The 288,358-nt window shown below is 37.8% G+C and overlaps 2 pseudogenes; one reads left to right on the top strand and one right to left on the bottom strand.

Moving 5' to 3' along the window:
- Positions 1 to 91,648: 91,648 nt before the first annotated feature.
- LOC143633634 (monothiol glutaredoxin-S2 pseudogene) lies at positions 91,649 to 92,283 on the bottom strand (annotated as a pseudogene).
- Positions 92,284 to 271,598: 179,315 nt separating this feature from the next.
- On the top strand, positions 271,599 to 272,521 carry LOC143633635 (monothiol glutaredoxin-S2 pseudogene; annotated as a pseudogene).
- The last annotated feature ends 15,837 nt before the right edge of the window (positions 272,522 to 288,358 follow it).

Raw genomic sequence — 288,358 nt, forward strand, 5'->3', positions numbered from 1 at the left:
CATTATATTAAAAATTAATCTCACCAAATATTAGATATAAAAAGTCCTATAAGATAGAGATATATTAAAAAATTAATATCCAAATTTTTTCTCAGAAAAAGATATTATTTATAATTAAGAAATAATTTTATAGTAAAAATAAAATAAAAGAGCTATGGGTCTCACCAAATTCATATAGATTTTAATGGGTTAATGTTATAAAATCTCATTTATTTGTGAAACGCTTTCATCATCAAACTCTAAGTATATTATCAACTTTCTTATGATAAATAAAATTAAAATCCAAAAAAATATAAACATTAAAAACGAAAAATGAAAATAACCCCCGTAATATGGAAGATAAAATCTAGTGTGTGTGTGTGTATACCCAGAACGTTTAACGAGGATTTATCTTAAATGTTTAGCAGTGTTTGGTTTGTTAACCAAGCTTTAAATAATATTAGTTTCTGTCCTAGTTAAAGTTTAAATAATAAAACAAAGAAAATAAAAATAACAAAGACAAAATCGGTTGCAGGTAGGCTCGAACCCGAGTCTGTAAGGACCAAGTTAAACACACCTAGACACAACATACTGGAATACACAAGTTATTTGTTATATGCTTGGTTCCAAATGTTTATATTCAGTTTGTCATGCTGAGTTCCCATTAAACAAGAACCCTAAATCAAACTAATCCCAAATTGAAGATCTTATACCCTATCTCGATTAAAATTGACAGAGGAGTTTTATCGAGCATCTAAAACCGATCTCAATCAATATATAAATTACGTGGATTGAACACGAAATAAAGGAGAACGACTAGATAGGGTTTGCGGCTTGAACCCGTAACCAAACTCGATTATGGATAGCCTTTGAGGTGAAATTGACTAAGGGTCCTGGTCCGCGATGAGTCAAGGATGGTGTGGGACTTGTCATTCTAATTAAGTATTTGTAGGGTGATTTGATCTAGGTTAGCCACGGTTCATTAGTTAGCGAAATTGGTTGTCGTTAGTTATGAGTTACTTGATGGATACCATAATTATGATGCCGTGCAAGTAAAGAATCATTCAATTCCAGTAAATAATGGGTGAATTGAATCAAAAAATGGAAGGGGGGGGGGGGGGTTTACCGTCGGTGTTAGCGATGGGGAGGGAAGATGGGTGGGTAAAAGTTTGTTATTTTGCAATGTGGTCCCTTGCCTTAGGTTTGGTAGTAAGAAATTGGTAAAAACTAAATGCAGGGGTTAAAATGTCAAATATAGATACTTTAATATGCAAATAAACATAATATAATTAATAAGAATTCATCGTTTTTTATTAAATATGAGGATTTGATTACAAACGGGTAATAAAAACAAATACAAATGTTAATCCAAATTTGACGAATGCCACAACATTTCCAACTTTTTGGAAATTTCATCTCGAACTTGGGAATTAATATTCGTAGCAAAAAGATGCAGATACCTAGCCTTCACGCTCCTAAGTGAATTCCGCACCGTGCTTAGAACCTTGACCAAAGGGATTCGGCTATGCTTGAATTCCTTATCCAGTCGATCCATTATTCCCACCGGTCTCTCAACGAAGTGCATTGTTTTGTCAATACGCACTTCGTCGAGAGGGATATGAAGGTTTCATCTCGAAGGCTCGAAACATGAAATATGGGATGAATGCCTTGAAGCTATTGCGGGAGCTCGAGGCGATAGGCTACATCTTCGATTCGTTCTAGGATTTTAAACGAGCCTACAAAACGGGGTGCTAGTTTACCCTTTATACCAAAATGGACTACTCCTTTCCAAAGTGAAATCTTGATAAGGACAAGGTTTCCGAATTTGAATATCAAGGGTCATTGTCGCTTATCAGCGTAAGGATTTTGGCGACTTCTAGCAACAAGCAGATTATTACAAATTTGTGCTATTTTCTTAGTGGTATCTGTAGGTTCCCGGACGGATCTTACACGGGATATCGCTATCTACGTAGGTGCGGAATCCCTGCGTAGGTAGTTACGAGCGTAGAATACGTAAAACAATCACACGCGATACAAACGAACACATTATATATTATAACTTGAAACACGTCTATTACAGACTCTCGGCACGTTCACTGAACTCTACAACTGACTCCTCTCTCGTTAATAACCTGAAAACTATATGTTAACCGTAAACCCGTAGGCTATATAAATACATGACAACTTCGCCTCAGGCGAAGTTGTCAGTAACTTCGCTCGTTGAACAAGTTCGCCTAGGCGAACTTGTCGACAACTTCGCTTATTCAACAAGTTCGCCTAAGCGAACTTGTTGACAACTTCGCTTACATACATAAACATAAACTTAAACATAATTACATTACAGACTCGATTACAAACGCTAGACTATGAACTACTGACATTTATGTACCAACAGACTCCCCCTTGGCAGTAGCTTCATATCTTGATCTTCAAAGCTTGTGTCTTGTAATCTCTCGTCTTCTCTCTTCATCTCTTCAAGCATGCACTCCCTGTCTAACACATACAGAAACCAACTTCTGGTACTTCTTAGCTTCCTCTTTCCAAGCAGGAATGTAGAAAATCTTCTTAGCATGTAGTACCTGCAAGTCAGCTTGAGACAGATTGACTAAGTGCATAGGATCATACACTCTCATGATCTCTTGCTCATCTTCATCCTCCATGACCGCTTCAGCAGTTTCACAATCCACGTACCACCACTTCAAGTCTTTCAAGACGTTCTTGGGCATCACCTTCATCGGCACTTCTTTTAAATGACGGACTGGTTTATACTTCATAACCATCCATGGTTTGCCGTCTGCCCTCATCCCTCTATCTTTGTCTTCTACTAACTTCCCTTTCTGAGGCTTCAGAAGTTCAAACTTTTTATCTTTAATGGCCTCCTTCTAAACAATTTTCCCAATTACTCTCGCCATGTTATCATCGCTTCTGTTTATCAGCCCCAGTCTTGCTAAGTCTTTCACCTCACACTCCGGTAAGGTATTCAGGGATCTTAACATCTTCTTGAAGTACTGAATGCCGTCGTAACGTTTGATCACAAATAGTTTCAACTCTTCATCGTACAACCAGCATATGATTCCCTTCTTTGATTCTGCATATCCCTTTATATTATACGACTTTTTGAACATCGTCGGTACTGCTGGCTTCTTCGTCTTTACAAACCACTGAGCGCAGCCTTCCTTCCAGTTTGGCTGATCTTCCCACTCAGTGTTGTCAACCACCGCATCTTCACATATAGTCGACTGTTCAACCACAGGGATCTCATGCTCTACATTTTCTTCAAAAATCTCTCCTTCTTCTATCACATTCTCAACCACAATTTCTGCACCAATCTTTTCGATCTCATCGATTGGCAGAACATCATCTTCATTTATCAACTCATCATCCTCTAACATATCGTCTATCTCTTTCAGCGCATCAATCATATCATCAACAATCTCAACATCTTCAACCACATCCACATCATCACCAACAGCAACCGCATCATCACCAGATGCAGACTCCCACTTAGCTGTGGAAGCCCCAAGAGCTATAGTAGTTCTTGTGTTGGTACATGTGTGTCAGTAGTTCATAGTCTAGCATTTGTAATCGAGTCTGTAATGTAATTATGTTTTTGATTATGTTTATGTTTTTGTAACAAGCGAAGTTGTCAACAAGTTCGCTCAGGCGAACTTGTTGAACAAGCGAAGTTATTGACAACTTCGCCTGAGGCGAAGTTGTCGTGTATATAAACTGTTCAGCGGAACAGTTTGTGAGTTGGTTTTTAGGGTTTCGTCTCAGTTGTTCATTTCGAGTGTTACGTGTCAGTGTTTGTAATAGTGACCTAGTGTCACGTGTTCGAGTTATCAATATAACGTGTTCGTTCATTGTTCGTGTGATTGCTTAATACATATTCTGCACTCGTATCTACTTACGCAGGGATTCCGCACCTGCGTTGTTAGCGACATCCCGTGTACGATCCGTCCAGGAACCTACAATTGGTATCAGAGCCATCGGCTCGATTGTGAGGTTCGGGATTTCACGCGGGTGTAGAAAACGTATCGTTTGACCTATTCGCGGGACGTGTTTTTGTTGGGATTGTGTTTTACTCGTGTTTGACAGTCATTTTCAAGCCATTACATCGATCGGAAACTGCTGGATTGACGAAAACAGATCTGAACAGTTTCAGTGTTCATCGGGCGAAGTTATCGTTCTTCAGGCGAAGTTGCCGTCACTGGAAGTAGGGTTTCGGCGAAGATATAAGGATTAAGCGAAGTTAACCACAACTTCGCCTACCTTATAAGTTCGCCTTAGCGAAGTTGTCCTCAACTTCGCTTACCTCCCAAGTTCGCTTACCTCCTAAGTTCGCTCATTCTAAGCGAAGTTATTTTTAACTTCGCCCAGTCAAGCGAATTTAAGACTCAGCGAAGTTCACTTTCCAGCGAAGTTAACTTTCAGCGAAGTTATTCTTAACTTCGCCTACTGTGCTGTTTGGAAGATTTTTTTTAAATTTTCGGGTTTTCGTGTTTTCACAAAGATGTCGTCAATTAACATCTCCGATTTGGTCAAGATGGAAGTAGAAGCGGGGTCAGCCACTAAGGCCCCGAGGTTAATGAAAGGAACTGACTTCGTGGCATGGAAGGACAGATTCATCCAATACATTAAATATCAGGATGCAAAAATGTGGGTGTGCATCCAGGATGGATATATCCCTCCAACTATGCAATACGAAGGTCGTGACGTGGTTAAGAAGTATAGCAAAATGGAGGACGAAGAAAAGAAAATGTATGAGGCCGAGAGCAAGGCCCATGCAGCTATAACTATGGCACTTCCTCAAGAGGTTCTCCACACTTTCAGAAAGTACACTTCTGCGAGAGAGCTTTGGGATGCTCTTGAAAATAGATTCGAGGGGAACGTGGGTATCCGTGCATCAAAGATTAAACTTCTGAAGACTCAGTTCTCCGTCTTCAAATTTTTGAAGAACGAATCACTGGATGATATTATCACCAGATACTATCATCTAATGACAGAGCTTAGCAATTATTCTATTGCTTACCGAGAAGAAGAGATCGTTGAAAAGCTTCTCGATGCTCTCCCACCGAAGTGGGAAATGTACACCGTTCTTATGAGGGAAGACAGAGACTTTCCTAATTATGATTTGGAAACGGCAGTAAACAAGCTCAGGACTTATGAGCTTAATATGGTTCGAAAAGAAACACTAACAGATCAGATACAAGACCCTGGTATGTATGGTGCAAAGGTTAACTCAGGCTCAAGTTCGAGGCCTGAATCTGCTGCTTATTACTCAAAAGGGGAGTCAGGTTCGGACTCTTCTCATGAAGGAAACGTTTCTGTAAACTCGAACGGTGATGTCTGTTTCGTTGCTGGGGGATCAAGTACTTCAAAGCCTCAAGCATCCACAAGTGGTTTCTCTGCAAATGCCTCAAGTAATAATTATTCCAAGATGCCTATGAGTGTAAAATCTGCTGAAAAGCAGTTTGCAGTCTATGCATCATTTATTGCTTCCTATGAAAACTACATCCAGGGGAAGATTGTGGACCCTGCTGTTCTGGATGAGGATTACGACCAGATCGATGCTGATGATATGGAGGAGATGGATTTGCAATGGCAAATGGCAATGATTGTGAGGCGAGTTAAACGGTTCATGAAGAAAACTGGGAGAAAGTTTGTTGGTGGTAGGCCTGGATTCGACAAATCTAAGGTAAGGTGCTATAATTGTCAGCAATACGGGCACTTTGCCAAAGAATGTAGAAATGAGAGGGTTGAACGAGGACAAGGTCGGCCTACACAACACACTGGAGTTAACAGAGAGATTAATGCCATGTTGACCAGAGAAGAAGGTGAGTACAACTGGAACCTGCATTCAAATGAATCTGGTGAGCAAGCGAACATGGCTGAGGCTGAAGTTAAAGAATGTGAGAAGGTTGATGGAAATGAGAAAGCTACTGAAGAAGAAACCGCTTTCATGGCAGATGACAAGGATAATCGCTCCGAGGTAAGTACTAAGAATATTTGTACTAGTTGTGAGAATTTGTCTGAGCAACTTACAACGATAACTGATCAGTACGTCCGTCTAGATGCTGATTTTAAAACTATTAAAGAAGATCACCATTTTACGAAAGCAAGAGAAACAAGTTATAAAATTAAAATAAAAGCATGTGAAAAAGACATTCAAAGCTTAAAAACTAAACTTGCTGAGAAAATTGAAATAATTGATCTTAGTTATGAAGTCTTAGAAGAAAAAACTAAATTGATTGCTGATCGGGATAAACAGATTGCTGACCACCAGGTGAAGGTGGTGGAATTGAACCGCAAACTTGAGCAGTTCAGGAATTCCTCGACAATCCTTGATCATCTCGTGAGTGATCAAGGTACCTCTGCAAAGAGGGGAGGAATCGGTTATCACGAGGTTCCACCACCCTTTAACCACAACTATACTTATAATCCGAGTGTTCAGAAATCTGTTGATTTCGAAGTTCCTCAGACAACTCCAATCAAGATTACAAGTGTAGAACCAAGTGTTAGCTGTGGCGAAACAAGTTCGCCTGTTTCTAGTGTGAATATTTCTGTTTTGAGTCCAGTCTCATCGGATTCGGATAAGTTGTCCGAATCTGGTCAGACAAAAAAAAAGGTAGGGTTACCCACCGATGGAGATAAAAATAAAATTTCTAAAAAGAGTTCTCCACTCAATCCGTACGTCCCACCTTATGTGAGACGAACGGCTGTTAACACTGCCTCTACATCCAAACCAACATTTGACAAGAAAATGGAGAGTCGATGTTGCTTTAGATGTAACAAGTTAGGACATCTAGTTGCAGATTGCCCTTTGAAGCCGAGATTCAGAGGTGTGAAGCCAAATAAAACTGAGTATAAGCGTCATTTTGTTACTGCTAAAAATGAAAACTTTAAAAAATGCCAAAATGTAACGAATTCAAGTTTTCATAAAAACAAACCTCAGTTTTACAACCAAACCACAAGATATAACACTTACAATTCACAAAGGTTTGGGAAGCTTTACCCTCAATCTGCAAGGAGATTTCCTAACAGGACTTACAGAAATTATCCTGATGCTAACTTGAGAAAGCCAGGGTACGGGACGTATCGATCCAAGACCAATTGGTCTTGGGTCCCAAGATTCTAACTCTTTGTTTTATTGTACAGGAACAGTTGAACAGGGCTGCCAACAATCTCTGGATTGTAGATAGCGGCTGTTCCCGGCACATGACGGGCAACAAACACTTGTTGCAAGATTTAAAACCTGTTCAGGGAGCAAGAGTTAGCTTTGCTGGTGAGAGCGGTGGTAGAATTACTGGTAGAGGAACAGTGTCGAATGGGAGAATGACACTTGAGAATGTAAATTTTGTGGAGGAGTTAAAGCACAATCTGCTGAGTGTGTCGCAGATTTGTGATAAAGATTACACTGTCCATTTCACGAAGAATGAAGCAATAGTATTGAAGCCTGGTTTTCAGATACCAGACGAATGGATAGTAATGAAAGCTCCACGTGAAACGAATACATATGTGATGGACATGAGGTCTACTGAAATGGCCACCGGAGAATCTTGTTTAATGACAAAAGCAAGCGAATCAGAATCAGAATTATGGCACAGGAGAATGGGACATATTCATCTTCGGAAGATGAACTTCATTGTCAAGAATGGGCTTGTGATGGGCGTTCCCTTAAAAAGTTTTAACTTTGAAGACAAATGCATAGCCTGCAAGAAGGGAAAACAACACAAGAAAACCCATCTCACCAAGAAGGTCAATTCTATTGCCGGTACTCTAGAACTACTTCATATGGATCTCTTCGGTCCAGTGAACGTAAAAAGTCTAGGCGGTACTTCTTACTGCTTGGTGATAACTGATGACTACTCGCGATACTCGTGGGTATATTTTCTAAAAACGAAAGACGAGACGGCTCAGATGGTGAAGAATCTAATTACAAAAGTTGAGAACGTCATGAGTAAATCAGTTAAATACATCAGAAGTGACAATGGGACAGAGTTCAAGAACTTTGAAATGGAAATATTCTGTCTTCAGAAAGGAATTGAACATCAATACAGCGCTCCGTATACTCCGCAACAGAATGGAGTGGCTGAAAGGAAGAACCGAACGTTGATTGAAGGAGCTAGAACTATGCTGGCAGACTCGAAGCTTCCTGTGATGTTCTGGGCTGAAGCAGTTGCTACAGCCTGCTATGTTCTGAATAGGGTGTTAACCGTTAAGAGACTTGGAAAAACTTGTTACGAGCTTATGCATGGAAGGAAGCCCAACTTGTGCGGTCTTGAACCATTTGGGTCTCCTTGTTCGATTTTGAAGACTAATTCGAAATTTGGTGAAGTAGCCGATGAAGGAATCTTAGTCGGTTATGTAGTTGGGACTCCCAACAGACGGGTCTTTAATACTTCGACTTGCAAGGTGGAGGTGGTTTGTAACACCGACATTACTAGTTACCAATCGCCAAAACCAAGCAATGGACCTGCTGAGCTTTTCGACTATGTTAAGCTCTTTAATTCGTTTAACGTACCTGATTTAGAAATTTCTGAAGAAGACGAAAGAGCGGTGACGAAGATGATATTTGATGAGGAAGAGAATCTATTGCAACAACAGTTGATTGAGAAATCTCAACCTTCCACATCAAACACTATTGGTACCCCTACTGCCTCAACTGAAGATGAGTTTATCAATCCTTTTCACTCTCAGCCAGAAACAACCATAGATGAGATCTCTTCAAATTTGGAAGATAATTTGCATGTCGGTGCTGTTCCGACCACGAGAAGTCACAAAGATCACCCATTGGAGAATATTATAGGTGATGTGTCCTCCGGTGTACAAACCAGAAGTAGCTTGAATGAGCACACCTGTGTTTATACAAGCATTAAGGAAACGGGTATACTGAACGAATGTTTGTACTCCTGCTTTATAAGCCAAATTGAACCAAAGAATTATCAAATGGCTTTAAAGGACAGCTCGTGGGTCGAAGCCATGCAAGAAGAGTTGGCTCAGTTCGAGAAAATGGAAGTTTGGACTTTGGTTGAAAAACCAAGGAATGTGCATGCTATAGGTACAAAATGGGTGTTCAAGTGTAAGAGAGATGATAAGGGAATTATCGTAAGAAATAAGGCGAGGATGGTTGTTAAAGGTTTTAATCAGCAAGAGGGTATTGATTACAATGAGGTGTTCGCTCCTGTCGCCCGGTTAGAAGCGATTCGATTGTTTTTGGCGTTTGCTGCATTTAAAAAGATGAAGGTATTTCAGTTGGATGTGAAGAGCGCGTTTCTAAACGGGAAAGTTGATGAGGTTGTGTATGTTGAGCAACCTCCGGGTTTTCCTGACCCAGACTTTCCTGATCACGTATACAGGTTGAGCAAGGCGTTGTATGGGTTACATCAGGCACCTCGTGCCTGGTATTCAACGTTATCAGACTACTTACTGGAAAACGGTTTTGAAAGGGGATTGATCGACAGTACGTTGTTTGTAAAGAGAGAAGGATGTGACTTTCTGCTGGTTCAAGTCTACGTGGATGATATCGTTTTTGCTGCATCAAGAGTATCCATGTGTCAGGATTTTGAGGCTGTCATGAAGAAACGATTTGAGATGAGTGCTATGGGTGAACTAACTTTCTTTCTAGGATTGCAGGTTGATCAGAAGAAGGACGGGATGTTCATTCATCAAACGAAGTACGTTCATGATGTGCTGAAGAGATTCAAGATGGAGGACAGCTCTCCATATGACACTCCAATCTGCGTCAATCACAAATTGGGTGCTGAATCAGATGGTGACGCAGATGTGGACCCAACTCTGTATCGGGCGATAATAGGTTCATTAATGTATTTAACTGCTTCTAGGCCTGATATAATGTTTGCTGTTTGTCTTTGTGCACGTTTTCAGGCAAATCCGAAAGAATCTCATTTGAAAGGTGCAAAGAGGATACTACAGTATCTCAAGGGCAAGCCGAAGCTAGGGTTGTGGTACCCAAAGGGAGGAGACGTTGAACTGGTGGCATATACAGATTCTGATTATGGGAGATGCAATCAGAGTCGGAAGTCAACAACAGGAGGCTGTCAGTTTCTTGGAGGAAGATTAGTTTCCTGGCAGTGCAAGAAACAGACATCAGTTGCAATTTCAACATGCGAAGCTGAATACATGGCAGCATCCAACTGCTGCTCTCAGGTTTTGTGGATTCAGCAACAATTACGCGACTATGGTCTGAATTTCTTACTCACTCCTATTTTAATTGATAACACTGCCGCCATCTCAGTAATTAACAATCCCGTGAAGCATAGTAAAACTAAGCATATTGACATTCGTCATCACTTCATACGGGATTGTGCTGAGAAGAAACTGATCAAGATCGAAAAGGTTGATACACTGGAAAATTTTGCTGATTTGTTTACAAAAGCGTTTGATAAATCCAGATTTCAAAACCTAATTGAGCTGAACGGGATGATCAATCCCGAGTAACCAGGTCTTTCTGTTTATTTAAAAAAAATGTGTCATTATTGCTTAAAATTAGTCGGTTACCTCAGTTTGATGGACATATCCTCGGATATGTTTTGGTCCTCGTTTCAACTTAGAGAATAAGGATAGCCATTAACCAGAAGACTGAAAGTGACCGGGGCAGTTATGACGTGTGTTCTTTCAGTTGCTGAAAATTAGTCGGTCATTCTTAGTAAGAAGGACACATACTTGTATGTGGTCGGTCCAGTTGATCCATTGGATCCTCAGGATTGCCGTTTACCTGAAGACTTTGACGTGATCGGGGCGATTGAAATCAAAAATTTTCAGGGAAATGAAATTACTTTTCAAGTCTATTACTTCGTATGAAGTAAATGTGCTATGTCTAACAGAAAATTGATCCAACATTGGAAAATGATATATATACTGATTGTGTGTGCTTAACTAGTGAAGTTATTAAGCTTAAAAGGCTTTAGAACAGTCATTGTAAGTCATGGTAATTTTTATGGTGCGTAAAAGTGTATGTGATACTAACTTAAACTACTCGATTTTACGTGGAAACTCCTTAAGAGTTTTGAATGTCTTCATATATATCTTTCCGAATGATAGGCAGAAAAGCGACTACCCAGTCATACACGAGCCCGTGAGTGTTCTGATTCCCGTAATGAAAGCATTTCAAGACACTGCAGTGATCCAGATTCGGGACTTGCAGTGGTTTAGTACTCCGAAGTTTATAAGTATGTATCGTTTAAAAAAAAAAAAAATGTATATTTTTCAGTTCTTATGAGTCATTGTAACAATCAAGACTTCTCAATTCTGGAGTAAGAAAAGAACGGGAAGCAGACAACGAGTACCTACAAGTTAATCAGACACTATGGGTCGAAGTCAATTCGAGGTGACTTGGGTATAGCCAAATACGCTTTGAGAATAGATAGAAGGCATCATTATTTCTGAGTTGTTGCCCACTTAAAATTTTGAGCTTAACTGAACCTTAATCCGTATCACAGAAACGATGAAAACCATTTAAGTTATTTACATGCCTACAATCTGTTTCTCTATGTCATAATACAGCTAAACACGGATCCAAGTGACAGTCACGCAGTTAGTATGATTCCTGTTAGGATCTTTTCTAAAAACGTAGTGGTCCCTGACTAGACTGAAATTTGATCCCTTATTTCGTTAAATTTTTATAAGTTTTTCTATTTTTGTAGTTGTATTATTGTAGAACTGGTTACTTGGACATGATCATTTTTGTTTAACTCTTTTTGGAAGCTTCTAATGTTAAGTGCTAGTTTCTTCAAACTTAACGGGTTGATTTTGAAATTACGGGCGAAGTTGTTGAATTCGGCGAAGTTGTGCTTAACTTCGCCTAGGCGAAGTTAATCGTAACTTCGCCTGAACAAACTCTGCACTATATAAGGACTTTTTAATCTGGAACAATACCATTATTTTCAAAACTCCGGCGAACTTATATTCAGAAATCAAATATTCGGAGATCTTGTTTGCTTTTCGATTTCGATCCTTGATTTCAGTTTCTAGTGTTTATTGACGGTATGTGTGGTCAATATCATTCCCAAACTTTCTCGTTCTTTATAGTTTTTACCCGGTTCGAGACCTCGGGTCGTCGAACCTTCAAATCCAAAATTTTCAACCTTATGTTACGTGTTCATGGACGAGCTTTACGTCTTAACACCATTATTATGTGTTGTTCGTCTCTCCTTGATCGTCAATTTGTGCGAAAACATCGGATCTTGGCCGATTGAATCTGAACAGTCGCCGTTTCAGATTCAGGCGAAGTTATGGTTAAGGCGAAGTTATCCGCAACTTCGCCTGTGGCTTAATTTCGCCTAAGGCGAAGTTATCCGCAACTTCGCCTGAAGCTTAATTTCGCCTGTGGCGAAGTTATCCGTAACTTCGCCTTGAACTCAAGTTCGCCTGAGGCGATGTTGTGATAAGGCGAAGTTATCATCAACTTCGCCTATACCAATTTACTTAACAGTTTTTAGACGAACTTACAGATAAAGCGAAGTTGTTCCCAACTTCGCCTCACCTTTAAGTTCGCCTGTACAGGTTTAATCACAACTTCGCTCGTGGAACATAGCGAACTTGTGAGTTGCTTACACATTGTCTAACTTGTTTTGTTTTGTGCAGATATGGCTGCTGTTGGAGGTGCTGGTGGTGATGACGGTGATGATCAACGACAATTCTTTCCGGCCCATAACCAGTACATCATTTTAGATCCAGACGCAAGAGGCGTAGAAGACTACAGGGAGATTATCACGTTTCTCCAGAGATCAAGAATCTTTCATGCGATCACAAATACACTGCCCATTTCACTGCCTAACATTGAAGACTTTTGGCAGACAGTGTACTATGATTGCAGGCCTGAGCCCCCGGTGATGCGAGCAACCGTAAATGGTCATGACATACAGTTTTCTTCGGAAGATATACGGTTGGCTCTGCGGTTTGGGGAAGAAACAAGGGATGACCCAACGGAGTTCGTAGCTCCTTTTCGTGATGGAGCGTACCTGAGGATGGGTTATTCAGGACCGTTGGGGGACACGCAGAGAAGGAAAGGGTTTTTGCTGGATCAATGGCGCTTCCTGATGCATGTATTGATTGTCTGCATGTCTGGCAGGAAGGCAGGAACGGATGGGATGGGCGCGACAATGCAGTCAGCCATGATTGCGCTGACTTATAACAGACGATATTCTTTTAGTCAGCTGATCTTTTACGAGATCGATCGTCAGAGGAGGGCTGTGGCGCGCGAGCGATTTATCATGTATCCTCGGTTCATACAAATGATTCTGAATCATGTCGCTCCGTCGCTACCGCAGAGACGCCCTATTAGATACGTCGAATGCGTGACGAAACGTATCTTTGCTCAGTGCCGCACTTCGAGCACTCGTAGCAAGCCTGAGCTGCGTCCCAGGCATACTCCCCTATTCGGGTATCTCATCAACCCGGAGTATGTTCCTGCAGGAGGGGACGAGTTCAGAGACCCACAACCACATCAGGAGGCAGCACCCCATGCTGTACCAGCTGCGCCTGTTGTATCTACTGTGGTTTCTGCTGCTGTGCCAGCTGCTGCATCTTCTACTGTGCCTACTACTGAAGATGTCGATCTTGATGCTGCTTTTAGCGGCCATGGTTTGTTTGATATGGATGTCTCAGTTTCTCAGGTCATGGATGTTACTAGAGCAGTTACTTCGGTAGCTGACTCCGATCTTGACGAAACGTTTGCTGAAGCGAGACGACTGATGGTGTCTCGGGAGAGAACTACGGGAAAGAGGCCGAGAACTGTTGACGAGGATGATGACGAAGTTGATGAAGAGGAAGCAGTTCAGATTGTGCTCAGACGTTCACGCAGAGAACGGACAGGTATGGGTTCGGGAGCTGGAGAATCTTCGAGGCTGGTACGTTTTGCTCCACCTGCCTTGTCTGGTATGTCTCTTATTCCTACTACAGCACAGGTTACTGCTGTCGAGACGTCGGCCCCAGCAGTTGTGTCTCTACCACCCCAATCGCTTACTCCACCGGTGGTAGTTGCACGATTTGTTGAGTCGACCGTCACCACTACTGCAGGGTTACCAAGTGTACCACCTGCGGTCACTTCTGCTGCTGATGTCCCGCCAACTCCAACACCTACTTCTAACTCCGAAAGGATTGCATCGCTAGAGCAGATTGTTGCTGAACAGTCAAAGACCATTCAAAGCCTAGTGGAATCCAATCGACTACAAGCAGCCCTCCTGGTTGAACACGGAAAAGTAATAGATGCCTTCAAGGCATTCTTGGCATCTCAGGGGGAGAAGACTTGTAGGGGAGATGAGTTGAGGACGAAACGGAGAGAAGATCATGACGATGATCCCAATGCACCAGAAGGTGCAGGTGGTGAGCTGCCAAGAACCTCTCAGGCTCTTGGGGCTTCCACAGCTGAGGGGGAGTCTACAAGTGCAGCCGGTGACGACGTTGTGGATGTTGATGATGATGCTGATGTTGAAGATGTTATAGATGCGTTGAAAGAGTTGGATGAGGAGGATGATGAGTTTATGAATGAAGATGATGTGCTGCCTGTTGATGAGATCGAGAGGATCGGAGAGCAGATTACTGTTGAAAACGTGATAGAGGAGGGTGAGATTGTAGATGACTCCGTGGAACACGAGATTCCGGAGGTTGAGAGACCAGAGTTGAGTGATGAGAGCGTGGTGGAAGATACTGAATGGGAGGAACAACCTAATTGGAAGGAGAGTTGTGCTCACTGGTTCATAAAGACGAAGAAGCCGGCGGTCCCTAAGATGTTCAGAAAAAGTTACAATATTAAGGGATACGCAGAAGCTAAGAAAGGTATTATCTGCTGGTTATATGACGAGCAGCTGCGGCTCTTCGTGATCAAGAGATACGATGGCATTCAGTACTCAGTACTTCAGGAGAACGTTGAGATCTCTAAACACACTGCCAGAATGTGAGGTAAAAGATTTAGCCAGATTGGGATTGATAAACAGAAGTGAAGACAACATGGCTAGAATCATCGGGAAGATCGTGTGGAAGGAGTGCGTTAAAGAGAAAAAGTTTGAGCTACTGAAACCACAAAAAGGGAAACTTGTCGAAGACAAGGATAGAGGTCTGAGAGTTGATGGAAAACCTTGGATGGTTATGAAATATAAACCGATTCGGTGCCTTAAAGAAGTACCGATGAAGCTCATGCCCAAGGACGTGCTCAAAGACCTGAAATGGTGGTTCGTGGATTGTGAGACAGCGGAGGCGGTAATGGAAGATGAGGATGAACAAGAAGTGCTTAGGGTTTACGACCCGATGCATCTTGTTAATCTATCGCAGGCTGATCTGAAAGTGCTCAACGAGAAGAAGATCTTCTACATTCCTGCTTGGAAGGATCAAGCTAGGAAATATCAAAGGGTGGTGTCGGTATGTGTTAGAGAAGGAGCGCACGCGTAGAGATGCAAGATTACAAGACTCAAGATTTGAAGATCAAGATATGAAGCAACTGCCAAGGGGGAGTCTGTTGGTACATGTGTGTCAGTAGTTCATAGTCTAGCATTTGTAATCGAGTCTGTAATGTAATTATGTTTTTGATTATGTTTATGTTTTTGTAACAAGCGAAGTTGTCAACAAGTTCGCTCAGGCGAACTTGTTGAACAAGCGAAGTTATTGACAACTTCGCCTGAGGCGAAGTTGTCGTGTATATAAACTGTTCAGCGGAACAGTTTGTGAGTTGGTTTTTAGGGTTTCGTCTCAGTTGTTCATTTCGAGTGTTACGTGTCAGTGTTTGTAATAGTGACCTAGTGTCACGTGTTCGAGTTATCAATATAACGTGTTCGTTCATTGTTCGTGTGATTGCTTAATACATATTCTGCACTCGTATCTACTTACGCAGGGATTCCGCACCTGCGTTGTTAGCGACATCCCGTGTACGATCCGTCCAGGAACCTACATCTTGGCAACTCACCACCTGCATCTTTCGATGCATTGGGATCATCGTCTCGGTCTTTTCTTCTTTTGGTCCTCAGCTCATCTCCTCTACAGCTCATCTCCCCCTGAGATGCCAAGAACACCTTCAAGGCATCTATATCTTTCCCGTGCTCAACCAGGAGGGATGCCTGCAGTTGATTTGCTTCTACTAGGCTTTGAATAGTCTTGGACTGCTCAGCTACAATCCGCTCTAGTGAAGCTATTCGTTCCGAGTCTGAAGTGGGCGTGACCGCAGGTGGTACCGTACCCGATAACCATGCAGTAGTGGTGACCGTAGACTCGACAAATCGTGCTACTACCACCGATGGAGTAAGCGTTTGAGGTGGTAGAGACACAATTGCTGGAGTCGACGTCTGGACGGCCGTAATCGATGGAATGTCAGCCGACGATGTAGCCACTACAGGAACAACCGTAGCGCTTGTACTCGATACCTGCACAGAGGTAGGAACAATGGACATACCAGACAGGGCAGGTGGAGCAAAACGTACCAACCGTGAAGTCTCTCCAGCTCCTACACCCATACCTGTCCTTTCCCTTCGTGAACGCTTTCTCACCAGCTGCACAGCTTCTTCTTCATCATCTTCCTCGTCGTCGTCAACAGTTCTCTTTTGTTTACCAACCGTTCTCTCATGCGATACCATCATCCTTCTAGCCTCTTCCATCACATCATCAAAATCAGCTTGTGGACCCGAGACTTGAATATTCTCTTGAGGATCAACTCGTTCCATATCAAACATTCCTTGGCCTCCCAACATGGCATCAAGGTCAATCTCTACAGCTGACACAGCAGCAGATACAGCAGGCGTAGCTGATACAGCCTGGGGTGCTGCCGCCTGTTGTGGTCTTAGGTCTCTGAACTCGTCCCCTGCCGCAGGCACATACTCCGGTTTTATAAGGTACCCAAAGAGCGGAGTATGCCTGGGACGCAGCTCAGGCTTGCTTCGTGCGCTGGAAGTGCGAAACTGTGCAAAGATACGTTTTGTCACACTTTCCACGTATCGAATAGAGCGTCGTTGAGGCAGCGTCGGAGCCACATGATTGAAAATCATCTGTAGGAATCGTGGATACATTGTAAACCGCTCACGCGCCACAGCCCTTCGTTGCCTATCGATCTCGTAAAAGATCATCTGGCTGAAAGAATATCTTTTATTATAAGTCAACGCAGTCATAGCAGACTGCATTGTCGCACCCATACCATCAGTGCCTGCCTTCCGTCCTGACATACATACGATCATGACGTGCATAAGGAAGCGCCACTGATCTAAATGGAATCCCTTCCTCTGTTGTGTGTCCCCTAAGGGACCAGAATACCCCATCCTGAGGAACGCCCCATCACGGAATGGCGCAACAAACTCCGTTGGGTCATCCCTCGTCTCTTCACCAAACCGCAACGCCACCCGTATTTGTTCAGAAGAAAACTGAACAACTTGACCGTTTACGGTGGCTCGCATAACCGGGGGCTCAACCCGGCAATCGTACTCTACCGTCTGCCAAAAGTCTTCAATATTCGGTAGGGAAATAGGCAGGGTAGTTGTTATTGCGTGATATATCCGTGAGCGCAGGAGAAAAGTAATTATCTCCCTATAGTCCTCCACGCCCTTTGCATCTGGGTCAAGTGTTATGAACTGGTTATGAGCTGGGAAGAATTGTCTGTGATCATCACCGTCATCACCTACACCTCCTGCACTTCCAATAGCAGCCATATCTGCACTAAACAAACCAAGTTAGATAAACGTTAAAGTGTTACACAAGTTCGCTTGATTACCAGGAGCGAAGTTGTGATCAAACCTGTATAGGCGAAGTTAAAGGTGAGGCGAAGTTGGGAACAACTTCGCTTCATCTTTAAGTTCGCCTAATTAATTTTAAGTAATAGGGTCTGGGCGAAGTTAGTGATAACTTCGCCTCTTCACAACATTGCCTCAGGCGAAGATAAGGGTTAGGAGAAATTAAGTCTCAGGCGAAGTTGCGGATAACTTCGCCTCAGGCGAAGTTGCGGATAACTTCGCCTAAACCCTAACTTCGCCTGCATCAGAATAGGCGACTGTTAGGATTCTAACAGCCGGAATCCGATGATTCGGCAAAGTTTGACGATCCAGGAGACTCTAACACATGATATTACGGATGGTTAGATGAAAAGATCGTCCATGAACACGTAATACAAGTTTGTAAATCTCGGTTTTGAAAGGTCACCGGACCGAGGTCACGAAACCGTTCAAAACGACCTATGAAAAGCATCACTGTCTTTGGATATACGGTTAATCGATAACACACACCTTGAATCTATTGAACGAAACTGAGAAAAAGGATCGAAATTGGAAAAGAATCAAGTTCGCCGGATAATAGTTAAGTTCGCCGGGTTTCTCGGAACAACTTCGCTGATATTTTGAAATAATGAATATTTTACTGTTTGAAATCCTTATATAGGGTCAGAGTTGGTCAGGCGAAGTTACGGATAACTTCGCCTAGGCGAAGTTATCCACAAGTTCGCCTGATTCAACAACTTCGCCTATATTTTCATAACCAAACCTTATAATTTTGAACAATTTGAATTAACTCTTTAAAACTTTCCTTTAAGAAATAAACGACATGATCAATTCTAAGTAACCAGTTAAAAAATAATACAACTACAAAACTAAGAAAAACTTATAAAATTTTAACGAATAAGGGATCAAATTTCAGTCTAGTCAGGGACAACCATGTTTTAGAAAAGATCCTAACGGAATCATACTAACTCCGTGACTGTCACATAGATCCGTGTTTAGCTGTATTATGACATAGAGAAACAGGTTGTACACATGTAAATAACTCAAAGTGGTTTTCATCGTTTCTGTGATACGAGTTAAGTTCAATTAATCTCAAAAAATAAGTGGGCAACAACTCAGAGATTAAGATGCCTCCTATCTATTCTCAAAGCGTATTGGCTTTCCCCAAGTCACCCCGAATTGACTTCGACCCATAGTGTCTGATTAACTTGTAAGTATTCTTTGTCTGCTTCCCATACTCTTTCTTACTCCATGATTGAGAAGTCTCGATATCTTGAACTCTCGAATGTTACAATAACTCATAAGTACTAATTTTTTTTTTTAACAAACATACTTATAGACTTCAGAGTAATAAACAACTGCAAGTCCCGAATCTGGATCACTACAGTGTCTTGAAACGCCTTCTTCACGGGAATCAGAACACTTACGGGCTCGTGTATGACTGGGTAATCACTTTTCTGCCTATCATGCGGAAAGATATAAACGAAGACATGAAAAACTCTTAAGTAGTTTCCACGTAAAATCAAGTATATTTAGTTTGTTTCACATATACTTTTACACACCATTAAGAATTTATCTTGACATACAATGACTGTTCTAATGCCTTTTAAGCTTAAGAACTTCACTAGTTAAGCACACAACATTAGTATAAACATCATTTTCCAAGGTTGGATCAATTTTCTGTTAAACATAGCAAATGAACTTCTTACGAAGTATTAGACTTGAAAAGTAATTTCATTTCCCAAAAAAAATTTTGACTTCAATCGCCCCGATCACGTCAAAGTCTTCAGGTAAACGGCAATCCTGAAGATCCAATGGATCAACTGGACCGACCACATATAAGTATGTGTCCTTCTAACTAAGTATGAACGACTAATTTTCAGCGACAGAAAGAAAACACATCATAACCGCCCCGGTCACTTTCAGTCATCTGGTTAATGGCGACCCTCATTCTCTACAAGTAGAAACGAGGACCAAAACATATCCGAGGATATGTCCATCAAACTGAGGTAACCGACTAATTTTAAGCAATAGTGACGTTTTTTTTTTTTTTTTTTTTTTTTTTTTTTTAAATAAACACAAAAAAAGACATGGTTACTCGGGATTGATCATCCCGTTCAGCTCAATTAGGTTTTGAAATCTGGATTTATCAAACGCTTTTGTAAATAAATCAGCGAAATTTTCTAGCGTATCGACCTTTTCGACCTTAATCAGTTTCTTCTCAGCACAATCCCGTATGAAATGATGACGTATGTCAATATGTTTAGTTTTACTATGTTTCACGGGATTGTTAATTACTGAGATGGCAGCAGTGTTATCAATAAAAATAGGAGTGAGTAAGAAATTCAGACCATAGTCGCGCAATTGTTGCTGAATTCACAAAACCTGAGAGCAGCAGTTGGATGCTGCCATATATTCAGCTTCGCACGTAGAGATTGCGACTGATGTCTGTTTCTTGCACTGCCAGGAAACTAATCTTCCACCGAGAAACTGACATCCTCCTGTTGTCGACTTCCGACTCTGATTGCACCCTCCATAATCAGAATCTGTATAAGCAACCAGTTCCACGTCTCCTCCCTTCGGGTACCACAACCCTAGCTTCGGCTTGCCTTTGAGATACCGCAAAATCCTCTTCACACCCTTCATGTGAGATTCCTCTGGGTTTGCCTGAAAACGAGCACAAAGACAAACAGCAAACATTATATCAGGCCTAGAAGCAGTCAAATACATCAAAGAACCTATTATAGCCCGATACTGAGTTGGGTCCACATCTGCGTCACCGTCTATTTCAGCTCCCAACTTGTGGTTGACTCAAATTGGAGTGTCAAATGGAGAACAGTCCTCCATCTTGAAGCGCTTGAGGACATCATGAACATATTTTGTTTGATGAATGAACATCCCATCCTTCTTTTGATCAACCTGCAATCCTAAAAAGAACGTTAGTTCACCCATAGCACTCATCTCAAATCTTTTCTTCATGACGGCCTCAAATTCCTGACACATGGAGACTCTTTATGCAGCAAATATGATGTCATCCACGTAGACTTGAACTAGCAGGAAGTCACTTCCATCTCTCTTCACAAACAGTGTGCTGTCAATCAAACCCCTTTCAAAACCATTCTCTAGCAAGTAGTCCGATAACGTTGAATACCAGGCTCGAGGTGCCTGATGTAATCCATACAGCGCCTTGCTCAACTTGTACACGCGATCAGGAAAGTCTGGGTCAGGAAAACCCGGAGGTTGCTCAACATACACAACCTCATCAACTTTCCCATTGAGGAACGCACTCTTCACGTCCAACTGAAACACTTTCATCTTCTTAAAAGCAGCAAACGCCAAAAACAATCTTATCGCTTCCAACCTGGCCACCGGAGCGAACACTTCATTATAATCTATCCCCTCTTGCTGATTAAAACCCTTAACGACCAGCCTCGCCTTGTTTCTTATAATAATCCCCTTTTCATCTCTCTTGCACTTAAACACCCATTTTGTGCCTATCGCATGCACATTCCTTGGTTTTTCAACCAAAGTCCAAACTTCCATCTTCTTAAATTGAGCCAACTCTTCTTGCATGGCCTCGACCCACGAGCTGTCCTTAAGAGCCATTTGATAATTTTTCGGTTCAATCTGGCTAATAAAGCATGAGTACAAACATTCGTTCATTATACCCGTTTCCTTAATGCTTGTATAAACACAGGTGTGCTCATTCAAGCTACTTCTGGTTTGTACACCGGAGAACACATCACCTATAACATTCTCCAAAGGGTGTTCTTTGTGAATTCTCGTGGTCGGAACAGCACCGACATGCAAATTATCTTCTAAATTAGAAGAGAGCTCATCAATGGTTGTTTCTGGCTGAGAGTGAAATGGATTGATAAACTCTTCTTCAGGAGAGACAGCAGGGGAACCGATAGAATTTGATGAGGAAGGTTGACAATCATCAAATAGCTGTCTATGAGCCAAATTTTCCTCCTCATCTAGAATCATCTTCGTAGCAACACGTTCTTCTTCTTCTGTACAAAACAAATCAGGTATGTTAAAAGACTTGAAGAGCCTATCATAGTCGAAAATCCCAGGAGGTCCGATGCTCGGTCTTGGCGGTCTGTAACTCGTAATGTCGGTGTTACATACCACCTCAACCTTGCCGTTCGTTGTATTAAAGACACGCCTGTTGGGAGTCCCAACTTCATAGCCGACTAAGATTCCTTCATCGGCTGCTTCACCAAACTTTGAATGTGCCTTTAAAATTGAACACGGGGACCCGAAAGCTTCAAGTCCACACAAATTGGGCTTTCTCCCATGCATAAGCTCGTAGCATGTTTTATTAAGTCTTTTTACCGTTAAAACTCTATTCAGTACATAGCAAGCTGTAGAAACAGCTTCAGCCCAGAACACCACCGGAAGCTTCGAATCAGCCAGCATAGTTCTGGCTCCTTCAATTAAAGTTCTATTCTTCCTTTCAGCCACTCCATTCTGTTGCGGAGTATACGGAGCGCTGAATTGGTGTTCAATCCCTCTTGACAGACAGAAGATCTCCATTTCAAAATTTTTAAACTCGGAACCATTGTCACTTCTGATGAACTTCACTCGTTTATCCATAATGTTCTCAACTTTGGTAATCAGATTCTTCACCATTTGAGCCGTTTCGTCCTTTGATTTCAGGAAGTATACCCACGAGTATCGTGAGTAGTCATCAGTGATCACCAAGCAATAAGTTGTACCACCTAGACTTCTTACATTCACAGGACCGAAGAGATCCATGTGAAGCAGCTCTAGTGTACTGGCAATTGAATTTACTTTCTTGGTGAGATGGGACTTCTTGTGCTGCTTTCCCTTTTTGCACGCAAGACATTTGTCTTCAAAATTGAAACTTTTTAAGGGAACACCCAACACAAGCCCATGTCTGACAATATGGTTCATCTTCCGAAGATGAATGTGCCCCATTCTCCTGTGCCACAGTTCAGATTCCGATTCGCTTGCTTTCGTCAAAAGGCACGATTCTTCCGTTGACATTTCAGTTGAACTTAAATCCATCATATACGTATTTCGATCACGTGGAGCCTTCATTACTATCCACTCCTCTGGTATTTGAAAACCAGGCTTCAACACAATCGCATCAGTCTTCGTGAAGTGTACGGTATAATCTTTATCACAAATCTGCGACACACTCAGCAGATTGTGCTTTAGTTCTTCAACAAAGTTCACATTTTCTAAAGTCATCTTCCCGTTAGTTACCGTACCCCTTCCTGTTATTTTGCCTCCACTCTCACCGGCAAAACTGACTCTTGCTCCTTGAACAGGTTTTAAATCTCGTAACAAATCCTTGTTACCAGTCATGTGCCGGGAACAGCCGCTGTCCACAACCCAAAGATTATTGGAAGCCCTGTTCAACTGTTCCTGCACAAACAAAAGAGATTATTAAAATTTGGGGACCCAAGACCTCTTGGTCTTGGGTCGATTAACCTTCTTAACAGAACTCACACACCTTGGCTGACCAAAATTAGCATTAGAAAAATTTCCATGAGTCCTAACAGGATACCTCCTTGGAGACTGATAGTGAGGCCAACCAAACCGACGAACATTAAGAGAATCAAAAGAATTATAGCATTTGGTTTAGTTATTAGTAGTGTAAAAACGAGATGTGTTTCTTTGAAAACCTGTAGTATCTCTCAAATTTGAATGGTTTTCATTTTTAACATTTAAACGATTACCAAAAACCTTAGTCTCAGTTTTCGAGGGCCTCACCTCTCTGAAACGCTGCTTCAGAGGGCAGTAGCAACAAGGTGCCCTGTTTGATTACATCTAAAACAACACCTATGTTCAGCTTTCTTTTCAGCAGATGTTTTAGATGTGGAGGCAGTATTACCAACCGTACGTCTCACATAAGGTGGGACATATGGGTTGAGTGGAGTACTCCTTTTAGTTGAATTAACTTTTTCTCCACTAGTGGGTAACACTTCCTTCTCTTTTGTCTTACCCGACTTGGATGACTTATCCGAATCAGATGAGACTGGACTTGAAATAGAAATTTTAACTTTTGAGACAGGCGAACTTGTTTCGCCTTTACTAATTTCCGGTACTTTACCAGTTTCCTTAGCAGGACCTGTCTGATCAGCTACAAAATTAACAGATTCATGAACACTAGGATTGAAAGTATAATTATGGTTATAAGGTGGTGGAACCTCATGGTAACCAATTCCTCCCCTCTTAGGTGAGGAACCTTGATCACTAACGAGGTGATCAAGAATAGCAGAGGAATTCCGGAATTGCTCCAGTTTCCTATTTAGTTCCACCACTTTTACCTGGTGATCAGCAATCTGTTTTTCTTTCTCAGCGATTAACTTGGTTTTCTCTTCTAAAACCTCGTAGCTTAGATCGATCACATCAATTTTCTCAGCTAATTTTGTTTTTAAACTTTTAACGTCTTTTTCACAAGCTTTAATTTTTATTTTATAATTATTTTCTCTTGTCTTTGTGAAGTGATGATCTTCTTTCAAGGTTTTAAATTCGGCATCCAACTTAACATACTGATCAGTAATTGTAGCAAGCTGTTCAGACAAGTTCTCACATTTAGTACAGATAGGTTTAGTACATACCTCGGAGTTCTGGTCATTAGCCATGAAAGCTTTTTCATTTTCAGCAGCTTTCATACATTCTTCAGCTGCAACCTTCGCCATGTGTGCCTGCTCAAAGAGTTCTCCAGAGAACATGTTCTAGTTGTATTCACCAGCATCAGACATCATGGCATTATTTCCATTGTTATTTCCACTTTGCTGTGTAGTCCTCCCCTGACTACGTTCTACACGTGCATTAGTGCACTCCTTTGCAAAGTGTCCATTTTGTTGACAATTGTAACACCTCACCCTTGACTTATCAAATCCTGGCTTTCCACCTACGAACTTTCTGCCAGTCTTCTTCATGAAACGCTTCACTCTTCTGACTATCATCGCCATCTGCCACTGCAGATCCATCTCCTCCAGATCATCAGGATCGATCTGGTCATAGTCTTCTTCCAAAGCAGCAGGGTCCACAATCTTCCCTTGTATGTAGTTCTCGTAAGAAGCAATAAAAGATGCATAGAGTGCAAACTGCTCTTCAGCAGATTTGACACTCATTGGCATCTTAGAGTAGTTATTGCTTGAAGCACTGGGAGAGAAACTACTCTTGGATGCTTGAGGTTTCGAAGCACTTGATCCTCCAGCAACAAAGCAAACATCACCGTTCATGTTTACTGACACATTTCCTTCATGAGAAGAGTTAGAACCTGACTCTCCTTTGGAGTAGTAAGCAGCAGATTCAGACTTCGAACTTGAGCCTGAGATAACTTTGGCACCATACATACCAGGGTCTTGAACCTGATCCGTTGGTGTCTCTTTACGAACCATATTAAGCTCAAAGGTTCTGAGCTTGTTTACTGCTGTCTCCAAATCATAATTAGGAAAGTCTTTGTCTTCCCTCATTAGAACAGTGTACATTTCCCACTTCGGTGGGAGAGCACCGAGAAGCTTCTCAACTATTTCCTCCTCTCTGTAAGCAATAGAATAGTTGTTCAGCTCGGTCATTAGATGATAATATCGGGTGATAATATCATCGAGCGATTCGTTCTTCAAATACTTGAAGACAGAGAACTGGGTCTTTAACAGCTTAATCTTCTAGGCACGAATACCCACGTTCCCTTCGAATCTATTCTCAAGAGCATCCCAAAGCTCTCGTGCAGAAGTGTACTTCCGGAATGTATGGAGAATCTCTTGAGGAAGAGCCACAGTAATTGCAGCATGGGCCTTGCTCTCGGCCTCATACATCTTCTTCTCTTCTTCCTCCATCTTGCTGTACTTCTTTATCACATCCCGACCTTCGTATTCCATTGTCGGTGGAATATATCCATCCTGGATGCACACCCACATCTTTGCATCCTGGTATTTTATATACTGAATGAACCTATCCTTCCACGCCACAAAGTCGGTTCCTTTCATCAACCTTGGGGCCTTAGTAGCCGACCCCGCTTCAACTTCCATTTTGACTAACTCTGAGATGTTAATCGGCGACATCTTCTCGAAAACACGAAAAACCCGAAAAAACAAAAATTCTTCCAAACAGTACTATAGGCGAAGTTAAGGATAACTTCGCTTAAGTGTTAACTTCGCTGGAAAATCCTTAAATTCGCGTGACTTGGCGAAGTTGAGAATAACTTCGCTTAAGGTAAGCGAACTTAGGAGGTAAGCGAAGTTGAGGATAACTTCGCTTAGGCGAACTTATGAGGTAGGCGAAGTTGTGGTTAACTTCGCTCAACCTTATATCTTCGCCGAAACCCTACTTCCAGCGTCGGCAACTTCGCCTGAAGAACAACAACTTCGCCCGAAGAACACTGAAAATATTCAGATCTGTTTTCAACGATTTAGCAGTTTCCGGTCGGTGTGACGGCTTGAATATGACTGTATAAGGTGAGTATAACACAATATCAACGAAAACGCGTCCCGCGAATAGGTCAAACGAGACGTTTTCTACACCCGCGTGAAATCCCGAACCACACAATCGAGCCAAAGATCTGATACCAATTGTAGGTTCCCGGACGGATCTTACACGGGATATCGCTATCTACGTAGGTGCGGAATCCCTGCGTAGGTAGTTACGAACGTAGAATACGTAAAACAATCACACGCGATACAAACGAACACGTTATATATTATAACTTGAAACACGTCTATTACAGACTCTCGGCACGTTCACTGAACTCTACAACTGACTCCTCTCTCGTTAATAACCTGAAAACTATATGTTAACCGTAAACCCGTAGGCTATATAAATACACGACAACTTCGCCTCAGGCGAAGTTGTCAGTAACTTCGCTCGTTGAACAAGTTCGCCTAGGCGAACTTGTCGACAACTTCGCTTATTTAACAAGTTCGCCTAAGCGAACTTGTTGACAACTTCGCTTACATACATAAACATAAACTTAAACATAATTACATTACAGACTCGATTACAAACGCTAGACTATGAACTACTGACATTTATGTACCAACAGTATCTTGTACCATTTCGGGTCCAGTGAGCTGAGTTTCACTGATCTCGTTCTAACAAATTGGAGAATGACATTTATGACCGTAGAGCGCTTCGAATGGAGCCATTTTGATGCTCAAATGATAACTATAATTGTAGGAAAACTCAACCAACGGAAGATGCGTATCCCAATTACCACAGAAATCAAGCACACAAGTTCTTAGCATATCCTCAAGGGTTTGAATGGTTCTTTCAGACTGACCATCCGTTTTGAGGACGATAAGCGGTGCTAATATCTAGACGGGTTCCCAAAGCGGTTTGAAGTGAATTCCAAATTAGACACTAAACAACTATCATGGTCAGATATAATACTCAGTGGTATACCATGGCAACAAACAATCTCGTTGACAGAGATTTGAGTGAGCTGATCGATCGGAAGCTTTTCCCGAAAGGGAATGAAATGACCTGACTTGGTATTTGATCGACGATTACCCAAATACTATAATGTTGCCTCTTGGTGGTTGGAATTTTTGTGGCGAAGTCCATCGTAATGTTCTCCCACTTCTAGACTGGAATGAAAGTTGGCACGAGTAAACCAACAGGTTTTTGATGCTTGGCTTTTACCTTGGCAAAAGGTAGACATTTTCCGACGTAGAGAGTGATATATTTCTTTATGTTGGGCCACTAGAAAGGAGTTCGTAGGTCAAAATACATTTTATTCTCACCGGGGTGGATAGAATATCGTGACTTGTGAGCTTCGTCCATCATAAATGTGCGAAGATTGTTACGATCTGGAACCCAAAGTCGGTTAAGAAAATAGAGCAAACCATCATGCTTGGTTTCGAGTGGGAGTTCAGCACCATATGACATCTTTTTGTACATATTGTCTTCGGTGACAGAGATGTGTTGAGCCTCAAAGATATGTAGCTGAAGATCAGTTTGAATAACAACGCCTTGGAGAAGAATGTTTTTGACATGGGTTTTGCGACTAAGGGCATCGGCTACTACGTTTGCTTTACTGGGATGATAACGTATTTCGCAATCGTAGTCACTAAGAAGTCTGGCCCATCTTCGTTGCCTCATGTTTAGATCTTTTTGGTTAAAAATATGTTGGAGCCTCTTGTGGTCGGTTAATACCACGCATTTCGTTCCATACAACTAGTGTCTCCAAACTTTCAACGTGAATACACCAGCACTGAGCTCAAGGTCGTGTGTTGTATAATTCTTTTCATGAACCTTAAGTTGTCTTGACGCACAGGCGATGGCCTCGCCTTGTTGCATGAGAATACAACCGACACCTTGATTCAAGGCATCACAATATACAATAAAATCCTCGTTTCCTTCAGGAAGGGCTAGGATAGGAGCGTCCCAAAGCATACGCTTCAAGGTTTGAAAAGCTTCTTCTTGCTTAGCCCCCTTATGAGTTAAGGCGACGAGGGCTAAAGAGATATTGGAAAAGCTCAAAATGAAGCTACGATAATAACCAGCAAGAACGAGAAAGGATCGAACTTCCATGGGTGAAGTGGGGGTCTTCTAATTTTTAATAGCTTCGATTTTAATGGGATCAACATGAATTTTGATCTTTTTCGTAAACAACATGACCAAGGAATTGGACATCCTTTAACCAAAACTCGCACTTGGAAAACTTTGCAAAAAGTTGTTCTTTCTTCAAAAACTCGAGGATATCTTGCAAATGCGTTTCATGCTTAACTTTAGATATCGGGTGAATGAGGATGTCGTCAATGAACACTATCACGAGCTTATCAAGATAAGGCTTGCATATGCATTTCATGAGGTCCATAAACACCGCAGGTGCATTGGTCAAGCCGAAAGGCATAAACAAAATTCGTAATGACCGTAGCGAGTTCAGAATGAGGTTTTGGGTATATCATCCTCATGAACGCGTAATTGGTGATAACACGAACGAAGATCGATTTTTGAAAAGCAAGATGCGCCTTGAAGTTGATTGAAAAGGTCGTCAATTTTAGGCAAAGGGTAACGGTTCTTAATCGTGAGTTTATTGAGTTCACAATAGTCGATACACATTAGAAAGGTTTCGCCCTTTTTTATTGAAAATAACAAGTGCGCCCCAAGGTGACGAACTTGGGCAGATGAAACCTTTGCTAGAGAGTTCTTGGAATTCAATCGCTAGCTCTTGCATTTCCGAAGGTGCGAGACGATAAGGAGCTTTGGTGACGGGATTCGCACAAGGCACTAGATCAATATGAAACTCCATTTCACGAGTAGGAGGTAAACCATAAATGCCGCCAGGGAAAACTTCGGGAAAATCACGAACCACCGAAATGTCTTTTATTGTCTCCTTTCTTGTTTCTTTTTGATGACGTCAACAAGGAAAGCCACATACTTCTTACATAATTATTTTTGTGCTTGAGTACACGATATAAGCTTGAGCCCTTTGGAAGGCTTTTCGCCGAAAATACGCAAAATCTGATCGTCGTCAAGCGGAATTCGAATATACTTTGCAAAGCACACAATTTTGACACGATGTTGAGCTAACCAATCCATGCCTACTATGATATCAAAACTTCTGAGTTGCATAGGAATGAGATCGATAGAAAAATCATAGTCCTTGAGATTTAAAGTACAACTACGAATAACCGAGACAATCAAGATAGTTTGATCGTTCGCGATTTCAACCGTAAAAGACTTTTCAAGTTTAGAACGAGACGACGAAAGCATTAGCTCAAAATTGAATGACAAAAAACTCATATAGGAACCGATATTAAATAAAATGAATGAATAAACGTTATTAACCAAGAGCATACTGTTCACCACATCATTGTTATGCTGAGCCTGATCTTCAATGATGACAAATGTGTAACAACTTGGATTTTTCGATAATAAAAAAATATCATATTACCCGACCAGTTTTCGTTTTCGGGGGGATCTAAATCAGTATAAAATATTATTTAATTTTTTACTTTATTTTTATATTGTTTATTATATTTATTATTATATTTTTATTATTTATTATATTTATTATATATTAAAACTTTAGAAAATATTCAAAAATTACCCAAACTTAAACTTTAACCCAAAACTGTTTCCATCTCTTAAGTTCAAGGACCAGAATGCAAATAAGTCCAAATTATAATATAATAATAATAATAATTCAAATCAGAAACCCAATTACCAAACCCGTTAACACGACCCACATTCACACCCGTGACCCGTTTTGTTAACTTGAACCTTAATTCTCGTCTTAAACAAGAAACTGATTTGTGCAATTTGATTCCCTTACTAAAATCGGCCTACCGAAATCTTCATTTAGGAAACAACAATCAAACGAGATACGTATTGCTTGATGAATAAACCATCATAACTCGTTTAGGGTTTCACCATAGAACGATCATTAAAATCCAATTCAACGCACCTGCACCATCCTAATTGTATCGCCTTTCAAACCCCTATAACCAATCATATTAATTTTGTTGTTTGATGCGAGTTCTAGACGTGTTCATTGCCGTTGGCTATAACGGCCGATTAACCCCCAAACTATACAAGGCAGGTAATAAATTATATGGTTAGATTCTTCGTGATTCACACATCAATAGCCCTCTGTCTATTTAGTTAATTAACGATCAAAATTAACGGATTGATCTTGTTTGGGTTCGTGGGTTGAATGGTTCTTTCGTCTTTATTGCTATATATTTCCGTTTTTGAGTTTTAATCAATTGACTACGCAGAGCAGTTGGCTGGTGGGTGTGTTATGGACTGTTGGGCTGGAGGACGCAGGTTCGAGCCCCCTCTAGACCCGTATTTGCTTCTTTTTTTTTATAATTCATTTTAGCTTGTATTTAATATATCTAATAATCTAAATTATATTATTAATACTATATACAATAATTGATCAGTTTTTTCTTAAAACCGACATTAACTAATCACGCTTCCGAATCTTGGTTAAAATTATATATATATATATATATTGTTATTAAAAGATTTTTAAAGGTTTTAATAAAAATTATAATAAGTTCTTAATTTAAAATAGATAATATAACCTTGTTTATTCACATATTAAAAATATAGTTAATTATTTTATAAATGATCATATTTTATATAAATAGTATTATTTATTATTTATCTATTATTTACAATATTGGTTTAATAGTAATCTTTAGTAATAAATAACAAGTTTAATCAAATTATTATTTCACAAATACCGATCTATTCAAATAATTTATAATTTATATTATTAATACAACTCTAATATTTTTAAGTCAAAGGATTTATTTAACCTTATTTATAAATTTATCTTTTTAAAATATAACTTTAAATAAATTATTTTAAACACAATACCCATTCATATCTCGATTCTCTAATGGCCTATTTATTAATTCGTAGTATTCCTTGCTATTACTCTTGATAGGATTGTCTTTGCTACGTCTCGAGCGTGACGCCTAATTACCATTCCTACCGCATTCATATACCTTTGCTTATCTACTAAGGTGAGTATCTCACTCCCCTATTTTACTCATTTAAACCTTTTCGGGACATATGCGTATTTACAGTATTTATTTATTATCTAGTATTCAAAACCTCGGATGTTTAATCCTTGTGTGCATATCAATTTATGCCTAACGTGTTATATTCTTATATGCTTTTGCTTGAATACATTTCGGAGAGGTCCAACATATTCTCAGACTAGTATGATCATACACCCGTCGTGTTAGCTATCGACCAGTTCTTCTGGCATCGAGCTTACCGACAACATATTTACTTGCTCATTTGGTTAAATTGCTTATCTCACAAAAACATTTTGCATATTTATTTTTTTATTATATATTATTTTTGTAGTGTCTTAAACTGGTGTTTTACTCACTCAACATGTACTGTTGACAAACTTTTCTATTTATACGCATATGCAGGTTATTGTTTGAATTTTATACAAGTTGGTGAAGACTTAGTGAAGAATTAAGTTAGAAGAATTATAATCAAGATTTAAATTTGTATTTATTGTTTGTTTAATGAGTTGTATGTTATATTTGATTATTTGAATATTTAATTAAATTTAATAGATATTGTCACCTTTATTATTGCATGATAGTACCTTGAGAGTTGTGAACAATCAGCTCACGCCCCGACATTTCCAACGTAGGTTGGGGTGTGACAGAATGCCCTCCCGCGAGTATTGGAGATGGTCGGCGCAACTTGAGAAGTCGAGGCTTGATTGGCTTGAATCGGTTGAACTACTTGGTTTGCCATAAGCTACGGGACTCGGGGTTTATAAGCTTGAACTTCATAGGCTTGAGCATGGTACACAGGCGAAGCGACCACTTGGACTTGATAAGCGATTCGAGGACATGTGTTGTGGAAATGACTAGGATCTCCACAATTGAAACACGCTTGAGGGGTGGGGTAAGCTTGAGCAATGGGTTGAGCTTGAGTTAAAACATGGTTTTGGTTGAAGGTGTGGGGAGTATGGGGTGGTTTGGTGAGGGTTGGTTGGGTATGCATTATTTCAAAGCATGCGCTTAACAGGTGCCCAAACAACGACAATGAGTTCATTCTCGACAAGGGATGCCGAGTTGATGGCGTCGTTGGCAAAACTGGCAAAACGGGTGAGGACCGTGGTAAGGTTTCTCTGGGGTGGGGCTTGAAGGTTTTAGGTTTATTGGTATTGAGGTTGAGGTGAGTTTTGCTGGGTTAAGGCATAGTTTTGATTTCGTTTCTTGGAGTGGTTGATGTTGTCGCGGTTTGGTTTGGGTGTGGCTTCGGCCTTGACCTCTTTGGAAGGTTCGGCATCGGTTTCCTCAACAGTCTTCTTGCTGCCTTTGAGAGCTCCTGCCTTGACGTGGTTGCCAGATGAGGATGCCATAAGGAAAATAGCCTCGCAAAGAGTTTTGGGAGCACTGCTCTGGACTGAGTCTTGGATTTGCCTTGGTAAACCCTGAATTTACTTGCCAATCCCACGAGAGAGAGGAGTGACAAGATGTGGCACCAAAACGCTAAGTTCATTGAAGCGAGCGGTGTAAGCAACGTTATCACCACCCTCTTGCTTGAGATTCCAAATTTCCACCTCAAGATTCATGAGTTCATTGGGTGGACATAACTCCACGTCATGATTTCATCAAGTTCTTCCCATGGAAAGGCCATGGCTTCATCAGCACCACTAGTGGATTTTTCTTGCACCCACCAAGTTAGAGTTCTTTTTTCGAAGAAACTTGAAGCAAAGTGTGTCTTCCTATCCCCAGGACATTCGATATAGAGGAAAATACTCTTCATACTTTGGTACCATTTTAGTAGGGCAGTGACACCTTCAGAGCCATTGAACCTAGGAGGTTTCACATCGGTTAAGAGTCTTATAGCGACAATAGTTAATGTTCGGACCCGAAGTGGTTGAGTTCGAATTGGAAGCAATAGTTTGGTGCATTTGAGCCACATCTGAGCCACTATTCCAATTATATTTATTATTATTCTTGAAACTCATTGCTGACTTTAGAATCGGAGGGGTGCTAGACGAACTAACACCCACCCTCACAAAGGTTCAAGTGTTTTGCAGAATTGGTCTCTCGACTAAGAAGTGAATGCATTCCTATGGATTTGGCCACCTATCTAAGTTTAATGTATAAATCCCTTTAAAGTTTTAAAGGTTTTCATCTTTCGACCAATTGGGTTTAAACACCTCGCCAGGAGTGCACGTATTCACATGTAATTCAAGATGGCAGGACCAATTCATCTTCATGGTGGCTGACAATTTCGTTGTTGTTGGTTACATGGAGGATTCTTAAGTATATTATCAATGGAATAACATGGACATGTTATACATCCGTGGCTTTTCCCGAGTAACTACATAGGGTTTTGACATTTTTGTCTCACTCACGATTGGCTTGCCGCAAGTGTTTACGTAAGGTCTTGACATTTCATGTCATTGATTCTATGTCTTCGATAATTATCTGTTAACTAAATATTAAAGTTGTTTTCAAGATCACTACCGGGATCTTTCCAAGTAAAACTACTTTTGGGATCTTCCCTAGGATCCTCGAGATCATCTCAGTTATCATCTTAGTATCGTTTTACAGGATTTCAAAGTTCAAACCAAGGTAGAAATTGTGATGACTGATTGAAATTATGGAAATTAAGAAGCCTATAAGAATAAACCTTATCCTACCCCTACCAGGTTTGATTATTTATTTACTTTTCTAGTTATGTGGTAAAGAGTTATTCTTCTAAGTATTTTTTCAACCAATGTTTTTACCAATAATCTTTTGACAAGTAAAATGAAATAGACATAAGTAAAAGCAAAAGGCTACCACTATATTTACAAGGTTAATATCTCTGACTTCATTTTGAAATTCAGGATCCCTCCATCAGCGATATTAAAATTTTTTCCTAAACAAGCTGGGAATAGTTAAGGCTTCGTCCTAAAACTCAGGATCGCTCCATCTTAAACTATACATTGTCTTAAAAGCATGAAAAGTAAATTTTTCAAAAGATCATGACCACATGATAGGAAAAGTAAATTGTTTAAGGGTACAACCATATTGAAATTATCAAATAAAGAGGGGCTCGGGCCTTGTCTTCATCATCCTTCGCTGCCCCTCCGAGAAACCAGCTGCTATCCCAGCCTACACCACCTTGTATATATATCCAACTTTCTCCTTAATATCCTTGCTTGATTCTATGGGATCCTCCTCATAAGCCGCGACCCAATTCTATCTCCCTCACTTTTTCCCTTCATGGTCCCAAGAAAATGCATCAAAACCGGGCTTCCTGGCCTCATCCATCATCTTGATCATGGCACAACATATGGAATGAGCGGCTTGCTTCCTAAGTTGGATCTTGAAATCTCTCAGCTCCTTGGCATGTGTGAGGTCCCCGATTTCTGGTAGATCTTACACTAATCAAGTCATAACTCACACAAATAAATGTGTTGACAAGGGAGTTAATGACGGGTTGCTATATTAGAAAGATAACCGTTTGTTAAAGGCGAAATCAACAACAAACAGGGTAGTTGCTAAACAATAAATCAAAGGTAACTAAACACTCAAGATTCAATCAAAAGATTTCCATTCATATAATGTTCATCATACAAACGATAATCGATTTAGGGTTTCTTGAAAGGAAAGTTATATCCTTACGATTCTTAGGACGACTGTCACACTCAGAAATATTCCTTCTTATCTTAAAAGTGTGATTGCCTCAATCCATCCTTCTTCTGCTTAGGAGGCGTGCCCTAAATTATTCCTTTTATAGGCCTGACACCCCCTTTACAGCTGTCATTCCTTCTAGAAACACTAAATGCTAAAACATATTCAAATTACATATTCAAAACGATTCTAAGTGTAAAACAAGTCTTCCGGGTAGGCTTTGTAGCAATATGACTTTCCGAGTAGACTGTGTGCTCTGCCTTCCTTCAGTACTTGGTAACATAGATATGTGCCCGGATCAGTTTCCGGGTAGACTTTACTTAAAAAGTATTTCACCAAGTAAAATACTCACCGGGTAGACTTCAATCTTCTTGACTTTATCAGACTTTGCCCGACAAACTCTTACGAGCAACCTTGTTCTTCAATGGTCCCTTCAACTCTTTACTATAAAATAGCTTATTAGCAAAGTGTTCCCGGTAGCACTGTTCCTTCCTAGAGTTGAACCCTGCCCGATGTTACTTGAGATATTTCATTATTCATCAAGCTTACTCGCACCAATGTATTATTAAAGAATACCTTGCCCGGTCTTCCAATCACTTGGCTTCATGAGCTTGGTTAGCCAAAAGCTTACTCGGGAGTAAACCTTACTTGGCTATGAAGAACAGACTTGCTTGATAAAGTGATCCTTGCCCGGGTATGTACAAACTAGTGAGCCTTACCTGGTTATACACAAATTTGCAAACCCTGCCCGGATATCCACTAAAGAAGAATTATAGAAGATAACCTTGCCCGACAGACAAAATATCATGCCCGGCTAAGTAAAACCTTGCTCGGAAGTCTAAGGTGTGCCTGGATCCATACTTAGCGAATTTTGAGGAGGTTGAGAGGATTCCAATCTTCCATATATCTCTTTTAGGTCAAATCTTTGACTCAACAATCTCCCCCTAGATTGGAACACCTCAGCTGACCCAAAACATCTCTATGGTTACATACACTTAGTCAAAATACAAAACAAATCAAAATCAAAATACATATTCATAACAAAATCAAATAATTACATATTCAAATGCTGTCCATAGACATTACAAAACAAAGACTATACTAAAAATCATTTTATTCTTGCATTGTAGTAGGCTTGTCTTCTATTCACCATGACTGTTGCTGCTCTTTGTTTGAAAATATCAAGGATTTGGTAATGAGTGTGACTTTCTGGAATGACCAAATCCCTAATATCTCTCAAGTCTTCATAGTGCAGATAAGTCAAGTCTTCATCTCTTCTGATTACTGCCAAAGTTACTCCATCTGAGTTTCTAAGAAGATAATGGCCTGAATTCTCCTTGTATTCAATCTCTGCAATGATGCCATATTTCTGCACAGTGTAATTTGGTCTTGTCATTCTTCTTTCCATTCTGATTTAGGTATTCATATTTGACAAAGGATTTTTATCTTTGATATTCATCTCATATCTCAGTTCAGCACTAGCTATTTTCTTCAGTTTAGCTGTTCTTCTTGTTTTCTCAAGTCTTTTCATTTTCCAGCTTTTCTTTTCTTTCAAGAAGGAGAATCCCTTGTCAGCTTCGTCTCTTAGGAACTTTGAGAGTTCATTTTGCTGTCTTCCTGCCATTTTGCTTGTGTCATGATAGTCATAAAGGTCAAGCTTCGCCATTTTCTCCAACTGTTCTGGTGTGAACTCAGCAAAGTCTTATTTCATAATAATGTCTCTTAATTGTTTACTTTCCATTACTACTTTCAGAGACTGAGAGACTGTATAATGGTAGAGTCTTCTGGGTAGATCCACATCAGATTTTGGTCTTGTTGTTCTTTGCAATTCACCTCCACTAGATTCATCTCTATGAGTTGTTGGTTGTTGCCTTGATGTTGATGGCCCTGTTTGTGTAGACATCATAGGTTGACTGGGCCCCTATACTTCAAATCTTTTCTTGTACCAACTCATAACCATTTCAGCAGAAAGATTAACTAATTCATCCAACTTTTCACCCCCTTCACTAAACAATCTTGCAATCATTTCATCAATTGCCTCATCAAGCAGTAAAGCAGCAGGTACAAATTTTCCTCCAATAAAACTTCTTGGATTTCCCCCCTGCAGTAATACCTTCTCCCACTCATCCTTTTGCATATAGAACATTTCTTTCAGTTCATCTTTGTTCAGTGAATTAAAGGCATCTACATCCATTCCCTTCTGTGTAGTCATTACCCCTCTCAAGATATCAATCATTTCATCATTTTCCCAAGGAACAATGGGTTCATCAACCGATTCAGGTTTTACTTCCTCTAGGATTGGGGTTTTATGAGTTTCTGCTCTTTCAGCCTCTTGCTTCTTCCTTAAGGTCATTAACTTCCTTTTCTTCTTAGGAGGCTCAGTCTGGCTTTCTTTTTCTTCATTCAGAATCTTCCTTTTCAATATCTTGTATTCATATTCAACCACATCTTGAGTCATTAATTCCACATCATTCAAAGTTCTTCCATGCTCAATAAGAAATTTGCACTTTCCACCATACTTGCTATTGATCTTTTCCATCCTTTCCTTCTCATTTGCAACTTTCTGCTTAGCCTTTTCAAACTCCTTTTCTTTTTCAGCTTCTTTGGTTTTGTGATAGAGATCTCTGAGTTTCTCATAAGTATAGTTTTTCAAGTCAGCTTCAGAGTGGTTGTGCAACTTCAGATACTCTATTAACTTTTGTCTTTCCTTTTCTTTCTTTGACCCCTTTTCTTTAACACTTGTTGAATCTACATGTAACAACTCCTTCATTTCTTCTTTTCTTTTCATTTTCTTGTAGAGTGTATCAACAGCCTCTTTCTCTAAGCAATCAATCATACTTAGCTTCAATCCTTTCTTCAACAAGTATCCACACTTACCATCAAAATTTTCTTTTAAAGCCTCAAGTTTCTCAGCCTCTTCATTTTCTTTGACATATTTTTCTTTTACCTTTTCTTTTTCACTATTGTAGAGATCTTGAATCTTGTCAATCTTGAAGTGAGTTAAATCTTTCTCAGGGTACCCATGCTTTCTCAGATATTCTCTATTCTTTTGAGCATCTCTATTCTTTTGTTCCATTCTTTTCTTAATCTCATATATCTTCTTGTCTAATCTCTTTTGAAACTGATTGTCATCCAAATCAGCCAAAGTTTCAAAACTTATACCAAAGCTCCTGAGTTTCATAACCAATGGATGTTTCCTTTTAGCTTCCAACATACTCAGCTCCATGTTTGTCCTTTGCTCATCGATCATTGTGACTTGTGGGGACACAACATTAGCAACTTCATCTTCTTTTCCATCATTGTCATTATTATTATCAGATTCATCAGACTCATCCTCCTCCTATGTTGATTCATTTACTGCATCAATTATGGGTTCATCAGGAGTTGGATTTTCTGGTGTTGTATCAACACTTGGAACATCTGGAACACCAGACAACTTTTCACCTGGCTTCAAAGTTTGCAATGGAACTGCTCTGATTGGACTATCTTCATCATCAGGAGTTTCTACATAACATTTGTTCTTTGCATCCCATTTTCCTTTCTTGGTTTTCAGATCCTCCCTCATACCTTGATCAGTGGCTTTTCTCTTTCTAGAATATGTCTTTTTCCAATTTGCCCACATTTTCATGTATTCTTGAGGCTTTAGCCAACATTTCTTCAATTGGTTCTTCATTTTCCTTTTCAGGTTCCTTCTCAGGTTCTTTTTGAGATTCTTTTTCAGGTTCAGGATCCTTTTATGAAAACATACTCACAACCATGGCTAGGGAATTGTCAACTTCTTCATCCCTTCTTAGATTTATCAATGCTTCAATAACTATTTGATCATCAGCCTCATCTTCATTTATCGTTTTGGTAATATTGGCTTGATTGATTAGTGCCTCCTGCTCTTCCAATTCTTCTGGAGTCAAGGTTTGGGCCAATATTTCCCTCTCCCTTGTTTCTCTCATAGTTTCTTCAAGCTTTCTTCTTGCAGTAGCAGAAGCTTCTACATCATCTTTAAACAAGATGTCTTTCACAGGATTTGCCTTAACAGGCTCTTCTTCAGTGACCTTTGCCTTTCCTTTATCTAATCTTTTATGTACATCTTCCTCATCTTCAGATTGCTGATAATCATCAATCTCTTTTTCAAGTGCCTCTAATTCTAGATCATACTCTACCCTCTTGGAGCTTTCATGTTGTTCAGATTCAGTAAGTATCAACTCCTCAGTAGCAACATCTTCCTCATTCATTACATTAGTTTGTTCTTCAGTTTCAATGTCAGTTAAGACATCAGTTGCTTCATCAGTATCATCCACATTTTCTTCATCATTTGTCTTTTCAATTTCATCTTTTGTCTCCTCATCATTTCTCACTTCATCATCCTCCTCACTCCATATCACATTCATTACTTCATCATTAACATCATAATTTTGTTCTCCTTTATTAGAAGAATCTGCTTCATAATCAACATCCTCTATTCTCCTATCTTCACTATCCTTATCATCATCATATGCATTCAGTATACATTTCAAACCATCAATAATCTCATCATTTATATCCTTTTCAATATCCAAATTCTCCATAGCATCTGTTGGCACATTTATATCCTCCCCCTGTTTTGGGGCAGCTGAGGTCTTCCTCAACCTCCTGCTCCAGGGTTTGAATTCTCAATTTTGCTCGGACCAACTGATCTAGCAACATCACATTCTCTATTGTCACCTCCTCATTCCTCTTCTTTAGTTCAGCATTTTCTTTCATTAAATCCAAATTTCTTTGAAATAGGACTGTTTCAGTATGTGAGGTTGTAGTTGGTGATGTAAAGATAGGTTCATGTTCAAGTTGTTCTTGGTTTATGGTTTGAGTTTGGATAGTGGGTTGGGGTGGTGATTGGGCTAGTGGTTGGATAGTGGGCTTGGAATAACTGAATCTATTTGAATTGGGCTAGTGGTTGGTGGTGTTTGTGGTGTTGGGGATATATGAGTTGATGTTTCAGGATGGCTTAGGGTTAAGGTTTGGGTTGGGGATTGAGTTGTGTGGTCTTGTGGTGATACATGTGGTGATTGGTTTAAGATGGGTGGTGGTGTTTGTGGTGGTGATGGTATAAGAGGTTGTGAGGCTAAAGGTGTGGATGGTGGAGTTGGTATCGGTTGGTTCTCCCCCTGATCAAGTCCATCAACATCAATGGCTACTCCAGCCCCTCCTTCATTTCCATCATCATCATTATCTTCATCTTCAGAATCATCATCATCACCTTCAACATCATCCCCTTCTTCCTCCTCTGAGCTCAACTCAGGTACTGGCATAATATCCAAGTCATGGTTTAATAACCATGGCAAAATCTAAAATAGGATGTTTGGATTAAATCTGTTTGCCCTTCCTGGATTTACAATTCTTCTGAATGTGTTTGGATTCTGCAGCAAATGAGTAATGCCAATTGTGGGTAAGTCCTGTAACTCCCTGTTGAAGATTATCTGTAGGAATCTGGGATATTGTAGGAATCTGTCCACTTCAGCCTTCTTCAAGTTTCCTACCATTCCTTCAAATATCATCTTGGAAAAGTTGAATGGTAGATCATATATGCTAGCAACAGTGGCATTTGCTAAGTCACGACTCATCAGAGTCCATGATCCTTTCCTGGGGCAAACCCCTGTATCACATGATGGATTAAAAATCTATACAGCGTAGGGAACATTCCCTTTTGAAATCGCCCATCATGTATTGTTCCTTGATATCCCATCGTTTGCTCAAAGATTCTCAGTAGGTGATCAGTGTTGTAATTGATAGGGTTCTGGTCGTCATCGTGTAACTGCAAGCATCGTCTGATCAATCTTTCAGCTATCTGTATTTCTTGTCTTGCAATTGTCGCTTCTATTCTTCGGTCATTTATATTATCAACCAGTCTTGCTGAGTGCCAGGAATCGAGTGAATGATTTCTATAAATGACTAGGCACTCTGTGAGAGCAAAACTCACATTTAATCTTGACATCCATGTAATCATCCTAGACACCTGCTCATTGTCAGGAGTGATTTGCAACAGGGCACACATATTGTGCTTATGTTCAAAGACATATTTGGGTTAATCTTCTTCTTCTGCCATATCTGAACAACACAATCAAACATACTCAAAGTGAAATTAGTATAAAAGTTCATTACTTTAAGCAATTTCAAGTTATAAATTTGAAGAAGAAAGAAAGAAATTTCATTAAGAACCTGATCTTCGACAAATTAATAACCTATACATAAAACAGAGTGTTAGTAATCAAATACATAATAGAAGCCCATACTCATCTAATCGTGGTCGGAAAATAAGTAATTATTGCTTACCGAGTCGGAATTAGTGGGCTGGTAAAGTTAGGGTTAGGATTAATCGAATGCGATGAGTCGGTTTGATATTACTTAGAGTATTCAATGGACGGAGAGAGAGAGAGAGAGAGAGGGAAAATAATATATAAACCGTCTCTCACTCCCTCTTATATACCTTTTGAAAAGTGGGTTTTAAATGCTTTTTGTCGTTTAGTAAGTTATTAGCTGTCAAACAGCAACATTATCCGCTTGATATTTTAAAAACATTTGAAAACATCCAACTCTTTAATATTTGAGTTTAGCAAACCTTGCTCGGAAAAGTAAACTTTTCAAAGTCTACTCAGTATACTCCACTTACTCAAAGCTTACCCGATTATAAGTTGGTATAAATTAGAAGTTAAAATGAAGAAAGCTTACTTGAAATTCAAGATTTCTTGAGAACTAAATCACAAGTAACATTAATCAAGTATAACACATCAAGCACGCAACCTTACTGGGAATCAGTTAAGATGTCCAGATAATTTACATCTAATTTAACTACCATGCTCATTTCAACATTTAACCACAAACCTTACTCGGTCAATTACAAGTTAAATAATCAGTCAAGTATACTTTGATACAAAGTATGCCCGATAAAGAATACATTGTGCTAGGGATTTCATAACACAAAGTGTACTCGGATAAACTATGAAATTACCTAAGTATATTAAGGGAACAATTGAACATTCAAAGTGTGCCCGGAATATAAAGTGTGCCTGGAAAAATAAGGTTTGCCCGGAAACACTTGTAATTTCAAAGAAAGAAACATATTCACTCTTAATCAATTAAAACACAAAGCTTACTTGGTGTACTAAAACTAAGTTCACAAAGCTTGCTTGGTATATCATTCAGCATATAAGATGCAAAGCTTGCCCGGAACAAGAAATCCTTGTTAAAAGCTAGCTAAAACACATATTCATCTCAAGACTTCAAGCTTGCTCGGGAAATTAGTACAGTAGTGTACTCTACCCGGAAAGTGTAAACACTTCAAAGCATGCCCGAAAATCATAAACATAGTCCAAAGTGACTAAGCTTGCCCGAAAAGGTTATAAAACATCAAACCTTACCCGAAATTACTTAATACACTATTTTGTGTTCGGGAAGGTTAGAAAACATCAAACCTTACCCGAAAATTCATATTCAGACCTTTTTAGGCAAAACGCAACACTTTTTGACTTAAACCACTTGTCAAAGCATATTTTTCATTAAAGATCATAGTTTAAGAGCAAATGGTGCATTTAGAGATCAAATTTCAGTTGTATTTTTCTTCAAAACAATTTCTTTAATTTCTGAAAAAATCTCAAGAATGGGATCATATTGACTAAGTAGCTTTCTCAATACTTCATTCTCAACATTATTATGACAACATAGATAGGTTAATAGTAGGTCTAGACCAAGCATGAATTTAATCTCTTTGGTGATATGATTAAGGTTCATTTAGTAGCATAATACATTAGTAGTCAACACTGTGCTATGATGCCTCATATATCTTCTTAAAGCTTATTTGGCTTTCCCCATATCACCCCAATTTGACTCCAACCTCCTGTATGTGGTCAAAATTTGATTTATGTATTACAGAACTTATTTATATCTTTTTGTATTTTTGATATTCAAACATATATAGAGGTTGAACGTTGGACTTACTGTTAAATAACAGACCTTTCATTCAAGATGAGACAGATTTTGTCAACATCTTTGTAGTTCTAGTTGTAACCCTCTTGTTTGATAAAATATTTAAAACACTTATCAACTTTTGGTTGATTTATTCATTCTTCCCTTTGTTGTTGATATTTTCTTAAATTTTTCTTAAGCATGTTCTTTGTCATATTCAAAGATGTTTCATTTTTAGTTGACCAAATAACAACAGGCTTGTGTATGACTGGGTAATGACTTTTCTGCCTATCATTTGGAGAGATTTATCTTGAGACATGCAAAGACAACTATATATCTCCACATAAAGATCAGCATATTCATTATGTTTATATCACCTTAGATTTTACACATCATGGGAAAGCAACCATACATGTTAATGACTATACTAAGTGTCCTTTTAGCCTATTAAATCCATATGATTGGCTAAGTACACAATGCACTATCATTTCCCAAATTAAATTCAGTTTAATATTCAATCACTCCATTTTCTCTTAATTGGCAGGTAAATGGCTATCCTGTTTGACCAGAAGTGGTCAACATGACCAAATATACATGCGAATATATGTCCTTTCAAAATCAGAGTTATTGACATAGTTTTAACTTTTAAGTGAAGGAATAGGAAACAAGTTATAATTACCCCAAATGCTTTCAGTTTTCTGGTTAATGGCTATCCTTTAAATCTATACAGATTATAGGACCAAACTACACAAGTATATGTCCTTCCAACTGGGCAAATGACATAATTTTAAGCAAGAATAACTACTTGAGTCTTCTCATTAAAAATCCTTCTTTTAAGCTTTTTTAAAGCTTGAACTGAATAGTCTTATCATATCTCTGCACCATTAATCAACTTGCTCATGTTTTGACCAAAATAAAGTGATTATGCAAAATTCATTAGAAAATTCATTTTATCATTTCATTTTGACATAAAACTTATTTTGACACAAACAGTTGTCAAACATAATCAATTCTTAATCAAACATAATATCATCAAGATAAGTAGACAGTACTAATATTCAAGGTCTAGCCTATCCTAATAATATCAAAAGATCAGATAAAGTACATAATCAAGCAATTAAGCAGTGATATCAGATAAGCTTACACTTTCAAGTAATTCAAAACAAAAACACTCATCCTAACATCACACACACACATCAACTGATAAACATGCATAAACATCAATCATATCAATTTTTTTTGCACTTATAATTAGTTAAAGCACATATCAGTCAACATATCAAGTAACATAATCAAGCATATTCACCTAACATTCATTATGTGCAACCTCTAAAAATATAATCAGTTAGCACAAAGAGGTACACAACTAGGCACGCATCATCAATCATATTTCATCAGAGTTGATCATTCCCAGGGCTTTCAAAAGAAAGTTGAACCTGGTTCTATCAAGTGGTTTGGTGAATAGGTCTGCCAAATTACACTTGTATCAACTCTTTGCATTTCAATCAAACCTTTTTCACTACAATCTCTTATGAAGTGATGTCTGATTTCAATGTGCTTAATATTAGAATGTTGAATTGGATTCTTAACAGTAAAATATGCAGCAGTATTATCAATAAGAATAGGGGTATTCAGAAAATTCAAACCATAGTCCAGCATCTGGTTTTGAATCCATAGAACTTGTGCACAGCAAGCAGATGCAACAATGCATTCAGCTTCTGCAGTTGAGATTGAGACAGTGGTCTGCTTCTTACATTACCATGACACTAGCCTGTCACCCAACAATTGACATCCACCTGAGGTTGACTTTCTGCTCATGTTACAACCATCATAATAACTGTCTGTGTAGGCAATCAGATCAAAAGACTGATTCTTTGGAAACCAAATTCCTAAGTCTGGTCTTCCCTTCAAATATCTAAAAATTCTCTTCACAGCATTCATATAGGAGACTTTTGGATTTGATTGGAATGTTGCTCACACACATACAGCAAACATAATATCTGGTCTTGTTGCAATAAGGTACATCAGGGATCCATTTTTGGCTCTATATTCATGTTCATCCACAGGCTCCCCCTTTTCATCAGCAATCATCTTTTCTTTTGTGTCCACTGGAGTTGAAGCTGTTTTGTACTCATGACAATTGAACTTATTCAAAATGTCTTGCACATATTTGGTTTGGTAAATGAAAATCCCTTCAGCTTTCTGTTGAACTCGCAGTCCAAGAAAGAAGTTCATTTCTCCTATAGAGCTCATGCTGTATTTGGATTTCATTACCCCTTCAAACTCCACACACATTTGTTCATTTGTAGATCCAAAGATGATATCATCCATATAAAATTGTAACAGAAGCAAGTCTGATCCCTTTCTTTTGTAGAAGAGTGTCATGCCAATGGTTCCTCTTTGAAAACCATTTCAAGAAGATGATTTGACAGCTCATCATACCAAGCTCTAGGAGCTTGATGCAATCCATATAGGGCTTTATTCAACTTATACACCCTGTTTGGATACAAAGGATCCTCAACTTATACACCCTGTTTGGATACAAAGGATCCTCAAAGCCTGGAGGTTGAGCAACATACACCTCTTCATCAATCTTGCCATTTAGGAATGCAGACTTAACATCAAGCTGGAAAACCTTAATGTTCTTTGAGGCAGCATATGAAAGAAAAATCTTGATAGCTTCAAGTCTTGCAACAGGTGCAAAGACTTCCTCAAAGTCTATTCCCTCCTTTTGAAGGCATCCCAGTGCCACAAGCTTAGCTTTAGTCTTAATCACCATACCCCTCTCATCCCTTTTGTTTCTAAAAACCCATTTAGTTCCAATTGCATATCTGTCTATTGGCTTATCAACAAGATCCCACACATGTAAATCTCTGAACTGTGCCAACTCCTCCTGCATTGCTTCCACCCAACTATTGTCTTTTAGTGCTTGAGCAATGTTCTTTGGTTCTATTTGGGATAGAAAGCAGGAGTATAAACAAATATTTTCAATTTCAGAATGGCTTCTTGTGACTCTTTCATATACATTTCCAATGATGTTTTCAGAAGGATGATTTTTCTCAACATAAGGGCTTTGAACAATCATATCAACAGACACATTTGCGTCAAGATTTGATTCATTGAGATCTGGTTCTTTAATGATCAATTCAGTTTCTGCATCATGAAACTCTAGTGCTTCTTCATTATTCTATCTTGAAGTGGATGCACCATTGTTTTCTAAGTTTAGTCTTTGAAACAGATCTTGAAACCTTGCTGTAGTGACAGCTTCTTCATTGTTTGGTTGGTTGCCTGAGTTTCCCTCATCCTGAACTAGATCATTGTTTGTTTCTTCATTTTCTTGATTCAAATCTACATGATCTTGTTCTGGACTTTGATTGTTCTCCTGATTGTTGTCTTGAACTTGTTCAACAATATCACTTGAGGGGACTTTTACAAATGTATACTCCTTTTCTTTACTAGCAACCTTCTTCCACAATTCTTCCAAGTCCAATGTTTTCTTCTTTTTCTCTTCAATTACACTGGTCTTGTAGAATGAGTCATCAAAGTCTTCAGGATAAATCTTGAAAGACCTTATCAATTTCTCATGATCAAATAGTCATGCTGCACCATTAATTGTGTAAAATTGATTCTCATTAAAGATGATGTCAGATGATTCAATCACACTCAAATGATATTTCACATATACTCTGTATGCTTTTGAATGTGTAGAATATCCAACAAAGAAACAGTCTAGGGATTTTGTCTGAAACTTGTTCAAGGTAGTCTCTAGTGTTTAGAAGAAAACATTTGCATCCAAAAGGTTTGAAAAACTTGATATAAGGCTTTCTGTTAAAGAAAATCTCATATGGAGTTTTGTTATGCCTTTTGTTGACAAGTACCCTGTTCTGAACATAGCAGGCTGTATTTATGGCTTCAGCCCAAAATGTTACTGGTAAATTAGCATCTGTTAACATGGTTCTTGCAGCTTCAATCAATGTTCTGTTCCTTCTTTCTGCAACACCATTTTGTTCAGGAGTTCTAGGAGCTGAGAATTGTTGAATTATTCCTTTTCCTACACAAAATTCTTCCATAACTCCATTTATGAACTCTGTACCATTGTAACTTCTCATCATTTTAACCTTCTTACTCAGTTTGTTCTCAATAATTGTTACACATCCCTTAATCAACTCTGCAGTCTCATTCTTGGTACTTAGGAAATAAACCCAAGTATATCTTGAATAATCACCAATGATCACAAGACAATATCTCTTCTTCCCTATACTTGGCACACTCACAGGACCAAAGAGATCCATGTGAAGTAATTCAAGTACTTGATCAATTGAATTGATGAGCTTTGTCTTATGAGAGGATTTGTGCTGTTTTCCTTTCTGGCATGAACTACAACGATCTTCCAATTTGAATTCTCTTGTAGGTAAGCCAATTACATGCTCACCTTTAACAAGTCTATTCATGTTCTTCAAATTCACATGACACAATTTCCTATGCCACAATTTTGACTCATTTTCAGTGGCTTTGGAAACAAAACATGCACCTCCCTTTGAAACAGCTTCTTTCATATTCAACTCATATAAGTTACCATTTATTGGGGCCATCATCATAATCAATTCTGGTGGGATAACAAATTTAGGTTTTAGGATGAAACAATGTGAGTCATCAAACCCAACTTTGTAACCCTTATCACACATTTGTGATATGCTCAACAGATTATATTGTAGACTTTCAACATGGAACACATTATCAAATGAAACTTTTCCATTTGTTAAAATTCCCTTTCCAACAATCTTTCCACCATTTTCATCACTCCCAAAAGCCACATGACCTTCAAACTTTTCTTCATAATTGACAAGTGACCTCCTGTCATAGGTCATGTGCCTAGAACAACCACTATCCATATACCATATGTCATTTAGAGGAGTGGACTGTTCCTGCACAAAAGAAAGAATTTGATTAGTTGAGTGATGAAGTGCAAGCTATTTCAGCTTGCAACTCATCAACTTGAATTTCATTGGCAGCATGGGAAATGAGTGTTGTTGGTTCAAGATCTTCATGAGTGACTTCTATATTGTCTGAATTATCTGTTTCATAACCACACTCTCTTGGGGTTTTAACAAATGAGGTTGAGCTTAGACATTCTTCTGATGCAGTGTCATACTCTTGCACCACATAATCTTTCTTTTCTGAGTAATTGATATAATGCTAAATATTTATGTTTCCCGTGTATGTTTTAATTAATATTTTAATACTTTTTGTTCGTTTTTAGTTGATATTTGTATACTACTAACGTTTTTATGTTTCGTAGGTTCTGGAATTTGATCGTGATTAAAAAGGGCTAAAAAAGAGCTAAAACGAGCCGGAACGGAGATCCAGAACGCATCAGGAAGGTACCGGACAGAGAACCGATCAGACCGGGACGGTCTGACCGGCCCCCATGGAGGAGCATGCCGCGCCACGCGAAGGCAGAAGGCTAAAAGGCCTCCGCGCGGCGCCTAGAGGCTGCTGTTGGGTTTTTAATTCGTTTTTGCTTATTGTCGGGCCTTGTTTTGGTTATTTAAACATATTTAACTTAAATCTGACATAACATGAAAGCCACCAGTCGATTTTGGAGAGTTCTTGGAGCTATTTTACGAGTTTGTTGGTGATTTTGAAGGCGAGAAGAAATCCGGTGAAGAGCTACACGTTCACGTTCGAGTTTACGGGTTTTATCGTCTTCGATTCCCCGTTTCTTATATTTTCACCATGTTTTCGTTATTATTCGTTTTGTTTGATTTAGACTTTAAGATGCTAGGCTAAATTTCCTAAACTACCTAGGTCGTGATGAACCTTAGTTCGGTTTGATTTTATTTGGATATTCGTTTCGTTATGGATTTTATGTTTTAAGTAAACGGTTGAGTTTGATTTAATTAATGCATATGATTGCTTGGTTTTGTTTACTTGAATTTATTGTTTCACATTGCCCTTGTTGATTGTTTCATAGGATATGGTTTTATTAGGTTATTTACTGTGTGTTCTTGACTAGTTTGTGATTAATATGCATTAAATAATAGAAACAATAAAATCAATTAAACAGACAAAAGTGAGACGCTAGTCTAAAAAGCTGTAAAGTGATAGGCTATTAATAGATCTTTATTTGTCGGGATTGCTAGATTTAGTTCTTCGTAAGGAGTCCGTGTAGGTTTGATTGTCAGCTTAGTCTATTAAATTAATTGAGTCTGCTTTGTTATCTTTTGAATTCCGCGCTGTAAGGTAGGTTTTCGTCATAAAAGATACTTAGACATAAGCGATTAAATAACCGTAAGGAAGTTTAATATAAAACCGGTGAGTCTTAAAACTTGTTAGAAGTCCATAGACGTCTTCTTGAAGTTCAAGGGTCCTGTTCGGGTTTTCTAGTCAAGGGTCTAGAGTATTACTTAGTGTCTAGATTAGTATAATTTTTGTTATTTATTTTATAACTACTTTTAGCACATCATGTTTTTGGTGCCGTTGCTGGGGACTCTTGGCAATTGCGTTATTTGCGTTAATTGGACTTATTTGCTACATACGTGCTATTTGTTTTTATTTTCGTTTGAGTAGTAGGAGTCTAAGTTAATTTTAGTTTAATTTTTCGTTTTAGTTTTTAATTTTAGTCTACTTACTTAGTCTGTTGCGTTTTTCAGGTTTATGCCACATCTTCGTTCGCAAGGACCGCCGTTGGAAAACCTGGAATTTTCTCCGTTGAAGACCGAGGCTAGCTCGTCAGTAGAAAAGCAACTGTCAGAAGCCAGTTCTACACCAAAGTCGTCACCACACAGTTCACCACCAGAAAGTCCTAGAGTCGAACCACAAGTTCAAATGGCCGACCCAAGGACAATTGCCGCTCAAACCTTCGATGGCTTAACCGGAAACCAGTCATGCATCGTCGTTCCCGTAATCGAAAACCCCAACTCGTGGCAGATCCCGTCATACATCATGAACAACATCGTTCAAACTAATCGAAGATGCTATTTTCTTTCATGGGAACGATGACGAGGATGCACCTGCACACATTAACCGACTTTACCGCGTTTTGAAAACTTTTAAATTACAAGGTGCTACCGAAGATGCTATTTTCTTACATCTTTTTCCGTTTTCACTTTCAGGTAAAGCAGCTACTTGGCTTGACACGCAGCCACCGGGCACATTCACCACTTGGGAAGCACTACGTTCTGCATTTATCAAGAGATACTTCCCACCGGCTAAAGCGGCTGTTCTTTGCGATCAGGTTCACTCGTTTCACATGGAGCCGGATTAGCAATATTGTCATGCCTGGGTGCGTTTTCAGAGCTTGTTGTCTCGATGCTCGCAGAATGGTCTCACACTATGGGCTCTCGTGGAGAAATTCTACAATGGTTTGAACTACGAAACCTAAGTTCAGTTCGACACGGCTGCGAGAGGAAATCTATTGGCTAGGAATAATGTCGCTGAATGTAATGAGATGTTTGAGAGCTTCGCTCAATCGGACCTCGCCAAAGGGCCACGACGCGGGAATTCCATTCCCGTTAGCAGTACATCCTCTTCTTCGTGAGGTGTACACCAGGTTAATCTGGATATTACTGTGGCTTCTGCTTTGGAATCACTAACCCGAGAGGTGAAGGAGCTTAAGACAAAGGTGTATAAGTGTGAGTTTTGTAGAGGTTGACACAACACTTTGGAGTGCCCGATGATGAATCAGCAAGTCGATTATGTTGGTTGGCAGAATAGGTTTCCAAACAACAACTTCAACAACAATCAGAATTGGAACACCTACAAGAACCCGAATCAGAATAACTCCAACTGGCGTCCGTCAGGCGCACCACCCGGCTATCAAATTCTTACAATCAAGGAAAAGGTCAGTACAATAATAATAATAATAACAATGGTACTAATGTTCAAAATAATGTGCAGGATCCTAATGGAAGCATGGGACGTCTAGAGGAGATGATGAAGCAAATCTTGTAGAGGGATCAAGTCACACAGAAAAAGTTGACCGAACATGATATGTCATCAAGAATCAACAATCGTCTCGATATTCAAAGAACCGTTGGTGATATTGCCCGTCGTCTAGAAGAAAGGCCTCAAGGACAGTTTTCGGGTTCTACTCAGACTAATCCGGCAGCTCAATTGAAAGCGATTACTACTCGTAGCGGAAGGGTTTTGGCTCCCGAGGTAGTTAAAGAAACGGGTGGAGTTGAAGAAGAGGAAGCGGTGGATGAAGAGATCGAGTTGGAGGCTCCGGGTAAGTCACATAGTAAAACACAAATTATTGAGCCACAAGTTGAGAAAAACCCGGTCGTATTTCGGCCACCACCCGATATTAATATTGCCCATGTTCCTTATCCCGCTCGTCTCAAGAACCAAAAATACACGAGGGAATACGAGCATTTCTAGATATGTTCCGACAATTGAAAATTAATCTTCCGTTTGTTGAAGCCCTCCAACACATGCCAAAGTATGCGAAGTTTTTGAAAGATTTACTTAAGAGAAAAGATCGGTTGGGAGAGGTTTCATCTATTCCATTTAGCGGGGAATGTTCGGCGGTAGTGTTGAACCGGGTCCCGGAAAATTATCGGATCCGGGTGTGTTTACAATCCCGTGCACGTTCGGAAGTGATATGATGAGTCAAGCGTTGGTGGATTTGGGCGCGAGTATTAATCTTATGTCGTATTTGTTGCTTGAGAAGTTGGAGTTGGATGAGCTTACACCGAATCGTATGTCGATGTCGTTGGCGGATCATTTGGTTAAGTATCCGCGAGGTATTATTTAGAATTTATTAGTGAAAGTTGACAAGTTTGTATTTCCGGTTGATTTTGTGGTACTTGACATGGAGGCCAACGAGAAGGTTCCCATTATTCTCGGTCGGCCATTTTTTAGAACGGCTAAGGCTTTTATTGATGTGTATGAGGGGCGGATCACACTTCGGGTTGGTGATGAGAATGTTACTTACGATATTGAAAATTCGATGAAGCACCGGGATGATAGTGACGATGTTAGCGGGAGCCATTCGGTATATTTTCTTAACTCTTTTATTCCGGGTTTTGATAAGTGTCTTGATTATATTTGTGGAACCGATTTGGTTGGGATGGAGTTGGATGATGAGTTGACGAAAATTATGGAGGATGATGAGGAAGAAGTGGTAGATGATGTTCCTTGTTCGGCGGAGATCATGGAGGTTAGTGAAATTATTTGTGAGAAAGAGGCGGAAAAACCCGCTCCGTTGGAATTAAAGGTACTTCCGTCACATTTAGAGTATGCGTATCTTGAAGAGGGCTCGGATTTGCCCGTTATTGTTTTGTCTAAGTTGAGTGAGGAAGAAAAGTCGAAGTTGATAGAAGTTTTGAAGATGAATAAAGGGGCAATTGCATGGAGACTTTCAGATATTCAAGGTATTAGCCCCGCTTATTGTACCCACCGTATTTTGATGGAAGATGAGTATAAACCGGTGGTTCAACCCCAAAGGCGTTTGAATCCGAATATGCAAGAGGTTGTCAAGAAAGAGGTTCTTAAATTGTTGGATGCCGGGGTGATCTATCCGATTTCGGATTCTCCATTGGTAAGTCCGACTCAAGTTGTTCCGAAGAAAGGGGGAATGACGGTTGTCATGAACGAGAAAAATGAACTTATCCCTTTACGTACGGTTACCGATTGGCGGGTTTGTATTGACTACCGGAGGTTGAATGATGCTACTCGCAAAGACCACTTCCCATTGCCGTTTATTGATCAAATATTGGAGCGTCTCGCAGGTCAACAATTTTATTGTTTTCTTGACGGTTTTTCAGGTTTTTTTTCAGATTCCAATCACGCCGGAAGATCAAGAGAAGATGACATTTACGTGTCCGTATGGAACATATGCTTATCGTTGCAGGCCGTTTGGGTTGTGTAATGCTCCGGCTACCTTTCAGCGTTGTATGGTGGCAATTTTTCAAGACATGATAGAGACGTCCATGGAGTTTTTTATGGATGATTTTTCGGTGTGAGGTAATTCTTTCGATCGTTGTTTGGTTAATCTTGAGAAAATGTTGAAGAGGTGTATTGAGACGAAGTTGATGTAGAATTGGGAAAAGTGTCACTTTATGGTGACGGAAGGGATAGTCTTGGGTCATAAAATTTCAAGAGATGGTATAGAGGTGGATCGGGCGAAGATTGATACGATTAGTAGGCTTCCTCCACCGAAAAATGTTAAGGCTATAAGAAGTTTTCTTGGTCATGCGGGTTTTTACCGGCGGTTTATTAAAGACTTTTCAAAGATTACCCGCCCGGTGACCCGGTTATTAGAGAAAGATGTCCCGTTTGTGTTCGATGAAGATTGTTTGAAGGCGTTCAAGTTTCTGAAAGATCAACTTTTAAGTGCTCCTATTCTCGTGTCACCGGATTGGAATTTACCGTTTGAGCTCATGTGCGATGCGAGTGCTTATGCAGTTGGAGCGGTTTTGGGACAAAGACGTGAAAAGCATTTTCACCCTAGTTATTATGCAAGCAAGACGTTGAATGATGCCCAAGAGAACTACACCACCACCGAAAAGGAACTTTTAGCCGTTGTGTTTGCATTTGACAAGTTCCGGTCTTATCTCGTACTTTCAAAGACCACCGTTTTTACCGATCATGCGGCGTTGCGTTTTCTCTTTCACAAGAAAGACGCGAAGCCCCGTCTCATACGGTGGATTCTCTTACTTTCCGAGTTTGATATAGAGATTAAAGACAAGAAGGGGGCGGAGAATGTTGCGGCGGATCATCTTTCCCGTTTAGAAGATCCGAAGAGAGAAGAGATTCTTGAAGAAGAAATTGGTGATAGATTCCCGCACGAGTTGATTGATTTTGTTACAGCCGAAAAGCAAGGTTTGCCATGGTTCACCGATTTTGCTAATTTTTTGTCTACGGGCCTTGTGTTGAAAGGGATGACTACTCAACAAAAGAAGAAATTTTTCTGGGATGTCAATCGGTTTGTTTGGGATGATCCTTATCTCTTCAAGATTGGGGTTGACCGAATTCTTAGAAGATGTGTATCGAAAGAAGAAGGGTTGAATATTTTAAAGCATGTCCATGAAGGTTTAGCGGGAGGTCATCATGGAGCGCATGCCACGGCTCAAAAGGTATTTGATAGTGGTTTTTATTGGCCATCGGTTGTAAAAGACGCGGTGGAATTTGTTAAAACGTGTGACGCTTGTCAACGCACCGGAAATATTTCATCGAAAAACGAGATGCCTCAAAACCCCATACAAACTCTTGAAATTTTTGATATTTGGGGCATCAATTTTATGGGACCGTTTCCAGTTTCCGGTGGTCACAAGTATATTTTAGTGGCGATAGATTACGTTTCAAAGTGGGTTGAAGCCCAAGCATTAGCCACGAATGATGCTCGAGTTGTTGTGAAGTTCTTAAAAAAGTTGTTTACTCGGTTCGGAACTCCACAGGCAATTATTAGTGATCGAGGTACCCATTTTTGTAATTCCGTCATGGAGAAAGCATTAGCTCTTTATGGAGTTACTCATCACACCTCTACTGCTTACCATCCTTAAATGAATGGTCAAGTCGAGAATGCTAATCGAGGAGTGAAGAGAATTTTGAAGAAGACGGTTGGGATTAGTCGGAAAGATTGGTCGGAGAAATTGGATGAAGCGTTGTGGGCATTTAGAACCGCGTTCAAGACACCGTTGGGTACTACACCGTTTATGTTAGTTTACGGTAAAGCGTGTCATCTCCCCGTTGAATTGGAACATCGAGCGTTTTGGGCGTTGAAGACGGTAAATGTTGACCTTACCGAGGCCGCAAGGAAATGGTATTTTCAAATTCATGAGTTAGAGGAGCTTCGTGATGCGGCATATTCGCGATCGTTAGATATCAAGGAAAAGACAAAAGTGTTGCACGATCGACATTTAAAGGGAGGTAAAGACTTCAAGAAAGGTGATAAAGTTTTGTTATATAATTCTCGTTTGAAGTTATTTGCAGGTAAGCTGAGATCCAAGTGGACGAGACCTTATTTGGTGAAAGAAGTATTCCCGTATGGAGCGGTGGAGTTGGAGAACCCGGATAATGGAACTTCATGGAAAGTGAACGGTCATCGTTTAAAGCATTATCTTGGAGGGCCGGAAGATTCAACCGAGGTGGAGGAAAATCCCCTCGATCCATCAAATTAAACAATCGACGGGTTCTTGAGTGAAACCTCAAGTGTAGAGTTTGATTAATTTACTTTACTTTATTTTCCTTTCTTTGAGTCACCAACTTTCGTTTTTTGTAGTTTAATTGCGTCGTCGAGTCGTTACAAGAGATCATCACCAACGAAACGAGAGGTTTAAGAGGTTACGAAAGATGCCAGGTAAGTTTTGCACGTAACAGTAACATAAAATGGGCATAAGAATGAGTAGGTATTTTTCTAAGGCAAAAAGAGGTCTCAAAACTTATAAACTTTCTGTTAAAACACCCCGTCGCGCGCGCGACGGGTGTCTTTTTCTGGCTTGGCGTCCGCGTAGGCAACAACAAACCAAAAAACCACCCAGCTACGCCTAGGCGGCCCGCGGCCTGCTCCCCGAGCCGCGCGACGCCCTACACCCCATAGTTCCGATTTTTTTTTAAAAAAACTGTGGCTACAGATCCGCCTAGGCGGCCCCGACCGGAAATGCCCTCGGGCTTCGCGCGGCGCGGCGCCCTAGGCTTACATACATCCGATTTTTTTTAATTTATATCAAATAATATTTTTTCAAATCCCACCTTCTTCTTCCTCATAACCCTAGCCGAACCAACCTCTTTCCCCACCATAATCCACCAATTTTTCACCATTATTAACCAAATTAAACCTCCAAATCACTTACATATCATCCTAAAACCATAACCCACCGATAATTTCACCTAAAAACAAACGAAATCTCTCACTTGCACACACTTTAGTTCTTATATTTTTGCAAGTTCTTTCCGGGTTTCACACTTCAAAAGGTATGATTTCTTGTAAGTTTTGTAATATTTGTATCATTTAATGTTAGTTTTAGCTTAGATTTTTACAAACTTTGTTGTTAGTTTTTGTTCAAGTAGTTGTTTAAGTTAGATTATTGGGTGCGGGTTGAAGGGCTGGTAGTTTCGTTGGGATTTTTGGGTGCGGTTGTTGGTTTGGACTTTGTTGAAACTTTATTTTCGGTTGCGGTCGGGTTGTCGGTTTGGGGGTTTAAACGAGTTATTTAGTGTTGGATTTTGGGTTGCGATGTTGAATTTTAGTGTTTTTAGTAGTTAAAAACGAGCCGGAAAACAAGTTTTTAAGCAAGATGTATTTTACTAAAAGTATGGTTTTTCGCTCGTTTTCGACTCAATTTTGCGGGTTTTTGGCACTTGGGTTTAATTAGGACAATTAAAGTGCCGGGAGGAGGTGATGTTTGTTGAGTCGGTGTGATCGTTTTCGGATTTTTAAGCTAGTAAAAGTCTTAACAAGTTGGTTATCCGTTAGCTTTTAAGCAAATATTTAAACCACTCACACTTACTTGTTTTTCATCTAAATAAGTCGGTTTAAAACGTTTTGTAACCCGAACTTCCAAAGTTTATTTTATTTTCAGTTTTTATATTATTATTTATTTTAAATTTTTTTTAAAAAATCCGAAAATTAAAAAATATTTTTTTATTATTTTTAGTTTATTTACTTATTCCCATGTTTGTTTGCTTGTTTAAGTGTTTAGATGCCAAAAGAAGCCGGTAAGCGGAAACGAGGTCCAGCCGCGCGAGCAGGAGGTGATCCGGAACCGGTAATCTTCATGGATCTGAGAGCTCGGGTGATCGAGTATCAACCCGGACAGATTGTGTTTAGAAAAACCGCCAACCTTAAGAAAAATTCATTACTCAAGTTTGATGTTGATTCGGCCGAGTATGAGCAGTTATGTAAGTTGGTTACTTCGGATCTTCTCACGTTTAAAGCGATAAATTTGGATTTATTGGGTTCGATTGGTCAAAAAGAGCGCATTTAAGAGTTATTGGGCCTGAAGTTTAGGGAGATGTTAGATTTAAACGAACCACAGTACCACGAGCTGACACTTGAGTTCTTGAGCACATTTCAATATAAAGATGGTAATTTTGCTCAATCAAATGCGGTGTCGTTTTCATTGGGCCGACAATTGTACAATATGACTATCGCACAATTCGCGATAGCAAGTGGTTTTTATACGGATGCGGAAGTGAGAGAACCGGGATTTGTGACGGGTCTACGGGGTGCGTTTTTGAATAAGCACGATGTGAGTATCGGTTCGGACGAGTTGGCCACTTTTTGGAACAAGATTTCTATTTACTCGTATTCAGCAGCGAATGTGGCATCAGATATTAGAGATCCCGTGCTTCGGTTTATCCATCGGGTTTTGGTTAACACTTTGATTGGTCGCGATTCGGGCGACAATAAAGTAAATTGGTTGGATATTTTTTGTTTGATGGCTATGGTTGATAAGGTTCCGATAAGCTACGCGAGTCTTTTGGCGTGGTCGTTTCATCGAACAAGACGTGGGGGAAAAAAATAGGTCGAAGTTGGATATGGGCCCGTACATTACACAGATTGCTAGATATTTGGGTGTGTTTGATAGGTTTAAACCGGAAATTTTGACAGAGGGACCCGGTAGAGAGTTTTTGGAGGTTAAGGATTTGAGGAATGCTGGAATTTTGAAGGGGTCCGATCCGGTAGAGTGGGAGGATGTCAAGATGGGCCCACAGATTCAAGCGCCGGCAAGGACCGTGGCTGCTGCGGCTACGCGAGCCGGTTTACCATCCCGTAACCAGAGGCCGCTTCACAGATCAGAGAGACCGGGTGGTCAGTTCCCGGTCAAAGAGCCTCGCCCCGAAGATATTACTTTCGATTCGTTACTTGACCGGATGGAGTCCAGTTTTGATCAGATCAGGGGTTATGTGACCGAGAGCCGGGATAGTTTGATGCAGGTTATTCAAGAACAACAGAGATTGATTGAGGTGAACCAGAGGAGACAGGATGAGCACATGAGGCATATGATGAGTGCACTGAGTATTGATTTGCCTGCTTTTCTTCGACAGCCAGACGATGCGGGTCCGAGCGGGTCGAGCGCTCCGGGTGGTTCGGGTTATGGTCATGGAGGACGTTTTTATAGGACGGGTGATCCAAAGTTGGATAATGCTGAGCCATATCGTATTCTTGAGTCGGAGTCAGAGGAGGAAGAAGACGAGGATTGAGTTAACGAGCTGACATGGGAGTTTTTGTTTTGTCTTTGATTTTATTTTTATATTTATGATGTTTTTGCTTTTATTTGGTCTGTACTGGCTTATTATTTTAGACTTTTTGGTTGGGTTCGGGTTGGATGTGGTGGACATTTGGAACTTATAAGTAACCTTTATTTTTAGATTTTATTTTTGATGTTACTTAGGTTTATTGAGAGGAGAGGCCGTGTCCGTTCAGATAGAGAGCTTGAGTTACCATTTTATGTTGAGCGGTCGGTAAGGAGAGCACCCATGGAAATAGACTGGCACATTGACAGTCTCGCGTATTACCAGCTAAGTCTTTTCCATTGTACTTTGTTTTTATGTTTTTTATGTTTTTATTTTTATGTTTTTGTTTTTATCTTTTTAGGTTTTTGCTTTTTATTTTTATAATTTTTAGCTTTTGTTTTTAATTTTTTTTTCGAGTCGTAATCCCGTGCCCGCATTGAGGACAATGTAAAATTTAAGTGTGGGGAAGGGATACATGTCCTTTAACTAATTTTAGTTTTGTTTTCGTTTTTGTACTTGAGTTTGAGTTAAAAAGAAAAAAAATTTAAAAAAAAAATGCTTTAAAAATGTCACTTGAATCTAGTTTTTGTTGCGTGAAAGTGGGAGATGATGATATTTATCGGAAATTGGTTTTTCAAACTACTAATAATATGAGATAAATAAAAGAAAGCGCACTTAACTCGGGATGTGTCGGTAGGCTCAGCCTTGAAAATGAAAGGGCAAATTTGATAAAATGGGTCAGAAATTTCTTGTGGGTAAAGCGTTTTGTCCGTAGAAAATAAGTAATGAAATGTCAGCCATACTCAAGCCTCAATTTTTGGTATGAAAAAGTGGAAAATATCATAAATTTTGAAAAGTTTAAAAAATTTGAATACGTTATCATATGATGCTTGGGTAGGTTTAACGTTAGAGTATGCCGTGTAGCCTGTGATATAAATCTTAAACTGCTAGTTTTAGTGTTTTACACATCATTGGCGTATGGTTTTATAACCTTAAATCTTGTATTGATGGGATGCCCCGGGTCCGGAGACCAAGGGTCTGTATGCCGACTATTCATCTGGGTATTCACAATTCCAAATGAGGTTGTGAATATTTAAAATAAAGCTAAAAAGAGCAAACCCGCAGTTATCTGCCACTTAAGTCTTTAAACATGATCACAAAAAGTACAAATGCATTACAGACTTGATCATCCACGCTGTTAGCCATGTGGGGTCCCCTTGCTCGTGTATCATCGCCATTAAGAAACGGACCACAAGGGGCACGCTACATGTAAGCCCTACAGATGAAATTTTGCATACTCACCTATGGTAATGGTTCGGTGTATTGATTGATAATGGGGGTATGTCATGTTGTGGGGAACACTAGCTATAAATTAATTGTACCTTAATAATATCTAATGGCTGCTTGGTAGACTTTGATGCTTAAGCTTAGGTGGATAAACAATACCCTTGATCGTCTTAACTATTCATAAAAAATAGAGCAACAAAAAGTTTTAAATCTGTTAATTTTGAGGTTTAAGTCAAGTTGGGGTGGTCTGGTCCGGTAAAAGCTGAAAATAAGCGGGTCTTAACTGTGTAAACCACTGAGTAAAAAAATGTCGGATCATATTTGTCCCGGTAAAGACTAAGGCATGGGTTTAAGTGGACAACAATATCGGTGATCGCGGTTTTTGCGTTTTTCTGAGCTTTAAAAATTAACCTATATGTTTGTTAGACTATAATGTTCCGATTCTGACCCAACTGCATCGAACTTTTTCAGGGATGAAAAAATAATAAGTGTAGAGATATTTAATATAATGCTAAATATGTATGTTTCCCGTGTATATTTTAATTAATATTTTAATACTTTTTCAGGGCCTTGTTTCGGTTATTTAAACACATTTAACTTAAACCTGACATAACCTGAAAGCCATTAGTCGATTTTGGAGAGTTCTTGAAGCTATTTTACGAGTTTGTTGGTGATTTTGAAGGCGAGAAGAAATCCGGTGAAGAGCTACACGTTCACGTTCGAGTTTACGGGTTTTATCATCTTCGATTCCTCGTTTCTTATATTTTCACCATGTTTTCGTTATTATTCGTTTTGTTTGATTTAGTCTTTAAGATGCTAGGCTAAATTTCCTAAACTACCTAGGTCGTGATTAACCTTAGTTCGGTTTGATTTTATTTGGATTTTCGTTTCGTTATGGATTTTATGTTTTAAGTAAACGGTTGAGTTTGATTTAATTAATGCATATGATTGCTTGGTTTTGCTTACTTGAATTTATTGTTTCACATTGCCCTTGTTGATTGTTTTATAGGATAGGGTTTTGTTAGGTCATTTACTGTGTGTTCTTGACTAGTTTGTGATTAATATGGATTAAAATTATAGAAACTGTAAAATCAATTAAACAGACAAAAGTGAGACGCTAGTCTAAAAAGCTGTAAAGTGATTGGCTATTAATAGATCTTTGCTTGTCGGGATTGTTAGATTTAGTTCTTCGTAAGGAGTCCGTGTAGGTTTGATTGTCAGCTTAGTCTATTAAATTAATTGAGTCTGCTTTGCTATCTTTTGAATTCCGCGCTGTAAGGTAGGTTTTCGTCATAAAATATACTTAGACATAAGCGATTAAATAACTGTAAGGAAGTTTAATATAAAACTGGTGAGTCTTAAAACTTGTTAGAAGTCCATAGGCGTCTTCTTGAAGTTCAAGGGTTCTGTTCGGGTTTTCTTGTCAAGGGTCTATTTTATAATCCCGGTTCCATAATTTGCGTTTTTCCATTTAACTTAATAACCGTAACTTTGGGATTCTGGCCTGGGTAGTTATTTTAATCATCTGAATTAATCCAAGTTTTCTAAATTATTTATTAGTTAAAATTAATTAGGGTTTAAGTTTTATTAATTAATTAATAAGTAATGATTATGTTTTATTATTATATTAATTAGTTTATTGATAGTTTAATTAAAGTAATTATTAGTTAATTATTATTAGAGTTTTAATTAATTAGTTTTACAATCCCCCTCAAATATTATTAATAAATAGTCGTGTCTTGTAGTTGGGTCTAGTTTGCTAGTTTCGTAATTTAAAGAGTCTCGTGGGTTCGATATCCAGACTTACTTAGCTGTACTAGAGTCGATCGGTTCACTTGCCGGTTAGTAGTTTAAGTTAAGTTAAGGGTCTAGAGTATTACTTAATGTCTAGATTAGTATAATTTTTTGTTATATATTTTTTAACTACTTTTAGCACATCAGTAATCTCTTACATCAGTAACTGTCTCCACCTTAGTTTCTACCTTAGGTTTTCAAAGGAATCCTTCAAGTTCATAACCATGTTTCATCAGAAACTTTTCATCACCAGTAAGTTCAGTTGGTTTCTTTCTAGGAAAGATACATCTGATTCTTGTCTTCTCACTATCTGGTGTTCCTTGAGAGCTATCAGATTTGGCTGATTGTGTATCTCTTTTGGGAATGATTTTCAAGGGGCTGAAAGTTCTTCTTGACATCTCTCTCATGCTTCATAGGAGATTTACTCCTTTTAGCTTGTTCAGCCACATGTTTCTTGGCTTTCACTGATGGCTTCAGGCTATCCTCATTCAATGCTTCTTTCTCATTCACCTTTCCTTTTCCTAGGTATTTTTCATACCTTAAACCTTTCCTTTGTATTTTTCATGATCATTTCCTTTTCTGAACCTTTTACTTGGTCTAGGTTCTTTGACACCAATTGTCTTCTGATTTTTTAGACTATCAAAAATAATTGAGAAAGGAACAAACTCCTCAATCTTGATGTCTTGTCTTTTATTCTTGCTCTTTACAAACACAATTTTTTGCATATTCAGTGGTTCTTCATCTTGACTCTCTCTATGTCTTGATTTCCTCTTTTCATATTCTTCCAATGTTTCCACTTCCCCAATGCCAAACACCTCATGACTTGAGAAAACAGGGTAAACTAGGATAAAATTCTCAATATTAACTTTTTCAGTTTCTCTTTTCTTTTTGTTTTTACTTATCCTCTCCAATACATCAATACTAGGTGGCTTGACTGCATTGTACTTTACCTTCTTTCTCTCACATATATCAAAGGATACATGTTCTCTTCTGATTCTTTCATTCATTTTCTTCATCTTGGGTGTCACTGGTGGAAATTGTGGCAGTTTCTCAATTGAATCAGGTTTCTTGTACCTTCTCCCTCTTTCAGCAGCTATAATCTCTTCATCAGTAATTTGATCACTCAAATAACTTAAATCATCTTGATTCAAATCAGCAGAATCAAAGTCATCTTCAAAGACTTGAACTCCAATTGACTTGTCTTCTTTCACATCTTTCTTTACCACAAATTCTCCTTCTTCATTCACCTCAACATTCTTATACAAATACACAAACTCTTCTTTGTCTTGAAAGACATCTTTGAATTGTTGTAGATATGCATCTTTTTTCTCTTTATCAACTTTTGGCATAAAGTTGTTATTGAATGGTGGTGGCACTGCCTTATATTTGTCTTCTTCTATTACTTGGTTTAGAATACCACAGATGTTTCCTGTGGAAACCAAGTTCTTCAAGAATTCATTCTCAACTTGCAGTTTTGTGTTCTGCACCTTTTCTTCAACAATAATTTTCTTCAACCCATCTATCTCAGTTGTAAACCTTTTCTGAGCTCTGTAACTGATTACACAGTCTTCTTCTAAACTTTTCATTCTTTCTTCATTTATCAGCTCACTCGCCTCATACCCATTGATAATACTCTGTTTCTTAAAACACTCACTTTCCAGCTTGCCTACTTTTGTTTTCAAATCATTGATAATTTCATTTAAATCAACAGTAGGAGCAGAGTGTACCTGAGATGTTGATCCAGCTTCTTTCTCAATCAAGGCCATGAATGCCACATTTGCTCTCTTGATGTCATCAGCAATGTCTTCTTCATGATTGCTCCAGTCAAAATTACCCTCATGCTGTGTAGTTACAGCCACATTTTGTTGATTTTTGGGTTGGTTTTGATTGGTTGGGACTGAGTTATTTGGAATATTTTGAAGGTTTTGGTTGTTATTTCTTTGAAAACCTTGATTTGGTGGCACAACTTGATTGTGATTGTTCATTTGAAGCTGGAAGTTGTTGAAGTTGGGGTTATAGTTATTATTGTTGAAGTTGTTGTTATTGGGATTGTTAGTTCTCATCTGGTTCTGTTGATATTGATGTTGTTGGTTTGTTGGTTGATTTTGGTACTGGTTCATTTGATAGTTTCTTGGCATATTACACTCTCTTGCAAAGTGACCTGGCTGTTGGCAGTTATAGCAAATGGCTTTTGACTTATCAAAACCAATTCTTTCATTTGGCCCTGATAGAAGTGATCTACCAGTCCTATTGTATAACCTTTTGTTTCTAAGAGCCAACATGGCTGCTTGCCATTTCAAATCCATATCCTCCAAATCATCAGCATCTATCTGCTCAAGGTTATCTTGTATCACACTTGTATGAATCAGATTCTTTGCAACAAAAGCATTATATGACTCTGTAAACATTGAGAATAAAGCCTGTTTCACTTCCTTGGCCATTTCCACCACTAGTGTAAGGTACATGCCCATTTACCATGGAGGGAGAATCATTATCATCTATCAACTGTACATTGAACCTTTGCTGGTTACTATGGTGACTTGTGCTACCACCAATAAAAGACTTTGATGTGTCAACACCATGTTCAACTGGTTCTTCAATTATGGGAATTTGTTGTTGTTGAGTCAAACAATTGACCTAAGGGGGAGATTGTTGAGTCAATGATTTGACCAGAATGAAGTATATGGAAGATTGGAATCTTCTCAACCTCCTCAGAATTCGCTAAGTATGGATCCGGGCACACCTTAGACACCCGAGCAAGGTTTTACTTAGCCGGGTATGATATTTTGTCTATCGGGCAAGGTTTACTTCAAGAAGTTTTCTTTAGTGGATATCAGAGCAGGGTTTGCAAATTAGTGCATTGCCGGGAAAGGTACACTAGTTTATGTAAATCCGGGAAACGTTCACTTTATCAAGCAAGTCTGTTCTTTAGAGCCAAGTATATTACTCTTCCGAGTAAGGTTTGGTTAACCAAGTCCAAGAAGCCAAGTGATTGGAAGACCGGGAAAGGTATTCATTAATAAGTATGGTCCAAGTATGCTTGATGATCTAAAGGAATATCTCTAAGTAATATCGGGCAAGGTTCAGCTCAAGCAAGGAACAGTACTCCCGAGTACACTTTGCTAATAAGTTATTTTATAGCAAAGAGCTGAAATGGATCATTAAAGAACAAGGTTGCTCGTAAGGATTTGTCGGGCAAAGTTTGACAAAGCCAAGAAGACTGAAGTCTACCCGGTGATACTCTTCAAGTAAAGTTTACCCAGAAACTGATTTCGAGTACACTTCTATGTTACCAAGTCCTGAAGGATGGCAAAGTACACAACGTACTCGGAAAATGAAGATTTATGAAAAGACTACCCGGAAGACTTGTTTTACACTTAGTTTATTTTGAATATGTAATTTGAATATGTATGATTGTATTTAGGGTTTCTAGAAGGAATGACAGCTGTCCTAGGTTGGCAGGCCTATAAATAGAATGTTTAGGGCATGCCACCAAGGGGCACAATAAGGAAAGACAGACACATTTATTGAGATAGAATATATCGTGTGACGGCTGTCCTAGGATTCCTAAAACCCTAAATCGAATATCCACTTTGTATGATGAAAATTATATAGATGGAAATCTTTTGAGTGAATCCTGTGTGTGCTTTCTACTTTTGATTATTTATTGCAACCGTATGTTTGTTATTGATTCCGCCTTTAACAAACGGATATCTTTCTAAATATAGCAACCCGTCATTAACTCTCTTGTCGGCACATTAATCTGTGTGAGTTATGACATGATTAAGTAAGATCTAGCTGAAATCGAGGGGCCTGACACTTGTTGGTTTTTGGTTGACAACTTGCTCATGGGTGCAATAAGAGCATTATTGACCTGGAAATAGGGCTTCTCCTCTTTGATCATCTCATTTTCAATCATTTCTATCTCTTCAGCCTGAAGGAAGCACACTAAATCATCCATTTTTAAATCATTGAAATTGGGCTTTTGAAGGATGAACTTGCAGGCAGTGTACCATTCCTTAGGCATTGAGTTGAGCAGCTTGGTATTCAAGTCATAATCAGTCATAACATAGTCAGTGGTTCTCAACTCATTCACAATTGCTAGAAATCTTTCTAGAATTGACTTCAATCTTTCTCCTTCCTTATACTTAAACCTTTCCAACTGTTGCTTCAGCCTTTGTTTTTTGATGTTCTTCAGCTCTGTGTTTCCCTCATACATTTCAAGAATTGCATCATACATAGCCTTTGTAGTGGCATGATGTGCAACTTTGGTCAATATTTCCCATGACAGACCTAGCTTTATCATGGCTAAGGCCCTGTCATCCACTTTCCTCATTCTCTCACGCACAAATGCTGTTGTAGCTGGATTTGCACCCTCAGTGGTGTCTTGAGGACCATTTCTGATTGAGTTCCACATATCAACATCATTATAGCAAACGACTGCTTCAAATGAGACCTTCCATTTTGTGAAATTTTTTGTCCATACAGTCTAGGAATCTTGTTAGTAGACACTTCTTGTTCTTCGTAACTAGACATTTTGAAAATCAAAATCAGTCAATTTATAAAAATAGAGTTTTAAAAATAATCAGATCTGAGAACCGGTTGTTCAGATCTGATGTATCTGGTGCGATTAGAATAAGATTTAGAAATAAAAATTCAAGCTTTAATTGAAATAAGGAAGAGAAAACACCAAGAGATTGTAGATCTGGAAAAAAAAATGAAGAACAGAGCAGCTGACGTCACTCTCCAATGGAACAGTGGTCTGCTTATGTCATCTTTCTTCAAATCTTCAATCAGCAACAAGTATCTTACTAAAATAGCAGCAACAAGCTCTGATACCACTTGTCAGGTCCCTGATTTCTGGTAGATCTTACACTAATAAAGTCATATATCACACAAATAAATGTGTTGACAAGGGCGTTAATGACGGGTTGCTATATTTAGAAAGATAACCGTTTGTTAAAGGCGGAATCAATAACAAACAGGGTAGTTGCTAAACAATAAATCAAAGGTAACTAACACACTCAAGATTCACTCAAAAGATTTCCATTCATATAATGTTCATCATACAAACGATAATAGATTTAGGGTTTCTTGAAGGGAAAGTTATATCCGTACGATTCATAGGACGGCTGTCACACTCAGAAATATTCCTTCTTATCTTAAAAGTGTGATTGCCTCAATCCGTCCTTCTGCTGCTTAGGAGGCGTGCCCTAAATTATTCCTTTTATAGGCCTGACACCTCCTTTACAGCTGTCATTCCTTCTAGAAACCCTAAATGCTAAAACATATTCAAATTACATATTCAAAACGATTCTAAGTGTAAAACAAGTCTTCCGGGTAGGCTTTGTAGCTATATGACTTTCCGAGTAGACTGTGTACTCTGCCTTCCTTCAGTAATTGGTAACATAGATGTGTGCCCGGATCAGTTTCCGGGTAGACTTTACTTAAAGAGTATTTCACCAAGTAAAATACTCACCGGGTAGACTTCAATCTTCTTGACTTTATCAGACTTTGCCCGACAAACTCTTACGAGCAACTTTGTTCTTCAATGGTCCCTTCAACTCTTTACTATAAAATAGCTTACTAGCAAAGTGTTCCCGGTAGCACTGTTCCTTCCTAGAGTTGAACCCTGCCCGATGTTACTTGAGATATTTCATTATTCATCAAGCTTACTCGCACCAATGTATTATTAAAGAATACCTTGCCCTGTCTTCCAATCACTTGGCTTCATGAGCTTGGTTAGCCAAAAGCTTACTCGGGAGTAAACCTTACTTGGCTATGAAGAACAGACTTGCTTGATTAAGTGATCCTTTCCCGAGTATGTACAAACTAGTGAGCCTTACCCGGTTATACACAAATTTGCAAACCCTGCCCGGATATCCACTAAAGAAGAATTCTAGAAGATAACCTTGCCTGATAGACAAAATATCATGCCCCACTAAGTAAAACCTTGCTCGAAAGTCTAAGGTGTGCCCGGATCCATACTTAGTGAATTTTGAGGAGGTTGAGAAGATTCCAATCTTCCATATATCTCTGTTAGGTCAAATTTTTGACTCAACAACATGGGTGGCTTTGAGTTTAGATTGCTCCTTCTTCAGGCGATCAAACTCCACGACCATCTTCTCAATATTGAGATATTTGGTCTCGGCTATCCTTCTAAAATCAACTGCTTTCAGTTTCTGAAATTCAACCTTATGAACAACGTCTCAATAAATCTTGGTCAAGTGTTGGAGACCCTACAACAATGAACATGTATGGTCAGTATAATAGTTATCTACGACAAACAAAAGTTACAGGATCCTTACCTGGATAAGAAGTGGCTCGGCATTATCAACGTTAAGTGAATCAGCAGTAGCTCTAAATGCCTCGATGGCCTTCCTCTTCTTGGAGGTAGATTCTCTGGTACGATAAGTTGGGTGTACCATCTTGGTAACCTCTACAACGGCGAGTGTCACACCCCAAACTAAGTCAGAAATGCCGCGGCGTGAGCTGATTGCTCATAGCTCTCAAGGTACTATCATGCAATATTTAAAAGTGGCAATATCTATTTAAACCGATTAAATGATTTAAATAATTCAAGTACAAAGTACATAATCCATAATCATACAACAATACAACTTATATCTCAAATGATCTTGATTAAAATATTTCTAACTTAAATTCTTCACTAAGTCTTCACCAAATCTTGCAACTAGTTCAAACAATAACCTGCATATGCGTATAAAATAGAAAAGGTTTGTCAACAACACATGTTGAGTGAGTAAAACACAAGTTTAAGACACCAATAATAATATATAATAAATAAGGAAAGAGGCAAACTTTTGTGAGAATAAACGGTTAAACCATAGCATAAAAACAATTAATCAAGACAAAAAGAAAAGGCTCAACCAATTCCATATAAATGGACATTGGTTACCAAGCAAAGACTAAACCGTTGCCATAAAAATGGACATCGGTTGTCGAAGATAGTCGTATGATCATACTATAAATGAGGAACTTCACCAAAATGCGTTCAAACAAAGCAAGTAAGCAAATAGCAAGTTCGGAAAACTGATAAACACACATGGATAAACAGTTGCGGTTTGAATACTATATAATATAAAAATAGCTAGTTATGAATATGTCCCCAAAAGACAAAATAAGTAAAAGAAGGGAGTGAAATACTCACCTTAGCAATTAAGCAAACATGAATAATATAATATAAAGAATGAAAGCGGCGCTTCACGCGTTGACGATAATGCCTAACATAAGATTAAATACGAATGGACATAAGAATTGGATGGATAGATAGAGTTCGAGAGATCGATGGTTATTCATTATTTTGTTATATATTATTTAAACTTATTTAGTTTAGAGATCTTTTAACTTACCCAATAACATATTTTATTAATAATACTTGTTTAAATATAAAAAAATTATATAATTCATAAAATAACTTAGTTAGCTAACTCACATATAATATATTTTTGTGGTATTTATAAAAGTGAATTTAATCGTCTAAATATATTTAATAAAATTATATTTATATAAATCATAAGAAATTAAACAAGTTGTATTGTTTATATATATACATACATACATATATATATGTATATATATACATATACATACATATATATATATACTTATACATAATATACACATGAACATAATCTATAACAAGATGCGGAAAAAACACACAAGTAATATTGTCGGTTTCTACAAAAATATATTTTATTTACAGATTATTATATTTATTATTTATTAAAAATGATTTAAAAAACAAGTTATCAAAAATTAACTAAAAAGACGGGCTGGGGTATCGAACCTACGTCCCCAGCCGTCTCCAAGTCTTAACAACAAATGCACCATCCATTTGGGCCGGTGACTAACACATTTAAACATCAAAAACAATAACTTAAATTGTGATTTCACAAAAGCTCCAAATCAGATAACCCTAGAATTAACAATCATGTTAATTGGTGTTTGTTAATTCAATTCAAGTTAGGGCTATTGAGGCTGATCAATGGTGACCATGAATCACAATTAAATTACCTCGAACAAGGCTGATTAGTGGGTTAATTGTAATGAACGACAGACGTCCTATCGGAAGCCAAGAACACGATATCGCCGGGCAGATAATATAATTATACGTATATGTTATGGAGACGAGGATTAGTCGAGTATAAATGGGATTTTAATTGAATTATATCTACCAATTTCTTGTGTAATACGTCCACTTTGGTGTCGGCTGAGTCAAAGATGGTAAACGAATCAATACGATTGAATTAGCTTAATTAAATTGTCGGTTTGGCCGTTAATGGAATGTAAAACATGGTATGAGATTCAATTTCTATAACAACTACGGGAATTAAGGTCCAAGACATCCAATTTGAAACCGGGTTCGCGAAAGGGTTAATGGTTTTGGGTTGGAACTGGGTTAACCGGATTAAGATACCAGATTTGGGTTAGTATATTTGAAATTTGGTAATTAGTCCCTGAAATTTGAAAGTGGGAGCAAAAAAGGGTAATAGTTCTAGTTTGGGTTGTTTTTGCCACAATTTGAAAGTTTATGATTATATAATTATATAATAAATTAAATAATGATAAATTTTTCTCGATAAATGCGTTAAAATTTCCTGAGCATCGAAATGGGTCGGGTTATAATAATAATATAGCTTTTGAAAAGTCCGAATTGTTACAGCGGGTCCCCTCTTCTAGATAACGCTTTCAAGATCATCCAAACATAATCCTTGGCCTGATACGACACAAGATTAAGATCCTAAAGACAACAGAATCTTAAGTAATTAGATGAAGATAATAATATCACCTGACTGGTTCTATTAGAGGATTGCTCGGATTTCGAAGAAATTTAGACTTCGAGCTGGAAGGAACTATCTACTTTGCGAACCCCCAAAATGGTTGGAATCCTCCTTAGAGCAGCAGATGTTGGAGTTACAAGATCGGAAAACTTCGTTGAAAATCAGACAAGAAACCAAGATAAGTGCTAGTTAAGTCTTTTATTTCATAATAACCCTAAATTTACTTCCTGCCCTTCTTAACCCACTAGTAAGGGAGTTCCTCGCCTATGGTAATAGAATCCCTTTGGAAGAAAAAGAATCTCTTGCATCATTTTCTATCGTTCCTCTTTGTTTCTAGGATCAAGGAAACTTGGACATATTTCAATTGAAGCACAAAACAGCTGGAGCCATGGGTTCTAAGATTATAAACGCCTGCCAGATCGAAAACTTGCAATTCTATGTTACGACTCGTGATAAGCTCGTTGAGCGTGCACAGGATCCTCCACAACATTGGCATATCTTGAATGTAGCTAATAACGGTTACTTTGAAGAAACGAGCGATGAAATCAAGAAAATGATAGTTTAAGCCAATGGTGAAGGATAAGCAAGAAAACCGACCCATTTCTTTGATATTCGGTTGGAACAGATGGTTTGGTCAAAAGGATGGGAATTTAGCTCTGACAGGGAAAGATATATGAAAGATCAAGATCGGAGAAAGAACAAGTTTCAAAATCGGGTTCAGCGAGGATATACTGACATTCAAAGTTAGGAGGTATGTTTACATTGCTGGAAGTGGACACTCTAGACCATTTTCTAGCCTTGATCGGCAGAAAGATGGGGAAAAAGAAGAAGCCCTAAAGAGAGAGATAGAGAGAGAGAAGGAGCGAGAGAGAGAGAGAGAGAGGAAGATTACCTGATGAAGAGAGATGAATGAGTATTTTAAATGATCAAGGAGTAGTTATAGGGTTTCTCCCGAGATAAAATAATAGGCGGTTAATTAGCCTCCGAAGTTGCGCTCGAGTCTTATCAAGCTACATTAGGCCGTTAAAATTTGAAATTATTATCAAGTGGGAAAAGTGTGATAGCTGGGTATTAATGGCTTACAGCTGTAACAATTTTGGGGACGATTGTTAGTGGTCATTTTATCCATAACATGATCCTGACTGTTATCATGGCAGCTGAGATTCCTAGCTAGAGGCAGGATCCTTAACTAAATAACTATGTTTGTTATATGTATGTTGTGCTTGTAGGTTGCGCAAGACTCAAACGGTTTACAACGGCTAGATGACTTATTCTACCTAAAATCTCGGAGAAACAACTGAACTATACGTGGGTTGAAAACTGAGTCGTTATTTTTTCATGGCGGCTAGGGTTCCCAGGTTTTTAGCACTTTTTGTTACTTTATTTTCCTATATAAATGGGGATATTGAAAGCTTTATAGGACACACTCTATGCACTCATATTACTCACACTCTCTGCACTCATATTACCCACACTTGTATTCTAGCTTTCATTCTCAATTCTTTCCCAACCTGTAATCACCATTTTCATTAATATATTGAGGCAGAGGATAGTTTTCCCCTCACGAGGTTGTTTTTTGAGGATCCTCACCAGGATCTAAGGTTTTTTTTCTCTTTATATCGTTGTATCAACCTGTACTTTTACCACATTTTTCAACTACATTACTACTTACCTCACTACTGAAAAGCACACTACCTAACTTCACTAATTTGCTCAATTATTGCTTCGGTAATTTTTAGCCAAAACAATAATGTTCCCACGAATGCCACTTCTTTCATCATACTTAGTCGTCATGAGCTTGAGAATAAGGGTACTAGCATGCACCTTAGACATTCCTTTGAACTGCTACTCCATAGAAGCCAGATAGGTTTTAGCATTTTCTGAGCATGGAATGACTCCTCTTATGGCTATGCTGATGGAGTTCTTCATAAGCATGAGGGACATACAGTTACACCTCTTCCATTTTTCGAATAGTAAGTGTTGAGCAGGAGTTCTTTGATCAACTACTTCTGCAGGTTCCTCGTTTGTAAGAGCAAAGTCGGAATCCAGGAAGGCAAGATTAAGCATAAGAGAGTCCTTCCAATCACCAAAGTTGTCACCGATTAATGGGATGATCCACCATTAGGAGCTATTAGTAGAAATTAGATGATAATATAAAGATACTAAGCTAGAATTAACTTAAAGTGATTTAGAGACATTTTAATTTAAGGCATGCATAAATAAAGACTATTTAATACTCTCTCAGTCCTATTAAAAGTGTCCATATTTTCTTTTTTATTCGTCCCATTACAAATGTCCACTTTCAAAATTTATTAACCAATTTTCAAGTTTGCCCTTAAACACACACAACTAACATTAATAAACAATATTGATGGACCCAATTTTCAAGGGTATTTTTGTCATTTGGTAAGTAAAACAAGTAATCATTCAATATACATTGAACTTTGTGTTTTTCATTCCATGACACTTTTAATGGGATGAGGGGAGCATTTATGAAGTTGTGATAATTAATATCTATTATTAACATCAAACTAATCGACCACTACTTAAACCACTACGTGAAAATTGACCTTCGGCCACACAAAAAAAGTGTGGCCGTAGGCCTTTAGCCACACACATTTGGTTCAAGTCATATGTGGCCAAAGGTCGCGACACCGTGGGTATGATATGGCCACACACAGTTTTTAGTGGCCTTATGTGGTAATAAGTGTGGCTAAAGGGTACAGGCATTAGTTGCTGGCCATCAAGAATCCTCTCCAAAAAGTGTGGCTAAATGGTAGAAAATGGCCACATGACTATTTACTATGAGTGACCATTGCACGTATACAGCCACATGAATTCATGTTTCAGCCACATGAATTTTATAATAATGTGGCCAATAGGTTGTGTTAAGCTTGCATTGTGACCTATACCGTGTGGATATAGCAAAGAAATGGCCACTTACATTAAAAATAGAGTGGCTAATTATATCATACAGACACTAGAAATTACATTAAAAGTGGCTAAAAATGATTGCTTGCCACCCAAAAACTCATTTGTAGATTATAGTGGGGCTATTGTCTTACCGTTTGTCACACATAATGCTTTTTGTAATTTAAAGTGTGGCTATTGTCAAACTTTTCGTCACACATAGTGAGGTATTGTGTGGCTAATCATATCATATAGACACTGGAGGTTATTGTCAATGTGGCTAAAAATGTGAACTTGCCAGTCAAACACTCTTTTGTAGTTTGTGGTGTGGCCATTGTCTTACCATTTGTCACACATAATGCTTTTGTAATATAAAGTGTGGCTATTATCATACTTTTGATCACACATAGATAAATGTGGCTATTTCATAAGTTTAACAAACACAATAACATAAATTCAAAACAAGTTTACATTAACAAACCTTCACTAATAAGTTATGAATTCAAAATATTTGAAACTACTACTAATTACTACCGACCTCAAACTTTCTCATAAACTAATCAAATTGTTTTTGCCTCCTTTCTTCGTTTTCCTTAAGTTCTTTTTCCATTTATTCCATTCGTTGCGCTCGTTCTTCCAACTCGTTTCTTGACTTCTTTTCATCTTTTTCCATTTCGGCTCTAACTTTTTGAACCTAAAATTGTTAAACTATTAGCATCATAACTAATAAAGGGTTAATGTGAGGCGAAACTTCAAAGCACGACGACTATCACGCACAATCACATTAGACATAATGTATACAAAAACAAAAACATGAATCGACGACTTGTTGGTGATAATAATCAATGTCAACTGTACTAAAAAGTCCTAACATGTATTCACACATCGTATCATGGCATATCAACCAAACATTCATCATACAACTTAACTTATGATCACTTAGTTCACGAGACAGATTATAGCATGTACAAACTGATTTTATTCACTAAGAAAAGATTAAGTATAAATTCTACAAAATTTACCACAGTAGAATATATGAATTAGGTTTCTCAAAAAAAATTTATAATATTTTTCTCATACATACAAAACTCACAATAATTCAACCATTAAAGATATGTACCAACAGTTCAGCAGATTGCACAACAAACACTTGTTTAATGGTTCTATCGACTCATTAATCTAAATTGTGCAAGACCAATTGGGTTGTCTTCAAAACTCATAATACTAACTTTCAGAACTGGAAACAAGCCGTTTGGTTTTGTTATTAGGGAGTTATGGTGTCGGAAATACAGGCCAAAATATAACTCCCCGAATCAGCTTTGACCAGTGTTTTTGTAAAATCATAAAAACTATTCAAAATGTGTCCAAAAATTACAAACTTTACCTTTATGGAAACTAGACTCATAGTGCTATATCCTAGAATCAAAAATCGTTCAGTAATCATCGTTTAACATCAAGTTACATACCAATAAATAAACGAAAACGAATCTGTCAGCAAACTGTTGTCATCAAACAAGTGAAATGCATACCTTTTTAGCGATGAAAGAAGATGTACTAAGCTTCAATTACAAGAAATAACACTTAAAATTGAAAATCCCCAAACTTGGTTCTTAGGGTTCTTTACACTTAACACGAATCCGGCAAAAAACAAGATAGAATTGATGAAAACCAACACCACACGTGAATTCCTCTCCCAAAAATAATTAGATTAGAGCCCGGAATCAAAGGATTTGGTTAAGAATTGAGTGAGTTAGAGAATTAATGATTGAGGATTATGGTGAAGAAGAATAATAAGAAGGAATGAAGAGAAAGAAAAAAATGTAGGTTAAATATGTGGTCAAATTAAATTTAAGAATAGGAGAGTTATTCAAAATTTTTTAAAGAAAAGAGGGGGTTAAATTTAATTTGAAATTTTGAGAGAAGTGAAATTAATATGAACTATATATGAATTTAATTTATTTTTAATAATTAAAATAAAGAGTTGTTAGTGTATATATATATATATAACAACTAATTAAAACTTATATAATATAAAAAAAATTGTATTTTAAATATAAAAACATATAAAATAAATACAAGTGATATTTATAGTTGCTCTAAAAGAGTTGTATAAGAGTGTAGTAATCAGTGTTAACGCCCAATAAACCATACTTTCATTAGTGGGTCATACTAGTTCTTGATCGGTGTTAGTGTCCCATTATAACATCTATCATGTCACAATTGCTCTAAAAGAGTTGTATAGGACTGTCATTAGTCATAGTTAGGTGTTAACGCCTGAAACACACCATACTTTTGTCAATAGACCTTATTTGGCCTTGATTTGTGTCAACGGACCAACATGTTATACATTTATCAATGGGCCTTGATTGGTATTAGTGGTCATTATAGCATCTATCATGTCCCCGTTGCTACAAGAGGGTTGTATATGAGTGTAGTGAGCCATAGGCATGTGTCAACGCCCGATAACATGTCATACTTTTATTAATGGGCCATATTGGGCCTTGATTGTTGTTAATGGCCAATATCATCTCTATCATGTCATAGTTACGTTAACAGGTTGTATAGGAGTGTAGTGAGTCATAGTTGGTCGTCATACTTTGCATTTATAGGCCGTCTTGGGCCTTGATTGTTGTTAGTGACCCATTGTAGTCTCTATCATATCATAGTTGCTTTAAAATGGTTGAATATGAGTTTAGTGAGTCATGGTTTGGTTACGCCCAATAATATGTCATACTTTCATCAATGGGCCTTATTAGACCTTGATTGTTGTTAATGGCCAGTATGGGTCTATCATGTCATAGTTACGTTTACAGGTTGTATAGGAGTGTAGTGAGTCATAGTTGGTCTCATCAAATGGCGTTGATTGGTATTAGTGGCCCATTATATCACCTATCATGTCATAGTCGCTACAAGGAGGTTGTATATGAGTGTAGTGAGCCATAGTTATGTGTCAACGCCCAATAACATGTTATACTTTTATTAATGGAACATATTGGGCTTTGATTGTTGTTAATGGCCCAATATATCTATATCATGTCATAGTTAATTTAACAGGTTGTATAGGAGTGTAGTGACTCATAGTTGGTGTTAACGCCCAGTAGCATGTCATACTTTGCATTAATGGGCCGTCTTGGGCCTTGATTGTTGTTAGTGACCCATTGTAGTCTCTATCATATCATAGTTGCTCTAAAAGGGTTGAATATGAGTTTAGTGAGTCATAGTTTGGTTAAAGCCTAATAATATGTCATACTTTCATCAATGGGCCTTGTTGGTGTTAGTGGCCTATTATAGCCTTTTTCATGTCATAGTCGCTCTAATGGGCCATATTAGTGCTTGTAATATCTTAGTGGCCTATTATGGCATGTGATATGTAACATTAGATATTTAAGGGTTATATCGTGTTATAGGGAGTCATATTAGACCATAATAGACAAATACAAGTCATACATGTCATAATGGGCCATATTGGGCCTTGAAATCTCTAATGGCCCATTATGCATATAATTTTAAATTGTGTCATAAGAAAACATAGGGGTGGCAAATGGGTTGGGTTGGGTCGAAACGGGTTATGGGTCGGAACGGGTTAGGGTCGAAACGTGTTAGGGTTGGATCGGGTCAACTAAGAAAAAGGTTGTTATGGTTTGGGTCAGAACGGGTCAGGGTCAAAAGGTTCGGGTCATAACGGGTCCGGGTCAAGGTCGGAACGGGTCAAAACGGGTCTCGAGTCTTTTTTTTGAACAAGGACAACGGAGGAAATGTTGTAGTTTTATCATTAAAATTCATGTTCCAGTCCAGTTCGTTTCAGCACTTAATAACTCTTTTTACAGCAAACAACATGCTAAACAGCTCGTTTCAGTGATTTTTCATTCTGTTTCAGCACTTAACAGCTCGTTTTAACAGCAAACAACATGTTAAACAGCTCGTTTCAGCAAGTTTTCAGTTCGTTTCAGCACGTAACAGCTTGTTTTTATAGCAAACATCATGTTAAACAGCTCATTTCAGCGATTTTTCAGTCCGTTTCAGCACTTAACAGCTCGTTTCAGCACTTAACAACTCGTTTTTACAGCAAACAACATGCTAAACGGCTCGTTTCAGTGACTTTTCATTCCGTTTCAGCACTTAACAACTCGTTTTAACAGCAAACAACATGTTAAACAGCTCGTTACAGCAAGTTTTCAGTTTGTTTCAGCACGTAATAGCTCGTTTTTACAGCAAACATCATGTTAAACAGCTCGTTTCATCGATTTTTCAGTCCGTTTCATCGATTTTTCAGTCCGTTTCAGCACTTAACATCTCGTTTCAGCACTTAACAGCTCGTTTTTACAGCAAACAACATGCTAAACAACTCATTTCAGCGATTTTTTAGTCCGTTTCAGCAATTAACAGCTCCTTTTAACAGCAAACAGCATGTTAAACAGCTCGTTTCATCGATTTTTCAGTCCGTTTTAGCACGTAACAGCTCGTTTTTACAGCAAACATCATGTTAAACAGCTCGTTTCATCGATTTTTCTGTCCGTTTCAGCACTTAACAGCTCGTTTTAGCACGTTTTGACCAATTTTACAGCAATTCAGCAATAGAAAATCAACAGTTCAGCTCGTTTTTGCCCGTTTCAGCAGGTTACATAACCAATACTTCAAAACGTTTTGTGTTTTTAATCCAGAAAACAAGTATATGCAAACGTTTAGTGTTTTCAAAACTAGTATGCAAGTATGTCCGTGTTTTCAATCCAAAACCTGGTGTCACGTGTAACAGAGTTTTCTTAAAACAAAATTAATGCATTTGACTCGTTAACTGTTTCCTAGTACAAGTGTTTTAAGTTATGAGAGTATGTTCAACAACACATGACTCTAAGACCCAAGTATGAACTCACACACAAACACAAACTTGACCCGACGAATCGTTGGTGATAATAAGTAATGTCAACAGTACCGAAAGTCCTAACATATATCCACACATCATATCATGGCAAAGCAACCAAATATTCATCATATAACTTAACTTATGATCATTCAGTTCACGAGACAGATTCTGGCATGTACAAACTGATTTTATTCACAAAGAAAAGATTAAGGATAAATTCTACAAAATTTACCACAGTATGATATATGAATCAGGTTTCTCAAGCAATTTTTATTATATTTTTCTCAAGCATAGAAAACTCACAATAATTCAATCATTACAGATAGGTACTAAGAGTTCAGCAGATTGCGCAACAAAAACTAGTTTAATGGTTCTATCAACTCATTAAACCAAATTGTGTAAGACCAATTGGGTTATCTTTTAAACTCATAATACTAAGTTCCAGAAGTGGAACCAACCCGTTTGGGTTTGTCATTAGGGAGTTATGGTGTCCGAAAAATGGACCAGAATATAACTCCCCGAATCAGCTTTGACATATGTTTTTGTAAAATCATAAAATGTATTCAATACTCATCCAAAAATTACAAAATTTACCTTTCTGGAAACTAGACTCAGAATACTATATCCTAAAATCAAAAATAGATCAATAATCATCATTTAACAACGAGTTACAGACCAATCAATAAATGAGAACGAATCTGTAAGCCAACTGTGCTCAACAAAACTCAAACCCTAACATGTTTATGACATCACTAGAGTTCTAATTAATCATGTTAAAAACCCCCGTTAGAAAGTATAAATCCAACAATGATAAAAAGTAAATATTCAAAAATGTCACTTGCAACTTGTATCAAGATTGTTTAAATTAGAACGAATACTAATCGATTGAATCCAAGACCTAATTGCTTACATTCAAACCCTCGAACACCCAAATTTCTCAAAATTAAAGTATAAATCACCTACCTAACTAAGATGAGCTTCAATCGATGTTAATGAGTGATGAAAGTATTAGCAACAGGTGATGGATTAGGGTTCAGATTGGTTACTGAAGGGTGGATGTCTGGTTGGTCACATAAAAGAATTAGAATGTGGCTATTAATTATCAATAGTCACACTTTTGTTTTAATGTAACTGTTAGCTTTTAGCCATACATAAAAATTTATAAGTGGCTATAAAATAATGCTTTATGGTCACATAAACCCCTTAAGTGTGACCACATGTATAAGCTTTTAGCCACATATGAAACAATTAAAGTGTGGTCATTAACTACTAACGGTCACACGTTTTGTTTGTTGTCACTGTTAACTTTTAGCCACATATAAAACTTATAAGTGGCTAACAAACAATACTCTATGGTCACATATACCTGTAAGTGTGGCCATATGTATTAGTTTTTAACCACATCGTTATCAAACTACTGTGAGCGTAGATTATATTTGGCCATAGTTTACTAAGTGTAGCAAGTAAAAGTCACATTTTTTATGAAAGTGTGGCTAATGGTTTCGAACAACTGTGTTTTTTGTCACATGAATTGAAAAAGTGTGGCTAAATGTTCCAGCAGGTGTGATTTTTTGCCACAAAAATCTAATTTATGTGGCTAAAGGTTCTAACAGGTGTGTTTTTCGTCACACGAATTGAAAAAGTGTGGCTAAATGTTCCAGCAGGTGTGATTTTTTGCCACAAAAATCTAATTTATGTGGCTAAAGGTTCTAACAGGTGTGTTTTTAGTCACACGAATAACAAATGTGTGGCGAAAGCGAACTTTAGCCACACATTTAGACCGAGGTGTGGCAAACCGCCCAGAGCATGTGTGTGGCTAAAAGCCAATATTCACGTAGTGAACAAATTTATATCACCTTTAGGCAAGAAATAAAACTTGTTTAAATATATGTACAAAATAATTGTAACACATCACATTTGGGCAGAAGTGAGATAATTATTTTAGTTATGCACAGTTAACTTTGATAGATATAAATGTAACATATCACCTTTGGGCAGAAGTGAGACATGTAAATCATTAGGCAAACATTAACAAAAGCCTATAGTTAGACTTGAATGAGGAATAAATTTAACACATTACCTTTGGCCAGAAGTGAAAATATTAAAATTCATACAAGTAAAGCTTTTATGTTTTGTAAAAGATTTTAAGTTTTAAGTGTTTACAAAATGTATGAATATTTAATAGCCAACATATAAATGTAACATGTTTTGTTAGCCCTGAATTTTTGTTAGTAACCTGTTTAGTTTTTGGTTTTGGAAATGAGTTCTCGGTTTTCATATGAGATTTCGGTGTAAACCAAGATTTCGGTTTTAAGTTAGACCACGGTGTAAACTGAGATTTAGGTTTTAAGTGAGATATCTGTGTACACCAAGATTTCAGTTTTAGGTGGGATTTCAGTGTAAACCTAGATTTCAGTTTTAAGTGAGATCTCGGTGTGAACCGAGAGCTAAATAAGGTAATTCGATTTTGGTTCAAATTCTTAACAATCATATTTATCTCCAGGATTTATTAATTTTGAAATTATATTCTCATTAAATATTCAAATTTTGAAAAAAATATTTGGAGATTTGTTTATCTAACCAACACAATAAAGATATGAATTTGAACCAAATTACATGATATTTTCGAAAAGCCCATGATGAACAAGAAGAACATCATCGAAAACTATTTGTTAACAAGTTTTTTTAATGTGAAAATCAGTTGTATTGTTTTTAAACACTTTATCTGAGAACCGATTTCAATAAGTACAAGCATAATAAAATCAAAATTAGGGTTTATAAAGTCTTTTGATTCATGTCTTCCGGTTAAAATCCAGATTTAATGGAAAAACTATGAAGAACTGATTAAACAACATCTCACTTGATACCACATATTGATCAATTCTTCACGGTTATAATAGAAAACATGATTAATATGATAGACCTAATTAGATGTGCGTGCGTGTTACAACAAAGAGGTAGCAACATCAGATGAGAAACTTCCAAACATGATTTTCAGCTTGATCGTGTTCCCCTTTAGAATATATTGTTAAAGATATGGATTAGGGTTCTTGAGAGAGAACCGAATATGAGAGAGAAAGAGGGTCATAAATTTTTGTGTTTTTATGTATGTGTGTCTCGCGTAACCTCTTTGATGTTAGTTAGCCTCTCTTAAATACACCAAAAGGGAAACCCTTTATTAGCTAATAATAAGGTATAATTGATTATTAATTTAATCTATATTATATAGATGATTATAATAGCCATACAATAAATATATAAGTATATTTATTCTTACATTATCCCACTTGGCCAAGTAATCATCTATTATGAGTATTAGATTCGTCAGCATATTTTAACACTCATTTTAGCTTTAAAATTAACATGGAGCGGAGAAATACAGTCATTGAATTGAATATTAACTCAAGATACTCATTAATCATGCTGCAGTCTTTATTTAAAACCTAAGTAGTTATAAGTGTTCACCAAGTTAATATAATAATTAATAGGTGTAATTGCTTATTATTTTGATATATTTTATTATATAAGTGATTATAATGACCATATGATAAATATATAAATATGTTTATTCTTACATTGAAACGTACTTAAAATCTCACCTATGTTTTTCTTGGATAATTCAAAAAGTCGGTTTCATATAAGTATATAACCCAGATCTTTTTGCAGGGTCGAAATTAACTATTATCTTGATTAATAATTGCAGGTACAAACTGTACAAAAACATCTATGTCACCATCGAATGATTCCATGTTTCCATCAATGCGTGATGCTAGGCATATTGTTGTATCGTCATCCCCACACGCGACGTACCGAATTTGTTTTTAATCAAGTGTGCGTATCACTCTCACTGGAATCCTCTCAAAAGGTTGTTCTAAATAGAAAAGATGAAGTTCGAATCTTTTTCCATCTTGTCTAAAACAAGAAAGCTTCCACTCCTGGTTAAAATTCCAAGTGGATCTCATAAAACTACAAATTCTAATATATTTAAAATAATTCTAGGTCCTGTTAAGCTTCCTTAAATTTGTTCTTAAATGGTATTTGTTCAAAGTTAATGTTAACATGCATTGATCATAAATGTAGATTTATGAGTAGGAATATGGCAAAAAAAGGAAAGATAATTTTATTAAAAAATGAGTTATTTTAAACTATGAGAAAAAAATGGGTCTTTCTTTATGTCATGGAGCATGCAAATCTATATAGATCACATGGGTGTTCTTGATGTTGGTTAACATAGTCCAAGCATAAAGCATTGTTACCGATTTTCAAGATCATAGAGCATTACATTTCGTTCAAAATGCATCAGTCGATCTTTGTGAAAAAAATAGTGAGGATCCGGGTTTTACGTATATAGGACACATGTTAGATGGCTTTTAAGAGAAGCTTGGAAATGGCTTTATAAAGAGTGGGTGGATACTTGGTGAAGATGTGATATGGACATTTTGTTGTGTGATAAATGATTTAATAAAGTTTAGTGTCTAGTGTTTACTTGAAATCGTTGTATGAAGTTTGGCTCCATAGTTGGTGCATATGTTACATGAATTTTTTGTTTTGTGATAAATGATTATATAAAGTTTAGCATCTAGGGTTTCTCTTAAATTGTTATTGTTAGATCGAGCTGACCAATACATTGTGATCTCGCTAGTTGTCCCGACTTCACTCTGATGACTACAAAATATAGTCGAAACCTTTACCACGAAATCATGTGAATTCTTCATTCAGCCAAAGGAAAACAAAGATAGCTAGTGAAGAAACACTAACCGGACCCCGGGCAGATTACTGGTAACCTGGGGGTTAGATAGATGTTTCCCACGAGGGGTTAGACCCAGAGAAGATGGTTCTTCTGATAACATGCAAAACAGACACCGTGAGCTTGTCACTGAGAAGGGGGGGTTCCTCCTTGTGACCACCCTCCGGCGTGAGAATCAGACTAGATTGCTCTTTAAATATAAATGTATATTAAGAGATTGCTAGAGCAGATATCAGGTATAATATGATGATACAAGATAAGATATGATGGTCATACCATTTGTGGTATTTATAGCTGAAGGTAGGTTTCCAAGGAGGTGTGGCCGGCTGCAACAGTGTTCCTGTTCCACCAACAGTGGCCTACGCACGTGCCCTGCTGGTAGTTGGTGGGTAGGCAGCGGCTGATAGTGACCAGGCCTGCTGTGTACTATTCCTTTTCCACCAACTGCTGGCTACGCACGTGGTATGGCAGTAGTTGGTGAGTAGGCAGCAGCTAATAGTGACACAGTACAGGAGCATGCTGCTCGCCATACTGTGGTCAATAAGCTGTCGTATCTTTAGTCAGATCTTTTTCCCATACCTCGTCAGGTACAGTACAGAAGATCTTCCCGTATCGTACGGACTGGCTTATTTGGGCGGGAGTATTCCCCCTCCCGCCCTTGTGCGGGATTGTTCCCGGCTTTGCTCATTCCTTCAGGTGACACTGAGTGATTGAGAGCTAAGTGCCTTGTGCGTGTAGCCTTGCTGCGCGGGTGGCCTTCCCTGATGGCTTGTATCCGAGGCTGCGGGGACAGGCGGAGTCCTTCACCATTGGGAGGCATTTCCTGCGGGAACAGCTTGCGTACTGCGCGTAAGGACGTCACGTCTCTGAGCATGGTTGGTCCTGCGGATCCAGTTGGTTTCTGCGCAGACGTTCCTCTTCAAGGTGAGTCTTGCGGGTCCAACTGGGCTCTGCTGGGACCTACCTCTTCAAGTCACCCCAGTCCAATGTTCTTCTCATGAGTGTTTAATAAAGTGAGGTGAACTTTTGGACTTAAACAAAGGGTTTTTGAAAAGGGTTTTTTAAGGTTTTCCACGGGGATTCTTCCCGCGGAAGTCCTTGTCACTTGCAGAAATTCCCGAGTTTCCTGCTTGGTCTTTGGGTATGATGCGGGTAGGTCTGTAACCTCCTCGCAAGTCAGGAGCGTTGAGTCCCACTTGTGTGGATTCTCCGTGAGGTTTTGGTAGTTTTGAACATAGTGATCAATTATGTTAAAACCATCAATTCCATCCTGGAGCTTCAAACAACGTAGTTCTCGACGTTCCCGCTATGCGGGGATGTTATTTCCCTTTCCGCAAGCATTGCCCAGAAGATCCTTCTTGGTTTCAATTCCCAGCGGAGCGCTAGGTATGTGAAGGGTTTTGCCTTAACACTGTACCCGCGCTCGTCTTACGGTTACTTTACTTCCAAGGTATTCCTGGCGTCAATTCCCTGCAGGTGCTAGGTATGTGAAGGGTTTTGCCTTTACACAGTACCCGCACCCGTCTTACGGTTACTTGGTTGCCGAGGTATACTTGGCTTCAATTCCCTGCGGGTGCTAGGTATGTGAAGGGTTTTTCCTTAACACTGTACCCGCATCCGTCTTACGGTTACTTGTTTGCCAAGGTTTTCTTGGCTTCAATTCCCTGCGGGTGCTAGGTATGTGAAGGGTTTTGCCTTAACACTGTACCCGCATCCGTCTTACGGTTACTTGTTTGCCAAGGTTTTCTTGGCTTCAATTCCCTGCGGGTGCTAGGTATGTGAAGGGTTTTGCCTTAACACTGTACCCGCCTCCGTCTTACGGTTACTTGGTTGCCAAGGTAAGGGGTATTTTCCCGCTTACTTTTTGATCTTTTTGAATTTTGAATTTTGAAATTCGAAGAGTTGGTGGAAAGATAAGAACAGTCCAAACCTCTGACACGTCGTGCGACGGTTTCTTCTGACTGTGTCAGGACGTGCAGGAAGTTATGGTGACGTGACAGTACATGGTCATTCCAGACGCTTTTTCAGGCGCGTGGGCGCGATTTTTCGGGCGCGTGGTCGCGAAATTAATGGTATGCGTCCTGTCAACAGCTGTTGCCAACTTGCTTTTTGCCACGTGTCATAGTTTCATTGCACCTTCGTTTTCTCTCTCTTCCGCATTAATTTCATCGCATTAATTGCAATTAGTATATAAAGGGGGAGAGGGTTCTTTGTAATCCACACTTTCACTCTTCTCTTCATCTTCTAAGCGATTTCCGGCGAATACTCACCTTTTCAGGCAAGCATTCTCCCGAAATCGTTTTCTTCTTTTACAAGATGTCTTCACGTGATCTCGAGTCTACAGCCGATGACAAGAGTACTGCTGGTGAGTGCCAGTGTGCTCTGCCTGGCGATCTGTATCGGTACGTCGTCAGGAAGTTCATGCTCGAGTCTCTCGAGCCTGAGTTTCCTGAACCCCATCAGACGGTGTACGATGCCCCCAGAGGCAAGATCGGGGTTTATGCTGCATTCTTTGTTTATGGGAATCTTAGGTTCCCATTGACAAAGTTTGTTTACCGTGTCCTTGAGAGGCACGGTGTTCATTTGACCGAGTTGCACCCCATGGCGATCGCCAAGATTCGCCACTTCGAGTGGGTGTGCCGGATTTTGGGCATTGAGCCCTATGTTGACCGCCTGATGACCTTCTATACTTGGAGGTGCATCCAGGGGTGGTATACCCTGATAACCCGAATCAAGGGTTTGAAGATTTGCGCGACCGAGCGCAGTCTTCGCGCGTGGAAGCGGGAGTTCTTCTTCATCTCCGCTCGCGCCATCCCCCTTGCCATGAAGTTTAAGAATGGGCAAGCTCTCCCAAGCCTTCACGCCTCCAACTACGAGGAGGCGGAATGGTTTTCGAAGATATCCCGAGTCCAATCTCCGGTTTACCGGTTTGCGGAGTCCGGGATGGTGATGCTGGGGATGAGCCGGGTGTGGAAGGCTGCGGATGCGCATAAGATCCCAATCGTCCTCGAATACGGTTCGAACTCTGTTCCTTACGGTATGCTTTGTTTCTTTTTGTTGATTTTGAATTTCTTCTAACTTCTTTCCTGTTTATTTCAGAGGGGAACGACTTGCAGTCGCTCCTGAACCCGCGGGAGGCTGACGGTCCCGCTCGGATGGGTACTCGCGCTCTAGACGAGAACGAGTTGCCCATCCTTGAACAAACGGCGGATCGGTTCGTGGAGGTCTATCCGCTAGGCCATGAGATCCTTAGCGCCCGCCGGCCAGGTAAGGCGCTATTCGACCCTCGACCCCTCAATGTTGAAACCTCTGCTGGAATTACTCTAATCGTATGTTCTGATGAGGAATCCGCAGATGGTCCTCCGTTGGTGCGGAAGAAAAAGGCTGCCGGTGGGAAGGGGAAGGAGAAGGTGGCCTCCACTGCCGATCCAGCGCCTCGGTCTGATTCGGAGACCGAGAGCGAAGAGGTGGCGGGGAATCTCGGTGGTGATAAGATCACCATTCCGGAGGCTGTGACAACTGTCACCGAAGAGCCCAGGATGACAACGGTGACCGGCGTGAAGAGGCCGGCTCCATCGGGTTCATCCCCTCCCGTCCGTACTTTCAGGCTCAAGAAAACCCGTAAGTACAAATTTCCTTTGTCTTTAGCTTCATAGTTTAATATCATTAACACTTATCTTCTTTACGCAGGCGTGGATGTTGACGCATTCCAGGGTGGAGCGCAGAGGAGTACCTCTCCGCCAATGACGGTAGGCTTGGTCAGCCTACCTGAGGCGTCGACCCAGGCGCCTGCGCCTGCTTCCGCTGGTTCAGTTGCTCACTCCTTTGAGCCGACTGTTCCAGCTGAGATGACGTCACCGCCGGCTGTGGGTGCTATTTTTACAGCATCTTTCACCGAGCCGGCGGTTACTTTTGCTGCGGATTCCGCGGCGGCGACCGCGGCGGCTGCTACCATGCCCCCGTCATCGGCAAAGACGGCCGATCCATCAGGTACGCATGGGGCTTCTCGCCAATCTCTGCCACCTTCCCATCTGCCTGACCTCTTGGATGGATTTCCCTTGGGTTCAGGTGATGGGTTCGGCGGCTATCGGCCTGTTATTGACCCTACAGGTGCATAGGGTTCCTTTGGCCCTTTTCATATTTTTTCTTATCATCTTTTCCTAACTGCTTTATGTTTTTTGCAGTGTCGGATTCCAATGAAGTGTATGTTCCACGATGGAACACTCGCCGAGGAACAACCCTTCGCACCCCTGTGGAGTGCGTGGAGTAGGCTCGTCACGCTGCTCCTAGTGGTACGTTGGGGGAAGCCATGGCTAGCTACCAGGAGGGTAGGCTAAGCAATGAGCTTCGGGTTCTCCTGGCCCGGATGCAGCCGCGCGTCGAGCTGCTTTGTCGTGAAAACGACAAGTTAAAAGCAGCTCGCGTTAAAGAAGTAGCTCAGGCGCGGGCTGTCCGGGAGGAGAACCAAAAACTTACCGCAGTGGCTGCGGAGAAGGAGAACGCCTTCAAGGCCCTCGAGGTTGAAGTTCAGGCCCGGCTCGAGGCCCGTTCCAAGGCTGCCCAAGCTGTTAATGAACAGCTTCGGCTGGCTAAGGAAACTGCAAGGAACGCAACCGAGAGGGCCACCATGGCTGAAGCTGTTGCTGAGCCTCTACGCGTGGAGAATGAAGAACTTAAAGCCAAATTAGAGGCTCTCCAGCAGGCTCATGATGCCTTGGCGATGGAAGACGCCAAAAAGCTCCAAGAAATCCTGGACCAGAGGGGGGTGCTTGACCATGCTGAGCGTAAGCTAAAGGGCGTCGAAGAGGCTGCGGCCAAAGAAGTGTTGCTTGCCAACCTCAACAAGAGTGAAGCCGATCGCGCCTGTAATGAAGCTCAAGCTGCCCTCCAAGAAGCCCTGGTTGCCAAGGAATGGCTTCTTCGAGAAGCGTTGTCTCAGGTAAGCTTTTCTTGTCTTTACGCTTTTCTTTGTAAATAGAAAAGGTTTTGACACTTGTATATTTTCTTGTAGGTTGTGCATCGGGTCTTCTCAGAGACCTCTTATGATGATGCTATGAGCGCAGCCCTCAACGCTTCTCACGAGGATGGGGAAAAGGTCGGCTTCCTGCTTGGTCTAGGGTTCGTTGAGAAAGGCATCCCGCCTTCCAACTTCCCTTTGTACAATGTTTATACTGAAGCTGTTTACGACCAAGCAGTGAATCAGTACGCCGCCTTCCCGCATCCGGTGGTGGAGAAGGTGAATCAAGTTGCTGCTGCTGATGATGGGTTAGCTATCCTTAAAGCTTTCCTTGAACTGCCACGATCTACTGATGGTGCTGGTCCAAGTGGAAGTGGCCCTGAAGCCTGATCCTGAAGATCCCTTCCCACTGCTAGGATAGATTTAGCTTGTATAGATTTATTTTCTTGTTGGCGGGTAGTTACCCGGCCATTCTTGTAATGAATCATTGTGAAATATAAATCTTTGTGCGGGTAAGACCGCTTCTTTTATTGGATTCCTTGCTTTATAAACGTTATATGACTTGCATACTTTAGTTTAAATTAGCAATTTTCCAAGTGTTTTAGAATAAGTTAACCTTTGAACGTGGTAGATAATAGGTTGAAGTTTTGCTTCCACTTTCGTGATTGTGCGGGTAGGACCGTCACTTGCACTTAGTAGGATGGCTAAACTTTACCTGCGTTTAACCTGCGTGTAGGTTTTCTTCATCTTTTCTGAGGATAAGTTAACCTTTGAACGTGGTAGATAATAGGTGTGAAGTTTTGCTTCCTCTTTCGTGATTGTGCGGGTAGGACCGTCACTTGCACTTAGGAGGATGGCTAAACTTTACCCATATCTGACCTGCGTGTAGGTTTTCCTCATCCTTTTTGAGGATAAGTTAACCTTTGAACGTGGTAGATAATAGGTGTGAAGTTTTGCTTCCTCTTTCGTGATTGTGCGGGTAGGACCGTCACTTGCACTTAGTAGGATGGCTAAACTTTACCCATATCTGACCTGCGAGTAGGTTTTCCTCATCCTTTTTGTTAGAAATTCTCTGTTTTGAATAACCGTTCGACACGCGGTTGTTAATAGGTTAGTGTTCAGTATCCTCTCATGATTCATGCGGATAGACCGGCACTTTCATTTAGTGGGATAACTGAACTTTTCCCCTTCAACTGACCTGCGTGAAGGTTTGTCGTTTTTTGGGTTTATGCGGGTTTTGCCGCCTTCCCCATGCAACGACTTTCCACGTAATTATGCGGTGAAAACCGGCATATTAGTGTTGAATAAATTAACCGTTCGACGCACGGTTGTTAATAGGTTAGTGTTCAGTTTCCTCTCGTGATTCATGCGGATAGACCGGCACTTTCATTTAGGAGGATGACTGAACTTTTCCCCTTCAACTGACCTGCGTGAAGGTTTGTCGTTTTTTGGGTTTATGCGGGTTTTGCCGCCTTCCCCATGCAACGACTCACACTTATGTATGCGGTGAAAACCGGCATCAGTGTTGATAGTTCATAAAGTGTAAATGTAAAATCATCAGCGTCGATGTTTTAAGGAGAATCATTTCCATTAGAAGTGGCTCTTGGCCTTTTCTTTACAAATTTGGAATTGATTTACATGCAAACTGTGTAAATGAGCTCCCTTCCATGTTGTTGGGATGGGAGTGCCATCGAGCCGATACGCACCTGGTTCGGGATCTCGTTCTTTACGCAGCATGTAGTCTCCACATTGAAGCTGGAATTTTTATTCGTGTTTTCCCCAGCTGGGGTTCTACACGCACCAGCCTGCTCAGCGTTCATTGCGCCACGAGGTGCGCGAGCGTCCCATCTCTGACGAATGCTTCGACCATGTCCTTTACGTCTATGCATTCTTCGGTGTTGTGGCCTTTTGTCCTGTGAAAGTCACAGTATTTGCTCCGATCAGCATTGTGACGATGTCGGATTATTTGAGGCTTTGGCCATGGGAGCTCCTCAGTAGCGAATATCTCGGTGACGCTTTTGGTGAGCGGCGTCCATCTGGAGTTCTTGTTTGACTGTACGTTATCCCTTCCACCTAGCCGATGCTGCAAGCCGGATGAGGTGTCAAAGTTTACCCTTGACTGCCAAATGCCTAGCTTCCGCTTTTTGTTTAATCGGGCGGTAAGGACGTTGTCTTCCCTTGTTTTCTGGGTGTAGAGGTTTGTGCTCTGTGGAAGATCTCTACCCAGTTGCTTCTCCGTTTCCGCAAAGCGTTTAGCTGCTGTCATGATGGCATCCCATGTGGATGGCATGCCATCTTTACCCGTTAAGGTGCGGATGAGCTCTGGGTCGTTCGCGCCCTGGATGAAAGCAGCGCGAACAAGATCTTCGCTAATGTTACCCAGACTTAGCTTCTTCGAGTTGAAGCGAGTGATGAAGTCTAGCAAAGATTCATCTTTTTCTCGAATGCACTTGAGGATTGTCCATTGCTCCTCGGTATACTTTCTTTGCTGGCTGAAGTGTTGGCTAAACTTCTGTTGGAAGTCTGCCCAGTCGTAGATGTGGTTGACCGGTAGACGATCGAACCACGCTCTAGCAGCCCCGACAAGCGTCATTTGGAATATGTAACACCACGTGGGTTCCGTCCAACTACTGACGGTTGCCCCCGCTATGAATCTGTTCAAATGATCATCTGGGTCGGATATACCATCATATGTGCCTATGCTGGACATTTGTTTGGCACTTTTTGGGGCAATTGCTTCCGCAATGTCCCTTGCAAATTTGGACGTTCCCGCATTTGCAACGTTTGGTCTGAATGTTTTGGAGAAGTCTCGTGGACTTCCACCTGTGCTTTTTGGTTTGAAGGCTTGTCCAAAATGCCTTCTCGGTTGGGAGTTCGTTTCCTTACGCTTCCCTTTTGCCCTATGGCGAGGGTTCGCGTCGGAGTCGGACTCCTCCGAGTCATCGTCCCAGTATTCTTCGAATTCGTCAGCCTGTTGGACGGAACGCAAGCGTTCGTCCAACTCAGCTTGGAATTCCTTTTGACGTGCCTCCGCCCATGCCTTAACTTCATCGAGAGTTTGGCGGGGGAGTCTTGTTCGTTTTTCAAACTGGGTATCGGTGAATCCCAGTGAGCGATTATTTACTGCACTTGCCCCAGCTTGGGTAGCTGGGGTAGTGTTCGTAAAATTTACTTCTGGGGTAGTGTTCGTAAAATTTACTTCACTTGCCCCGGCTTGGGTAACCGGGGTAGTGTTTGTAAAAACTGTGTAGCCGGTATTTCCCCCAGTAGCTGGGGTTATGGTTACCAGAGTTTCTTTAACCATCTTTCGAGAAGTTTGAAAAAACTGGAGAAAAATGTTCTAGCTTTTATGCACGGATGGCGCCAATGAAGAAACACTAACCGGACCCCGGGCAGATTACTGGTAACCTGGGGGTTAGATAGATGTTTCCCACGAGGGGTTAGACCCAGAGAAGATGGTTCTTCTGATAACCTGCAAAACAGACACCGTGAGCTTGTCACTGAGAAGGGGGGGTTCCTCCTTGTGACCACCCTCCGGCGTGAGAATCAGACTAGATTTCTCTTTAAATATAAATGTATATTAAGAGATTGCTAGAGCAGATATCAGGTATAATATGATGATACAAGATAAGATATGATGGTCATACCATTTGTGGTATTTATAGCCGAAGGTAGGTTTCCAAGGAGGTGTGGCCGGCTGCAACAGTGTTCCTGTTCCACCAACAGTGGCCTACGCACGTGCCCTGCTGGTAGTTGGTGGGTAGGCAGCGGCTGATAGTGACGAGGCCTGCTGTGTACTATTCCTTTTCCACCAACTGCCGGCTACGCACGTGGTATGGCAGTAGTTGGTGAGTAGGCAGCGGCTAATAGTGACACAGTACAGGAGCATGCTGCTCGCCATACTGTGGTCAATAAGCTGTCGTATCTTTAGTCAGATCTTTTTCCCATACCTCGTCAGGTACAGTACAGAAGATCTTCCCGTATCGTACGGACTGGCTTATTTGGGCGGGAGTATTCCCCCTCCCGCCCTTGTGCGGGATTGTTCCCGGCTTTGCTCATTCCTTCAGGTGACACTGAGTGATTGAGAGCTAAGTGCCTTGTGCGTGTAGCCTTGCTGTGCGGGTGGCCTTCCCTGATGGCTTGTATCCGAGGCTGCGGGGACAGGCGGAGTCCTTCACCATTGGGAGGCATTTCCTGCGGGAACAGCTTGCGTACTGCGCGTAAGGACGTCACGTCTCTGAGCATGGTTGGTCCTGCGGATCCAGTTGGTTTCTGCGCAGACGTTCCTCTTCAAGGTGAGTCTTGCGGGTCCAACTGGGCTCTGCTGGGACCTACCTCTTCAGCTAGCTAGCCAGAATAGTATTGGATCTAGCAACATATATATATAAGTTTCTCAACTCCTCATGCCCTTGATCACATGAACTTAATATGGTACAACGACCAACATATAATATCTATGCCACAAAAGGGTAAGTAAGTAATATCTAATCTAAACAAGACTAGCCAACAACTTGTTTTTCCAATAGGGCTCCTGCATTTACAAGCATAGGCTGTAGAGACTGCTCAAGGTGAAGGCTAATAATCTTACTAGCCCCACCAACAAATTGACCACCTATGAACACAGCAGGCGGGTTTCGTCCACGTCTCAAAAGGCTTTGCTCGATTTCATGACCTTTAGCGATCTCATCTAACTCGTAGACAGCAGGGTTTACTCCGAGCTCAAAAAAGAGCGTCTTTATCGAGTGACACATACAACATGAAGTCCTACTGAATATCACCACTGGCCACTCAGACACCATTCGCATTACCATGTCCATATTTAAAGTAGGTACGTATTAGAGTTGTTTGAAAACGTGTGTTCTGAAAAGATTATGAGGTTTGGTGTGAGGAGGTGAAGAAGCCATGTGGTCATATTATATAGAGTTTGTGGAATAATCTCATTATGAACCTGTAAAGGATAAAGCAAGTAATGATGTGAAAAAGAATCGTGTTCTTGATAGCACCATTTGTCTCTCAACAACAATGTTGATATATATATTTTTATATTATAATATAAACTTCTTCCATGATCATAGACTATCATGATTTCAGAATCAAGATTTTTTTAACGGTAACAATTTCTCGACCGAACTTTATAAAATTGCACCTTATATTTTTACAAATTAAACATGTAAAGGTATTCATATTAATTACAAATCTTACTAGAGAGTACTCTCTGATCAAGTTGCATAATAAGGGCCGGAGAACGGCAGTCATTCATTGTTAAAATCAAAATTCTTAAGGTTAAAGAGTTAATAAAAAAGGGTTCGAATCTGGTTAAACAATAAAATGCTACACAATCAATGATAAGTAAACATGGATTGCCATTAGATAACTGTAGGATTTGACAAAATTCACCTCAACGAATATAATAATACGGCAATTTATCTATATATAACATGATCGATTATCTCTTAAAATTATCAAACTTAAATATTGACCTATACCTCAAATATGGAATACCACCCTCAAGTGAATGGGTGACGGGCATATATGCAAAGCTTGTCACAAATATTCTTATATATTAATAGTTATTTCATAGGTATTGTATGCAACATCATTTGAAGCTTCGGTCGAAAATGTATAGCGCCGATGAATTGATTTGAAATTGGAGAAAACCGGTTGTTGGTCATGAGTTAGTTCAAGTAATGGGTGATGGTTTGCTGGTACAAGAAGGGAGTTCTGTAAAAGCAACAGGAAGAATTGCTCAGATACCAGTGAGTGAGGCCTATTTGGGTCGTGTTATCAACGCCCTGGCAAAACCTATTGATGGTAGATGTGAAATTTCATCTTCTGAATATAGGTTAATTGAATCACCCGCTCCGGGGATTATTTCTCGACGTTCTGTATATGAGCCTCTTCAAACAGGGCTTATTGCTATTGATTCAATGATTCCCATAGGACGTGGTCAGCGAGAATTAATTATTGGGGATAGACAGACCGGTAAAACAGTAGTAGCAACAGATACACAAAGTAATAAAACTCATAGATCGTTTGAAGACGGGTAGAGATATGCAAAAGAGTTATGCCGATACAAGGAGAAAGTTAGAATTTCAGATTAGAGACAAGGTGATGGCTAAGGGTATCACCTTGGAAAGAAGAGTTTCCATTTGGTAAAAAGGGTAAACTTAGTCCATGTTTCGTTGGATTGTTTAAAGTCCTTCAATGAATAGCACCAGTATCTTAGTATCTTATCAGCTACAGTTTCTTGAAGAAATTGTTGGTTATTTTAGTGTTATTGGATTAACTTGTCGATGGAGGAAATAACGTTAAGAGATTAAACGAGTTAGGTGATGCGGGAGTACATGCTTATTTAACAATAATGTTATTTGGGCTTTGTTATTCGGTTTTATACTTGGGCTTAAGTATAATGTTAAATGGGCTTTTAATTAATTTATTGGGCTCGTGAGGGAATTAGATTTGGATTAACATATTAGTCAATATTTTCATTCCCTGGAGAACATCTTATCTCTATCGTATATATAGAACAGAGAAGACGGTTACTTCTTCTCTGGTTCTTCATCATCACAAAGAATCATCAAAATCCAATTCTAACTACAGAAAGTCTCTGTCTTATCCGATAAATCATTGCGTGTAACCCGCAAATAAGTTTATCTTTGTTGTATAAGAGATATGGAAATTGGTTTTATAGGCCAATGGTTTTATTCTCTGGGATTCCTTAACTTGAACCAGTTAAAGATAAACCTATTAGGGTTTGATCTGGTTATTGATTCTCAATTTTACGAAATCATTAATATGGCTGTCTACGGAAATTTAGTGGAAACCCTAACTCAATCAATTAATTTTACCAACCAAAATATACGGTTGCGTCTGGTTGCAGTAATCAAAATCAAAAGAAAAGACCTAATATATATATCCGTATATGAATCCATATGATATAATTAATTAATATTGGGTATACTAACAGAATTGAATCATCGTTGTTTCGTGGTCTGCGTTTTATTAATTAACCCGAAGTCGGTGGTTCAATATCACATGCACGTAATAATAAATTGCATATGATATTACTAACAATTCTTGGGAATTAAAAGCTTGTGATTTCATGGATTAAGGCCACGTGTAAGACTGATTATAATAAAAGAAGAATTAATAATAAGTAACTTTCTATAATAATATACTTGTTGTATAATGCTTTCTGTTGCATAATATTTGCTTAAAATGATTGTTAATAAATTGATTCATACTATTATGAATGAAAAGAAAATTAAATAATTTGGATGTTTGAATATTAATCATCATCAGAAAATATGTCATGTGTTTCTGTTTATTAGAAATGTAGGCATAGTAATACTTCAATTGAACTGATGAAGAAACTTGGAGACTGTGCTACATATTCCAGATTAAAATGTTAAATTAATTAATTAATGATTAAATCAGGACAAATCAAGGAAGATTGTCGAATGAAGATGACAAATAGAAACAAGTTTAACATGGCGCGTTCAAGTGGGTTTAAAGACCCAAATGCTCATAAGGTACGCTTGGTGTTTTAATTTAAATTTGAAAAAAACTATGAGTTTGTAGTTGATTCAATTAGTCGCTTTGGACATGTTAATTATTTTTCAAAACACACAAAACTGGATTTGTTTCAAAGAAACAAAAGTGGTTTCATAGTTTGAATGAAATAAAAATGGTATTAAAATATTTGTCCATATGGTACACACATGGGGTTGATGGGCCACGGCCTGAGTAATAATCAACCATTAGAGGTATACAAGTCAGGAAAGCCCGTTGGGTGTGAAATAAACCAAGCCCGGTTTCGGGTTTGTTATTGGAATTAAAAGTTCAATGGTTTCCTATAATAATTCAGTTGAGAATTATTTGTCGTTTATTTCTTAATCCTATTATGTACAGGATGACATGCGTGCATGGTGAATGGAATTGGGTGATACGAGTCATGTATGCAAGGATCTGAGATGGTTTGAAGAATTCAAATCATATGAAAATGGATCTGTACTTAGGATGTGAAATGTAAAAGTTTGACTTGTATGCTTCTGGAAAACATTTTTTTTAGATTATGTGTTGTATATTTTATATAGTAAAAGAATCTCTTGTCTGGTGGTTTTAACCAGGTTATTAAGTCAAGTATATTTATTTTATCTTGACATGAACCTTTGTTGGATTTGGATATTTGTGTAATGGAGTATTTAAACTATAAATTAATGTCCCATTTGCTACTGAATTTGTTTGTATGCCATAATCATTTCATAGCAGTGTAGATTATGTGTATATATTGTGACATGCCAGGTTAGGGTATGTGAATTATTTTAAAATGTAAGGAAAAATACATACGTAAAAGAAATTGTCTTCCTTGATATCTTACTCGGGGTTGAGTGATTAATAAGACATAAATTATTATATTTTAGTTTTGATATAATTAAGGATACGAGGGAGGTTGATGTTATCCTACTTTAATCATTTTAATTGTTCGGATCCAAGTGTCAGACTTATGAACGCTTAATGTATGCTATGATTAGCACAAGGACTTACATAGTTTATGACGTGGCTAAGTTGAGCAACAATATGCTAGTAATTAATAGTGCTCAACATTGATAAGCAATAAATATATTGCTTAAGTACCTGAAAGAAACCATGAACTATGATTTGTGTTATTCAGGGTTTCCTTCAGTTTAGAAGGGGTATTTAGATACAAGTTGTTTAACTAAGTGGATGCGTATTCTCTATTAAGGGGATGTTTCATTTCTTAGGTAATTTAGGAATGAATTTGCATCACTTGATAATGGAATGTGAGTTTCTAGCATTTGCAACAACCGATTAAAATGGTTGAATGGCTAAGAAACTAGATTTTATGAAATTCTATTATGGTCAAACCGGTATCACCAAATCAATCAGGTGGGATAGTGTTGGCTATGGATTATAGTAAGATGTATAATGGAAAGTCTAGACAGTTATATATTATACAATGTAATGTGCGATATCAGTTGAGTTTGTAATGTATGAGTATACTTTGGCTGATGATCTAACTAAAAGAGCTAGGAAGAGATCTCACGAACATGTCAGCCATGGGGATGGGTTTAAAGTCCATACTTTAATATCCTGTGTCAAGACACCCAATTCCCATCCAATACAACGTTAGATGCTGAATTCAATGCGGAAAGCTTGTCATAGAGATATTGGAACACAATATCATAAACATCCCAAGGTTTGTGTTCGGACCGCAAGATAAAGAAGGTTGAAGTATAGCTTCTTAATAGTTCATTGATAAATTGCAGTGCGGGTGCGAGAATAATGAACTACCTATAAGAATATGAAGTTTAGCCGCTTCAAGAAGCGTTGGACTTGAGCTTTGATATATTCTTTGAAGGATTAGGACACATGCTAGTAAAATATTTTGTTGAGTGGAATTTGAATTTATAAATGTATGTGTATTTTTCCTTGAAGTATTCAAATGGATAGTAAGGGTTCAATCCATAGGACACCCCGATATTCGAATATTTTGATCGTGTAATTTACTAAGATGAAAATTCAATCCGTAGGACATTTTCATTTATGCATACGTTTGCGTTTCTGTGACGATGGTTAAGTTATCATGGATAGCACTAAAATAGGGGAGGATTGTTGGTTATTTTAGTGTTATTGGATTAACTTGTCGATGGAGGAAATAACGTTAAGAGATTAAACGAGTTAGGTGATGCGGGAGTGTGGGCTTGTTTAACAATAATGTTATTTGGGCTTTGTTATTCGGTTTTATACTTGGGCTTAAGTATAATGTTAAATGGGCTTTTAATTAATTTATTGGTCTCATGAGGGAATTAGATTTGGATTAATATATTAGTCAATATTTTCATTCCCTGGAGAGCATCTTATCTCTATCGTATATACTGAACAGAGAAGACGGTTACTTCTTCTCTGGTTCTTCATCATCACAAAGAATCATCAAAATCCAATTCCAACTACAGAAAATCTCTGTCTTATCCGATAAATCATTGCGTGTAACCCGCAAATAGGTTTATTCGAAAGTGATTCACGATTCAGAGATTAATCCAGGAAATTGTTCATTAAACCAAGATTGAAATCATGACTACAGGTTTGCATCATTGATCGAATTCATCCTCCAGGTACGCAATTATACAACAGAAATGAGTAGACCACACAATGTATTCTATGTGTCGAACCTATGCAAATGTTTGATAGAAGATGTGGAGGTCATCGAAAAGCTAAAATTCGTAAAACCTCTATAGGTCGGAGAATTTAAGATAAAGATTTTTTAATGGAAAGACTGAAGTTAGTCAAAGTTAGATAGGAACACTAGACGTGGTCCTTAATACATGTGGGAACTAAAATCATATTTGAAAAAGAAATACCTGAATTTCTTTAACTGATCTTAGAACAAGATAATCAAAGACGAGGAGGATGCAACCCCAGAAAATATCATATCTAAAATGTCACATTTATAAGTAAAGAGGCCAAACGGTTTTATCAACACAGTATGAGTTCAAGCTTTAAAATGAAAATATTGAAAATTAGTCGGTAGCGGACCACCATCAAAGGCATAACAGTTTGCTATGACCTTACTGAGACTTGAGATATCAAATGAGGCATTAATGTTTCGTGTGCCAGATGACTCATCTTGGTTGTAGACTGGTACAGTAGCTGCAAACCGTATGCATAAATATGTTCTAATCAACAGGAGGCTTACATGTGTCAGATGACGCCATAGGTTGGTGGTAGACTACCGTCGATATGCTTAGTAGTGTGATATGTCACACCCCAACCTACGGGGGAAATGCCGGACGCGCGAACTGATTTCCATAGCTCTCTAAGGTACTACAATTCAATATTTATATGACAATATCTAATAATTTTATTCAATTTCCAAATAAATCAAATACAAAATGCAACTCATTAAACAAACAATAAACACAAATTTAATTCTTGATTTTATCTTTTCTAACATAATTCTTCACTAAATATTCACAAAGTCTTGCAACTAATTCAAGAGATAACCTGCATATGCGTATAAAATAGAATTTTGTCAACAACACATGTTGAGTGAGCAACACACCAGTTTAGTTGTACATATAGTATATATAACAAAAATATGTAGCTGCAACAAGTCATATTAGAATAACAAAATAACCAAATGAGCAAGTATAAATGAGATGTCGAGAAGCACAAAGGTTATAACGACTGGCGTATGATCATACTAGACTGAGATTATGTTGGACCTCTCCGAATGCGGAAGCATACAAAGCAAATTAGCAGATAAATAAGTAAGGTATAAGTTGTTAACACATAAGACAAAGTTGCAGTTTTGTGTATAAGTATATATGAGAAAGTATATTTACGCATATGTCCCCAAAACGTGAGAAAACGAGTAAAATAGGGGAATGTGGTACTCACCTCGATAGACGAACAAAAGAGAAAAGAGAAATATTAGGAACGATGATTCGCTTAAATCACGCGCTTCGGAAAATTACCAATGAGAATCCTAAGAAACAAATAATCACGGAATAAATACAGATTGAATAAAGAATCTAAAACTATAGAGAAGTTCGGGTTTAATGATCGAGTGTAATCTTTACAAAAGTTTTTTATTACGTAGATTATTTATAAATTATTATCAAAGTTTTATCGTAATAAAAATGATTTACTTATAATAAAAACATAAAAATGCTTGAATAAATACTTATAAAGGTTTTATAAATTATATAAAGAGATTTGTTTTCTCAATCTAAAAATACGTTTAATATATGTTTATTATTAATAAATAGTTCTTTTATACTGGTATTGTAAATAATAACATGATCTTCTACAAAATACTTAAACTATATAATTTAACAAGATTATAATTAGATATACATATATTAGATTTAAACTCTAAATAAACACCTTTTTAATATATTAAAATCTTTAATAAACAATTACATATATATATACACACACATGATTATATGTATATACACGAACGAAAACATGGGTTAAACGAGTATTTGAAAGTCGGTTTTCATTAAAATGGTTTTAATTAGTTATTATTATTATTATTAATATAATTATTAAATAATTTAAGAAGTACTTAAAAAAAATTAACTAAAAATTCGGGGTGCAGGGGGTCGAACCCGCGACCTCCACCCCTTAACGGATGTGTTTTATCAACTGATGCGATAAAACTCAGATCCAAATAGTTTTAAACAGAAGCAGAAAATAACCAAGATAATATATGAACCCTAGAAAGGTTAATCGATAAATATGATCCTTGATTGTTCAATTAACCTTGGGGCTTTTGTAGTTAACATCAAAATGAGCAGGACGATGTAATTAATTACCTCAAACAGTGATAGATAGATGGTTAATTTGGACGGTGAGAGCTGGCGACGAGACGACCAAAAACAGCAAACAATTAAACACGAAGAAGCAATTAGGTTTAGGGTTATTATAGGCGGCTAAGAGATTTTATATGGGCGTTTAATTGATATAATACAACCAGTTTCGTGTTCTACAAGATTATACGGGTGTCGGCATTGATAAAAAGGAAAGACGGATCATATATGATTGAATTAACATAATTGAACTGTCGTTTTGGCCGAATTCAGCAAGTATATATCAAATAATGATTCAATTTCTACTAATAACACGTAAATTACGGTCCAAGGCTTAAAGATTTGGAAAATCGGGTACAAAAACGAACATGGGTCGGGTCTGGGTCATGGTTTATCAGTTTAGGAAATGGGTTAAAACTAACTTTTCATTTATAGTCCTTGAGTTTTAGGGTTGACACATAAAGGGATATAACTTTAAAATTTGGGTTAAAATGGTCAATACAAGAAAGATATATTTATAAATAATTAAATAGTAAGTTAATAATAATATATATAAATCATTAAACAATTTAAACACGATATACGCAACATATTAATAAAATAACTCGAACATCGAACAAGTCGGGTATTTATATAAATTCGAAAACCCGAGTTGTTACAGTCTCCCCTACTTTAGGGAATTTCGTCCCGAAATTAAGGAATACTATAGCAACAAAAATAAAAATACATAATACGGAACTTTAGATAGTTGAAGTAACGCTCCAAATGAAAATCCGATAAGGGCACTTATATATAGGATGTACCAGCGGCATATCCACCATGTCCTTATCATCTTTACATTTGTACCGTTATCTCAACTACTTACGTTTCCATATTATGACACACAACCATTCGGGTTATGATTTCCATGCGAGGACTTTGGTAATTATGTATGCATCCATGATTACTTAGATCGTCGGATGGTTCACATAACTCATCCATTGTGTGGGTTATGAAACGTTTAAGTAAAACATGATTTTTTAGGGAACAAAATTTTTAAGGCGTTTTAATCTAGAAAACATCAATGTACAAAATGATTCCAAAAGTTGCAGTGGAATTTTATTGAGAAATCGCAAAAAAAAAAAATATATAAGTAATTGAAGAAGACATCCCTTATGAAGGTAAATAAACAAGATAAAAGTAAACTTAAATAAACAATCTATTGAACCAAAATGGAACTTTATTCTTGAGATAGATTATAAGAGATAAATAGTTCAAATGAGAAATAATCCAAGGCCATAAGAGGCGTTACAATAATTAAGAAAAAGACAGTATATTCAAGATAGATAAAGGAAACGACAAAAGTCTTCATGGTCGCTGAGTAGTTTAGCTGACTTGACTTGGATCACCATGAGGAGTTGCATGAGTAGGAGAAATTAAGGTAGATTGACTTGGAATAGATTGAATAGGTTGAACTTGCATAGCAGGGGCTTGAGCAAAGTAGGTTTGGTATCTTGAGCTTGGGGATGCGGCTCTTGATAGGGTTGGGTTAAGTAAGGTTGACTTGGATTGATATGAGGAGCTTGTAGGACATGAGGTGGTTGAGTTTGAATTTGGTGAGCATGGGTCAAGTAGCCAAGTGTAGTCACGGTTTGAGCTTGATGGGTATGGATAAGTTGAGGGCACATATTACGAAGACGGTTTGTGTCTCCACAATGATAGCAAGCACGGGTATTAAGATTACCGGGTTGGGTACGTGAGGTGGCTTGTGCATTTGGCGGAATACGGCAAGTGTTAGCAAGATGGCTGTAACAACTCGGGTTTTCGAATTTATATAAATACCCGCTTCGTTTCAATGTTTGAGGTATTTTTATTTAATGTACTGCGTTTTATAAAATTTAAATTGATTATTAATATTTAATTATTTATATATCTTTAGTGTATTTACACTTCTAGTCCAATATATATATAGTTTTATCCCTTACATATCCAACCTCAAACTCTAGGGGCCAGTTTGTAAATTTGTGTTTTAACCCATTTCATTATATGAATATCCAGGAACCCATACCCGGATCCACTTTATATTTCTTGAACCCGAATTAACAAATTTGACTACTTGGACCTTCAATCACGCATCTATTTTGGAAATTGAATCAAGCAACGCGTTATACCTTCCATGTTCGGCCTACCGACAATATTATATTGGTTAATCAATCAAATATTATTCGTTTTCTAATTATACTTGGCCGACACTTGAATGAATCTCGTTATATTTATAATCGATTATAAAAATACAATTAAACTCACAATTAGCTGCATGTAACCCTCGCCAATCTTAATCCTAACCTCAATTTCATCAACCATCTCGTAAATCTCCGTTCGTGATACATCTTGGCCGCCGCTGTTGTCGAACTCGTTAACCCATCTCAGATCATCGTAAGAGGTAATTGAATACATGTTTTAAATCGCGTTTTGTTGCTGATCAAAAGCCTTAATGTTAATTGAATCAAAAGTTATCGGTTTGATCGATTGTTGGATCTAGGGCTCATGGTTTATATGTGATACGCAATTGGGTGTTTTTAGTTTAACTGATTCAGCTTTTAATCAACTTAACCCTAGCCCAGTTGGCTAGGGGTGTGCCTTATCCTTGCGAGCCGGCCACTGGCGCGGGTTCGAGTCCCGGCCAGGCCCTCTTTTTTAGAAACTTTTTATTTATTCCTCTACTCATATTTCTAACATTAATTAATATTGTAAGCATATAAAAACTAATAATAAATTCGTATTTTATTGAAACCGATACTTTAACGAGTTGATTTCCGAACTTTGGTTAAATCATGTATATACATTTATTAGTGGTTAAATTGATAAAGGTTTTTATTAAAAAAAAGGTTTGGCTTTTGTTTAATAAATAATTAATTATTATTGTTATAAATAATAAATAAAACTTTATTTTATTGAACCGACATCGTATAGTTGGCGTTTTTAGTATTTTCATAAAATTATAGAAGCTTTAATAAAGATTTTTTTGACAAATATATAAATACGTTAAATGTATTTTTAGCTTAAAATAATTATTTAAAACAAATATCTTTATATAATTTATCCGATGTCTTATAATTATTTACTTAAGTATTTTTAGGAAATTTATAACTAAAATAATATTATTTATGTGAAACCGTGTTTATATAAAAGTAATAGAATTGATAATAAGGTCATATATAACTTTCTCAATAACACACCCGATCATAAATCCCGAACCTCTATCCAGTGTTAGCTTCGTTATTCTAACCATATTTATTTTCCGTAATTGTCGTTACATAGGATTTCTCGTCGATAATTTCCGAAGGGCGTGACTCTTGTTTACTACCGTTCTTACCGCATTTGTTTATCTTTTTCTTATTGCTAAGGTGAGTACCACATTCCCCTATTTTAGCGCTTTCAATGTTTTGGGGACATATGCGTAAATTATATTTCTCGTATATACTTATACTCAAAACTGCAACTATTGTCTTATGTTTTAACAACTTATATCTTACTTGTTTATGTGTTTATTTGCTTTGTATGCTTTCGCATTCGGAGAGGTCCAACATAATCTCTGTCTAGTTTGATCATACGCCAGTCATTATAGCCTTTGTGCTTCTCGACATCTCAGTTATACTTGCTCATTTGGTTAATTTGTTATTCTCATATGACTTGTTGCAGCTACGTATTTTGTTATATATACTATATGTACAACTAAACTGGGGTGTTGCTCACTCAACATGTGTTGTTGACAAAATTCTATTTTATACGCATATGCAGGTTATCGTTTGAATTAGTTGCAAGACTTTGTGAAGATTTAGTGAAGAATTATGTTAGAAAAGATAAAATCAAGAATTAAATTTGCGTTTATTGTTTGTTTAATGAGTTGTATTTTGTATTTTATTTTTCTGAAAATTTAATAAAATTAATAGATATTGTCATTTAAATATTGCATGATTGTACCTTGAGAGCTGTGGCAATCAGTTCGCGCCCCGGTATTTCCGCCGTAGGTTGGGGTGTGACAGATTGGTATCAGAGCCGAATGTTTAAGATAGGTCGTTAGTGGTGCCATAGTGACATGCTTAGGAGCCCCATACGTGCTTATCTGTTTGCCTTTATGTGTTCAAATTAGATTGTTTACAGCTTCTTAGATAATTATTTATTGTATTGTTATGCATACACACACAAACTCCGAGGCTATGCCTCAACATTCAAAGAAAACTTTTCGAAAATTAGATTGCTTTTACTTTCGGGAAATTCCTTAAGAATTCCCACTTGTTGTTTTTGCTCGTACACCTTAGGGCGAGGTTATATGGCATGTCCCTATGATAAATGAAAAGGGGAGAGAAACTGTGAGTTGGGCACTAGCAAAACTGTTCCAAGAACCAAAGGTATGACACTATTCCTTACCTGGGTGATAACCTGACCACAGTACTCGACCCTATGGACCCGAGCGAGACCCAAAAATGCCATATGACCGACACCTTAGGTTAATTTCAACCGAATTCACGGTGATCCGTGGCTAAACTCGGTTTTTCCGATTATTGTGTTCCGTTATTTAAATGGTTAGTTGGTTGAAAAATCCATGGAACCCATGGGCACTCCTACTATCCATTTCTTAACTTGTTTTCGTATTTTTGTTGGATTAATCAAACGTGGTGATTCACAAGATATTCCGACTACCCATATTTATTTCGATAGTTCGTTATTTAGTTTGGTCGGTTAAAATGCCATGTAACGCTCATTGGGCCGACAAACTTCATTGCATTGTTAACTCGTTAATTAGTTGGGACAATCAAATTGCCATGTAACGCTCATGGGATGTCCAACTCAGTTGCTTTTAATCGTTAGTTTCGTTGGGTCATTCAAATTGCCATGGAAAGCTCATGGGAGGCCAACCCACAATTTATATTTCGTTGGTTTAATTTAAATTTAACTTAAACAAATAAATTTTAAACTGACTTAACTCCTTATGTCGTCATCACACATTAAACTTATTGACTACATCATTTAACAACTATTTACCCAATGTACCCGCCCTCATCTTATAAACTTTTACATTTAATCTTTGTGGTGAAAATCCCCTTACTTCTTAAGACAACACTATTATTTCCACATAATTAAACATTTTACTATTCTTATGATTTCCTCAAATTATCCTTCATCTTATAAATCCTCATTTTTGGTCCCTATAGAATGTCTCATCTAAGAACTCATCGTCGTCATCAATCTAGTTCCCATGATCGCCGCTTGGCTGCTAGAATCATAAAGGAGTTTGCTGCAGCTATGCCCGCAATCATCACTCAAATCCAAAGCCTCAACTCCAATGGATCTGCTACTTCGGTCACACCGTACAATTCTGACTTTTGTAACTTTTTGAGCACCAACCCTCCATCTTTCCTTGGTGAGGAAAATGCCACCACCTTGATCCATTTCTTCAAACCATCGGCATTTTCCTCACCAAGGAAAGATGGAGGGTTGGTGCTCAAAAAGTTACGAAAGTCAGAATTGTACGGTGTGACCGAAGTAGCATATCCATTGGAGTTGAGGCTTTGGATTTGAGTAATGATTGCGGGCATAGCTGCAGCAAACTCCTTTCTGATTCTAGCAGCCAAGTGGCGATCATGAGAACTAGAGGAACGTTGATGACGTCGATGGTTTCTTAGAGACGACATTCTATAGGGATAAAAATGAGGATTTATAAGCTGAAGAATAAATTGAGGAAATCATAAGAATAGTAAAATGTTTAATTATGTGAAAATAATAATATTTTCTCAGGAAGTAAGGGGATTTTCTCCACAAAGATTAAATGTAAAAAATTATAGGATGGGGGTGGGGGGGTTACATTGTGTAAATATTTGTTAAATGATGTAGTCAATAAGTTTAATGTGTGGTGACTACATGAGGAGTTAAGTCAGTTTAAAATGTTGATTATTAAGTTTAAACTAACTAACGAAATATTAATTGTAGATGTTGGCCTCCCATGAGCTTTCCATGGCAATTTGAATGGCCCAACGAACTCAAGAAAAACAGCTGAGTTGGACAGCCCATGAGTGTTACATGGCAATTTGATTGTCCCAACTAATTAACGAATTAACAATGCAATAAAGTTTGTCGGCCCAATGAGCGTTACACGGCGTTTTAATCGACCAAACTAAATCACAAACTATCGAAATAAATATGGGTAGTCTGAGAATCTTGTGAATCACCACGTTGATTACTCCAACAAAAATACGAAATCAAGTTAAGAAATGGATAGTAGGAGTGCCCATGGGTTCAATGGATTTTTCACCCAACTAACCATTTAAATAACGTAACACAATAATTGGGAAAACTGAGTTTAGCCACGAATCACTGTGAATTCGGTTAAAATCAACCTAAGGTGTCGGTCATATGGCATTTATGGGTCTCGCTCGGGTCCATAGGGTTGAGTACTGTGGTTAGGTTATCACCCAGGTAAGGAATAACGTCTTACCTTTGGTTCTTGGAACCGTTTTGCTAGTGCCCAATTAACAGTTTCTCTTCCCCTTTCATTTATCATAGGGACATGCCACATAACCTAGCCATAAGGTGTACGAGTGAAAACAACAGGTGGGAATTCTTAAGGAATTTCCCGTAAATAAAAAAAAACAATCTAATTTCGAAAAGTTTTCTTTGAATGTTGAGGCATACCCTCGGAGTTTGTGTGTGTGTGCATAACAATACAATAGATAATAAATAATGATTATCTAAGAAGCTGTAAACAATTTAAAATTAACACATAAAGGTAAACAGATAGGCACGTATGGGGCTCCAAAACATGTGTCTAAGGCAATATCTAACGACCTATCTAAAACCTTCGGCTCTGATACCAATCTGTCACACCCCAACCTACGGCAGAAATGCCGGGCGCGGGAACTGATTGCCACAGCTCTCAAGGTACTATCATGCAATATTTATATTACAATATCTATTAATTTTATACAATTTCCAAATAAATCAAATACAAAATGCAACTCATTAAACAAACAATAAACAGAAATTTAATTCATGATTTTATCTTTTCTAACATAATTTTTCACTAAATCTTCACAAAGTCTTGCAACTAATTCAAGCGATAACCTGCATATGCGTATAAAATTGAATTTTGTCAACAACACATGTTGAGTGAGCAACACACCAGTTTAGTTGTACATATAGTATATGTAACAAAAATATGTAGCTGCAACAAGTCATATGAGAATAACAAAATAACCAAATGAGCAAGTATAACTGAGATGTCGAGAAGCAAAAAGGCTATAACGACTGGCGTATGATCATACTAGACAGAAATTATGTTGGACCTCTCCGAATACGGAAGCATACAAAGAAAATAAACACATAAAAAAGTAAGGCATAAGTTGTTAACACATAAGACAAAGTTGCAGTTTTGTGTATAAGTATATATGAGAAAGTATATTTACACATATGTTCCCAAAACGTGAGAAAACGAGTAAAATAGGGGAATGTGGTACTCACCTCGATAGACGAACAAAAGTGAAAAGAGAAATATTAGGAACGATGATTCGCGTAAATCACGCGCTTCGGAAAATTACCAACGAGAATCCTAAGTAACAAATAATCACGGAATAAATACGGATTGAACAAAGAATCTAAAAGTATAGAGAAGTTCGGGTTTAATGATCGAGTGTAATCTTTACAAATGCTTTTTATTACTTAGATTAATTATAAATTATTATCAAAGTTGTATCGTAATAAATATGATTTACTTATAATAAATACCTAAAAATGCTTGAATAAATACTTATAAAGGTTAAATTATATAAAGAGATTTGTTTTCTCAATCTAAAAATACGTTTAATATATGTTTATTATTAATAAATTGTTCTTTTATACTGGTATTGTAAATAACAACATGATCTTCTACAAAATACTTAAACTATATAATTTAACAAGATTATAATTAGATATACATATATTAGATTTAAACTCTAAATAAACACCTTTTTAATATATTAAAATCTTTAATAAACCATTACATATATATATATATATATGTATATATATACATGATTATTTGTATATACACGAACGAAAACATGGGTTAAACGAGTATTAGAAAGTCGGTTTTCATTAAAATGGTTTTAATTAGTTATTATTATTATTATTAATATAATTATTAAATAATTTAAAAAGTATTTTAACAAAAATTAACTAAAAATTCGGGGTGCAAGGGGTCGAACCAGCGACCTCCACCCCTTAACGGATGTGTTTTACCAACTGGGCTACCATGCTAAATGCGATAAAGCTCAGATCCAAATCATTTTAAACAGAAGCAGAAAATAACCAAGATAATATATGAACCCTAGCAAGGTTAATCAATAAATCTGATAAATAATGAGGCCCTATTCTATTAGCACAAAGCTAAAATATTTAGAGGAGCATATGATCATACTTAATGAGCATGAAGATGAGACCAAACCATAAAAAATAATTAAACACTTAAGCACACAAATAATGAGGCATAAACAAATGATCTGGCAAATATTCATATAAACACATAACGTTGAATTGTGGATTGAGTATTGAGCTCTTAAAACATATAAGTTTGAATATGATATGCATACCACCCAGAAAGTATATAAGCGTAAAAAGGGGGAGTGTGATTACTCACTTGGAATAAGTGACTTTGGTGAAGATTGGTTTAAGAAACTTAGGGAAAACGAGCTCAACGAGTTAACGTGTGTGTCCTAGGTTAAAAAGTCCTTGAGTTAGTAGGATGTCTTGAGGAAACTTAAAGTAAAATGAAATGACAAACAAAATAAGTAACAAAGTTTTGGGGTTTAAAGTGTAAAAACTTAAGTAATTAAAGTGCCGTTTGAAAATTAGGTTAACCCCAAATAGAGTCTTGGTGTTCTACCCATTGGTTTTACTTAACCTTAAATATGAGGGGATTGGTTTAGTGCAATACTGCACGGCCCTTTGTTAGATAAATACCAAAATGGGATTTTACCAGTGTTCGACTTAGTCGGTTCGGGTCTTGATAAATTGTCAAGTTTGAACCCGACGTTCTGAGGTGATAAATATTATGAGATAACTTATTTAAATAAGAAACTTAACCAAGTTAGAATTTCTAGCAGGTAAAACTCGAAACGTCGACGTTAAGCAGGTGTTCGGTTATATCGCTCCTCCAAGCTTGTTATAAGATCAAGTTGGATCTGACATACCAAGTATTTTGAGAAAACATTTATAAACCAGTTTATAATAAAATCTTAAAAAAAGAATATGAGATTCTAGGCGCGAAGCACAACTAGCGTGTTCTAATCGATTGAGCTCAGATTAGTTTGGGTTGTTTGGTTTGGTAGGTTCAAGACTTGGTATATGACCAAGTTTGGTTCCAACAATTCCATATCATAATACAAAAGTAATAAAAGAACTTGGACACTTAAATCTTACATGAAACTTGTTTTAAATCATTTAAATAAAGAGTTTAAACGAGAGTTCGGTTTCGGTTTGGTCGGTGACTCGGTATGAGACCGAGGTTGGTTACCACATACCCAATACCATAGAAGTAATATAAAAACTTGTAAACCCATAACTTAAAGGAAAAAGTAAGCTTAAACGAATTAAAATGTTAAATGGACTAAATTAGCCCTCACATGCAAAACTGGCCTTAGGGTGTCATAAACACCTAATTCTACCATTGTTGAAGACTTGAAGAATGGAAACAAAGAAATAAAGTAATATAAGATATACAAATAGAAAACATGAGTTTTAATTACCCAAACAGGATTAAAAAGCAAGAAATAGTTTATGTTTGACTTTAAAAGTCAAACCGTCAAGAACAAAAGGAAAAAGAAACCTTGCAATCCAAAAACATTAGAGAGTATGAAGTGTTAGCATATGAAAATGAGTAAAATACACTTATATTTATAGGCTAAAGATGTAGAGAAAGGCTTAAGAGTGTGACAAGGCTCCACCAATAGAATCTCATGCAAAAATGTCCATTGGTTGCTTTTGAATTAAAGTAATAATTTAAATAAAATTATTAAAATAACTTTAATTTAAACAAAATAAGTAAAATAAATCTTGACAAAAATATGTTTTATAGTTGGTAAAATATTTATGGGGTTTATCTTGGCTAGTTTTCAGCAACTTTGGTTCCTGTAGTTTGTTTTAGGTCGTTTTGAGGATAGAATAAGTGTTTTAAACACCCTAGGGGCATAAAAGAAAACGACAAGTATGAAACATGATTATAACTTAAAGTACACTATTGTATTTATATCAAAGAGCCCGGAACACAAAACGAGTCTAGTTTACCGTAAAAGTATAACTATGAATCAAATGACAAATGTCACATTAATCCTCCAATGAAAACTGCCACCTATAAAATCCCTATGTGCTACTTGTTAGGATCCCATTATGAGTTGATCTCAATTGGTTTGGCCTGAACAATAACAACCACCAAGCCTACGTCCCTCTGCGCCAACTTTTAGTTCTGAGCCTACTTTGAACATAGTGCACCCAGCCCACTCTGCGACTTGCTAGTTTTGGTTACTCCCGATGTTGAGCATGGTTCTTCAATGAGCCAACCTTCCCAATCCAGTACACGTCTTAATGCTACTTCAACTCACCTAATATATTGTACCCTTATCGCATTTGTTTGTAGTTGGCATACCTAGTTCGTAATATCTCATTAGTATAAAATCTAATCACTCACACTAATATTGGTCAACGCTTCCAAATATTTACTAGTAAGTTGTGAGTCTCATAAATCCTAGGGGGGAGATTATTGGGAAGCATATCTATAAAATTGATGTCGCAACAACTATAAAGTGAAGTGTTATCAATATGACTTCCCAAGCAGTGAGGGAACCATAACTTTTCAAACGGGGCCAGAACATAATTTTCTTTTTCTTCTAAACGATGGTTGTGTTTATTGTTTAAACCGTCTTTACATGATAAAAGTATGTAACACAAGTGTTATATTTATATTTCTCTTCAAGGAATTGACGTAGTGAAGAAAGGAATAAGCCTTGAACAAAATAAAAAGGGTAAACTAATAGAACATAATGCAATGAAAATATAAAATACAATGATTTTTTAACTACATAAATACACTAATAAAAAATAATAAAAACTATTCTTTTTGACCAAATAAAAAATTTAATAGAAAATACATAAAATTTAGATGTTACCATTTAATATTTAAAAGTTAAACAATTTAAGTAATCCGTTCAAATGAAGTTGTTCAAAGAATATAAGTTAACTAATTGACAAGATATAGACTCATTTAACCAAAACATACATACTGATACTATACACCACCACAAATAATTATATAATTTTGACAAGAATATAAGTTAACCAATTGACTAGATATAAACTTTCATTTAATAACACAACATCCCCTAATGAAAGTGAAAAAGGAAACAATTTTTCTTTTCAAGTTGGTATAGGAATTAAAAAGAAGACACATTTGACAAAACAAATACCCCATAATTTTTCTCTTGTCATCTCTTATGAAGAAACACGGATCTACTCTCCTTAACGGATCTTGGATCCAATGAGTCCATAGGGTAGGATACAACAACAACCAAGAATTATATGAGCTCAATCTCCCAAATTCCAGTGACAGAAACCTGCAAAACAGACACCGTGAGCTCGTTATGGGAAGGACAAGAGGGGGTCTTCCCGTAACCACCCTCCGGCGTGAGAATAAGTACTGTTCAATAGGGAGAAAGTACTTAAGTATTTAGAGTATATCGTCGGGAGTTAATGAATACCTCATGCAGACTGTGATGGTATTTATAGCCGAAGAATGTGGAAATGTGATTGGGCCAGCTGTCCATATTCTAGAAGATCCCTCGTAACCGTCTAGAAACGTGCCCTCGTGTAATAGGTTGAGCTATACGTCCCATGTGCATGGTTATAACAACCTGGACACGTGTCTCTTTATGATAAGACGAGATAATCCTGGCCATGTGCACGGTTATAACAACCTGGCCAGTTGTCTTTCATTCATTGGTTGATGGGTCATGTATTCTCCAAGAAAGGATCTTGGTAATTCTTCTAGAAGGTAATTAGTTAATTACAGCTGTCCTATGGCATTGCCTTCCGGTCATCTTAGCGTGTGAATATGCTACCCTGCGGATGACTTCTCAGGGTGCCTGGATGCTTCCGAGCATGGTCTCTAGGAAGTATCGTTGTTCTAACTTTAGTGAGTTTTGCGGGTGATCCATATGTTCCACGGGTGGAATATGAGGGGCTTCCCTCTGACCCACGGGTGATACTTAAGGGTATTTGTGTTTTTTTGTACCCTACCTCTATAAGTCCCCCCAGTCCATTCTCTCTCAAATGTGGGTATAAATAGTGGAAGTTATCTTGTTTTTGAAGTTTCATCGCCTTTGATTTATATTTTTCCTTCATCTTTTCTTTCAGATCTTCCTACCTGACCTTTTATTTTCTTCAAAATTGCTCGCTGTTTCTCTTTTACCGTTGGACCAAGGGCTAGTGATACAAGATCTTCGTCACCGAACATCGATACTGTGGAGATTAATTGGAACATATATGAGTATGAAAAACTGATTCATACTTATGGGATCTCACTAGAGTGGCGACTGGAGTTACCTGCTGCCGGTTCTGTTGCCAACAGACCACCTGTTGGTAAGATGGCGGTTTACGATAACTTCTTTTCTTATGGGAATCTTCGGTTTCCGATAACCAAGTTCCTTATGAAGGTACTCTTGCACTTACGTGAATTCGACACTTCGAATTTGTGTGTAAGGCAAAGGGGATGCTACCTCTAGTTGATCGGTTCCCGGTGTTCTACCGGGTGGTCAACCATGGTGGGTGGTTCAAATGTATTCCGATATCTGGGAGGGTAATCGGATATGAACCCATCGACGGTGCTCAGGAATGGCGGACCAGGTTCTTCTGGATTTCAGAAGACGTTGTTTCGTGTAAGGCCCTGTTACCGGTGCCTTACATTGGACGTTGGATTTACTTATAAACACAGTTCTAAATATCAGAGTTAATTAAAACTTTACACGGAATATAAAACTTTCATAAACATTACATAATAATTCATAATTTGTCTTAAAACATTCTTGTCTTTCAAAATTAAAACATTAAACATAAAACAACTTGCGTCTTCAGATGCTAAACTCTTATTCTTCTGCCATGTGTCCCCGCTCAATCCAGCTGTCTCATCCTACTCACCTGCGTGCATACTAGAAGTTAGCTACGCTGAGTGAGTTCTAGTAAATCGCACATCGTACAATACATACACTTACCTTCAATCATGCATCCGAAGATACATAATAATTACTTTACTAATTTACTTTCAGTACATAATTTCATACACACGCTCATACTTTATTACTTTCATACTATATAATTATTGTCCATTCTATCTCATATATTATTAGGGTCTGATCCCTCTTTCCTTGTCTGTCTCAGATATTATTAGGGTCTTATCCCTTTCTTGTCTATCTCAGATATTATTAGGGTCTGATCCCTCTTTTCTTGTCTATCTCAGATATTATTAGGGTCTGATCCCTGTTTTCTTGTCTATCTCAGATATTATTAGGGTCTGATCCCTTTCTTCTCTATCTCATATATTATTAGGGTCTGATCCCTTACTTCTTCATCTTTGTACATACTGTCTTTACATACCCGTAACATACATATACTTTCTTTAATCATTTATACATACACATATGGTGTGCATATATCTATCATACACATTCATCTTTCATAAACATACCTCCCTTGTCGACACGTGCAATATCTGAAGATCGCTCACGTACCGACAAGCTTTCATTCACATCCAAGATGCACACAATTAACATATAAATCATACCTGGCATACACATACCATTTAAGGTAAGTGTATTAACTATCATATCGAGTATGCACACAGCCCCAAAAACATAACAAGGATATTGGGCTAGAAACTCACCTGAATGCGGTTACATTCACCGTTTATGGTTATTCATTTCTTGAGCTGTGCACGAATAACTGTATATTACACGTATAAATTTAACTATCTCTACCCATATTGCGATTCAAGTTTAATTATTACCCTCAACGAACGAGGGTCCGGGGCAGCGCCCCTGGCAGCGGGGTTCTATGGGCGGCAGCCCCTAGCAGGGTCCAAGGGGCAGTTCAATTATTTTCATTCACTGTCTTAACACATTTTTCATTAGATTTTAAATTATTATACAATTCGCTAACTCATTCGCTATAACGAATTAAGCCTGATTCGGTATCTTAATATAGCCTAATTCGTTATCTGACATAGGCTGGTTCGTTATCTGAACATAGGCTAATTCATTATCTGGACATAGGCTGATTCGTTATCTGAGCATAGGCTAATTCGTTATCCGGACATAGGCTGATTCGCTATCTTTCTTAGCGAATGGATATGTAACGAATTAAGGGCTCATTTGTCATGCAGACGCACGAATGAGTCCAATTCACTATGGTTTCTAACGAATGACCAGTGATTCGTTTGGCATAACGAATTGGTCATCAGACTTATCTAAAATTTTGACTCTAAGGTCAAAGTCAAAATTGATAAGAACAATAAACAGTCAACGCTCATCCGTTCTGCAATTAACCCTTCAAATCATGATGAAACAACATGATTTTGGTACCAATGAACTCGTAATACCAGCGCTAACAAACCCTAACCCTTCATTCATCCAAATATTCGTGTTTGTTGGGTGCGATTTATACATATATACCTACGGCTCCTTTAATCAGACGATTAACCCATCAAATGTTAATGAATTTCAGTGAGGTTTGTTGCGTTGGATTCGTTTTTACCATTTGCACATAGATCTATGATTTCTAGATGAAATCTGAACCTAAACGAACAAGTTCTAGTTATAAACGTATCTTAAACGAGCCGATCTACAAACACGGTCTAGTCTTGATGTTGTTTTGGTTCGTCATGACGATCTAGCACAAATGGGTTCGGGTTTCCACATCCGGATCTTGGCTCGGGTTAAAGGTAGTGTTTGTGTGTGTTTTTGATGGTGTAGGCTATGGTGTAGAGATGGATAAAAATGGAAAGGTTTAGGGTTTAAGGGGTTTTTATACTCCCTTAAGCCCATGGACCTAAGGCCCATTTCATATCTTATTCCATCTTCTAAAGTCCAAGCCCAACATTTTACAGTTTATTATCTAAATCGATAAACAACACACTATAAAATATCGAAATTTATTTCATTATTTCTTATCGAAAGTAGGATGTTACATTCTGATTGCTATGGTCCATTGATTTACTAAAAGTAGTCAAATAATTAATAACTAAAATTATACTAATCTAGACACTAAGTAATACTCTAGACCCTTAAACTACTAACCGGCAAGTGAAGTGATCGACTCTAGTACAACTAAGTAAGTCCGGATATCGAATCCACGAGACTCTTTAAATTATGAAATTAGCAAACAAGACTCAACTACAGGACACGATTATTTATTAATAATATTTGAGGGGGAATTTAATACTAATAATTAAAACTCTAAATAATTAACTAATGATTACTTTAATTAAACTAATATTAAACTAATTAATAAAATATAAAACCCTAACCCTAAATATTATAATAATAATAAAACATAATCATTACTACTTAATTAATTGATTTATTATAAAACTTTAACCTAATTAATTAAACTAAAAAAAACAATTAAGAAAACTTAGATTAATTCAGATGACAAAGATAACTACCTAGGCCAAAATCCCCAAAGTTACGGTTGTTAATTAAATGGAAAACTCAAGTTATGGAACTGGGATCATAAAATAGACCCTTGACAGAAAACCCGAATAGGACCCTTGAACTTCAAGAAGACGCCTATGGATTTCTAACAAGTTTTAAGACTCACCGGTTTTATATTAAACTTCCTAACGGTTATTTAATCGCTTATGTCTAAGTATCTTTTATGACGAAAACCTACCTTACAGCGCGGAATTCAAAGATAGCAAAGCAAACTCAATTAACTTAATAGACTAAGCTGGCAATCAAATCTAGACGGACTCCTTACGAAGAACTAAATCTGGCAATCCCGACAAGGAAGATCTATCAATAGCCTATCACCTTACAGCTTTTTAGACTAGAGCTCAATTTTATCTGTTTACTTGATTTTATTGTTTCTATGATTTAATCGATATTAATCACAAACTAGTCAAGAACACACAGTAAATGACCTAACAAAACCCTATCCTATGAAACAATCAACAAGGGCAATGTGGAACAATAAATCCAAGTAAACAAAACCAAGCTATCATACGCATTAATTAAATCAAACCTCAACAGTTTACTTAGAACATAAAATCCATAACGAAACAATATCCAAACAAAATCAAACCGAACAATGGTTCATCACGACCTAGGTAGTTTATGAAATTTAGCCTAGCATCAAAAAGTCTAAATCAAACAAAACAAGTAATACTGAAAACATGGTGAAACCTGTAAACTTCACCGTGAACGTGTAGCTCTTCACCAGCTGTCTTCTTGCCTTCAAAATCATCACGAAACTCGTAAGATAGCTCCAAGAACACCCAATTTCGTCTGGTGGCTTCAGGTTATGCTCAGGTTTAAGTTAAATGTGTTTAAATACCCAAAACAAGGCCCAACTCGAAGCAAAAACGAAATAAAATCCACCCAGCAGTCACTAGGCGCCGTGCGACGGGCTTTAGCCTCCCCGGTCGCGTGGCGCAGCGTGTTCCATCAAGGGGGCCGGTCTGTCTGACCGGTTCTCTCTGGCTCCTTTCTGACGGGTTATGGATCTCCGTTTCGGCTATGTTTAGCTCGTTTTTCATCCTTTTTGATCACGATCAACTCTCAGAACCTACAAAACATTAAAACGTTAGTAGTATACCAATCTTGACTAAAAACGAACAAAAACAATTAAATATTAAATAAAATATACACGGGAAACATAAACATTTAGCATTATATCAAATATTCCCACACTTATTCTTTTTTTTCGTCCCTAAAAAAGTTTGATACAGTTGGATCAGAATCGGAAAATTACAGTCTAACAAACATATAGGTTAATTTTTAAAGCTCAGAATAACGCAAAAACCGTGATTACTGTATTGTTGTCCACTTAAACCCATGCCTAAATCTTTACCGGGATAAATATGATCGGACAATAAAAGTACTCAGTGGTTTACACAATTAAGACCCGCTTATTTTCAGCATTTACCGGACCAGACCACCCCAACTTGACTTAAACCTTAAAATTAGCAGATTTAAAACTTTTTGTTGCTCTATTTTTTATGAATAGTTAAGACGATCAAGGGTATTGTTTATCCACCTAAGCTTAAGCATCAAAGTCTACCAAGTAGCCATTAGATATGATTAAGGTTTAATTAATTTATAGCTAGTGTTCCCCACAACATGACATACCCCCGTTATCAAGCAATATACCGAACCATTACCATAGGTGAGTATTTAAAATTTCATCTGTAGGGCTTACATGTGGCGTGTCTCTTATGGTCCGTTTCTTAATGGTAATGAGACGCGAGCAAGGGGACCCCACATGGCTAACAGCGTGGATGATCAAGTGTGTAATGCATTTGTACTTTTGTACTTTTTGTGATCATGTTTAAGGACTTATGTGGCAGAAATCTGCGGGTTTGCATTTTTTTTAGCTTTTATTTTAAATATTCACAACCCCAGTTGGAATTGTGAATACCCAGATGAATAGTCGGCATACAGACCCATGGTCTCCGGACCCGGGGCACCCCATCAATACAAGATTTGAGGTTATATAACCATACTCCAATGATGTGTAAAACACTAAAGCTAGCAGTTTAAGATTTATATCACAGCCTACACGGCATACTCTAACGTTAAACCTACCCAAGCATCATATGATAACGTATTCAAATTTTTTTTAAAATTTATAATATTTTCCGCTTTTCATACCAAGAATTGAGGCTTGAGTATGGCTGACATTCCATTACTTATTTTCTACGGACCAAACGCTTTACTCACAATAGATTTCTAACCCATTTTATCAAATTGCCCTTTCATTTTCAAGGCTGAGCCTACCGACACATCCCAAGTTAAGTACACTTTCTTTTATTTATCTCATATTATTAGTAGTTTGAAAAACCAATTTCCGATAAATATCATCATCTCCCACTTTCAGGCAACAGAAACTAGACTCAAGGCACATTTTTTTTAAAACATTTTTTATTTATTTTTTTTAAATCATTAAAAACTCAAGTACATAAACGAAAAAAAACTACAATTAGTTGAAACACTTGTGTCCCATCCCCGCACTTAAATTTTGCATTGTCCTCAATCCGGGCACAGGAAACATGACTCGAAAAAATTAAAAGCAAAAGCTAAAAAATTATAAAAATAAAAATAAAAACCTAAAAAGATAAAAACAAAGACATAAAAAAAATAAAAACATAAAAACAAAATACAATGGAAAAGACTTAACTGGTAATATGCGAGACTGTCAATGTGCCAGTCTATTTCCATGGGTGTTCTCCTCATCGACAGCTCAACATGAAATGGTAACTCATTCTCTCTTTCTGAACAGACACGACCACTCCTCTCGACAAACCTAAGTAACATCAAACATAAAATCTAAAAAATAAAGGTTACTTATAAGTTTTCAATGTCCTCCAACTTCCAACCCGCCAACCCAACCAGATAGTCTAAAATAATATCTCAGTACAGACCAAAAAAAAAACAAAAACATCATAAAAAAATAAAATAAAAACATCACAAAAACATAAACTCCCATGCCAGCTCGTCAACTCAAACTCAATCCTCATCCTCTTCTTCCTCCGACTCCTGCTCAAGAATGTGGAATGGCTCAGCATTATCAAATTCCGGATGACCCAGCCCATAAAAAGGTACTCCATGACCATACCCCAAACCACCCGGGGCACTCGACCCGCTCGGACCCGCAACGTCCGACTGTCGAAGAGAAGCAGGTAACCCAATCCTCAGTGCAGTCATCATATATCTCATGTGCTCATCTTGCCTTCTTTGTTTTGCCTCTATCATCTGTCTCATCTCGTCCCGCTGCTCCGTCATATACCCCGTGATCTGATCAAAACCGGACTTCATCCGGTCATATAATGAATCCAAAGTAATATCCTCGGGGCGAGGATCTCTGAACGGGAACTGAGCATCCGGTCTCTCTGATCTGTGAAGTGGCCTCTGGTGACGTGTCGGTAAACCGGCTCTCATAGCCGCAGCAGCCGCGGTCCTCGATGATGAATGAATCTGTGGGCCCATCTTAACATCCTCCCACGCTAACGGGTCAGTCCCCTTCAAAATTCCCGCATTTCTCAATTCCTTAACCTCAAAAAATTCTCTTTCGGGTCCCAATCTCATAATTTCCGGTTTAAACCTATCAAACACACCCAAATTTCTAGCAATACGTGTAATGTATGGGCCCATATCTAACTTTGACCTATTTTTTGTTCCACCACATCTCGTCCGATGAAACGAACACGCTAAAAGACTCGAGTAATTAATCGGAACCTGATCCACCATCGCCAGCAAGCAGAAGATATCCAACCAGTTTACTTTATTATCGCCCGAACCGCGACCAATCAATGTATTCACCAAAACCAGATGAATAAACAGAAGCACGGGATCCCGAATATCCGAAGCCACATTCGATCCCAAAAACGAACAAACAGAAATTTTATTCCAAAAAGCAGCTAACTCGTCCTGACCGAAACTCACATCTTTTTTAGTCGTAAACGCACCCCGAATACTCGTCAGAAACCCCGGCTCTTTTACCTCTTCATCCGTATAAAAACCGCTTGCTACTGCAAACTGTGTGATAGTCATATTATACAACTTCCTTCCAAAAGAAAACGACACCGCATTCGACTGAGCAAAATTACCATCTTTGTACTGAAACGTGCCCAAAAACTCTAACGTCAGCTCATGATACTGCAGTTCGTTTAAACATAACATGGCTATAAATTTCGGGCCCAATAACCCTTCAATCCTCTCTCTTTGACCACTTGTACCCAATAAAGCCCAATTAATCGTCTTGAACATGGGAAGATCCGAATTTATTAACTTACATACTTGACCATACTCTTGCGAATCTACCTTGAACCTAAGCAATGAACTTTTCTTAAGGTTTGGAGCTCTTTTATACACAATCGATCCGGGTTGGTACTCAATCACCCGATTCTTCAGCTCCATGAAGATAACCGGTTCTGGCTCGCCTCGCGGTCGCGCGACTGGTCCTCTTTTCTTTTGACATCTAAACACATTTAAACAAGCAAACAAACATGGGAGTAAGTAAATAAACTGAAAAGAATAAAACATATAATTTTTTTAATTTTCGGATTTTTTAATTTTTTTTTAAAATAAAAAACTGAAAATAAAGTAGATTTGGAAGTCCGGGTTACAAAATAATTCAAACCGACTCGTTTAAATGAAAATTGAATAAGTGTGAGTGGTTTATCTTTTACATAAAGAAAACTAACGGATAACCAATATTTTTTGAGATTTTTTCTAGTTTATATACCCAAAAACCGACATACCGACTCAACAAACATCACCTCCTCCCGACACTTTAATTGTGCCAATTAAACCCAAGTGCCAACAACCCGAAAAATTGAGTCGAAAACGAGCGATAAACCACACTTTTAGTAAAATATATATTGCTTAAAACTTGTTTTCTGTCTCGTTTTTAACTACAAAAATATCATTATTCAACATTCTAAACTAAATACAACGCTAGATACACTCGGTATAATCCCAAACCGACCCAACCGCAACCGCGTAAAATAAAGTTTCAACATATTCCAACCCAACCAACCGTACCCAAAAATCTCAACGAAACTGCCAGCCCTTACCAAACCGCACCCGACAACGAACCTAAACAACTTACTTGAACAAAACCCGACAACAAAGTTTGCAAAACCTAAGCTAAAAGCAACATTAAAATACACAAAAGTTACAAAAAATAAAAGAAATCATACCTTGTAGAAGTGTAAAGCCCGGATGAACTTGCAAAAGTTAAGAACTAAATTGTGTGCAAGTGAGAGATTTGGTGAGTTTTAGGTGAAAATTGATAGTGGATTATGATATTAGGGTGATAGGAAAGTGATTAGGAGGTTTAATTTAGTGATTAATGGTGAAAAATTGATGAATATGGTAGAGATGGAAGGAAATTCACGGCTAGGGTTGTGTAAGAGGAAAGGGATTTTGAAAATTTTGGTGAAATATGGGTATAAAGTGGTTAAAAAGTAAAAAAAAATTTTTGGATATAGACCTGCAGACCGGCCGCGTCGTGCGATTGGTGTGAGCCAGGGCGGCCGCGTAGCGCGGCGTGTCAGGCTGGTTTTTGTTCAGCTCCACGTTGCGCGAAGAAGGTGTAGTAGCCCGCCGCGCGGCACGTCGGGCATGTTTAACAGAAAGTTTGGACGTTTTTAGCTTCTTTTTGCCTTAGAAGAATTTTTAGAAAACTACCAACCCTTTGTTACACCCATTTTTTGTTGTTTTTACGTGCAAAACTTACCTGGCATCCTTTGAATCCTCGTTAAACCTCTCGTTATGTTGGTGATGATTCCTTGAAACGACTCGACGACGCAACGAAACTACAAAAACTAAAGTTAGTGACTAAAATAAAATAAAATAAAATAAAATAAAATAAAATAAAATAATTATTCAAACTCTACACTTGAGTATTCACTCAAGAACCCGTTGCGATGATTTAGTTCGATGGATCGAGGGGAGTTTCCTCCACCTCGTTTGAATCCTCCGGCCCTCCAAGATAATGCTTTAAACGATGACTGTTCACTTTCCATGAAGTTCCATTGTCTGGATTCTCTAACTCCACCGCTCCATACGGGAATACTTCCTTCACCAAATAAGGTCCCGTCCACTTAGATCTTAACTTACCTGCAAATAACTTCAAACAATAATTAAATAACAATACTTTATCACCTTTTTTGAAGTCTTTACCTCCTTTTAAACGTTGATCGTGCAACACTTTCATCTTTTCCTTGATATCCAACGATCGAGAATATGCCGCATCACGAAGCTCCTCTAACTCATGAATTTGAAAATACCTCTTCCTTGCGTCCTCAGTAAGATCAACATTTACCGTCTTCAACGCCCAAAACGCTCGATGCTCCAACTCAACGGGAAGATGCCATGCTTTACCGTAAACTAGCATAAATGGTGTAGTACCCAACGGTGTCTTGTATGCGGTTCTAAATGCCCACAACGCGTCATCCAACTTCTCCGACCAATCTTTCTGACTTATCCTAACCGTCTTCTCTAAAATTCTCTTCACCCCTCTATTAGCATTTTCTACTTGACCATTTGTATGAGGATGGTAAGCGGTAGAGGTGCGATGAGTAACTCCATAACGAGCTAATGCTTTCTCCATGACGGAATTACAAAAATGAGTACCTCGATCACTAATAATCTCCCGTGGAGTTCCGAAACGAGTAAACAACTTCTTTAAAAACTTCACAACAACTCGAGCATCATTCGTGGCCAATGCTTGGGCTTCAACCCACTTGGAAACATAATCTATCGCCACTAAAATGTACTTGTGACCACCGGAAACGGGAAACGGTCCCATAAAGTCGATGCCCCAAACATCAAATATTTCAAGAGTTTGTATGGGGTTTTGAGGCATCTCGTTTTTCGAAGAAATATTTCCGGTGCGTTGACATGCGTCACAAGTCTTAACAAATTCAACCGCATCTTTTACAACTGACGACCAATAAAATCCACTATCAAATACCTTTTGAGCCGTGGCATGCGCACCATGATGACCTCACGTTAAACCTTCATGAACATGCTTCAGAATATTCAACCCTTCTTCTTTCGACACACATCTTCTAAGAATCTGGTCACCACCCATCTTGAAAAGAAAAGGATCGTCAAACATACCGAGTAACATCCAGGAAAAACTTCTTTTTTTGAGTAGTCATCCATTTCAACACAAGGCCCACAGATAAATAATTTGCAAAATCGGTGAACCATGGCAAACCTTGCATTTCGGCCCTAACAAAATCAATTGACTCATGCGGGAATCTATCACCAATCTCTTCCTCGTGAATCTCTTCTCTCTTTGGATCCTCTAAATGGGAAAGATGATCCGCCGCAACATTTTCCGGCCCCTTCTTGTCTTTAATCTCTATATCAAACTCGGAAAGTAAATGAATCCACCGTATGAGACGGGGCTTCGCGTCTTTCTTGTTAAGGAGAAAACGCAAAGCTGCATGATCGGTAAACACGGTAGTCTTAGAAAGTACGAGATAAGACCGGAACTTGTCAAATGCAAACACAACGACTAAAATTTCCTTCTCGATGGTGGTGTAGTTCTCTTGGGCACCATTCAAAGTCTTGCTCGCATAATAAATAGGGTGAAAATGTTTCTCACGCCTTTGCCCCGAAACCGCTCCAACCGCATAATCGCTCGCATCACACATGAGCTCAAAAGGTAAATTCCAATCCGGTGACACGAGAATAGGAGCACTTATGAGTTGATCTTTCAGAAACTTGAACGCCTTCAAACATTCTTCATCGAACACAAAAGGGACATCTTTCTCTAATAAATGGGTCATCGGGCGGGTAATCTTTGAAAAGTCTTTAATAAACCGCTGGTAAAAACCCGCATGACCAAGAAAACTTCTTATAGCTTTTGAATTTGTTGGTGAAGGAAGCCTACTAATCGTGTCAATATTCGCCCGATCCACCTCTATACCATCTCTTGAATTTTTATGACCCAAAACTATCCCTTCCGTCACCATAAAATGACACTTTTCCCAATTCAACATCAACTTCGTCTCGATGCACCTCTTCAACATCCTCTCAGGATTACCCACACAATGATCGAAAGAATTACCGTACACCGAAAAATCATCCATAAAAACCTCCATGGACGTCTCTATCATATCCTGAAAAATTGCCACCATACAACGCTGAAAAGTAGCCGGAGCATTACAAAACCCAAACGGCATGCGACGATACGCATATGTACCATACGGACACGTAAAAGTCGTCTTCTCTTGGTCTTCCGGTGCGATTGGAATCTGAAAGTAACCTGAAAAACCGTCAAGAAAAAAATAAAATTGCTGACCTGCGAGACGCTCCAACATTTGATCAATAAACAGCAACGGGAAGTGGTCTTTGAGAGTAGCATCATTCAACCTCCGGTAATTAATACAAACCGTCCAACCGGTAACCGTACGTGAAGGGATAACTTCATTCTTTTCGTTTATAACAACCGTCATCCCCCTTTCTTTGGAACAACCTGAGTCGGACTTACCCATGGAGAATCTGAAATCGGATAAATCACCCCGGCATTTAACAACTTAAGCACCTCTTTCTTGACAACCTCTTGCATATTTGGATTCAAACGCCTTTGGGGTTGAACCACTAGTTTATACTCATCTTCCATCAAAATTCGGTGGGTACAATAAGCGGGGCTAATACCTTGAATATCTTAAAGTCTCCATGCAATCGCCCCTTTATTCATGTCACACCCGGTCCATAGGCGGAAACAACCGGTGTGCGACTCATGAAAGGTTTTTCGAGAGCGCGGTTAAGCAACAACTATATGATAAAATACATGAGGATTTCATTCATAATATAAGTTTTACAAAAATATCCATAAAAAAAGTTTACATATAACATATTGAGATTTCACAGTTATGTCCTGCCGAAGGGAGATATAACCGTGAAAACTCCAAAATATAAAATCCTCATACATGAAATTTCCATAGTTAAACATAAAACCGTAGTGAGACACCGTGACCTCTCCACGTAGCTAAATACCTGAAAGACACGTAAAATAATTTAATCAGTACAAACTGAGTGAGTTCACAAGTTTTGTGACTCGATAAAATGCTTTATAATATGATTCTCATAACGTCATGAATGCAGTATCCATGACTTGCAGTGTAACGTGAATACATGAGTTCGTAACCATTCCTTGACTATATATATACACCATAAAGCCCCACATAACATCCCACGAGTCCACGAGGGAATAAATAAATCGGAAAACTAAGCACCCGTCTTATAAAGTGGTGCGACCACTTACGAGTGGGTTGGTCAGACCAGTAGTACTACCCGTAGAGTTCCTCGGCTATAGTTGCCTATAGTTTATGGTTACAATATATACCGGGGACTTTATGTACCATGAGCGCGCCAAATATCTCATGTACACGCACATTGTAAATCAAGATATACACCATGATAAAACATATTTAAACACGTGTCCCTCGCCCCGAAAACAGTTTAAAACATAGTGAAAATAGTGAAAATAGAAGCTGTGAGACTCACCTTAAATGAGGAATAATGTTCCGTTATACTTGGTGAGTTTCCTGTATTATATCGTATACGTATGCACTTCAGTACATAATATATAACTATTAATACTTAGCCCGATACATACTTATGAGGTGACGGTATATATGTATACTTTTTATACATTAGCGATACGGACGTTAGACAACGTCTTATACTTGTTATGTATATCCGTTATATCCTCTTTATATATATATCCTCCGAGCATTAGGGAATGCTCGATACAAATTATTCGTCGGTAATCATGACGTTCGTGACATGCTTTAGCCTAATAGGTTTTGGAGCTCTCATCGTTAGTCCCCAGGTAGGTAATGGGCCCATCTATGATATATTCGTTTACCAGCTTAGACAGGACGTCCCGACTACCGGCACCTCCACCCTTCCAGTTACTCGCAATGTCCATCACAAAAACCCGTATTTTATATTTATACGTATGGCACATATATAGGAATATATGTGTATTAATTGTATATATCATTTCCTCATGTATATGATAAGTATTATTAGTATTTTCGTCTTCGTAACATAAAGTTATCTTTTACTTTTATAACTCTTATACACATCCTTTGTTTTTATAACATTATACATGGGTATTTATATTTTCATTTGCGTATATAGGGATATACGTGTACCTTGTATTTTACCCGTACAATCATCGTTATTTTTATTTCCAAAACTTGATGCAAGGGTTGCACCTTATGTTTAATGTGCACTTTTATTTATACTTTTATCTTTATTACTAGTACTCATATTTTATCATTATTATTATTATTATCACTATTATTATTACTATTATTATTTTTACTTTTATGATAACCCGACACGGTTTTGCTTAAGTTATCAACTTCCTTATTAACTTATACACATTCAAGAATCCGTTTTGTATCACCGTTATTCATTCTTTTATAATTATGTGTTATATCATCATCAAAATTATTCATTCCCTTAACTAATTTTCCATATTCCCTAAACACCTTTAACACCTTTATAAATCCTTTATAACTTTTACTTAACAAGATTTATCCTTCATTATATGTCATTTTAACACACTTCAAGTTTATATTCATGATTCATCACCTCGTTATGTATATGTATCTTAGGCTTAGTCCATGTTTTTCTACTAAACATTTTATGGTATTAGTACCTTGGGAATGTCGGTTTTTGAGCGTTCTTGAGCGGGTTTAAGGCGAGATCCAAGTTCCTTGACGTTAATCACGATGTTGAGGGTCTACATTATGTTTAAATAACATGAAATAGGTGAACTAGGGTCAAGTAAAATGATGAAACCGTGGCTGGACAGAATCTGTGTTTTTCCAGCCACCAAAAACTGTTACAACTCGAGTTTTCGGCTTACCTAATGCTGAAATGAAGCCGGAAATGGATGTTCAAAAGGTGGTTCGTGAGCCTTGCGAGTTTCCTTGGATTCCTAAACAAGAATCACCCAAAAATACCAAGTGGTTTGTGAGATATGAACAAAAGAAGAGAGGGGGTACTGCTGGAAAATGCAGTTTCCAGCAGTGACCTTCGAAGGTTCAAAGCTTCTTACCGAGTTTTCCGGGCAGAGATCAGTTCAAGGCTTTCTACCACGGTTTAAGGATTTCTTCTAGCTTTCCAACGATATATAGGGTTCAAGATGTTAAGAGTAGAATTATAGAGAAAACAGGTTGCAAAGAGGCGGCTGTTTGGTGGCCTGCTGCTGTTCTTCGGCCGAGAGGGAAGAGGTTGAAGTTTGGAATGTGTTTTGAAGTTTGTATGTGTTAATTCTTTGTCCACAACCTTGGTATATAATATGGAAAGCAAGAGGGGACAATATCCCTTGAATTAAGGGTGGCTACCTTATCAATCAAGTGTCAATAGTTGGTCAAAGTATGGTGCAAATTCATTGTTTATTTGATTGGGATGGGGAGCCGGATTTTTGAAGGATTCTTGGAGGCTTGGTGGCTTGCAAGTACTACTATAATGATGATGTTGGTGATGATGATGTAGCATGAAGATAAGGATGTATGTATGGATGCATAAATGGTGGCTTCATGTGGTGTTTGATCTTGTGTTTAAAATCGAAAAGAGAAAAGGTTGGGGTTCGGCTTTGGGCTGCAAAGGGAGGGTATTATGGTCATTTAATAAATATATTGGTTGTCCAAATGTAGTGCTAAGTTCAATTTTGGTTCGGGTCTTAAGTGGATAGTCGTTAGGACGAGTTGATCATCGAGTAGACAAGTTATGGAATTTATATTGGACTTGGGTATTATGAGCTTCTCTTAATTTATTTGGTCACCTATAAGGTATTATAGATGGTATGGAACCCGGTATTTATTTCGGTTCCCGGTATGATGTATATTTAAATTTAGCCCGGAGTTATATTCGGTTAAATAGTGCTCCATATTGTAATCCTTCATGGATTGTTTAAATTATTAACTTCATATTATTTTGACTAGTATACCTTTAATTCCTTCATAGTTTCATATCTTGGTCGTCTCACTGTATAATGTATCATTGATTTGGCAGGTTCAGCGACTATATTCTATTATTTAAACGTTTATGGCGTTTTGGTCCAAATTAGGGAATTAGGACATTACTGGGCATGGTCTTACCATTACCCCTTATATTGGATCATAGATATATATTTAGCTTGATATTTGTCACCTCTAAACTATTACTGGGCTATCTTCATCATATAGCCGTTCTCATCGGCACTTTATACAATCCTATAGGCATTAACGACTGTTCTCGTCCACATTTCAAGTATACTATGGTTTATACCTCATATAAATTATATAAATGACACGTAATTTTGATCAATTATAAAGATTAAAGAATATGGAAAATTACCGGGTGTCACATTCTCCCCCTGTTGGAAGAATTTCGTCCCGAAATTTGTTGTTAGTTATCCGTTATAGTTGGGTCCGGGAAAAGGTGTGGGTACTTCTTTCGAATTTGATCTTCTCTTTCCCAGGTAAACTCGGGTCCTCTTTTAGATTTCCATTGGACCTTTACTAATTTAATCCGACTTCTTCGTAGTTTTTGTTCTTTCCAGTCGGTAACGGCTATCGGTTCTTCAACAAAATGTAATTGTTCGTCAATATGTACTTCGTCTAGGGGTACGATTAAAGATTCATCGGATAGACACTTTTTAAGGTTCGACACATGGAATGTGTCATGTACCCCGTTAAGTTCTTCAGGTATCTTCAACTTATAGGCCACGGGACCTATCCTTTCCAGGATCTCAAATGGTCCGGTATATCTTGGGCTGAGCTTGCCCCGCTTTCCAAACCTCGGAACTCCTTTCCATGGCGAGACCTTTAAAAGAACTTTATCTCCCACTTGGAATTCCAAAGGCTTGCGTCTCACATCCGCATAACTTTTCTGTCGATCGCGGGCCGTTTTCAGTCGTTCTTTTATTTGAAATATCTTGTCAGTAGTTTCTTGAATTAGTTTGGGACCCGTCATTTGTCTATCGCCTATTTCCGCCCAGCACAAGGGCGACCTACACTTACGACCATACAAAGCTTCGAACGGTACAGCCTTTATGCTCGTGTGGTAGCTATTATTATATGAAAATTCCACCAAAGGAAGGTGAACATCCCAGCTACCACCAAAATCAATTGCACACGCTCTTAGCATATCTTCCAATGTTTGTATAGTTCGCTCGCTTTGGCCGTCAGTCTGGGGATGGTAGGCGGTACTCATATCTAATCGCGTGCCCAAAGCTTTTTGTAACGACTTCCAAAAATGAGACGTAAATCGACTGTCGCGGTCGGAAATAATCGAGACTGGGACTCCATGTCTTGACACGATCTCTTTTATATATAGTCTAGCTAACCGCTCCATCTTATCCGTTTCTTTGATAGCTAAGAAATGCGCGGATTTGGTTAGCCGGTCGACTATCACCCATATGGTGTCATAACCACCTGGAGTCCTAGGTAACTTCGTAATGAAATCCATCGAGATTTGTTCCCATTTCCACATGGGAATCTCGGGCTGTTGTAATAATCCGGATGGTTTCTGATATTCCGCCTTGACTTTTGCGCAAGTTAAACATTTTCCCACATATTTTGCTATATCACCCTTAAGATTAGGCCACCAATAGTATCCCTTTACATCTTTATACATTTTATCTGCATCGGGGTGCACGGAATACTTCGTCTTGTGGGCTTCATCAAGTATTCTTTCACGTAATCCTCCCTTGAGAGGAACCCATATTCGGTTGACAAAGTACAGGGTACCGTCTTCTTTGGATTCTAAGTTGTCAACCATACCACGGAGACCCTCGTCTTTGATATTATCAGGTTTCAAAGCTTCTCGTTGGGCTTCGTGGATAAGGGTGGTGAGGTTCGTACTTATAGTTATCCCTAAGACTTTAACACGTAATGTCTTCACCCTTTCTTTCCTGCTTAAAGCGTCTGCTACAACGTTTGCCTTTCCAGGGTGGTACTTGATTACACAATCATAATCATTCAATAATTCAACCCACCGTCGTTGCCTCATGTTTAATTCTTTTTGATCAAATATATGTTGTAGGCTTTTATGATCGGTGTAGATTGTGCAATGGGTGCCGTATAAGTAATGACGCAATATCTTAAGTGCAAACACCACTGCGCCCAATTCCAAATCGTGAGTGGTGTAATTTTTCTCGTGCACTTTGAGTTGTCGTGACGCATACGCGATGACTTGATTTCTTTGCATAAGGACACAACCAAGTCCTTGATGCGAAGCATCGCAATAAACTACGAAGTCATCCATCCCTTCTGGTAAGGCTAGAATAGGTGCACTGCAAAGTTTCTGTTTTAGCAACTGGAACGCCTTTTCTTGTTTATCTCCCCAATTAAACAACTTATCTTTCTGTGTGAGCGCAGTAAGGGGTTGTGCTATCTTCGAGAAATTTTCAATAAACCGTCGATAGTAGCCTGCCAGACCTAAAAATTGTCGTATTTCTGTCGGCGTCTTCGGCACTTCCCAGTTTTTAATGGCCTCTACTTTTGAAGGGTCAACATGAATTCCCTTCTCGTTGACGACATGGCCTAAAAAGTGTACTTCTCTTAGCCTAAAATCACACTTTGAAAACTTTGCATAAAACTTCTCCTTTCTCAACAATTCTAAAATCAATCGAAGGTGTTGCTCGTGCTCTTCTTCGGTTCGGGAATAAATTAATATGTCATCTATAAACACTATCACGAACATGTCAAGGTAAGGTTTGCACACTCGATTCATTAAGTCCATGAACACGGCAGGTGCGTTCGTTAGCCCAAAAGGCATGACTAGAAATTCATAATGACCATACCTCGTTCGGAACGCAGTCTTTGGTACATCGTCCTCGTGTATCTTCAGCTGATGGTACCCGGATCGTAGATCTATCTTGGAATAGAAACTAGATCCCTGTAATTGGTCAAACAAATCATCAATCCTCGGTAAAGGGTACCGATTTTTGATGGTCAGTTTGTTAAGTTCCCTGTAATCAATACACATACGGAACGAACCGTCTTTCTTCTTGACAAATAGTACCGGGGCTCCCCAAGGTGAGTAGCTCGGGCGTATGAAACCCTTGTCTAGTAGCTCCTGTAATTGATTCGATAGTTCTCGCATTTCCGAGGGAGCTAATCGATAAGGTGCTCGCGCTACTGGTGCAGCTCCTGGTACTAGATCGATTCGAAACTCCACTTGTCTTTGAGGTGGTAACCCTGGTAGATCTTCTGGAAAGACATCGGGGAAATCTCTTACTATAGGTATACTTTCTATCTTCCTTTCTTCATCCTTCTTCTCCACCACGTGGGCTAAGAAAGCTTGACACTTCTTTCGCAAGCACTTTCGTGCTTTCATACACGAAATTAACTTCATCACAGTGCCAGGTCTTTCTCCTTGAATAGTCAGCGTTTCACCACTTGCCAAGGGTATGCGGATTTGTTTGTCATAACAATTAACTTCAGCATGGTTCTTTGCTAACCAATCCATGCCTAAAACGACATCAAAACTTCCTAAATCTATCGGCAACAGATCTACATTAAATTCATGTTCTCCCATCACTAGTACGCAACTTTCCACTATATCGTCTGATCGTAACTGTTTGCCATTAGCTAATTCTATAGTATAGGGCGTTGCTAATTTACTAGGTGCTAAACCAAGTAGGTCTTTAAATTCAGTGGATATAAAACTTAAATCCGCACCAGTATCAAATAACACAGACGCATAGTGGTTGTTAAGTAGGAACGTACCAGTGACGACATTTGGGTCTTCCTTAGCTTCACCCGCCCCGATAACAAAAGCCCTAGCTTGAGCTGTATTCTTCATCTGCGGACAGTTCTTGATAAAATGACCCGTATTTCCGCACCCATAACAAGCTCGTGGTGTCGTTTTCCCCGGTTCTTGCTTCACAACTACTGCACCATTCTTAATTCTACACTTAGCTTCCACATGCCCTCTCTTGTGACAATGCTTACACACAATACTTGAGCAGTCACCAACATGATAATACTTGCATTTGTCACACCACGGGTTTGACCCGCTATACGTCTTCCGTGGTTGATCCGTGGTCTGGGCGGCATACACTTTCACAGTTTCTTGTTTCTTGACAGGGGGTTCTTTGGAACTTGACCCTTGATTACGAGAGGCCCAGCTCCTCTTGTGATTGTTATGGCGGCTGTTGCCGCGTTGGGAGAATGGTTGGCTTGCTTCCTTCTGAGTTGGCTTTCCTAGGGTGCCAGCTTGTACTGCATCTTCTGTCAGACTCAGACCTAGTTCAACAGCCTCGGCCATGGTCGCAGGCCTGGTGGCCGTGATTGGTCCCCTGATAACTGTTGCTAATCCCCAGATGTACCTTTCAACTCTCTTTTCTTCAGTGGTGGCCATATGAGGAACTATTCGGCATAGCTCGTGAAATCGCGTGTTATATGCTGTGATGTCGGCTCCCTTCATGGTGAGCGTCCAGAACTCATTTTCCAACTTCTGCATCTCAGTCCTTGGGCAATATTTCTTTTCCATCATCTCCTTTAACTCTTTCCAGGTCTTACCATAGGCCACGTCTCGGCCTAGGGTTTGTACTTGTAAATTCCACCACGATAGGGCTTCATCTTGAAACATACATGTCACGTACAACACTTTCTGTTTTTCTGTGCATCCACTGATTGCTATCACAGATTCTGTCTTCTCGATCCAACGGATAACTCCTATGGCTCCTTCCGTTCCCTTAAAGGACCACGGTTTGCATGTCATGAAAGTTTTGTAGGAACATCCTCGTTCCTCACCGCCAGTCTCTGGAGCTACATTTTCAGTGTTTGCGGAATTCCTTCGTTCTTGACTTGAGTCGCCCCTACTGGCTTCGTAGGCGGCTATCGCTTGCGCTATAACTTCTTGTAATTGCGCAGGTGTATTAGGTAAACTGTCGTTTCTTCTCCTTGGCATTTTCCTTCAAGTTGAGAATAAGAAGGATCAGTTAGTATTGGCATCACGCTTGTATGTAAGTAGTTGTAGGGTTCGATACTTATTACATTCACACCCATATATTTGCTTATAGTCATACTTAGTAATCATATACTTGCATACATAGATTTTATTATTACATCTCATTATACCACATCGTATACTCATACTCATATATCATAAACATAACTTCATTACATCAAAAGATTTGATTACATAAGTTTATGTTTAAGTCTACTACAAACTCCTACAACATACAAGCGTTTTGCCAAAAGATCGGATCGTAGTCCGTAATATATTACTTCCCATACATATGATTACTACCCGCTAATACTAGTCTATAGTCGCTTCATGGCATCGGCGGTGGCGGTGGTAGAAACACATCTCCCAAAAAGGCTTGAATTGTCTTAACCTCATTCTCCAATTTCATCACCCTTCGTTCGGCGGCAGCGGCCCGACTCGTTCCCACATCAGCTAAGTGCAATGCATCTCTTACCATATGCTCCAACTTTAGCACTCTCATCCTTGCGTCCGAGATCAAGTCATAGTGATTTTCAAGGCAGAGACTGGTCTCACAGGCCTTGCCTTTCACGCTCTCTATAAACACCTCGACCCTCTGCTCCCAATCCATGAGCCATTCCTCAAGGGCCTTTCTCTCAGCCTCGGCGGCTGCTGCGGTCGGTGGTACGGGGACCTCTGTATCATCGGAGGTAGCGCGCCCTTGGGGGCGTGAGGACTCGCCTACCTCATGTATAGTCCGGGGCACCTCATCGTCGGAGTCCGTGGCATACCTTTTCAGCCCGGCGGCTCGTATCTCCTCGGAGGGCACTGCAGCCAGTTCCTCCATCTCCTCAAGGTCGTCGTCGTCATAAATTACCTTGTCGTCCTCATCGAGCCTGATTACCTCGGTAGGCTCGTCATCGGAGATCTCTATAGGATCATCAGGAATTGGAACAACGTCGCTCATATGGACACTGCTGCTATCAGCGTTAGAGTCAGAGCCGGAGTCGGAGTCAGTGATGGCTAGGCCATGATATGGATCATTGTTCGGGAAGGCCATCGCTGAAAGGATTAAGGTTTAATTAGTGATAATATCGCGTTTTTTTTTTTTTTTTTTTTTTCTATCCCTTATTTTGGTCATTCCTATATAGACCATTAGTTGCGATAAAGGTGTCGTGAAGACACGTGCACTCTCGTGTAATGCAAGTTTTGAAAACATGTCATGCATGAAAAACTTTTTCATGAGGGAATCTAAGGGGTTATAGCCTAGACTCAGGGTTGAATCCTAGTTCGCTATAACCGTGGCTTTGATACCAGTCTGTCACTCCCGGTCCATAGGCGGAAACAACCGGTGTGCGACTCATGAAAGGTTTTTCGAGAGCGCGGTTAAGCAACAACTATATGATAAAATACATGAGGATTTCATTCATAATATAAGTTTTACAAAAATATCCATAAAAAAAGTTTACATATAACATATTGAGATTTCACAGTTATATCCTGCCGAAGGGAGATATAACCGTGAAAACTCCAAAATATAAAATCCTCATACATGAAATTTCCATAGTTAAACATAAAACCGTAGTGAGACACCGTGACCTCTCCACGTAGCTAAATACCTGAAAGACAAGTAAAATAATTTAATCAGTACAAACTGAGTGAGTTCACAAGTTTTGTGACTCGATAAAATGCTTTATAATATGATTCTCATAACGTCATGAATGCAGTATCCATGACTTGCAGTGTAACGTGAATACATGAGTTCGTAACCATTCCTTGACTATATATATACACCATAAAGCCCCACATAACATCCCACGAGTCCACGAGGGAATAAATAAATCGGAAAACTAAGCACCCGTCTTATAAAGTGGAGCGACCACTTACGAGTGGGTTGGTCAGACCAGTAGTACTACCCGTAGAGTTCCTCGGCTATAGTTGCCTAGAGTTTATGGTTACAATATATACCGGGGACTTTATGTACCATGAGCGCACCAAATATCTCATGTACACGAACATTGTAAATCAAGATATACACCATGATAAAACATATTTAAACACGTGTCCCTCGCCCCGAAAACAGTTTAAAACATAGTGAAAATAGGGGCTGTGAGACTCACCTTAAATGAGGAATAATGTTCCGTTATACTTGGTGAGTTTCCTGTATTATATCGTATACGTATGCACTTCAGTACATAATATATAACTATTAATACTTAGCCCGATACATACTTATGAGGTGACGGTATATATGTATACTTTTTATACATTAGCGATACGGACGTTAGACAACGTCTTATACTTGTTATGTATATCCGTTATATCCTCTTTATATATATATCCTCCGAGCATTAGGGAATGCTCGATACAAATTATTCGTCGGTAATCATGACGTTCGTGACATGCTTTAGCCTAATAGGTTTTGGAGCTCTCATCGTTAGTCCCCAGGTAGGTAACGGGCCCATCTATGATATATTCGTTTACCAGCCTAGACAGGACGTCCCGACTACCGGCACCTCCACCCTTCCAGTTACTCGCAATGTCCATCAAAAAAACCCGTATTTTATATTTATACGTATGGCACATATATAGGAATATATGTGTATTAATTGTATATATCATTTCCTCATGTATATGATAAGTATTATTAGTATTTTCGTCTTCGTAACATAAAGTTATCTTTTACTTTTATAACTCTTATACACATCCTTTGTTTTTATAACATTATACATGGGTATTTATATTTTCATTTGCGTATATAGGGATATACGTGTACCTTGTATTTTACCCGTACAATCATCGTTATTTTTATTTCCAAAACTTGATGCAAGGGTTGCACCTTATGTTTAATGTGCACTTTTATTTATACTTTTATCTTTATTACTAGTACTCATATTTTATCATTATTATTATTATTATCACTATTATTATTACTATTATTATTTTTACTTTTATGATAACCCGACACGGTTTTGCTTAAGTTATCAACTTCCTTATTAACTTATACACATTCAAGAATCCGTTTTGTATCACCGTTATTCATTCTTTTATAATTATGTGTTATATCATCATCAAAATTATTCATTCCCTTAACTAATTTTCCATATTCCCTAAACACCTTTAACACCTTTATAAATCCTTTATAACTTTTACTTAACATGATTTATCCTTAATTATATGTCATTTTAACACACTTCAAGTTTATATTCATGATTCATCACCTCGTTATGTATATGTATCTTAGGCTTAGTCCATGTTTTTCTACTAAACATTTTATGGCATTAGTACCTTGGGAATGTCGGTTTTTGAGCGTTCTTGAGCGGGTTTAAGGCGAGATCCAAGTTCCTTGACGTTAATCACGATGTTGAGGGTCTACATTATGTTTAAATAACATGAAATAGGTGAACTAGGGTCAAGTAAAATGATGAAACCGTGGCTGGACAGAATCTGTGTTTTTCCAGCCACCATAAACTGTTACAACTCGAGTTTTCGGCTTACCTAATGCTGAAATGAAGCCGGAAATGGATGTTCAAAAGGTGGTTCGTGATCCTTGCGAGTTTCCTTGGATTCCTAAACAAGAATCACCCAAAAATACCAAGTGGTTTGTGAGATATGAACAAAAGAAGAGAGGGGGTACTGCTGGAAAATGCAGTTTCCAGCAGTGACCTTCGAAGGTTCAAAGCTTCTTACCGAGTTTTCCGGGCAGAGATCAGTTCAAGGCTTTCTACCACGGTTTAAGGATTTCTTCTAGCTTTCCAACGATATATAGGGTTCAAGATGTTAAGAGTAGAATTATAGAGAAAACAGGTTGCAAAGAGGCGGCTGTTTGGTGGCCTGCTGCTGTTCTTCGGCCGAGAGGGAAGAGGTTGAAGTTTGGAATGTGTTTTGAAGTTTGTATGTGTTAATTCTTTGTCCACAACCTTGGTATATAATATGGAAAGCAAGAGGGGACAATATCCCTTGAATTAAGGGTGGCTACCTTATCAATCAAGTGTCAATAGTTGGTCAAAGTATGGTGCAAATTCATTGTTTATTTGATTGGGATGGGGAGCCGGATTTTTGAAGGATTCTTGGAGGCTTGGTGGCTTGCAAGTACTACTATAATGATGATGTTGGTGATGATGATGTAGCATGAAGATAAGGATGTATGTATGGATGCATAAATGGTGGCTTCATGTGGTGTTTGATCTTGTGTTTAAAATCGAAAAGAGAAAAGGTTGGGGTTCGGCTTTGGGCTGCAAAGGGAGGGTATTATGGTCATTTAATAAATATATTGGTTGTCCAAATGTAGTGCTAAGTTCAATTTTGGTTCGGGTCTTAAGTGGATAGTCGTTAGGACGAGTTGATCATCGAGTAGACAAGTTATGGAATTTATATTGGACTTGGGTATTATGAGCTTCTCTTAATTTATTTGGTCACCTATAAGGTATTATAGATGGTATGGAACCCGGTATTTATTTCGGTTCCCGGTATGATGTATATTTAAATTTAGCCCGGAGTTATATTCGGTTAAATAGTGCTCCATATTGTAATCCTTCATGGATTGTTTAAATTATTAACGTCATATTATTTTGACTAGTATACCTTTAATTCCTTCATAGTTTCATATCTTGGTTGTCTCACTGTATAATGTATCATTGATTTGGCAGGTTCAGCGACTATATTCTATTATTTAAACGTTTATGGCGTTTTGGTCCAAATTAGGGAATTAGGACATTACTGGGCATGGTCTTACCATTACCCCTTATATTGGATCATAGATATATATTTAGCTTGATATATTTGTCACCTCTAAACTATTACTGGGCTATCTTCATCATATAGCCGTTCTCATCGGCACTTTATACAATCCTATAGGCATTAACGACTGTTCTCGTCCACATTTCAAGTATACTATGGTTTATACCTCATATAAATTATATAAATGACACGTAATTTTGATCAATTATAAAGATTAAAGAATATGGAAAATTACCGGGTGTCACATTCTCCCCCTGTTGGAAGAATTTCGTCCCGAAATTTGTTGTTAGTTATCCGTTATAGTTGGGTCCGGGAAAAGGTGTGGGTACTTCTTTCGAATTTGATCTTCTCTTTCCCAGGTAAACTCGGGTCCTCTTTTAGATTTCCATTGGACCTTTACTAATTTAATCCGACTTCTTCGTAGTTTTTGTTCTTTCCAGTCGGTAACGGCTATCGGTTCTTCAACAAAATGTAATTGTTCGTCAATATGTACTTCGTCTAGGGGTACGATTAAAGATTCATCGGATAGACACTTTTTAAGGTTCGACACATGGAATGTGTCATGTACCCCGTTAAGTTCTTCAGGTAGCTTCAGCTTATAGGCCACGGGACCTATCCTTTCCAGGATCTCAAATGGTCCGGTATATCTTGGGCTGAGCTTGCCCCGCTTTCCAAACCTCGGAACTCCTTTCCATGGCGAGACCTTTAAAAGAACTTTATCTCCCACTTGGAATTCCAAAGGCTTGCGTCTCACATTCGCATAACTTTTCTGTCGATCGCGGGCCGTTTTCAGTCGTTCTTTTATTTGAAATATCTTGTCAGTAGTTTCTTGAATTAGTTCGGGACCCGTCATTTGTCTATCGCCTATTTCCGCCCAGCACAAGGGCGACCTACACTTACGACCATACAAAGCTTCGAACGGTACAGCCTTTATGCTCGTGTGGTAGCTATTATTATATGAAAATTCCACCAAAGGAAGGTGAACATCCCAGCTACCACCAAAATCAATTGCACACGCTCTTAGCATATCTTCCAATGTTTGTATAGTTCGCTCGCTTTGGCCGTCAGTCTGGGGATGGTAGGCGGTACTCATATCTAATCGCGTGCCCAAAGCTTTTTGTAACGACTTCCAAAAATGAGACGTAAATCGACTGTCGCGGTCGGAAATAATCGAGACTGGGACTCCATGTCTTGACACGATCTCTTTTATATATAGTCTAGCTAACCGCTCCATCTTATCCGTTTCTTTGATAGCTAAGAAATGCGCGGATTTGGTTAGCCGGTCGACTATCACCCATATGGTGTCATAACCACCTGGAGTCCTAGGTAACTTCGTAATGAAATCCATCGAGATTTGTTCCCATTTCCACATGGGAATCTCGGGCTGTTGTAATAATCCGGATGGTTTCTGATATTCCGCCTTGACTTTTGCGCAAGTTAAACATTTTCCCACATATTTTGCTATATCACCCTTAAGATTAGGCCACCAATAGTATCCCTTTACATCTTTATACATTTTATCTGCATCGGGGTGCACGGAATACTTCGTCTTGTGGGCTTCATCAAGTATTCTTTCACGTAATCCTCCCTTGAGAGGAACCCATATTCGGTTGACAAAGTACAGGGTACCGTCTTCTTTGGATTCTAAGTTGTCAACCATACCACGGAGACCCTCGTCTTTGATATTATCAGGTTTCAAAGCTTCTCGTTGGGCTTCGTGGATAAGGGTGGTGAGGTTCGTACTTATAGTTAGCCCTAAGACTTTAACACGTAATGTCTTCACCCTTTCTTTCCTGCTTAAAGCGTCTGCTACAACGTTTGCCTTTCCAGGGTGGTACTTGATTACACAATCATAATCATTCAATAATTCAACCCACCGTCGTTGCCTCATGTTTAATTCTTTTTGATCAAATATATGTTGTAGGCTTTTATGATCGGTGTAGATTGTGCAATGGGTGCCGTATAAGTAATGACGCAATATCTTAAGTGCAAACACCACTGCGCCCAATTCCAAATCGTGAGTGGTGTAATTTTTCTCGTGCACTTTGAGTTGTCGTGACGCATACGCGATGACTTGATTTCTTTGCATAAGGACACAACCAAGTCCTTGATGCGAAGCATCGCAATAAACTACGAAGTCATCCATCCCTTCTGGTAAGGCTAGAATAGGTGCACTGCAAAGTTTCTGTTTTAGCAACTGGAACGCCTTTTCTTGTTTATCTCCCCAATTAAACAACTTATCTTTCTGTGTGAGCGCAGTAAGGGGTTGTGCTATCTTCGAGAAATTTTCAATAAACCGTCGATAGTAGCCTGCCAGACCTAAAAATTGTCGTATTTCTGTCGGCGTCTTCGGCACTTCCCAGTTTTTAATGGCCTCTACTTTTGAAGGGTCAACATGAATTCCCTTCTCGTTGACGACATGGCCTAAAAAGTGTACTTCTCTTAGCCTAAAATCACACTTTGAAAACTTTGCATAAAACTTCTCCTTTCTCAACAATTCTAAAATCAATCGAAGGTGTTGCTCGTGCTCTTCTTCGGTTCGGGAATAAATTAATATGTCATCTATAAACACTATCACGAACATGTCAAGGTAAGGTTTGCACACTCGATTCATTAAGTCCATGAACACGGCAGGTGCGTTCGTTAGCCCAAAAGGCATGACTAGAAATTCATAATGACCATACCTCGTTCGGAACGCAGTCTTTGGTACATCGTCCTCGTGTATCTTCATCTGATGGTACCCGGATCGTAGATCTATCTTGGAATAGAAACTAGATCCCTGTAATTGGTCAAACAAATCATCAATCCTCGGTAAAGGGTACCGATTTTTGATGGTCAGTTTGTTAAGTTCCCTGTAATCAATACACATACGGAACGAACCGTCTTTCTTCTTGACAAATAGTACCGGGGCTCCCCAAGGTGAGTAGCTCGGGCGTATGAAACCCTTGTCTAGTAGCTCCTGTAATTGATTCGATAGTTCTCGCATTTCCGAGGGAGCTAATCGATAAGGTGCTCGCGCTACTGGTGCAGCTCCTGGTACTAGATCGATTCGAAACTCCACTTGTCTTTGAGGTGGTAACCCTGGTAGATCTTCTGGAAAGACATCGGGGAAATCTCTTACTATAGGTATACTTTCTATCTTCCTTTCTTCATCCTTCTTCTCCACCACGTGGGCTAAGAAAGCTTGACACTTCTTTCGCAAGCACTTTCGTGCTTTCATACACGAAATTAACTTCATCACAGTGCCAGGTCTTTCTCCTTGAATAGTCAGCGTTTCACCACTTGCCAAGGGTATGCGGATTTGTTTGTCATAACAATTAACTTCAGCATGGTTCTTTGCTAACCAATCCATGCCTAAAACGACATCAAAACTTCCTAAATCTATCGGCAACAGATCTACATTAAATTCATGTTCTCCCATCACTAGTACGCAACTTTCCACTATATCGTCTGATCGTAACTGTTTGCCATTAGCTAATTCTATAGTATAGGGCGTTGCTAATTTACTAGGTGCTAAACCAAGTAGGTCTTTAAATTCAGTGGATATAAAACTTAAATCCGCACCAGTATCAAATAACACAGACGCATAGTGGTTGTTAAGTAGGAACGTACCAGTGACGACATTTGGGTCTTCCTTAGCTTCACCCGCCCCGATAACAAAAGCCCTAGCTTGAGCTGTATTCTTCATCTGCGGACAGTTCTTGATAAAATGACCCGTATTTCCGCACCCATAACAAGCTCGTGGTGTCGTTTTCCCCGGTTCTTGCTTCACAACTACTGCACCATTCTTAATTCTACACTTAGCTTCCACATGCCCTCTCTTGTGACAATGCTTACACACAATACTTGAGCAGTCACCAACATGATAATACTTGCATTTGTCACACCACGGGTTTGACCCGCTATACGTCTTCCGTGGTTGATCCGTGGTCTGGGCGGCATACACTTTCACAGTTTCTTGTTTCTTGACAGGGGGTTCTTTGGAACTTGACCCTTGATTACGAGAGGCCCAGCTCCTCTTGTGATTGTTATGGCGGCTGTTGCCGCGTTGGGAGAATGGTTGGCTTGCTTCCTTCTGAGTTGGCTTTCCTAGGGTGCCAGCTTGTACTGCATCTTCTGTCAGACTCAGACCTAGTTCAACAGCCTCGGCCATGGTCGCAGGCCTGGTGGCCGTGATTGGTCCCCTGATAACTGTTGCTAATCCCCAGATGTACCTTTCAACTCTCTTTTCTTCAGTGGTGGCCATATGAGGAACTATTCGGCATAGCTCGTGAAATCGCGTGTTATATGCTGTGATGTCGGCTCCCTTCATGGTGAGCGTCCAGAACTCATTTTCCAACTTCTGCATCTCAGTCCTTGGGCAATATTTCTTTTCCATCATCTCCTTTAACTCTTTCCAGGTCTTACCATAGGCCACGTCTCGGCCTAGGGTTTGTACTTGTAAATTCCACCACGATAGGGCTTCATCTTGAAACATACATGTCACGTACAACACTTTCTGTTTTTCTGTGCATCCACTGATTGCTATCACAGATTCTGTCTTCTCGATCCAACGGATAACTCCTATGGCTCCTTCCGTTCCCTTAAAGGACCACGGTTTGCATGTCATGAAAGTTTTGTAGGAACATCCTCGTTCCTCACCGCCAGTCTCTGGAGCTACATTTTCAGTGTTTGCGGAATTCCTTCGTTCTTGACTTGAGTCGCCCCTACTGGCTTCGTAGGCGGCTATCGCTTGCGCTATAACTTCTTGTAATTGCGCAGGTGTATTAGGTAAACTGTCGTTTCTTCTCCTTGGCATTTTCCTTCAAGTTGAGAATAAGAAGGATCAGTTAGTATTGGCATCACGCTTGTATGTAAGTAGTTGTAGGGTTCGATACTTATTACATTCACACCCATATATTTGCTTATAGTCATACTTAGTAATCATATACTTGCATACATAGATTTTATTATTACATCTCATTATACCACATCGTATACTCATACTCATATATCATAAACATAACTTCATTACATCAAAAGATTTGATTACATAAGTTTATGTTTAAGTCTACTACAAACTCCTACAACATACAAGCGTTTTGCCAAAAGATCGGATCGTAGTCCGTAATATATTACTTCCCATACATATGATTACTACCCGCTAATACTAGTCTATAGTCGCTTCATGGCATCGGCGGTGGCGGTGGTAGAAACACATCTCCCAAAAAGGCTTGAATTGTCTTAACCTCATTCTCCAATTTCATCACCCTTCGTTCGGCGGCAGCGGCCCGACTCGTTCCCACATCAGCTAAGTGCAATGCATCTCTTACCATATGCTCCAACTTTAGCACTCTCATCCTTGCGTCCGAGATCAAGTCATAGTGATTTTCAAGGCAGAGACTGGTCTCACAGGCCTTGCCTTTCACGCTCTCTATAAACACCTCGACCCTCTGCTCCCAATCCATGAGCCATTCCTCAAGGGCCTTTCTCTCAGCCTCGGCGGCTGCTGCGGTCGGTGGTACGGGGACCTCTGTATCATCGGAGGTAGCGCGCCCTTGGGGGCGTGAGGACTCGCCTACCTCATGTATAGTCCAGGGCACCTCATCGTCGGAGTCCGTGGCATACCTTTTCAGCCCGGCGGCTCGTATCTCCTCGGAGGGCACTGCAGCCAGTTCCTCCATCTCCTCAAGGTCGTCGTCGTCATAAATTACCTTGTCGTCCTCATCGAGCCTGATTACCTCGGTAGGCTCGTCATCGGAGATCTCTATAGGATCATCAGGAACTGGAACAACGTCGCTCATATGGACACTGCTGCTATCAGCGTTAGAGTCAGAGCCGGAGTCGGAGTCAGTGATGGCTAGGCCATGATATGGATCATTGTTCGGGAAGGCCATCGCTGAAAGGATTAAGGTTTAATTAGTGATAATATCGCGTTTTTTTTTTTTTTTTTTTTTCTATCCCTTATTTTGGTCATTCCTATATAGACCATTAGTTGCGATAAAGGTGTCGTGAAGACACGTGCACTCTCGTGTAATGCAAGTTTTGAAAACATGTCATGCATGAAAAACTTTTTCATGAGGGAATCTAAGGGGTTATAGCCTAGACTCAGGGTTGAATCCTAGTTCGCTATAACCATGGCTTTGATACCAGTCTGTCACTCCCGGTCCATAGGCGGAAACAACCGGTGTGCGACTCATGAAAGGTTTTTCGAGAGCGCGGTTAAGCAACAACTATATGATAAAATACATGAGGATTTCATTCATAATATAAGTTTTACAAAAATATCCATAAAAAAAGTTTACATATAACATATTGAGATTTCACAGTTATGTCCTGCCGAAGGGAGATATAACCGTGAAAACTCCAAAATATAAAATCCTCATACATGAAATTTCCATAGTTAAACATAAAACCGTAGTGAGACACCGTGACCTCTCCATGTAGCTAAATACCTGAAAGACAAGTAAAATAATTTAATCAGTACAAACTGAGTGAGTTCACAAGTTTTGTGACTCGATAAAATGCTTTATAATATGATTCTCATAACGTCATGAATGCAGTATCCATGACTTGCAGTGTAACGTGAATACATGAGTTCGTAACCATTCCTTGACTATATATATACACCATAAAGCCCCACATAACATCCCACGAGTCCACGAGGGAATAAATAAATCGGAAAACTAAGCACCCGTCTTATAAAGTGGCGCGACCACTTACGAGTGGGTTGGTCAGACCAGTAGTACTACCCGTAGAGTTCCTCGGCTATAGTTGCCTATAGTTTATGGTTACAATATATACCGGGGACTTTATGTACCATGAGCGCACCAAATATCTCATGTACACGAACATTGTAAATCAAGATATACACCATGATAAAACATATTTAAACACGTGTCCCTCGCCCCGAAAACAGTTTAAAACATAGTGAAAATAGGGGCTGTGAGACTCACCTTAAATGAGGAATAATGTTCCGTTATACTTGGTGAGTTTCCTGTATTATATCGTATACGTATGCACTTCAGTACATAATATATAACTATTAATACTTAGCCCGATACATACTTATGAGGTGACGGTATATATGTATACTTTTTATACATTAGCGATACGGACGTTAGACAACGTCTTATACTTGTTATGTATATCCGTTATATCCTCTTTATATATATATCCTCCGAGCATTAGGGAATGCTCGATACAAATTATTCGTCGGTAATCATGACGTTCGTGACATGCTTTAGCCCAATAGGTTTTGGAGCTCTCATCGTTAGTCCCCAGGTAGGTAACGGGCCCATCTATGATATATTCGTTTACCAGCCTAGACAGGACGTCCCGACTACCGGCACCTCCACCCTTCCAGTTACTCGCAATGTCCATCAAAAAAACCCGTATTTTATATTTATACGTATGGCACATATATAGGAATATATGTGTATTAATTGTAATATCATTTCCTCATGTATATGATAAGTATTATTAGTATTTTCGTCTTCGTAACATAAAGTTATCTTTTACTTTTATAACTCTTATACACATCCTTTGTTTTTATAACATTATACATGGGTATTTATATTTTCATTTGCGTATATAGGGATATACGTGTACCTTGTATTTTACCCGTACAATCATCGTTATTTTTATTTCCAAAACTTGATGCAAGGGTTGCACCTTATGTTTAATGTGCACTTTTATTTATACTTTTATCTTTATTACTAGTACTCATATTTTATCATTATTATTATTATTATCACTATTATTATTACTATTATTATTTTTACTTTTATGATAACCCGACACGGTTTTGCTTAAGTTATCAACTTCCTTATTAACTTATACACATTCAAGAATCCGTTTTGTATCACCGTTATTCATTCTTTTATAATTATGTGTTATATCATCATCAAAATTATTCATTCCCTTAACTAATTTTCCATATTCCCTAAACACCTTTAACACCTTTATAAATCCTTTATAACTTTTACTTAACATGATTTATCCTTAATTATATGTCATTTTAACACACTTCAAGTTTATATTCATGATTCATCACCTCGTTATGTATATGTATCTTAGGCTTAGTCCATGTTTTTCTACTAAACATTTTATGGCATTAGTACCTTGGGAATGTCGGTTTTTGAGCGTTCTTGAGCGGGTTTAAGGCGAGATCCAAGTTCCTTGACGTTAATCACGATGTTGAGGGTCTACATTATGTTTAAATAACATGAAATAGGTGAACTAGGGTCAAGTAAAATGATGAAACCGTGGCTGGACAGAATCTGTGTTTTTCCAGCCACCATAAACTGTTACAACTCGAGTTTTCGGCTTACCTAATGCTGAAATGAAGCCGGAAATGGATGTTCAAAAGGTGGTTCGTGATCCTTGCGAGTTTCCTTGGATTCCTAAACAAGAATCACCCAAAAATACCAAGTGGTTTGTGAGATATGAACAAAAGAAGAGAGGGGGTACTGCTGGAAAATGCAGTTTCCAGCAGTGACGTTCGAAGGTTCAAAGCTTCTTACCGAGTTTTCCGGGCAGAGATCCGTTCAAGGCTTTCTACCACGGTTTAAGGATTTCTTCTAGCTTTCCAACGATATATAGGGTTCAAGATGTTAAGAGTAGAATTATAGAGAAAACAGGTTGCAAAGAGGCGGCTGTTTGGTGGCCTGCTGCTGTTCTTCGGCCGAGAGGGAAGAGGTTGAAGTTTGGAATGTGTTTTGAAGTTTGTATGTGTTAATTCTTTGTCCACAACCTTGGTATATAATATGGAAAGCAAGAGGGGACAATATCCCTTGAATTAAGGGTGGCTACCTTATCAATCAAGTGTCAATAGTTGGTCAAAGTATGGTGCAAATTCATTGTTTATTTGATTGGGATGGGGAGCCGGATTTTTGAAGGATTCTTGGAGGCTTGGTGGCTTGCAAGTACTACTATAATGATGATGTTGGTGATGATGATGTAGCATGAAGATAAGGATGTATGTATGGATGCATAAATGGTGGCTTCATGTGGTGTTTGATCTTGTGTTTAAAATCGAAAAGAGAAAAGGTTGGGGTTCGGCTTTGGGCTGCAAAGGGAGGGTATTATGGTCATTTAATAAATATATTGGTTGTCCAAATGTAGTGCTAAGTTCAATCTTGGTTCGGGTCTTAAGTGGATAGTCGTTAGGACGAGTTGATCATCGAGTAAACAAGTTATGGAATTTATATTGGACTTGGGTATTATGAGCTTCTCTTAATTTATTTGGTCACCTATAAGGTATTATAGATGGTATGGAACCCGGTATTTATTTCGGTTCCCGGTATGATGTATATTTAAATTTAGCCCGGAGTTATATTCGGTTAAATAGTGCTCCATATTGTAATCCTTCATGGATTGTTTAAATTATTAACTTCATATTATTTTGACTAGTATACCTTTAATTCCTTCATAGTTTCATATCTTGGTCGTCTCACTGTATAATGTATCATTGATTTGGCCGGTTCAGCGACTATATTCTATTATTTAAACGTTTATGGCGTTTTGGTCCAAATTAGGGAATTAGGACATTACTGGGCATGGTCTTACCATTACCCCTTATATTGGATCATAGATATATATTTAGCTTGATATATTTGTCACCTCTAAACTATTACTGGGCTATCTTCATCATATAGCCGTTCTTATCGGCACTTTATACAATATGTTCATCATCACCTCTAAACTATAGACATTAACGACTGTTCTCGTCCACATTTCAAGTATACTATGGTTTATACCTCATATAAATGACACATAATTTTGATCAATTATAAAGATTAAAGAATATGGAAAATTACCGGGTGTCACAATTCACCTTCAACACCTCTATCAACTTTGCTTTCTCTTCCTCACTCAACTTAGAAGAAACAATAACGGGCAAATCCGAGCCCTCTTCAAGATACGCAAACTCTAAATGTGACGGAAGTACCTTCAATTCCAACGGAGCGGTTTTTCCGTCTCTTTTTCACAAATAATCTCACTAACCTCCATGATCTCCGCCGAACAAGAAACGTCATCTAGCACATCTTCCTCACTATCCTCCATAATTTCCGTCAACTCATCATCCACATTCATCCCAACCAAATCGGTTCCACAAATATAATCAAGACACTTATCAAAACCTGGAATAAAAGAATTAAGAAAATATACCAAATGTCATGGACCACTAAAATCATCACTATCACCCAGATGCTTCATCGATTTTGCAATATCATAAGTAACATTCTCATCAGCAACCCGAAGTGTGATTCGCCCCTCATACACATCGATAAGAGCCTTAGCCGTTCTAAAAAACGGCCGACCGAGAATAATGGGAACCTTCTCATCGGACTCCATGTCAAGTACCACAAAATCAACCGGAAGTACAAACTTGTCAACTTTCACTAGCAAGTTCTCAATAATACCTCACGGATACTTAACCGAACGATCAGCCAATGACAACGACATACGAGTCGGTGTAAGCTCACCCAACTCCAACTTCTCAAACAACGAATATGGCATAAGATTAATACTCGCACCCAAATTCGCCAACGCTTGACTCATCATATCACTTCCGAACGTGCACGACATTGTAAACTGTCACACCCCGCCTCGGCGGAATCACGAGCATGCGACGAATCATGGATAATCACAGCTATTGATTAAAGCAAACATTAAATTTATAGATCACCAAATAGTTTAATTATTTTACAAAATAAAAGGTTTGAAAGCATTTCAAAACATGACTTAATTATATGATTTCCAAATCTATGACTCAAAATAATTTAAGTTATAGACAAAAATCCTCCAAAATAGGTGATCCGACATGCAATGCTTGGCAACCATAATACTTCTTACTTGTTTAGCGACCTAAAAACATACTTGAAAACGTCAACATAATGTTGGTGAGATCACAAGTTTAATGACAAAATATAAATCATTTGTTTCGAAAAGTTAAAACGTTGATGTTAAATAAGGAATTTAAAATGTGTAAAGTAAAAGTAATGTAATGCATAATCCTTCGTAAACTTGCAAGGAATACGAATTAATATATAACACATGAGCCTAAATCAAACCTAAATCTTTTATGTATGTCCGATAACCGTGCCATCACGGTATGAACTATAGAATATATGTTCCCATTAACACATCGGTTAGAGCGACTAACCATGAGCGGGGGATCAATCCCGATAGTACTACCCACATATTCCTCGGCTAAACCCATAGTTGATGATTATAGAATGCATTGATCCGTAGATCTAAGGGCCTCGAGTTACTCATGATTATATAAAGATTATTTATTACGCATTAAAAGATTAAGTATGTTTCCACCCCAAAAATAGTAAAACAGTAAAGAGGGGTTATGAAACTCACCTTAATGTTAGTGTTGGTGAGTGGTGATGACAAGAATCTTGACGTTATCCGACCTAAGTATCTCCTATGACAAGTACGGGCTATTGTTAGGGTCGGCACCACATATTAGTTATGTCGGTTTATGCTATGTGTTCATCCAACAACCTAGACCTAGGCATAGTAGGACTCATTGGTGATACGTTAAGTTTAATATATTATGTTTCGTAAATATATATTCATCTACTTATCTTATAAGTAATAGTAAACAAAATATATATTTCACCATATCTTTATTTTAAAGGAAATTGTATTTGTATATATTTAAGTTAATAAATATATTACTTGTATAAACATATTTTGAGAAACTATAAGTATTTATTCAACTAAAAATACATATTATTGTAAAAATAATTTTAGATAAATCATCATACCTTGTACTTTTATGGACTTTAAGAAATTAATAAGTAAATAGCTACTAGATACTTATATATGTGTGTTATTATAAGTACAACTATGTCTACGTTGTTACACGAAACATCTAACTAGTTTAAAATAATATATAATATTGAATATATTTATTCTTATGTATGATTAAAATAAGTTCATAAAAACTAAATTACTTTATTTAATAAACTTATATTTTGTAAAGTAACACTCAAGTGTCTCTTTTTAAATAATTTTCTTCATAGCTAGTTTTAATATAAAAAAATGTATATATATATAATATCTTAAAGACACAAAAGTAATAAATTTTTAATAGTTTATTCTATTCAAGTAACTTATTAGTTTAAGTTTAACCACCATTTTATTTAGTGTGTTAAAAAATGATTCTTTGTTCAAACCCAACTCATTTTATGTGTTTTTAGTCCACTAAGTGTATGTTAAGTTTAGCTTTTGGCCATCATAAGTTCTATGTCCTATGTCTACTAGGTGCATCTTACAAGATTTGTGAGTTATAAATGTACTTTAAGTGACAACATTTTTGATTCCATAGTTTTATGTTGTGTTCATATTTATTAAAATGCTAGTTAGACAAGTTTAGACACTTTGTTATATTATTAGTTTTGTTTTATTATTTTTACTTGGATGAACTAAACATAGCCTAAACTATATTTATAGTGTAAGGAGAGGGTTAGAATGGTGTTCATACCACTAGACAAGCTAGGTGAAGATTTCTAGTGAGGAAATAAAATAATCTTGAGCACTCCAAACTTCTAGCACTTGTAAGTCTTTCCTACTCATTGGTTCCTCCTTAAACTTACACACCCTTCTTTGGACTTGATTATGCCATGGCGTTTGATTAGGAAGTCTTTATTTGTAGAAACTAGTGTATGTATGTTGGTGAAAAATCAAACAAAAAGGGTAATGGTTTGGTAATTGGTCGAGAGTAATGTAAGTGGAAAAAGAAAGAGTTGTAGATTTGTGATGTTTGTTTGGTGTGATGTGTGTTACTTTTAACCCAAGATTTTATTTTATAGCCATAACTTTATACATATAGTATACATGTATCTAATGAGGATGTGTGTGTGTTAAGAATGAGATAGAGAGATTCAAAGGAATTGGACAGTTGGGGTTGGGTGAGAACTAAAGTTAGAATTGGTTCCATCTTGCTTTCCATGTACAAGAATTTTCTCCTATTATTTTTGAGTAAGGATATTAGTAGTAAAGTCTCTTAGTCAAAGTTTTATTAAGTCTTTTGATTTATTGTATTTTCATATATAATGTGAGTGTGTGTGACATTTCACGGGTGGGATTTTGGGTAGCGAAAGGGAGTAAGTTTAATTGTTGCTTTCCATTTCTTGAACTATTCAACTCCCACTCTTGTATAATAGTTAAATGGGTTATTACTTTTGGTCAATACTAAATAAGATTCATTACTTTTATTACCATCTAATGAAATTTTTGAGGTTTGTAGTAGCATCTATCAGCTATGGCATGCATCACATGGGAAAATATTTTGTTTTGTTATTATTATGAAATTATGTTAACTAGTTTAGTTGCTACACTCCAAATTATAAACTAGCATTGTTTATCTAAATTTTGTGTTTACGCACGTATAGTTAAAGTAAAAAAATTATTAAACGGCTATTAAAATTTGAGTTTAGGCTCTCACTCTAATTTAGTTGTTGGACGGTTTGTTTACGTAAGTTTGTTTACCGAATTATAAGATACCATTGTGCTTTAGACACGATTCAAAGTCACAATTCATTTTATAAAGAATATATGATTATTATTTTTGTACTCCAAAATATAGTATCACCAACTTTCGTGTTGGACGAGTATTTGTACGTGTGACACGGTGATTCCTATAATCACCTAGTGTATGTAATAAACATGTTTGGATTTTATAACCTCTAGGTAATAAATTATCATGCATGCGTGTTAAAATGCCTATGCTAAAGATAATAACGATTATTTTTATTAATGAGTTGTACGTATTTTGTCTTGAATTTTTGTCGGTTGTCACATTTTCCACATGTTAAAAGAATTTCGTCCTCGAAATTCAAGTTAACCTATATGCGGTTGGCTCTGCTATAAATAGGTGAGGGTATTTGCATTTCCTTTCGTCTTCACTTTTCCATGTGAACTCGGGACTACATATTGAATTTCAACGTACTTTAACCAACTTGATTTGGCTTCTATGGTGTTTTTGAATTTTCCAATTGGAAACCTCTATTGGTTCTTCAATGAACTGGAGTTTACCATCGATCCTAATCTCGTGACTACTATCTCGGAGTGGTTTTTGGATAACCAATTCATTCCAATCATATGTCTAAGCTTCCGAGCTCGACGGGTAATAGGTCAATATCGAAGGAATGATCCTCGATGGTAAGGACACATCCCTTAATGATTTTACCAGTTTTAATTAACTTACCAATGGCTAACTCTATAGTATATTTGTCTTTTAATGCACTAGACTCTTTACCAAGCAGATGTTTAAATTTAGTGGAAACGAAACTCAATTCGGCGCCAGTATCAAAAAGTATAGAAGCATAACGATTATTTATAAGAAACGTACCAGTGACTACATTCGGGTCCTGGCGGGCATCCCCGGACCCCATCACAAATGCTCGACCGCGAGCTGGATTGTGGTTCTGATTCTTAAGCTTAGGGCAATCTTTTTGAAGTGTCCAGTTTCCCCGCATTCATAGCATGCCTGAGTACTCTTTTCAGCAGGTGGTAGGCTGATTCAAAAAGTTGTTACCTTGTGACCATATTTCTTACAGCCGTCACATTGTGTGCACCCTCCAGTGTGATGATAGTTACCCTTGGCACACTTTGGTAGCGATCCTTCATATCCTTCAGGTGTTGCATTATTGGTTGCAACGGATGCTTCCGCGGTCTCTTTCTTCTTGAACCCACGATTTCTGAAATTGTTTCCTTGCTTGCCTTCCCATTTACGTTTGTTATCGGCCTTATTTTCCTCTACAACTACCACTTTCCACACACTTGTTCCCTTTTTGGGCAGCAACCCCATTCGTATGGCCTCATCGGTTAAACTGTAGGCTAGAGAGATAGCCTCTTTGATAGTGGAGGGTTTGAACGAGGTAACCATACTTCGAATTTGAGGTGCAAGTCCCCAAACATACTTCTCGATTCTTTTATATTCAGGATTCACCAAATGTGGCACCAAACGAGTCAAATCATTGAAACGAGTGGTGTAGGCAATGACTTCAGATCCTACCATAGTCAGGTTCCACAACTCCGCCTCGATATTCTGAAGTTCATTTCGAGGGCAATATTCGTCCAGCACCAACATCTTCAATTGCTCCAAACTGAGTTGGTTTGCACCTTCCCTACCCAATGATTCAACTTGGGAATACCACCAAGTGAGAGCTTCATCAGCCAAGGTACATGTGGCATATTTCACTTTTTGGTCATCGGCGCAACCACTGATGTCTAGTACGTTCTCCATTTTCTCAACCCACCTCATGATTCCAACGGCTCCTTCTGTACCGTTAAAGCTACGGGGTCCGCAACCAAGGAACGCTTTGTAGGTGCAACCCCTTTGTCTGTTTTCGGTTTCTGTATAGTCAACGTACATGATTTAACAAGTGATTAGTTTTGGTTGATGACTTTCTTTTCACATGGGCGGAATTTTGTTTTCACTTACCAGTAGCAGTCCTCATTCCAGAGCCATCTCCGGATCCACTTCCTCCGTCTCGTGCTCGAGAATCAATACCGGATCCTCCATTCGCTGCTCGGTTGGCCTCGTATTGAGCCAAAGCAGTAGCCACTTGTTGTGAGACAAGCGAGGCGATGTCGGCAGCTGTCATTGGAACTTCATCGTCTGAGTTGTTATTGGTGTTTCTTCATTTGGGAGCCATGTTTTGTTTTCTTTCTAATACATACAATATATAAAAGAAATAAGACAATATATAAAAATATCATCACATGAACAGAAATGTAAACAACCAAAACGCCACACAATATCATAAACCATAAGAAATACTTGCTACATTGTTCATCAAACAATACAAAATAGACAAGGATCATCAGTCCCGTCAAATGCAAGTTTTCAAAACACTGTACGATAGATATTGCATGGGCACAACCCGCCCAGCATGGGCTAACGAGTAAAGTGCGAAAACATGCCGAACAACACGACGAGTCCAGCTACAGCAGTGCTAACAACAGATAACATCACGGTGGAGGCAACGCGACGCTCCAAGTCCTCAACACCATCACGCACCCCAGAGAGCGTCTGACAATCCACATCCATATGTCCTCTCACATCATCCATGGTCCTCCGAGTGCTCCTCACCTCTACACCCATCAATCCCAACTCCTCTGTCATCACCCTCGTCATGACCTCTACATCCTCAGTGAGTGCGCCAATGGAGTCCCCGACTCCTCTACGTATAGTAGCCAGATTCTCTCCAAGAACCCTAACCGTATCTTCCATTGCAATCGTCCTACCCAATACCTCCCCAGTCTCAGTATCGATCCTCCCTAGCAACTCATCCCTCACGCCTCCCATCATGCAAGAAGCATTCCTCCTCATGTATCCTACCGCATCCTCAACCACATCTAGCCTCTCAAATGTCCTAGTCACTTCCTCAGTCACCCTACGTATCACACGCTCTTGTAATGCCCTCATCGCATCCCTAGCCTCTCTAGTCACATCACGATTTGACTCCAACTGATGGTCGTGAAGGGCGATCCTATCCACCAGGGTCGGTATGGTAAGCTCTAATGGCTCCTCGGTAGTGAGCAAAGGTGGGGGAGTGACCGACGTCTCACCCACCTCATATGTAGATGGAATGTGGTCCTCTCCTCTCCATTTCTTCAAGGTCATCGATGTCACAAGCACACAGAAATCAAGCTTCTTCATTTTAGGTGGCGCGCGTGAAGGTTCTCCGACGTCTTTGTTGCCCCGATCGGCTAATTTCCTCATTTCAGGTAGGCGTGGTGTCTTCCTAGCACTCTTACACATGAGATTTCCGTCCTTCTTCTTCCGGTAGAATATCGGCTCTTGTCCCGGTTGGCGATCCTCCGGTGAGGTCTCGCGAATGACGATACGACGACGTGGTCGTGGTGATTAAAATAAGTTCATAAAAACTAAATTTCTTTATTAAATAAACTTATATTTTGTAAAGTAACACTCAAGTGTCTCTTTTTAAATAATTTTCTTCATAGCTAGTTTTGATATAAAAAATGTATATATATATAATATCTTCAAGACACAAAAGTAATAAATTTTTAATAGTTTATTCTCTTCAAGTAACTTATTAGTTTAAGTTTAACCACCATTTTATTTAGTGTGTTCAAAATTGATTCTTTGATCAAACCCAACTCATTTTATGTGATTTTAGTCCACTAAGTGTATGTTAAGTTTAGTTTTTGGCCATCATAAGTTGTATGTCCTATGTCTACTAGGTGCATCTTACAAGATTTGTGAGTTATAAATGTTCTTTAAGTGACAACATTTTAGATTCCATAGTTTTATGTTGTGTTCATATTTATTAAAATGCTAGTTAGACAAGTTTAGACACTTTGTTATATTATTAGTTTTGTTTTATTATTTTTACTTGGATGAACTAAACATAGCCTAAACTATATTTATAGTGTAAGGAGAGGGTTAGAATGGTATACATACCACTAGACAAGCTAGGTGAAGATTTCTAGTGAGGAAATAAAATAATCTTGAGCACTCCAAACAACTTCTAGCACTTGTAAGTCTTTTCTACTCCTTGGTTCCTCCTTGAACTTACACACCCTTCTTTGGAGTTGATTATGCCATGGCGTTTGATTAGGAAGTCTTTATTTGTAGAAACTAGTGTATGTATGTTGGTGAAAAATCAAACAAAAAGGGTAATGGTTTGGTAATTGGTCGAGAGTAATGTAAGTGGAAAAAGAAAGAGTTGTAGGTTTGTGATGTTTGTTTGGTGTGATGTGTGTTACTTTTAACCCAAGATTTTATTTTACAGCCATTACCTAATACATATAGTATACATGTATCTAATGAGGGTGTGTGTGTGTTAAGAATGAGATAGAGAGATTCAAAGGAATTGGACTGTTGGGGTTAGGTGAGAACTAAAGTTAGAACTGGTTCCATCATGCTTTCCATGTACAAGACTTTTCTCCTATTATTTTTGAGTAAGGATATTAGTAGTAAAGTCTCTTGATCAAAGTTTTAATAAGTCTTTTGATTTATTGTATTTTCATATATAATGTGAGTGTGTGTGACATTTCACGGGTGGGATTTTGGATAGTGAAAGGGAGTAAGTTTAATTGTTGCTTTCCATTTCTTGAAATATTCAACTCCCACTCTTGTATAATAGTTAAATGGGGTATTACCTTTGGTCAATACTAAATAAGATTCTTTACTTTTATTACCATCTAATGAAATTTTTGAGGTTTTTAGTAGCATCTATCAGCTATGGCATGCATCACATGGGAAAATAACAAATTTTGTTTTGTTATTATTATGAAATTATGTTAACTAGTTTAGTTGCTACACTCCAAATTATAAACTAGCATTGTTTATCTAAATTTTGTGTTTACGCACGTATAGTTAAAGTAAAAAAATTATTAAACGACTATTAAAATTTGAGTTTAGGCTCTCACTCTAATTTAGTTGTTGGACGGTTTGTTTACGTAAGTTTGTTTACCGAATTATAAGATACCATTGCGCTTTGGACACGATTCAAAGTCACTATTCATTTTATAAAGAATATATGATTATTATTTTTGTACTCCAAAATATAGTATCACCAACTTTCGTGTTGGACGAGTATTTGTACGTGTGACATGGTGATTTCTATAATCACCTAGTGTATGTAATAAACATGTTTGGAATTTATAACCTCTAGGTAATGAATGATCATGCATGCGTGTTAAAATGCCTATGCTAAAGATAATAACGATTATTTTTATTAATGAGTTGTACGGATTTTGTCTTGAATTTTTGTCGGTTGTCACATAAACACACCCGGATCCGATAACTTTTTCGGGACCCGGTTCAACACTACCGCCGCACAATCCCCGCTAATTGGAATTGAAGAAACCTCTCCCAACCGATCTTTTCTCTTGAGTAAATATTTTAAAAATTTCGCATACTTTGGCATGTGTTGGAGAGCTTCAACAAACGGAAGATTAATCTTTAACTTTCGGAACATATCTAGAAAATGCCCGTATTCCCTCGTGTACTTTTGATTCTTGAGACGAGCGGGATAAGGAACATGGGAAATATTAATTTCGGGTGTTGGCCGGAATTCAACCGCCTTTTTCTCAACTTGCAGCTCAATAATTGGTGTTTTAACTTGTGACTTATCCGGAGCCTTCATCTCAATTTCTTCATCCACTACTTCCTCTTCTTCAATTCCAACCCTTTCTTTAACAACCTCGGGACCCAAAACCCTTCCGCTACGAGTAGTAATTGCTTTCAATTGAGCGGCCGGATTCGGCTGAGTAGAACCCGAAAACTGTCCTTGAGGCCTTTCATTGAGACGACGGGCAATATCCCCAACGGACCTTTGAAGGTCAAGTAAAGAGGATTGTTGATTTTTGAGGAGCAAATCGTGTCCGGCAAACTTTTTCTGTGTAATTTGGTCCCTCTCCAAGATTTGCTTCATCATATCTTCTAGACGTCCAATTCCTCCATTAGAATCCTGCACATTATTTTGAACATTAGTACCATTGTTATTATTATTATTATTATTATACTGACCTTGTCCTTGATTGTAAGAATTTTGATAGCCGGATGGTGCGCCTGACAGATGCCAGTTGGAGTTATTCTGATTTGGGTTCTTGTAGGTGTTCTTCTAATTGTTGTTGAAGTTGTTGTTTGGAAACCTATTCTGACCACCAACATAATCGACTTGCTGATTCATCACCGGGCACTCCAAAGTGCCATGTCCACCTCTACAAAACTCACACCTATCCACCTTAGTTTTAAGTTCCTTCATCTCTCGGGTCAATGATTCCAAAGCAGAGGCCACAGTAATATCCAGATTAACCCTGGTGTACACCTCGAGAAGATGAGGATGTACTACTAACGGGAGTGGAATTCCCGCGTCATGGCCCTTTGGCGAGGTCCGATTGAGCGAAGATTTCAAACAACTCGTTACATTCGGTGACATTTTTCCTTGCCATTAAGTTACCTCTAGCAGCAGTGTCAAAACGAACTTGGGTTTCATATGTCAGCCCGTTGTAAATTTTTTCCACGAGAGCCCATGGTGTAAGACCATTCTGTGAACAACGGGCAAGAAAATTCTGAAAACGCTCCCAAGCATGGCAATATTGGTCATCTGGCTCCATGTGAAACGAGTGAATCTGATCACGAAGAATAGCCGCTTTAGCCGGTGGGAAATATCTCTTGATGAATGCAGAACGTAGTGCTTCCCAAGTGGTGAATGTGCCAGGCAGCTGAGTGTCAAGCCAAAGAGCTGCTTTACCTGCAAGTGAAAAAGGGAAAAGATGTAAGAAAATAGCATCTTCAGTAGCACCTAGCAAATTAAAAGTTTTCAAAACGCGGTAAAGTCGGTTAATGTGAGCCGGTGCATCCTTGTCATCGTTCCCATGAAACTGATTAGTTTGAACGATGTTGTCCATGACGTATGACGGAATCTTCCATGAGTTGGGGTTGTCGATCTGGGGAACAACGATGCATTACTGGTTCCTGGTTAAGCCATCGATGGCTTGAGCAACAATTGTCCTTTCGTCGGCCATTTGAACTTGACTTCTAGGACTTTCAGGTGGTGAACTGGTTGGGGAAGACTTTGGTGTAGAACTGGCTTCTGATAGCTGCTTCTCTGCTGATGAGCTAGCCTCGGTCTTCAATTGAGAAAATTCAAGGTTTTCCAGCGGTGGTCCTTGCAAACGAAGACGTGACATAAACCTGAAACACTCAACAGACTAAGTAAGTAGACTAAAAAATAAAAAATAAAACAAAAATAAACTAAAATTTAATTAGACTCCTATGACTCAAACGAAAATAAAACAAATAGCACGTATGTAGCAAATAAGTCCAATTAAAGCAAATAACGCAATCACTAAGTGTCCCGGCAACGGCGCCAAAAACTTGATGTGCTAAAAGTAGTCACATAATAATTAACTAAAATTATACTAATCTAAACACTAAGTAATACTCTAGACCCTTAATCTAAACTTAAACTACTAACCGGCAAGTGAACTAATAGACTCTAGTACAACTAAGTAAGTCCCGATATCGAACCAACGAGACTCTTTATATTATGAAATTAGCAAACAAGACTCAACTACAAGACACGACTATTTATTAATAATATTTGAGGGGGAATTTGACACTAATAATTAAAACTCTAAATAATTAACTAATGATTACTTTAATTAAACTAATATTAAACTAATTAATAAAATATAAAACCCTAACCCTAAATATTATAATAATAATAAAATATAATCATTACTACTTAATTAATTGACTTATTATAAAACTTTAACCTAATTAATTAAACTAAAGAAAACAATTAAGAAAACTTAGATTAATTCAGATGACAAATATAACTACCCAGGCTAGAATCCCCAAAGTTACGGTTATTAATTAAACGGAAAACTCAAGTTATGGAACTGGGATCATAAAATAGACCATTGACAGAAAACCCGAACAGGACCCTTGAACATCAAGAAGACGCCTATGGATTTCTAACAAGTTTTAAGACTCACCGGTTTTATATTAAAGTTCCTTACGGTTATTTAATCGCTTATGTCTAGTATCTTTTATGACGAAAACCTACCTTACAGCGCGGAATTCAAAGATAACAAAGCATACTCAATTAACTTAATAGACTAAGCTGACAATCAAACCTAAACGGACTCCTTATGAAGAACTAAATCTAGCAATCCCGACAAGCCAAGATCTATCAATAGCCTATCACCTTAGAGATTTTTAGACTAGAGCTCACTTTCATCTGTTTAATTGATTTTATTGTTTCTATGCTCCTAATCGATATTAATTACAAACTAGTCAAGAACACAAAAATAAATGACCTAACAAAACCCTATCCTATGAAACAATCAACAAGGGCAATGTGAAACAATAAATCCAAGTAAACAAAACCAAGCAATCATACGCATTAATTAAATCAAAACTCAACAGTTTATTTAGAACATGAAATCTATAACGAAACGAAATCCAAACAAAATCAAATCGAACTATGGTTCATCAAACCTCAACAGTTTATTTAGAACATGAAATCCATAACGAAACGAAATCCAAACAAAATCAAACCGAACAATGGTTCATCACGACCTAGGTTGTTTATGAAATTTAGCCTAGCATCATAAAGTCTAAATCAAACAAAATAAGTAATACTGAAAACATGGTGAACATATAAAGAATGGGGTATCGAAGATGATAAAACCCGTAAACTTCAAACGTGAACGTGTAGCTCTTCACCGGCTGTCTTCTTGCCTTCAAATTCACCATGAAACTCGAAAGATAGCTCCAAGAACTCCCAATTTCGTCTAGTGGCTTCAGGTTATGTTCAGGTTTAAGTTAAATGTGTTTAAATAACCAAAACAAGGCCCAACTCGAAGCAAAAACGAAATAAAATCCACCCTACAGTCCCTAGGCGCCGCACGACGGGCTTTAGCCTCCCCGGTCGCGTGGCGCGGCGTGTTCCACCAAGGGGGCCGGCCAGACCGGTCCGGTCTATCCGGTTCTCTGTTCTGGCTGCTTCCTGACGCGTTTTGGATCTCCATTTCGGCTCTTTTTAGCTCGTTTTTCATCCTTTTTTATCACGATCAACTCTCAGAACCTACAAAACATAAAAACGTTAGTAGTATACAAATCTTGACTAAAAACGGACAAAAACAATTAAAATACTAAATAAAATATACACGGGAAACATAAACATTTAGCATTATATCATCCGTCGTCCGGCCAATGAAGCGTTGATGGATGTTGTTATAGCTCCTCATGAGGGCCAGGATTGGTTCCGTGTTTTGATGTCGAATCCATCTCCGATGCGGGCAAGAGGCCCTAGTGTGGGCAGGTATGAACCGCTTGTAGCCATATCCGGATTTGGTGCGCAGTTTGAAATTTCCTCGTGTATGTTTCAGGTGAAGGGACCATGTTTAACGCACTTTTTAACGATAGAGTTGCTCTAAAAAACGCATCCGCAATGCGAAGGAGATACCGGTCTTGGAAAGGACACGAGACCAGTTTCTTTTTCCTTCCAAAGTGCGCGCCGAACCAATAGTCTCATAAGCTATCTTCCAGACAGGTGCATACATCCTTAACCCTCATCCGCTCAATGCTATTACTTCCGATGGGATGATCGTCATTCTGTCTTCGAGTGACGAGTCGTCATCCCAAGAAGAATATGATTATGATGTTTCTGAAATCTCATCTGTCTCGCACGCATTGGCAAAATTGGAGCGGAAGAGGTGGCTTCAGTTCTCCAAGGAAAGTGATGCGGGCGTAAGCCACATGGATGCCGAGGGAGGACCAGCAATGAAGAAACGTTGGACTCAACGTCCGTGGAAGCAAAATATCAGCCTTGCTGACCGTATAAAGGGAATGTCTGGTAAGTTGAATTTGAGACTTTAACTTTCTCTTTCACTTTTACTTGTATTTAAGTGATATTTTGTTGTGTCTAGGGCCTACTGGGACTACTGGCAGAAGCATATTGTTGGATAAAGCATCGTCTCCACCACCAGAAAAGGAGGAAGAGGCCCAACGTCCTCCGCCTAAGTTTGAAAAGTCTATATCTCCCATGTCACAGTTGTTCGTGGGTGGGGATATTTCTGGTTCTGAGGGGAAGGAACCAGTCGCGGACATGGAGCTGTCCGAGACAAAGAAGTCTCCACGCCTATCTCCTCTACCTCCTCCCCAATCCCCACCACTATTTTCAATGTCTTCGTCACCATTTTCAATGGGTGGGGGAGAGGGTTCTCATTCCCAACCTTTGTTGTTGGATGAAGGGTTGGTGGCGCACGATGCGCCACATCAATCACCACTCACCTTTCCTCCTCCTCCCCGGTGCGCCCCCAAGTATCAAGTTTTGATTATTATGGGGTACCTAATCCGGGGGAGGATGACCAATTATATATTCCTTACTGGGATATCGTGAAAGGGTCTTTCACATAAACGAACACTTATGCTACTTTTGTTAGCCAATGTGTTCCTCCTGCAGAACGGACCTTTCAGCGTGGCCGCCGCCACCGTGATCTTCCCTATCCAACACAATGGCTTGTGGACAAGAAGTTTTGCTTGAATGGCGGTCAATGGAGGAGAGGTGGGGCGAGATGACTCGAGCCACTGACGAGGCTAAGAAAGAGGCCGATGAGCAACGCTTTGCAGCCAACACTGCCAAGTGGAAATTATCTGATGCTGAAATCGATCTGAAGGCTGAACTAGATAGACACGCCATTGCATCTCGTCAGTGGAGGGAGTCTTGCAACAAGCAAAATGCCATCCTTCAAGTTGCACGAAATGAAGCTCAGAGAAAGAAGGAGGATTTGGCTAAGGCGCTTAATGCAAACTCAGCCCTGGAGGCCCAAGTGACCCGTCAAGGTACAATTATTCTGGACCATGAGGCAGAGTTTAAGGTGCAGAAGGAGCGAGCGGAGATCATGGAGAAAAGAGCTGCCGATATGTAAGCCGCATATGACTCGCTTCTGCAGGCATGTGAAGAAGCGGAAGCCGTGCAGCTGAATATTTAAATGACAAACAGAAAATAGCTGACGGGTTCCACGAGCTCCAATGATGGCTATTGGGGCAGGGCCTTAACTCGGTATGTTACTCCCTTTTTTCTCATATTGTTTTCCTTAATCCTGATCATGCCATCAATGTTTATATATTCTCTTTCTCTTGACATGCTACAAGCATATAAAAGAAGGAACCGAGTTAAAATATAGCCTTTCCTTCTTACTTACCGCCTCCTCCCAATTCGGCCGCGTGACGGGTTTTATTGAAGGGGTGTCGTATGCTCAGGCTGACCGTTCTTTTGAAGAACACTCACTGCTTGGACTCCATGTTGCTCAGTAGTATGAGATGTGCCTTAATGAATATGACAACATGTCATTTCCTTTGCAAGACATGCTTCCTGAATTTGCAGTGGCGGGTGACGGCGTGCAACGCTTGAAGGAATACTTGGTGGATGAGTCTGAAGACACTCCACCTACGCCTCCTTCATCAAATCCTGATTCATTGTCCGCCAAGACTACCAGAACGGAAGGCACATCCGCTCCGGATCCATAGAATAGGCTTTGATTGTCCGTAGAATATGCTAAGAGTTGTAATTTTATTCCACATTTTGTAATTATATTTTAATATGAATGAAAATAAGTCATTCGCCATTTTGTGGAATTTGTATTGTATTACACTTAGGATATTCCGTTTTAGATATCTGAATTTTGCAAGTGGGAGCGAAGCGATGACATGGCGGAAAAAGGACAGTCGCAAGACAACTGATAACACGTGTATGACGTCTTTCTGTAGTCCCTTTTTGCTTTTTCGTTTTCCCTCCTGACGTGTCACCCTCTAATTGGGCCGCATTTTCTCTCTCCACTGGCATCCCATCCATCGCATTGATTGCGATGTGTATAAATAGGATGCTTCCAATTTCCTTCCATCCTTATCTCTTTCCAATTCTTCTTTTTATCCGATTATGTTCTTGAATCTCCAGATCTAATTTCACCTACAACTTGTTGATATTCGTTCTTCTTTGAAGCAATGGCTGGAGACAAGTAGAGTGCCCCTGCTATCGATGACGTTGTATTTAGTTGGAGGAAGAGGGATTTCGAAGATATTGTAAACGTATTTGGCTTATCACCGGCGTTGGAGCTAGAGTATCCGGCTGTCAGTGCTATCACAACTCAGCCTCTGACCAAGAAGATGGTCGTGTATGTGGAGGACTTTACCACCGGGAGTCTTAGGTTTCCGTTGACGAAGTTCGTCGGGAACATCCTAAAAGCGTACAGAATCCATTGATCGTAGGTCCATCCCTTTGGACTTATGAGGATTCGACACTTCGAATTCTGCTGTCATACCCACAACATGTACCCCACGGTTAACCGATTAGCCGTATTCTACAAAATATCGAGCCGCGGCGGGTGGTATATCTGGGCGACCATCGACAAGGGTCCTATCGGTACCGAATGGTATCGCAGTCTACACGAGTGGAACTCTAAATTCGTTTGGATTAGGGAGGACGTTGTTCCTTTTCAGATGACTTACTGGAAGTCCTCCGATAATCCGTCAGAGGTTCGCGCTACCACCCAAGTGGACCTTTCGTGGTTCAAGACATTAACTCAAACGCCTACCCCTATGCGTGCGATCCACGAAGGGGCATTAGTCTGCGCCAGCCTGAGTCATTTATAGCCTTTCCCGGACTTAGAGCCATATTACGAAAACACCGATGGAAGTAAGATTTACTTTCATTTTATTGAAAATCCGTTTTAAGTACTAATTGTTTGTTTGTGCAGGTGAAGGATCCATTCTGAACACACTTTTGGATCATGTGGAAGGGCTCATAGTGCGCCGCCCCATAGATCCCAAAGATGCGCCCATCCTCGAGCACACCCGTAACAACTTCCTGTTTTCCGCTACCTTAAGCCCGGAACCTGTGGTATCTGAGGAAATGTTTGACAAAGGTGAGAAGATGTTGCCTAAAGGTGAGGGAATTTTAAAACCTCGTCCCTTAACTGCACTCACTTCTAGCGGGGTAGTAGTGCATCTTTTTTCTAGTGAGGATTCGTCACCCAGTGAAGAAGAAGAGTTATCTGTTGATGCTAATAACGCTGGGAATATCATGCGTTCGACTGTAGGTCTGACCTGTAAGCATAAACAAAACCCATCCATCAGCGAGACTGTGGATGCGAGAAAGTATATTGCGGCGGTCGCAACTGATGAAGATGATCATCAGTTTGTGGATGCGGATATCCCCAAGCCTACTGGAAAAGGCAAATCAAAACAATATAAACCTGGTGTTCTGAAAAAATGCAAGGTTATAAAATTGGGGAACCGTATGCAACAGCTTGCACCAACACTTGTTAGGTTAGTAGCATTCTTGATATGTTTATATTTTGAATAATTAGTTTTCCTGCTGAAACGTTTGATTGACGAAGTGAGGTTATCTTGCAGGTCCTTCGGCCAATTCTGTTGAAGACCTTTCTAATCGAAAGGAAACGCCTCCACTTCCTCCTCCGCCAACGTCACCACTGAAGGGTGTTCAGGTTGTTATCCAGGATACTCCCCAGCAAGGATGATCAAGGAGGGGCTTCCAAACAGTCTATTATTTCTTCACCTGCTGAGTCTCCTCCTTTCAACAATCAAGAGGGACCACACATTGTTGCCAGTGGTTCACAAGCATCAACTTCGCAACATCAGGAGGATCCTTCAACGTATCGCCCACAATGGTCAGTGCGTCGTGATTCTACATTCGGTGACACTGACACATGCCATGAATATCTGCGGTAAGGAATCCCTACGGCTGAGAGGGAGCGCCAGCGGGGGTGTCCTCGATACTTCTATTCTCTAGGTAACTTCGTCTCTACAAGTCAGGAAATATACCGAGACTGGCTAGATATGAATGACTCGTGGGAGGATTTGGAGGCTAAAGCAGTCAAGGTGGGAGAAGAGGTTGAAGAAACCAAAAAGGAAGTTGTGGATCGTCGCCTGGCTGCCAGCAAAATCAGAGAGCAAGCCTTGGAATGTACTGGGCACAAGATGGATCTCGTCCGAGCCAAGGCGGAAAAAAGATGGTTGATGGCGGAAGGAGTTCCTCATGTAACTCTTCCTTTCTTTAGTTTCATTTGATGGTTTTTTATGTTTTATTGCATTCTCACAATTTCTCTATTTCAGGTTGTTAAGCACATTCACAAAGGTGCTGAACTTGGGAACTGCCTTGCAACCTTGCTTTTCGCTTTATCACAAGCTGCCGCCAGACAGAATTTCATGAAGGCGTGAAGTTCGCTGAGGAAAAGCGCCCACTCGAAGAATTCGAGCTTCACGGCCTAGATACCGCCAAGATATATTTGAAAAGATAGAAGCTTTCGACAATCTCAAATTTCAAATGGAAGAAGCCATGTCGGAGCTTGCTGATCAAGATAATGGCGTTGACCTTTTGAAGGCATACTTCGCCATTGATGATAAAGAAGATAAAGATGACCAAGAAGATGAAGATGCGAATGGGGAGGATGAAGATCCATCATTGTAATTTAAATTTTGTAACCGCATGCTTTATCTTTCTTGTAATTGTCATAAGACTTTTGTAATCCCTTTTGATTGTATATAAGAAATTATTCATCGTTCACACTTTTGTTTATTGTATAATATAAGTGTCAAACTTGTAGGAACTTCTTAATTATCAATAAAGGATTACACATATTTATGTTAAGGACCCGCGGGTCCATTTCTAACTCACGAATAAGAAACTATTTGTTGTTCAAGACTTGTAGATGACGTCAAATAAAGCTTTTAATAAGAAAGGCGCGCAGGCCAATATATTACAAACTGTGACATTAAACGTCATTTCTATTCAACTATTGAGGCACGCAGGCCGAAATGAAAATTAACTAATACAAGCTTAAGTCAAATGTAAAACTTTTTTAACTGTGCAACATTTCAAGTCATGGGAATTTCGGTCTCATCCAACTTCTCCAACTTGTAAGCAGCCTTGGATAATACTTCTTTAACTTTGTAAGGGCCTTCCCAAGTTGGGGCCTGATGTGAAAAACGGTCTATTAAAAACCTAACCTAACTTAGACACTCTAGTTTTAAATTTATAAATCTAGGCTCTCCTAATGCTAGACCACTAGACAAGCAAGTGTACCTATCGACTGTAGTAAAGCCTATGAACTCCGGATATCGAACCCAAAGGACACTAGCAACACCAAAACTAGACTCTGACTAATAACTTAAATAAATAGATTTTATTGATTTTTGTTTTTTTAATTATCAACTATAAACTAAAAAATATGCTTAAACTAAAACTGACACTAGAACTAGACAAGAAAAAATAAGGGTGAAACTCAAATATGGGGAAAAACTACCTAGGTAAGGAATCCTACTAGTCAACTCGTAAACTCTCGAAATTGGATTTATAATTGGTACCGTATTCTAAAAATATGAAAGTAAGCTAGATCACCTCCTAGTCAGGAGGCTTTTCTTTTATCCAACCCCGGTCTAAGTTTATAGAATAGTCTTCAGCCAGACTCGCTCCCGAAATCTTAATCAGGAGGCTTTTCTTTTATCCAACCCCGGTCTAACCCGTTTAATTCCACCTGTTCAACATATTTAAACAAATAGCACATAGTGAAACTAAAAAGCAATTTAAAACATTCAAACGGGTTGGGCCACCAATACTTAAACTTACCTGGACCAAACCTAATACGTGGCATATAATGAAGAAAATGATAATCCTTGCATTTTAGTGTTGTCCTATAACTCTTAAGTTACCATTTTTGAACCCTCAAAACGTGTTGATCTAAGCATTTCCGCGCCCTCTTCTGTGGCTTTGCCGATTTCGGTGGCGATCCACTATCTAGCTCATCCATAGACATTCTAACCTTCCTATGATTTGGAGACTCAACTAACTCTAATGACTTCTCATCCTCCGTTGCCACTTCCTCTTCCTTTTCTTCTTCTGGTGACGTTTTGATCTCCATTGTTGGCTTCCCCATGATTAGTGTTTCTAAATAGATAAGATCGCCAACAGGGTTAAATTCTTCATGCTCTTCATAAACTGGTAAACCTACTAACTCATAACCAAACTCATCCTCCCAAGATGGTGCATGCTCCTCCTCTTCGTCATCTTCCATCTGGTCAAGTGGCTCCACAACGACATCTTCACCCGAATTCGTGTAATCAGGTAGCTCCAACTCCATCTCTTCTATCACGCCCTCATCATCATTATTCCAGAATTCATCATCTGTTTCATAGACGGCTTCCTGCTCTTTCTTAGAAAAACTCTCATTTTGAATACTTGCACTTATCTCATCTAACCTAGCTTCGATTTCCTCTATCTTACGGAGTCTTAATCTTTCGATCAACTTATCAAGCCTGACTTCCAATTCCTTAATCTTTTGGAATCTTTCACGTTCCTCTTGTTCGGCTCTTTCCAACATAATCTCTTTCCAACATCTTCGATTTAAAATACTCCTAAACTGACTCGATCTATTATACATAATAACAAGACTCGATAAAATAAAACACAAACTATATTATCCTAAAGATGACTAGACACACTAAATCTAGACACAAACTCACAAGACATAACACAACTCAAGACACAAAAAGACCAATTAACCAATTAAGTTTAACCAAAGCTAGTTTCGCTATCGCCTAAGTATCCCCGGCAACGGCGCCAAAAACTTGATGTGCAAAACGGTCCATTAAAAACTTAACCTAACTTAGACACTCTAGTTTTAAATTTATAAATCTAGGCTCTCCTAATGCTAGACCACTAGACAGGCAAGTGTACCTATCGACTGTAGTAAAGCCTAATGAAGTCCGGATATCGAACCCAAAGGACACTAGCGACACCAAAACTAGACTCTGACTAATAACTTAAATAAATAGATTTTATTGATTTTTGTTTTTTTAATTATTAACTATAAACTAAAAAATATGCTTAAACTAAAACTGACACTAGAACTAGACACGAAAAAATAAGGGTGAAACTCAAATATGGGGAATAACTACCTAGGTAAGGAATCCTACTAGTTAACTCGTAAACTCTCGAAATTGGATTTATAATTGGTACCGTATTCTAAAAATATGAAATTTAAGGAATAACTAAAGTAAGCTAGATCACCTCCCAGTCTCACCTTACGTAACTATTCTAAGGTACCCAAAGATTAAATCACCACCCGGTCTCTCTAATCACAAAACACCCTAAGGCGTAAAGGGGTATTATTTAATTCGGTTATAACTTGGATCTATAAGAATCTAAAGGAATCTAGAGTAACTCACTCCCGTGCAATCACTACCCAAACCCGCAAAAGACCAAAACAGGCGACACTTAATTACCTCTCGGTCTCTCAAGTGACAGAATATAAGGTATCTCTAAACTCTCAATTACCGTTCCTACGGAATACATTAACTGTATACCATAAACTAGTTACAAACACACAGTAAGTAACCTAATACGCATCCATACATGAAAGGCATTCACAAAGACGCATATGGAACAAAAACTGATAATAAATTAATACCAAATACGCATATGCATCACAACCAAATAAAATAACAACCTTACCAAAACATGAACCAATCGGTAAATAATCCAAGACCAAAAATAAAACGAGTCTAAGTTGGGGCCAACTTTCCCGGAGGCTCTTGACCAGATGCTTCATTGTTGCGGCAGACGAAGTCTTCCGCATCTAAAGTACATTTCTGGACCCGCGAGTCATAGTATTTTTGCAGTTGGCGTTTATAGTTATGCTCGCGGATCAGTGCTAACTCTCTTCTCTCTTCAAGGAGGTCAAGGTTCATCCGCAACTCTTTGTCGTTATCATTGATCACCAAAATTCATGCGGATGGATTGACGATTTCAGCCGGGCTCATGGCTTCAGTGCCGTAGGTTAAACTGAACGGCATTTTAGAATTACTTGAATTCTTCTGAGTGCGAAAGGCACAAAGTACATGAGGCAATTCGTCGACCCAGCTTGTTCGTTTGTTTCCCAATCTAGCTTTAATCCCTTTCTTTAATTGTTCTATTGATCCTTTCTACATGACCATTAGCCTGCGGATGGGCTACGGATGTGAAAATCTGGGTGACCTGAAGTTTTTTCAACCACTCTTGCAACCCGCTATCCACAAACTGAGTCCCGTTGTCACTCACAAGTTCTTGCGGAAGACCAAATCGACAAATAATGAATTCCCATAGAAATTTCTTAACACTTGATGCCGCAATGGATGCGACTGGTTTGGTTTCCACCCACTTGGTGATGTAATCAATGGCCACAATTAAAATTTTGACCCGTCTCGGGGCTTCTGGGAGCGGTCCCATGATATCAATAGCCCAATTTTGGAACGACCAGGCAGACGTTACCGGCATCAACTCATTCTTTGGGCACAGCGTATTGGGAGCATGACGTTGACAAGAATCACAAATCCTGATTTCTTGTACAGCATCCATATGCATCCCCGGCCAGTAGTACCCAACGTTCATGAGTTTTGCTACGACCATTCTTGGGCCCGCGTGAAGACCACAAATACCTTCGTGAACTTCCCTAATCAAATAATTCTCGTCCTCGGCATCTACACACCTTAGAAGTGGGCCGAGGAACAATCTTCTGTATAGGACACCATCTTGCATTTGGTAATTCAAGGCCACGTGTCTTATATTTTGAGCGCAGTCTTCTCTTCCTGTAGAACACCTGATGACAAGTAAGCCATGATGGGCGTTATCCAGGATTCTACGCCAGTTTGAATTACTAAAACTTGGTTCTGCGGAATGGACGAGCGATCCAGGACTTCAACACGAATGTCCTTAGCGAAGTTCTCAAAGTTTGTTGAAGCCAACTTACTAAGGGCATCCGTCGACTTGTTTTTGCTTCTCTTGATATGAATGACTTTGCACGAAGAAAATTCAAGGATCAAGTACTTTGCTTGTGACAAGTACGAAGCCATTACATCGTTTTTTGCTTCATAAGTTAATATGTCTTGCGATCAGCATAGAATCCACCCGCGCTTCGAGGTGTTTTACCCCAAGCTTCTTAGCTATTCTCATGCCCGACATAAAGGCTTCATACCCCGCCTCATTGTTAGTACTTTTGAAGTCTAATTTGATGGCGTAACTAAACTCATGACCTTCAGGATTGACTAGCCTAAGGCCTGCGCCGGATCCTTCGTTGCTCGAAGCTCCATTAGTGAACAAGACCATACTTGCCCATGTTCAGGAGGTACTTGGGGTTGCTGTTCAACTAAGCATTCTTTTTCTATAAATTGTGGAACTTTAGTGACGAAGTCCGCCAATACTTGGCCCTTGATTGATGGTATAGGTTTGTATTCAATTGCATGTTCTCCCAGTTCAATGGCCCACTTCGCCAATCGCCCAGATAATTCTTGCTTGCTTAATACATTTTTGAGCTTATATCCCGTTAACACGTTAAGGGGATGGCCTTGGAAATATCTGCGGAGACGCCTGGCAACAAAGACCAGTGTCAGAACCAGCTTTTCGAGCATTGAGTATATGGTTTCTGGATCTGTCAACGTCCTACTGACATAATAGATTGGCGTTTGGACATTCTTTCTGTCTATCAGTAGCATGGCCTCAATGGCAATATCGGGCGCTGACAAGAATAGTGACAAAGGCTCCCCCGCATGTGGTGCTGTCAGAGTTGATAATTCTATCAAACACTTTTTGAACTCCAGAAATGCTAGTTCAGCTTCCGCGGTCCACTTGGAGTACGCTTTCTTGATGCAGTTTCTCAAAGTTGAGACAAACGGGTAGGACTTAGCCGCATGATTGGCCAAGAATCTGTTTAGTGCCACCAACCTTCCATCAAGTGTATGTACCTTTTTTAGGGAGGAAGGTGAAGGCATGCGGGCTACTACTTGAACCTTGTCTAGGTTGGCTTTAAAACCCGCATCCGTTACTATGACACCCAAAAATTTTCCTTCCTCCATTCTGAAGGAACACTTACTGGGGTTCAGTTTCATGTTGATTTGTCTGAGGGTCTCAAATGTTTCCTCAATATCTCAAAGCATTTGATCTTCCTCAACACTCTTTATAACCAAATCATTAATATATACTTCTAAATTTCACCCAATCTGACCATTAAATGCCTCATCCATCACCCAATCATATGTGGCCCCTGCGTTTTTCAGGCCAAAGGGCATCGTCTTGTAACAAAATGTGCCTTGATCTGTGCGAAATGTTGTCTTGTCTTCATCAATCGCCACCATGTGAATTTGGTGATAAAGTTTGTAGGTGTCGAAGAAACATTTAAATTTGAACGAGGCTACCACGTCAACTTTAAGATCAATTTTGAGCAAAGGATAACAGTCTTTTGGACATGCCTTATTCAAATCTTTGAAGTCTATACACATCCACCATATCCCATTGCTTTTGGGAACGATGACCGGATTGGCTACCCAAGTCTGGTACTGGATTGGACGGATGATTCCAGCATGTAAAAGATCTTGAGCTTGTTCGTTCATAGCTTTAGTTTGTTCCGGACCCATCTTTCACTTCTTTTGAACAATCATCATGGACGCTGGATTCACCCGTAGTTTATGCTCCGTAATTCTCCGCGGGACACCAGTCATGTCCGCGGGTTGCCAAGTGAAGATGTCTACGTTCTTTGTCAATAGTTGTTTCAAAAATGTCCTTACTATCTCTGAGATAACAGGCCCAATCATTATTGTTTGGTCCGGAAACTTCTTATTTAACACCCATTTTTCTGGCTCAGTCCTCTGAACTTGCTTTGGGACTTTACTGGTTTTTGAACTTTCAGTCGCGAAACAGTGACGATTGACGTGGATTATTGCCACACCATTGCGATTTGGAACTCCTACCGCATGGTGAGCTGTAGAGGAGTGAGCATTAAAGTCCCCGATTTCCTGACGTCCCAAAATGATATCATACTTTGACGTCACCGGTAAAACCAAAAACTCAACGTCTTCAGTTTCTGAATGAGTTCCATCACTAAGAGTGACCGGAAAAGGTATAACCCATCGCGGGTGCATCACCTCACCCCCAAACCCAAATTCAGGCGCATGAATAGGTTTCAACCTCACCTTATCTTCTTCATCGAGCTGCTCAAAGAACTGTTCGTACATTATGTTTGACGTACTGCCAGTGTTAAAGAAAACATAATGCGAACGGTAATGGCCAATGAGGATCAGTGATTATCAATGGGTTTTTGTAGAAAGGTCCTCATTTAACTTGTGGAAAAATTACAGGTTCGTTTTTCCATTCTTCGTCCTCAGATTCCCTCCTCCTAACTCCAACCTTGTGTTTGCCTTGAATCATGTGATCATTTAGGTCCTTGATCTGCTTCTTGGACGAGCCCTGGTTATCTTGCGCGGGAGCTTTGCTATTCCCTGGTATTGCATTTTTTACCAAGTGTCCAAGTTTTCCAGATTCTACAGCTTCTTCGATCTCATTTTCAAAGTTACGCGTTTGTTCGTGTTATACCCTATGTCATCATGAAACAAAAAGTGTTTTTTAGCATCAAGGAATGAACTCCTCGTGAGTGGTTGAGGTTTTTTGAAATTCACATTCTCAGTGGTGAGAATTTCCGAGGGAGTTTTCGACAGTGGAGACCAATTGTTAGAGGTTCGCGCTGAAGAATTCTGCTTGTTCTTATTGCCTATCAGAAATCTGGCATCAAACGGTTTTGACGCTTCCGCGAAAGGCTGTAGCCTTGACCAAATTTTTCCTTTTGCCTGTTTGTTTGGCCGCAGAGTTTGGAATTCCACCTTTGGGTTCTGTTTTTGACTATAAGTAGCCAAAGTCTTTTGAGTCCCTGCAAACAGGTTTGCCGCAGACATTATTTCATCCCAAGATGTGGGCATTCCATCTCTACCAGTTAGAATCCAAATCAATTCATTGCTCCTCACATTTTTGTGGAAGGCTCTCCGCATCATATCTTCGCTTACTCCACCAATATTGGGACTCTCATTGTTAAACCGGATAACGAAGTCTTCAATAGACTCATTATTTCATCTAACCACGTCTAATATTTATAACAGGTCACAAGTGTATTTTTTTCTTCTGACTGAAGTGTTGGGAGAATTTAGCAGCAAAGTCATCCCAACTCTTGATTTGCCCGTCCGGCAACTTCTCAAACCATTCACGTGCTGCCTTTGTGAATGTCAGAGCAAACACGTGACACCAGTAAGGAATAGTCCAACCGCTGACTCCTCCAGCAGCTACAAAGTTCAACAGGTGATCACTAGGATCAGTCATCCCGTTGTATTTTCCTACAGATGTTGGAAATTTTTTCATTGACCGGGAACGGGGCTGTTGCAATGCGTGCAATGAATTTTGATTTTTCAGCAAAAACTGCGCACAGTATGGCTTGGTGAAGTCTTCTTCAGCGTCACTATGGTAACCATCTCGGCAAACTATCGCCTGCAGACGACTAGTTCCTTCGTGCAAATGAAGTCTGCTATCACCGCTGTAATAACTGAAATCACCTAGATGATATGTTGAATCATGACTGTCATACTCGTCTCTATAGGAAGGCACACGCATGACCATACGAGGATAGCCTTCTCCATACCTCTTCAGGATCTCTCTCCGTCTGAAGGCTATGACGGATCTGACTACTCCTCACCGTTGCGGGAGGAGAGGGAGATCTTCTGGGAGATTCATCATAAGTCAGAGTGCAAGCATGGAGTCGCTCTTCGCGCACCCTAAGCTCGTACTCGACTGTGAAATTTTCATATTGAATACGGAACCATTCCTCAGGGAACAAAGATCCCCTAGCTCTGGAGCTATGATGATAAGTTCTCGCCGGTTTAGAATAGCCAGAATCATCTTCTGGACCCAATTCTGTACGGGTCCGGCGAGTTTCTCTTGTGATTCGCCCCGGATAGCCAGGATTAGGACCTCCTGGCACGTGACATGTCCTAGGTCAGTTGGAGTTGGACCTCCTGGTGTTGTGATATGTCCTAGGGTACCTAAGTTACCTAGGGTAAAGCCTCCAGGTGTTACATCATCAGTAGTTCGTGAAACAGGTGCAGGAGTTCCCGTCGGCCCTTTGAGAAATTTACTCATATCGTTCTAGCCAACAGAAACAACAGGTTATCACAGTTCTAACACAAGAACGGATGGCGCCAATGACGAAAAACGGATCTACTCCCCTTAACGAGTCCTGGATCCAATGAGTCCACAGGGTAGAATACAACAACAACAACAACCAACAACAATATGAGCTCAATCTCCCAAAGTCCAATGACAGATGCCTGCAAAACAGAGACTGTGAGCTCGTTACGGGAAGGACAAGAGGGGGGTCTTCCCATAAACACCCTCCGACGTGAGAATAAGTACTGTTCTAATAGGGTGAAAGTACTTAAGTATTTAGAGTAGATCGTTGGGAGTGAATGAATACCTTATGCAGACTGTGATGGTATTTATAGCCAAAGAGTGTGGAAAAGTGATTGGGCCAGCTGTCCCTATTCTAGAAGATCCCTCGTAACTGTCTGGACACGTGCCCTCGTGTAATAGGTTGAGCTATACGTCCCATGTGCATGGTTATAACAACCTGAACACGTGTCTCTTTATGATAAGATGAGATAATCGTGGCCATGTGCACGGTTATAACAACCTGGCCAGCTGTCTTTCATTCATTGGTTGATGGGTCACTTATTCTCCAAGAAATGATCTTGGTAATTCTTCTAGAAGGTAACTAGTTAATTACAGCTATCCTGTGGCATTGCCTTCCGGTCATCTTAGCGGGTGAATATGCTACCCTGCGGATGACTTCTCAGGGTACCTGGATGCTTCCACGCATGGTCTCTAGGACGTATCGTTGTTCTTCTTTAGTGAGTTATGCGGGTGATCCATATGTTCCGCGGGTGGAATATGAGGGGCTTCCCTCTGACCCGCGGGTGATACTTAAGGGTATTTGGGTCTTTTTGGTACCCTACCTCTATATCTTACCTTTTCTTCTCAACCATTAGTCCATTAGCTATGCCATTTTTGTTCGAATATATTTTTTCTTAACACATTCCACTCTCATTTTATGATGCATGCAATTATTAATAGAAAGTTTAGTCCGTCAGAAAGACTAGTAACCCTCCTAGTTCCTTTTAAATTAGTCCGCACATGTTCGCAAGTGTAAGGACTTACGATGATTACAGATTCCTACTTATGGTTATATATTAATGATGACGATGTGTTTGATGTTGGTAGAGCGATGATATCGATACACATATGAAGATCAAAACAAAAATTTTATGTAAGTTGTCGTTATATTGAAAACAATATCTTTTGAAATTTTGTTTGATATTGTAAACATTCTTTTTTATTACTTAGAGATTAGTTAGATCCTATATATATAGCTTATAAATTACGTTTAAAATAGTGTTATAGTAAACTTTAATGCACACATTGTTAGTGCTATTAGTGTAACTAAGGATTAACTTGTTGATGAAGTTAATTGTTATATGAATCTAAATAAGTCAGGTACAGGGTTCACAATTATTTGATCTTATTATAATTTATAATTCTATTGGTACTAAGTCATGGGGGTTCCAAGGGGGCAACGGCCCTGATGCGTGTGTGCGTTGCGGTTAAAATATGAAAAAATTGGATGATTTAGCTTTTGCACAAGATCGTGTTTTAAATTTATAAAAGTGATTTCTACTACGACTAAACACACACAAAATAGGAAAGTGTACCTATCGTATATGTAGAATAGTATTGGTAAGAACCAAGTATCGATCCATGGACACAAAAAATGTTTCTAATAATGAATATTTGTTTTAGTTTAATCGAAGAGTTTTAATCATTTTTGAGGTTGATTTTTAAACTTTTATAAAATAGAAATACATAATATATAGGTGACAAGAATAGAAATTCTAAATGAGTAGTTCAATTATATGAAGGTTTACCATCTATTATCAACAATCCACTCCATTATTCCATGACGATTATTAGTTAAACATGTGATAAACTTGTCCTAATAATATATGATAGAGTAGTCTCTCATTTCTAGGTGAACGTATTCTATGACATAAAAGAAAGTAACATGCGCATTTTAAAGTCATCCTTTCCTAATGCCATGTTACCATGAGAATGTCAATTTAAGTAGATAAGCAGTTTGGTATAATAGAACGATTAGGATTGATTTCGATTTCTCAAATACCAATCCTAACAATTTCGAGTGGTTGTAGTTAACTCACACAACCTCCCCTTGATTGATTATATTAGATTATAATTACACATTCCATTGACATATGATTTCTTTAACTAGCATGATAACCTAAGCAATCGTGTTAAAAATGTTATTTTAGAATTATCAAAACCAGAGAAATAGATCATAACTTATATCTCATCATTTCTAAGTACAACATAAGGATCCATATTTTATCTTGAATAAAGTATCAATGTATTCTTTTTTACCATTTCTAGTTTCCAAGAACATGAATAACCATGAATGATTATAAATCATTAACCTTGATGTATTGGATTAAAGTGATAAAACCTTTCTTCATCAATGGATAATTGCAAAATAACCATGTACCATACCAAACTAAACCACATGTTTCATGTAATCATCAAGTAAAACAAAGCTTCTTCATATATTATAGATGGTAATAGGAGTTTAGCACATAATAAGCATTGTTATGAACATAAGAGGTGATGATAACAAACACATGATTAAACTTAGAACAATCTAACCAAATATGGATGAGCCTCCTCTCTTAATGATGGATTATGATGGTGTTGATGATGATGGATGATGATGATAAACACCAAGCCTTCAAACTCCTCACAAGATATTCAATATGAGTGTAATGTGGGTGTTTAATAAGTGAAAACCGCTTAGAATTCTTTTTCAAACACACATCTCAAATGACACAAGAGCCACTATTTATAGACTGTCTGGAAGAAAAAACACGGCCACGTGTTTCATTAAGCACGGCCTTGTGTCTACTTGTCCCAGTTGCATGTTGTCAGATCATACATGATGACTCACACCGGGGTTGTGTTTTCAGAGGCACACCCCGTGCTTTTATTGACATGTGCTTCAATTCCTTTTGTCTTTTTCTGGAGGTGACCACGGCCCCGTGGTTACAGGAGCACGGCCCCGTGCTTTTGTTGACATGTGCTTAATTCTTGTATATTTTTGTCTTTTCCTACGTTTAGAAGCACGGGGGGCGTGTTTCTTGAGGCATGGGGACGTGTTTCTTGTTTTTCTTGTGTTTTCTTTCGTTTTTCTTCGTCTTTTTTCTTGTTTCTTTGTTTGAGGCTTGGGTTTCCCTGAAATTACATTTTATTAAGATAAGTAGCCTTCCGTGCTATATTATTTGATAGAAGTTGCAGGTTTTAGAGATTATTTGATGCTTAAATGATGTATAATTTTATATATATATCAAACATACCCACACCTGAACCTTGCTTGTCCTCAAGCAAGCTACTTATAAATATTATCTAAAAGTAGCAAGTTAGGACCATAGCTTAAACATCGCCAAAATATTTCCAAGAAAATGGGAACAAAATAACCAACCTTAAATCATAGGAGTATATGTAGTGAAGTATAAAAAGGATGATTTGTTTTCATGAGCTTCTGCATATGCAAAACGTCACGTTCTCACAATGTTCACTCACACTCGGTTTATATATATCTGATCATACACGTGATGTATGTATGTGAACACTCTTAGTCAAAATGTAACCTATGAAAAATAAGCTTGTAACAATTTCAAATCTCCACCTTTGTGAAGGGTTGCATAGATTAGAAGGTAATATGGGTTGGTTTAGTTTAAGTAGGGAATTGGTTTTTGGTTCAAGGGTTTAGGTTAATGAGGATGGGAATCGTAAATACAACTTCTGTTGGTTCTTGGGAATCTCGAGATGTCTTCGATGTTTAGCTAATTGTTTCCCGGATATGTGTTTTTTTTAAACAAACCTAGTGACTCTTTTAAGGTCAGATCGTCAAGACCGGTTTTGTCGAGGATGTGGATAAGTTCTTCCTCAATCTTGTTATGAAGATAACTTCCAACTCTAATGGATCGTTCTGCTTTGAGCCTAATAGCCCCACCCTCATTAGTTCGGTATATTCATGCTGAGACTGAGTTTGACTTTTTCTACATCATCCTTCATTAGACCAGTTTCCGCAACCTAAGCATCGTTCGTATCTTTTTGCTCTTCTTTTCATTGCGCTTTTGGAAACTCCACAAAGTGGTGGCCTTTATTCGTTTTGGCGCCACTTTTTCCTCACCTCATTTCTAAAAAGAAAGATTCTCTCCCTAAGTTCTGGAGGCAACCTAGGTTTTGCGTAATGTATGAAGCAAAGGAAATTGAAATCGGAAGAATGTATATCCAGTTGTTTAGGGTCTGCCGGAAAAAGACCAGTGTTGTATTATACCGGTGATAAGGATAAAGTGGTATGGTAAGGTTTTGAGGTTTTTAAGTTTTGTAATTTGGATAATGATTTGAGGTGTTGAAATGAAAAATAGTACTTTCTTCCTTATACAACGTATCGTGCGTTCTTGAAATGAATAGTTGCGACAAGTTCTAAATCACAGTAATGGAGGAATTGGGTATAAACGCCATATTTCTATGGCATGAGGTTTGTCTCACAGTAATGGAGGAATTGGGTATAAACGTCATATTTTTCATAAATTTGTTCTCAATATTAAAAAACTTCTTTTTACTTTTTCATTTTTTTGTTATAATAGATTTGTAGTTGGTTATTTACAAAATCGTTGGCATGCGTGGCACCGTCTTAATTCTTTTTCAGCGTCAACATGCATGACCGGCCAATAATACCCCGTGTTCATTATCTTTCCCACCACCATTCTTGGGCCTGCAAGAACCCCGCAAATTCCCCCGTGCACCTCCCGCAACATGTTATTTGCGTCTTGTGCATCCACGCACCGGAGGAGCGGCCCCGGGTAAGATCGTCTATATAAAATGCCATTTTGAAACATGTAATTTAGCGCCTTGTGTCAAATCTTTCGGGCTTCTGATTTCATGTCTGGTAAGTTCCCTGAAGATAAGTAGTTGATGATCGAGGTCATCCAACTGGGCGTACCTGTGGAGCGTACACAAACTTCTCTCATGATTGTAGATGGGTTTGTCAATACTCGGACATCCTTGGCGAGGTGTTCGAAACTGACCGACGCCAATTTGCTGAGAGCATCGGTCTGTTTATTTTCACTCTGTTTCACATGTTTTACTTTGCATGTGATGAAGGTTCCCATTAGCGCCTTTGCTTGCACCAAATATGAGGCTATCTTCTCATCCTTCGCGTCATATGTTCCTTCTATTTGGTTTGCCACCAACATTGAATCAACATGTGCTTCAAAATGTTTCTCTCCTAGTTTTTTGGCGATTCTTAACCCTGCCAACGATGCTTCGTATTCTGCTTCATTGTTTGGGCTTTTAAAATCCAAACGTATTGCATACGTGAAGTTCTATCCTTCTGGGTAGATGATCCTTAATCCTGCACCTGCGCCTTCATCAATGGATGCCCCGTCGGTGAACAATTTACATACTTCTTCCTTATGTTGTTCAACTGGGGATTCCATTTCCTTTCGGCATTCTTCCTCCTTCTCTTGGGGCACCTCTTCTATGAAGTCAGCTTAAACTTGACCTTTGATCGCTGGTCTGGGTTTGTATTCAATGGCGTATTCTTCCAACTCTATTGCCGACTTCGCTAATATTCCAGATAATTCTGGCTTGGCTAATACATTTTGTAGGCGATAGTTGGTGAGGACGTGAACCGGGTGTCCCTTTAAGTATCTCCTTAAGCGGCGCGCTGTTTGTACTAGCGACATGACTAACTTCTCCAAGGTGGAGTATCTTGTCTCCATGTCTGCCAATGTGCAACTAACATTGTAGATAAGCATTTGAACGCCATCCCTTTCTACCATCACAACTGCGCTAATTGCTTTGTCTAAAGCTGCTAGGTATATTACTAGCGGTTCTTTGGCTTGTGGCGCTGTTAACATTGGTAGTTATGCTAAACGCGCCTTGATCTCTTGAAACGCCGTTTCTGCTTCAATTGTCCACCGAAACTGAGATTTTTTGAGAGAGTTTTTCAGAGTTGAAACAAATGGAAAGGATATTTTTACATGACATGACAAGAATCTGTTGAGCGCGACCAATCACCCGTTAAGCTTTTGTACTTGCTTGATGGTTCTTGGAGAAGGCATTTTCATTACCGCCTCTATTTTTTTGGGGTTGGCTTTGAAGCCTCCATTGGTGACGATAACTCCCAGGAACTTTCCTTCTTCTATCCCGAAGGAACATTTTCCCGGGTTGAGTTTCATGCTTATCTGGCACAACGTTTCGAAAGTTTCTTGCTTCCGTATCACTTTTGATCACCAAGTCATCCATGTAGACTTCTAAGTTCCTTCCAATTTGGGACTTGAATTCTTTGTCCATCAGGGGTTGGTACGTGGACCCTGCATTTTTGAGGTCGAATGGCATCATTTTGTAATAATATGTTTCGTTGTTCATTCAGAACATCGTTTTATCATGATCTCCAGCTGCCATGTGGATTTGGTGGTACCCTTTATCTGCGTCCAAGAAACATCTATATTGAAAAGGGACTAGCGCGTCCACCTTGAGATCTATTTCTGGTAAAGGGTAAAAATCTTTTGGGCACGCTTTGTTGATATCTTTGAAGTCGTTGCACATACGTCATTGGCCGTTTTCCTTTGGTACCATCACCGGGTTTGCGACCCATGTTTGGTATTGTATTTCGCAGATTATTCCCACGTCTATGAGTTGTTTAACTTGTTCATCACAGGCTTTCGCCTGTTCCGGCCCATCTTCCTTTGCTTTTGTACTACTGGCACAAAAGCCGGATTGACTTTCCACTTGTGTTCCGCCTTGGTTCATGGTACTCTTGTCATATCTGTTGGAGTCCACGCGAATGCATCTACGTTTTTGACAAGTAAACCTTTTTAACGTAATTCCTGTTTTGTCAGAAAGAGTGGATCCTATGCTTACGCATTGCTCGGGAAACTTCTCATTGAGGACCCATTTCTCTACCTCTTTCAACTTGTTTATTTTTAGCATCTTTTGTGGCGGTTTTTTCACGTCTGCCACATGACATTCTTTGTTGGCATGGATCATCGCCACCCCTGTGGATGTTCGCACTCCCAATATTCCATGGGCTGTTGATGGGTTGGCATTGAAATCCCCAATTGCTTCTCTTCCCAAGATTACATCATAGTGCGGGTGCGGGGTTTCCGTAACCAGGAAATCCACGTCTTCAATTCTTTAGCGTATCCCATCGGTAAGTGTCACCGGAATATCAATTGTCCCGGCGGGTATTCAATACTTTGATTGAAACCTGTTATTGGGGCGTTGACGGGGGTCAGCCTGACTTATCATTTTCTTCCAACAAATCGAAACATTGCTGATACATGATATCAAATGTGGCTCCCGCGTCAATGAAGAAGCGAGGCGTCCGATAATGCCCAAAAAATGTTATGATTACAAATGGTGCATTTCGGTTTGCTCCCCCTTTCACTTTTGGGAAAATCACTTGTTCTTCCTTCCAGGCGGCATGTTCGACCTGATTATCATTTTTATTCTTAATGTTGCCTGAGATCATATTAGCATGTAGGTCTTTGATTTTCTTTTCTGGCCTCCCGCCATCGCGAAGTGGTGGGCGCATGCTGTGACATTCGTCAAATTTGGGTCTCAATTGTATTGAATTTTTTTATTCGTTTAACATGTAACCCGACCCGTTTTGTTAACTGAAACTTATGATATAATCAAAATGATGGATTTTATGTTACAATATTATTTTACACTTGTTGGGTCTTGAAAACATCCATTTTGGTCCTTAAAACCCGTTAAAATCACATAAAACAAACTCCGGGGGCCAAACTGTAATTTATGAAACATGCAAAGCATCACCAGCCACCACCCCATCACGCTACACGATGGGGAGAGACCCTATGAACGCGTGGCGCGAGCCCTGGGCGACCAGACTGCACACCATGTTTGTTTGTTGGTTCTTTTATCCACTAAATCCGAGTTTTAACCATTAAACCACTTGTTTAACCCCTATAATCTCATCCTATAAATACAAGGCCCTCTATAACATTATTCCCTACTCATAAACTCTTTCCTCACTCAAATTCAAAGATCATTCAAGGTTATTTTCATGTTTATGTGGGGTTTGACTTTCAAAGTTAAACTGATGAAGGTTTTCATTTTTGTTTGTTTATCTTAGTCTATATAAGTACTTGAAGCATATGGCACAACATATATATAATATAGACCCCTTTTTACCTTTGGTAGTTACTTATCCGGTCACGGGTGGTTAAGTTTCAGGCCTCGTAACGCAAGGCTAAATGGAGGACTTCGTGTCCTTGATATATATATATATATATATATATATATATATATATATATATATATATATATACTTGTTTATACATACTAACCATGTTTAACTTCTATTCATTTTAGTTTGTAGATCATTTTTATAAGTTCAATGGTTTGGGTTTAAAGAGTCTAGCCTCGGTTTAACCGTAAATAGCTCTAAACGGTAAACCGAACTTTGTTTACTAGTTTTGTTAAATAGTTGTTTAAACATGCTTTATGTTAGATTTAAGTTTCTAAAATCATTATTATAAGTTTTATGGTTATGGGTTTGTAGATTCTAACCTCGGTCTTAACCCGAAACTAGATCCGAACCGAAAACCGAACTTTCGTTTAAAGACTTTATTGTTAACTTTTTTGTTGTAAAACTTAAGTTTCATCATTTATAAGTTATTATACAAGTTCTATGATATTTGGGTATGTGGAAACCATCTATGAACTTATTGTGAGATGGAAACCGAACCAAACCAAACTAAACCGATTTTCACTCGCTTAAGACACACAAGTGTGTTTTTAGCTATCAAGACTTGTATATTTATTTAAAAATACTTTACAAACTGATTTTAAATATTTTATTAAAGTACTTGGAATGTTGAATCCAACTTGATTTTATGACAAAGTTTGGAACGACGAACCGAACACTCGCTTAACGTGCGTTATTAGTCCCAAAACAATAGAACTACATACTTGGTTAAGTGTTAATATATTTTTATGAGTTATCTCATAACATTTATTATTTTGGAAATTTGACTTTGGGTTTGACCAATTATCAAGACCCGAACCAACAACCCGAACACTCGTTAAAAACTGTTTTAGTATCCATATTCCAAAGGGACTTGCATTCTTGCATTTTTACCCACCTTATTACTTAACATAGGTTGAGTAAATATTAAGATTAGATACTTTAACCCGGCTTAGAGAAAATTTACATTTTTAAAAGGGTTATTACTACAAGTTCTTAAATAGTTATTTTTAAACCTTAAACTTTAATTGTTTACATTTCTTATCATTTATTATTAAAGTTTCCCAAAACAACCTTTCTAATTCAAGGCTTTTATTTTTATTTAGGCTTTGCTTGTTAGACCCGTTCTTCCGATTACCCTGCTTTTTCCGAATCAAGTTTCTTAATTAAAAGTGAGTACTTTCATACCCATTTTCCAACTTTCGTTTTGGTGGTGATATTGCATCTTATTCAAACTAAATGCTTTATACTTGAGTCGTAAACCACAAACTTTATTGTATACTTTACTTAAATAAATGCTCGATTTGGTGTTTTATGTTTACATTTGTAACAACTCGGACTTTCCGAAACTTATAAATCCGACCCATTTTGGTGTTGGTCATTTTACAAAATAATATGTTATTTTAAATTACTTGCATATATTATATATTTATTATACTTCTCATTTTGGCAAAACCAACCCCAACTAAACCTCTATCCCCTTTGTATCCACTATTAAACCTCAAGGGTCCAAAATGAAAATATGTTATAATCCATATCTCCAAACAGGATATCCATTCATCGAACCCGTATCCACGACCCACATCGCAAACTCGGTACTCGTTTACCTTTCTTGAAGCCTAATCTTCGTTTATTATAGTAATTGATCTCTGATTGTGATTCTTATACCATAAACGACCTTTCTGACACTCAGATTTTAGGAAACAAGATCAAATATGTTGTGTATAGTATATTTATTTAAGCCGACCATAAACCCTAAATCATTGAACATATAACCGTTAATGATATTACAATTAAACCTCTAGATGCGATCTACTGCCCGTCGCCAACAATATCCCCATCGTTAATTAGGTTTTCGTGACCTGCTGATGCGTCTTCTTCACCTTTCTTTGGTCGTCACAGTCCCGTTCAATTAAACCATCTTATGGCGCGATTAGAGGTAATTGTTTATCGTATTGTGATCGTCTCTGGTTAATTATCATTAACCCTAACCTTAACCCGATTAATGTTAACGAATCGATCGAGATATGATTTATAGGGTTCATAAGCTTTCTGGGTTTGTGTCTGTGTGTTTATAGTTGTTTCGTTTGCATGTTTAGAACGAATTACAAGCCAGCCCAGTTGGCTATGGTAATCCTGTTAAAACTTGGGTGGCTGGGGGGGCGCGGGTTCGAACCCCCCAGCCCGTGTTTTTGGGTTTTTTTGTTTAATTACCATATTAACACATATAATATTAATCATATTAAAATATAATAATTGTTCAGTATTTTCGTTAAACCTGACACTTTAAATAGCCATTTTTTTGAACATTTGTTAAAACTATATACATGTATTAGATAATATAAAATAACTATAAAGGTTTTAATAATTATAAAGAGCATTAAATCTAACATATATATATATATATATATATATATATATATATATTTTGTTAATTAATATATTAAAATGCATGATATACCTAATTAGTTTATATAATTATTATGTATTTTATTAAAGGTTTTATTTTATATAAATTATTTATTATCTATTAACTATTATTTACAACATTTACTTAAAAGAACTCTTTATGAATAATATAAATATAAATACAATTAGGACGTATTTTTTTAGTTAAAATAATCATTTAAAACAGATCTCTTTATATAAACTATAACATTTTATAAATATTCATTTAAATATTTTAAAGTATTTTATATAATTATTTATGATAAACTTTAATAATAAAAATTAAATCATATTTATTACGGTAAAACTTGATAATGAAACTTATAATAAATTATTGAAATAAATAGCTTTTGTATGTTTTCACTCGATCATCAAATCCCGAACCTCTATTTGGTTTTACACTCCTTATTCAATTCATATCTTTTTTCCGCAACTATTGTTACATAGGACTTCTCGTCGATAACTTCCAAAGAGCGTAACTGTTGTTTACTACCGTTCTTACCGCATTCTCTTATCTTTTGCTTATCGCTAAGGTGAGTATTTCACTCCCCTCTTTTACTTATTTAACCGTTTTGGGGACATATGCGTTCGGAGATATTTTTATATTATATAATACTCAACCGCAACTGTTTATCCTTGTGTGTTTATCAGTTTGCCTAACTTGCTATTTTCTTACTTGCTTTGCTTGAATGCTACTTGCTTATTTCGGCAACCGATGTCCATTTTAATGGCACCGTTTAGTCCATGCTTGTTAACCAATGTCCATTTATATGGATTGGTTGAGCCCTTTCTTTATGGTTTGTTGATTGTTACGTGCTATGGTTTAACTGAATATCTCACAGGAACAGTTTGCACTTTTACTTATTATTATATAGTATCTCAAATCTGGTGATTTACTCACTCAACATTGTGTTGACAAAACCTGTTTGTATTTTTAACGCATATGCAGGCTATCGTATGACGTGATTATCAAGATTGTTTAAAGTAACTTAGGATGCATGTTAAAGAAGAAGACAAAAGAATTTAATGTTGGATGTTTGTTGTACTTGTTTATTTATATGTTTGATGTACTTGATTATTTAATTAAATTTATAGATATTGTCACATTTAATATTGCATAATAGTACCTTGAGAGCTGTGACAATCAGTTCGCGCCCCGGCATTTCCGCCGTAGGTTGGGGTGTGACAACATGCGTATATGCTTATGTGTTTACCGCTTTTGGTTGGTTGATTCATAAATCCGTGAACTATCTGGTATTCTCTTATAGAACGGTGCCGTTAATGTATTCTTATTAACGACCTCACGAAATCCGAATCTATTTGGTATTCTCTTATAGACGGTGCCGCTAATGTATTCTTATTAGCGACCTCATATTATCCAAATTATTGCTATTATTTATTTTTTCATATACAAGTTGTGAACATTTTCTTATTATATATATACTTGTTCAAAACTATGAATTGCTCACCAACCTTTGTGTTGATAAACTTTATTTTATGCAATACTACAGGTTTGACTTTTGGTTGACTCGAGACTTGGAGAAAACATTATCAAAGACCTTTAGGATATTAGCAAATTGAACAATATATTTATTTGCTATATTTTGTGACGTTTATTATATGAACAATTATGTTATGTGACGTTATGACTTTTGTGAAATTAAATGAGTTGTTAAATATTGTCGCTTTAAATAGTGTCATGCCCTTATGGGCAATCCGTCGCATCCCGGCATGTTCCTCCGCCTTTGGTCGGGGTGTGACAGATTGGTATCAAAGTCATGACTATAGGATAGGTGGTTAGACAACGACCTAGTATAGTATGCTTTAGGGTCCTATACGTGTTTACTCTATTTTGATTGTTCATTTCGCATGTTTATTTATAACTTGTTTAAAATTCACTAATATCATAAATGTACACATACACAAACTTTCATAGTATTTCAAAGGTATCCTTACCTAAAACGCAAAAGCTAGATTTTTATTGTGTTTTATGGATTACAAGTTTAGCTTGGATCCCATTTTTTCAAATCCCTTAAAGGTTGCATTTATATCAGGTTTGTAGCCATTATAGAAAGCGAGACACTGAAATGACCATTTGACAAAAAGATTCCAAGAATCGAAGGTGATTTACTTACCTGGGATGGTTGAATTGTAGTGGTCATTTTCTAGGCCAACGAACCGTGTTATACGTGTCAATACTTTAAGTAGTCGAATGCGAGATTTTTAGGCCAGCTTACCTAAAACGCAAAAGCTAGATTTTTATTGTGTTTTATGGATTACAAGTTTAGCTTGGATCCCGTTTTTTCAAATCCCTTAAAGGTTGCATTTATATCAGGTTTGTAGCCATTATAGAAAGCGAGACACTGAAATGACCATTTGACAAAAAGATTCCAAGAATCGAAGGTGATTTACTTACCTGGGATGGTTGAATTGTAGTGGTCATTTTCTAGGCCAACGAACCGTGTTATACGTGTCAATACTTTAAGTAGTCGAATGCGAGCGTTCCGGTCGCCATCCTAATTTTCGGTGTTAAAACAATAGAACCACGGTGGTTCGTGGACTAGTGTTTTGACATGACGTTATATTCCGATTTATTATTATTGTTACTATCGTTATTTGAGTCGAAAACATGAAAAAGACACGGTGGTACGTGCACATGTTTAGAATCCAACGTGGTGTTTTATAAAAAGAAAATATTTTTAGGGTCGGAATAACAAATCATGGTGGTTCATGTACGACTTTCCGACACTACCAAATCTCAAAATCTCAAATTTTCAAGCTTTAACCTCTCACAAATCATTTACGCTTTGTTTACGAATTGTTATTTATATACAAAGTTTCATATTTTTTTTAACACTAACATCTCCTCCTCACTAACTCTAGGATTCACAATCAAAAATTGAAGTTTTATCTTATTATTGTACACCCTCATATTCATTTCTTTTTACCTCAAACTTATTCCATTTCTTTATAATTTTTAGCATGCCTCCGGTAAGTCGTCACCCGCGCAAGAACTCCAACCGACTATGGCTACCTTCGTCGTCAAGCAAATGGTCGTGGTGATTCCCGAACTTATAACCCAAATCTAAGTTACCCAACCTCCACCCATTGTTACACCCGTTGAACCCAAACCCGCATCTTAATTGTTTAAGCAATTCACAAGTGCTAACCCAACCGAGTTCTTTGGAACCAACTGTGTAACTACCTTGTTGCAATGGTTTGAAACGATTGAGAGTGTGTTCCGACACAGTGAGTGCCCTGATGTGAAAAAGACAAATTCCGCTTCGAGCATGTTTAGAAAAATGGCTCTTACATGGTGGGGTAGTGTCATACACCTCCAAGGATCGGAAACGGCTATGGCTCTTCCATGGTCCGGTCTCAAGGCACTCATGATGAAGAAATTTTGTCCTAAACACGAGCTCCAAAAGCTCGAGAAGTAATTCTGGAACCTCAAGTAAGAAAGTGATGATAATGCCGCCTATTCCCTCCGTTTCCATGAGTTGAGCATCCTCGTCCTTCACTCGGTTACCCCGACCAAACGTGAACTTGACAAATACATTGGAGATCTACCAATGCAAATCCAGGACTCAGTAATGAGTAGCAAACCCATGAACCTTAAGGACTCGATCACTCTAGCCGGTGCGCTATCGGAAAATCATGTGAAAGTTGGAACCCTAACCCTCAAGAAACCAAGTCAGAAAGCCATGACTGAACCCGCACCGCAAGCCAAAGTTGAACCCGCACCACAAGCCAATAACTACTCAAACTCTTCCCGCCATCAACAACCACAACAAAAAGAAACCTAAATCCAATCACCGAAACTTTTCCATTACCCAACCCCAACCACAACAACAATCCCAAGCTCCTCCACAAACCCGAAGACCCTATGTCAGTACTTTCCCACTATGCAACAATTGCTAACGTCACCATCCATCACATTTTCCATGTCTCCAATGCACTATTTGTAACCGTTTCGGTCATCTCAACACCACATGCCGATCCACACAACAAACCCAACCTAGCCAACCAATAACCACTTACCAAAATTCCCAAAACTGTTATGCACCATACCCACAAAACTAACCCCAACAACCTCGAGCTTGCTTTAACTGTGGTGATCCTAACCATTTCCGCAACAATTGTCCTCGCTTAGCCTATGCTAACCAAGCCCAAACCATGACCGTACCCTACTACCAAACCTAAGCCAACCAAGTCCAAACCTACCAACCCCAACTTCCCCAACTCAATGCACCACTCATTCAACCCGTACAAGCCATCCAACCCATGAAAACCATTCAAGCACCACCTCCTCCACCCCCGCAAGTACCTTAAGGAAACCATGGAAATCAAGGGCGAGCTTTCATGATGAATGCAAATAAAGCACAAGTGGCTAACGATGTTGTGAACGGTATGTTTTTGGTGAACCATCATTTGGCTTCTATTTTATTTGATACTGGTGCCGATAGAAGTTTTATTTCTTTGAAATTTGAGTCGAAACTTGCTATGCCTCGAACCAAGCTTTCCCGGCCGTTTTCTATTGAAGTCGCCAATGGAAATTCCATTACCATTAATTCTGTCGTCCATGATTGTACTCTCATCCTTGCTAATCATAAATTCTCCATCGATCTCATCTCGATGCAAATGGGAAGTTTCGATGCCATAATAGGCATGGATTGGTTATCATTGCACCGAGCCGAAGTTGTTCTTTCGATAAATTCATTCTTATCCCGCTCATCAACGGTAAAATTCTTAAAGTCTTCGGCAAAGCAACTTCGAGAAGGCTTAATCTCATGTCGTGCTCCCTATCGCAAAAATACTTATGCCAAAAGTATGTTCCGTTTCTAGCTCTCGCAGTGACTAAAGACAAAAAGGAAAGGAAAATCCAAGATATTTGCAATGTTCGTGATTTCCTCGACGTCTTTCCCGAGGATGTCACCGGTCTTCCACACGTTCTTCTGATTGAATTCCGAATCGATCTTGTGCCCGGCGCAATGCCCGTGGCCAAGACTCCTTATCGTTTAGCCCCGTCGGATATGCAAGAATTATCAAACCAACTCGAAGAACTTTCCAATAAAGGTTTCATTCGCCCAAGCTCTTCTCCTTGGGGCGCTCCCGTCCTCTTCGTGAAAAAGAAGGATGGTTCGTTTCGCATGTGCATCTAGTACTAAGAACTTAACAAACTCACTATTAAAAATCGTTATCCTTTGTCGCGAATCGACGATCTTTTTGACCAACTTCAAGGCGCAACTTGCTTCTCAAAAATCGATATTCGATCGGGTTACCATCAGTTGCGTGTTCGCGAAGAAGGCATTCCAAAAACCGCTTTTCGCACTCGATATGGACATTTTGAATTTTTGGTCATGCCCTTCGGGTTAACAAATGCACCTGCGGTGTTTATGGATCTCATGAACCGCGTTCGTAAACCATTTATTGATAAATTCATTATTGTCTTTATTGATGAAATTCTCATCTTCTCCAAGACCAAAGCCGAACATAAGCATCATTTGCGATCTATTCTCGAGCTCCTTAGAAACGAACGACTCTACGCCAAGTTCTCCAAATGTGAATTTTGGCTCGAGGAAGTTCAATTTTTGGGACACATCGTAAACAACAAAGGTATTCATGTTGATCCAGCTAAAATTGAGGCCGTTAAGGATTGGAAAACTCCAAGGACTCCCATGGAAATTTGATCCTTCCTCGGTTTGGCCGGATATTATCGGTGTTTCATTCAAAATTTTTCCAAAATTTCTTTGCCGCTTACCTCCCTCACTCATAAAGGAAAACCATTTGATTGGGGTCCAAAACAAGAGGAAACCTTTATTTCTCTCAAGGACATGCTTTGCAATGCTCCCGTTCTAACCCTTCTCGATGGAAGCGACGATTTTGTTGTATTTTGCGATGCCTCTAATCAAGGCCTTGGTTGTGTTCTCATGCAACGAGGTCAAGTTATCTCTTACGCATCAAGGAAACTTAAGGTCAACGAAAAGAATTATACGACTCATGATCTCGAACTTGGTGACGTCGTTTTCGCTCTCAAAATCTAGAGACATTACCTTTACGGTACACAATGTGTTGTGTTTACCGATCACAAAATCCTTCAACATAATTTTTACCAAAAAGATCTCAACATGAGACAACGACGATGGGCCGAATTACTTAGTGATTATGATTGAGAGATTTGCTACCATCCCGGTAAAGCAAATGTTTTCGCCGACGCCCTAAGTCGAAAGATTAATGTTAAATCCGTTCTGCTTTTAAGCGTTGTGGTTCAAACCGATCTTCAAATTTGTATCTTTCAAGCTCAACGTACCTCCATTGAAGAAGGCAACATGTATGACGAAATGTCATGTGGATCCCAACTTCAACTCAAAACCAAACCCGATGGTCTTTTGTACTTTCTAAATCATTTGTGGGTTCCAGATCACGATGACCTTCGTACTTATATACTCGACGAAGCTCACAATTCGCGGTATACTGTTCATCCCGGTGCAGATAAGATGTATTTCGATCTTCGTGCTACCTTTTGGTGGCCAGGTATGAAAAAGGACGAAGCGTTGTATGTATCTAAATGTCTTACCTGCTCAACAGTCAAAGCCGAACATCTTGGTCTACTCGTGCAACCACCGTTTCCGTTAGGAAATGGGAAGACATTGCTATGGACTTTATCACTAAACTACCCAACACCCAAAAAGGCAACGGCAGTATTTGGGTGATCATTGATCGTTTAACCAAATATGCTCATTTCATTCTGATTCGCAAAAAGTATTCTGTCGAGCATCTTGCTCAAAACTATGTTCGGGAAATTGTGTGCCGACATGGATTGCCATTTTCAATCATCTCCGATCACGATGCCTGTTTTACTTCTCATTTTTGGTGTTCACTTCAAGAAACCTTGGGAACACGTCTCGATCTTAGCACCGCTTATCTTCCTTAAATGGACGGTCAATCCGAGCGTACGATTCAAACACTCGAAGATATGCTATGAGCGTGTATTCTTGATTTCGATGGGAATTGGGATTCTCACATTCCTTTCACTGAGTTCTTGTATAATAACAGTTATCATTCTAGCATTGAGATGGCTCCTTTCGAAGCTCTTTACGGTCGTAAATGTCATTCTAAGATTAGTTGGAACGAAATCGGTAAAGCTCAAATCACGGGACCTGAAATGGTCCAAGAAGCCACCGACGTGATCGATCAAATCCTTAAGAACCTCCTAGCCGCTAGAAGTCGTCAAAAGAGTTATGCCGACAAACTGCAAAAACCGATCGAATTTAATGTTAACGATCTTGTCCTTCTAAAAGTATCTCCTTAGAAGGGGGAAGTTCATTTTGGAAAGAAGGGTAAGCTAGCTCCTCGTTTTGTTGGTTCTTTCAAAATACTTGAAAGTGTTGGGAGGTAGCTTATCGACACGAACTACCACAAGAACTTGCCTGCGTTCATCTGACGTTTCATGTTTCGAATCTCAAAACATGCTTAACCGAGGGTAATCTCCATATACCTCTCAACGAAGTACATGTTAATGAGTCGATGCTTATGGTTGAACGACCTGTTGATATCATGGATTGCAACGAAAAGAAAACCAAGCGTAGTCGTATTCGGTTAGTCAAAGTTCGATGGGAATCACGGCGTGGCGCGGAATTCAATTGGGAATGAGAAGACACAATGAAAGAGAAGTATCCACACTTGTTTGCATCATCATCTTGGTCTTAATTTCGGGACGAAAATTTCTTAAAGTAGAGGATCTTGTGACATTCGTCAAATTCGGGTCTCGATTGTATATGTTTTTGTATTCGTTTAACATGTAACCCGACCCGTTTTGTAAACCGAAACTTATGATATAATCGAAATGATGGATTTTATGTTACAATATTGTTTTACACTTGTTGGGTCTTGAAAACATCCATTTCGGTCCTTAAAACGCGTTAAAATCACTTAAAACGAACTCCGGGGGACGAACTGTGATTTTTGAAACTTGCAAAACATCAACAGCCACCACCCCATAGCGCTACGCGATGGGGAGAGACCCTATGGTCGTGTGGCACGAGCCCTAGGCTACCAGATTGCACACCATGTTTGTTTGTTGGTTCTTTTATCCACTAAATTCGAGTTTTAACCATTAAACCACTTGTTTAACCCCTCTAAGCTAATCCTATAAATACAAGGTCCTCTCTAACATTAATCCCTGCTCATAAACTCTTTCCTCACTCAAATTCAAAGATCATTTAAGGTTATTTTCATGTTTATGTCGGGTCTGACTTTCAAAGTCAAACTGATGAAGTTTTTCATTTTTGTTTATTTATCTTAGTCTAAATTAATACTTAAAGCATATGGCACAACATATATATATATATATATATAATATAAACCCCTTTTTACCTTTGGTAGTTACTTATCCGGCCTCGGTTGGTTAAGTTTCAGGCCTCGTAAGGCAAGGATACATGGAGGACTTCGTGTCCTTGATATATATATAACTACATACCTTTTTTATACATACTAACCATGTTTAACTTCTGTTCATTTTAGTTTGTAGATTATTTTTATAAGTTCCATGGTTATTGGATTGAAGAGTCAAGCCTCGGTTCAACCGTAAATAGCTCTAAACCGTAAACCAAACTTTGTTTACTAGTTTTGTTAAATAATTGTTTAAACATGCTTTATGTTAGACACATGCTTATCCCTTTGATGCTTTTAACCAGATGCTCCAATCTTCCATTCTTGACATACTCTTCAATGGCATCTTTCAAGTTCGAACATTGGTTAGTTGTGTGGCCATGTTGTTCGCGATAGTCACAGTAACTCTTCTTGTTCGTGTTTGGCCCTGGTTTGATCGGAGCTGGTTTTTTGAGTTGGATGCCCTCCGTATACATTATCTGCGCTGAACTTTTGTTTAGAGGGGTCTATCTGCTGGACGAATGTGTTTGCCCCTTCTGTTTGTTTTTGAAGGGTTCGTATGGCGCGGTCTCTTTTGGCTGGGTTTCGTGGTTTAGCCTTGACCTTACGGAGGACACCTTTTTGCTTTGTCGGGCCCTGTTAATATCATTCCTTGCGTCGTTGCGCATCCACTCTTTGCCCAAGCTTTTTTCTGTCCGGGCGACCTTTTTGGCTGCGGTCATGATGTCGTCCCAGAAATGGGGCATGTCGTCTCTGGCCCTAATGTTCCGAATCAGGTTATCGCACCTTACGTTTTGGCGGAAAGCTGCGCGCAAGAGATCTTCGCCAACGCCTCCGATATTTAACCCTTCTTGTTTAAATCTAGTGATGAAATCTTCTAGCGTTTCATTATCCCTTCTTGTTGCATTAAGGATATCTGCCGGATCACTGATATGACACCGCTGCTGGCTGAAGTTCTGGGTGAACTTACTTGATAAGTCATCCCAACTTGTGATTTTCCCTTCTGGCAACCTTTCAAACCAAGATCTTTTTGCACCGACCAATGTTAGTGTGAATATGTTGCACCATAGCGGCATGGTCCACCCCGACACTAGTCCGGTAGTTATATAAGTTTGCAAGTGATCGTCCGGATCTGATAGGCCATCGTATTGGCCTTCCGTTGGCGGGATTTTTGGGTTTTCCGACAATTCCGCCTCGGTGATTCTTCTTATAAACCTCGATTTCCCCGCCGATGTTGTTGGCCGGTTTAGCTTGGAGAAATCTTCGTTCGCTTCTGGATGGTACTTTATCAGTTTCTTGGTGGTTGCGTCTAGACCTCACCAACTTTCTTCATAGTCTGGATCGTCTAGACACGAGTCACCCACCAGCCGCGATCGCTGCGGTTTATCTTCCGCCTGGCTTTTCGCTTGGTGTTTTGCCAGTTGGCGCTTTTGTTCGAATTGGATTTGACTCCTCTTCGTCGCCATCATATTCTTCTTCTTCGCCATTACTATTGGCTTCCCCATCAAACATTGTTCTTTGCCGAATGACCACTGCCATTCTTTGTTGCACTTTGGCCATAAGTTTTTGTTGTTCACCTTCTAACCAAGCCATTATGTCTGGTGGGAGGTTCGTTTGTGAACGTGGTCGTGTTTTTGTTTTTCTGTAATAGTAGGGCGAAGGGTGGACGCATCAGTGATGCCTTCGCTGCTACCCATTACATCAACCACTTCCAAATTCTCTTATTGGTTGGCCTTTGACTGTTGGCCAACCTCTTTGGCAGGAGTTTTGCCACTCATCTGGATCAAGAATGAAGTGTGTTAAGTTTTACTGTTCTAGCAATATGCACGGATGACGCCAATGAAGAAACGCAAATCCACCCCTTAGGTCTAATGACTTAGTCAAATGGTTATGGTTAAGTATCTCCCACGATGGGTTGGAATCTTTCTTGGTGCCGATGAGTATTTCCTGCAAAACAGAACACCGTGAGCTCGTTACGAAGGATGGGGGAATTCTCTCGTAACCACCCTCCGGCGTGAGAATTAGTATTCGTTGTACGGTGTAAGAATATTGAGAGAGTTAGAATATTGGATCATGGATCCTTTACCGTTTGGAGGTATTCTGGTATTTATAGCCGGAGGAGAGAGAGTGTGGCCAACTGCCTTGTCAGACTTTCCACCAATTATATTCTCCATTCGTGCGGTTGTGGAGGTTGGTGGAAATCATGACCTTTTGACGTTGACATGTTGTACTATTTTGTACCATCATTTATGTGTTGTTTATCCTTTTTGTCCCATGCTGGTGGAGATCTTGGCGCTACCATTCTCGAGGTGTTAGGGAATGTTTATTATATTTGGCCATGTTTATGGCGCCATGCTGTTCGCCCGGCGCTTGATCTCTCCACTCAGCGGGACCTTATATTAATTTGGGGTGGTTTTAGTACACTACCCCTACAAAAATCAAGATAACCGCAAAGGCAGTTAGTTACAACTCCCCACCCTAATTAAAACTGCCTTGATCATACGATAAAGATTCTGGTTCATAAAAACTCTCAAGTGCTATTTGTTTTTTAAGACAAAAACTTTCTGCAATCTGATTTCATCTAATTTTATGTCTGCAACTGAAGATGTGGTCTGAAGGTCTGCAATCTGAAATATAATACTGTTTGTTTTATAAAATGGATATTGTCTACATAAGCTGAAAATTAGTTACCTATCATAAAGATCACAATATATAGAAATCATTAACGTTTCTAGACTTCTAAAATAATTGTTGGTGGTGTACGAACTATGGAAGTGGGTGGTGGTTGACGATTGGTGGTAGACGATTATGGTAGGCGGTGAACGGTGGTGATGGACGGTGGTAGTGGACGATGATGGTGGCCGATGGTGGGTAGTGGTGGTGATGGACGGTGGCGGTGGGTGGTGGAGGTAGGTGGTGGTGGTGGACGATGGTTGTGGTTGATGGTGGGTGGCAGTGGTGATGACCAGTGGTGGTGGTGGTGGTTGTAGACAGTGGGTGGTGGTGGTGGGTGGTTAATAGTGGTGGTGGTGGTTGCAGACAGTGGGTGGTGGTGGTGGGTGGTTAATAGTGGTGGTGGTGGTTGCAGACAGTGGGTGGTGGTGGTGGTTGCAGATAGTGGTGGTGGTGGGTTGTGGTTGACGGTGGGTGGTGGTGGGTGGTTGACGGTGGTGGTGGTGGAAGGTGGGTGGTTGACGGTGGTGGCGGCGGACGTTGGGTGGTGGTGGCGGTGGTGGACGGTAGGTGGTGGGTGGTGGTGGTGGCGGACGGTGGGTGGTGATGGTGGTGGGTGGTGGCGCACGGTGGGTGGTGGTGGTAGTGGTGGACATTGGATGTTGGTAGGATGATAAGAAGTGTGAAGGAGTGTGAAGATGGTGGATATTAGCTTTTATTTAAGATCATATAAGCAGTTTTCAGATGTTTTTTTTTAAACAAACTGTCTTCAGGAGCTTATGTCTGCGCGCCCGCAGACATAACCCTCCTGCAGACCTTTTAAGCAAAAACAAACACAACCTCAATCTCCATACTTCATTCTTGCACTCAATCTGAGTTTTTTTCGATCAAAACATTTGAGAACCAACAAATAGTTTTAATCTGAAAGTGTTTCATGACTCTCAGAATTTCCAAAAATATATGATTTTAAGAAATCCAAACAATTGTTGTATTAACAAAGTTAATCACAGCAAATAACATGTTAGGACCGACTCAACTAGGAATTTATACAACAATTCATGGGTGCTATTTTTTAAGCGGTTAGCTCACATTCAATAACCTACTTTTAAATTTACCATTATAACTCATTCCTAGACTTTCATGAAAACCTATATATAAGTTATATGCTATATTACTTCCATTCCTATATGCATATGTGTATTAAACACAAAAACAGCCCAATAGCAAAAAAGCCATTGGGCCACACCCACCCAGTAACAAAACGTTACACCATAAATACATCCATGAAAACATACGCCTGGCTTACAAAAAAAACATCACTCAGAATACACCTTAGACAGTTAGACATGTTTCAACCAAAAGCCGTCATTCTCCTTGATTGTTAACTTCAGAAAATCTTTTGCTATCGAAAATACCTTCATTCCTGCTAATCCAAAGAGTCTAAAGCATCACAAGAATATCGCTTGAACCGCCTTGTTTTTTCCTTGGAGTTAAAATGTTCAGCACCGAAGTTGAGCATTTGTCTAACCGAAGTCACCTCCATTGCTATTGGAATATTAAGACCTCGGTAAGCCAATAACTTTACCTCTTTTGACGGGATCCTATCGAGTTCGGCTCTCCAACCAAAGTAATTAACCTTTAACCTTTAAGGGAACCCAATTGCTACATGGAAATATCCACTTTGTTGTTTTGACTAATCTTGATTATAAATCTGATTAACTATTGCCAAATTTAGCACTTTTAAATAGTTAGGTATTTATAACAAAAGTAGTTTTTATCCCCCGTATTACGGGGTTTTTTACAATATTCGTTTATATTTCTTTGAATTTTAATTTTATTTATTGTAAGAAAGTTAATAATATACTTAGTATTTGATGATGAAAGAGTTTCACGATGAGACCCATGACCCATTTATTTTTTTTTACTATAAATTTTTTTCTTAATTATAAATAATATCTTCTAAAAAAATTGTATATTAATGTTTAGTATATGCCTATTTTATAGAAATTTCATATCAAATATTTGGTGAGATTAATTTTTAATTTAAGAGATGTTATAAGGGCTATCTGGTTTTGGTAAAACTCATACAGGTGAATTAGGGTTAAATGAATAAAAAGTCTCCATCTACAAATAAAGCAATCTGGTAGCTTGAGAGACTATATGGAGGTTTCGCTTATATATATTTACTAGCTTTTATCACCCGTATTACGGGATTTTTACATGATTCGTTTATAATATTTATATATTTTTTGGATTTTAATTTGATATATTGTACATAAGTTAATAATATACTTAGTATTCAATGATGAAATGGTTTCACAAATAAATGAGATGCTATAATCCGGTTTAAAAGCTAGTTTGGTTTGATGTGACCAATGACTCGTTTATTTTTTTACTATAAAATTGTTTTTTATTATAAATAATATATATATATATATATATTAAAGAAATCAGATATTAATATTTAGTATGTCCATATTTTATAGGATTTTCATATCAAATATTTGGTGAAATTAATTTTTAATTTAATGAGATGTTATAACCCGTTTAAGGAATATTTGAGTTTGGTGAGACTCATACCCATGAAATCGGTTCAAATGCATGAGAAGCCTTCGTTTACAAGTAATGCAATCTAATAACTTAAGAGAATATATTGAGCAACCAGAGAGCTTTAAAAACTTTCGTTTATATATATTATTATAGATAGCAAGTTAATCATTTTACAAGTTCAAAGATTTAACAATTAAAAGTAAAAAATAAATGACTAGGTCTTCTTAACAACTGCAAACCTGTCTATCAAATAATAAAACAAATTGTATTTCAAAAATAAGTTTTACAAAATTTGTAGAAGTACAATATATATATATATATATGGATCAGGATCATGAGATAACTTTTTTGAAATTGAGAACTATGAGAACCATTTTGGACCACAAAAAACCCAAAAATAAAAAAATCATAAAATCAAAAAAACATAAAAATCAAAAAAGTAAAAAATCCAAAATTCTTATTTTATCATCCTGGTTTCATAAAAAAACTCAATTTAGCTAAATTATATACACATATGGATAATATATACATATATGTACATTTGCATGTTTTTTTTTGTACACATGTGTGTAATTTAAGATAAATGATATTGTACATATGTGTATATTACATAACTAAAGATTATATAAAATTATACATATGTTTATAATACGACGGCTTTTTTCTATTTTTTTAATGAAACTGGAATGAAATATAAGAATTTTGGTTCTTTTACTTTTTTCAAATTTTTATTATTTTTTATTTTATGATTTTTTTAAATATTTTTTTAAATGTTTACAAAGGCTTCTCTTAGAATCCTTACCATATATATATATATATATATATATATATATATATATATATATGTATATATATATATATATATATATATAACTGGATTGAAAAAATAATACTTATATGGCTAAAAGGTGAAATGGTTTGTAGTTTATGGCCTAAGCAAAAGTGTTTAGTTTAGACCCAACACTCTGTATACAACGTTCATCGGTCTTCTAGGGATTGTAGTTTAGGGCCTAAGCAAAAGTGTTTAGTTTGGACCCGACACTCTATATATTTGACTAGACCAATGAACGTCGAATATACAGAGTGTTGGGTTCAAATTGAACAGTTTTAGGGTACATTTGGTTGGCGGTATTGGAATGGAAGGGGAATGGACTGGAAGAATGAATGAAATGAACAAGTGAATGAAATTGATTATTACCATTCATTTGTCTTGTTTGGTTCATATGGAATGAAATAAATTATCACCTTATGTTGTTAGTAGCAAAAAATAAACACGAATGAAATATAAATAATAAAATTATTTCAATCTTAAAATAAAACGAAAATAAATTTGTAATAGTGATGGTGGTGGCACCGGCGACAACGATGGTAGAGCGGTGGCGACAGTAGTGGCATTGGTGATCAGTGGTAGTGCCGATGGGGATCAGTGGTTGTGACGATTATAGTAGTGGCGCAAATGGCGGCGGTGGTGGTGGCGTTGGTGGTCATGTGGTGGCGACGACGGTGGTGGTAAGGTGGTGGCGGCTATTGTGATCTTTTGGCGGTAATGGTTATCAGGTAGTGTAATTGAGAGAGTAAGGTGAAATGGGAATTGAATGGAAAAAAGGAGGGTGAGAAGAAATGGTTTTGAAGGAATGAAATTGTATGTGTAATTTTAAATTCCATTCCATCACCAACCAAACACTCAATTTTTCAGAATGATTCATTCCATTCTCTATACATATATATCAAACGCTATCATAGTACTAGATGCAGAAAAAATAAGGTTTCAGACACGACGAGACATAACTCACATATTTAAAATGATGTGTAAATGGCAAAGGAGAATATAAATGAGAGGCCCACCACTTTGGTCCAAGAGCATGTACGCATCTAAGATTTCAAATCTATACAAAGATTTCTAATCTTTTATCTAGATAGGATTGAGATATAAACGTTGCAATCCTGCTTACAACTATAAATTCGATCTCCATTATAGTTTCTATTCTCCACTATTTACATATGGTGAGGTATCGCTTATTTTCGGTACTTAAATATCTATTATTGGATTATGATTTTGTCTGCTCGATCTGGTCTAACCTAGTGTAATTAGAATTTAATATCCTACCAATGTTTCCATAACTTCAGCTATATAAGTTAGTTTAGTTTAGACAACTTATTTGATGGGTTAAGTTATTCTGTAAAGGGAAACAAAAATGAGAATGATGAGAAAGATTTGTAGCTACACAAAAAAACTTCTAAAAATAAATAAAAAAATCATAACTTAAAATTTAATAAAAAAAGTAAAAACACAAAAATGTTTCCACTGTCTTTCTCGTTCTCATAAAAAAACACAATGATAAGTGAAAAAAGTCGTTTTGTCCTTTTGTTTATCATTGTGTTTATTTTCATCATTGATTTTGTCTTTTTCTTTAACATTGTGTCTTTTTTCTTTATATTGTGTTATATTACTTAACATTGGGTTATATTTTGTTCGCCATTGTGCTATATTTTGCGATCTATTGTGTATTCTTTTAGTTACAATTGTGTCTTTCGTTCATTTTCGTCATTGTGCCTTTGATCTCGACATTGTGTCTTTTCGTAATTTTTTTAGTTTCTGTGTTTTTTTTAAATTTTTTTTGAATGGGAATGATGGTGGAAACATTTTAGTTTTTATTTATTTTTGTTTTTCATTTATATTTTGAGTTAATGATTATTTTAATAATTTTTTTAAATTTAATTTTAAGAGATTTTTTTGTGTGGTCACAAAACCTTCCCACACTTCTCATTTTTGTTTCCCATTTGTATTTTAACTTTACCCATTTATTTATTTGGTTTAATATTTTTTACGGGTAAAGTTGAAATACAAAGTACATAAAAAATGTGAAAGGTGAGAAGGAATCTAATACATTGATCTTAAATTTGGATGATGAGGATTAATTTAAAAATAAAAATTAATAAGGGCATGAAGGTATTAACCTACTTATGATGACTTTCTCTCTTCACATGCAATGCACATGTTAATTCCTCAATAATTTTAAAACGTATATAACTTTTTCATACGACATTTTTTAAAAAAAATTTTTTGCCATAGTAACAAACATTTTTTTTATCTTTAATATGAATATCATATTGTTATATAAAAATTAAAAAAAAAAAAGTTTGTGGGTTTTTTTATATTGTTTATTTGGTTGTCCATTGTGTTTTTAGAGGTTTTCTATGCATTGTGTTATAGATTTTGGTTATTGTGTTTTTCAATTGTTATTCATAATAAAGATATAAATTAAAACAAAGATTACGTCATTGTGTCTTTGTGCTCAACATATGTCTTTCTACTTATCATTGTGTTTAGTGATTGTGCTCAACATTCACTTAATTTGATAAACATAGTATTATGTTCTTTGTCTATTACGTTCAAGTTATTGTCTAATATGTAGTTTCCATTGTGTTTTATGTTTCAGGTCATTGTGTTATACTCCCTCCGTCCCATTTTTAAATGTCATGGGACCCAAAACACACAAATTAAGAAATATTTGGTCATTTTATTTTATAAGCTGTAAAATGACAATAATGTCCTTTAAGTTATTATAGCTAAAAACCATTGGAAACATCTAGTATATGTAATAATAAGGGCACAACTGGAAATTGAATTTATATATATAGAAATGACATTTAAATTGGGACAACCAAAAATGGAAAAATAGACATTTAAAATGGGACGGAGTGAGATGTATTTACCATTGTGTCTTACGTTTCAGGCCATTGTGTTTATATATTTATTATTGTGTTTTACATTTCAGGTCATTGTGTAATATGTATTCATCATTGTGTTTTATGTATTAGATAATTTGTTGGTATTTTTCATTATATTTACATTTTTTTACACAACGGTGTTATTAGTATTTAAAAAAACACAATGATCTGTTGAAAGACACAATGGCTAAAAAAACAAAATGACAAACAGAAAGACACGATGATGAAAAAAATACAATAGTAAGCAAAAAGACACAATGACGCAAATTTTTTTATTTTTATATAACAAAATCATACTCATATTAAAGATAAAAAAACGTTGGTAATTATGGTGAATTTTATTTTAAAAAAAATATCATATCAAAAAGTTATAAACGTTTAAAGATGATTGGGGAATTAGCATGTGACTTGCATGTGAAGAGAGAAAATGTGTGTTTTGGATAAAAATATGCTAAGGATAATGTATCCAAATCTGTCAAGTGAGGTATAGTGCTAACACGATAAAAGTGAATATATAATTGAGATCATGATGAACACAATGATTTGATCACGAGGGAAAAAACCCTTGATTACAATAATCTTCCTTCGGTCAAAACTTAACAAGGTAATCTTTGGTCGAATCACTTCGGTCAAGGATTAACAAGGTAACCTTTGGTCGGATAGTACGTGATTATGGTAATCTCCGGCACAAAAAATCCCCGGACGGTGAAAACTATCACCGTCAAGTTTATTGATAGTAAAAAGTCGGTTACAAGTATTGTGGAGTTGATGATCGATATTATAAAGTAAACTAGTGAGTAAAGAGAGTTAATTGCTTCTGCTCTAGTGTGTGTGATAATACATGTGTTTTTCTACTCGATCATAACTCGATTATATAAGAAAATGCAAATAGCAATATTCCCTAATAATCCGGAAGTCTTCCACTAGCCACTCCCATAACTTTGACCACGTGCCTCATAAGTCCAGTAGCGAGATAAGCGGAAGAACGAGTCTTGGAGCCGTTGTTGATATTTAAACATCAATCTTCACATGAATTCGTCCATTAACAGCTATATTGAATAAGGATCCTGGATCCATACTCCAGCTAGGGAATGGCCCATGAGTATAGTTGATGACAACACGTCTTAGATTTGTCATACATGTCTAACACATCACCATACTAAATGCAATCATTAGTAAATAAATAATACCGAGGATCGTCGATCCTTTATACCCTGATACATGTCTCAAGGATAATCTATCCGTAAGATAGTTAAGGATAAAGGATCCTCAGCATAAAATTCATGCCCTAACAATTGCCCCTAAAATAGCGGGTGATAGTGGAACATAGCTGTCATTTTGAAATTCAAACTTACTGCGAAAACTGATAGATGGGACGGTTTTGCCAAAATTAATTACCATTTAGCCCTCAAGATAATAATAACCGTCTATATATGCCGCCCTATATCTTTGATTATAACCCTACCTCTAGTCGACGCATCAGGTATCCTCCTCGTTTCTCTCTTATTTTCTTTAATCATGTCTACTGCTTCATCTTCTTCTTCTTCTCCGTCTCCCTCTAAACCTTCCGAACAAACCTCCGACGGCTCCGAGTTAACGGAAATGGAACCCCAATGCCTGTTAGCCAACCCGTCTGCCGAAATTTGCAAACTAACAGATCCAGAGGTTGATGGCTTCCACTCGGTGTTTCCTCTGAAAACCCTATTCCGACTTTACGAATCCAGTGTGCACTGCGATGTATATTCTAAGGTTTGGGTCTGTTTTCCGGCGACTCCATTTCTGATCGGCTACAAATATCCCTTTCCGTCTTTTACTCCGAGCTTCTTTGACTCCACCGGCATATCCTATATACAGGCTATGCCTATGGTTTGGAGAGTTCTTAGCACTATCGAGAGAATCATAAAAGAGCAAAAGATAGACGTCAATCTTCCAGAGTTATCACATTTGTACACCTTCACTACCCACGGTCTTATCTTCAAATCCAAGCCCCGACAATCTCACCCGATATTGAAAGTCACCTTAAATGATTCCCTGTGGAGGAATCAGTTTTTCTTTGTAAAACGTGACTTGGTACCAGGAGGAATCGACCTTCCTTCAAAGTGGGTTAGAAAGGGTAGGATCCTGGATCCTTAAGAAATAGCAGGATCCTTGATACTTTAATTTGAATTCTGAGTTTTTCTTTTCGTTTGCAGTTAAAAATTTTGCTTCTTTGGGCAAGTTACCTGGCACAGAAGAAAAGACAAAACGGTTCCTAGCACTGGATACCGAGATTAGGACCTTTCAAGCACGTTTTGTTGAAGGTTTTTCCTTTTCAGGCGCCAAGAAATCCCAGAAGTCAGCCGGCAAGTTCTCCCTGGAAGACATTGATTGTATGGTCACCTCCCCTGTTGTCAAGAAAGAGGCTTCAAAGGAAGGCACTAGTTCCGAGCCCAAGAGTGCAACAACCATGGCCAAGTCTGCAGCTTCCAAGAGGAAAAGATCCTCTGATCCTGAGACCCATTATGACATTGTCATCTCTGTAAGTATCCTGTATCCAGAAACTATGAATTGCTGGATCCAGTATCCTTCTGATTTCGAATATTTTGTTGTGTATAGGCCGTGAATGCTTTTAAAGAGCATTATGAAAAGACTATTGGCCAAATGAGTGACAAGCTGTCGGGGTTAGGGAAAGTTGTGGTTGCCAAGAATAAGGCCATGATCCAGCTCTCCAAGGAGAAGAAACAGTTGGAGGATCAACTATCCTTAGTCGAAGCCCAACGTCAAGAGGCAGTGGAGCAGGCTACAGATGAGGCCAAAGTGTGGGCTGCCAGGTCGGTATTCCAGGCGCGGATCAAGATGGCGAAAAAGGCCGGTGATCCCGCTTTTGACAAGTCGGCCTGGGCCGTGGAGAAGTGGAAGGTTGTTCTTGACGACCTTGGTGGTGAGGATGATGAGGATATGGCTGAGAACACCGAGGTTGGGACCAGTGGCGTTAAGGAGGCGGTTGAAGCTGGCAAGGGAGAAGGTGATGCTGCGATTGAAGATTCAGCTTAAGTGGGCAATGAAGGATATAGAAGACAAGGCCCGGGCCCACTTTTTTATTTGTGATGATGTTTTTCTGAACAATTACTTTTGGTCTATAATAAACAATAGTAACTAGGATAAAGGATCCATGATCCTTAAGACAATTGGCGGGGGTGACAAAGGTGGAGGGATCCTCTGTTTGTGGGGATGAAGCCTTTGTTGCCCATATTTTTAATTTTCCTGCACTTATGAACTGTTAGTAACTCTCACTTAACCCGGATGGATGGTCCATCTTTCGCATGGTGAAGTCCAGTTTAAGAATTTTGAATAAGTCCTGGTGACTTATTTTAATTAATATAAACCTTTTAACTATTTGTCTGTTGTTTATTTTTACAAGTCTGTTTGATATAAATTTAGCATCTTTGATAGTTTTGAAAAATAATTTTAAGAAAAAGACTTTTAGGATAAAATATCCTTATGAACATTGCCTAGGATAGAATATCCTTAAAAAGTAAATAGTAGGATAAAATATCCTTAAAATTTGATAAAAGTTTTATAATAGTATTTTCCTAAAGGACAAATTTTAGGATAGAGTATCCTTAAAATAGGTAAAATTATTAACAATAAACCAACTTTAAGGGAATAACCTTCTAAACTGAAATATCCAAAATTATTGCAACCAATATGATACATAAGTTAATTAACAGAGATCATACCAGAAGGTCTAGCTAGACCTAAGTTACCAGAAGTATTGAACTCTTAATGATCCTTGAAGGAATAGCTTTAGGATCTGGAATCCTTAGATTTTTGATCTTCACAAGGAACTTAGAAAATCTGTTGCAAATAATTCATAATGTCAACTGGGATTAAACACATTATACTGGGGACAAGCCCAAATAATATACTGGGGACAAGCCCGTGCAACTGGGAACAAGCCCGTGAAATCTGGGGACAAGCCCGTGAACTAGGGACAAGCCCAAAAACTGGGGACAAGCCCAAACTGGATGTTAACTGGGGACTCGCCCAAACCGGGATTTCGCCCAAACGTGAGATAACGTGAAAACGTTATAAACCGGTGGTATGGTACGTCTACCGTAAATCGTAGGATCCTCCATATAGCCGAAGACAACGAAATTGCCAGCCACTAAGCGTGTATTGGTCCCGCTGCCCCGGACTATACGTTGGATAGCGTGCGCTCCAGGCGAGAGTGTAGAAACTCTATTTATAAGAAAGGTGAAAACCTTTAAACCGTAGGGGATATGACCATCAGGGGTCATATCCAATCGTGGGCTAGGCCAAGGGAAATAAGATAATACCTCGAATGTAAAGGAGAGGTGGCCAACCTCTTGATCATTGAACATTTAAATAGATCCCTGCATTATTACTTAAAACTTGGAGAAAATAATTGTTAAGAATATATTATCCTCAAATTAACAATTAGAATTTGAAAAGGATAAGCAAATCGGATAAATATTAACAATTTTGGGATCCTTGATCCTTTAAGGATAATAGATCCTGATCAGAAAAAATACTTTTTGAGATGGATAGCGTTCCATGCTCTTGGTAATCTATTGCCTTCCATTGTGAGCAAATGATATGCCCTCTTTCCTACTTCTGACTCAATCTGATAAGGTCCTTCCCATTTGGGTGCTAACTATCCATCAGCCGGTTTGGTAGTATTTTGGAAGGCTTTCCTCAAAACTAGATCTCCTTCTTGAAATCTTCATATTCTGATATTTTTGTTGTATGTCCCAGCTACCCTTTGTTGATATGCTGCCATTCTGATCTTAGCTAGGTCTCTGAGTTCTTCTATAGTATCCAAGTCTTCAAGAAGGATTTCTTCATTGGCTTCAAGATCACGGATGCTTGTTCTTGCCGTAGGAACCACCATTTCTGTAGGAATTACTGCTTCTGATCCAAACACCAATGAGAAGGGTGTTTGGCCTGTTGCATTTTTAGACGTAGTCCTGTCTGCCCAAAGAACATAAGGAAGTTCTTCAGCCCATTTTCCCTTCTTGGATCCTAGCTTCTTCTTTAGATTGTTAATGATGATCTTGTTGCTTGACTCTGCTTGACCATTGGCTTGAGGATGAACTGGTGTAGAAGTGATCATCTTGATGCCCCAACTGTCACAAAAGTTAGTGGTTCTTTTCCCGATAAACTGGGAACCATTGTCACAAACAATTTCAGAAGGGATATCAAATCTAGTTATAATATTTCTTTTAATAAAGGATATAACTTCCCTTTCTCTGACTTGTACAAATGCTTCTGCCTTAATCCATTTGGAGAAGTAGTCAGTCATAGCAAGCATAAAACCTTTCCACCGGGTGCTTTTGGTAGCTTGCCCACAATATCCATACCCCATTTCATGAAAGGCCATGAGAAGGATATAGGATACAGAGGCTCCACTGGCTGATGAAGGATGTTCACGTGCCTTTGACAAGCATCACATTTCCTTGAATACTCCACTGCATCCTTCTTCATTGTTGGCCAGAAGTATCCAGTTCTGAGTATCCTGGAAAATAACGCTCTTCTACCTGTGTGATTGCCGCAATCTCCTTCATGAAAATCCTTGAGTACTTCTTGGATCTCAGGATCCTCAATGCATCTCAAATATGGACCTGCAAGAGATTTTCTATATACCATATCATTTAACAAAATATATTTGGATACCTTGAGTTTGAAGGGCTTGGGATTTTCTGTGGCTGGAATTTCTCCAGTCTGAATGTAGTTATTGATAGGATAGATCCATAATCCTTTGTTATTCGAGGATAAAGGATCCCAGAGTACGATTTCTTTATCATTCGATATCTCCCCAACTTCCTATTCTCCTATTGGTGGAGAGAGAATGTGGATTATTGGGATATTCAAATCCTCAGGAATCTTCAAAGATGAGGCTAAGTTTGCCAAGGCGTCTGCCCCAACGTTTTCTTCCCTCCGTACCTGTGTAATCCTAAATATTTAGAAGGATTTCAATAATTCCTTCACAACATCTAAAAATTTAATTAATTTCTCACCTTTAACAGCATACGAGCCATTAAAGTGGTTAGTTATCAATAAAGAATCTACATAAACTTGAAGATACCTGATCCTCATGCTTTTGGCTAATTACAAACCTGCGATTAGAGCCTCATACTCTGCTTCATTGTTTGTTGCTTGGAACTCACAGGCTATGGACTGGGGTAATATATCCCCCTGTGGCGATTTCAGTAGGATCCCTAATCCTGTTCCTCTTACGTTGGATGCTCCATCTGTGAAGAGGATCCAAGGATCCCGAGTCTTTTCTAGTTGTTGGACCTCCAAGTCAGCTTCTTTTTGTAGGTCACTAGTGAAATCAGCCAGAAAGTCCGCCAGTGCTTGAGACTTGATTGTTGTTCTCGGCTCGTATTGGATATCGTATGCACTTAATTTACAGCCCACTTGGCCATCCTACCTGATAACTTTGGTTTTCTAAGAACATTCTTCACAGGATAGTTAGTTCTCAAAATAATAGGGTGAGTTTCAAAATAATTTATCAATTTAGTAGAAGCCATAATGAGCGCAAGAATTAACTTTTCTAGTTGAGAATACCTGGCTTCCACATCTAGAAGACTTTTACTTACATAGTAAACAGGATGTTGTTCACCTTCATGATCCTTTACCAAGACGGCACTTACTGCATTTCCTGAGACAGCAAGATATAGATATAAGGATTCTCCATCCACGGGCTTCATTAGAGCTGGAGCTGAGGATAAGTAATCCTTTAAGGCTGTAAGCGCAGCTTCATGCTTCTTTGTCCACTCAAACTTCTTATTCTTCCTAAGGATGTCATAGAAGTCTTTACAATTCTCGGAGGATCTTGAGATGAACCTATTGAGAGCAGCTATTCTTCCTGTGAGCCTCTGGACATCCTTGGCGTTTGCAGGAGACTTCAAATTAAGGATGGCTTCAATCTACTCGGGGCTTGCTTCAATTCCTCGTTTAGTCACCATATATCCAAGAAATTTTCCAGACTTAACACCAAAGTGGCATTTTGACGGATTTAATTTCATGTTATAATGGTCGAGGATGTTGAATGCTTCCTCGAGGTCTCTAAGGTGATCCTCAGCTTTCTTTGACTTCACCACCATATCATCTATGTTGACCTCCATAGTCTTACCCAACTGATCCTTGAACATCATGTTGACTAGTCTTTGGTATGTTGCCCCTGCATTTCTTAGTCCAAACGGAATAGCAGTATAATAGTATATGCCGGTGGGAGTCATGAATGTTGTATCCTCTTGATCAGATGGTTCCATCTGAATTTGTTGAAATCCAGAGGATGCATCTATAAAGGTAAGAATTTCATGTCCTGCCGTTGCATCCACCATGGAATCTATATGTGGTAATGGGAAAGGATCCTTGGGGCATGCCTTGTTTAAATCGGTAAAATCGACACACACCCTCCACTTTCCATTCTTTTTTTGAAACAACTACCACATTAGCTAGCCATCGAGGATATTGAACCTCCTTGATCATACTGGCCTTAAGAAGTTTTTTAACTTCTTCTTGTATGATCTTGTTCCTCTCAGGAGCGAATTTTCTTCGCTTCTGATGGACGGGTTTAACAGATAAATCAAGGCCGAGTTTAAGAGTGATTACCTCTTTTGAAATACCTGTCATGTCAGAATGCTTGAAGGCAAAGGTAGATCTTCTTCGCCCTAAGAAGGATATTAAATCCTCCTCAATCTTATTGGGGATACCGGATCCTAGGAACACCTTTATCTCTGGATCCTCGGGGTCCAATGATACTTCTTTAAGGTCTTTCTTCCGAGCTTCCAGCACATCCCTAGGATGTTGCTGTAGTTGCTATGCTATAGTTTGCTTGGCTGTTGACTTCATTGATGATGAATAATAGTTCTTGGCCTCCGCTTGGTCACCCACTATCTTTACAATTCCCCAAGGATTAGGTAGCTCGATGCATTGGTGATAAGTTGAGGCTACTGCCTTCATTCCATGGAGCCAGGGCCTACCTAAAATAACAGTGCAACAAGAAAGGTTATCTATAACGCAAAACTTTTGGTATGAATTTAACCCTTCGATATAAATTGGGAGTTTAATGTCCCCCAATGTCTTCTTGGTTTCGCCACTGAAACCGACTAGCACCGAAGTTCTAGGAATGATTTCTGAATCCGGGATGTTCATCTTCTTGAGGACATCATGTTGGATAATGTTGACCGAGCTGCCACCGTCCACTAGGATCCTGCGTACATAATGGTTAGAGATAAATATAGTAATAATCAAACCGTCGTGATGAGGATCCTGAATGTTCAGCTTGTCTTCCTCATCGAAGAAGAATCTTTTGTCTGTTGTTAAGGTGGTTGAAACTATTGGTCGATCTCCGTTATCCATCTTGATCTCTTTGGCAAGTCTTTTTGCTGCAGAGAAAGAAGTTCCACATATGTCTGAACCTCTGGAGATGAAATTGACCGTTTGCACATCCAGCTTGTCCTGATGAGGATCCTGGATCCTTGAATTGAAAAAGATTCTCTGATCAGTCACTCGATTAATGGGGATGATTGGTCTTCTTTCATCGTCCAACTCAAATTCTTCTATGGGATTTTCTTCTATAGCACAAGAATCTTGAAATAATTCGTAGTCTCTGGAGACAAAGTTGATCACATGAGAATATGGTGGTGGTGGCGTTGCTTTTTGTGGAAGGTCTTCAGGATCCTGAATCTTGGATTTTTCCTACCCAAGAGTTCTTTAAAGTGACCTTGCTCAGGAGGTATCTAATTTCCCTCCTTAAGCCGATGCACTCTTCTGTCGTGTGGCCAAAATCTTCGTGGAAGGCGCACCACTTAGACTTGTCCTTGAAGCCGGTCGTCTTCTCATTATTTCAGGGCCACCTTGCTTTTTCTCCCAGATCCTTCATGGCACAGATCAAGCCATGAGTGTCCATAGAGAAGCAACAGTCGGAGATACAGGGATAGTATTCATCGTCGTCTCCTTCTTCAACTGCTCGTACGTTCTGATTGTTGAACTTGGTGTACGGCTTCGAATTATTGTTCCTGCTCCAGGGTCCTTTATTCTTTTCGGGAGTTTCTTGTTTCGTTTGTCCCCCAAGACGATCCTAGATCCTTTTATCCTCTTCTAATCAGATGTATCTTAATGCCCTGTTTCTGACTTCGTCTAATGTCCTTCTCGGAGTCATCACTAAATCATCATAAAAAGGGGAGCTCTTCTGAATTCCCATCTTGAATGCTTCAACAGCAGTAGTCATGTCGATATTTGGGATTTCTAGAGCTTCCTTGCCGAACCTGGTAAAGAAATCCCTAAGGGATTCATCACTAGGTTGGATAACATGATATAAATCACTGGTTAACCTCTCAAATTTCTGACTACAGGAACATTGAGTGTTAAATAAGTTAACTAAGTGAGAGAAAGAAGTAACCGAAAAAGGAGGAAGACTTAGCAGCCATTTTAGTGCGGCTCCCGTTAGCGTGGCTCCAAATCCTTTGCAAAGGAAAGCCTCCTTGAGCCTTTCAGGAATAGGATTAATTTCCATCTTTTCCCTATATTGGGCAACGTGCTCCTCAGGATCGGTGCTCCCGTCATAAGTCTTCATGTTGGGAGTTTGGAACCGTTTCGGGATTTCAGCATCACAGATAGGTGGAGCAAATCTGGATAATTTGTGACTTCCCTCCAGTATCTCAGGAATTGGAAGTATCACCCCGGGAACACTGGATATTATGTCCTTGAGTTTTTGCAACTCCTTGGCCATTGCTTGGTTGATACATGCATCCTGCGTCGAACCACGGTTAGTGTCTAAGGATATAGGATCATACCAGTTACCTCTCTGTTGGGTGAAGTTAGGTATCCCGAAAGAGTATCTAGGATAAAAGGAGTCAGCAATCGGAGTAGGTCCTCCAGAAGCTATGGTCTGCAGGGGGATTATGTCCCCATCATGGATTTCGGAGGATCATTGATGGTGGGATCCGAAGGATCCTTGGTCCTGAAAGAAGGATCCTTGATGAGGAATCCCGGAGGATCCTGGTGGAAGCATCCCCGATCCCCTTTGGAACATCGAGGAACTCTGCATTGGTTGACCCATCGACCTATGGTTGAAGCTAGATGGTCCTTGATAGAAATCCGAGTATCCTTGGATCTAATGACCCATGGATCCTTGTTGAAGGATAGATGATCCTTGCTGAAAGGCTGAGGATCCTTGAGTCTGAGGACCCATGGATCCTTGTTGAAGGATGGATGATCCTTGCTGAAAGGCTGAGGATCCTTGAGTCTAAGGACCCATGGATCCTTGTTGAAGGATAGATGATCCTTGCTGAAAGGCTGAGGATCCTTGAGTCTGAGGACCCATGGATCCTTGTTGAAGGATGGATGATCCTTGCTGAAAGGCTGAGGATCCTTGAGTCTGAGGAACCATGGATCCTTGTTGAAGGATGGATGATCCTAGCGGAAACTGAGCCAGGGACCCTGGACTTGTGAAATCCAGCATCCTAGGTATTAGAGTGGTGAGATCCTCTGCTGGCCTCTTGAATTTCTTGATGTCTTCGATCTCACGCAGGATCCTTTGGTTGGTCTTGTTCTGTTGCTCCATATATGCCTTAACCTGCGAAAACATATATAAACATCATTGTTAGTATTAGCCACCGGCGCAGAAGCAGCGGTTTTTGAGCTCTGGAAGACTGGTAGTTGCGTCTTGCTCCAAGCAGCAGCAGCCTTTGGTGCTCCTGTGATTGGCGGAGGCATCGGCGGCAAGGTCCTTGATGAGAGAGAAACCGAAGACGACATTGTTGATGAAGCAGAGGTTGATTGAGAGGCCATTGAAAGTGATATGGGTATGAAAATGTCGAGAGTCAATGGAAATGATATGGATTATAGCACCAATTGCCCCATGGTGGGCGCCAAATTGTTTTGGATAAAAATCTGCTAAGGATAATGTATCCAAATCTGTCAAGTGAGGTATAATGCTAACACGATAAAAGTGAATATATAATTGAGATCTTGATGAACACAATGATTTGATCACGAGGGAAAACACCCTTGATTACAATAATCTTCCTTCGGTCAAAACTTAACAAGGTAATCTTTGGTCGAATCACTTCGGCCAAGGATTAAAAGGTAACCTTTGGTCGGATAGTACGTGATTATGGTAATCTCCGGCATAAAAAATCCCCGCCCGGTGAAAACTATCACCGTCAAGTTTATTGATAGTAAAAAGTCGGTTACAAGTATTGTGGAGTTGATGATCGAGATTACAAAGTAAACAAGTGAGTAGAGAGAGTTAATTGCTTCTGCTCTAGTGTGTGTGATAATACATGTGTTTTTCTACTCGATCATAACTCGATTATATAAGAAAATGCAAATAACAATATTCCCTAATAATCCGGAAGTCTTCCACTAGCCACTCCCATGACTTTGACCACGTGCCTCATAAGTCCAGTAGCGAGATAAGCGGAAGAACGAGTCTTGGAGCCGTTGTTGATATTTAAACATCAATCTTCACATGAATTCGTCCATTAACAGCTATATTGTATAAGGATCCTGGATCCATACTCCAGCTAGGGAATGGCCCATGAGTATAGTTGATGACAACACGTCTTAGATTTGTCATACATGTCTAACACATCACCATACTAAATGCAATCATTAGTAAACAAATAATACCGAGGATCGTCGATCCTTTATACCCTGATACATGTCTCAAGGATAATCTATCCGTAAGATAGTTAAGGATAAAGGATCCTCAGCATAAAATTCCTGCCCTAACAATGTGTACTATTACTTTTATACCCTTTTTTCCTTTACTCCCCACTTGACACATGTCAATTAATTATGGCTTCTCATACTTCTCATTTTTTTGCCTTTATAGAATAACTCAACCATATTTTTATATAAGCATTTCATTTTAAAAAGTATGAAAGACAGGGTCAAGTTATTCTACAAAGGGGAACAAAAATAAGAAGGATGAGAATGATTTCTAGACACACAAAAAACCCTTAAAAATTTTGAAAAAAAATAAGAAAAAAATCATAACTCAAAATTTAATAAAAAAACGAAAAAAGTAAAAACACAAAAATGTTTCCACCGCCTTTCTCGTTCTAAAAAAAACACAATGGTGAGCATTGTTGCAAAAGTCGTTAGGCAGTCCCTAGGCGGCCGACCCCCTTGGAGGGAGTACTCGGAGAGTACTCAGACATGATAAATATAAAGAAAAATAATTTTTGGGTAATGTATATATTTAAAATATCATAAGTTTACTAATATTCATAACAAAATAAGTGAATATCAATATAAATAAGAGAAATACATTTTTAAATACAAAATTATTCTAAAAAATCTTAATCATTAATTAAAAAAATGATATTCATTCTTTAATATTATAGAAATACGAATTATGTTGTATTTTTAAGTCAAAATAGGCCCAAGTTAACCGACTAGATGTATTTCTGGCTAATGTTGAACACCTTTGAACAATTTTTAGTGTGACATTCGTCAAATTTGGTCTCGAGTTATATTCTTATTTTAAACTTTTATTTTGTAAAACCGCTCAAACATTTTTAGAACCTTAATTTATTTATTATATAATATTATTATGGACCTCGATTATCAATAAATCGATGTTTGTCATATTGTAGTGTCGTTAAGAAAAACATAAAAGGTTCAATATGATTTTCCTAACGTCGTTAGAAGTTTTTTCAAACCTTTAAACCCATATTAATTTTTGGTTGAAACTTGGAGGACCTGTTCTAAAAATATGTAATACATATATATATACATATATAAACTTTAAACAATCAAACCCTAAACCTAAACTAAACATAACCAGCCACCTCCCATCTTCCCAACCGTTTTTCGGCAACCGGTAAGGAATTCCGGCTGCGGCTCTGCCGGTCACCACCACCACCGAACACCACCTCTCCCCCCTGTACCTTCGACGCGACACCCTCACTATCCCTCGCATTTTTCCGGTGACAGGAAGGCCGGCCACCGGTGTAGCTGCTTTTTCTCCTACTCGTCTATTTCTCTCTCTCTTTGTGCTCTCTCTCTCTTTGTGCTCTCTTGGATCTCTCATCTCTCTTTCTCTCACTCTCTCCACCTCCTCTCTCTCCCTGTATTGTTTTTCCGGCACGCCTCCGGCTGCCGGAATTCCATTGACGACCCTGCTCGGCTCCGACAAATGTTCTCGGTCAAACATCGAATGGTAAGTTCAAGATTTAGAGTTCTTTTATTTTCTTGTATCTAACACATAACCCGATAATCGAGTCAAGTCTGGCTCACCCTTAAACCGACTTTAAAGAGTGTTTTTGGAATCATATTTATTAATCTCATAAATAATAAAGCCCATTATCATCATCATCATCATCATCATCATCATCATCATCATTACTATTATTATTATCGTTATTATTATCGTTTAACCAAGAAATTATTATTATCATTATTATTATGATTATTAAGTAATATTATTAAATTATATTATTGTGGAACTTATCCACTTGTTTTATAAAACCGAAACCCATGTTGGGCATACTTGTCATTTAACGTCGTCGCCACTCGAGTTATATTTTATCACTAATACAACTATTATTAAAATGTTAAGTATTAGTTATTATTAATATGGACATATAATTATTATATTAATAATAATAATAATTAAAAGTTATAAATCTATTAATAACGCATTCAACAAAAAAAGTAATAATTATTATATTTATTATTACTACTACTATTATTAGTTTTAACAACTTCTCGATGAGTAGTATATTCATATATTATTATCACCATTATCTTATATATCTAGATATATATATACATATATATATATATAACATGTTCTAAAGTTATTATTATCATTACTATCTTTATTATTAATAATATTGTTATAAGCCTTATTATCAATTCATTTTTTTATAAAACCGAACTCTTAAATTAATTCCGTTTTGTTTCTATTTAATATTGGTTGACCAATTTAAAAGCCCAACAAGATAATATTATTTTATTTTAATTATAAATTAAGTACGAATCCCTAATCATTTATAAATTAACCGGTTACCTGACTTACAACCGAACCTTCTCGTTCAATGTTTCAATATAGTTTCATCATGGTTTCAAGTTCATTAATATATTACATCATTTATTTTTAGCTAAGGTGTTTATCGTTTCAAGTCGTATTCGTTTGTTTTGTTCACAAACTTTCTATATGTCCATCGTTAATTAGTTCTCAATTCATCAATTGAGGTGAGTACTTTCATACCCCTTTTTTCATCTTTCGTTTTGGGGTGACATTTCATACTTATCAAACTAAATGCTTTATTTACTTGAATCTTAAACCCACAAACGTGATTTTATACCATACTTGAATAATTGCTAGATTTGGTGTTCTATGCTTACATGCTTATGTGTTTATCGCTTTTGGATGGTGGAACTATAAATCCTAGACCATTTGGCAACCCTTCATGGTAAGGTGTCATTAACGTAATGAAATTAATGATAACTATTAAATCCTAGACTACTTGGCAACCCTTGTAGCTAGGTGGTGCTAATGTGTTTAGCAATTGTCAATAAAATCCTAGACTATTTGGCATCCCCTTATAGCTAGGTGTCGCTAACGTAAAACTATTAGCGATATCTATTTTATCCAAGTTGTTGCTTTTATTTATTGTTTTGTATACAAGTTTTGTGGCTTTTTATTACTATATACTTATATGCTCAATCTTATGAATTGCTCATCAAGCTTTGTGTTAAAAAACTTTATTTTATGAAATGTTACAGATTTGACTTTTGTTCATTCGAGTGCTTGACGAAAACGTTACCAAGACTACTACGGTATTAGTAAAAACGAACAATATGATTGCTATTTGTTTATATGAACGAGATGTGTTGTTATTGATTTGTTGAAATAAAATGAGTTGAATAAATATTGTCACTTTAAATAGTGTCTTGTGTATTTGTCCAATCACGTTGCACCCCGGCATGTTCCGCCGCCTTTGGTCGGGGTGTGACAGATTGGTATCAGAGCCACAAGACTATAAGATAGGTGGTTAGGCGTAACGACCTAGTATAGTCTTTACTTTAGGGTCCTTATACGTGTTGCCTATACGTGTTTACCCTACTTGATTGTTCAATACACTTGTTTATCTATATACTTATTTATTTTATCAAATCATAAATATACACATACGCACACTTTCATAGTACTCCAAGGTGTCCTTATCTTAAAACACAAAAACATTAGTTTTTATTATGTTTTATGATCACGAGCTTAACTTGGATCCCGTTGTTTCAAATCTCCTTAAAGATTGTCTCATATGAGATGACCACTTTAAGTTGTCGAATGCGAGCGTTCCGATCGCCTTCCAAATGTTTGGTGTTGAAAACATAAAAGCCTCGGTGGTACGTGGACTAGTGTTTTAACATCCCGTTGTATCTCGATTTATTGCTTTTGTCATTATCGTTATTTGAGTCGAAAACATGAAAAAGACGCGGTGGTACGTGCACATGTTTAGACTCCAACATGGTATTTTAGTAAAAAGGTTTTTAGTGTCGGAATGTCAAGTCATGGTAGTTTATGAACGATTTTTCCACCTTTAAATCTTAAAACATTATTATTACGTTTCAAGAATTTAAACCATTTTTCCTACATTTTGTTATAAATTCTTATCAAGAGTCTTCATTTATAAACGTTATAATTTTTTTTCTTATTGTTGATAATTCCTTTATATCTCGATTTAATATGGTAAAAGTTTACACCAATTTTCTCATTTTGATTTCACAAGGATTTTTTATTGCAATTTCGTTCATTAAAATCTCTTCGTTATAAAAAGGAAAAATAATAAATAAATATATGTATGTATATATAGAGTTTGATCTATTCATAATAATTTTTAATATGCCATTTATTTTCATTAAGACGATTTACAAACGAAAATCTTATTATACAAATTTCATCATATTAAGAAGGTTTTATGATAAATTTCACCTCAACTTTTCAAGTAAATATTCTATTATATAAACTTTAAATTTCTTTAAAGTCCTTGTACAAAAAAAATTGTATAAAATTTCATTTTTATAACTATTCCATTTATTTTGAACTATCCTTTCACAATATTAATTATTTAAACTTTTCAAGACGTTTTAATTATATTACATAATACCCATGGTAGAATTCTCATTACCTAAAATCTATTTTACAACAACTTTCATTATGCATTTTTGCTTCATTATAAATTTTCACTAATAAACCTTGCATCTTATGATACAACTCGTTTTAAATTTCTTATGTTAGTTTAGCTTTGATTTTTCAAGAAAATTCGCAAACTTATAGTTTTTAACTTTCTTGAAATCCTCATGCAAAACTTCATAGAAATTTTATTTTTAAAGACAAAAAAAAATCGTTTACTTGTGATTTCTCGATTTACAATGCCGGTCATTTTAACATACCATGATATCCTTCATTACACGATATTAAATAACGAACTTGGTAAAAAAAAGGATTTCATTTCGCAACTTTATATTTCCAAAACGGCACTCATCATTCAATATTGAGACCTCATAACAAATTTTAACATTCAACTTACGTATTTTAAATTCCCTCAAAAGCAAAAAAAGTTATTTTAATATTTATAAAAAATAAATAAATAAATAAATAAAAATTTGTGTGATTCACACGCTCGGATCTCAAAAAAATTCTATTCATATAATATATATTCATATATATATATATATATATATATATATATATATATATATTAACTTGTAATTTTATTATCAAAATCTTCGAGGATTCTTCAAACATTATTTATAAATTTTGATATTTTAAATTTAATACATATTATTAGTCAAAAAAAAAATCTCCCTAAACGCAACCACAAATTCCCAAACACCCGTAATCAAATTCAAACTACCGCTTTAAATCAAACCACTTTTCCACTTCAAAAGTTTTCCCACGCACTCATATCTTTACTCAATATGAACGAACCTAAACATCCAAAAGTATACCCTCACCTACCCAAACCCCATGCAAGTCCAAGATATACAAAAATCAACCCAACAAATGGCCCTAACTACCGACACTTCTACGCCACAAAAACCTATCAAACTCACCATCCTAATACTTCAAAGACACCGACAAACACACCTACGAACGCTTTGAACATATACAAACCAAAGTTTATCCAACTAAGACTCAAAACCCTTCGACCCATACTATGTCAAATCACAAACCATATCGCCACACCGTTCCCATCCAACATAGAATTTGATATCAAAATAGCAACCCAAACACTCCTTACAAAATATATGTATAAACCAAATCTCCACGCAAACTAGCCAAGATCAAATTATCCAGCCCATCAACTAAACCCGAACTCAAATAAGCAAGCATCATCCTAATAACCCAACCACTACTCACACAAATCATCCAAGCTTAACCCACTCAAAAGACCTAAAACTCAACAAACCCCATCGATTTAACTTAAGAAAACTCAACTACCCAAGGCGACCTAAACACTCTCACCTACTACAAAAATTTCCAACCCATTCACAGTACGAAGCCTAAGACCCCTCCATACACACACGAGCTTCATTTTTCCCTAAATTTTTTTATGTGTATACCTACATACAACTAGTGTACTTATAACAACCTCATGTTTTCAAATAATCATTTTTAAATTATAAACTCTAAATATATATATATGGTATTGTCATGACAACAAAATTTGATTATGAGGATTTGCTTTCAAAGATTATTAAACGATTATATGGGTGATTTCAAGAATCACAAATATTGTCACCTAAGAGGATAAACTTGTTAATAACTCTAAATATACGAGGTTTCATTTTGAATGTTGAATGCTGGATTTATTTAGTAATAAATTACAACTTTCACCATCTTGCATAAACTCAATGACCATGGCTTTGCAAATCTTTTGGGACGTGTTTATAAATACTTTATGTTGTTACATAATTTTTGCTCAATAACGATTTACGCCAACTATTACCTCTTATTATCGCAAGCATCATCACTTTATATAATTTATTTTCATCACAATAACTTTATGTGTACAAACTCCTTTAACAATTTGGGTTACAAGATTTACATTCAATAATGATTTAAATATTTTCCCTAGCAATACGTTACCGCGATGCTTTGTTATTATGTACGTTTCTTAGAAACAATAAAACGGCCTTACTTAAAACCTCATCTTCAGTTTTAGTCTATTATACGCTACGCGATTTACATATTTCGACGTTAAATTCGAGTCTCACAATTATTGCGATTTTATTTTCATTTGATGAGATGTTTCGGTGACAATTTTTTGCACATGAGATTTCATTTTTGTGTTTTGATTTTCGGGACCGAATGCAAACTATTCAATAACAATTTGTGCAATACTGTCAAAACTCAGTTTTCGCTAAAAATCTCATTTATCTTTTAAACGATATTTTTATGACTATGTTATTTATATTGGAGCATTTATGTAAACATGATTCTATACATTATTCTATATCATTTCATATAATCTATTAACGGCCTATGTGTGGTTGTCTACAAGTTTTGGCGCTATTAGAAACCGTTATTATAATGACGATTATATAAATGGTTTCACAATAGTGGCCGTATTCATGTTTTATCACATTTCATCGATGGTTTTGGTTGTTAACTAAATACTATTTTAATTATATTGATGCGCGTATGCGTCACCCCAAAGAAACTCACCTCATTCTCGTGATTTCACGCAATCGTAATCTTAATTACTTATAACCTCAAGTTTGTTCACGTGTGAAACTCATCGTACGACGTTATTACAAGTTATACAATCGTTTATCCCAACCTTATGTGATCATTTATTGGACTTTTCATTTCTACTTATCGGGTTTCATCTTATCAATTTTATTTAGTACCTCGATTTATAGACTTTGGCAATTATCTTGATGACTTTTGACTTCAAATCTTATTTCATATTGTTTACCCTAATTTTTTTTTATTTATTTGATCGTCTTTACTTAATTTAAGCGAATTGTTATTTTCGCCTTGGTTTATATTCTAAGACTTTAAACTGTTTCCTTTATGTATCCCATTTTCCTACTTATTAAAAAGTCAATCCCGAAATTCTCAACCACTAGCACTGTTTTGTCAATATTGGTCAAATTCAACAAATTTATTCACACATCTATTATTTGAAGATTTCAAAATAAATATGTCTTTTAAAACCACGCAACGGGACGAACCATGTGGACCACATGACGATCTAAATAATTATGGGTGCACACTTAATTATCGAAATCCCCGTATGGAAGCCATAGTAAGTACACTTGTGTGCGATAACTCAGACCCGAGGATGATGGCAGAAAAATGATAAAAATGCGAAATCATGTTAAGGGCATGGTGGATACGCCGCTGGTACATCCTATATATAAGTTTCTTTATTATGTTTCTCATTTGTAGCGTTTTTCAAATCATGCAAGGATTTGACGTTATTCTTTGCTTAAAAATTTTCATGCAATTGTTTTATCAAGAGCGACGTTCGTTAAATAATTACTTTTTCTTTAAATTTATTTTAATTCCGGGACGAAATTTCCAAAAAGTTGGGGATACTGTGACATTCGTCAAATTTGAGTCTCGAGTTATATTCGTATTTTAAACTTCTTGTAACATCCTAAAATTTTAATGATGAATAAAGGAAGTTATGTTTAGTGATTTTGCGTAATTAATTAGTATCGGGTAGGGAGCGGGTCTTGGACGTGGATTAATTGAGATGGGTTAAATAAGAATGGGATTTCAGGGATATAAATACCCCCAAAATCCCAAAAATATCTTCATTTACATCTATTTCTTCATACACTCAAAACACACACATTCTAACCGATCAAGATTCGAAGCCGAGACCCGAGATTTTGTTGATAGATCTGAGTTGGTAAGGTAAGAACAAATCCAACAAAGCTAATATTACTGAAAATGGTTAGGATTGGATGGGTTAACCGGACCCGAAACCCAAACTGCCCAAATCGGACCCCTAAAACGTCGATTTTAGGCCGATTTGATGGTTGGGATTTGTAGGCGCCGATCATACGATTCCGTGGGTACCAAAATCGAGTTATTTGGCTAAGAAACGAAGGATTTATGGGCAAACAGATCTGCAGCGCGATAACTTCGCCTGCAAGATTAAGTTCGCCTGATGAACTTCGCCTTCAAGCGTAACTTCGCCTTCAAGCGTAACTTCGCCTAAGGATAACTTCGCCTACGGCCAAGTTCGCCTAAGGATAACTTCGCCTGAAGCCAAGTTCGCCTAAGGATAACTTCGCCTGAAGCCAAGTTCGCCTAAGGTTTAACTTCGCCTGAAGCCAAGTTCGCCTAAGGTTTAACTTCGCCTGAAGCCAAGTTCACCTAAGGTTTAACTTCGCCTGAAGCCAAGTTCGCCTAAGGTTTAACTTCGCCTGAAGCCAAGTTCGCCCGTAGTTTAACTTCGCCTAAAGTGAAGTTCGTTTAGAAAATAAATTAAAAACCTAATGGAAAATGTGTTAGGACAGTTAATGGAAATAAAATTTTTCCAAGCTGACCTGTCAGCTCGACCCCAGCCAGGGGCTCTGCCCCTTGGACCCTGCTAGGGGCTGCCGCCCCTAGACCCCGCTGCCAGGGGTGCTGCCCCCGGACCCCCGGTTCGTTGTGGGTAGTAATTAAGACTAGAAAGATGTTATAAGTAGTGATAGTTAAATTGATATGTATACTTGTTATACAGTCAGCCGTGCACAACTGAAGAAAGGGATTACGATCAACGGAGAACGTAACCGTGTTCAGGTGAGTTTCTAGCCCCATTTATGTGTTATGTTTTCGGGGCTGTGTGCATACTCGATATGTTTGTTAATACTCTTATCCTAAGAGATAAGTGTATGCCTTATGTGAATGATATGATATGTATGAATGATTGCTTGATGGTACGTGAACGATCTTCGGATATTGCACGTACTGTCAGGTTGTAGCGCCTTGTATAAGGTAAGTATGATATGTATGCTTATGTGTATGAATGTGATAAAGTTAATAAAAGAAGGAAATGACGGTTGTATGGTTGTATGGTTACGAAAAGGGTACCGAGCCCTAATAATACTCGAGGTATGATGTATGGTTGTATGGTAACGAAGAGGGAATCGAACCCTACTAATATTCGAGAACTAGGGAACCGAACCCTACTAATATTCGAGGAAAGAGGGACCGAGCCCTAATAATACTCGAGGAAAGAGGGTACCGAGCCCTAATAATACTCGAGGAAGGAGGGTACCGAGCCCTAATAATACTCGAGGAAGGAGGGTACCGAGCCGTAATAATACTCGAGGAAGGAGGGTACCGAGCCCTAATAATACTCGAGGAATGTAGGGCGTAATGCTCTTTATAACGTAAGATATGAAAGTAAGTTAATACAAAAGAAAGTAAGAAAGTATGAAAGTAAGAAAGTATGAAAGTATAAAAGTATGAATGAAAGAATATAATGTTATGTGAATGGTATGATTATGTGATTATCTAGAACTCACTCAGCGTAGCTGACTTTTAGTATGCACGCAGGTGAGTAGGATGAGGCAGCTCGCTTGAGGAGACACATGGCACTGAACAAGAATCTGGCATCTGAAGACCTTTAATGTTTTAATTTTAATGTTTTAATGTGAAAGACAAAGGATGTTTTGAGACAAGTTATGAAATATTGTAATGTTTTATGAAAGTTTTATATTCCGCGTAAATGTTTTAATTAACTCTGATATTTAGAACTGTGTTTATGAGTAAATCCAACACGAAAGTAGGGTTACCGGTAACGGGGCCTTACAAGTTGGTATCAGAGCAAAGTTTGAGAGATTTAAGCATCCTACATGCTTAGACTCGAACAGAGTATGGGATATAAGTAAGAAAGGAAAGAAGATGCCAGTTCAAGAATGCCATGTGTTGCTCAAGCAAGAACAGTAAAGGTAAGGTGTATGATTAAATGATATATGTTAATGAGAAAGAAAAGATATGTGAACGACAGGGATAGGAATAATTGATTGTTTGATTTGACTAACTGCTTAAGTAGAACCAGCACAAATAGACTCATAAAGGGAAGTGTATAGAACACGGAAAGCAACGTGATCAGCTAGTCACAGCTGGCCACTGTTATTACCTGTTAGCCTTGCTATCCTTGTACTAAATAGTTCCTTGAATGATGATGTTTGTGTTTTCCCCTTTAGAATACTAATGGCTGGAGCTGGAGAATTTGTTGAAACTGGGGGTCGCACTGGGCGTCGTGGCAGGCCTCGTCTTGTCCGGCAACCCTCGGTAGAAGAAGCTTCCCACACCGAAGATGAAGGAAGCGCAGCTGGAGGAGACCAGAACAACAACGAGGAAGTTCAACTTAGCCCTGCAGTTCAAGCAGCCATTGTTCAGGCTGTAGTTGCTGCTGTGAAGAACCTGAATCCCGAAGGATCTGCTGGAAGCCGTGAACGAACTGCTGAAGGGGCGGGTGGTGATGGTAGGAAGGATGGGGAAGGTGAAAGAGGGGCCTCGAGTGGGGATAAGTCTGTGAAAGTCGATGATAGGAGAGGAGGACAAGGTGGGTGCAGCTATAAGTCCTTCAAAGGATGCGACCCGCCAAAGCTGACCGGGTTGGGAGACGCAATCGCTACTCTCCAATGGATAACCGCTATGGACAAGGTTATCCGCATTAGCGAATGCCGTCCCGACCAAGCTGTGGGTTATGCTACTCAGTCATTCGTAGATGAGGCTATGTATTGGTGGGAGAGTGTGGAGCAGAGGAAGACCCGTGAAGAGATCAAAGAGATGAAGTGGGATGATCTGAAGGAGTTAGTGATGATGAAGTTCTGTGCTGACGCCGAGGTTGAAAGGGCGGAGATGAAATTCTTAAACTTGAAAGCTGGGACAATGACACACCGTGAGTACACCACCGAGTTCAATCGAATGTCCAGGTTGGTGCCCGATATGGTCAACACTGAGGCAAAAAGGATCAAGTGTTATGTGAGGGGATTACCACAGAGAGTTCGCATGTTAGTCAGAACAAGTAAACCTACTACTTTCGATTCTGCTGTCGAACTCGCAGAAATGGTTTATGCAGACTTGGTTGCGGATGATGTGGTGGTGGGAGATGAGAAGAAAGAGAAGAAATGGGTCGCTCCTGCTAAACGACCCGGTACCCAGATATGGAACCCTAAGAACAAACAGCCGAGAGTTTGGGAGAACAGGTCGTGCAAGACTTGTGGCAAGGCGCACAGTGGTGCGTGTAGGTGGGGAAAGGGTTCGGATACATGTCACAAGTGTGGAAAGATACATGCCGGGGAATGTAAATTTGGGTCGAATGTTTGCTACAAGTGTGGGAAGGCAGGTCATTATGCTCATGAGTGCAGTTCTAAGCCTGCATGCTACAAGTGTGGTAAGACAGGTCACTTTGCTAGGGAGTGTACCGAGAGTGAAGCTGGAGGTAGTGGAAGGAAAGATGCTGATCAAGCCAGGCCAAGAACTAGAGCCTACATGCTGACTCAAGAACAAGCCAAGCAGATTCCGGATGTTGTCACAGGTACGTTTCTCGTGAACGGTGTTTCCGCTACTGTATTATTTGATTCGGGCGCAAACAAAAGTTTCGTAGCCACACCATTTAGTAAACTAGCTAAAATGAAATATTGCCGAGTGTCTGAGACCCTTATAGTAGAAACCGCTAGTGACACTTCGGTTAAAATAACAAAGATGGTTAAGAACTGTAAGATAGAATTGGAAGGACATGAGTTCCCGATTACCTTGTACGTTATGACATTGGGAGGGTTCGATGTGGTTTTGGGTATGGATTGGTTGTCTGAGTTTGAGGCTAAGATAGTATGTAAGAGTAGGATTATAAGGTTAAAGTCATTGGATGGTAGCGCGGTAACGGTCTATGGTGATAAGGAAAGTTCCGGGCTTAATGTCATTTCGATGATAAAAGCTGAGGGTTTACTAAGGCGAGGGTGTGGTGCCTACCTGGCGTATGTTGTCAACGCTACGGCCGAGACGAAAGAAATGAAAGATGTTCCTATTGTGCGCGACTACCCAAAAGTATTCCCTGAGGATCTTCCGGGGTTGCCACCGGAGCGAGAAATAGAATTTCAGATAGATTTAATACCAGGAGCCCAACCTGTCGCGAAAGCGCCTTACCGTCTAGCACCGTCTGAGATGAGAGAATTGATGTCCCAACTGCAAGAACTCCTCGACAAGGGTTTCATAAGACCGAGTGTTTCCCCGTGGGGCGCACCAGTTTTGTTTGTGAAAAAGAAGGATGGAAGTATGAGAATGTGCATAGATTATCGTGAATTGAATAAGCTTACGGTAAAGAATAGATATCCTTTGCCACGGATTGATGATCTGTTTGACCAACTGTAAGGTTCAAGTTGGTTCTCACGAATAGATCTCAGATCAGGCTACCATCAGCTGAAGGTGAAAGAGGTAGACATCCCTAAAACAGCGTTCCGAACGCGGTATGGACACTACGAGTTCCTCGTAATGTCATTCGGTCTAACAAATGCTCCTGCAGCATTTATGGACATGATGAATAGGGTGTGTCGGCCGATGTTGGATAAGTCGGTTATCGTCTTCATTGACGATATATTGATTTATTCAAAGAGTGAGTCTGACCATGCCGAGCATCTGAGAGAGGTATTGGAAGTTCTGAAGAAAGAAAGGTTGTACGCCAAGTTTTCGAAGTGCGCGTTCTGGTTAAGAGAAGTGCAATTTTTAGATCATGTGGTTAATCCGGAGGGGATTACCGTGGACCCAGCTAAGACTGAAGCGATAACGAATTGGAAGACTCCGCAGAATCCGACTGATATACGAAGCTTCCTAGGGTTAGCTGGCTACTATAGGAGATTCATCGAAGGTTTCTCCAAGATAGCCGCACCGCTGACCGGCATGACCCGAAAGTCGATAGTATTCAGTTGGGGAAAGTTTCAGGAGGAAGCCTTTGAAGAATTGAAGAAGAGACTCACGCAAGCTCCAATCCTTACTTTACCCGATGGCGACGATGATTTCGTTGTTTGTGCTGATGCCTCGCATCAAGGGTTAGGTTGCGTTTTGATGCAACGAGGGAAGGTGATAGCTTACGCGTCTAGACAGTTGAAAGTCCATGAGAGTACTTATCCGACGCATGATTTGGAGTTAGCAGCTGTAGTGCATGCTCTTAAGATATGGAGGCATTACCTGTACGGTACTAAGTGCACTATCTATACAGATCATAAGAGTTTAAAGTACTTCTTCGAGCAGAAAGAATTGAACATGAGGCAGAGAAGATGGTTAGAATTGATAAAGGATTACGACTGTGAGATTAAGTATTACCCTGGTAAAGCTAACGTGGTCGCTGATGCGCTAAGTCGTAAGAATGAGGAAGTCCTTGCAACCTTGAAGTCATACAAGTTGATCATGAACTCAAGTCTTTTTGAAGAAATCATCAAAGTGCAGTCAGAAGTGTTAGTAGACGAAGGGTTAGTAAAGAAAGAAAGGATTTATGGCCAGCAAGATGAGTTGATGGAAAACACTCATGGAGTTAAAACTAGATTTGACCGTATGTGGATTCCACGCCATGGTGATCTTAGAAGTCGAATCTTAGATGAAGCTCATAAGTCAAGGTACTCAATCCATCCTGGAGCTACAAAGATGTACCAAGACTTGAAAAGAGATTACTGGTGGCCAGGAATGAAGAATGATGTAGTGGATTATGTTAGTAAGTGCTTAACTTGCTTACAAGTCAAGGCCGAGCACCAAAAGCCTTATGGGAAGATGCAACCGCTAGAGATACCTGAGTGGAAATGGGAACACATCACCATGGATTTCATAACTAAGCTACCTCGTACAGCTAAGCAACATGATACCATCTGGGTGATTGTGGACCGTTTGACCAAGAGTGCTCACTTTCTGCCCATACGAGAGGCCATCTCGTCAGAAACGTTAGCAAGCTTGTTCATCAAGGAAGTGGTAACCAAGCATGGAGTACCGTTATCGATCGTGTCCGATAGGGATACACGGTTTACTTCGAGGTTCTGGAAGAAATTTCATGAAGCTATGGGGACGAGGTTGAACATCGGTACGGCGTATCATCCTCAAACCGATGGACAGTCCGAACGGACGATCCAAACCCTTGAGGATATGCTACGTGCTTGTGTTTTAGATTTTGGTGGAAGTTGGGATGATCATCTGCATCTGGCAGAGTTCTCCTATAACAACAGTTACCATTCAAGTATTGGTATGCCACCGTTTGAGATGCTGTACGGTAGACGATGTAGAACCCCGGTGTGTTGGGGTGAGATTGGTCAGAAGGAAATGGGAAGCATAGAAGTGGTTCAAGAAACGTCTTCAAAGTTCGATCAGATCAAAGCAAGAATGAAAGACGCTCAAGACAGACAAAAGTCTTATGCAGATAAGCGGCGACGACCAATTGAGTTTTACGTGGGTGACTATGTGATGCTCAAAGTCTCGCCTTGGAAGGGGATTATCCGTTTTAGGAAAAGAGGAAAGTTGAGTCCGAGGTACATTGGACCGTTCAAGATTGTAAAACGTGTGGGTGAAGTAGCTTATAAACTGGATTTACCCGATGAGTTAGAAGGAATTCATTCAACCTTCCATGTTTCTCATCTGAGGAAGTGTCTAGCTGATGACATGTCTCACGTGCCATTGATGGATATTGAGGTTGATGAACAATTGAACTACATCGAGCAACCGATAGAGATCGCTGATCGCAAGGAAAATCAGCTTCGTCACAAGATTATACCTTTGGTAAAAGTGATATGGAAACACCGCAAAGGATCGGATGCTACTTGGGAAGCGGAGGATGAGATGCGCAAGTTTTACCCTAGTTTGTTTATGTAATAGTTAGGTTTCGGGGACGAAACCTTTTTAAGGGGGGAAGACTTGTAACATCCAAAAATTTTAATGATGAATAAAGGAAGTTATGTTTAGTGATTTTGCGTAATTAATAAGTATCGGGTAGGGAGTGGGTCTTGGACGTGGATTAATTGAGATGGGTTAAATAAGAATGGGATTTCAGGGATATAAATACCCCCAAAATCCCAAAAATATCTTCATTTACATCTATTTCTTCACACACTCAAAACACACACATTCTAACTGATCAAGATTCGAAGCCGAGACCCGAGATTTTGTTGATAGATCTGAGTTGGTAAGGTAAGAACAAATCCAACAAAGCTAATATTACTGAAAATGGTTAGGATTGGATGGGTTAACCGGACCCGAAACCCAAACTGCCCAAATCGGACCCCTAAAACGTCGATTTTAGGCCGATTTGATGGTTGGGATTTGTAGGCGCCGATCATACGATTCCGTGGGTACCAAAATCGAGTTATTTGGCTAAGAAACGAAGGATTTATGGGCAAACAGATCTGCAGCGCGATAACTTCGCCTGCAAGATTAAGTTCGCCTGATGATTTTCGCCTTCAAGCGTAACTTCGCCTTCAAGCGTAACTTCGCCTAAGGATAACTTCGCCTACGGCCAAGTTCGCCTAAGGATAACTTCGCCTGAAGCCAAGTTCGCCTAAGGATAACTTCGCCTGAAGCCAAGTTCGCCTAAGGATAACTTCGCCTGAAGCCAAGTTCGCCTAAGGTTTAACTTCGCCTGAAGCCAAGTTCGCCTAAGGTTTAACTTCGCCTGAAGCCAAGTTCGCCTAAGGTTTAACTTCGCCTGAAGCCAAGTTCGCCTAAGGTTTAACTTCGCCTGAAGCCAAGTTCGCCTAAGGTTTAACTTCGCCTGAAGCCAAGTTCGCCCGAGGTTTAACTTCGCCTAAAGTGAAGTTCGTTTAGAAAATAAATTAAAAACCTAATGGAAAATGTGTTAGGACAGTTAATGGAAATAAAATTTTTCCAAGCTGACCTGTCAGCTCGACCCCAGCCAGGGGCTCTGCCCCTTGGACCCTGCTAGGGGCTGCCGCCCCTAGACCCCGCTGCCAGGGGCGCTGCCCCCGGACCCCCGGTTCGTTGTGGGTAGTAATTAAGACTAGAAAGATGTTATAAGTAGTGATAGTTAAATTGATATGTATACTTGTTATACAGTCAGCCGTGCACAACTGAAGAAAGGGATTACGATCAACGGAGAACGTAACCGTGTTCAGGTGAGTTTCTAGCCCCATTTATGTGTTATGTTTTCGGGGCTGTATGCATACTCGATATGTTTGTTAATACGCTTATCCTAAGAGATAAGTGTATGCCTTATGTGAATGATATGATATGTATGAATGATTGCTTGATGGTACGTGAACGATCTTCGGATATTGCACGTACTGTCAGGTTGTAGCGCCTTGTATAAGGTAAGTATGATATGTATGCTTATGTGTATGAATGTGATAAAGTTAATAAAAGAAGGAAATGACGGTTGTATGGTTGTATGGTTACGAAAAGGGTACCGAGCCCTAATAATACTCGAGGTATGATGTATGGTTGTATGGTAACGAAGAGGGAATCGAACCCTACTAATATTCGAGAACTAGGGAACCGAACCCTACTAATATTCGAGGAAAGAGGGACCGAGCCCTAATAATACTCGAGGAAAGAGGGTACCGAGCCCTAATAATACTCGAGGAAGGAGGGTACCGAGCCCTAATAATACTCGAGGAAGGAGGGTACCGAGCCCTAATAATACTCGAGGAAGGAGGGTACCGAGCCCTAATAATACTCGAGGAATGTAGGGCGTAATGCTCTTTATAACGTAAGATATGAAAGTAAGTTAATACAAAAGAAAGTAAGAAAGTATGAAAGTAAGAAAGTATGAAAGTAAGAAGGTAAGAAAGTATGAAAGTATAAAAGTATGAATGAAAGAATATAATGTTATGTGAATGGTATAATTATGTGATTATCTAGATCTCACTCAGCGTAGCTGACTTTTAGTATGCACGCAGGTGAGTAGGATGAGGCAGCTCGCTTGAGGAGACACATGGCACTGAACAAGAATCTGGCATCTGAAGACCTTTAATGTTTTAATGTGAAAGACAAAGGATGTTTTGAGACAAGTTATGAAATATTGTAATGTTTTATGAAAGTTTTATATTCCGCGTAAATGTTTTAATTAACTCTGATATTTAGAACTGTGTTTATGAGTAAATCCAACACGAAAGTAGGGTTACCGGTAACGGGGCCTTACACTTTTATTTTGTAAAACCGCTCAAACATTTTTAGAACCTTAATTTATTTATTATATAATATTATTATGGACCTCGATTATCAATAAATCGATGTTTTTCATATTGTAGTGTCGTTAAGAAAAACATAAAAGGTTCAATATGATTTTCGTAACGTTGTTAGAAGTTTTTACAAACCTTTAAACCCATATTAATTTTTGGTTGAAACTTGGAGGACCTGTTCTGAAAATATTTAATACATATATATAAACTTTAAACAATCAAACCCTAAAGCTAAACTAAACATCACCAGTCGCCTCCCATCTTCCCAACCGTTTTCCGGCGACCGGTGAGGAATTTCGGCCGCCACCGTGGCCACCTCTGTCGGCCAACACCACCACCGAACACCAACTCTCCCCCTATACCTCCGACGCGACACCATCACTATCCCTCGCGTTTTCGGCAGCCCCTTCCCGTCCCTCGGCTCGTTTTTCCGGTGGCCGGCCGCTGCTTTCTCTCCCGCTCGTCTCTCTCCCTCTCGTCTCTCTCTCTCTCTCTGTGCTCTCTCTCTCTCATCTCTCTCGGCTCTCTCATCTCTCTCTTTCTCTCACTCTCTCCGCCTCCTCTCTCTCCCTGTATTGTTTTTCCGGCACGCCTCCGGCGGCCGGAATTGGCCTTGACGACCCTGCTCGGATCCGAAAAATGTTCTCGGCCAAACATCGTATGGTAAGTTCGAGATTTAGAGTTATTTTATTGTCTTGTATCTAACACATAACCCGATAATCGAGTCACGTCTGGCTCACCCTTATACTGACTTTAAAGAGTGTTTTTTGAATCATATTTATTAATCTCATTAATAATAAATCCCATTATTATTATTATTATTATTATTATTATTATTATTATTATTATTATTATCGTTTAACCAATAAATTATTATTATCATTATTATTATGATTATTAAGTAATATTATTAAATTGTATTATTGTGGATCTTATCCACTTGTTTTATAGAACCGAAACCCATGTCGGGCCTAGTTGTCATTTAACGTCGTCGCCATTCGAGTTATATTTTATCACTAATACTACTATTATTAAAATGTTAAGTATTAGTTATTATTAATATGGACATATAATTATAATTATTATTATTATTATTATTATTAAAACTTATCAATCTATTAATAACGCATTCAACAACAAAATTAATAATTATTATATTTATTATTGCTACTACTATTATTAGTTTTAACAACTTCTCGATGAGTAGTATATTCATATATTATTATCACCATATCTTATATATCTAGATATATATATATATATAACATGTTCTAAAGTTATTATTATCATTACTATCTTTATTATTAATAATATTTTTATAAGCCTTATTATCAATTCATTTTTTTATAAAACCGAACTCTTAAATTAAATCCGTTTTGTTTCTATTTAATATTGGTTGACCTATTTAAAAGCCCAATAAGATAATATTATTTTATTTTAATTACAAATTAAGTACGAGTCCCAAATCATTTATAAATTAACCGGTAACCTGACTTACAACCGTTCAATGTTTCAATATAGTTTCATCATGGTTTCAAGTTCATTTATATATTACATCATTTATTTTTAGCTAAGGTGTTTATCGTTTCAAGTCGGATTCGTTCGTTTTGTTCACAAGCTTTCCATATGTCTATCATTAATTAGTTCTCAATTCATCAATCGAGGTGAGTACTTTCATACCCCTTTTTCCATCTTTCGTTTTGGGGTGACATTTCATTTCATACTTATCAAACTAAATGCTTTATTTACTTGAATCTTAAACCCACAAACGTGATTGTATACCTTACTTGAATAATTGCTAGATTTGGTGTCCTATGCTTACATGCTTATGTTTTTATCGCTTTTGGATGGTGGAACTATGAATCCTAGACGATTTGGCAACCCCTCATGGCAAGGTGTCGTTAACGTAATGCAATTAACGATAACTATTAAATCCTAGACTACTTGGCAACCCCTTGTAGATAGGTGGTGCTAATGTGTTTAGTAACTGTCAGTAAAATCTTAGACTATTTGGCATCCCCTTATAGCTAGGTGTCGCTAACGTAAAACTATTAGCGATATCTATTTTTTATACAAGTTGTTGCTTTTATTTATTGTTTTGTATACAAGTTTTGTGGCTTTTTATTACTATATACTTATATGTTCAATCTTATGAATTGCTCACCAACCTTTGTGTTGACAAACTTTATTTTATGAAATGTTACAGGTTTAACTTTTGTTGACTCGAGTGCTTGACGAAAAACGTTACCAAGACTACTAGGGTATTAGTAAAAACGAACAATATGATTGCTATTTGTTTATATGAACGAGATGTGTTGTTATTGATTTGTTGAAATAAAATGAGTTGAATAAATATTGTCACTTTAAATAGTGTCTTGTGTATTTGTCCAATCACATTGCACCCCCGCATGTTCCGCCTTTTTTGGTCGGGGTGTGACATTTAGTAACTATGCGGAGTTAAAGAAACTCCCATCGGCACCATACCTTGGAGCGAGTACTCGGAGAGTATTCGGCCTTGTAGACCTACTTTTACAACATTGATGGTGAGTGAAAAAAGTCGTTATGTCTTTTGTTTATCATTGTGTTTTGGGTTTGTTTTCGTCATTGATTGTGTCTTTTCCCTTGACATTGTGCCATTTTTTTCTTTATATTTAGTTATAATACTCTACATTATGCCATATTTTGTTTGGCATTGTATTATATTTTGCGATATATTGTGTCTTTTTTAGTTATAATTGTGTCTTTTGTTCATTTTCGTCGTTGTGTCTTTGATCTTGGCATTGTGTCTTTTCGTCATTTTTTTTAATTTTTTCCTAATTTATTTTGGAACGGGAATGATGGCGCAAGCATTTTAGTTTTTAATTTTTTTTTCATTTTTTATTTATATTTTGAGTTATAATTTTTTTATTATTCTTTTTTAATCTATTTTTAAGGGGTTTTTTGTGTGGTCACAAATCATTTCCACACTTATCATTTTTGTCTCCCTTTGTATTTTAACTAACGTTAGTTTTTATAAACTTAGATAAATATAGTATTATCATAAGACTTTATGAATAAATCAAAATATAGAGCAAAATGTTGCTATAAAATTTAAAATACAAAGTGAGACAAAATGAAAAGTATGAGAAGTTTTTGTGATCACACAAAAATCCCTCAAAACAACATAAAAAATAAATAAAAAAAATCGTAACTCAAAATGTAAATAAAAAAAGAAAAAAATAAAAAAACTAAAATGATTTCCCCGATTTAACCCACCCCCCCCCCCCCCCTGAAAAGACACGATGTCGAGAAAAAAATACACTATGACGGAAACAAAAAACAGAAAGATAAATAAAAAAACAATAAATCGTAAAATATAATATATTACAGAGTAAAATAAAACACAATGTTAAGTAATATATATAAAAAGACCAATGATTGAATCTTTAAACTACTTTATTTGTAGTAAAAGGTAAAATAAAAGTGGATTAGCACTGTTGTAAATATTATTTTCGTTTTAATTTACTGATAACTTTGTTTATTCAGTCCTTACCACATACTAATGTTAATACACACGTGTTGTGGTGGGGAACACAGAAGTACCCACGTAATACGACGGAAAAAACAGATTTTGGTAATCGCGTAACATGTTAATATTTGATTAATATATAAAACGAAATTAAACCTATAGCTATACCTTACTAAAATTAAAGAAAATAAAAAAAAATCGTTTCGATTGTTTAATTTTATGAAAAAAAATTAACGTACAAAACATTTACGACCGTTAAAAACTGTTAGTGCAGTTGGTTCAAATATGAAATTAAAGTACAATACGGGCCATTCGGGAAAGTAAGTTGGAATGTTGATGTCGAAAGGATTAAATAAAGTCTTGTGTTATTACGACTCATCCGGGTAAGTAAGGTGGAATGTTGATGACGAGTGGGTTAAGTGGGCCCAAACACGACCGGATCCACATTTTGACCCGAACACATATATAATGATTCCATGACAACATGTTTATGCCCGTAAACATCCATATAATGTCTCGTTGTAGTATGCCCCATTTTGGGAAAGAAATTGGAATGTTGACATCGAGCAGAGCTGAGCATGACCCGGTCAATATGTTGACCCAAATATATGATGAGTTTAACATACTAAACGTATAAAGAATCATAGTAATTATCATTACTCAACAATTTTGAACTAATGTAAATACATTATACAAAAATAAAATAAAATAAAATAAAACAGTAATAATTATTCTAAATAAATATTATAGATTAATAATGATTATTTTAATAATATTATACTATATTATTTATAGGGTCAAATTATTTTATAAGTGGTAAAAAAATGAGTTTGTAGCCACACAAAAAAAAACTCTCAAAGATAATTTAAAAAAATAAATAAAAAAATCATAACTCGGAATTTAATAAAAAAACTAAAAAAGTAAAAACACAAAAATGTTTGCACCGTCTTTCTCGTTCTCATAAAAAAACACAATGGTAAGTGAAAAGAGTCATTGTGTCTTTTGACTTATCATTGTATTTTGTGTTTATTTTCGTCATTGATTGTGTCTTTTTTCCTTAACATTGTGTCTTTTTTTTATATTGTGTTATGTTACTCAACATTGTGCTATATTTTGTTCGGCATTGTGTTATATTTTGCGATCTATTGTGTCTTTTTTATTTATAATTGTGTCTTTTGTTCAATTTCGTCATTGTGTACTTGATCTTGGCATTGTGTCTTTTCGTCAAATTTCTTTTATTTTTTTGTATGTTTTTTGAACGGGAATGACGGCGGAAACATTTTAGTTTTTTTAATTTTTTTTCGTTTTTTATTTATATTTTGAGTTATGATTTTTTAATGATTTTTTAACGATTTTTTTTTAATTTATATTTAAGGGGTTTTTTGTGTGGTCACAAATTATTACACCCTCAAAATCCACTAACGGAGTTTTATCGTCAGAGAGTGTGAACTAACAGGATCGGAATCATTAGTTATAATCAAACCATAAAACAAAGTTTCAAAACCATGAAAAGGTTTACGAGAAATTAAATGCGGAAGCGTAAAAACCTTTAACCAAAAGTTGCGTCACGCGGGACGACTTAAAACCAATGATAACTGTTGAAAATAAGTTTGCATAACAAAAGCGTTTTCAAGCAATGCATGTTCCTAAACCGCGCGCCCGCCTCGGCTACCTGAGAATAACATACTAAAAGTGTCAACACAAGGTTGGTGAGTTCACAGTTTATATACAATAAAGCGTTTAGCGTTTGCGTTCAGCGTTTTGCGTTACAGCGTTTTGCGTTACCAGATAGTGTTATGTCAATTATATATCTATAGGTAGCTAGCCTATAAAACAAGTATCACTAAGTGTTCGACACCGAAGCTGACTGTTTATCAATTTGCCTTACCACCAGGTCATCCAGACCATGGTATGTGTTAGCCTAGATTACACCCGCTCGACCTCCAGTCGAGTTTAGCGTTGGGTGGGGTTTGTCAAACCCAGTAGTACTACTCAACAATGACTCGCTATTCCAAATATTAACCGGTTCGATGTTATGAAGGACTTTTGTTATTGCGTTTGCCACTTAGTCTTTACAAGTGATATATAATCTATATTAACAAAATCTCAAATGCGTTTCGGAGTATGTTATCTCCCCCAAGTGAAAAGCGTTTAAAACAGTTTAAAAGGGGAAAGTGAAACTCACTGTTTGCGAAGAAATTCCCAAATTAAATCACCAAGATGCGCGTCACAGAAAAACTCTCTCTAGCGTTCTAAAACAACAAAGAGATTTTTCTAAGTGTCGGAATATTATCGAGTCTCTAGACCCGGCACATATTACCTATGCACATAACATGTTTCGTGTTTCGTTTGTGAATCGTGTGTGACTTTAACAAATGTATTTGTGATACATTACATGTGTAAACAATCATATACGTGTCATGTATTCATAAAGCACATCACTAGCAATTACTCCCCGTAAGGGCATTTTGGTCAAATCATGACAATTAACTAGCCATTATTCCCCATAAGGGTAATTTGGTCAAAACATAACAATTATATAGCAAGTATCATGTTTCATGCAATTTCACAAAACTCAGCAGCTAGTTTCACCGAGACAGAAATTCTACTTGAAAGATTGTACTATTCCACCGATCATAGCATCTCAATTAATTTACCAAAAATCATCACAGAAGCATATATGTCTTAGGTTTCCAGAACATATTTTATTATATTTTTATTCCACATAGTTTTCTCACAATCATCAAATCATTACAGCAAACTCATAACAGTTAAATTCATGCGCAACAGAATGTTATTTGTAATTACCGTTAAACGAAAAATCCAATAAATGTAAGACCACTTGGGTTAGGTTCCTAACTCAATAAGTCAACTTCCAGAAGTTGAACCAACCCAATTGGTCTCGTAGTTCATGAGATATAACATTTACAAAACAACCTAACAGCAGGTCTAACAGCTCAGCTTTGCACAATGTTTTTGTAAAATCATAAAAGTTAACTTCTACAAGTCCAAAAATTGCAAATTTATATTCTTTAGAAACTAGACTCAACCTAGTTTACTGTAGTATCAATAATCTCAACCAATTTTCACATTTACACTTCGTTACAGTCACTTAAACATCAATAACACATTCTGTCCAGAAACTGTTTGCATCCAAACTCAACATATTAACAATCTATGAACTATCATGCATTCATATAACACTCTAGACTCCATAAACACCATCCATGCACATCAATTACACATTACATACATGATTAGGGTTTTTGTTTGAACTCAAATCAAAGACACAAGTAATTAGCATGTAACAATATCAATTCTAATTATCATATCATTAACAAATCAACAACAATCATATTAACACAACACCATAAGAAAATCGGCAGCTAGGGTTTGTAGTTAACCCATGAAACATCAAAATCAAGTATAAAGGATGCATAGGATAATCGATTATACCTTCCTAGCACCTAATTCTTCAATCAAACACTTGAATTTGTAGTTGTATGTGTGTGTATTGGTGACGGCAGCCAAGGAGAGACCAAGGGGGTTCCGATCGGGACTTAGGAAGAAAGAAAATAAGAGTTAGGGTTTATTATAACATAGTATTTATAGAATACTATGTTACACTTTAGCCCCTCCACTTCTAAGTATTATTTTTCCTAGCTTAAACTAACTAGTTTGCATCTTGAGTTAGCGTTTTATACTATGTTATCACATAACACATAAGTCTAACACATAATTATTGTTTTGACGTTTTCCGTTTATTCATCAATCGTTTGCGTCAACTCGTTTGCGTTTCGGTGCAAATCCCGAAAGACTACACATGTAGTGAGTGTTAAGCGTCATTTAAACCCTAGTTTAAATGTAATGAGGTGTGCGTTATAGATTCAATGATCTTAAGTTTGAATTGACGGAGTTGAGTTAACGGAGTTAACCTGAAATTGACGATTGTCACACAAATCCTTCTCACGCTTCTCATTTTTGTCTCCTTTTGCATTTTAACTTTACCCATTATTAATAGGCTTCACACATTAAAAACTATTTATATTTGATCCTAATGCCGACACTATATATAAATATGTGTATATAAATTAAAGGATATATTATATGTTACAACTATAAGACAAGTTATAAAGGTATATTAACTTGAAAGAAACATGTATAATGCTTGGATGCTCACTTATAGTCTAGTGGTAGGAGACTTAGGTTCTTAAGTGGAGACTCGAGTTTGATCCCCATTTATGTCAATTTTGGTGGGGGTATGACAACGAAGAATTTGAGCTATGCCTTATGAGGTTGTTAGTTGTCCGAATCTCGAACTCACCCGGGTTTTCTTCCCATCGTGTGTCACGCCAGAAAGTTCTAATCTTGTGGTGGCACAACGACTGACAGCCAGTGATATGGTTTTCCAGAGGAATGCTCAACCTAAACTCTAAAGCCAACTTATGGCCTGGTAAAAATACCTTAGTCTCGCCAGAGTGGGGCAATAAGGTTCTCCATTTTGTATAGTACGGTGACCTAACACACAAGAGGTCGTCGTTTCAAAAAAACCACAAAGAAGTTGACTATAAAATATTTTAGACTTTACTTTTACATTCTAGCACAACTATAGTGTAGCTTCAAGTAGAGATTTTCAAAACCAGAGATCCGAAAATTTGGATATCCGAAATTTCGGATAATTGATGTCATTATCTAAATCCGTATCCGTATATGAAATTTCGAATATCCAAAAATCGTATATCTGAAATTTTGGACTTAGATATCAAACGGATATCCGAATTTTGAAAAAAATTAGTTAAAAAATATTGTAGAATTAGTTTTAATAATATTTAGAAAATCCAAAATATCATAAATTATCAAAATTTTCGAAAATTTTCAAAATTTCTATCTAAATCCGGAAATTCAGATATAAGAGACTTGTCTATCTGAAATTTCGAATAATTCGGATTCAAAATTTTCAAATACTAGTTCAAATTCAGACGTTTTTTTACCCCCCTGGATCAAATACATTAATTTGTTTCCTAAAATTTGAGAACATTCTTCCATGTTGAAAAACCCAAAAGGCTAGCTAGGTCATATAGTATTCCATACAAAGACGTCCACTAACAAACATATGAAAGGTCCCTTTCTAGCAGAAAATGTTAAATCCATGTTATGACAACATATCTTTCTAGTTGCTTCATATGTAGGATCTGATTCACTACCTCACAAAAGAATGAAGATAACTAGGTTAAGTACTCGTATATTACATGGACGAAAAATATATATTATGTTAAATATACTTATATGAATTACATAATAAACATTATAATTTTAAAAGTTATAAGGTATTACATAATGATTATTAATGAATAGGTAGTTGCATATTTTCTAAAATACATAGTTTATTTAGAATAATTTGTATTTGTATTTTAAAAAAAATCAAAATGAAAGGTTGTGAATCTACATTTTGCTGGGTTTCGTAGGCCTTTTTTGTGTCTGTTTATTAGTTGAAGTCAAAGAAGATATGAGGTAGGCGCCGGGCCCAAGCCAGCCAGTTTAGATTTCTTGTTTAATAAGATAGAAACCCTATATTAGTACCTATATAAACAACGCTATGTAATTGCAATTTTTGTCACTCTATATAAACAACCCTAGTTGACATCTGTAGACGTAGGTCAATTTAAACCGAACCACGTTAAATCCTCGTGTTCGTTTATTGCTTTGTTGTTTGTGTTATGTTCGTGTGTGCGTTAATCCTAACAAGTGGTGTTAGGGCTTCAGCTCTCGATCATCTTCACACGAAAAACAGCTTGAAGCAATTTCGCCAGCCACCATATCAATCGTTCAGAAGCATATCGTTTTGGCAGCGGACGATTCGTGTTAGGATTCTGCCGTCGCCGCCTCTAATTTCATCTGAAGCAAAGTACGAACCAAGAACGTTTGAATCAAGATCCTATTTTTGTTGAAGAGTAGTTGTTAAATCATAAGAAATAAAAGAAACCAAAACAGTGCCAACCACGTTGTTAGAGTTCAATTGAATAGTCGTTAAGTTCAAGGCCATGCTGTTGTTGTTTCTGTCTCTGTTTTTGATACATGCTTTTCGTATCAGTCATTGTCATGGTAGAATAAGAAATGTTTTGATACAAAAGTTTCACGGACAAAAGTTTGGTTAGTGAAAGATGCAGATTGAAGCGCTACATTGTCATAAGGACTTGCATGTAGTGCTTGAAGACGAAAAAACCAAAATAGTTGTCTGAAGAAAGTAGACAAGAAAGCTTGGGCTTGAGTATGTCGAAGCTTCTCCTGAGAACCTTGGTGTTGATATGCACATTATCTGGTAATGTGTAGCTTGTGTTTGTTTTAAGCTTCTTTTGTTAAAGCTACTTTTATTATGTTTTGTAAGTCTTTGTTGGAAAGGACAATCTATCTTTTCTATTATATGAATGAAGTAGTATCCCTTTGTGTGCTGTTGATGTTTTATCAAATTTGTAGAATGTTTATTTTTATTTATATGTGTGTTTGTTTTTTGCAAGCCTTTTAAACTTTATTAAGGATTGATGCTTCAAACATCATTCTTTCACTTGGTAACTAAGAACCAATGCAAAGCATATCCCATCCATTGTCAGTCCACAAAATTTTCTTAAGTTGTTTGTGGTATATTGTATACATAAGTCCTAAGCTCTATGTTCTTATCAATTTTGTAAGTTTCTAGCTTCCTATACTTATGGAGCGAGTTGGTGAGATATGTTCAATGTTGTTACATGGAGATAGTTTAGAAATGTACTCCAAGGAGTCGTATTGATTTAGGGACTCAACCTATATACATGAAATATAGCGTCTTATTACCTGTTGAGCGATATGATCTAGGAGCTCAATCCTGTACATGAATATGTACTACGCCGAACCTCATGGAGCCTAATTTTGAGGGGCTCACCCTTAGATAGGATAATAAACAAGTTTTTACTCAAAATATGATTACATTCATTGATTTTTCAGATTATAACAAACTAACATCTACATGGATTTTTAAAATAAGGGCCTAGACCATGAAGCTTGAGGTGTTTGTCACTCTAGTGGTGAGGCACCTCGTTCCCTCTAGGTTGTTGAGCTTGTAAGATCCACCCTTATGGGCTTCCGTTATGATGTAAGGACCCTCCCATTTAGGTCCCAACTTGCCGATGTCCATCTGTTTGATAGCCTCGTTATTCCTGAGGACTAAGTCCCCTGGCTTAAATGTTTCCCTTCTCAGCCTTGTGTTATAAAATGCTTCCAGATTCTTTTGTATCGAGCTTCTTGAATGTAAGCTTGATCACAAGCTTTCTTTAGGAGTTCGAGGTTGAGCAAAACATTAGAGTTATTGGCTTCTTGATAAGTGCTTCTTATCCTTCTTGTATTTACCGTATTTCAGCACGTATAACAGCTTCTGAGCCAAAGAAAGTGTTGTCGGCGTTTTTCCATGACATGTCTAATCCATGGTTCGAATAATCCATGGAACGCTTGGAAGCTCTTCTATCCAGTTTTCTCCATATCTCCCAAATCTCTCCGTGATGCCTTCCACGATGTCGCTGTTCATTCTCTCGGCTTGGTTGTTATATTGGGGATATGGAACTTAGCTACACAATTGTTTAATCTGAAGCTCCTTGAACCACTGGTTGAACGACTTCTCATCAAAATGCTTCCCTTTATCAGTCATGATTTCGGCTGACAGACCATACCTACAAATGATAATTTCCCACACGAAGTTTGTAATTTGCCTCCCGATGATGGAAGATAAGGGTTGACTTATGGCCATTTTGTAAAATAACCCATTGCTACCGAAAGAAGCTTGACCTTCCCGTCCGCCTCTGGGAAGGGACCAACAATTTCCATCCCCCATTTATAGTAGGGCCAAGCGAAATGATGGGAACCAGATCATGTTTCAAACATGTTTTCATAGGAATATGGAGTTGACAAGCCTCATATTTGTGTATCATCTCAGAAGAGTCCTTGTGCATCGTTGTTGATGCATATTTAGTCGTCTTGGTATTTGTTTACTAGTATTAATATTTTGTATAAGTATAGGTACTTGTTTGTAATTGTGTAATGTCATTTGCTAGGGTTTGTCTCGGGAATGGAGTTTCGGGTTTATTAGATCATACGCTAACTCTGATTATACAGGCCATTCGCTAAGGGTTTTTAGCGACTGGCGTAGTGAAAGGAGCCGTTTCGCTATAGCCTGTTTAGTGAATGGGGCTAGGTCTATATATGTATCTTGTAATCCAATTCCTAAAAAAATGAATTTAGTATTTTATGTGATTTTGTGTCCAAGTTCTGTCCAATATCTCTCAAAACACACAGTTTCACAAAGTAGACATAATTGACATATAATTAACTATAATAATAAGACTATATGCTAAATTGTTATGATCATGAAGACTCAAGCTCTCAAAATTGTTGACCCAAATACCTTCATGTGTCTCCTTGGTTAGGTAGTTTCTTTGTTATGGGACTATACATCTTAGAAAAGGGCTTAGGTGCCCCTTCTTGTATAGGAAACCATCTTCCACAACATACTGCTTAGCTTTGATCCTTAGCCTCATGGCTTCCTCTTCGTCAGCTGGAAGGTTATCATCTCTGAGAAACTCTAAGATAGGAGTCATCCAAGTGATGCCCTCCTCTTCAAAAATATCTTGTACCTCTAGTTACTTAATGTATGGGTTTCTTAAAACCTCAATAAGGAATTTCTTTGTCAGGTGCGCGAAGGTGAGGAACACTAATTTGCTAAGAGTGTCAGCTTGCTTGTTTCGAGTTAGGGAAACTTGGTTCATGGAGTAGTTTTTGAATTCCTTCATGAGCTCCCTGACATTCCGCTTGTATTTTAGCATTGATGGTTCACTTGATACGAACTCGTTCTTCACTTAATTTTCCACAAGCCTTGAATCCACAAAGACATATAGTTATGGTGTGTTTATGCTTTATTCTATACAAAGCCCTTCAAGCAATGCTTCATACTCAGCCTCACTATTAGTATAAGGAAACTCTAATCGAAGTTCATAAGTATTTTTGGTTCCTAGAGGCTCTGTGGTGATTAGACCGGCACCGAAACCTTATGTACTTGAAGCTCTATTTGTGTAGGGTGTCTATTACCCCAAAGAGATGACATGTTTATCCTTTTCTAGCTCAATGACTTCCATTGGCTCTCCTGGTATTTCCACCAAGAAGTCTGCTAAGATCTGACCATTGATTGCTTTTTTGGATTTGCACTCCGCGTTGTTGATGTGCTAAAAGTAGTCAAATACATATTAACTAAATTACGCTAATCTAGACACTAAGTAACACTCTAGACTCTTTAAAACTCGAATAAACACCTGACCAACAAGTGAACCAATCGACTCTAGTAAAGCTAAGTAAGTCCAGATATCGAACCCCCAAAATTCTTTAAATTACGTAAATTAACTAATTAGACCCAACAAAGTGACACGACTATTTATTTTTATATTTGTTTAAAGGGGTTTTTAGATTATAAAACATTAAACTAATTAAATTTGATTGATCAGATGATGATGCAAAACCACCTAGGCTGGAATCCCCTAAGTTGCAGTTATCAATTAATTGGAAAATACTTGTTATGAACTGGGATTATAAAATAGACACTTAAAAGAAAACCTGAATATGACCCCTGACCCTTCTCAAGAAGACACCTATGAGTATCTAGTAAGTTTTAAGACACACCATTTTTATAAATTAAACTTCCTTATGGTTATCTAATTAATTATGAACGAGTACCTTTATAACGAAATCCTAACTTACAGCGTGGAAATCAAAGGTAGTTTAATAACTCAATTGACTCGATAGACAATATTAACCAATCAAACCTAGACGAAATCCTTATGAAGAACTAAATCTAGCAATCTTAATCAACAAAGATCTAACAAATAACCTATCACCTTACAACTTTTTAAGGTTAGAAGCACACTTTTATTTGTTTGACTAATAATATTATTCCTATGATCTTATTGCATTTCAACCATAAATAGTCAAGAACGCACAGTAAATAACCTAACAGAATCCTATTATATGATAGACAATCACCTAGGATAATGTGGAATATTAAAATTCATCAAACAAAACCTAACAAACATATGCATTAATTAAACAAAATCAAACAGTTTACTGATACATAAAATCATAACAAAAAGCATAATCCAAAGAAAATCAAACATTAACAAAGGTTCATCGACAGCATAGGCAATCAATAATGTTTAGCCTAGCATCGGAAAATCAAAAACAATAATCATAAAGGAAAACATGGTGAAAAACAGCATAAACGAAATATTGAAGTCGATAAAACCTGTAGTCTTCGATCTTGATCAAGTAGCACTTCACCGGATGATTCCTTACCTTCAAAACCGCCAAATAACTTAATTCTATGCTCCAAGATACTCTAAATTCGGCAGGTACTTGTAGGGTATTTTTCAGATTAAGGTTAAGGGTGTTCATATAGTGAAACTGGGCCTTAAACCTGACAAAAAACGGAACTTTTGGAATACGATGCTCTAGGTGCCGTGCGGCTAAGTAAGGAGAAGTTGGCCGCACAATGTAGCTTGATCTTAACGGACGATCTGACCGGCTGGTTCTTCCTGTTTAATCCTGATTCGTCCCGGTTCCTCGTTTTAGCTCATTTTAACTCGTTTTTCGCCCTTTTTAACCACTTTCAACTCCCGGAACCTACAAAACACAAATATGTTAGTAGTATATAAAACTTAACTAAAAACCAACAAAAACTAATAAAATATTATATAAAATATACAAGAGAAATATATATAAATATCAGTATATTAGTTGTGTTCACCAAAGCCAATAGCTCATTTGGCTAGTCTTCATACAATATATGGACTTTTCAGTATGGATCTTATTGGTATGTTAATGACTATCTTCATTTGATAAGCACGAAAATAGTTTCTTAGCCTTTTGGCAGTGTGAACTAGGTCAAGGATAAACTTTTCAATGCATGTGTACTTGATTTTGGCTTCCTTTAGTGCCCTGCCAGTGAACTACACTAGAATTTAGACTTTTTTATGTTCGAAAATAAGCACTGAGCTGATAGTTTCCCGCGCTGAAAATAGGTAAGTGGTTATTGTTACTTCTGCTTGAGGAGATGCTAGAGCAGGTAAGGAATCTAGATGCTTCTTTAGAGCTAGGAAGACATCTTCTGCCTAACTAGTTTATTGGAACTTTTCTTTTCATTGAAATATTTTAATGTTTTGAATAAAGGTAAGGATTTTTTTTTTGCTGACTTTGAAATAATTTGTTTAAGAGAAGCGATCTTACCATTGAGGCTTTGAACCTCTTTCTTCTTTTTTAACGAGTGCACATCAAGAACAAATTGTACCATACTAGGTTTAGCCTTTACGATTTGCTTATCGATAACCCAAGAACTTACCTTCTTCGAAACCAAACAAACATTTTACTGAATTAAGCTTCATGTTGATACTTTGACGTTTTGGAACATCTCTTCAATGTCTCTGATCATTGCTACTTCGTTTTTTTCATTTTATTACCAGGTCATCAAGATAAGATTCCATGTTCCTTTCGATTTTCTCACGGAAGGTTTTGTCAATTAACCATTGATAATTTGTTTTGACATTATTTAAACCAAATGGTAACTTCTTATAACAGAGAATGCATTTGCCAATATGGAAAGATGTCTTCTCTTCATCTTCTACTTTCATCAGGATCTGGTGGTAACCCTTATAGGCATCCAAGAAGCATTTGTATTGGAAACCCAAAAGGTAATCCACCTTCCAATCGATTTCTGGCATGGGGTAGCTATCCTTAAGACAAGCTTTGTTGAGGTTTTTAAAATCCACACACATTCGACAAGATCCATAAGATTTTTTTAACCATGACTGGTTTATAGTCAAGGAATGGTACCTTACTTCTCAAAGTAGGTCGGCTTTGACAAGCTTGTCTACCTCATTATAAGCAGCTAGGCTTCTTTCAGCTTCCAAGCTTCTTTTCTTTTCGGTGAATGGTTTATATGGGTGTGAAATGTTCAAGGAATGCTCAACAAATTCCCTTAAACCCTTGTAAATGTCATTTGTAAATCATGAAAAAACATCTTTACTTTCTTGTAATAAAGTGATAAGCCTACTCATAGTTTGAGAGGGAAGCTTAATATTGACTTTGGTAGTTTGTTTAGGGTAAGTCGGGTTGATGCTTATCTCCATGTGACAACTATCAATTAACTAGGTGAAATATTTAATTTACGCTTATTTATATTCTTATGTGAAATGTCGTGTGATCTAAACCCAATATGGATACATTTATCTTACGTTGATGCACTATTTTAACTCCGCTTTTTTAATGCATTAGTCCAATATTTCCTAGGTTTAATAGGAGAGTATACAAAGTTTTAGTTCTACATGAACTATTTATAGAAATTTTTCGACACTCTATAAGCATTGGTGACCGGTAATTATCCAAGTATGGAAACTCCATCCAACAAAAATTGAAATGTAGCCAATATATATATAGAGTTAATACTTAAATAAACTCGAAAGTGACAACTTTCTTAAATAGAAACTTTATATGAAAAACCATCGAAATATTTTTTACGTAACATGTTTCCCAACTATAAGCCAAGTTAATATATTTTAAGAACAAAATAAAAATAATAATAATAATAATAATAATAATAATAACAACAACAATACTTTAACTCCGGATAATAATATTAAAGCTCATGAATTTCTTTTATATTGTTATGTAACATGATAACTTAATTTAAAATTTCGAATAAATACAATTGTAGAGCAATGCAAATAACTTGTGTAACAAATTCTTCAATCTCAGCTTAATAACAAGCATCCATCCTTTTCTCCTTATCCTTCCATCGATAACAACACAGCTGCAACTCTATCTCTCTCTAATTCGAGAACACAAACATACATCAAGAATGCATTCTTAATGTTCTAAGCAATCGGGATCACTCAAGGTATTAAATCATTCTAAAGCACAAGTTTATTTCTTTAAAATTCTAAATCAAATCTGACACTAATCAACTTCTGTTCTCAAACATCTAAATACGGCCATCAGGGTATTAGAAACGAGTGGGAGGAAGCCTAGCTACAACTATCATCAACCGTAGTCGTGGTACGGTCGCTTTACCCGGTTTCTTTAATTTCCAGATTTCATGAGCAAATCGAAACCCCCAAAATCATATATATGATGCTAACAATGAGCTGAAATGTGAATCTAATCTTTATGGATCATTTACATGATAAACGGAACCGAACAATCCATTAAAACCCGTTTAAACACGCAAACAGATTCGAAACCTGAGTGTCATGGCACCATAACTTCTTTATAACTAAACTATTTTGGTCAATTCTTGAGTCTAAATTGTAGTTCTAGGAGTCTAGCTTTCAGAAAACTATGTTTCGTAATTTTTTGTTTTGTTTAAGTCAGTCAAACTGGTCTTACAAAAACGTATGTCAAGGCTGATTTCAGGACATGTTCACCGACCTATGTTTCGAAAGTCATAACACGTTCATATTTCGTTCAAAACCCTTAATTATTTTTCTTCAACATAATGTCTATAATATTTTCCAACTGATCTTACATGAGTTACCCCAAAAGTATAATTTTTAATGAACTTTGGAGAAAATAGTCACTAAAAAGTGGCTGTCACAACCCGTCATTGTTCAATGACTTTTATCAAATTATCTATGCATCATAAAAACAAAACAAAAATATTTTTGAAAACTAGAAACATGTTAGATGGTGTCATAAAAATTTTAGAACATAACTTGATCGTTTGGTTACTCAATAAATTCAGGAAACAAATCCTAAGTTTGATCATAATCTAAACCTTCAATTTTAATGAATAATTAAGTTCTTAACATGATTAACTCCATAACCTTATTATAGAAATTAATCCTAAGTTATCATTTGACGTTAAACCATCATTAATTGTCAATAAAAACCGCAATGTTTATCACTCAATCAACTTAGTCCTTATATGTGATGTGTATGTTGTAGCAATCTCATAAGACGGCCCTTACAACTTGCAACCTTTGTGTGGAATAACTATCAATGCTATCAGGTGAGTTCATAGTCCCTTTTATATGCTTTTAACCGTTTTATACTTTGGGATGGAAACATGTAACTTATTTATTCTATGTTTTATAAATGCTATTTGATTCAAGCTTTATTCATAATATTCATTATCTGTGATCATTACGAGTATATACTACGTACAACCATTAACTTTTTAAGCCCATGGTAGTATGATGATAGATCTATTGGCCCGACCAGCTCACCAGGCCTCGGGAAGAGGCCTATGTGTTCAGATTTCAACGATCATTAAATGTTAGACATAATAATCTAATCGTGGGTTAGACGAATTGCTGCATGTCAGAGATTTGGTTGTAATCACTAAAGTATACAAGTAACATAACACGTATGGAATGTTTTCAACATGTAACTCATTTTCTATTGTTTTCCTCAAAACCTACGTTCTCACCAACTATTTTTAGTTGACACTTTTGCATGTTTTTTCAGGTATTGAAAATTAGTTTGTTGAAGATTAATTGGTGCAAAACATAGGCAGTTGGACCTAGTTTAAATAATGAATATCACATTATTTATTCCTTGTCATGTTTTATTTATTTTATTTTTATATGAACAATATGTGCTTGTTACTTTGTAAATGTATTAATGAATTATAAAACTTTAGTCAATCATGAGCTATGAGCAATCATCGTCTCGCCCCGACATATTCTACCGTCGGTTGGGGTATCACACTCCTGGATACGGGTATCTTGCATTTCTTCATCTAGCTCCCATGACTCTTCTATGGTTGCTATTAACAGGGATTTTGTTGTTGGTACTACAATGTCTATGCCTCCCATGGTTGAAAGCTTGTTAGTGCATGATGTTGTCCTTAGCTGATCGAATAAGTTAGGGGTATATTAGTCATTGTGCTATGATGTAATATGGCCCATTTGATATGGATTATATAGCGAATGGGGTCCATTCGTTAGACTATTTGCCTCATTCAATAAGGTAGGAGCTCATACGCTAAGGGTATAGCGTATGAGGCTCATTCATTAAGTTAAGAGCCCATTCTCTAACGGTGTTTAGCGAATGGGAGGTCATTCACTATGGGAAACCTAAATCGTTAGTGATGTTAACGAATGAGGAGGAATCCTATAAATTGGTCTTCCATAGTGAATAGGCACAGAGATCTGTGCTTATTTATTCCTTAATTAACATTATACTACCGAATTCCCTCTAGAATCGCGCTTAACCATACATATGTATTAATGTATGAATCCTCAATGTTATCAATAAAGTAATCATTCGGCTCGATCATCGTTATTTATCGTCACGTATATCATTGATGCATTCAATTGAAACTAGATCTTGGCTCGTATAACGTTTCCACAAAGCTTCATCATACCGTGATTTGTAGAAACTACTGCATCGAAGGTGGCAATTCTTGTTCTTCCGATGAGTACATTATAGTTTAAGGGGTACCTGATAACTATGAAGGTAAGCTTCTTGACTCTAGAAAGATCCCTATCTCTGAAGTGGACATCTAAGGTAAGTTTCCCGAATGACACTCCTAGATAGCGCTATCTTACATTTCTTCATCTAGCTCCCATGACTCTTCTATAGCTGCTATTAACATGGTTATATGTGTGTAAATGAAGGTGTTTAGTATATGAGAAATGAAATTCTGATCACTCCTTTATGTAGGCTGACTTCCCATCCCATCGCATATCACGATGTCCGTTTAAGGTGGCCTTCGTGTATCGCAATGACTCAACATCTTCAGAAGATGCCGTGTGCTGGCACGTGGCCTGCAACGCATCCCACATGTCGCCACGTGGTGGGACACACGTCATCTTGACATTGTCACGTATTGCGACGGAGTGATAGGTCGGTCCATCACGTAGGCGTCACCGCCCATCCTTGGTTTCTTCTTGGTTCCATCACGTGGCATGATGGTTCCTTTATTAAGCCTGTCGCATAGCACGATGCGTTTTAGAATTCAAGTTTTCACTTTTGATTTCTTGTCTTTGGTAGCTTATCATGTCTCGGTCTAATATCCATTGTACAAAAATACTAAGGCGACTTTCAAACGTGCGAAGTGTAAAGTGCGGCATCAAAGCGCCGCATCGTGCCCTTGCCCGTGCGTGTTGGGTGCGTCGCACCCTCGCTAGGACCACTGAGTGTGTCTAGCACATAAGAATATTATCAAATGAACTAATCTTATAAGGAGCTAACATGCTTTATTATTTATCAATTTGGGATGAGTTTTCTCTTTCATATTTATACCTATGTGGTATAACTCCACTTTCTTTCCTCTTACAATGTGTGATAAACCTTATTTTTTTTCTCATTTCTTCAATAAAGAATGCTTCTAACTTTATATTTTCCATTACTTATTTGTGAGAAATTTTAGGTCCCTCATCTTTACTAAGTTGTCAAATGTGGACCAAATTTTTGGGGATGTTACATCCGACCCACCTTGGAATGAATCCCGTCCTCGAGATTCACTTACTTAGATGTGGGTGAATGACTGAATTTCCTGAATTCTTGTTAACACTACATCTTAAATGATGTGTTCAGTTAATAGTTTAAAATGTAATAAGTAATTGTAAATTTCTAAGCACAGTGGCTAGTTGTGTTTAACTATTTACCTTACTTTCTATATTCTAAACATTTATCGATTGTTAACTATGTTGCATTTTGGATTGCGCCTATCTAATCCTTTCACTTCATTTATCCCGATAACCTTAAGATATTCATACTTGGGTCATGTTATTCTTTGCTTCAGGATCTTGGCAGATTTTTTTATTATGTCCATCAATTCTTCTTTTGAACTTTAAAAATTCGTATAATTGATTATTTTTTTAAGAAGGCATATTGTCTTGTCTAATCTAATTAATCCTTTTATTCATCTTCCTATAGATGATTGATTATCTTAGACGTACAGTCTCTTGTATTTTGAAGAAGTTTTCTAACTTTAACTATCTCTTTTCTTGTTGAATATAAGCATTTTAAGTAAAGACATGATCTGTATGCTAATATATTTCTTTATACCGTTTATTGTTACAAAACTTCTCGTTGAAAACGAGTTTACAAACATTTTACAAGAGTTAACAAATTATTAGATATTTCTTATGCCTTTGGATATTGGATATTCTCTTGACTTACTCTTGTTTGCTTCTATTCTTGATTGCCATATGATTCCTGTGTTTCCTCCTACCTATTTTTCCTATACATTTGTCGCTTATTGTGTTTTCGAATATTCCTTTATAAAATTTGTCCTTTTTTCCCACATTTAAAGCATTCAACTGCTTTTCTTCTACAATCATCTTTAGAATGGTTGATTTTATTATAGAAGGTACATGTGACTGATGCATTTTTTTTTTGTTTTCTACATTTTCCAAAATATCGTTTACCACAATTCTGACAAATTGGTGTAACATCCCGAAATTTCTAGAATAATAGTTAATACATTATTTGCGTCGGGTGAAATAAATGAGTTAGCGGAGCGATAATAGTAATAATATATGAAAGAGTAAGTAGGACATTTAGATGGGATTAGTTATGGACTAAAAAGGAAAAGATGGGCCTCAGGTCCATTGGCTTAAGGGAGTAGAAATATCCCCTTAAACCTTTCCATTTAGATGGGCCTTAATCCTTTCCATTTACATCCATCTTATCCACCTTATTCTCTACACACTCAAAAACACACACCTACACTATTATCGGCCGCGAGCAAGAGGAGAGGAACGAGATCAAACGAACGTTAGTCGGTGATAGATCCTTGTTATACGAGCTATATACGAGATTTTAGTTCATCACCAAGCTAACCGTAACCTTAAAAACACGTAAAGGTATGTCTTTGGTCTTAAAGTTTACGTTTTTATTAACGATTAACCTTTAAACTTAGAACGAGAATAGATCGGGTGTAAATGAAATGTAAAGTTGTAAACTTGATGCTAAAACGAATTGAACGGACCTGCAAACAGGTGCGGCTCGTTTAAAAATAAACCTTAAACCTAGTATTGAGCGTTTTGAGCTTAAAGGTCCAAAACTTTATGCGTTTTTGGGCCGCAATCGGACTGGGAATGGCTGGGATTAAAGCCAAACCATAAACGAGCAAATTAAGGGTTGTAAACGCGTGTTTTGGTTGATAAAACAAACCCGGGCAGTAGCAGCTCGCTACAGCAAGCCGGTTGTACAAGTTCGCTGCTCCATAAGTTCGCTGATGTACTCCATAACTTCGCTGTTGATTAAGTTCGCTGCTGGTAAAGTTCGTTACTCATACAAGTTCGCCTAATGTTAACTTCGTTGATGCTAAGTTCGCTGATGTTAACTTCGCTGATGCTAAGTTCGCTAATGTTAACTTCGCTTGAGTTAAGTTTGCCTAACCTGTATGTTCGCTTACATTTAAGGTAACGAATCGGATAGCGAATCAGACTTAATTCGTTATGAAGAATGAGTTAACGAATTAGAAATAAATTAAAATCCTAATGGAAAATGTGTTTAGACAGTTAATGTAAATAAAATTTTTCCACGCTGACCTGGCAGCTCGACCCCAGCCAGGGGCTCTGCCCCTTAGACCCTGCTAGGGGCTGCCGCCCCTAGAACCCCGCTGTCTGGGGCGCTGCCCCTGAACCCCCGTTCGTGGCGGGTTATATAAAGATAGAAATACGATACTAGTAGTAATAGTTATTTGATACGTGTAATTATTAAACAGTTAGACACGCACAGCTCGAGAAGGAATAACCAGTAGCAGAAGAAGTAACCAAGTCCAGGTGAGTTTCTAGCCCCATTTTTCTTGTTATGTTTTCGGGGATGTGTGCATACTCGATGTGAAGTGTGAATACACTTACCTTAAGTGGTAAGTGTATTCTATAGATGTTATACGAGGTAGCTATTATATAATGCTTGTCGGGGTGTGAACGATCTTTGGATGTTGCATGTACCGCCAATGGGATTGTTTAATAAGTGGCTATTAGTGTGTGTAAATATTATTATGTAACTTGTTCATTATGTAAATGATGTAATGTTAGAAAGTGTGTTATAGACGAGTAGAGGTAGAGTGTGATAGAAGTGGCAAGAGTCTAGTAAGAGTGTTATTGGCATGACGATAGTACATGGTAGGGTAAGCCTATACATGACTTCGTTATTAAAGAGGCAATGTGGCATAACGTTATACGTTATTAAAGTGGCAAAGTGGCATAACGTCAATCGTTATTAAAGTGGCTAAGCGGTAGGGGTAAATAAGAGGTTAAGTAGGTGAGTCGGTCAGTTAGTGGGCTACGTGTCTTCGGATACATATATGATGCATGTAGTGGTTGTATGATAAGTTGCTTGATTAACTAGAACTCACTCAGCGTAGCTGACTTTTAGTATGCACGCAGGTGAGCAAACTAAAGAGCCGGCATGAGGATGGCACATGGCATGGATTGAACGGCTGGCATCTGAAGATGGAAGAAACGATGTTTTAAATATGATATTTTATGTTATGGTTTTAAAGAAAAGATTAAATGTTTTATAATAAACGGTTAAAGTTTTATATTCCGCGAAAGTTTTAATTATCTCTGATTTGTAAGAACTGTGTTTATGAGTAAATCCGACGCTAAAGTAAGGCACCAGGAACGGGGCCTTACAATTGGTCTTTTGTGTTTGAATTATTTCTCCTCCTTGATCTTATTCATTTGTTTTACTGTTGTTTTTTTTATTTCTTTTTCGCATTCCCTTCAATCTTCGGATTTTTTACCATATTTTCGATCAAGTATTTGGCCAATTCCATGGCCGAGGAGGTTATTTGTAGCATATAGAATCTTACTATATCTCTGATCTCTTTGGGTAACCCATATATGTATTGAATAAGTTTCTTGTATTTTGAATGATCTAGGCGCGAAGTTGATTGACAATATTCAAGGAACTTGGTATTGTTGTCCTTGAGATTGATGTCATCCATTTTGTGGTTCAGAAACTTGATTTGAATATGATCAATTTCTTGTCTGGGGAAAAACCTTTGTAACACAATACTTCCCATTTCATTTGATAAGTAGTTTCTCTGCCCTTTCTCATGATTAGAGTGTTCCACCACTCTAGAGCTTCACCTTTGAATTTCTGAGTGCGTACTTAATCTTTTGAATCTCAGTACATCGAATAACGATAACGTTGGACTCGATCTACTCAAGCCATCGTAAAGTTGGTATGACACCTTGGTCGCAATAGAATTCTTTTGGTCCATAGGCTTTGAAGTCCTTGAAACTACAACCTTGAATTATTAAGTGGTTCTTGAAGTTATTATTGAACTTGCTATTAATGTTGGGATTATGAATGCGTTTGTCACAATGAGAAGGATTTCGGTATGGATGAGTTCTAAAAGCCTTATTTGAATGTTTAATATTATGCATCTTTCCTTTCATTGCATCGATAAGAGGAGTCATTGCGTTATGAATCATCTCTTTCATTTTGACCAAATATTGTTCATAAATTTCATGGACAGGTTATGCTATGTTCTTGTTGCTTCTATGGTTGGAAACTCCATCATTATTTGCTTGAATTTTTGGGTTCGACATTCTGTAAATAGAGTTAAATCAGTATGAAAGAAACTTATATACTGATGATAAACTATGTGTCATGGGAACTAATGCAACAAGTAAAAGAACTCTATTGATTATGAAACATTTAATAATCTGTCACATTCTTAGGGGAATTTATTTCTAACTTTGCTTCTTCTTTTTCTCGGACCTCAACTAAATTTTTCTCGAGGTTGTTGTCTCATATAGAGCACAATCCGTATGTTTTGTCCTTTGTTAGGATAATTGTATAAGACGATAGACCCATGTATCTCATAATTACTATATCATTTTCTGGATATCTTAGTGATGATGGTTATGAAATTCTTGAGAGGCATCAATAATTTCCCTATTGTATGATCATGGACGGCTATTACATACCTTGTGTACAAGCGGACTAGTAGAATTTCTCTGTTTCACTTTCTAGGTCTATTTATGCTTCATTAGCTAAATATTTTGTCTAGCATTGACTTGGAGTTAATCATCTTTTGAATTTCGTCCACCTGGACCTTTACTCAATCTTATAACTAATATTCTCTCACTTCCAGATTTGCTTAAAGAATTACTCTAAGACTGTATATTTTCTACTATTTGACATAAATTAAAGATAAGTTTAGTAATTCGAAGAAATTAAAACATATGTTTTATTTATGCTATAGTTTCAAGAGTGTACAAAACTGCTACTGCTATACTGATTACAACTACAAAGATCTGATTGTCTAATTCTTCCAGCGAATGACCAATTTCTTGATGTTTTTACCCTTCTTGGTGTTTTCGTTTGTCTCCTTTTCGTTTTGTTTTTCTTCATTTTCCATTTATTCTTAAGCATTGTCTCTACTAATTTGGTGACATTGATTTTGTAATGTGTTGAATTATCTTCAATGTCATACATTCTTTCCAAGGTATTATGGTCCGTGGTGAAGCGTTCACCTTGAGTGTGAGCAAAGTAAGGATTTTGAATTGTTGGATAATTAAAAAGTCCTATCCTGAAGGATATACTTCTAGATAAGTCATTACTTCTTTTGCCTTTGCATCATTGGTTTCGTGGATCTACTTGACCCTACTCTTTGCATATTCTGATTTTCATTTGTCGGCTCGGTGGGTCTTAGTGTTGAATGAATTTGAATCTTCTTCCATTATTGTAAGATAGGATTCTTCATTTCTAGATATAGGAATTGGGAGTAGAGATGTTCCCATGTATCCCTTTCCATTACCGGATCGAAGTCGAGGTCGACTGGTATAACTTTGGTGATCGGACATCTGCGTGTGGTTTCATTAATGGTAGGTATGTGTTCCAATCTTATCCGTACTGTTTATATTATTCGTTATACTTAAACATTATGTGGTTAAAGCCTAGATATTTTTAATTCAAATATCTAATTTGCTGAAACCGATGGCTTTGTAATAATATTAATATTTATTTCTGATCAATTCTTAGGTATGATTAAATACCTAATTCGCTAAGATTGATGACTGTGATACCAACCTGTCACACCCCGACATTGGGCCTAGAAGTGTGACCATCAATTGGTACCTATTTTGTAAATATATAAGATTTTCATATTCATTTTAGCGAAAGACTTTTGTTATTATAAAATACTAGTATATTTTATAAACTTTTAGGATAATAATTACCCGAATGTTTGTTTTATAAATTCTTTGTTGATCAATTTACAATATTAAAACGGATCCATCTTTATAGAGCGAACGTCTAAATCCATGAGTGACTCTAAATCCTTGCTACCTGTACTAAATCTGTTTCCTTGAAACGTGAGGGAAAAATACACCAACTATATGCTGATGAATCGTTAACTTTAAAAACATTTAAACTACAGTTACAATACAAGTATAGTTTTCTTTGCAAGCCCAGCAGAAAATATTTCTTTTCCGGGATTTGTACCACTGCCCTACACACACAAAAGTTCTCTAAGCCACATAGCCCCTATTGGAGAACCGGTTATGCCTGTTAGCCCACGGCCACGCAGCCTTTGAATGACTGGGCTAGATAGATATGTTTGGATCCATACACATGTAATAGTTCTGAGCTGATTATATTTTCTATCTTGTATTATAACGTTTTAGAGATCACGTAATCTCATGCAAATATATGACTGACTCTTTAAGACAAACAATTCGTTCATCTTATAGAGTATAAATAAGTTTTGATTGTTTGTAAAGGTTTAACGTATTCACCTGTGACTGTTTGTTCTGTATGATATGGTGATGTTGTTTGAAAACCTATATGAACGAATGGTATTAACCTATGTTAAAATAGGTTTATATAAACATCCAGATCATCTATTGACCCGCTACAAATCCTTAAGTCTAGTTTTAACAGCTTTCAACCTTGATAGATCATTTTAAAATAAAATATTTAAACCTGTAGCCTTTTTGTTTATTTGTTAAGTCATGTGATGAGTTTCTTCTTCATGAAGAAACATCTATTTCTTCTTCAAGAAGAAACATTCATTGATTAATCCTTTGTATGAAAAATCTAATGTTTCTTAATCATGAAGAAACAATATTATTACTATACCCCTTGCATATAAATTATTATGTTTCTTAATCATGAAGAAACTATATTTGACTATATCATGTTTTATGTAAAGCTTATGTTTCTTAATCATGAAGACACAATAATTTAGCTATAACCTTTGTACGTGTAAAGCTTATGTAAATATAATCAAGGTTTAGGCTATACACCCGACTAGGTCTAAGGAATTTAATATAATAATAAAATAATAACTTAATCGAAACCCCCACCTTACACGGGTATTTAGAGTATATATGCCTAAGCTTGTACGAGCAACACTTCTACTCTATGTCGCGTACTAAGCTTAAATTGTCGGAACCTCGAAGCTTGGCACACACTTCGATTCTTGTCACGCAAAACTAGGTTATGTATGTGTAAATGAAGGTGTTTGGTGTGTGAGAAACGAAATGCCACCGTCCCTTTTTATAGGGTGATTTCCCATTTCATGGTATATCGCGATGGCCCTTTAAAGCGGCCATCGCATATCGCGATGACTAAACATGTTCAGACGATGCCACGTGTTAATACGTGGCCTGCTATGTGTGCCACGTGTCGCCACATGGTGGGTCACGCGTCATCATTACCTCGTTGCGTATGCGAGAGAGTGATGCGTCATCTTCCCGGTTCCATCACGTGGCACAATGGTTTCTTTATTAAGCCCATCGCGTAGCGCGATGGGTTTTAGAATTGAATTTTTCATTTTTGGTTCCTTGTCTCTGGTAGCTTGTCACAACTTGATCTAACTTCCATTGTCCAAATATACAAAGGCGATTTTCAAGCGTGCAAAGTGCGCCATCAAAGAGGCACATTGCACCCATCTTCTGTGCCCGTGCGCATGCGCTTCGGGTGCTTCCACCCTCTCAAAGACCACTAAGTGTGTCTAGTCATATAAGAATATTATCATATGAACTCATCTTCTTATAAGAAGCTCACATGTTTATCATTTATCAATGTGGGAAGAGTTTTCTCTTTCATATTTATACCTATGCGGCATAACTCCACTTTCTTTCCTCTTCCAATGTGGATGAACCTTATGTTTTTCTTATTTCTTCAATAAGGAATGCTTCCAGCTTTATATTTTATATTTTCCATTACCAATTTTGGAGAAATTTGAGGTCCCTCATCTGTACTAAGTTGTCAACTTTGGACCGAAATTTTAGGGATGCTACAATTGAAGACTGGCTTCTCGTTCTCTTGGTCCTATTGTCGAGAAGGTTGGCTTCGTTCATCTGGCCTTCCACTCTCCTAGTGTTTTGGTGCATGCTTGTCAAAAAAGGTAGGGAAACGAGGTGCCTTCCCCCAGGAATGATGCTCCAGTCTCCATGGTCACGCTTTAGTGTTTCTTGGTTATCCAAAGCTTCTTATCCCCGAAGGTAAGCTTCAATTATTTCGAAAGCTTCTTTGATATGTGAAGTTGAACAAGATTCTCTTTTAGAGATCGTTAGAGGAATCTATGCTTCTAGGAGGAAGAGCATTGAACCATAGTCTAGCTGGCCCTATATGGGATTGCATGAACATATGACAACACTCAGAGTTATTCCACTTTTCGACCGTAGCTACTCTGGTGAAGATCGGAAGATGATCTTCTAGGCTTCCATTCCATCATAAGTTTTATGTTAGCTGTAGCATCCCAAAATTTCCATTAATAATAGTAAACTATTAATTACGTGGAAGAATTATTTGAGTTAGTAGAAAAATAATAATAAAAATATAAGGATGAGAAGCTAAAATAGATGGAATTAGATTATGGACTAAGAATGAAGATGAGCCTAATGTCCACGGGCTTGGGGAGTATAAATACCCCTTAAACCCTAAATTCTTTCCATCTCCATCATTCTACAACTTAGTCTACACCATTAGAAACACACACTTAAGCCAAACACTCTCTACACTATTCTATTCAACGATCCAAGACCAACCGCAGGTAAGAAATTATTTATCTTAGCTGATCCAACAACTTAGAACCCGACACCGCAGCTTCGGGATGCCGAATAAGCCATTTGAATCTAGATCTAACTTTATTCGGGTATTTAATAAACCAAAAACGAGCTTAAGGGCCACCTCAGCTTGGATTTGGACACCTCGAAGCTACCTAGTTTATAAATGATCAAAATTTGGCCAGCCATGCTGGTTAATAGCGGCTGACGGCGCCGAAATTGAAGATAAACCTTAAAAACGCGAAGTAGAAAGCTGGTCTAAACATATAGGTCGTATAAGTATAGGACGTATATGTATAAGCCGTGTATGTATATGGCCGTATATGTATAGGCGTATATGTGGGTATGTATACCACAAATGTAAATAGCGCATATGTATGAATGTAGCCGTATATGTACACAACGCATATGTATGTATGTAGCTGTATATGTATATAACGCATGTGTATGTATGTAGCCGTATATGTATATAACGCATATGTATGTATGTAGCCGTATATGTATATAGCGCATATGTATGTATGTAGCCGTATATGTATATAGGGTATATGTATGTATGTAGCCGCGTATGTGTATAACATATATGTATATATGGCCACTTAGGTATATAACGTATATGTATGCATGTCGCATATGTTTGAATGCATGACGTATATGTATATAACGTGTATATATGTATGTATGTCGTGTATATATATATGCAACGCATATGTATGTATGTATGTTGTGTATGTATGTATGCCGTAATTACATGTATGACACATATGTATGTATGACGTATACGTACGTAAGCGTTAGATATGGACTTATATGATGTTGAAGATAAAACTAAGTAAAGAATTAATAATGAAAGGTAACGTTTAAAATGAGTAGGGTTTAGAAAGAAAGGCCAATGAAGTAAACGAACTCTGGAAGTGGTAATTGATTAACGTGCCTTACAAGTCAGTCGTACATTGCAAAGGAAGGACATAACCGTCATCAGAAGCAGGACACGGGTGAGTTTCTAGTCCCATTTCCTTGTTATGTTTTCGGGGCTGTGTGCATACTCAATGTGTAACGTTAATACACTTACCTTAAGTGGTAAGTGTATGCCATAAATTATTTATGTGATAGTTATTATATTGAGGTTATGAATGAATGCTTTTCGGTGTGTGAACGATCTTCAGATATTGCACGTATTGCCAAGGAAGGTGATTGTCAGAAGATTAATGTGAAGGATGCCTCGTGTGTCCGTATGTTATGATGTAAATTGCTTTGTTTATGTTGGCACGTTATATATATATATATATATATATATATATATATATATTGTATACGTGGTACGCGTAGGTAGGTGTATGTACGGTATGCGGGCTCTACGTCAAACATAGTAAGTTAGGATAGAAAATCCCTCTAACTTCTGTTGGACATAGACGTGGCAAGTGATAGCTAGGTTAAGGACTGTGGACCTTATACGTGTTATATATGATAGATGTCAACGTAGATAAGGACTGTGGACCTTATACGTATTGTAGATAGGAGTCAGCATAGGAAAGGACTGTGGACCTTAAACGTGTTGTAGATGTAATGTGATAGCATAGGGGAGGACTGTGGACCTTGTACGTGCTATGATATAGGTGACAACACAGGGAAGGACGGTGGACTTTGTATGTGTTGATGGTATAGGAAAGGACTGCGGACCTTGTACGTACCATGAATGGTGAACATAGGTAAGGACTACGAATCTTTTACGTGTTCACGACCTTGAGTATAGGTATAGACGAAGGACTATGAACATACTCTTGGTTGACTAAGGTAAGTACGGAATATGAAGATATAGAAGTATGAATGAATGTATGTGTGTACGTATGTATGAAAGAAGCAGGTTAAGTATGTAATATGTATTTACGGATACGTGTGTGTGTGTGTGTGTAAACGAAAACATAAAAATCCTACGTGTCGCGATATGGTCACTACCCCCTTTTTTGGAGTCACCAAATTTGCTTGATTTTTAAATTGAGGCTTCTCATGTATTTCACCAAATTCACGGGTATGGGTCTTACAAAATCCAAATATTCCTTAAACGGGTTTTAATATCTCATTAAATTAAAAATTATTCTCACCAAATTATTGATGTGAAAATCCTATAAAATAGGATATACTAACAATTATTATATGTATTTTTTTAAAACTAGATATTATTTATAATTAAGAAACAATTTTATAGTAAAAAAAAGTAAGCGGGTATTGGGTCTCACCAAACCAAGATAACTTTTAAACCGGGTTATAACATCTTAGTTATTTGTGAAACTCTTTTTATCATCAAACTCTAAGGATATTATAAAATTCCTTACAATAAATAAAATTAAACTCCAAAAAAATTTATAAATATTAAAAAAGAATAATGTAAAATAGCCCCCGTAATACGGGGGATAAAAACTAGTGTGTGTGTGTGTGTGTGTGTGTGTGTGTGTGTGTATGAATGTCTTGTATGTTACCTGATTAACTAGAACTCACTCAGCGTAGCTGACTTTTATTATGCATGCACATGGTTGATTAAAGAAAGTAAAGGAGTTTGTTTTACACACAAGGCTATCCACACGGTGTTGGCATCCAAGAGTCGTTAAAGAGAAAGTTTTACATAAATTTAGTTTTATTCTGCGAAAGTTTTTGTAAACTCTGATAATGAAGCTGTGTTCAAGTGTAAATTCAACGGTTATTTTCGTTTCCGGGTTCGGGGCCTTACATTAGCTGGCATTTTGATCGTGGTTTGGAACTCGAAGTTTTTTATTTGCTTAGAAAAGCAAGATAAGGTTGCATGCTTGTAAGGCTGGTATGATTCCAAGTGTGTCAACTCACCGAAACTCATGGTGACAAGGCTTGGAGCTTGAGTGACCATAGGTTGACTCACGACTAGGTTTTCTTGTGGAGCTTGCCATTGTAAGTTTCCTGGACATAGTTGATCATACTGGGACATCATTAGTGTCGCCTTATGAGGGTATGTCACGTTAGGGAGCATAACACCCGGTTGCATGTAAGCTTGAGGCATGGAACACGTAGCTCCTACTAGAGGTGAGGTAAACATGTTTCTTGCCAAAGGCAAGGACATAAAGCTTCAGCAAAGGAATTGCTTGCAGGAGGATCACTTCAGCATGTGATTGTTGGAATACATGTTCCATGGTGTACTCCCTTGTTCCCGTGAAAGATGTAACATCCCAAAATTTCGATCCAAATTTTACAACTTAGTAAAGATGAGGGACCTAAAATTTCTCAAAAATAAGTAATGGAAAATATAAATTACGAAGTTGGAAGCATTCCTTATTGAGGAAATGAGAAATATAAGTTCATCCCACATGAAAAGAAGTAAGAAAGTGGAATCATTCCACATGGGTGTAAAAAGAAGAGATAAACTCCTCCCACAATGATAAATTATAAAACTATGAGCTCTTTATAAGAAAAAGAGTTTCCATAATAATATTCTTATATGCTAATATGCATCCACTTCTCCTAGAATTTCTCACCCACGCGCAAGTGCACAGGTACGGGTTCGGGTGATGGGCGCAATATAACACTTTGATGGTTTACTTTGCACTTCGCCTTTAGTATTTTTTGAAAATGGAAGCAAGACCAAGGCTCGACAAGTTACATTAGACAATGGACCAAAAATGAAAATTTTGATATCTAACCCATCGCGCTACGTGACGGGAATAGACAACTAACCATCGCGATAAGTGATGGATGTCTCACCAAATCCTAAAAAGGGCGTAGTTGCGTTACAAGACGACCCAAAACCTTAGGTCATTGTGATACGAGATGACCAGGCTAAGAAACTGAAGACATGTGCCCACCACGTGGCAGATGTGGCAGGCCACGTGTCAACACGTGGCACTTTATGAATATAATGACTCATCGCGATACACGATGACCCTTTTAAAAGGCTATCGCTATACGCGACTGACTCGAATTTCAGCTTATAAATAAGGGTGAACGGCATAACCCTCTTGTAAGGCCCCCTTACCGGTGCCCTACTTTGGACGTTGGATTTACTAATAAACATAGTTCTAAATATCAGAGTTAATTAAAACCTTTAGCGGAATATAAAACTTTCATAAAACATTACATAATAATTCATAACTTGTCTTAATCAAACATACTTGTCTTTCAAATTAAACATCAAATCATAAAATCAACTTGAGTCTTCAGATGCCAGCTTCTTTATTCAACTGCCATGTACCCCGTTCAAGCTAGCTGCCTCATCCTACTCACCTGCGTACATACTAAAAGTTAGCTACGCTGAGTGAGTTCTAGTTAATCATACATCATATAATACATACACTTACCTTCATTTATGCATACGAAGATACACATTAAGTACTTTACTTATTACATTCATTTCATACATGCATTCATACTTTATTACTTATATACTATATACTTACTATCCTTCCTATCTCAGATATTATTAGGTTCTGATCCCTTCCTTTTCTATCTCAGATATCATTAGGGTCTGATCCCTTACTTCTCTATCTCCGTTATTATTAGGGTCTGATCCCTTACTTCTCAATCTCAGATATTTTTAGGGTCTGATCCCTCACTTCTCTATCTCAGATATTTTTAGGGTATGATCCCTTACTTCTCCATCTTCGTGCATACTTTCTTTACATACCCATATCCTACTATACCTTTATATATATATATATATATATATATATATATATATATATATATATATATATATATATATATATATATATATATATATATATATTCTTTGACATTCATACATTACTCACATGTCATACATATACCTTTCATACACATTCATAATTTATATACTTACCTTCCTTGTCCATACGTGCAATATCCGAAGATCGTTCACGCACCATCAAGCATTCATTCATAACAATCATACATACTATCACATAATTCATCATGGCATACACTTACCGTTTAAGGTAAGTATATTTACTATCACATCGAGTATGCACACAGCCCCGAAAACATAACAAGGAAATGGGTCTAGAAACTCACATGGTTCTGTTACATTCTCCGTTAATCGTCATCCCTTTCTTTAATTGTGCTCGGCTAACTGTACATTAATTGCATGTATCAATATCCATCCTATTCACATTATTCATATTTCAGCCAAGATGGCTATGTCTGGTCTAACCTAATGGTCTTGTTTTAGAATACAATTTACTTAGAATATTTTACCCTCAAACACTCATCATTTTCAATTACCCTTTTTCATTAGATTACAATTGTGTTTGAGTGTTTATAAGTATTCGGGTCGTCATTGAATGACAATATGCATATTGTATTTTGGTATTGTATGTATTCAAATCTACAATGTAATCGGGTGTATACTTGTAATCGAACCACTCATGTAATCGAGTCTCTATGTATTCAAATATGTTCCTTGTAATCGAATAACATACTGTAAGCGAGTATATGATTGTATTCGGATAAGGACGTGTAATAGAATCAATTATTGTATTCTAATGTATGTATTGTATTCGAACGCCAAGATTGTATTCGAGTATGAGGATTGTGTTCGAATTCTTACAATGTAATCTGACCATGCATTGTATTCGAATGATCAATGTAATAGTGTATAAAGATTGTATTCGAGTTCCATATTGTATGCAAGTATCATGATGTATTCGAATCCTTACAATGTATGCGATTGACCTTATTGTGTTCGAGTTATAAATGTAATCGAACCTATTCTTTGTATTCAAAACCCTCCTTGTATGAGAATATGTGTATAAATTCAAACTTATACAATGTAATCGACCATACGTTGTATTCGAACGACCTGTTGGTCATATTGTATTCAAACGGGCTAAGGGCTACGGCTTGATCCTCTAATCCCATTATCGTTATACGTTTTGTCATCTAGACCCCTATTATGGTTCGATATTAACCCATAATCATTTCCCTAAGCGTTCTCGGCCAAGACTTAACCCGGGTAACCATAAAGCTTGGACCTTTATGGTTTAAAACGTTCAAAGGCTAGATCTAGGCTTTCCTTTATGAGCCGTATATTCCATTGAGTTTATCTAGTCCTTTTTAAACATCAAATTTGTAACTTTATGGTTCGTATAGACCCGATCTACTCTAGGGTTAAGTTTTAGGGTAAACCGTTTATAAAAACATTACCTTTAAAGATAAAGAACGCACCTTTACTCGTTTTTAGGCTACGGGTTACCTTGGTTATGAACTATAATATTGTATCTTGCTTAAATATCCAAGATTTATCAAGAATCAAAGCACTTCTGGCCTCAGATCTCCTTCTTCTTCTTGCGGCCGTAGGTATGAAGGTGTGTGTGTGTTTGAGTATGTAGGGAATTATGAAAGATAGAAATGAGGGTTTTAGGGTTTTAGGGAGGTTTAAAGGGATATTAATACCCTCTCAAGCCCATGGACCTAAGGCCCATCCCATCCCTTATTCCATCTTTCCCACCCAAGTCCATACTCTTTATTTTTATTTAAATCTTTAATTAAATATTAACACATGCTTAAATAAACAACCCTCATTTCCTTTTATTTATTATTACAAAATTTAGGATGTTACACCTCTCGTCACACCAAAACACATTCACTTTCACACATAACCTTGTTTTACATGCCAAGCATCGTAGTGTGTGCCAAGTGCCGAGGTTCCGATAGTTTAAGCCCCAATACGCTACATAGAATTGAAGTGCTTCTCGTACAAGATTAGGCGTATAAACTCCAAATACCCGTGTAAGGTAGGGGTTCGCTTAATTTATTATCTTATTATTATATTAAATGTCTTAGACCATAACAGGAGTATAGCCAAACCTTGATCAAATTTATGTTTACATATGCTTTATACATGCAAAGGTTACACTTAAAATAATGTTATTTACAATGAAGAAACACATGATTTACATACATGGGGATTTAGTCAAAATATAGTGTCTTCACCATTAAGAAACGTAACAATTTATATACAAGGAATATAGTTAAAATATTGATTATATTTACATAAGTTATTATTTTATTATTATATTAAATGCCTTAGACCCTAGTCGAGGGTATAGCTTAAACCTTGATTATATTTACATAAGCTTTACACCTACAAAGGTGTAGCAAAATTCTTGTTTCTTCATGATAAAGAAACATAAGCTTTACATACAAGAGGATATAAGGAAATATAATTTCTTCACGACTAAGAAACATAATGTTTTATATGCAATGGGCATAGTTAAAATATTGTTTCTTCATGATTAAGAATTATAAGATTTTGCATACAAAGCTAGTAATTAATGAATGTTTCTTCTTGAAGAAGAAACATGTTATAGATGTTTCTTCATAAAGAAGAAACTCAGCACATGACTGAGAAATAAACAAAATGATCTATCAAGGTTGAAAGCTATCAGACTAGACTAAAGGTCTATAGCCGGATCAACATATGATCTGGATATCTATATAAACCTATTTTATTATAGGTTAATCATCATTAATTCACAAAGGTTTTCAAATGAGATCACCACATCATTCAGAACATACAGTCACAGGTGAATACGTTAAACCTTTACAAACAGTCAAAACTTGTTTATACACTATAAGATGAATGGGTAGTTTGTCTTAAAGAGTTAGTCAAACATTTAATGAGATTACATGATCACTAAAACGTTATAAAACAAGATAGAAAATAAAAGCAGCTCAGGCATATTACACATGTGTATGAATCCAAATATACATGTCTAGCCTAAACATGTAAAGGCTACGTGGTCGTGGGCTAATAGGTATAACCGTTTCTCCAATAGGGGCTGTGTGGCTAGGGGAATTTTTGTGTGTGTAGGGCAGTGGTAAAAATCCCATAAATGAAATATTTTCTGCTGAGCTTGAAAAGAAAACTATATTTGTATTGTAACTGTTGTTTAAATGTCTTTAGAGTCAACGATTCATCAGTATATTGTTGACGTATCTTCCCCCACATTTAAGGGAAACATATTTAGCATAGTTAGCAAGGAATTAGAGTCACTCATGGAGTTAGACGCTCGCTATATGAAGATGTCTTAGTTTTAATATTCTAAACAGATCAAACAAGAATTTGTAAAACAAACATTCGGGTAATTATTATCCAAAAAGTTTATAAAATAAATTAATTTTTTTTTATAAACAAAGTCTTCAACTAAATAACCTGCAATTATGATATTTTTACAAAATATGTATCAATTGAGTGTCTCACTTATAGGCCTTAAGTCGGGGTGTGAAAGAAGTTATAGGAGAAGCTGATAAGCTAACTTTTTCCAGAGCAGACTTCATGTTTTATGTTTCTCCACTAGTCAGCAACCAGGAGTACTTCTTCTAGGAGAGGGTGTACTCATGCTTGGTGGATAAGGTTCTAAGTAATCTCCCCTACTCTTACCCCTTTGGCTCGTTCTCTGAGCATGGTTGTTCATTAACTCCCCGAGTTAAAGAAAGTTTCGTTTAACACCTTCTGGGGTCATTTCTATCCTTTCCACATGTAGTAAAAATCATCCCTTGGAGACAAAACGACACCTCTTGACGAATGTGGCGTTTGAAACTGAAAAGTTTGTGTTGACGGTGTGACCGACGGCCTGTCAGATTTTGGAGAACTATTGCTGATGTCATCCTCCGAAGAGGAGTTATCATGGGGATGATCATCTTTCAAAAGAAGACTCTTGTTGGGAGTACTCTTTTCGTTTATACCGGAAAAATACTTGTGAACAAGAAGATTGAAACTACAGTAAAAATATTCTATGTAGTGCCAACCCCACGATGGGCGCCACTTGTTGCTACAACGGGTTTAGCGACAATGAAAGTATGGCAATCCAAAAATATCATAACTATTGGAGCTTCCTAACTTGCTAAGATACCCACGTCATCAGATACCATGTGAGGAAATCACCTAATGCAATATTTTCATTATACATCATCAGCATCATCGTAATCGGTATATCGCAACAATAACAAAGCTATTGTAGGGTCTAAGAAGGGTGAGACGTAGACAACATTACCTCTACCCCGTAGGAATAGAGAGGCTGCTTCTATGAGACCCCCGGCTCGATATAAATTTTGCATCAAGCCTTGGACAGATGACACATAGCACTCAATCATCGGCCGATTAGTGCATGTACTCTTGTCTTTCGACTATCAACGCCACCATATGATGCCTGATTATAACCTTTCATTACTATTAACGCTATTATCACAAAATTAGTAAAATAACGTCAAAATTAGTGCAATTTCATTATCCTTATAAATAAATACAATATGCAGTAGATACTTGTTCTATATTATATGAAAGAATCACAGACAAGAAGAAACTAACTAACAAAACGATTATATCTAAATACAATACAATAATTTAAACTTTTCCTGTTTAAGCGGGAATTTGGGTTGTAAACTAATTCAAATATGCTAATATGTGTTTGTATGTATGTACGTACGTGCAAGCACCGACATATTATAATGGAACATAATTAATAGATTTTTTTTGATGATTTTCCTTTTACTTGTTTTAATAAATTTTAGAACTTACCACTTTACTTTTGAGGTCACAAGACTCCATCGAGTTGTTATCAGCATTTTACTTTTATTTGATTTTGTCCATGTGTATGAAATAGAATGGGCGTCCTCTTTAAAGATGCTTACTAGGATAAGTTCAACTTTACTTATATCCTCAAGATAACATATATAAAAGTTTCTCACATCAGATACCCAAAATTTTTATCATTGTCATTAGTTATATATAGTTGGGTGACTGGGTCATGTGTAAGACTAATGATAAACCATAAATAGTAATTACATTTAAATAGGATTTGATAATTCCACACTAATGAGTAATGATACTAACAGTCTTAATTTAAAACTTAATTGTAGACAACACAATAGAGAACCCTTAAAAAGTATATAAAAGCATGAGAGAGAAATAGGAATTCCATCATATCTAAAAAGCATGAGCTCCACTAATGAGAAGAGAGTTTCGGAAGGTGATTCTTGTTTTCTTTAACAAGTGTGGCGGCTATATGGTAGAGAAACAAGAGTTATATGTTGGATCAGTTCGATAATAATACGATTTCAGGAGCTTTTATTGAGCATTATGGAGAACTCCTGTACGAAATATTATAGAATCCTTTTATATTTCGGTCACCAATTTTCTTGAACTTCCGACACTAAGAATCCCATTGAATCCCTAATTTTATTGTATATAACCTGTTGTGCAATTTCATAACGTTCTTCCATTATAGTAGCAGATAACTTGAAACCCTATAATTATGTCTGATTTCAATTGTCTATATAGATAACACAGTGTAGTTCGAAAGACAATATATTACATATTCTGGTCATGTTACCTAATATCGCCAGATTCAATGAGATATTTGAAGTTTTTCGCTTCCAAAGAAAATCTTAATCTTAACTTTCACATACACAAAACCTTTTTCTTAATCTTAACTTTCACATACACAAAACCTCATTGATCATTTTTTTTCCCTTTTTCTCAAAGATTAAGTATGTGCATCGCTCGTATGGGGTTAAAAGTTAATGAACTCCTACATAAAACAATATTAAGAGAAAATATAAGAAATTCATGGACTCATATATTAAAGAGTATAAACTGTTAAAATCTTTTTTGTCGTTTGGTCACTTTTATCATTTGTTTTATCTGTCGAGGAGCACTTCTCGGGCTAGCATCTTTGCTCACTAGAAATCTATTAGATGTAAAGTGGCCAAGCCAAAATAAAAGGGTTTGTACGCCCTAACGAGTAACGAAATACATAAGCTAATTTTTTTAAACGACATTAACATTATAGCAAAAATATATAAATAAAATCAAATACAACAATAGCTAACGACATACCGATGATTCGTGAAGCTCTCCAAGCAATCTTGACAACAACTTGCTTAATTACCTCTTCGTAGTTTACATTATAAGATTTCTCTCTCAATATTTATCATCACCAATCAATTAAGTCTTTCTTGAGACATTATGGATCGTAAATAAGATTTCAATAACTTCAACTTTAATAAAAACTTTTTTCTGCGAATGCCACCGTAACTGGAATAGTTAATAATATTCTATATGCAATCTTTGCATTTGATAAATTTTCTTTGGTCTCATTCAATTGCTTCAAAACTTTAATGGAGTTAATTAATTCCATGGTATATAATGTGTCTAATGAACTAATTAACTTCAAATAAAGTTCCTCACCATCAATATTCGATCTTCATTTATACTTCAGTGCATTTTCAAGAAAATTACAAGATAATTTAAGTTCTGTATTTTCAATTCCCCTCAAGTTATGTGAAGGGTTGGAAGGAAGAACGACTAACCAGTGTTGTTATGATCGACGTTTCTTCTTGTTTTTTTAACTGTTTATTCTTCTTCTTCTTACTTCTACCGCCACCACCACCACTACTAGAAAATTTTGAAACTGTATGTATGTGTATATATATATATATATATATATTTATATTGGCCCAAAAAAAGGTGCCTCGGCCAAGGCTCACACGCAGGCCCAGCCCAAGGGGGGGGGGGCTACGGCTCCGGCTCTGGCCCGGCCTTTCGAAGGGCCCAATTTTAATTTATAATTTATAATTTAATTTTATACATTTAAAATGTATTTAGATTATAAATCCAGTTGCGCACATAAAAGTTTTCATAGTTGGGTTGGAAAATCCATTATAAGAAAATGCAAAGTACACAAGTTCAAGTCGTAGAAACAACACAACATATATTTTTATGGGTCTTATTATTATTTTCTCTCTTTAAAAGATTGGGTGTCCCAAAGCTTCGTTTTTGGTAATATTGGCTTTGTTATTCAAAAGGGGCGTCGGCGCAGCTTGTTCTCGTTTACTTGTCATTTTTTTGTAATCGTTTTGAGTTTATTAAGAAATATAAAAATAAAAATTAATTAATAAATTAGTTATTTAAACTATTAAACCAAATCTAAACAAACACAAAATTCTATATCACTTGTCCGGGCCCAAAACGTTCCAAGGGTTCTCGGAGTCGGCCCTGACTTTGCGTCCAAATGTTGTACCATTTGTGTCACTTTGGTTCAATATTTTTTGTCATTTCAGTTCAATTTACTAACTTCGTTAATTATTCTAACATAAATCATTACAATATTATAAATTTATAGAGATGTTTGGTGTGTGTACGCACATATAACTACAAGTCTAAAACAAAGAACTAACTACGTACCTTATATAGCAAATATAACGAAAGAAAGTATTAGTTGATCAAATGACTAGCTATGTACAATATAATTTTATGAAACCGCCCAACTTGTACCTTTGAGAAAAAAATATGGTATTTCGCTCCTTGAAAAGACCATTAGAAATTAAGAATAAACGTGCTTGATGAACAGAATATGAAGCCGTACAAAATTGCTTCAAAAGCAGATTCTCTCCGACCAACTTTTGCCTACGTATTACTATCAACTTTTGTAACAAAGCTCATATGACCATATCTAGAACCTAACATCATTATCTGTCACCAGCCTAAAACATTCTCTTTTCTCCACATATTATCCTCTAAACCCCTATATATCTCCCCATGTTCCTTGACATTTCACACAAAACATATACGAAACTCATTTCCTTAAATCATAAAATAAAAACAATACCGTCTTCGATCGTTAACGCTTCATTATTCACCGATGGATAGAGTGAGCCGAATGGTTTGTGACAGGCCAGTGGTGATCTTCAGCAAGAGTTCTTGCATCTTGTCCCACACAATCAAGTCTCTCTTCAATGACTTTGGTGTGAACCCGACGGTCTACGAGCTTGATGAGATAGTGCGAGGCCGAGAGATAGAGCAGGCATTGTGTGGGCGTGGGTGTGGTACGGTCCCGGCTGTGTTCATTGGTGGTGAGTTGGTTGGCGGAGCTAATGAAATCATGAGTCTTCAACTCAAGAGTGCTTTGAAGCCTATGCTCATCAGGGCTGGAGCTTTATGGGTTTAACTTGATATATGATTGCTCCAATAACGTAATATTATGAATGTAATAAAGCACACTATGAGTGCAGTTAAATATACAAAAAACTTAAGGATGAAAATATGATGATTGATGATATCATGGATCATATATCGATCACACTAGATTGCATATATACCACAACACTACTCTATTAAAGGTGTGTGAAAATACAGTGAAATAATATGAACGTATTTCTGTTGCAAAATTTGATCTCATATTGCTACTTTTATAGTTTGTCTTATGTGAATTGCCTTATGGGATTTAGGTTTCACGACGAATTTGCAGACGTACTAATATAATCGTTACTAATATGTTGTATACATAATTACATACGCATTTATAATTTTGATCCGGTCGATTAAATTTTTAGTAGTGTTGGCAAAAAGCATGATAACATGCCGTGTGTGTGTAAATATATATAGGGGTGGGTTAACGTACAATAATGGCTTATCATACATTATGTACGTGACTTTCCAGAGCGTTAGATTAAAAAACACGTTGTAGCAATTTTGTAAATAACCCAACAGTAGTCCGTGATCAAAATTTGTCGATTACAAATCGATTCTAATCCAAATTCGGAACTCGTCGTTCAATCTAATCCAATTTCTAAACTCTAATCACAGCTTAAAGTATGAAATCTCTAAAGTCAAAAACCAAATCAAAATTGAACGGCGTTGAACATCAAGAAATCTTCAAAATTGATCAAAAAATGATGAATTAATCAATCGAATTGATGTGTAGAAGTATTTAGATTCATCAAACGATTATGGAATTGCAGAAATAATTGTAACATCCCGAAATTTCTAAATTAATATTAATTATACTATTTATTTTTTGTGAGAAAGTTTACTCGGGTTAGCGGGGAAATAATAAATAGAGTAGGAGTTAGCATGGGTCGGACTAGTGTTGGGTAATGGACATGGATTATGGACTTGGGTTATTAAGGAAGGAAGATGGACCATGGGCTGAAGCCCATGATCCATAATATTTAAGCCTTAAATCACCCTTTAATCCTTTTCATTTCACATATTCCATACACCACACAAAACACACACTTAGCTCTCTCTCATCCTACTTTCTTTCTAGCCGAAATAGAAGAAGCATCAACCCGAGGTAATGATAGTATGATATTGTAGAGATACAAACCCGTTAGATTTAGTCACGAAACAACGAGCCGACAACGTTAAACCGTTGAAGTCACGAGATCCGGGTGGAATCGGGTATAAACCGAACCTAAGATGAGCTTAGGGATCACCCTATCTCAGATCTGGGTCGAACGGGACGAAAAACAGTGAAAACGGTGGCCAAACGAGTGAGATCTCGCTTTTCCGGCAAGATTCACGTTTTTCCGGCAATGGTGGCGCCGGAAAGGTGGCGCCGGAGGTTGTGTTACATCAGATGTGACGTCTGACGTCTGACAAAACCCTAACCCTAATTCGTTAGAATTATGGAATTGCAGAAATAATGCACTCAATCGAGCTCTGATTAGGGTTCAAAATATTATGTTTAAAAGTTTTGAAACAAAACTGAAGACCTTTAAACGTTCTGACAAAAAAGAACATCTTTAAACGTTCTAATACGTTCAATGAAGCTCTGGGTGTTCAAAAAAAATGAACATCTTTAAACGTTCTAATAGGTTCAAGGAAGTTCTGGGTGATAAAAAAATGAACATCTTTAAACCTTCTGAGAAGTTCTGGGTGTTCAAAAAAGTTTAGAAGTTCTGAACTTCTAAAAAGAACTTCTAAACTAACAAAAAAAATTAAACACCTACAACATGAAATTGAACACTGAAATCACTTCATATAATCTCGTAATCATCAAACAGTTATCAATCAACCGTCAATTTGATAATCGATTCGATCATATGAACAAAATATGGAACGTCTGCAACTGGGTTTCTGCAAATAGCGCTTAAAACTTTAAACGTTCAATTAAAACTCATCACTCAAAACTCAAAATTGATCAATTAAAACTTCAAACTGATGATTAATTGAACCAATTTCAAAGTTTAACTGATAATTAGTTCAATAATTTCAATTTCAATTGGTATTGGTCAATTTTATCAACTGACATGTGAACAAGTCGTAACGGAGGAAGATGGTGTACGGTGGACAGAATCGTCGGATGGTGACGGATTGCTGAACGGACATTGTGAAGGTGGACGGACGGAATCGATGGGAGCAGCGAATCAGATTTGATGAAAATTACAGTATTGCCACCGCGTGTTATTTGAAATCGACGGGGATACGAGTCACGTACGTAATGTACGATTAGGAATTATTGTATTGGATCATTTATCTCTCTCTATATATAACCATCAATGTTGATGAAGTTATCAATTCTTATATACTTGAGGGTAGAAATAAGGTGATTGTGCAGAATTGACCATTAAATGGGTAATACCGATGTGCCCCTCCTCCAAAGAAATTATGCTTATATTGAAATAGTTCTCAACTTGATAACTTATTGCCTTTATACGACATTCTCACCAAATAAATTTGATCTGAAAGTATTTTCCGAATCACTAATAAAGATCAAATTAATATGCTATTGATCAAGATGGCGAACAGAGAATCTATGAAAGACATGGGGGGTAAGTTTACCAATTTGGGCAAGTTTGAAGGGAAGACTTTTGAAGGTTTTGACATTCGTCAATTTTGGTTTATTTGTTTAACTGACCCGAGCTCATACTCGGATTCTTATTATTTATAAAACCAGGTGCTTATTAGTAATTCTGTTATTTAATTTATTTTATATTGTTTTGATGTTTAAACATATTAAAATTTTTAAAAAACACACATTTTGGCCTAAAAACTCATTTCTGGAAGCTTTAGGGACCAAAACTGCCAAATCTGGAAAGTTGCCAAAACCATCTTTCCACATCACGCGAACTAGGTGGTCTTGGTGGCCAAGTAATGCGGCCACAGGGCTGCAGGAGATCAGATTTGTTTTGGTTTGTGTTTCAGCTCGTTTAACTCGTTTTTGACTCGTTTATCCTCACATGTCTATAAAATCATGTTGAATGTTCCTAAGCATACGGATAATTCAGTGCACTTTGTTGCTTTTATTTAAAATGATTTCCGATTTAAATAAATTATTTCCAAAGATAGCAATATGTTTGGAGGGTTCTAGAATATATTTGGATTAAGTCTTTGTCGGTTTGGATGGTTAAAACAGGAGTTATGCCCTAAAACGAACCAAAACTGGTTGTTGATTGACCAAACACGTGGGTCGCGCCACACGTAAGGCTGAGGCCTTCCCTACGCTCCTCGCAGGGTGGTGATCATTGGCCAATTTTGAATTTTGGCAGTTTTAGTCCATGTAGTTCGTTTTGAGTCGTGTTGAGCATAAAATAAGTGCTTTAAAAACCGTTAAAGACTTTGAAACGAAACGAAAACTATGAAACATGATTACAACATAAAATTCATTATTTTACTAATATCAAAGGATTCGAAAATAAAACGGGTTGGGTTTACAACACAAATAGGAATACAAAACGACCCGAAAATGACAAATATCACACTACCACCTTTGCCTACTCGTTTATCTTTACATAGACATGACAGTTTCAAGTCCACATTTTGTATTGTACCTTTATAATACACGAGCTAGGTGAGAATGTCGGGACACTATACATGTCACCATGTGCGGTTCACATAACCACATAGCCACATATACACACATGCATACAACTTTGCTTATTTTCACTAAGCATGAATTATATGTAACATATACATATGTTTGTGTGAAACTAACTAGACAATTACATATCTTTGGTTCCCGTAAGTCATGAAAACATCTATTTGATACACATTGGGGAACTATTAAGACAGCCAGGGTCAGCTCAACAAATGTGAAGACCTAAATCGAAATAAGATTTGGGACCTTTTATGACAATTGTTAAGAAAAAAAATTAGTTACTACAAGTTTTGAACTCATGACATATTTTTTAGAACAAAACCTACCATTACACCAACACATTACTTTAACTTTCCTTTGCCTATTATAATATATCTATATATAATGTTTTTTTGGACATTGAGACCTTAATTAAGTGTGGGTCTAAAGCCCTAACTTGATTTCGTTGGCTCACAGGGCTGCCCTAAAGATAGCTATATGTCTTATGTTCCTGTCTCGACTCTCGGATCGATTACCGCACCCAATTTATCATAAGCATAGGTGGTTTAGGTTTAAACACTCGTTATGTGAATGCATAAAATCTTTAAGCCAATGCTCTAATACTAAATTGTAGCACCCACGTTTTTCAAAAAGCAATTTTAATACTATTTTCATGAATTTTCAAATCAGTCCAGTAAGTTACCATTCTAAAACATGTTTCGAATAAGAGGTTAAATAAAAGTAATGCTTTAATTACAAACACTAGAAAATTAAATGTTTAGCATGAGTGATTTAACACATTATAATTACTAGCAAAGAGTCCACGCGTTGCGGCGGGTGCGAAATATGACATTTCCCCTCAATAAATGTGAGGTAACTTTTGACCCTTGAAGTTAAACCTTATACATTTTCAAAGTAGCCCGTTTGACTCTGAAAGTCAAAAATGCACATCCATTTTAGAAAATAATGTTTTTTTGACAAATCTAATTATTTTAAGTAAATAACATATTAAAATGAGAATGATCATAAAGGATTTTCTTTTACAATTTTGAAGTATTTCTATTTAAAATATACTTCAAAAGTTAATCATCAACCTGTGTTTTAAACTTCTCATATGTAACTAAGCATTTGTTCAAACAAATTTTCAAATCACTATTTTTTACAACCCAATCAAATAACAATATTTCCTAGATGATGATCATGTTCAACGTGACACTCATATCTCAGTCATCTCTAATTTGTTGAAAAACCTCATTAAATGTAATTCGATTGCATATAGTTTTAGAAATAGAGCTAAAAGGACATTTTGCATTAAAGTAAGACATGAAACATGATGAAATCCAATTAGCAGGTAACAAAATCAAGTCAGCCATGTGGAATGAAGATTATGAAGCCAAAAAGGTTAACTTGGTAACTCGCTATAGTTTTACACACTTGTGATATTCACAGTTGAGTTAACTCTACGAGCTTCAATGAATCAAAGTTCACTTGGTTGTTGTTAATTACGAGTCACCAACTTTCTTTAACCACCATCACACAACATAAATACAGTCTAAAAACAACTAACAATTCGATTAATAAACTTGAGTTTTCTTTGATGGCACGCTATGGGAAGACATATCCCTACTGTTATCAAGATTGACTTCACTTTCTTTGAAGGCACACAATTGGTGAGGGTGTGTGGGTGTGTATACATATCATCATCAAGATTGTTTTTTTCTTGATTTTCCTTTACTTTATTAGTCTACTATGACCGCACTTACTTTAAAGGCACGCTACTGGTAGATATATCTATACCACCATCAAGATTGACTTGTACCCGATCTCTGTTGACTTTGTTACTCAACCCATTGTATTGAACTATGTTGCAGCAACAACGTATGTAGAAACCATTTTCCTGGAATCTTGAACGTGTTTTCTGTCATTTATAGATGACCGCCACAATATTGATCTTCGTTTGCCATCAGCCATTGGATCATCTTGGCTGATGTCATCATGTGATGCCTGCATATATATATGAAATTTCATTTCTTTAATGGGATACAAATTTCAGGGGTTAATTAAGTCAACATTAAACCAACAACCACAACCTTCACTGAAATTAACCCATAAACCCATGTGAATTGGTCTAGATTGAAGCGTTTCCCTACAAATTTTAATAGGAAAAGAACATTGGATAATTAAAAACGCAGGTCAAGATCGATACGTTTAATACATGAGGGGTTTGGATGTCAAAATTGAAACTTGTAAAAATATATTAACCCATAGTAACCTTTTGAGCAAAAATGGTTGCTAGTTTAGGACCGCGGTTTTCAGCTCTGGTCTGTCTCTGTCTGGAAAGGTAAACTGGATTAAAAATAAATCAAGCACATAGAACAGAGAATTATAAACAAAAATAGCATTTAAAGAACTTTATAGTAGTAAAATGTAAACCTCTACTAATTCAATAAATGGTACTAACAACTTTATAAGATCATTTTGCATAATTTTATTATGCAATATAAGTACAGCAAACATATTCTTAAAATTAAATTTACAGCATAATAAAGACTTTAATTTGTTTAATTAGCAATCAAATAAACCAAGAAACATACGTACCAGGGACTCGATTAAAGATTAGATGGAAATGACATTCTCGAACTAAAATTCATCACATGGTTTATATCAGAATACCTTTATAATTTTCTCATTTTCTTGAACCTGTACAATTTTCTCATTTTCGTTTGTTTTGGGAAAGAAGGCTAAATTTATAATTGAATAGGTTTCTAATGTGTTAGAATTTTAATATAAAACCTGAATTTAACAACATAACCACAAAATCATCTCACAAATAAATTTTAGGGCAAAGATCGAGGTATGAGATATCAAGCATGTTTAATCCAAAATTAAGATGTGGTTGAACATAAGCTTACCGATAGTTCGCAGAAGTTAGCCCCAATTATGACCAATTAGCGCAACAAAGGCAATAGGAGGTCTAATTCCGCCCTGCTTCATTATCGATTAGGTCACATTCAGAGTGAAACGCTGTTGTTATGGAGGAGTTGTTAGGTAGTAAACAGAGTCGGTACGCAGCGGAAACACAAGCACACACGCACAAATGAAAACAATATATAAGAGACACGAGATTTTACGTGGTTCGATCAAGGCGACCTACGTCCACGGGCTACAACTATGGTATTTTTATTAAGCACGGTACAAAGATTACAATACATGACCATGATATATATAGAGAACAATTAGGTTAAATGACTCAGGGACCAAGAAAACGTCAAATGGGCCATCCTCCATAATTAAACGGGTCGCCTCCTTTTGTCTTCTAATTGTCAACTAACGAACCCGGCCCAAAGGCCTTCACTAATCCTAACAATCTCCCACTTGAAGGCCTTGCGATAAACTCTAGCCTGCCATTCAAGTACAAAGCAATCTAGTCATCAATAATATCAGTAATCTTTATTAACAAGTCTTCCAAGCTTCCAGTTCCCATAAACAAGCTGAGACTTACAACCTAGTTGCAGCACCCCCTTCAGCATCAAGTACCAGAAGGGCCAGTTGCAGCTCCGCCGAGCTCCAACTCGTCAGTAAAAACTGACCCGTCCTCTATCTCAACTGATATGCACGATCCATCCGTTCCAGAGATAACCCGAGAACCACTACCACTCTCTTCTTTCAGCAAGAGTTCCTTAGGAGAGATTTTATCAATCGAAATAACGGTCTTCAAAACCCAACGTTGTTTTGTAACTGTTCCGGGAACACAACCCGCGCTCCCACTGTCACCAAACACCTGACCTGTTTTAGACCTCCGACCCCGCTCAGCTTGAATCACCTTGGCACCAGGCTCCACTCTTGCAAATTGAACCTTATTTTGCCATTTCGACTCAGCGAACCCGACTTTGTTTTGAGGGACGGTCATACTTCCCTCAGTAGGCACCTGCACCATGTATAATGAACCACGCCTGTTTTGATGAGCAATAACCAGACTACCTTTAGTTACCTTCCATTTACCTCCACCAAACTTTACTTCCATGCCTAGTTCATCCAGCTGACTAACAGAGATAAGCCTTCTCTTCAACGATGGAATAACCCTAACATTCTTCAAGTTCCAAACGGTTCCCAATGGAGTTACCAAATTAACATCCCCCATGCCCGTAACATTAAGAACATCACCATTAGCAATAAGTACCTTTCCAAAGTTACCAACCTTTAGATTCACCATCGTCTCCCCGCTGTGCGTTGCGTGAAATGAAGAACCGTAATCCATGACCCAAGAGTCCACCATGCTATCAACACTACAAAATAATGCCTCGTCATCACTGACGCCTTCATTAACCTGTTCAGCAGTGTTCACCTCAGCATCTTTTCCCTGTAATCTGTTTGGACAATCACTTTTAACATGTCCAACTTCATTACACCTCCAGCACTTCACATTTTTCCGAGTTCTAGACGAACTCCTCCCCCGACTCCCACTGCTCCTGTTATTTTCCCTTCCCCTGCCAGCATAAAACATACCAGAAGATGATCCTCCACTCGTGCTTTTCCGGCGAACGTCTTCACCCAACACAATGTCTCGGACCCCCTCAAATGTCAAACCATCGGCCCCCGCAGAACTAGTAATGGCCGTTACAGTTCCAGACCAACTCTCATGCAATGAAGATAACAATATAATAGCTTGAGTCTCATTATCCAACTTCATGCCCACATAAGCTAACCTTGACATGATCGAGTTGAAATCATTAATGTGACCCGTGACTGAACTTCCCTCGTGCATCCTTGTCATAAACAATTCCCTCATCAAGAACACCTTTTTGGCTGCAGACGGTTTTTCATACATATTTAACAAAGTTGTCATCATACCACGAGCCGTGGTTTCTTTCATAATATTAAATGCAACGCTCCTCGTCAAAGCCAATGTAATTTTACCTCTAGCCTTCTTATCCTTTGAGTTCCAAATTGATTCTTCGGCTTTATCCATTTTATCCGGATTTTCCTCCAATATCATATCCAAATCATGTTCACCAAGTAACGCCTCTATTTTCATTTTCCACCATGCAAAATCAGTCCCGTCAAACTTTTCGATTCGAACCTTCTCGTCTTCAGACATCGTAAATGAGAAACAGAGAAAAAATGAATATACAAACTCTAACCCAAAACCCGATGTCCTCTCTTGCACCCCGAAACTCCTGTCAACAAATACCCGAACCACATAATAAAAGCAAACATTCGTTTATATTCCGGTAACAAGAAGCAGCTGACACAACTTCTTCTTTGATTAACAGTCGTAAAACACGACTATACCATGCGGTTTTCTCCTTGACAGCGGTGTCGATTTAATAGCAAAACCCTAGGGGGTGGCAGCACAAAGAGTTATGGTGGTGGCGAAGTAATAGCAACTCCCAAAGAGTTCAAAAAAAAACCCTAATCGTTTAAAACAAAATATACGACTTCTGCATTTTCTTTCTTTTGATATACATGACCCCCCAAAAAGGAACAAATATGCTTTTGATCTCCAAAGGTAAGAACCAAGAAAAAACAAATACTACTTCCTTTATTTTGGTTAATACCACTCAAAAGGGATATATTATATTTCCTTTTCTTGAATCAGACGAAACCAAAATAATATTTTTATTACTTCCCCTTTTGGACTCACACAAAACTACAAGAAAATATTACCTCCACAAATCCACCCCAAATCTGACGTCAAACCAAAAATAGCTTCCAAGAGTTTTACAACCAAACAAAGTTTATGAACCGAAATAATACTCTCGTCTCAGTGCACTAGTGTGTTCAATAAACCTTCGGCTCTGATGCCACTTGTTAAGTATTAAACAGAGTCGGTACGCAGCGGACACACAAACACACACGCACAAACGAAAGCAATAAGTAAGAGACACGAAATTTTACGTGGTTCGGTCAAGGCGACCTACGTCCACGGGCTGCAACTAGGGTATTTTTATTAAGCACGGCACAAAGATTACAATACATGACCATGATATATATAGAGAACAATTAGGTTAAAGGTGGAATAGAATATTAAGAATGACGATTTGCGGAAATCACGCGTTAATGATAAAGCCCATAAAGGGAATACGGTACACTAAGTTAATGAGCTAAATCGATTATGAAAGCTCGATAATTATAATTATTATTGAATTAATAGTATACCCTTTTTAATCATAATTATTATAATTATATATAAAGATATTATATATAAAATTATTAGTTTGTTGAGTTATATATAAGGTATATTATAATATTTTGTTATATAAAAGTAAAAGACATCGTCTAATATATTATTAGTTTATATATTTATAAATAAAATTTACTTGTTATATATATATATATATATATGTATGTATGTATATGAAATCATAAATATTAGTTTTCGTGTTATTATAGATACGTATATATACATATATGTTTACATATACATACATACATGAAAAATGCGAGAAAACACAAGTTCTTTAGTCGGTTTTAATAAAATAATTTTATTTAATTATTATTATTATACTTAATAAAAAGTTTTAAAAATAAATGTCAAAAATGAACTAAAAAATCGGGGTGGCAGGGGGTCGAACCCGCGACTTGCCCCCCGTAAGCCAGATGATTTAACTAGCTGGGCTACTAGCGTCGAGCAACATAACCCATAACCCAATAATTATAAATAGAAATAGATTAACAAAGTTTGATCTTGAACCCTAATTTGAAAGCGGGTCCACGTATGATCGATTAAGTTTGGGGCTTTTAATCCCCTTGAAAATCCGATCATAACCATATATAACAATTACTTTAACTCGTTTTAATTGAAGGCGAATGAGACCAGGTTAGCGACGGCCAAAAGACACACCAGAAGACTACAGGGATCAAAACTAAAATGAAATTGATTATGGGGGTATTATAGGCGACGGGTTAATGATGTTGTGTGTGATTTTAATTGACTCAAGACTAACGTTTAAATAAGAATAGATTTTAGGGTTTCGTTTGAATTTTAAATTCGGATAATGATTAACGATTTTGCCACAAAATTCTGATTGATAACTATGGTGAGTCGATGATAATGATGACAATATGATTACGAGATCAATTAACACGTTTATAGCGAAAATTATGGTCTAAATTAACATATTAAGGATTCAGTTACAAGAAATGGAATGTGGTATCGGGTTTGGATATGGATATCCAAATGTATAATATGGGTTATAACGTAGTTACATTTTTGTCCCTGATGTTTAAGGATGGATACAAAAGAAGTTAAATCTTGTATTTTGGGTTAAATGTGTCAAACCTCAAAAGATATAAATATAATTAATTAAATATTATTAAAATAATCAATTTAATTCGATAAATGCGGAAATATTTTTAATGAGGAAGCCCGGACCAGTAAATGGGTCGGTAACAGTTACAAATGAAATACGGGAAAACCCGAATTGTTACAATATCCCCTACTTTTGAGAATTTCGTCTCGAAATTAGAGAATCATTAACAATAAAAAGATGAGGATATTTGAGTTTCATCTAGTCTTCACGCTCCCACGTAAACTCGACGCCTTGTCTGGAATTCCAACGAACTTTAACTAAAGGAATGCGGCTTCGCTTAGTAACTTTGTCTTTGTGATCCTTGATCTCAACGGTGCTCAACAAAATGCATAGTCTCGTCAATACTAACTTCATCGATATGAATGTGGAGATTACCCTCGGCAAGACACTTCTTGACATTAGAAACATGAAACACCGGGTGAATATTAGAGAGTTCAACAGGAAGCTTGAGTCGATACGCAACAGGACCAACTCCATCGAGAATTTCAAAAGGACCAACGAAACGAGGAGCTAGTTTTCCTTTCTTTCCAAAACGAACAACTCCCTTCCAAGGGGAAGCTTTTGGTAAAACCAAATCACCAACACTGAACTCTAGGGGTTTACGTCTCTTATCAGTATAACTTTTCTGAGGGTTACGAGCAGCAAGGAGGTTTTGACGAATTTTAACAATACGATCAATTGTCTCTTTAACCAATTCCCGACCAGTGATATGAGATTCCCCAACTTCGTTCCAACAAATCGGGGAGGGAAATTTGCGACCACAGAGTGCTTGAAAAGGTGTCATACCAATACTAGAGTGGAAGCTATTGTTATAGGAGACTTCGATAAGTGGTAAATGAATATCCCAATTACCTCCAAAATGGAGGACAAAAGAACAGAGCATATCTTCCCATGCAATTTTTTTTCAAAAATAGAAAATTAAAATGAACCGTTTAGACGGGGATAACGAGTCATGGGGACAGGTACACATGTTTCATTTCGGCAGCCTAATTCTTCCGGTACGTGTGAGAGATTTGCCTTATATATAATACACATATAATATATAGTATATACACATGTCATTTGTGCCATTATAGAAAGTAACCAGTATGCCCATAATATCTAGAACTTGGTTGTCTCATGCATTTCGAGATCTTAGCTTGGCATGAATGCAAAAGTGATAGAGACAATTAGGTTAAGCCTCATCTGGATGAGTGCGAGTGTGGGTATTGGGGGTTAGGCCTCATACGTTATATATATGAGCGTGGATAATGAGAGGGGCGGGGGGTTGGTTCCCTTAGAAAACATTTTTTTGGACCTATTCTTTCATTCAATCAACCCTGGTGTTATATTACGAGACGATCTAGCTTAATAGGTTTCTTTATATTTGTTTTAGTATTTATCAATAGGATGTATTAAGTATTGTGTTTATTATGCTTCAATAAGAAAAAGAAAAAAATATATATAAATTTGTGTTAAAGTTGCAAAGTTCAAGTATTACGAGTTTGAAAAAAAAGAGAGAAAAAGAAAAGAAAAAAAATGATGAAAAGTCAAAGAAAAACTCAAAAAGAGTCAATGTTCTAGTCAGTATTGGTTGCAAATGAAAGTTAGTGAGTTTGTTTAGTTGTTTAGTCGTTGGAATAAATTGATCAATTGTTTATGTCAGTGTTATTTAGTTGTTTTGTAATTAGCCGGATCGGATCGTTTGAGCTACTTTAAAAATTCCCTTCCAGACCCTTACACTTAGCTCCCTTACAACCCGTTTTCAGCCCTCTTGATTTGCATTTGTGTCAAAGCATTATATAGGTGGAGGTATGACTTTCTTCCAAGCTTATTACATTGTGTTCATACTTGGTATTGAAGGTAGAGAGATACTAGCACATCTTTTGCTGGTCCAGATATTAAACCGAGAGGAGAGATGTTATATTATGAGTGGTATGACCATGTGTGCCTTAACCGGAAACAAAGTACACTCATTTGGGCAATTTCAAAGTTTTAAAATGTATCATTAAATTGTTTAGTGGGGTTATCAATCTTAACAGTGTCAGTTCTTGGGAATTGGTGATGTGGTGTAAAACACACATGTTTTCCTAATAGTTTTTATGTTATTTTGTGCTTAAACGTTAACGATTATTTTGTTATTCTTGCATTAAATTACATGTTTGTGTATGTGATAGGTCCCATGTTGAAGAAAGCGAGAAAACGAGTCAATGAAAAAAGAATCAGCTAAAACGGAGCTCGGATGAAGCCGGTACGCAAAAACGAAGATAAACGAGCTGAAAGTCGAAAAACGTCAGAAAATGTCATGTTCGAGCTACGCGACCAGGTCATACCATTCAAGAAGCATGTGGTAGATTCCAACATATCCCAAGGCTACCAAGAATGTTCAAGAATCAGATACCACGTCTATTTTGTCTTCTAGTGGGCTTAGTGGGCTTGTTTTAACCTATTTTATATTAGGAATGAGGTGTTTAAACATATATATAAACCCTAAAAGCCTATGAACGAAATTATTCAAGTTTCCAGCCATCCCACACCTGCTCTAGAGGAGAAACCAAGGAGGACAAGCTTACGGTTACATCTTTTATCCTTCGGTTGTCGGTTTTGACTATTTTAACGTTTGTGAGTTCGTTTTTGATTTTTAAGCATTCAAACATTTTGTAATCAGATTTATATGAACATGTTTATCATTTATATCTATTTTATCTACTGTTAATTGATTATGATTGGCTAAACTTGTTAGTTCTACCTAGGTTAGATGATTATTGTTAGGTTTTAGCAAGTAATATGGATTGTTGATCATCATGGCTTGAATTGTTAATGAAAAGTTTGGTTTAATATTGAATTAGGTTGTGTTTAGTGGCTGTGAATTTATTAATTATTCTCATATACCTCTTGCTTTGATTGATTGAATAAGTTTAGATTGATTGTTGCTTGTTAGAACTCTTTACTTGGTGTTTAGGGTTTGTTTGCGGGGTGATCAACCGTAGGGTTTAAGTGAGTGTATTAATTGAATATAATCAGCGGGTGAACACCTTCTTAGAGACCGAGAGGTGATAAGAAGTAAACTCGTCTCATAGCTTTTACTTGTTAGGATTAGGATCGCGCGAGAGCGGGTTTGGTTCTTGTCGGGTTTGGGTTTTTGAGCGATTAGTTGACCTAGTTTAAGTTAAACTAAATTGTTCCTCTATCCTTGGTTGCGTAGTATTCGTCTCCATTAGGTTAGTGTGCCGGTGAGACCGAGAGGAGAGTCGGCATTAGTGCACTTTAACAGTTCGTTTCCCCGTTTGTTCTTAAAATCAACTAAGTGTAAGTTAGAGTTTGTTAGTGAGACTGAGAGGTGATCTAGCTTCCTTGAGTGAACCTTAGTTGTGTCATCCTTAGGAACCGGTGTCGTGAGAATCCTCAATCCATTAGCTTCAATATGATTCTTTCCTAGGTAGACGTTTTCTCTTATTGCAGTTAAGTTTCTAAGTTTCAAGTGTTTCGTTAAGTTAATTAATTTAGTTAAAGTAAGTTAGGTTAAGTAGTTAATTATTAAAAATCATTTAAATATTCTTAGGTGAGTCTTGGTTAGGGTTAAGTATCATTAACGTTTTCAAGTGTCCTTGTGTTCGATACTCGGACTTCCTTAGTGCTATACTATTAGTGATCGGTACACTTGCCGGTTTTGTGTGGTTTCTTTAGGAGTCTTGTTTAATAAATTTAAAGCTTAGTTGTGAGAGCATCATTATACACACATCAATTGGGTATGACCTTATACCTCACTAGTATTAATACTGAGAATTGATGAACCAGCGATCAAGGTGTATGTGTTGTATGAGAGTTTGCTTGAGGGAAAGAAAATGGTAAGTGTGGGGATGTGATGTACTTTTGATCCTCATGACGCAATTCCCTTTACTTCTCAAGGCAATGTCATTATAAGTTACCTACATACTTAGACATTTTATTATCCTGACGTTTTCCTTAACTCATCCTTCATCTTATAAATCTTTATTTTTGATCCATATAGAATGTCGTCTCTAAGAAACAACCGTCATCCTCGACATCAATCGTTGATTCTCACAACCACCGTATGGCCGCCTGTATCGCCAAAGGGTTAACTGCTGTGATCCCTAGAATAGTAACTCAAACTCGGAACCTCAATGCAACCGATTCAACTTTTCCCACAAATTCCTCTGCTGGTGACTACAAACCATCTACCTCCACTCATCCTCACAATAAGAAACGTAAGAACCGTGCTGCCACAAAACCTACCCTTCCGCAGTCTCCTCAAACAAGAAACCCTGCCTCGGTTCTTTTCCATCATGCTCCATTTGTAATCATCATCACTCGGTTAAATCCCTATGCCGTCGTTGCACCCAATGTAATAGTTATGGCCATCTTGCTAACACCTGCCGTGTCCCCCCTACTGCACAAGCCATTCCACAACAACCTACCCCTCATGCTCAAACCGGTGTTCCTAATACCCACGCTTGTTACCATTGTGGAAACCCAAATCACCTCCGTAATGCGTGCCCTCAACTTACCCAAGCCCATCAAGCCCAATCAATGACTAGACCATACTACTTGACCCATGCTTACCAGGCTCAAACCCATCAACCTCATGTCCCTCAAGCTTCTCCCATCAACCAAGGTCACCTTACTTAACCGAATACTACCAAACCTCGCAACCACAAGCTCAAGTTTACCAAACATATTTCCACCAATCAACCTTCTTGCAAACCGTTCAAGCTCCAGTTTCCAGGCAATACCAAATCAATCTACCTCACTTGCTCCTGCTCCTGTAACTCCTCATGGTGCCTTCGATATTGAAGACCTTTGTCGTTCCTTTTACCTATCTTAATTTCTTTTGTCTTTTCTTAATTACGTATTGTAGCGCCTCTTTATGACTTTGAGTTATTTCCTCATATGAACTATTTATCTTCTATCTTATGAATAAAGTCTCTTTCATTAATAGATTGTTTATTAAAGCCTACTTTTATCTTATTTCCGACCTTTATTACCCTTAACGAGTAATAACTTTTTCTTGAACTTTAAATACTTATATCTTTACAAATCGTCTTAAAATTTCCTTGCTTTACTAAAATTCACTGCAACTTTTGAAATTATTTTTATACATT

The sequence above is a fragment of the Bidens hawaiensis genome, unplaced genomic scaffold (assembly GCF_021521415.1).
Source record: "Bidens hawaiensis isolate Kalapana, Puna unplaced genomic scaffold, B.hawaiensis_p1.1 tig00006836_1, whole genome shotgun sequence".
NCBI classification, from domain to species: Eukaryota; Viridiplantae; Streptophyta; class Magnoliopsida; order Asterales; family Asteraceae; genus Bidens; species Bidens hawaiensis.